The sequence below is a fragment of the Pagrus pagrus genome, assembly GCF_965226575.1.
Source record: "Pagrus pagrus genome assembly, chromosome: 24".
NCBI lineage: Eukaryota > Metazoa > Chordata > Actinopteri > Spariformes > Sparidae > Pagrus > Pagrus pagrus.
The window spans coordinates 14,971,639-15,201,111 of record NC_140206.1 but is presented as its reverse complement, the minus strand read 5'-3'; the positions used below and the strand labels follow the sequence as shown (position 1 = coordinate 15,201,111).

Below are 229,473 nucleotides of genomic sequence, written 5' to 3'. Positions count from 1 at the left end.
GAGCAGGGAGGAGAGATGAGGAATTAAAAGAAAAAAATCCCAGGAAGAGTGAGACAGGGGGGGAGCGTCTGCGACCGGGGTAGGGGTGGATGCACAGCAAACGGGGCACAAGGCCGCCCTTCGCCACAGAACACATCAAACGGCGCCGAGCCAGTGTCAAAGCCCTCAACTCAATCAAGGGAGAGCCCACCTCAGCCCTGCCCAAATCTCAGCCCTACAATCACCAGGCCTAAATACAGAGCGGGAGGCCGTATAATGACACAGTAGTGAGCCCAAAATAATCTGCTGAGAAAGGCCTCCGCAGCGTCCAGCCCATGTGCCCTGCCTATGGCTTGTATTACCGTGTAATGTAATGGACTGGCTGAGGCCTGGCTGTATAATGAGGTACAGTATGTAGCCTCGCTGGCATCTTTATTTGGAACGGCTAGGTGCATTCCTAAAGGTCAGGACACATGGGGAGCTTTTTGGGGCAATGCAACATACTATACACCTTCCTGCAGGAACTTATGCCCCATATAGTTATGTATAGGTGCATGCTTTTTTTGAAAGGGGAATTCAAACTAGCAGTAGGAATGTTGGTGCCTTGTAGAAGAGTCAACATCTTTGCCTTTATTCTCCCTGGATCATGACAGTCACAAGCTGTAAACAATGTCAACAAAAGACCCCAACGCCCTTGACAGAAGGTTGTATGACAGGTCTGAGTGTCACTGCCTGACTGTCTGTCTGTCTGTCACCTCAGTCAACCGTCATCCCCTGCTGTTCCACACCCCCCAGGTTGACTAGATGCCATCGACTTGCAGCTTTCTTGCAGCCTGTCAGTCATGTTTTAAGCCCACCTCTAGCTCCGGGGCACTGGCGGCTGTCAGACGTCTCTGTGATTGGCTAATCTGAGCCTCTGGGGTCGTAGGGGGGTCCATGCTGGCATAAACCAGTTTGACACGTGCTGTATTGTGGAGTTGTTGTAATGCTCGGTAACACTTTATATCAACCATTGTTAATAAGTGGTGAATTAAACGTTAATTAAATGTGAATTTCACTGTTAACAATCAATGGAATGCTTTATAAACCATTTTTAAGCTATTGTTAACATCAGATGCTAAATTTACCATTTATTGACTATAAAGTGTTGCCACATGTTTGTGTCTGTGCCGCCCGTGTGCTGCATGCGTGTATTTATCAATGAGAAAGCATTGATTAAACTCTTTAATGAGAGGGGGGTAATCTACGCTTAACCCCCCAGAATGACCCTCTCACAGAGATAGAGAGAGATAAAGAGAGAAAACACCAGCCAGTGTAAAACCTTCAAGCAACACTGGGTCACTTTCTGTTCTGCTCCCCCCTCCCAGTCCCCAAGGGTCATTTGATACTCCTCTCTCCCATTTGTCAACATCTCTGCCCCCACCATCAGCTTTCAACCCCCCCAAAATATTGGGTCAACTCATGGCTAATGGAGGGCAACAGTCCACAAGAGAACCCGAGAAAGATAGAGATACAGAGAGAATGTGGTGGGCGGAATGTGTTCGTATTTATCCCACGGGGGAAAATACATACACTGCAGCCTCCCTGTATATGATTCTTGGCTGTAAATGCATTGGCATTTGTGTTTTGGCAACACGTTAAATGCTATGCTGCACTTCCTGGAGACCACCTGTCAATCAAGCTATGGATGACACTGTTTTTTCCTTAGATTTTCCATTGATCGAATATGAGAACCTGTAGGTGACGCACATTCAGCCATGTGGCCTATCACTATTCATACAGACTACCCATTGCGTCTTCCTAATGTTAAGTAACTACCAAAGAGTCATATTTGAGTCAAAGTAAAGATATTGTGTAAAAATATTACTATTACCATGTGCTGTAAAATAAAAAAAAAGATGCTCTTGTGCAGCCAGCCCATCCTCATCGGAAGAACAACCATGTAGGTTAACTATGAAAGCCGGCTAATACAACTCAAATGTATTCTTCTTGTTAGGCAGCGTCCTCCAACTGCTGTAGTAATTACTACGGCTGCAAAGGAGGAAGTCAGGCGAAGTTGTATAAAGTGCAAAAATATACACGTAACGTAGCAATTTGAACCCAAACAGCAATGTTTTCCTAAACCTAACCAAGTAGTTTTCTTGCCTTAACTGAAACAAACTGCGACCACACAGTGCAACAGTTGGGGGCGATGGTATGTCGTTGGCAGTCGAATGAGGATATGTTGGATGTAGCATGCAATCTGCAAAATAAAGTTTTCTATGGAGTAATAAGCATAATATTTGCCTCCAAAATGTAGTGGAGTGGAAGTATAAAGCAGCAGAAAATGAAAATACTCAACTTAAGTACAGTTACCTCAAAATCATACAGTACAGTGTACAAGTAAGTACAGTACTTGAGTAAGTGTACTTTGTTACATTCCCTGGTAACAATATATAAAACCATCATTAATAAATGGTGAAATTAAAGCTATCTAAATTTGAGTTAATAGTTATTTCACTGTCAACAAAGAAATGCTTCATAAACTATTTACTGAGCAATTGTACTGTTTTATGAACATCAGTTGCAACTTTATATATATTTAAAGATACATCTATGTATAAACAAGCTGACGTGGAGAGGAGGAACATGGACATTTATCACAGAGTAATGGGGAGATATGCTGCATATGACTTAAACGAAACCTTGCAAGCACATGGCATGCAATAGTATGAGCCCCGGCTTAAAAAAGCCACAGGACACTGCATGTCTCAGTGTCACGGGCAGTTTAAGTACCAGGGCAGTGAAATCAAACACTTAACCTGCAGCTGCAATATGTGAACCCTCTTTTCCCGATGTATTTTTCCCCAGGTCCCACCATCTGTATTCCCTCCCTGCCCCGGAATACAGTCGACAAATGGCTGCCACACAGTCCAACTCCTCACCCCGGCACACCTGCGCTGTGTTCACTCATGGGCGGCAGAGGGGAACACAACAGGGTCTTTCTCCCCCCCCCTTTTTATGTGTGTGTGTGGGGGAGAGACAGAAGAGGGGAGAGATAGATACCAACCGCTGCCATACTGCCTCTCTTATCACAACCTGCCCCGGAGACTGACAGCATGACTGATAACTCTCCCTCTCTTTCTCTTTCTCTCCCCCCCCCGTCTCCGTCACACACAAACACACACCTCTCTACCTCTTCCACTCTTTCAACACCTCTCCTCCCGCCCGCTCTCCCATCAGCGTGTTTCGCCAGTCAGCCAGTCGTGTGGGTTCAAGGAGGAGACTGTGTGAAAGTCTTCTTGTGATCCCGGTCGAGGCCTTCAGCTTTCTTCTCTTCGTCACCGACAGACGCGGCTTCAGATCTAACGGTGGGGGGAGATAAGCCAGAGATAGCCTTGAGTTGACCCTATCGGCATCTCCAGTGTGTGTGTGTGTGTGTGTGTGTGGGAGGGGTCCTGGGCATTGTAAGCACATCAAGAATTGAGGGTCAAGGAGGGGCTCCCCTTTGATATGCATTGGGGTGACACCTCGAGCAATAACAGAGCTTTCCGACCATTTTCAGGGGTGATACCTGCGTAATGGCACAGTGACAGCTGTTATACACACACATACTAACTCGCAGGTTGGCAACAGCTCTTTCAAAGCCTATAGGATCTGCATCTGTAATCTTCAAAATGTTCTGTTCGTTGCGTTTTTTTTTTCCTCACCCTTTTCTTTGCTGCTGCTCTGACCCAATTTCCCCTTGGGATCATTAAAGTTTCATCTGATCTTTATCTTATAATCGCATCTGCCTGCACACACACACACACACACACACACACACACACACACACACACACACACACACACACTCTCATCCGCCCTGTGATATTCTCAAATATTCTCACACCAGTTCCTCCAGCGAGAAGCATCTCCTCCTTTTGCACCAGGAGGCACAAATCACAAATCTCTCACATCTGGTGCTATTTCTAGACTGTCAAATTCCTGATGGGCCACCCAGGCTATGGGCAAGCCCTGGCCAGGGCAATAATTACACACACACACACTTCAACCTACTGTACGGCATACACTAATCTTCCTGCTATGCTGGCTGCTTGGTTGGATTGTATGGAAACATCTGGTGTCTGTCTGCCGTCTTACCGCTCCTCCTCCTTCCCTTCCTCCTCCTCCTCCTCCTCCTCCTCCTCTCTGTGTGAGCTTCTGTAGGCGCTTACCTTCACCACCAAAAACAGCTCAATCATCAAAACACTTTCAGCTGCAGTTAGAAACAGCGCACGCACCAGACAGAAAGGAAAACCTCAAAGTGGAGCTGTGCAGAAATGCAGTGTTTTGATTTCAGGAGACGCCCAGAAAAACACAAGATTTCGTGATCTCGCTCTTCAGGTTTTTTTTTTTTGTCCATCAGTGTTGTTGTACGCTCCGACGTACTTAATCTGACATCTTGCGGTTGCTAAGATCAGTTTGTCACCCGTTCGCTCCAAAGAGATGACAAAACAGTGACTGTAGTGTGGAGTCATATCCACTGACTGCTGCTCAGAGCCCGTTTGAGTGCAGGATGATCCGTTTGCAGTACACGACTCGGCCTAATGGGGGCAGGCAACCGCATCGAGCTAAGGTGGTGGAGAGGACCAGGCTCCAGGCAACCTTTAGGAACATGCTGTACATGTAAACAAACTTGATGTTAGATTAGGCACTAAAATGATTAAGACCAGCACGCAGGCACTTGTGACAGCTATCTAGGCACATCTGCGTAATCGTCGGCACATCCAAAGCATCTTAAAGTGCAGACAGAGTACGGCAGAATTTATAAATCATTCAGTAAATATTTCACACTGGATGATTTGCCAAATGCCCTATTTTGATGAATGGTAATTTATTAACCGGCTCCAAATATGAGAAGAAGATGGCCACGCTACTGTGTATCTACCCCATAGCTGTTGTCGGCTCGGTTCATAAAATGTTGTTTGCTCACTTTAATTGCAAGATGCCTGCTCTATTCCCTGGCCACCTCTTGTTTGTGATACAGCATCATTATCCTCTGTATGTTGCAGAGGTAGAAGAGAGGATGCATCTCCTCTCCCTTTGCTCCTCCACCAGGATCTATTTTACTTCTGCTCCGTCTCTTTCATCTCTTTCCACTGGCCTGCTGTGCGTCTTTATAGTCACATCAAAGTGACCTTCGCCACCCTGTTCCCTCCAAAACCCCCACCCCTCCTTTTAGTCTAGAAGACCAGAGAGAGACACACATAGAGAGAGGAGGGGGGGGGGGTTATTACACATATTTTCCAGACAGCAGTATAATACCTGTCATGTTGAGCACTTTTCCTTGAACAATAGAAATACAATTGCGTAAAAACTTCAATGCAGATGTTACCGCTAATCTTTTTACGCTTGACATAAAAAAAACTGTCGTTGAGGGCAGAAAAAGTGAGAGAAATCCACTTCAGATCGTATTTGCGCATGTAAATTTATATATTTGAGTGCGTCTCCGTCCTGTTTGCAAAGCGGTGTGTGTATAGGAGTGTGTACAGTAGTGATCCCCTCCCTCGCATGGGGGTTCGTACGCTCCGACCCCGCTCCATCACGGCATGGAAAACGAGTGCAGCATTAGGAGGCAATAATAAAAAACGACAAGAGGCCATTCTCCACGCCTTGTTTACTGCGCGGGGCCTTTATCGCTCGGCCTCCGAAAGGAAAGATCGGCGCCTTGACAAAAACGGGGAGAGAAAACACTGGAGGACAAGTGCATGCTAATGAGAGAGAGGGAGAGAGAGTTTTGGTTGGAGGGAGATAAAAGTGCAGCGAGTCTAGAAGCTACAGCTTCGTCTGTGAAGCAGAAGCAGGAGAATCACGTCTTTATCGTATGATGTCAGGAGCTTAAACATTATGTATGCATGCTGTAACTGTGACCAAAGACATGCTGTAATATTACATCATCTATGGGTAATTTTGATATAGATTTACCTATTTATAGTGTGCATCGACGAAATGTACCACCTTTCTGCAAGTATCTTCCTCAAAGGATTAAACTGCCATTATTATATAACCTTATAGGGTTAGGAAGAATGAAATGATCTGTCTCTCAGTGCAATTATTTCACCACCCTGTCTGTGGCACTCGTTCCCACAATTTCAAACACGAGTAAATAATGCATCGGGGACTATTTTCAGCCGTGGATTAATACACATTTGGCGGTGCGGTGTGTATTTTCAGCGTGTCAGGCAGCGCTTGTGAGATTAATTCAAAATAAAATGCAGTGTCTGTGTTGATTTTGCTGAAAGGACACGTCACTCAGTGCAACAGTGTGGCTCACTGGTGTGTTTTATGTAGTTTCTGGACAACAATGGAGCTCTATGGCATGAGTACTGTATATCAAATTGTGGCTACTGGGGATAATGTCGCGATTATGTTCGATTCATCAATGAGTCTCGGGTTCAAAAAGTAATATCGCGATTGTTTTTAACATATATTCCAATTGACTATATTCCAAAGACTCTTCATTTACTATCATGACAAAGAAAAGCAGCAAATCCCTACATTTAACAAGCCGGAACCAGCAAATGTTGAACATTTTTGCTTGCAAAAAGACAAGCTGTTGCTCTTTTATTTCCCCCCTTAATTTATCCACTTTCTATTTCTCCTCTCTGCTTTGACAACAGATGAAAAGGTTGATGCAGAAAGGGAAGAGGAGAAAAAAGAGAATGTGGAGTTTGACTCTATAAAGTGTTGGGTCTGAAACATTTTGTCTGCGCCTCTGAAGAAAAGTCATGCCACTGTGTAAAAGAGAAAGTCGGAGACGAGGAGGAGACAGATGGGCCGAGGAGGGAAGTTTGAGATTTGCTGTGCATCTGCTGAGGGAGAGAGAGGATGGAGGAAGAGGCAGCGAAGGGCACACAAAAGAAGAAAAGTCCCATTAACAGAAAGAGGCAGAGAGAGCAGCAGAGCATGGCACTTAGGATAAGATGGCTGACAATTTTAAAAAAAAGCGGAGATCTTTGTGAAAGGCGGCTCCCTTAATGCGGTTTAACCCTGGTGCATTCACATTACCATGGTAATCTTATCAATATCGTGTGTGCGTGTGTGTTCGTGTGCATGTTGGACGCAGCTAAGCACTCGGCCCCATTAGCCAAACCTAATTGACTTACAGCCTTCTGACCACAAAGGTAACATCTGTGTCAGTCGTGTAAGTGAATGCCCCGTGTCACCTCATACACACACACACACACACACAAAGACACACACAGTCTTAAATGGCATTTGCTTCATTGTGCATCCCTTTGCCACTGATTGACCTTGATATGCACCAGTGGATGCAATATGGACCATATCTTTGTCTCCTTGAGATGAGATGGAGTGGCAAATAGGGGCAAGAGAGAGACACAGACACACACTAGAAATTGTAGAACTGTATGTGTAAATACAGGTTTTTAACCCGTTTATACATAAAGCCAGACATATCATGTGCATCATTGTATATACATTCAATACATTCATTTGTAATAGGTAATTATATCCATTGTTTTGGTGTAGTTTAGTTTTAGAATGCTTACTGAACATTTCATTATATATGTGATATATCAATATGATTTTTCAGACTTTTTCAAATGTTTTAAATGCAAATTTAGTCACTAATTAGATACATTCGAGGTGGTAATGATAGTATTACCACCTTGGTAGTAAACCATAAAAAAAAGGATCCATCGCCCAAAAGATTGCTGTGCTGGTCGCCCCGCCATACAGATGAGCAGGCTGATGTGGTTCCACAGTGACAGAATACTATTCAGCCTTATGTTGTATGTAAAAATGTTCACTTTACATGTAAGACCTCACTGACTCGGTGCAGGTTAGCGAGGTTTTAGAGGTTAAAGGGGTTCTATCACACTCCCGTAGAGTTGGGGTACTTGCAAGATACACACTAGAGCAAGGACGATCAAAATCGCAAAAGGGTCGATGTCTTGGTTCATGGTCTAAAAACACTAGATCTTAACTAAGTGTTTAAGCCTAAGCCATGAACCCACCGTCATGATATCATCAGTGGTTATTATCTTTGTTCAGAAATCTCCCTCCAAGGCCACAGAAGACACCATATGACTCACAAGATAGGTCGTATATTCCCCAAGTGCAAAGAGATTTTTCCTGTGTGAAATTAATGGTTCGCTCCCTTAATTTTAGGATGAAAGACTCAAGTCTCTCAGAGAAATAGACAGACAGGAAGAAAGACAGGCACAGCGACAGAGATGGAGAAAGAAGGAAAAGGCCGATGAGGTGAACAAGACAAGCCCAAGGATCCATCATTATTTAGCCATGGATATAGAATATCAAATGGGGGACAGGAGACGCCTCCATATCAGCCTGCTATTATTGAAAATGACTAATATATTCTGAAGAGAGAAAGACAGAGAGAGAAAGAGAGATGGATGAGATATGGAATCCGATGGAGACTGACACTCAATCTTTCTGAATAGTAATCCAATAACGTCTCCTGAGTTTCCTTATGGCTAATCAATTGTGCCGCAGCGCAGAAACAAATCACCATATCGCCGAGTCAATAACCGTCAGTCATGGAAATACCTCGCCTCAACTGTCAGTGTTTATCAAGCTTGGCTGAGTCTCTCACTGCAACGGCGGGGAGAAGGGCGACACAACGGGTATGTTTGGTATGCACTCCCGCAGCTCCGTAAGGTGGCCCGCGCTAGTTGTAATTTAGATAGAGATAAGAAGGAGATAGCGAGGTGTTATCAAACACGCCCTGACCTCAAGTGAAGCCATGCTCGACCAAAGTCAAGATGGATGGTGATATATGGCTGACAAGGCAAACACAACAAAGACGTTTATCAGGAAAGGGGAATAGGTCATGTCACACCTTTATAACACACAAGATTGTACGTGCTCCAACATCGGACATGTTTTCAAGAAACTCCAAGTTTACCTTCAGCATTGTTGCTGCTCATTTTCCCCCTCCCCGACTGGTCCCAGAATAGGTTATGCAAATGGCATGTTTAATCAATGAGCCTCACTTCACTACACATCACAAAACAAATACATGCAAACAAAGATCTCTCACAGCGCTGGCTTCCTTTGTGCCTGAACTGCATTAGCCTGTCAGCACTGGTTCTGTATCCTGATCTTCGCTAAGAATTTCATCATCAGGATCAGGATCTTAGCTAAGGATAAAGATTCATAGAACAAAAGGAAGCTTTAGCTCCTCATACCTGACAACTAAATATGTTCATTGCCAGTGATTCCCAAAACGAAATGATTGTCCCTCTCTCAAAACGATCCGAAAAAGTGTGATGTCTGTTGGAGGGTACCAGTCACAAGCTGATCAGACAGGACGTTAGCTGTCAGGCTGTTAATGTTTGGGAATGGTTGCAGTTTTGTGAGGTTTAGGCACAAAAACTACGTGATTAGATTTAGCTAACAAAACTACTTGGTTAGGGTCAGCTGATAAAACTACCTGGTAAAGTTTAGCTAACATAGCTACTTGTTAGGATTAGGCACAAAAACTTTAGCTAACAAAACTATTTAGTAAGTTTAGCAAACAAAAGTACTTGTTAGGTTTAGGCACAAAAACTACTTGGTTAGGTTTAGGTACAAAAATACTTGGTTAGGTTAAGCTAACAAAACCACTTGGCTAGGTTAAGCTAACAAAACTTATTGGTTAGGTTTAGCTAACAAAAGCACTTGTTAGGTTTAGGCACAAAAACTAGTAGGTTTAAGAAAAGATCATGGCTTGGGTTATAATAAGTAAAAAATATATTGCATATGTGATGTAGTTTAACTGCGTTACATAAGAGAGAACTCACTGATAATTTGGGGTTTGCTTTGGACACAAACAGCGGTACAAACACTTGTTTGTACCAACCGCTAACCCTATCTTCCTCCTTGTGTGGACTTTTTCGATCTTATACTTTGTCACCTGAAGTCCTCCTTTGCGTCCCTCATAATTGTTATGGCCACTAGAGGTCGAAGCCTTACAATAGACATAGAAAAGCAGTTTTTTTCACCTCATTGTGGGCCGCTTGTTAATATCAGGCTTCGCGTGAATAGGCAACTGTTAGCCTACAAATTCACTATATCAACCTAAAAGCCGATAAAACGTCAGTGCTGTGATCACAGCTTGTTCCTGCTGCCTCTAAGCTGCCAAAAAATCAGTCATTGCAGGTTTAAGGTGTTGTCATAGTACAGTATTTAAATGATAAATTCACATTTCAGGTCATCAGCAAGCCTCTGTTAACTACATGTTTTGTTACTGCAGTCTTCCTCTATGCTATCAACAGCCAGGTGCTAAAAGATACCGTTGATATGCCTGTGTTTAAACTGCATTGTCACTAATTAGCACACAGTGGGCTAATTAAGTCTCAGCAACAAACAGACTATTTGGCAAAAAACAAGCCAGTCAAATTAATTCCTGCTTTTACCTTCACAGTTGTAGCTGGAGACAGCATCTGGTCTTCTGTTCCAAATAAATGCGATAAAACATTTGGATCCTCGAAACTTTGCTGCAAATCCAAACCAAATGCCTGTGAGTGGACATTACTCAATCCAAGGTCAGAGAGAGGTGCCGTCCCTGGCACTGCAGCTGCTTCGGCTTCTAAGGCCTCGGCCCAAGTGAGTCTGAATCTTCAGGAGAAAGGTTTTTAATGAGTATTAGCCAAGAAATGTCCCGTTTAAGTGTCCGCTCAATTAAATACACCTGTGTCTGTAACTCACCTGCATGGTTCACTGTTCTTTAATATTTAATAACGAGTTAAGGTCTGTAGGGGCAGAAACATGTGTGTTTGTTAGTAGCATTTCAGTATAAGAGGCCAGGCACCTCCACCCAACATGCAGCACCACTGAGTTACATTCACTACACTTTAAATCTGGCAAACACCCAAACTTGTAAGACTCATTTCACCTTCAGGGAAAATTTGATTTGGTGTCCACAAAAAGAATATGATAAGACTTAAAATTTACAGTTGGCATAGAGAGACGGCAACTTTATCTTCGCAATTCACCACCCACGTCAGGATTAATGCCATTACACTAACTCTGTTAACAAGTATAACTCGACAACACATCAAGAAAGATCATCGTATGTGACACGAACAGACTGGACAGAGTTTGAGACTGCCAGCCACGTGTGGCCTGGTGCTTCTGGCTCATTGAGGTGACCTCATGTGCTCATTGCAGCTACATGGTTATGGTTTTATACCATATCAATTATAGTGAGGCGAAACTGTCAAGGGTTTACCGCCATGATGATGAATGAAACATGTGACTGCCGTCTCTGCCAAACCAGGCTTGACTCATGTTTGGCTCTGACCTAGATAAGCTGATTCTTGGTGTGGCGTATTTTAAATTTCTGTCTGAAGGCATGGCACATTAATAGATAGGCAAATACTGGAAGACAGTTTTTGGTTTTTAGGGACGCATTTTTATAATCTGTCCTCACTGAGAGGTGGAAAAAAACACCTTAAAGCGGTGGCCCAGTGACTCTACATTTCAATTAAATGAATACCTTACAGAAGTATGGGTGCATATGAATGTATATTTTAAAAAAAACCCTCAAATCCTCTTCATAATTCCTGATTTAACACCATTATTCCTTTTGAATGTGCTTGAATTTGAGGAAAGTGTCAAGAAGAAAATGTCTGACTTGTATTTCTAAAGTGGGGCTTTGTTGAGTAACAAGAAAAGCTTCAGAAGAGACGTTCTTTTGTAACCAGATTAGCAGAATCCTCGTCTGCCTTAATATTACAATGTCTGCACAGCCTTTAATTATAAAATATAATTAAGAGAGCTCAACTTTCTAACCTGTCATTATTTCTTTTAACGATGTATAAATCCCATCTAAATAGGGAGAGTATGTGTGATGTTATTACCGTTATATGTATAAGGGAGATCCCCCTATCAGGATAATCAGCACAATAATACAAATCTGATCATTATACCTAATGATGGACATTCCTCCGTGACTCCATGGCGATACTCATTAATTTAATTATTCAGGCATGTTTTGTAAGTTGTTCCTACATTTCAAGGTCTAATGGTGTTTGCTCTGTATTATTAACTGTATTAAATGCTGTTCTACTCTGGAAGACACAAGATTGATTAATAAATACCACAGGCTGTATTAAATGTGGGCGGGGCTTCTGGGTCTGACAAGTGAAGCCAGTGCAGGAGTGCCTGGGGCAGCATGGAGCGACTCCACTGGTTGCAAAAAGAAATCCATTTGTATGTAAGCTTATGAAAAAATGACCCTACTTCTCACTTGATTTATTACCTCAATAAACAGTTTTCCATAAGGGTTTATGGTCTTAAACTCTAGTTTGAAGTTGTCTTCAATACAGCCTGATGTTCATTTAGTAATTTATGCTCCCATTTATTATTAAATAGACAATTAAGCAGAGAGAGATCCACACTAGACTAGACTAGAACTAGATCTTACAATATTGTTTTCATGTAAGCCTACATAGATGTAATAATATACTTGAATCCGGCTTGATGTGTACCCACCTCTGCATGTAAGCAGGGATGTCACCCTCGAGCACATTGAAGTACTCTTTGGGGCATATTTCACTCCCAGCAGCTCTGCTTAGTCTACAGCTGAGTGTCATAAAACTCCTTTGAGTGATTTGGCAGATCACTTAAAAAACAAATGATGCTTACACTAGAACACAAATCATGGCTGTGAAAAAAACAACATGTTTTGATTATAACTACACAGAAACCATGACCCAGTCTAAATTTAAGACGATGTGAAAACAGGGGAAGTTCTTGGGAAATATCGACTTCAGGACAGAGATGGATAGAGGAGCAGCGCTGGCTTATTGTGTTTGTGTAGCTTTCTCTGTGTTAAATGTTGCTGTGCTCTATTCTTTAAGTGTTCTACTTTGGTATATTATATGTTCATGTATCTCCTGCCAATAATGAACTCTGATCTGGGCTAAATCTGGGGAGACGTTAAAATAAAGCTCCTGTGGTGCAAAATTGACATAATGGGAATCCACCCTGAGGTCAAAAGTCTCGTGAAATAATAGTATTTATTTCTTAATGAATTATCAATTAATTAGTAAATTATTGAGTCTCCTCGGGCAGCGTTCACTGATTGGCTGACCTAATATTCACTTTGCTGATCTTTAAAGCCGACGTATTGAAAGAAGATGAGATACTATCAGTTGAGTTTGACTTTATGTTAGTCAAGGTGAAATGATTTATATGCCTTTATTCGCATCACTGCTGTTTTTTATTAAAACCAGCACTACTACAATTCAAAAATTGTAGAATACAATTTATTTGAACAGTATTTCTTTAAATCATCGATTTCCCCCTAAACACTTCCTGTCTAATTGCGGCGACGCTCCTACACCGCAGACCCACAGTTTCCCATTAACGTTCTCATTAGTGAAAAGCTGCTAAGTATACACTTTAAATCCTGTGAGAGGAGTCTGATATGTGTCAGTGTTCACTTTGGATACTCTTGAGATGAATTCCGCATCAGAGTTGTGAGTTGGAAGCGTCGCTGTCGGATTGGCTGGGTTTCACTGGCTCATGTGTGTCTGAGTGTGCGTGTGTGTGTGTGTGCACCATCTGTAAGTGAACAGTGTGCGGTTTTATGGTTACAAGCCCAGTTGAGAGTCAGATGTGGTTCAGTAGCTGCTAAGCCAGCGGCCATCTTTGAAGGAGATAATGTCATTGGAGTGAAGAAAGTTCTTTTAAAAAAGTTGATTTAATTTGGAAACAGAGGAACCGTCAGCTAATTAACTGAGTATTTTAACTGCTTTAAAAAATATGATTGATTAGGAGCCAAGAGAAGACTAAGTGACTTTGAATTTTTTATTGCAGTGTGTGTGTGTGTGTGTGTGTGTGTGTGTGTGAGAGAGAGAGAGAGAGAGAGAGAAAGGGACAGTGCTAGTTTAAGAGCGGTTATGTAAAGACATGATCTTCCTTTCCCTTTCTTTCTCTTTCTCCGCCTCTCACCTCTGTTTCTTTTGAAGAGGGAACAACAATGGCACCATTAAGTGTCTGAGGGGGGTCTTTGATGTGAACGGACCCTAAATGGTCCTTTCAACAGCCAGTGAGGAGAGGGAGGGGGGAGGAGGAGGGGAGGAGGGGCCATCGGGGGGTGAGGAGAGGGGAGTCAAGTAGCTGCAGTGAAGGCCAACTTTGCTTCACTGCAGTACTTTCATACAGTGTGTCTTAATGGAGCCCTCCAGAAGAGTATGTTAAATCTTAGCATACTTAAGTATACTTGTAGCCAGACTAATCATCATAACACTTCAAGTATGTTAGTGATTAGTCAACTTAAAGGTTATTTATTTTAGTTGTAATTAAGTTGTAGAAAAGCAACTGTCTTTTTATGTGCTTAAGTAGAACAACTTCAAGTAAACTTTGTACTCCTTAAGTATATTGCTATTTAAGTACTGATATATGTGCTTGATTAGTCTGATTGATCTTATTTGTGATATAAGTACATTTACAGAGTGCAGCTTTTGCACACCTGAAGGTCGACAGGTGCGTAGGAGAAGACCGAAGGCCGACAAAATCAGGAAAAAGACGTAGATAACCTGACGAAGGTCTAAGTACCGAAATGTTGTTGTCAATAAACTTAATTGCAAGTGAAGTGGACAGTGGCCTTTCCAGTTATGAGTACATAAATAATATTATTGATATTGTTAATCGGTGCCCCCTGCTCTGTTAAATCATGCAGGGCAAGGGGCCCCAATTAACAGGATTGAAAAACACAAACTTACATTATCTCGAATGTTTCCAATAATGTTCAAACCCCCGAAAAATGTGTAATTTACAGCTTCATTTGATCGCCTGTAGCTATAACTTCAGAGACGGAGAGTGAGGAGGTAGGCGAACAAGACAAAAGGTAACTTGAATCAAACATTAACTCGTCAGTGGACATTTCTGTCACATCACTATATTTACCAAACTTCCATCTATATTGTTGAAACTTGAAAATAGTTTTATACTTGCAAAACAACGCTGACAATCATTTTGATTGATATATGGTAAACACTAAAACTTCACTCCCTCCGCCCTTGTCTCCCCATTAAGTATCATTTCCCAAGTGCAAATCCATCTCCTGTATTTTGTCAAACCGTGTCACAATCGCCCCAAGTCACCCGCCAACAAGCAAAGAGCACTCAATATAAACTGAGTAAGCTGTCAATCATTCGGCTGCACAGCCCATCAAACGCAACTGGCAGACATTGTGTTCCAAAAAATGCAGACTACAGCGACGCGTGCAGTATATCACACCACTGCTTTTTGGGACACACTGAGTGGGAACTCATAAGCCATTAGCCTGAGAGGTTGGGGCATCCAACAGGGAGCTTCATCAACCAGAGCAGGAAACCCTATGTTGGACAAATCTGGGTATTTTCTCTCCACTGTCTGTGCTTCAAAGGGAACAATCCACCACAGGAGGCAGGCTTGGAGGCGATGGGACCTCACAAGCCAGTGGGCTGAGAGATATCTCAACTGCAAAAGCTGCTTCCTGCAGAGAAGAGAAGCAGTGCAAATGGATACATCTTCCCTGGCTGAATTGCTTCTTTGGATCAAACCCTCTTTAAGACAGTTTAGCATCAACTGAACTTTTTAACTTTGGCAAGGCTATTGGACTGGAATGCATTAGCTCCGACGTCCACTTCCCCTTGAAAGGCTCAGGTTAGGTAAACATTATGGTTCAGATTAAGGTGATCGGAAGGCAAACTCTCAACTCCTGCAGCCAGACGTGCGGCTATCCACCAGCCTCACCTTCACACAAGCTGTGGTTCTATTTAATTATCAAGCAATTTGAAGCAACCTTTTAAAATGTCTCAGAAAAGGAAAAAAAAAGCAAATTAGGCACCTTTCCATTAATTGGTTTGGAGGGAATAAACTGGGCTACACATGCTTTGTTTTGTCAGAAATTGGTGGTATAGGCTACGTGGCTGCAATAAACAGAGAAGAATTAGTAAGGGTTGCCAACCGGAAAACAAAGCCAACTGCCAAAAAACCTCAGACAAAAAGAAGAAGAACAAAGAGAAACGAAACCAGTCGCCTTGGCCACTTTTGAGATAAAATTGGAGAGCTTCTTCTTCTTTTTCCGAGCAGAAACAGCTCAGTCACATGAGTTAAATATGTCAGGAGTTATTTAGAACAGTTGTTTCCATCTCCCATTAGGCATACACTTTTTTGAATGAGGCATAAACCACCTCGAGGAAGCATACAATTACGGAAGTTTCTAAAGTGCATAAAAATAAGCCAATAAGCACACGACTTCCTGTATCTGCATTGGAATGTAAAATATGAAGTGCATAATTGTTTAATACACCACCTCTTACCCAACATGCACAGGAATGGCCTCCGAGCCCCCCATAACCCTGCATGGCACAAGTGGGTGTAGATAATGGATAAGTAGCTTTTTCATGCGGGATTGATCTGTTTTCAACACGGGAATAAATTAAATTGGGATCCAAACTGAATACAGAGCAAAAGTAGAAATCGAACATGTAGAATTAGGATCAGCCCAGACGGGAAAAAAACGTATCTCTTGCTTGCCAAAATGTGAACTGAAGTAGCCACCCTGCAGCTCTCCTCAGGCAAGTGCCAATTGTGCGGACCCAGGCCTTCTCACAGAAAGTAAAAACCAAAAATGAATATATATTGTTTTTTGACTTACGGTGATAATTTATATCACCGGGTGTGAATGAGAAGGGACCTGAAATAACGAAAAGGGAGGCGGGCGATAAGAAATAAAGAAAAAAAGACATAAAGGGAAAGAAGGAAGAGAAGAAAAAAATCATAATGCAAGGAGGGCAGGAAGAAGGAGAGAGAAACTGTCATATCTCCGCTGTAATAGGGGAAAGGGAGCCTTTGCTGATTGGAGTTGCCATGGCAATGGTTGGCACCTAGTGTATGTGCGTGTGTCTCTGTGCATGATTGTATTTGTGTGTGGAGGGTTTTGTGTATGTGAATGTGCTGCTGAGCATCTGGAAGTGTTTGTTAGTGTGTGCCCGTGTGTGTGTGTGTGTGTGTGTGTGTGTGTGTGTGTGTAGGTGGGGGAATGAATGGGGGATCTTGTTGGGGGATTATCAGTGTTGTCAAAGGCAAATGAGGAAGGGGACCAGAGAGGCACAACAAAGCGCTACTAGCCTGCTCTGTGGATGGCAAGCACACTGTAAACACACAACCAGGAGAGAGAGACAGGGAACGAGTGTGTGTGTGTGTGTGTGTGTGTGTGTGTGTGTTTGAGCGACACAGAGACAGACAAAGAGGGAGAGACGTTGATCTTTTAAACTGATGCATTGGCAACATTGTTCGTAACTTTCACGCAGCTAGGCATGTCACACTGATCGAATTTTGAAATGGGATGATAGAAAAGAGGCAGAGGAAGACGAGAGCCAGAAAGAAAGAAGACTTGGATGCCCACATGTAGGACTAAATGTTTGTCCAAATCTTCATACACTAACACAGTTGCCTGCTCGGACGCAAGCTTCCTCCTGCCAGGGTCTCGCTGACATTAGCCAAGTTGGAGAGAACTTAAAATTCACTAAATTCTGGAAGCACAAAAACCAGACACACAGTCCGGAATCAAATTTGCACACATGCGTGTGAAGGGTACTGTGCAGGAAGTTACCCTCCGACATCAAAACAATACAACACTGTGAGGGCTGTCAATGCGACTTTTTGACAGCAAACACCGAAATTGTGCACCACATCGAGCGGATCCGTAATCCGATTGCTCTCTGACAGCAGTGCACACGCAGCCCACACGCCTCCACTACAGGTAATGACTGCGACCAGACTCATTATTTTCAATCCCAGGTTCCAGGGTGGTTCGCATATAAAGGTCATGACAATAGCCTCTAATTGTTTTTGGGGGTCACAGACCTGTTTGTCGAAATGTCTGAGCCAGCACCTCGTGTGTCATGCTCATTATTAATAATGGCCACAGTGCTGCGGCGTGTCACACCCCGCTTGGGGTCAATACACTTTCAATCCGAGCGAGTCGGACTTTAGAACCGGAGGCGGTTTGGAAGCAGGCTGGATGCCGCGCTGCTCAAACCCACACAGCGACAGATTAGGGGTGTTTTGAGTCCATTGGCCAGAATATGTCTTGGACTGTGCATCTGCAGTTTATCTAAAAGGATTCATCTTTGACATTTTTGTGTTTTTTTACTTATTGATGTGTCCCTGCTATGCGCTACCCGCAGATCAGCTGTCAGTCAAACAGTGTGGGCAGCACAAAGTCTTTGGATGTTCTGTTGACAAACTTTGGATTTTTGTGGCCATTCTTGTCAGCGTCGGTGGGTCTAACTGCTCACGCTAACAAAACAGTTCTTCTGTTTAACGTTCAATGCATCACTTGCAGTGCGCCTAAGGACCTCCCAAGAAAACAGCCACCAGTTGGGGCTAAGCCACTAATCTGTGATAGACAGATGCCTTGTGAACATTTATTTATAGGCAAGGCAAAGCGAGTTTAGACACGTTGCACACAGACATGAATTAAGAAGTACTGCATGAGATATTAATAGACATTTAAAAAGTTAAAATGATAAATACGAAAAATAGATCAGATGTATCCTCTGGCATTTTTTCCCAGAGTATAAAAACAAAATACTGGTTCTCCATGTTTAGGAGAGGGTTTATATGTTAAAAGACCATTGAAAGATTTATAGACAGACAGTTGTAAACTTTTTCAAAGTTGACTTCAAACTGAAAGCCAATGCAAAAGACCTGAAATAGATTAAATTTGGTAGTGCCAAAGCTATAGGGTGCAGCATAACTGCTATCTGCTCACTTTACTCATTGCTGTTGTTATCCTTGGTCGTAGCGACTATCTGTAGCTCAGTTAGCTCAGTTAATAAGCGGCCCTATTAGAAAAGTCCTTTTAGACAAGCGTGCCACTTGGCAGCCATCTTGGCAGTGCCCTCGGGCAGTTACTTGGGGCTAACAAGACCAGCTGCCTATATAAATGAATGGGAAGAAAACCAGAACTTCACTTTCAATGACCATCGGCACATTCAAACTGCATGTATAGGTTCACCGGTCAAATCTGATAAAAAGTCTGGTGACTTTGCCCCTAAATACTTCTACTGTGCCTTGGATGATCGGGGGAGTCAGCGCAGGCAACAGGGCTCAGTTCAGGTAAAGTGAGAAGCTTCAATTCAGATGGTGTACGGTTGTATTTTTCTGTTCAGTAAGGAAAATGGGTGTAAAATTATCTCCTTTTCTTGACATTTTGTGATTTATTTTGTTTACTTGGGAGACCACATAGCGAACTTGCCAGTGGTGTAAATTTCCCAGTTGAATCTATGCGGCTATCAGACTATCACGCCTTGATGTAAACTAAGTGGTATTGACAGGATGTGCCGGGGCCAACTGGTAGCAAACTTTAGTAGATATCTCTGCAGCACTGTTGTTTCTTCACGTTCTGTTGAATATGTTCATTTTCTGACAGTTTTTAACAAAAATTCAGGGGGTTGCAGGCACAGAAGCCACAGCAGTAATAACAGCTTTACTAATTGAGATATGAATATTAATAATACTAAAGTATAATAATAATAACAATAATAATGATGATGATAATGAAGACAGTAGGACCCAAGCAGGAGCAACAGCAGGTCCACCATCCATGGGAACCTGCGAGACGAGAGAGCAGAGAGACTCCGGGGAAGAAGCCAAGTCAGTAACATGCATTAATGAGACATGAATATGTAAAGATAGAGAGAAAGAGAGAGGCACTCAGTGCATCATGGGAAATCCCCCGGCAGTCTAAACCTATTGCATTATATCTAAGAGCCTGTGCAGGCCCAACCTATAAGCTTTATCAGAAAGTAAAGTTTTAAGCCTACTCTTAAACATAGAGAGGGTGTCTGCCTCCAGAACCGACACCTGAAGATGGTTCCACAGGAGAGGAGCTCGATGGCTGAAGGCTCTGCCTCCCATTCTACTTTTGGAGACTCTAGGGACAACGGTCTTTAAGATATGCCAGCGCCGGGCCATTCAGGGCTTTGTATGTGAGACAAGATGGAGTCTTGTGGAACTCCACGGGCCATGCTGGCCTGTTTGGACACATCATTTCTGTATAAAACAGAGTGATTCTTGTCCACCCTGTTTTCTTTCTGTCTAGTGGTATTGTGGGGTCAAAGACAGCAGTATCAGTGTTAGTGTTTGAGGGAAAATTGTTTCTTAGTTACAACAACTTCCCTATTATTTGACCTACAAAGGGAACATTTGATATGGGGCTGCTGATTGAAATCCCAGATGCATCTAGGCTATTGGTGTGTGCTGTCATGCTAACTAAGCTGCCAAGCTTTTTTTTCTGCAGTGTCACAAAGACAAATCCCCGCACAGTCTTTGTACTCGCTAACTGATTGCGATTACAAGGTTTTTAATATCCACGCTAAGAAGAAATAGATGGCAACAACAAACCTGTCATTACAACAGGCCACTTTCAGTTTACACTCCGAATTCCTGCTGAGTAAATACAACAATCTGCCCGAGCCCGTTGTCATTTCACTTCCACTTCAAATCCTCAGCCGCTGTGGGAAAGTGCTCGCGTTCATAAATCATTCACTTGTTATTCTGCAACCCAGATATGGAAGAGACGAATGCATGGCAGTCCACAGCCTCCTATCCCGCATTATATCCGTCTTTTCTGCTCGCCGCCACTGTGATAGAAAATCCCGGCGCAAGTTTCCGACTTAGTAAATGTCAATCTCTCAAAGGTTTTGTGGAGAGTCTTGCTTCCACGCAGCCACAATGGGCTTTCTATGACAGCTTCAGTACCGTGATAATTAGGCAGAGGTTGGAGAGGCAGGCTAAAACTGGGATGCCATTTGCGGCATATTCGTGAGTGTGTGAGCGCATGTGGCGGCGGCGGTGGCGGCGGCGGGGAGGGTAACTGAGCTGATCCACAGCACACAATGGACTGGCAGCTGCTGTAAACGATAGCAAGGTCATCATTACTGCAGCCGCTCGATCAGGACTGTGTGTGTGCGAGAGTGTGTGTGTGATGGAGAGTCTGGAAGAGAGTGGAGAGAGTTGGCAAGTGTGCGCGAGAAGGCAGGCTACATTTCCATCCATTTGCCGAAGGTTCTAAAGGGGACTTTTCTAACTTTCCTAATTAAATGCAAATCAAGTGTATTTCCATCAACTTTATTAGAGCGTATAAAATATCGCACGCAGAATGTATGGCAGGTGTCTTCAGTGGATGCATAGCTAAGCTGTTTAATAAGAAGACGCGGCTGAGTCGGATGAAACGAAACCAAACTACACAGGAAAAAAAACGGATCAAGAAACTGTTTACAACTGCAGAGCTGCAGAATTGCGTTTCATGTCTCATGTTGCCGTATTGTATTTCATGTTGTCTGGAGACAGAATATCTGGGATCACAGTCAAAACAGCTCATCAGTCATGTTACTTGTCTGTTCACTGTCCATTCAAAGCACAAACTCCTCAGTGACAAAAGAAGAAAAAACAGGCTGGATCAGGCATAGAATCTTATTTTTCTTCCCTCTTCAAGACAGTTTTTTTTTTCCTAATGCGACACTTCATGATTTGCAAAAAAAAAAAAATAGTTGGAAATCTGGCTAGTGTGCGAGCGGGGTGAGAAGAAGAGAAAATACAGAGACGTGAGCACAAACAGAGGAACAGACTGTACCTGCGAGCTGACAGAGAGTGAAGTTTGCTATTATTCAGGTGTTTTTCCTCACCGGTGGAGACTCCGACCCCCCACAAGTCAGCTCCTAAAGCAGTTGTATCCTGTGTTCTGAATAAGAAATGCAGACAGACGAGAGATCGGTTCATAACGTTTGGTTTGAACTACCAATTTAAAGGCCTCGCACACGAGCACGGGTGTTTTCACTTACAGTACTTTGCTTGATTGGACTCCTGCGTGGGTTGAACGTGGGTGGAATCATACAGGCAGTTACTTTATGTGAGGTCGCCAAAATTGATGCACTGAAAAAAGATCAGGTTGTAACGTAACCATCAAGCAGTCGTAAAAACAGGCTGAATCAGGAAAAATAAGTTAAAGCACAGGTGTGTAGAGGCATGAAAACCCAGCTGACGTTGTTTTTTACTGACCTCCAGGAGTTTAACCTCTCTTCTTGCTGCAGTGATGTAGAGGTTTACTCCCAGGTGTGCCGGGACACTGTGACATCATTGTTGGTTGTGGTTACAGGTACAACAGAACTCCCTTCAAGCAGCACTTTAAGAGGTGCAAAAGACTCAGAACTGTTTCAGCTTTTAATGAAAATGAATGAAAACTGATTATCCAGTGTGTTTTACTTCCAGGTTTAAATAAATGTGTCAAAGATATACGTTGATATTTCCTTTTCTATCATATTGTGCATCACTATCACACTTTAATGTTAGCTGGGAAGTAGTTGAATGCCAATGTTAGCTCTTACAGTAGCTAATCATTTATCAAATATGTTGTTTTACCTTGAAATGTGGCTCAGTTGGAACTCCAGATTTTCACTATCCATTGTCTTTTCAGTTGCTGGTTAATTATGAAGCGGTGAAATGATAACAATTTGCCAAATTCTCCACGTTTATAGGACTTGCAACCTGAAACACAGCAGTACGACAGTATTTCCTCTTGATAACAGCATTTGGGTGTGATGTCAGAGGAAGATGGCTGCCATTTGAAAATGGTCTGTGGTTCAAAGCTGAATTGATAGATTTTTGACCACTTAGGGACAGTGGACCAAGTGGAAAACACTGATCAATAACCATTTTTAAAGTTGTTGCTGTAGCATTCATTTGGAGACAAGTTTCTGGCCATCTAGTGAATGTAAATCTAATTGAATTTTTCTTTTAGCTCTGTTTTGGTTTCCACCTCCTAAGAAAAATAGGTCTATATATAATAATATGTCTGCAATTGGGTGGCTTCTGTGGCTGTATATAAAAGTTTAGTTTAAGTTCAGGAGAACCAAAACAACGAGCTAACCGAGGCTAAAAGGCTCAGTAGAACTGAAGCCAACAGCAGCGTTGGGTGATAAGTCTCTATAGGTTTGTCAGTCTGAGTGATCACTTTCACATTACACGTAGTCATTTGATCTGTTGTTAACATAAAAATATTGATTACTGCAGCTTTAAAGCTATGGAAGCACTCTCCTCACATCAGTAGCAGTCGACTCGCCCACAATTCAATGTGGAACAGATGTCTGTTTTTCATTGTTGACAACACAGCACAGTCATCGTCAGAGGGCTCTTATGCATATCTTTTGATCAGGTGATGATCTTCAGGCTGAAATGATACATTATGAAATAGTCAAAATGAGCAGTTCACTTGATTTAATTTGTTCTGCACCCAATTTTTCTACAATCTGTCTGATGCATTTGCACGTCTTGGACCCAATCGGGCTGTTATTTTCGGTGACATTCAGTACCCACAAGTATTTTCTACTATATCCCACTTCATGAATAACAAACAGCGCTGTTCAATTTTTTATCTTCCTCTTTGTAATGATCATAAAGAGGAGTCCGGATTTAATGAACTCGTGAATGTAAGTAACAAATAAAGAAGATCCGGATGGGGGACGGCTGCATGGCACCAAACAATTTGGTGGCGCGGCGACATGAAGAATAAGATTCCAGCATGTAAACAGAGGAGCAGGGTATTGAAAATGTCACATTAGCTATATTTATTAAAATCTTGCCGCTATGGCTCACTGTGCTCTAGATTTCCTTCTGGTGTGATAAGTTTTTTAATGAATTGGCCGGCATCCAGCAGCACAATATTACCCCAACAATGGCAGCCTTTGCACACCACTAAATATCTGATGGGCTTTGCCGATTTCTCTGCTGATGTGAAGTGCTAAATACGGAGATGCCATTAGTGTGGGCCAGGCTGTCCCGAGCCATTATCTTAGCGATGCCATCTTGACATAAACATTTTGGAGGCAATTAAAGATTATATGTGTACGTGCGCGCATGTGTGTGCATAGCTGTCAAAGAGCAATTACGGTGACAATGTCCTCAATGTTCCGGCGCGGCTCATTTTCATATCAGAGGAGGCCGTGATGTTTCACAATTTGATTAATGTGTTTTCAGAAGGACATGTGCAGCGCACGGGGACGTATTTGCAAAAAGCCACGCACGAAAACACATCGGAAATCACACGCAGTCGCAGGCAGAAAGCCCCACACACACAATAACGAACACGGAGATGAGATGGATGCAAGGCAGTAAATGGTTCTTAATTGATGCACTACAGCCTTTGTTTCATTATTTACAGGCCTGCCTCATTATTCTTACATTCCCAAGTCTAAGTACTCCGCAGAGCTGCTTCCATGATACAAACAAATAAAAACAGGAGCCCAGAATAGTAAATGGCCCGACTTCATCATTATGGGAAGATGGCTGGTGTGTGGTTGTGCGAGTGTGGGGGAGAGTGGGGTTTAGATTCTTTTTACGAGTGTGACAGTATGCTCGGAGCAGTGTTGGTTAAAGTCATCTGGTTGACCATAATTGAAAAAGAGTGTGCTTTAATGCATGAATGTATGTGTGTGTGTGTGTGTGTGTGTGTGTGTGTGTGGTTCTTCTTTGGCTGTTAATGTCAGATGTCTATTGCTATGATAACACTAAGATGACCACAACTAAAAACGCTTTGTATGTGTGAGAAAGGCGTGAAACAGGTTGTTTTCATGAAGTCTTTGATAACGTTGAAATGCCAAAATAAAATAGGATAGGTGGTAAAGTCATTTAATATGTATTCAACAATATAAACATAAACACGTTAATGGCAACATCAGGGCCTTACCACAGGAAGAAGGATTACTCTAAAAAATTATTTTAACTAATTACCTCTTAGAAAATGTGGATAGTAATGAAACTTGATTACTTTCCATTACTTTTGGATAACCTCAATGCCAGACATGTAAATAAAGATACTAAACTACCTACTACGAACGATAACTTTACTGGAATACAGATAGGTTTTTTTGCACCCTGATTACGTAATCCCGTTACATGTATTTCGTTACCCCCCTACTCTGCTCCTAAGTCTGAACTGCTATCTTATCTCAGTTTAGGATGACATCTGAGATTTTTGGTGTTACAGAAACATGTCTCCTAACTGCATTTAGAAAAATATTCTCTCTTATTTTAGGATAGAAATTTAGCTATTATAGGACTGTCCTAAATTAAGAGTCTTTAAAGTTAGGATGGCATAGACCCTGTCCTAAATCCAAAATAAGTACCACAAATGGCAGTACCACTGTTAGGTCTGTATGGGAATGACAAGGAAGATGAGGAACAACATGGACACTTAAGTATTACGATTGAAAGGCTACTCGAACCTTAACTGTTACAGAAGGTAACACTGTTTTAGCCTGTTAGAGGAGATGACATGAATGCCGGTCTGTTGGAGAAGGTCAGAATCAGAATTCCTTCATTAGTCCCGCAAACGGGGAAATTTTCTAATATAAATAGCAATAAAGCTAATGCCAACGCTAAACTGTACACCGATATTAGCATATTGGAGAAGCTAGCTTAGCTTTAAATTTCAGATTTTCAAAAAAAACAATGATTTATTACTAGGCTTCCATCTCTTTTGCTCTTTTGTTTTTCAATTTTTCAGCATTATCTGACTCTTGGATAGCTCTAGAAAACCAAATATAATATATAGTTTATACCAGTTTATGTGCAAAATGGCTTTTCTTCATTTGCACCTTTTACACATATGGTTCCTGCATTATGTGATCAACCATACTGACATTCAGCAAGAGAGGTCACATAGCAGGAGTAAGGAGTTGTCTACTTTCTTTACTACTACGCCGCCTCTGAACGTTACTGAGCATCATCAACATTAAAAGGCAATGACGGCATTTTCAGATTTACGCTCTCTGGATTCAGTTTCCAAAGATCTCAGGTTTTGGGAGCCAAAAAACTTGGACAATACGCCAATACAGAGAGGAAAATATCTGTTTAGATTTAGCCAGCTCACAACTTGGACTCGGTTTGAAGGTTTACAGCAACAGCACGGATTCCTCTATATTCTCTAAACCATTACTTATTTAAAAAGAAAGGTGTTAATATGTCTCATAATGCTAATAATGACTTGCAGTCTGCTTTACTTCCCTGCCAGCAGTCATCTTATATGAGTAGGCGTCGATTTTTCCAAATGATGTAAATGTCGCCTTGGAAAGAAAAAAAAGTGAAACCTGTAAAAATTAATTAAATTCAGAGTGCACGCGCCATTTTTGCTGTATGTGTGACCACATCTGGGTGTGAGTGAGATCACATTATTCCGTGTGTGTGTGACATTTCAGGGTAGGCCTTAATTGAAGCAGGGTGCTGTGCCAGACTAGCCATTATGGGGCTGAATCTCGATCTAATCCGCAGAGTTAGTGGCCTTAAATAGATAATGCTCCCGTACTGGGGTCCAGTCACTGGGGAGGCTGAACATATGGTCCATGTGAGCATGTGTGTGTGTGTGTGTGTGAGAGAGAGAGAGAGAGAGGGAGAGGGAGAGAAGGTGCATGTGTGTGTACATGTACAGGAGTAGACAGCTGAAACCAAGCCAAAGGCAGAACGGCATGCCTGTAGCATGAGCTGCAAACTTTCCAGAGTAACTGAGACCCCCAGCTGGTCTCTACAGAGCGGTGTAACTTTAACGGGCGCTCCGCTCCACTAACATGAACTGACACTCGGGATCCAAAGAAGAGGAAGGCCCTGGTAGGACCTGCGGAAGACGAAAACAAAGATAGCGACGGAGGAAGGGAGTGGGAGAGACAGATTGACAGGCAAACAGACTGAGAAACACAGCGGCAGACAGATGAAAACAAAACAAGTGTGAGAAATGTCAAGACTGAAAAGACAAAAAGAAAAAATTCAAATGTAGGAAAAAGAGTACCTGCCAGAAAAAAAAAAAAAAAACAGAGCGGAAGAAACCCCTAGTGCGCTCCAGATTGCAGAGCCGGGGCATTAGAGTAGCTTGTCAATCATGACCCCCTTGACACGCATGGAGCAGGTGAGCCGAGGTTTAACTGATACACACACCGACGAGTCAATTACAGGCCGGCGAGGCAGAATGTCACGGCCGCCCGGACACTAAACCGATGGCTTAACCTCCTCACACTGCATCAATATGCCTCACTGGAGAGGGAAGGAGGAGGAGGAGGAGAATGCTGCTGGAGACTGAGAGCACGTGCAGTTACAGTCACACACATTAAAGTAGCAGTTTATTTGTGCATTTCTTCATTACTCATACAGGCATGTGTTCCTTAAGAAGTTCATTACAACTTGGATGCCATGTTCCCAGTGTTTGCCAGCATAGCTACCAGTTTGGTGTAAACAATCCCATCACTTACATCACCGTGAAAGCCGACGTAGTCGCTGGAAGACGCTGGGAATGCACACACACACACGTTTCCATCACTTTTGGGGACATTGCATTTACCCAAACCATCACCATAGCCGCTACTTGCCTAACCCTAACCCTTATCTTTGAGTTCGGTCCCTTTAAGGAGGACAGGTTCCCATAATGTGAGCAACACACGGTGCAATTGCCAGGATGCAATTAAAACTTGTCCTCTAAATAGTCCCACCGCAATGAAACCTGACTGATACTCGTGCACATTACGTATGTTACTTCAGCTAACATTAGCTCAGCGGCAAGTCATGCAATCAAGACGGATGGGAAGTAAACAGCATCAGTTCTATGCATGCTGGCTCAGTGAGATATGAAGTATCAGTAATATTCACAGCTACACAATTAACAGATAGAAATGTAATGTGGATGTTTTTGTGTAAAAGAAAAAAAAGTCTCAGTCGTGAAAATAAATCCAATTCTGACCCTGCACTGTCACTGACACTGACACTACGTTCAATGACTTTGACACTGAACCTAAGCCGGGGTTTCGCAGAATCGTCCAATATCAATGTTTTGTTTGGCGAGCGGCTCGTCTGAAATAATATGAATCCAGCAGCAGCAAGCAAAGGGGAAGTGTCAGCTGAAGTATAATCAGAGTGACTCTCAACAGCTGCTTTGACTGCTCTGAGGTATGTGTCTTAATAGCTGCTTAAAATCATGTGATTATAGTTAAGGAACATGAACAGGAACATTTTCTTCTCGCTGGCTCCTTTCATGTTTTATGGTTTCCAACAAAAGTACGCTCCGCTGTCGTCACCGCCTGAACGTCAGAATGCCATGCATTATGGATTATTGCCCTGAAGCTTTTCTAAACTTATACACTTTCACTTTCACACTGGGGACACTAACATCTGGCTCTTGTCTTCAGTGGGAAAGGGCACAATTGGCATTTGTTCCCAGGTCATGGATATTTATCGGCTCCGGCTCCATCGGCTGTGATGGAAACATGACAACCTAGCGGACACGCTAACTTTCAGCCATCTTCGGGAGTGATGCTATGATGTGCACTGAAGTTCAGTCTGCGTTAAGTTTGAAAGAAAGATATATAAAAAAAGTAACCACCTTGACATCGTCACTGGCCTCCATGGTGCTTTCTTCTGTTCCCTGTCGTCAGGTGCATTTGTGAGGTTGAATGTGACACACCAGAAAAAAACATAGAGGCAAACACGTCTGCTGGCAGTCAGGAAGGAGTCAATCATCTACTTTTAGAGGCATGTATGTGTTTATTTTGGTGTAAAGATGTAATTATGTGCATAATGGGCTCAAAACCACAGCGCCCTAAAACAACGAGTCATGGTCTTCAAATATCATGTTTTTGTCAAGCAAGCAAATAATAAAGCAAAAAGCACGAGGTGATTCACATAAGAAATACAGGACTTCACCTTTTTATCAAAATTGTGAAGAAAAAGCAAAAAGAACAAACATAAAAGATGTTATCTTCAGCACCTGCAGCAGAATAGATCCGTCACATCTCCTGCCCACACGCTGTCATCTGCGCTTAGCTGACTCACACATCTCACATAATGCACACACACATAGGAAGACTCTGCATCTATAGGGCTGTTGCTCACTTTGCTCTTCACTCCAGAGGAGGAATAGGATGTGACTACCCTCATGGACACCCATAGGCCTTCACCCCTCCGGCGTCTCTATAGGTGTGTGTTTGTGTGTTTTTTCATTGTCAAGTCGGCCCCAAGCTTCAGTGTGGCCAGACCTTAACCTCTAAGTAAGATTCCATGTGACTGCACACATGCACACAGACACACACACTGATCTATTCTACTATAATGCATTAAAACGTTGTGTTTGTGCATGTGTGTGAGCTAGCTGGGAATTAAGCAAAACACACAGGGAATCCCCCCCCCACCCTCCCATCGCCCTCCCTCCCGTCCCTCTCCCTCTGAAGTGGGGTGGGCTGAGATAAGGCGTGTTATAAAAACACACTCTCTCAGAGGGTGGTCAGAGCGGGCAGGTCACATATCTCTGATGTTTACAGGGGAAATCCATGATGTGAGCGGGTCCAAGGAGAAAGAACAAGCACATGTGTGTGTGTGTGTGTGTGTGTGTGTGTGTGTGTGTGTGTGTGTGTGTGTGTGTGTGTGGTTTATTTGCTGAACTCTGGCTGGATAGTTATCGTTTTTATCTGCGATTGTAAGGGAAAGATTGTGTATCACTCAAGGCGATGGTACACTGTGAGTGCGAGGCCTTGCCAGGGAATGTGTATTTAAATCAGGGGAGAGGTCACACAAGTACAGAGTGCATCGGGGTAACGAGGACTCTGCCCCCTGTAGGTCAAAGTCAGCGCACAAATAATAATAATAAAAAAAGGCGCATGTTTGATATTTAAATTGAACTTTAAATTAAAAACCTTTCTTTTCCCTTGCCTGTTTGTAGTTTTATCAGTTTGATCTGCTGAGGAGTTTTTTTTTTTTTTATCTAAGCAAAGAGATTGGCAGGCTGTGTGTGTGTGTGTGTGTGTGTCACTCTCATTTCCTCCCTATCACAGAGCTTATCTGTGGACTGCAAAGAATTGGGGGGGGAGAGGAGTGACAGAATGGAAAGAGGAGATGGAGGAGTGTGGCGGAGGGAAACAGAGAGACGGAGGGATGGAAAGTCAAGCTGCGGAGTGAGAAGGGCAGGCAGTTGGTGACTTGTGTTTGTGTGAGAAAGTGCAGAGTGTAGCCGCGGTTGTTATGTCTAGAACGGAGGCATAATGAAGGGGAAGGCACGATAAAATGACTCGGTGAGACTCTCTATTAGGTCTTCTCTTTGTTTACTGCATGACAAAACTCCGAAGAGCCCCTAAACTGCCTCAGCAAGCTGCGAAACACTTACAACAAATAATTATGCAAAAAAAAAAAAAAAAAAAAAAAAACACGTGTCAGATGTTTCTGCTCCTCCACCGGAAACTCTTTCCCGCTATGAAAAGAATCTTGCATCAAGAACTTAGAAAACTTCTCCCTTTGTTTCGCTCCTTATCTCCCTCAGGCTGCCGCTCTGTAGCGAACAATCGCCTCAAGAAAATGAGCTGGAGGTGGAATCCAGATGTACAAACTGGTCAGAATGCGCACACACACACACAACTTGTGGAGAGGCTGGAACAAGAGGAGCGCGAGGAAGCAAGTTTCACTGCAGAGAGCTTCTCAATTAGCCACTAATTGCCTCGCCTTAACGAGCAGGACATTTTTTAGCACTAATGAAGCTGGTGGCAGGCGGAGAGAGAGAGAGAGAGGGGGAGAGAGAGAGTGCGAGAGTGAGTGTGTGTGTGTTTAACTCCCAGCTACAGTGTGAGGTGTGTGTGTTTTTTGAAAGCGGAGAGACAGAGCGGAGATCTAATGGAGTCGGGTCCACAGCTCATTTTCAGCGAGCTGTTTGGCATTCTCTGGAAGGAATGCGTGGATGGATTACACTGCTGGCTGCTACAGTGACTTTCCAATGAGGCTCCACTTTGTCTTCACCCTTATCTAATCCACGTTGGAATGACCATCTCCGCAAAATGAAAATGAGGCCGGAAATCAAATGACCCGCCTGTTTGTTGCACTTAGATGGACGGACATGTGATTTGAGAAATTAAACCCCACTTGGTCCGAGCGTGGAGCCCGTGCAGGAACTCGCCAGAAAGAGTGATTTGCATTGCATTCTGGTGTCCACATAGTGTCCAAGTATGTTCATAAAACATATGTTCTACATGAAGATGCAATGCAATGGAGAATAGAATGGAAGCAGACATATTGTGAGCGTGAATTATGCAGGCGCTTCAAATGCATCATCCTTTCAAATTTCATCAAAATAGTGATAAATCAGCAGCGGCGCTGGAATACATGAGCAGACCAGCACTGACTCCATCACACGCAGCATTTATTGTAAACATGGAGGACATTAAAGGGCAAATCCACAGATTTTAGTTGTTAAAGGCAATTTATTTTTGTTGCAAACCGGGCAGCCTCCAGTTGACTCTAGTCTCGTGATGATTTAGCCTCTGGGGGGCAACAGCCAATGCCTTGATGCTACCGGTGTAGCCAGCGGATATTCAGATAATGGATGTTCGACCCAAGGCTTTCTCCTGTTTCTACGATTAGCTACTTGAGATGCGAGGAATGGACTTGAAGTCGAGAGACGACGTCTATGACCTTACGTCTATGATTGTTTCACAAGTAACAATTATCTAAAAAAAAAAAAAGAACAAAACTAAATCGTTGATAGCTGATTGGCTCCGAGATTACATTTTGATCAATGTGTTACGCTCTCCACACGCACTGTTTTGCTGCATGCAACCAAAGCCTGCTCAGACATGATTGGCCAACACCACTCGGACTACAAACAAGCTCCAAATGGACTACAAACGGAAGCCAGAACGTCAACGAAAGATGCCATCACATTGCTTTATGGGATTATAACAGACTAAAAGTTAGACTAGTTCTGCCTCTGTACCATGGATTTAGACTAATCTCCTTTAAAATGTCTTTCACAAGTTCCCTAACTGTGTAGAGGTGCAGATTTAAATCACCGGAGCAGCATTTATTGCTGGAATTTTAAAGGAAATACACTACCTGTAGTCTAAACTAAGATAACATGCACCCCAAGAAATCTTGACCTTTGACCTTTTGACCCATCAGGCCGAATAGCGCTGTTGTATTGCGAGATATGAGAAGGAAGTTTGTTTGCATTTTGCATCAAGCTCCTCTAGGTTTGCTCGCTGTACATATTATTTGTGCGTTCTTTGTAGAATATACAGTTTCACATCGACCGCCTCAGCAAAATACGCTTAATTGATGAATATTGATGGCTCAGAGTTTCAGCGGTGTCGGGAAAATCCCCCGAAATACCCACAGACAATATATCAAACAGCATTCCCAAGCTCATACGGAAACTAAGCGCTCTCTAATTCCTCTTGGGCCCGGCAGCGCTCGATCTTAGCCAAGCGGCCGGGCTAACAGGGACACACGACATATTACCCCATCCTTTCCCTGCCGCTCACTGCAACCCAACACTCCTGACACAAGCTCACCCCCAGCACCCCCTGACTGCCAAGCAAAACACCTGGCATCTGTATGAGAAGGGCGCCAATTTCACAGCGACTGCCAGGCGGTCAGCTGAGCCACTGCCACACACATATTGCTAACATGTGTGCGAGGGCAGAGCGCCGCGCGGTGCGTCTGCGAAGACAGCTCGTGTGTGTCTGAGCAGAGGGCAGGTATGTGAGAGACAGCAGTGGAATTAAACGAAAAGCATGTTAGAATTAGAGTGCGTGCATGACGGACAGCTCAGCCTGGACACTCACAAAACCACAGTTTGGCAGCGTCTGCGCTCTGGAAACATTTAAGACCGTCTATTCACATGCACACCCGCACTGATGCGCATGCAGACACATTTGCGCTGTGTGCACGTCAAGTGTTGGACAAAGTGCTCACATATAATTTTATATGGTTCTAGTGTCTGTCTGACATTGATGCATTTCCCTGTTGCGTGCCTCCATTCCTTGGCTGAAGTCTTGTGTGTGTCAGAGGCCAGGGCTGGTGCTGAAAGCCTGATGGATGGGGTCCAGGGGTCACGGACTTCAGCTGTTGTTGGCCACATCACAGCCCGGCGAAACCACACTAGCTAGCCTTGGGTTTGCACCAGAGTGCACAGCGCTTTTTGTTGTTTTTTATTGTCGGAGCGATAGGAAAGCAGAGAGGGCCGGGGGAGATATATAAAGAGGAGATCCAGGGGGGTTCGGATGCCCGGGCTGGCAGGGGTGTGAGAGGGTACAGCGGCAGGGGTCTGAGCCTCTTTAGCACAGGAAGCAAATAAACAATGCAGTCCCATCATCCAGTATCATGTTGCTGTCCCATTCAGGTTGGAGCCTGCAAAGCGTTCGGTGGTGTCACGTTGGTGTTGCGTTCACTGGCTTGAAGAGGAAATTTGCAAGATACGGCCAGAATTGGCAAACGAGAATGAACGAACATTATCAACGGAATGTGAAGAAAGTTGACGTTATGTCAAAGATGTCTATGCACTATGTTGTAAAATGTCTACTGAAGTTAGCATGCTAACTGCTAACCCCAGCCTATCCTGTCTCATAATACCACTTTGCACAGCAAGAGGTGAACCCGTAGTTTCAGCCTGGAGTAGCCTGGCTACTTGGTCTACTAAGCATCAAATTAAACTCACAAAATGTCCAGAAATTCAATATTTTACACCTATTTTTCCTTACGAAACACAAAAATAGGTCTCAGAGGCTGTGTTCAGTCTGTCCATGTTCACTGGGGGTGATTCCCTAAGTCTGGTTGAGCTGACCCCTACTGTCAGTGGTGATTCCCTCATGAAACGGCAAAGCTACGGTGAAGTGAATAATGAGCAGTAGTTAGCGGTTATGCTGCCCTCTACAGTGTTGGAGCTGCAATCAAATTCTGTTAATTTCTGACAAATTACACCTTTAAAAGGAGACAATATCACAAAAAGCACCACAAAATCTTCAAGAGAAAATCCTCTATAGCTCATTGAATATAGGTGTGTATTCATACTGACTGGCTGAACCCACTGAACTGAGCTGTCACCTTTGTAAGTAATGCAGATAGCATTACAGCTGCACAGCCCCTATATATTACTTAGCACCAGTGTTGGAGCAAAGCATGATGGGACTGTAGCTGTATTTGATGAAGGATTTCACAGCGTGCGAGGGGCTCCAGCTTTTCCACACGTCGGGGTATACGGACCTTTCATTGTTGCCACGACGATGTCATCAGCTCCGACAGGGGCTGCTTTGCCAGGTGCGGCGGCCCCGTTGCCATGGCGACAGCTGGTGTAAAAGATGGTGGTTGGTGGCTTGCCTGTGGTGTGTGTGGGCAAAACGAGAGGCAGCCAGCGAGCCAGCGTTGCTTTTAGGGTAAATACGATCTAAATTAACAGCGTCGCCGTATCGACTCGGCGAAAGAGGAGGAAGAGAGAAAAAAGACATTAAGTAAAAATGGATGTCTTAAACACAGCACAAGGTGAAACCAAGCAAGAATATTGCACAGGATATGAAATTATTTCCAATATCAGCCCAACTGTGGAAATTCAATTTCACAGCTCATGAACAATATCAAACAAACATGCTGGCTGAAAGAGCACACTCCAACTTGAGTGATACTGTATCAAAAGGCTACACAGCAGACATAAAAGCGAATGAGGTGGGTGAAGGGCAGGCTAACGGCTAACGGTAATCCATAACTGGACCAATTTCCATATTCAAGCCGTTTAAACTGCACATTAGCCACCAGCTATTCCCGTGGCCTGTCGCAGACCTGGGAGGAGGGGGCGGGCCGGCTTTCTAATGAACTGCATAATTAAATGAGACGCTCCGCTCGGCCCGCTCCGACCGCTCTCGATTCCGAGACCACGATGCCTTAACGAGGGCTGGATTGAAATGAATGGCAGCAGGTGAAGGACAGAGGGACAGCGGGCTAATGCGGTAGAATGTGCCTTTAATGAAGAGGATGAAAGGGGGGGGAGACGAGAGCACGCCGAGGTCACAGCGGGCGCTCACCCATACCTCCGTTCAGCGGTGCGAGGGTGCACAGTCCCCATACACACTCTATCTACTGTATACACCCCCCTCCATCTCTTTCCGTCTATCTCGCCCCGCTCTGTCTTTTTTGGAAGCTGTGTGGGAGAGAGATAACTGTTTCAGCTCTCCACTTTGCCCTCCCCAGAGCAGGCCTTTTGATTGACACATGCTAACAAGCTAAGGTGTTCGACAGGGGCGCCGGCAGAATAGGTAATGCTAAGAGAACATAACCAGGGAATTCTCCCACAACCCGCGGTTCATGACAATCGACTGGGGAACAGCGTGCGCTCCTGCATCCTTTTTCTTTTGGAGGAACGGCAACAAGAATGTGGGCTTATGAGGTGTCAAATTAATTCACGCGAGAAAATGTTTCAAACACCAAAAAAGAGCCTTCTAGAATCGTCAAGGAAGTTCCAAAGAAAAAGGAGAACGGGTGGAGAGAATAGACAAACGGCTTTAAGGAGGGGCTCGGCCTTCCTTGAAATCAGAGGTCATGCTTCGGGAGAGGAAAACCTCTCCACTGTGCGAGCTGACACGAGGCATGAAAATACGTCTGTCAGTGCATCCACAGCCGTGACCGCGTCCAGTCTGAGCGCGTGTGTGCGTGTGATTCCTGCTGTGTCATGTGAGCGAACTCAAGTATCTCTTCCGGACAACCATGAACCAACAGGACGCACACCGTAACTCATTACATAAAAAGATGTGTGTTACAGCCTCCTGACATTGATTTCAAAGCTTTTGTTTAATGGATGTAATTAATTCTCAGATGTTCACTTGCTGCTGTTTATCGTCTTTGGCAGCAGACTGACCACAAGCACTTGAAGGAGGCTGTTTACTGCGTAGTTACTCTTTAAAGTACAGTGAATAGCTGGCTGTAAGTGCTGTCCGATATTTTGCCCTCATTGAGAACGACAGACCTACACATAGATTTTTTTACGTACTAGTCATGTTAAAACCTGGAATACGTTACCTCCGTGAACATTTTCACATTTTCATTTTCATCAGCAGTTGGGGTTGTTTAACTCTTCAGCCACTTCTTTCTTTACTTTTAGTCCTGAAAGTTCATTATTGTCCTGAACTCAGTTTCCAGTGGAGGGATGTTGCTCAGTTGTCACGGTGAAAGCACTCTTGTGATTATGTGACCGTGGAAAAAGGCAGTAAGTGAACCTTTAGTCAAGCTTTTTTTTTTGTTGTGAGGAAGGACCGCTCTAACAAACGTCTTCCTGTTGTTGAATTCAAGTGACCTCTTGTCTTCTGGATTTTATTGTCTAACAAAACAGCCCGTAAATGCAACCTTTTCATCAGCTGACACTCAAAGTCTAGGTACTGCAGCGTCTTTGTGTCCAGACACACAAAAAAACTAGCGGCGACAAAGGCCGACTGTTGCGTCGCCTTGCGTCTCTGCCAAAAAGCTGCACTTGAACACACCGCTACGACTACAGCCAAGGTCCAAATAGCTTGTATGCTCTGATCCTGCATGCGAGGGAATAACTCTCCACACCATGAGGAAGAGTCAGGACCACAGATGTGCAAACTGCTGTTATGCTAGAGCAACAGAGGAGAAAAATAAGGAAGAAATGCACCTAACGGGTGAAATCATGGATACAATAGCGACAGGCTCAAAGGGCTTTCCCCTTTTTTCTTTTTCTCTTTTCATTCACTGGTTCGCTAAGCTGAACAGCCAATCAGAGTGATTTCTCTCACCGACGGGATTCAACATTCTCAGCTGGCAGGGACACGCCACAAAAACGAGAGCCGCAGATGCTCACCGTCGGTGCTCACTTTGGTTTACAGCTAACCTTCAGCCTGGCATGGCATGGTAATGAGAAAGGTGATGGTTAAGAGACAGTAAATGTGACTGTTTAATAAAATAAAACATGCAAAACATCTTTAAACTAGAGTGAAACATGACTGAAATATTTGTTTAAAAGGCATTTTTTTTGTGTTTTTATTCAGAATCTGATGCGAATAAACTAGTCTTAGTAAGATAGTAAAATAGTCTTTGCATGTGCTTCAGTTATTAGCAAGAAATTTTGCACTGTTTTTTTTCTTTTTATCACAGGATGGTCAGCAGACAGCTGCTGTGCCTCTTCCTGTTAGAATTTTTCCGGCTTTCATCTATTCTGGTTTGTGATGCATTGAAATGTTGTTTTGAAAAGTACTGGATGAATAGAAACGCGTTATAATAATCCTTTGTTCGATACTGCTACTCGCTCAGATAGCTTCTCCCTCATCTGCTGTAGGTTAGGATCAGTGATACAGTATGTGCCCTGATTATCTGGGAAAGAGTTAACTTGTTCAAAACTGGTTAAACAGTGAATAAATAGAACAATTATCACCCATGTATCTGCCTGTGGTATCTGGTTTTAAAGGTCTATTCCAGCTCAGACCGAGAGGGTCAAAGCAGCGCAGAGACTAGACAGATCAGCAGAGGCCTGGTCCCTGTTGGCCTTGATGCTAATTAAACACTAACTGATAGAAAAAGCCTTCTCCACACTCTAATTATTCCCCATTTCAAGTCTAATTTCACCAATCAGTGCCATCTTTATTTCTGAGAGCAAATTGGGCAGTAATCATTTTCTAGTGGAGATTTCCCTGCCTCTAATTGTTGAAGATGATTTAGTCATTATCAGAACGCTGGCTACTCTTATCAGTCATCTCACAGGGCAAATTTATCTGGAGATTGTGCTCCGAGAAATTAAGCTGAATACTGTAATGAATTTTTAAAGTGATGACTCATCCCGTTGTCATAGTTTGACTGAATAATTTAAATATGGACGGACCAAAATGATTTTTTTTCCGCACAGAAAAAGAGTTTGAAAATATTTAATGCAAAATATTTGTATAAAAAAACATTTAATTCCACAGCATGTTTGAATCAAACCCCCAGTAACATATTGAGTTTTCAGTGCAGTGAAGTTCGGCGATAAAATGGTAAAATGTTTAATCAAGCATTGATCAAGATTTATGCGTTTTATTAGAAAAGCACAAAAATGTCACAAATAAATCACTCGTTTCATTATACGTTTAACAAATGTACAATAAATGTATCAGACGTGTCCACATCCAAATAACCAAAGACAAAAACACACACAAAAAAAACATTAAAGGCGTTACCAGGATGCAGAGGAAGTCAGACCGACAAAACATCAAGGAAAGAAGATACTTTGAAGGGGTTACTTCCTTTTTCCTGTTTGTCGACTGCAACTTCCTGTGTCTCGTCTGATACAGCGGCGTGGCTGGTCAAGGTGAGCCCTCTTTATTTCCTTCAGTTTGATCAGCTTGTGCAAAAAAACAAGTCAGCACTGCGTTCATTACCCAATAGAGTTGATTCTATATAAACACCAAGTTTACTCTCTATATATCTATGTACTTAATTTAATTGTCCTTAATTTCAATTCTACATTATAAAAAAATCAAAATAATATTCTGGTTTTATAAACATTGGCACACTGCAGATATCTATATATACTCTATGTACACACACACGTATGAATCCTCAACGCTTGTTAAATCTGTCTCGGCCTGTGCAGACAGTCATGACCAGATGGTTCTGAAAATAAGCCTTATTTTAGCCTCTCAGCTTGTCACTTATTGCTTTCAGGTTTCCCGATCAGATAAATTAATAGAGTAAAATCTCACTCATCCACACTGGCAGCCTGGAAGACTGCTGATATTATGTTTCACAAATCTGGAAACACATGCACTTAAAGTTATTTATATCCTTTGGATGACTGACTCAACTTCACCACACTGGCAGGGGTCAGGTGAGAGAGGTCTGTCACTTGAGAAAGCCTTTTACACAGCACCTATCAGGGGGTTCTTCCGCCTTGGGTCAGGCTGTCTTTCATCTCCATAGTCGTAGCGCTCGGGGCTGGTGTAGCGCTCCCTGGTGGCGGGGTGCCTCTCTGGGCTGGTGTAGCGCCCGGGGCTGGCCTGCCGATAGGCGTCTACTCGCCCCCCAGCGGCTTCATAGTAATGTCGCCCTCTGCGACCTGCCGTGGGCGAGGGGGGAACGTCCTGCCTCATCGGTGCACGTTGCTGTTGTCCTACATGTGGAGAGGATGGGTAGTAGCGCTGGTTGCTGGGCGCCTGATGGGACTGTGCACCTGCCTGAGGGAGCGGCCCGCGGCTGGAGACAGGAGGGTCGTAGTAGTGGCCAGGGTGGGGGGCAGGCTCTCTTGCCACGGGTCTGGAGTGGGTGGGGTAATCATACGGATCCCTCCTGAAAGAGAAACATGGTTGTCTGTAAGAAATGAGATAGTAGTGACTTACACCCTTAGAATAGATCCACACACACATGATCACACACACGTAGACAGTATGTACGCTTGAGGGTGTAGAGGAAGAGATATTTAAAGGTGTAGCAAGTAGATTTCCATATGTTGTTTTTATTATAAAGCAGCTCTAGGAGCTATTTAATACTATCAACAAGCTCAATCCACACAGCACTTCTTTAGAAGCTGTGCCTTTAAATGAACCGCTGTGGTTATGATGTCACAACTGTACAGTCACCACCCTCAGCAAGGCAACACCAGCAGATCTCATGCAAAAACACAGTTGGCATGCTCGTGCCTTTGAGAGCTGACCAATCAGAGACAAGAGACAGGCACAAAAATGGACCAAAGGTGCAAAATAATGTTTTTGCATGTATACATTTTCAAGTAGACACCCAAAATGAAAAGTATGAATCAGAAAATTGAGCATTATATGGGACCTTCGATACTGGTTTAAACTGGTTGGGAGCAGAGGACGTGCCAGAGATTTGGCCCTTCCTTGCGGTAAGCCTCCTCCTGTTATTCAGTTTACGTGGCGAGGCAGTGGCCTTGGCAGGATCGAGTTGTGGGGGAGACGTGGATGGAGAGATGCCAAGAGATAACAGCAAATGCCTTGGTAAGCATATATGAGGTTGTGTGTGCGAGTGTGTGTTTAGCTTGTGTGTGTAGGAATGTGTGTGTGTGTCCCAGGGGTCTGCAGTAACGAGGCAGCCAGCTGGAAGTCTCCGGTTCCCTCCCACTAGCTCTGGGTGATTAGGGGCTAAACCCCTGGGTAAGGCGACACGCGGGCCTCGGGGAGACGGAAGGAGAGAGAGACTGAGGAAGAGAGGGGACTGGAGAGAAAGTGAGATAAAGAGAGAGAGGAGGAGATAAAGGGGAGGGCTGCTCACCTTTCACAGGCCCATTCAAATGTTTTCCATCTTATGTGCTGTTTCCAGTGCTGAGTGACACACATGTCTAGCTGGAGCGAGTAAGCAAATCTAAGAGTCAGGTCTTCATCGGCCTAGCTGCAAGGGAAACTCTCCTATTTATAAGTGTGGTCATCTGCAAGAGCCCTGTCATCATCATTAATAACTTCTGGCATTACTTTGCTCGAACAAACCTTTTCTTTTTTATTCCAAACTAACTTTCCTGCCACCTTTAGCATAAAACTACAACTTTTTGGGCACACACTGTAGGATGTTAAAGGGCAAATACAAACCAAATGCATCCATCTTAAAGGTTTGTGTCGGTGTGGGTATATTGTGACAGGTTATTGGTGAGATGAGTAACCTGATGAGTGAAAACCGGAAGTCAAGCTAAAAGGCTTATTAGACTCAAAGACCCAACAAAGTTAGTGTTTCCACAATGTCAGAAGTTTTAACAGTTATCAAGGCAGGAGTACTGTTGGTGAGTTAAGTTAGCACAAAGCGACAAGCTACATGCTTCAAGGATTTTACTTTTATGATCCAAAAATGACCACAGCAGTACATTCCTGGTGACACTGCACTGTGCCAGAATCAACTATTTTGTTCCAAATGACCCTCAATTTTTTTGTGATTTTGTTTTAAGTTTTGCTGCACCCCAACAGAGTACTTGTTTTATGTCTCTTTGTAGTTGTTTTGTATCTTTTAATACTCGTTTTATGTCTCTTTGTAGTTGTTTTGTATCTTTTAATACTTGTTTTATGTCTCTTTGTAGTTGTTTTGTATCTTTTAATACTTGTTTTATGTCTCTTTGTAGTTGTTTTGTATCTTTTAATACTTGTTTTATGTCTCTTTGTACTTGTTTTGTATATTTTGTATAGTTGTTTTATGTCTCTTTGTAGTTGTTTTGTGTCTTATTTTATAGTTGTTTTATGTCTTGCCTAATGTGGCCACGTTTGTTTCTCTTTGTGTTTCTTTGTAGTAGTGCCCAGTTGGTCCGTTCAGTAATCCATCCATGCTTATAAAGGCTACTTGGTGTCAGTTTCAGTTTAAGTCAGACAAGCACATGTGTACATGTGAAAAAGAAGCCTTGGTATATGTGTACATGGCCAAAAAACCTTTGCTGTTTTTTTCCTGGGATATATCTGGCTGGGCAAAAGTCGGGTATCTCTAATCCTCTAACCCCATTACAGACACCATTTCCTTGTATACATAACGCTGAAGAAATCAATTTACTGCAGAGCCGACAGTAACCAAGTGCATGTAAAGGCACATTTTGGATAAAGTGCTATTGTTGGTCTGAACATAGCCCCACTAGCAAATGTTAAAGCTTTCATTAGCTGGCTACAGCTCAAATCGCTATCATACTTTATCAATCAGCAACAGAGCAGCAAAACAGATTTAGACATTTACTTCCCACCCTTCAACAATGGCTCCCACTGTAGTTATTATACAGAAGCCTTGAGCTTAGCCTAGCCCTTGTTCTGCAATCGTATCCCTGCGTCTCCTCTGTCCAGTCCCTGGAGTCGAGCTCAGCACCTGTTGACTGGCCAATTAGAATGACTCACTCACCGCAGATTAGGTCGCACACAGCTTGGTTGTGTGTGTGTGTCCGTGCTTGTGCATAAGCAGAATTCCCTTGAGAATATTCACAAACTGTGTTGAGGTGGATTTCTTTGAGTGAGTGTGTGTGTGTGTGTGTGTGTGTGTGTGTGTGTGTGTGTGTGTGTGTGTGTATCACAGAACTGTGTTTTCTGTGGACTGGGAGGCCTGACCACCCAAACAGAGTGGTGGGACAGGATACACAGGTGGTCCCAAGAATGAACAGCACTGCCTTGTCAGTCAGCAGAGCAGGAAAGACGGTGCCGCACATGCACACAGATAGACATACAACACATGCATTGCCAAGGCTTGAGATAAGAAAGAAAAGAGAAATGGGGGGAGGAAGCATAACAAAAAAACAAAAAGGAAGGAATCTGATAGGTCAGGAGAGAACAGAGAAAGAGAGATTCCATCTAAAATGAAGATGTGAGGAGACAGAAGTTGATGTGTATGGGGAAAAAACTATGTATTTCTCCACGAAATTCTTGGTGAGGGGCTGTGAGGCAGGACTGGAAAGAGCTCCAGAGAGAAAAAGAGGCGAAGGTCAACTTCCTCATTAATCCAGATTAAATGGTGAAGGCCACCAGGGGAGGCAAAGAGAAGGAAAGAAAGAAGGATGGAGTGATATGGGGATGGAGGGAACACCTGGGTCCTCAACCCATCTCAGGGCCACCCAAACAGACAGGAACCTCCGCCGGCTTCCCCTTCCTTCTCTCATCATTCTCCTTATTCCCCTCCCCCCGCGGTCTTTAATTTCCACATCGTTTCAACTTGAATATTCATCTTCCCTCCCTCTCCGTCCCCTCTGTAACCTCTCCCCTTCATACCTGTTCATCGCCTGCTTAAGCACTCTGTTATTTAAATGCCTCCGTCATCTCTTCACCTCTTCTTTTCCTTCTTTCTGGTCTACAGTACACTGCTATTTTTAGCTCCTCCAAGGTATTAATCAGAGCAAAGCAGTAATATGAGCAAGAATAAATGAACATGTTGAGTAGGGCTGGGTAATATATTGATATTATATTGTTATCCCAATATATACCATATAATTGTGGCATAAGTGTCTATCGCACTTGTTCTACCCATGTCGCCTAGCCCTGTTGTTGAGTAATCATTTGACAATATAGTATTCTGTGCAGAAAATAAAGACTTATGGATCCCACTTGCTAATCATTAAGGGGTGAAAGCACCCTTGAATACGTTCTTTGTCCGCTTTTCTGAGTGACAAAGTAATAAGTGAATCCCTATAATGCCATGATACATAGGTCTGGATGACATTTGACCCTGGAATGACATAGCCTAGTAGCGAAGCATGAGTAGCTGTGCATGGGTTGCCTTTTGTCTGCTCACATGGGAGTATTTATGTTCCTTCAGGGAGGTGGGTGTCTGACAAGTTTAATGTATGAGCAGGAGGAGCTGAAGGGAAGTGAGTATGGACACTGATTTTAACCAGTTTTACCACCAATCTATTTTTGCATCTCCTCGTGGTAGTTTTGTGACTCTTTGTGACAGCATCGTGTCTCTTTCTGATATTTACTTCTGATTTCTGATATCTACTTGTGGTAGTTTTGCATCTCTTCGTGGTAGCCCCTGGGCCTGTGCCCAGCAGGCCTGTTCAGTAATCCATCCATGCTTATAGAGGCTACTTGAAGTCAGGTTCAGTTTCAGCAGAGTTGTCTTTTGTCTGTTCGTATGGGAATATTTATGTTCTTTCAGAGAGGTGGGTGTCTGACTGATTAAATGTGTGCGCAGGAGGAGGTGTCTTTTGTTGGACACTGGTTTAAACTAATTTTAAAATGTTTAATATCTGATATCATTGTAAAAACATTATACGAAAGCAAACATCGGGAAAGTTCTGAGATATTGTCGTTAATAGCATGAGAGTATGCATTTGTGTGTGTGTGTGTGTCCGCCCAAGCAGCTGGGGGATTAGGGGGTCCACGGGCCCCAGTGACCCACGGGGAGTTCCTCATCCCTGGGTCACACAGCTGGCCTCAGCCTGGTTGGGAGATGGGGGCAAGTGAATGCGTTTTAGTGTTTGTGTGTTCCTGCGGGCCTTTGCTAACCTGAAACGCCCTGACACCATGTTTGAATTTTACATACATTTAGATTTAATTTAACAGATGCAGGTAAAACATTCCCAGTGAGTGCGGCCTCAGTGAGTAAGTGAGCGAGCCAGAAACAGAGTGCATGGTTGCGTTTGTATATTCTAAGTGTCAGAATGAGATCTCCTGTTTACTTGTTAGCTTACGTAACTTCATCAGTAAGTTTACGCGCTACGTCCAACAGAGAAGAGCGAACAGGAGAAGGAAACACAAACACATGGATGGAGCAAAATGTCTACAAACGGGTAACTTAATAAAGGTAAAACGGAAATACAAACCAGAATGAAAGACGCATTGCAGTTCCCTGTAACGATAAACAGACATGTAAACGATTAAGTTGTGTACTGATTTATCCATCTGCCACTGAAAACAAAAGTGAGTGGAGGACAGGGATGAAATTTCTTCTAAAGCTGTTGCTTTTGACTAACAAAAAAACGTGCCAAACACGGCAGATCCCTGCCGGAATAAAACTGTTGGTATGACAATTAAAGCAGCTCTGCCAGCACTGCTAATCTAGCTTGAAAAGAGCTTAATGACAACGAGACACATGCAGACAGTAGGTGTGTGTATTCATTCAGCTGTCGAGTGAGTTTTAAGCACACGTTTGAAACATCAAAATAAAAAAAAATAAATAAGAAAACTCTCATGCAAATGAGATGTTTCCAAGAGGGACGCTGGAATAAATAAATAGGTTTGAATTAATGCCAAAAAGGAAAATGGGAAGACTTTGAAGAATTAATTTGCACTTTGTAAATTATTTTTTTTCGCTCTCCGTTATTATTCAGTGTACCAGTGATACTGTAACACAGCTTTTATTGATGAAGCTACGGTTTACTGCGATGTAGACACAGACATGAGAGCGACAGTATGACATTATAGGAGGTAATTCAAAGATAACATTTCAGAGCCGGTTCTGATCTGCTCTGCATTGAAACTGAACCATTTCTCGACATCATTATTCACAGAAAATGCATTTCCATCCCTATTTATCATGACATTTCTTTCCATTTTTCCCCATTTGAGCAAACGTAAAGTCCTTTTTAGATGTTCTGGAAACGTGATTGAATTTTCCCGTTTCCGCTTGCTCTTTAAATAAGATACATTCATGATTTGCAAAAAAAAAAAAAGAAAAGAAAATGGAGACAGTGTAAAGACAGAGAGAGCCAGACAGAAAAAACAGGAGCTCCTGTGTTGAAGAAGATAAGCCAGGCTGAGCAGCAGACAGGCAGAGAGACAGATGCAGACACTCGTCTGTCCCCTCTGAGGTCTATATAGAGCAGCAGCGCAGGGTGTGATGTGAACCACAGGGACCAACTAGAGTGGAAAGCTGTAATGACACGCCGTGTAATACATCTGACTCACACTTCCAGAACATCAGCACCATATACCACACTCCCAACCACCCTGTGAGAGTGTGTGTGTGTGTGTGTGGTGAGAGCAAATGACAGACTGAATATTACATCCATATTTATATGCATGTGAATGTGTGTTGGGAGTGTATATGATTACATACTCGCCAGTGAAAGAAAAATGTGTGAGTGTGCGGGACCATCTGGGACTGTGAGTGTGTGCGCTGCCATTTAGACATAGCTCCCGCCTTATGACAGTGAAGAATTTGTGTGTACGATGGTAGCATGGGGAAGAGGGGGGGGTTATTCTGCACCTGCCCCTAGGAAACGGAAGGAGGAAATTAGTAACCCCCCATTCCCTCAAGACTCCCAGTTACTTATTAGACCCCCGCACTCACCAGCTTGGTCCCCCAAATACCCCCGGTCCTAAACAGCTGGAAAACAACCATGTGTCTTTGTCAGACTTGGACACGAACACACATGTGACCAAATATGATTAAACTTGGACAAACAGTTCCCTCGTCTGGGCTGTGACATTTGTGCTATTTAGACTTTAGATTAACATTTTTAAACTATGTTAGATAAAGATAAATTCAATATTTTGCTTGACTTTTTGAATACATTTGGCATACTGTTAAGAAAAACAGGCCTGACTTCAGGATAGCTTTACATCATTTATATTAAAGACGTAATACGTAATATTTCCACATAAAAATGTCAACCTTGTTCAAACCCAGAGAAATCCATCATTTTTATTCAACGCCATCAAACTACATTTCTGTTTTCATTCTTTTAATTGGGTGACCCCTAGTTTTGAACAGCATGTATTGGATTATAAACCAATTAAAACCTTGTTCTATTCACTTATATCATCCTATTTTAGTTAATCTGTGGGGATGTGATGCAACTCATGCAGGCAATACATCTACGACCGTGTTTTCCCTTCCTGTTCCTGTGGGCCCCCCTGCCCCAACACACCTGATCCAAATGATCAGCTTGTTATCAGCTGATCATTTGAATCAGGTGTGTTGAGCAGGGAAACACTTCACACTGCACACTCACAATCACACACTGTATGTTTATACTTCTTGAAGATCATATATGCTACTATATTATATATTTGTACTATATATGTACATATTGTACATCTGCACATCCTCTGTATACATTTTTATCTTATTGTTTTTATTGTTTCTTACTTACATTCCTTTACACTTTTTATATTTTTAACTTATACCTTGTGTTTCGTATTACAACAGCATTCATAGTAGAAAACAAAGGAAGAATTTCATTGCATTGCGAACGTTTACTGTGCATATGACAATAAACAATCTGACCTGACTTGGTCGAGCTCTATAACGACCCATTCATTTGAATCAGGTGTGCTGGAGCAGGGAAATATCTTCAGCATGCAGGGCAGGGACCCCTAGGACCAGGATTGAAACACTGATCTATAATACATATTACAGAGAAGAGCAAGAAGAACTCTACATAGGGTGGATTCAAGGAAACGTAACTGTTAATGAATTCAAGGTAGAGTTGTGTTTACTTAGATTAAAAGCTTATGAACAGAGACAGAAACAGATGCCTGAAAATCTGCAGTGACTGGTTGAGTTATGATTATGTTTAAAGTAAATTCGTTTGAAAAAGCAGCATCCATGCACTATGTTAAAGTTTTGTTAAAGTTGTAACTTTTCAAAAATACTTTTTTTTTTTTTGCTGGAGGAGTTTTTCAGAACTGTTAAATGGAGAAAAAATAAACAAGCACCAATTTGGAGCTTTGGAGGCAGCTAATTACATCCTACCATATATATTATTCTTTACTGACTACTTATCTGCTCTGCCTTCTGCTTAAAGTCTAAGTATGAGCATACGTTTATCTCCTTTTGTTCACACACATGCATAAATAATTAGCGCAAATGCTCAGACACTTAACTGCACTCACCTAAATTACATTTGCACATTTAACTTGTTAATTTTTCCGATTGCGAAGATGAAGAGGAGCATACAGATGCATATGTAAGCACATCTGCCAGCTATGTGCTCACCTGTTAGTCAACCGACGAGGAGCAGACATGCATTGCATGCAAAATGCATTAATTGCTCGGCAAAAAACAGCTGCCGCACCTCACTGCCAAACACTCCCACGCACAGACATTCATATGCATGCTCACACTTTTCTGGGTAAAACATTTTGTGTCATAATTTGCAGAGGAATCAGTGGTAGAGAAAAAGGAGCTTGAAATGAAGACATTCACCCTATTAAATCTGTGGTTAAAGGCAGTGGAACACTGTCCATGGTTTCTAGATGATAAGTTGTAGCTTACGCCATAAAAATTCCTCTGGTTGGAGCAGAGTGTGGCCATCAATTACTGTACAAATTGTTTATTTAAAAGATGTAATACAGTATATTTAGCAATTTGACATACTCATTAGTGTTTGATACATTCTCCAGATTCTCCAAATTCATCCTTGTCCAAACCCTGCACCCATACACACACACACACACACACACTAAGTCACAGCATTAATGGCACTGTGCTAGCTGAGTGCTACAGACACAGAGCAGACCTGGCTGGCTCCACAGCAGAGGAAACCATTAGCCACTCTCGCCCCGGCCGTCCAGGCAGCTCTGCTAATCAACCCAGGCTATGACAACAACAGCGGTGGAAATTGGCTCTCACCTAGACGCACGTGCCTCATCTAAATGGGCTCGTGTTTACACTCTCTGCTACTATATACTGAGCAATGACAGGGAGTGTGTACAGTATCAGTGGCAGGTAGCGGTCGGTCTGTGGGAGCGTTCAGTCAGAAATGAGAAGGTGAGGAGAGATGGGAGGCACCGGGGCAAACTGCCTGCATGTAAACTAAGAAATGTACTCTCTCACGAAGCTCATCTAATGACTCATTCATCATTTTAGTGATGTCATGCGACAATAACCATTCATTTGACAAAATTCTGTTTCATTTCATTCTGATGATTTGCAGCACATTTAAAGCTGGGGCTGGTGAGAGTGTAGAAACCAGCAAGAGCATGGTAAATATTATGAAAGTATCCAACTGAACAAATCCCACCCCTCCTCTTCTGGCCTCCCTTCAGAGCCTCTTCTCCAAAACACAAGAAGCTGCTCTGCCTGACAACACCGACTGCCCTGTAGCGGCTGCTGGCAGGCAGTGACATGTGTGTCAGCAGCTAGTTTGCTATGTTCCACAAGCTCTCTTAACTGTTTTGGACTAATAAACACTCTGTTAAATGTAATAGCCATCACGAGTGCACCTCTGTCTGAAAGGTTACCCGGCTCTACAGTTACTCCTTACTACTCGTGGTGTGTCCATTGCTTTCGCAGCGGCTCATTCTTTGGTTCGGGGGCTGTGTGCTTTGTGCTACGGAGTTAGCTGCTGAACAACAGGCTCAGGGACTGTTGCCATATCGCGCTCCCTCATGTTTCATTCACATCATATATCAATATAGCAGAAAATGCTTAAATGACTTGCCAACACTAGCTTCACTGCTGCTTCTATCCAGAGATAGGTACGATGACTGCGAGAGTAAAGAAAACAAATTACATTCCTGCGCCACCAAAAGTACATGAAGCCATGACAAAGGAGGTTAAAGGTCTGACTCACTTGTTGGACAATACTCCATGAGGGAGAGCATTCATGTAATAGAGACGTGCTGGGTAGAAGCAGCGAAGTAGCAGTTAATGACAGAAACAGATGGGATTTCTTTTTCACTAAATGAGGAAACTTTGAGGCTGACCACAACTCATATTCAATTTCACAGATTCTTCTCAGTTCAAACTAGGTTCACTGCATGCCTCTTCTGCTGCACTCTATTCTTTTCTGTGCAGAAGAAGAGAACATTTTGATTCACGGTGACTCCTGCATGTCTTCCACAGAGCCACCCGTCCATCCGGATTTGTGGGCCGAATGTCACGCAGACTTGTACATGACAGTCTTTGTATTTCTCACCGAGCTCATGGGGAGCGCCAAGGCCTCAGAGTGTGTACCTCTTGTTTTATTTATAAAGCCATGATTTTGTTTTCCCATACGCAGACCTGAGGAGGCTGCGGGAGAGAGGGATGGAAACGAAGGGCAAAGACGGAGAAGGAGACGAGATAGAAAGAGACGTGTGAGAGATGTAAACAGAAGCGACACAAAAAATGCAGACAAAAGGATTGATGGAATCAAGGAAAAACGCAGGGAACAGAAAAAGAGTAGTTATTGTAAACAGGTAGAGCCACTGGCGCCCCAGCTGTGCCTGTGACAGAGCTGGCTAAAGCCCTTTCATTTCCTACCGCTGATTCCATTACATTTCCCAAACACCGTTAGCTGGACAAACATCGCCGCCTCTGTGCACCAACGGGGCCCTTTCCTTCATAAAAGGGCCCGCAAATAAGAGAAGGGTCAGGACACCTCTCGGGAAATCAAACAAAATAATCCGCACATTGCTTCAGATGCTCTATGGTTGCTTATTTAACAATAAAAGAGGGGGTCACATCACCTTTTAAACCAATCAAAGCAGGGCCCTGGAAAGACCATCAGCAGCTGTTCTGGGGCAAATGTAGAAAAACCGTTGTGAGGAAAGATACACTCCGAGCTCTCCAGGAACCGAGAAATTAAATGAGTTACGGAGACAATAACTCTAACCGAGTTGGGTGAGTTTAAAGTGAGTCATTCGACAGCTGGACAGCAGCGGGTGGGGAAAACAGTTGATCACTTATGAAACTGTGAGAAGCGGGATTGGGTTTTAATAAAGATGGGGCGAGTGCAGCGAAAATATGATTTCTCCGATGACCTTGAAAAAGCCATCCGAATTCACAGAGAGCTACAGACTACAACAGGCCACAAAGATATTACTGTGCTAAAATGATATCAGACCTTTGCAGTACGACCACCCAACCATGTAAGGCAGGAGTGAAAATTAGGGAACCGTTTTCCATTTTTGCCATTTCCATTTTTAATATTCCTCTTGTATATTCTTATTTATTCATCCTGTTCTAATCAACAGATTGCTTTCACTCTGATGGGGGCCGAGGCATTTATTCTTCTCTATTCTGTGTTGCTAGGTGTGTCCAGGCTGGACGTGGCTCATTAGGGCCTGAGCTGACACAGGCAAGGTGAAAAGGTTCATGTGCTGGGACATGGCGGAGAAAACCAAGTGGTTCTAAGTCTGGGAAGTGCATGTGAGCGTGTGCACTTTTCAGGAAGGTCAGATGAGAGTCCTTAAGGGACACTTTCCCACATACCAGAGGATACTCAACATGCTGAGGACAATCAAGATGTTGCCCTCTGTTTTTTAAGGAGGGGCAGAGGGCACTTAGTGTGAGCGCTGAGCATTCAGTCACTCCTCAAACGCTGAACCTGAGAGGCTCCTTAGGGTGACTGACTGCAAACACATGCGCAAAAAGGTATGTTCCTCAGAGGTCTTTTCCTGAAGACTACAATTTTGCATGTGATCAAAAACAATTTGTGAAAAAGAAACCATAAATTGTTATATTTTAACCAACGGCCCAGGCACACAAAACCGACAAAGAAACAAGCTGCGACTAAGGCAGGCTGTCACGTTGTCTCATCTTGCCTGTGTCTCAGACATAGAGCTGCAACACACTAATCTGTTCCTCCGTGAGAAGAAAGAGCTCTCCATACCACCAGGTAGTGGTAGTCTGTATAAGTCATTCAATAAAGGAAACCAGAAGACTGCAGATATACAAACTGTTCTTATGACAAAGCAGCATTTTTTCACACCTCTCCTGCTAATATAGCCACCTCTAATCAAGAGGAAAAAATCCAAATGGCACTGGCAAAGGAGAAACTGCAATAAATGGGTGAAATCACAGATACTACAGCAGTGGTTTGTCCTGTTGGTTTTCTGATTCTCTTCCCTTGCACTGATTCGCTTGGCTGAACAGCCAATCATAATGATTTCTCTCACCATCGGGCTCTGCCAATGATCATACTTACTCAGTCAGCTGAATAGCCACCGACAAGGGCCAACTTGTGCCAATGATGCGGGACACACCACAAAAACGGCGACCGCAGATGCTCACTGATGGCCCTGACATCCCTAAGAGTATACAGCCACATTAGTGGCTCTGTGAGGCCATACAGTGGACAACATATTAACAATATCTCTGTGAGCATGTATGCATGCATATTGTTAATATGTTGATATTCAGCCGGTATGATATTTATCAGTTCATCATCTTAGTTAAGCATGTTAGCAACTTTTTTTTAAGGATGATGGGAATGTTCTTAGTCTTATAGGGATGGACAAATTAGTATTTTGACATGATTAACGGTACAAGAACAATAAGTGACAATATCATCAAAACTAGCACAACTCATCCTGTATCCATGTAATGTCTGAACCAAATTTCCTTGTAAACCATTAATAGTTGTTGAGACTGTTCCTGGAAAAACTACAAAGATCAACCTCATAACCTAACCTCAAGAGCACTTTACTTGAAGTGGTCTTGAACCGTCGAATGGTAAAAGCTCAAGAGAGTCATGCAAAATGAGGATCATCCAATGTACAATGATTTCAGGGAGCTACAGTGAGTTTTTAAGGAACATTGACACTGACTGTTACTGTTAATCATTAACAGTAACAATCACCATCATCATTAATAACGATGGTGGTGATGATATAATGTTGATGACTAGGACTGTGATCATACTTGTGCTGTACAAATGTTGATACCATTAATATTTTGATGTTGATGTCATTCATGATCACCATCATATACTAATCCAGTCATATTGATGTTTACACTATGTATTCTTTACAGTGAATATTTTTTTTCTCTCCATATTTTGTAGTGCCTTGAGATGTGTATGTCTTTTTCTATTGTCCCACATGTTGTCTGTCCTCTATGTACGGTCGCACCCAGTTTGCCCCCTGGGTGATTAATAATGTATTTTGTATTGTATCACCAAAGCCAGCAGGCTTCATCCTTTGGGAACCATGAACGTCCGTACAAAATGTAATAGCAACCCATCCTAAAACTGTTGGGATATTTTAATCTGTACCAAAGTATTGGACTAACTGACCAATTACCATCTTTGGAGCAGACCAGATCTGAAACAGACTCAATGATTACTGGATCTGATTGAACCACACAGACCAGGACAGGAAGGGGCACCAACACTTGCTGAACTGCTTTGGAATAACAAGAAGTTTTTTCCTGAGCTTCACAGTTCATGCTCTCCATCTTCTATCAAAAAACATGACCACCCACATCAACTGAAGTGATCCACCAGTCCAACATTGGACATGTAAGACTGAATATAATTTGGACCTGGCCTGACTTGACTCGTTTTGGGTCTTGATTACAAGGAACTGATTGGACTTGCAAAAACCTCTAACCACTCAAGCACACACACACCTTGTGTCCGTCTTTGTGGGTCAGCTCCATTGTCCAGATGCGACAGGAGCTTCATGAGGCCAGTATGGTCCCTCGGTTGGAACCCTGTGCTCTTTGACTCACTGGCCATCGGCTGCACATTAATCAGCCAATTATCATCCGCGGCCAGCAACGTTGCCGCGCCAATCCGGCCCCCTAATCCAATCACCTTGGGGGAGTCGGTCAGGGGGTGCTCTGATTGGATAACCTGGGGCTGGGTCGCCGCGCCCATGACCTGCCGCTTTGAATTGGTAATGATGTTAATATTCTCCATATGGCCGTGTGTGTGTGTGTGCGCAATTGTGTGTATCCCCCAGCATAGAGCCTATCCGCAGGCTGAGCTGCACCCCAGCGTTAATGGCCAATGGAGAGGGAGGTAAGAGCCAAAGTAGCACTATCACCCCCCCTGGGGCAAACCTCTCGACGCTGCCACTTCCAGCCCTCTTTTCCAAATCCTCTTTCCCAGACTTCAGCTTCTCTTGTTGGCTGCCACGCAGTAGCCCTCAGCGCTCAGTCCCAGGCTGAGGTCCACTTCCTTTCCATCAGCCCTGCAACTTTGGCATTCACTCTTCTTCAGGTCCAAAGAAAATCTTGATTTGAGAGGTGGGCAGGTAGCCAGACAGATCTCAGTATAATGAAACCACAGTTTGGGCAGCAGGACTGTGATGAGAGAAGGTTTTCCGATGCGATGAAGAAAGAAAGTCGGTGGGTAGGGTAAACTCTGACTTGCTCCTATGTTTTTGTTCGACTGTGAGAAAAGTGGAATATGCTGTATTCCTTAAAGCTATAAAAAGTGCTTGAACCTATGGTAGAAAATGAAGGACGAAACAGAAACACCTCCAATATTTTGAAAATCACACATTTAAAAGATCATACAAAGGATCTTTCATTGGGAGAACTATAATATGCAGACAAAATCTTAGCAGTGAAAGTGAAATATTTAAATGTCTCCCTGAACAGCTTGATTCCACCTCGATTTCATCCCTGTCAGTCTGACTCTTACCTCTCTTCTACTCTCTCCCCATATGCTCCCATCTGTGAGGTGCTTTGCTACATCTCCTGTACTATCCACACACACACACACACACACACACACACACACACACACACACACACACACACACACACACACACACACACACACACACACACACACACACACACACACACACACACACACACACACACACACTCTCAATCATGCACACTCACCTCCTTCACTCCCACCCCTCCAGCTGCAGCCCCAGCCGGCTCCACACAAAGGCAGGCCAAATGTATGCTAATGAGAGCCAGGCCAATGGTGGAGCCGCACTCATTTTGAGAGGAAATGGCTTTCAATAATGGCGGCCCCCGGGGGGATTTTGCACAAAGTTCAGCTCCACTTTGAAAAATGCATTCAATTCACTGCTGTGTCTGCTCTCTCTTTCTCTCCTGTTTTTTCTCCCTCGATGAAAAGAAAAAAAAAAAAAAAAGAAAAACCATTCCCGGAATATATTTGCGTCTCCTCCTCCTCTCGCCTCTGTATTTATGTTGAGAGGAGTTTGGAGGAGTTTGGGGGACTGAGGAGTCATGATTTATCTCTACAGAAACATCAGAAACAAGAACACAAATATGTGAGTTTGAACAGTGTTCAAACTCTATCTGGCACTTTTCCTCAGCCTTTTGTTGCTCTTCGCTTTTGCTCTTCTGCTGAGGCAAATGTCCCCAGCAGCATGTTAACTGTACCATATGCATTTCAAACGGATGATATCCTATGGGCCTTGAGTCTAAAAATACTTCAAAGAGGAGATGAACAACAGTTAGATAACAATGAGAATATTTCTTGAGGTAATGAACACTATTTGAACCTGACTCATCTTTATGCCTAATCATATGCGCCGGAGAATATGATGACTGCTACTACTTTATCACTTAAATATAAAACATGTGAGCGGTCATTGAATATAATATAGTCCAACAGTTCAGCTGACATTCTGTGTAGTTTGCAGGTTCATTTTTCTCATTTTAAATCCTGTTTGTTCAACTGACTGGAAAGTTGTGATAATGTAACGACAGAGTGTCTGGCATTTTTGCTTGATGAGTTAATTAAATGATAACTCAATTAATCGCATTGACAGTAATTTGTCAAAAAAAGGGGAAAAAAAGAAGTATTAATCAGCAAACCCTCCCATTTCATTAAGGCCTAGTCAACGCATGCATGGGTATTTTTGAAAATGGGGTTTCAGAACAAGAACAATCTATTTTTTCAATGTCCGTTTAAATATAGACAGACTGCTTCAATATCATAACACATAATCTGAGTTCATATTTGCCAATGATGCCAATGTGAGAAGAGGACGTGGGTGTCTGCGTCATCTTTCACAAAAATCTCAGTTTCCACCCGTCCAGAATTAAGAACTGAAAAGAGTGTCTACCAAAAACCAGAATGCAAAGAAAAAGATTCAAACGAAAGGCTGGAACAGAAAATCATTTTGCTTGAAAAATTAACAAAATGATTAATGGTTGATGAGAATTTTTGCCAACTGGACAGGAAGCTAGACCCCATATCTGTGATGAGGACTGGCATGATGTCATGTATAGCAAAAGAAAAGTATCTTGCTTAAATGGAACCAGTAAGGACAGCCAAAATTTAATTTGCTCAAAAAAAATTGTGAACAAAACATTAGAACAGGAACAGCACACTGACATTTTAAAAAATAGGGATATATCTTTCTGAGAACGCAGCAACCTCTAATGGATTTCAGACCATCCGCCCAGACCGGCAAGATGTGCTTTGATTTCATGTAAAAAAAATCTTTTAAAAAGGGAGATTTTGTACAACAAGTTTTTTTCTTTGGATCCTTTTCATTTATTTATTCCCAATTAGTTTAGTTTAGTCGCTTTTACAATTATTTTATCTTACCATTATTTTCTCTGTACTCTGTTCTTCAATTATCTCTCCTATGATGAAAAATAGTAAAGAAATAATAGAAAAAATTCATTTCGGCAATAAAATGTAGAATTCGACTTTCATTTCTGCCCGTCTGAATGGCTGGGAAGGTTTTCAATTTGCCAGACTGGCTTCAATTTACAGAGAAAGTTTCAATCAGTGGCTGTCTTGAACTCTGGACTTCTCTCTTCTGTGTTACTGTACATAAGTATAGTTTGGACTGAGCTGTCAAAGCTCCTCCAGGTCTTCCCTCAGTGTGTCTGTCTCCATTTGGGTTGTCTCCACAGTTACAGTTGGCCAATCTTTCTGTCCCTCTGCTGCCGGCTCATGTCCCTCCTTCTCTTTTCCAAGATTCTCAGTGTGTCTCGTCCCCTCTGAGCCAGCGCTGATGTCTGCGCTCCCTGGTGCCTGTCATATCAGGAGGGGCAATAACCCGTGAAATGACTGTTCTCTTTTTCTCACTCTCCTCCTCTCTATCCCGGTGTCCCCTCTATTTCCTCATTCTCCTCCTCTCACTTTCCTCGCTCCGCGCCACTCCACGCTCCACTTAGCCGTTGGGCCGCGAACATCACAATGATGGCGTCTGCTCAGCATGTGCATACACACACGGTCATGAGTCGGTGTTATATTCTGGTGCGGTTGGACTTGTGCGTGTGTGCTGAGAAACACTTAATATGGAGGACAGAAGAGGTGTGTGTGCCTAATTTGACAAGAGGACATTTAAACAAACAGAAGGAACATGTGCAGCTCCATTAGACCCACACTAGAGGTTATACATTCTTCATAAGAGCAAGCCATCCTCTGAGCGTGCGTGTGTGTGTGATCCTCCTGCCTGTGCCCTGCTCTCTGGAGAGCTGAACACTCCTATTCCTGGGATGAGTAGACACTCCCAAGGCAAACACTCCAGATTTAATTATAAGCTCCAAAGAGGATTAGTCTGTGCCGTGTGAGTGGGGGAGACACAAAGGGAGGGGAGTGGCGAGAAGTTATCCCTTAATTTCCCACAACGGGGAAAGGAAGAGTGGTCTCACCTGGGCTGTGTGGGGTACTGTCGCTCCTTGTCTTCGTAGCGGGGCGCAGGTCGAGAGTCTCTGGGTGCCATCTGCGAGGAGACACAGGACATGAGTTTAAGTATATGAGACTAAAAAGTTCAAAAGTTCAGTCGCTCGACAGTCAAAATATCCTTGAGCAAAGCGTTGAAAGTCATACCTGCCATACAGGAAGTCACCCAGGTAGTTATTTGATGAGCAGCTAAACCATGTGGTAGGATGCATTCATGCCCTCAGGCTACATGTTTAACCTCAAATTAAGTGCAACTGAAATTTAACTCTTTTCATGTACATAAAGTCTTTAATGTGTATGTGTTCCTGTGCAGCCTTGCGGTTTCGGAGGAAACAAAGAACAAGAGGAAGAAATCATGGACTGCCGCACATGTGGTACCATAAACACGTGTAACCACATGTAAGCACCGTGCCCCTCCGATGAACATGTGTGCGTATGCTTCATGCAAACACACCAGTCATGAAACAGACAAACAAAACAAATACTTTGGCCAGTAGGCACACCAGGAAGTGATTGATTAAAGTGCATGCTCAGGCGGATAAATCTGGAAATGCTGTTTATTCAATAGCATTTTCAGGTCGTTCTCCAGCCACAGCTGCGTCTCTTCTTCTTCATTCTCTTTCTGCTGGCAAGCAACTGTGGATAAAAGGCATCATTTGGTAGCGGAGCAGTACAGTGACAGCTAGTTTGCTCAGCTGGGTTTCTGCAGGATGAAACGCTCTTCTGTCACCTCCTGCTCTATATGATCACTTACAGACGGGTGACAAATTAAAGGAACACTATTGATAAATGAGTGGAGGAACATAAGAAACGCAGGTGTTTCCATAAACATGAGTATGAAGACGGTGTGATATGAATTAAATGGATCTCAACCCATCTGGGGGCAGTGGCTCAGTCCCTGGGGACTTGGGTTGTCTTCTTCTTTGGGACACCTACAGGCGACTCCATCAGCATCATCAAAACACCTAATGAGGGAATGTTTTTTGCATACCTGCTAATATTAGGCTGTGAAACAGTAAAATGACTTGTATTATTCTGAAATTCACCGCTCACAGTAAAATAAATGAAAAAAGAAGCATACATGTAGAAAAATTCTAAAATTAACATCGCAAAAGGGTAAAAGAGGTCTCTCAGCCAATTGAGTGCAATTTGGTTTTCTTCTTCCAGGTACAAATACACATTGACGACACAAAAACCGAGTAACACCCATTTGATATGTATCACTACGAAACTGAAAGATCAAAGCGAGAAATATCCAATCGGGAGCACAGTGTGTTTGCAGGTATGCTTTTGGAATAATGGTGTTCATCTGTCCATAGTCTTGGATCTCACCTGAAATGCTATCATCCTTTTTTTGGTTGTGAAAACCATTGACTTAGTATGGATCAAAAGCAAACAGTAAGTGAAAAAAGATGTGGTGGCGAACTGAGTTGTGCAAGTGTGGACATGTTGTAAGGTTGCAACAATAGAAGGGGGGGTTTGAACAAGCCAGCCCTGAAGGCAGAGTAGACAGAGAGCATACAGTTTCAATTATGTGTAATCTAGGTTCTGGGCTCTGAGTGTTCACATACAAACACAGGCTGTTTATTCAAAGGACATTTCATCGGTCAAACACACCATACGCCGCCGTAGAGTAACATGCACACGCTGGCATGTCAGTCGAAAACACACAAAAGCAGCCGTCATACGGTAAATGACATGCACGTGTGTACACAACCAGGCAATTGCAGCTTTGGCACACACACACACATGGAAATCTAAAGAGGTAAACAGTGATGTGTTTGATCCCGGCTATCAAAGTGATACAACACCACATACACAGAATTCAATATCGCAGACATGCACTATAAAGATTCTAAATGACTCCGCGGAGGACGAGTCTATTGCTGTCTTTTGCGTGTACGCATGAGTTCAAACTCATTCCGCATGTCAATGCAGCGGTGGCGCATTACCAGATATCATTAGCATGTCTCTGTAATATAGGGAGCTCTAATGTCTCTGAATGGGCTCCAGGAAGTGAAAGCACATCAGAGCCGAGGCTGGAGCAAGGCTCTATTCACTGAAGTGGCTTTGTGTCTGCGTGTGTGTATATGTGTATGTTAATATTGTGGTAGTCGGGGGGGAGGCATGTGTGTCTTTGTGTGCAGGTTTAATATGATGTCGGGAAGTGAACGCTCCATCTTTGGATGGCAGTGTGTGTGTATTAGGTTGGGGGCATTATGCAAAGAGATGCATAATATGAGGTAAAGGGAGCATTAGTCTCAGCAAGAAGCTGGGACTCAGGTGGAGGACCTTGTGTATGCGTGTGGCAATGTGTGTGTGTGCTGAACGAGGCCTAATACATCTTCTGAGTGGAAAAAGAGAAGGTAACAGGAAGAGGAAGAGAATGATGGGGACGGAAGGAAATGCGAGTTCAGATAAAATTAGCGAAATTCTTTGTCCATTGATTGTATTAACATAATAGCCTGCAGCCATAGGTCTGGAGGACTCTTTTATTAACTAACACACACACATACACACATTATGGATGTCTGTCATATGGATTGCTCATGTGGAAGCCCATTTCCCCAAATTAGACAGCCTGCTTTAGTGCCAGATGATGTTCCTTGAAATACTGGCGTGGTACTCACACACACACATGCACGCACGCACACACGCACAAGTAAACAAACACACCAAACAAGTCTCAGTCTCACCATGGCAACTGGTAAAATGGCAAAATGAAATTCATCCAGGTTTGAGTGAAAATGTAGCAGACAGACTTCTGAGGCGGCGGTCGGTAAACAAAGACCCGCGTCTCCGGAGATGGCGAACGATAATTATTCCCCGCAAGTTCATGTCCTCACCCCGAACCTGGTGACATCATACTGTATATGGTGCTGCGTGTATCTGTGGTATATGCATGTGTGGATATAAGTGGATATCAGTGGAAAAGTTGACGTCTTGTGCAGACGGTAGCTGACAGAAAGCCAGATTCTCTCTGAGCTCTATGCCAGACCACTAATACATGCACACACACACACACACACACGATATGGAAGTTCTTATTTCTCACGAGTGTCATGTGGTAAAACTGTAAAGCTGAAAGACTTTGTTAATCTTGGAGTTCACTGTATTGTGTGTGTATGTACTGTATCTAAACTCAAAACCAAATCCAATCAGCAGATCTTCAGACTGCTTTTAATACTTTCTCATCAGGGAAAGCAAATGAGCTTAAACGTATCAGAACAATCTTTCTTATAAAGTGCGTAATTGTGTCGAGTCATCGCGCCCGCTGCAATTCACCAGCTGACAAACGCTCTGACAGAATGGTTGGCGTGTGTGCGAGTGTGAATGAGCGGAAAGTCACTTTTCCATTTTTCCAAATTAGAAAGCCATGCCTTGACAGTGCCAGATGATACGCATTGGAACACACACACATACACACACACACACACACACACACACACACCAATCAACTCTAGCGGCACAGCTGTCGCATTCATCAGAAAGTATTGCCGGAGCTCAGGAAATGAATTTCTTGGAGCACTTTTGGCTTCGCTGTAAATTTCTGATGCTCATATATACAATAAGCCTCAAATGAGAGTCCAAGTGCTTTGACACAATGCCTGAGCAGCGCTTTCATCCTGGGACTGAGATGCTCACATTTTCTTTCTTCCAAACTGCTTTCCTCCGCCATCTCTTTTCAAACGGCATAATTAGCCTCCTGTACTGCCATCTATTCCTCCTTCCATCCATCCATCCCTTTCTTCCTCCCTCCATCCATCGTGGATGCTAATTAAGCATGTGTCTCAGTGCGGAGTCTCCGCCTGGCACCCCATGCCCACCTCCTGTTGGCAATCTCACCCCCACGCCCTCCATCTGACTGGCACAATTGACGCGGAACCCACCCGATACTCATCCTCCTCCCCCCCTCCCTCCCAAGAAATCACTGTGATGAGATTCTGCTGACTCCCCCACGGGAGGATGGAGAGGGAAAAGATAAACAGCGAGGGAGAGAATTGAGCCAGCACGGGAGGGAAAACTGGAGAAGTTGTTAAAGATGTGTGCGGAGGTGGACGCAAAACAAAACAGAGTCGAACTACTGCAGCCACTAGTTGTCGACAGTTAAGTATGAACTTGAAATGTCCACATACATAAAAAAATGCACTTATATATACACAGACACTCAGTCACATACATGTCTGCATATTTACATAATGTAACATGATGTACAAGCACCTCCAGAGCTACTACATCTCTGTGGGAGGCTTCTGATTTCATCTCTTTGAAAGTTTGTTTGGAGAGAAACAGTTGATTTATCACTGCCCAATCGCTTTAATGCATTCAAGGACAAAATATAGTGTACACATAGGATGATCTTACGTCATGTTGGAAAACAGCTGTTGCTTGCATAGATGAAGCCTGTAATACAGCAACATATCCAACAGCATTCAGTGGTTTTCATACAAAACCAAAAGCTATTTGGAGCGCATCAACATGAGGACGGCTAAATTTGAAAATGCACTTTTTTTTCTCTCGGTTTCTTTACCCAAGGGGAGCTTTTTGAAAAGGGAGACTCTCCAGAGTGGAGGATTCTGAAAACGGTGAAAGTAAAAGCAACTTTTTAGACTCTCTTTAAGTGAATATTCATTATAAATGGCAATTAGGCGCTGACTTTGAGTTTTATAACTACATGTAAATTTTACATTTAATTCTATTACATAAGTATGTAAAGTGACAAATCAGACGCAAAGTTTTTCTATCATGTTGAGTCAATGTGAAAGATTTAAATAACTTAGTTAATGCAGTCTTATGCATAAACCTTGTGTGTGTTTAGTATATTTTAACATATAAAGTTAAGGGGAACTTTTTTTTCAAGTGATTATTATTCAAGTATCATACATAATAGTAAAACATTTTAAATTGGTTATTGGTCTCTTGGTGTCTCTCCTGTGATAAATCACACATCTTGTTATTTAATGTATACTGTACACTTGGACTCAACATAAAAAGAAAAACTTTGCATTAAATGTGACCGCCTACACTGACTTATGTAACAGAATTCATTGAATTGAATTGAAACTTTTTCATGCAATTAAAAATAATTACAGTCAATGTTTCAGGCAAATCTGAGTGTATAGGTAATAATTCAAAGAACTATAAATTTTTTTTTTGCTATGTAAAGATACATGGTGTTGTGAGCCCCCTGTCATACCGTGTGTGTTGTAATCTGAGCTTCTCTGTTCTTTGTTTTGATAACCTGTGCGTGTTAGTGCATGTGAGCAGGTCGTCAAATATCAGATAACTGTACAGATCAGTAAAAAAACATCCGGAGAAAGTTAGGACATTGCTATCACATTTAAACAGCATCTTCAGATTGAACAGGTTGGATGTACTTTAGTCTAAAAGAAGCACAAAAACAGGATTTTCGTAACTATCTGTGATTTCATTCCTTTGTGTTCGTCAGGGGGCCGCTGGCCAGACCGAGCGTCTTCTCTAATGAAATAATGAAAAAAATAAAAGTGTTATATTGTTGTGAAATGGCTCGTTGGCATAGTTACCAACTAATAGCCGACTAAAACTCAAAAAAGGTCAAAGCACCTCTTTCATGCTAGTTAAGTCTAGCCCGTTGGCACACACGATTATACAGTATTAAGAGGCTATGTGTGTGTGTGCGTTTGCGTATCTCAAACAGGAGGCTCACTTGCCCCCCAGTGTACACTAAACACTCCCACACCTGGACCCTGCTCACTCTGAGCTCGTTAGCAGCAGATGGTACACACACACGCACACACCCACACACACGGGGACCAAAGGTTACACACACTCAGACTGGAATGCAGTCTATTTTGGTAATAGGCCAATCTGCTGGTAATTGTCTTCATTGTTAGTGTTTGTTTAGGCCTCAACTCTTGACCTTAGAGTGGCTTTTTACATTAACATACAGTTGGGTTCATGCTTGGACTGGACGTGTGTGTGTGTGTGTGTGTGTGTGTGTGTGTGCTTGTGGTTTAATCTTCCCATATGAGGATGTAACAGGTAGTGCGAAGAGAATGTTAGTTCATTAGCGTTCACATTTTTAAGAACGGCTCCTTGCAGATTTCTTTATGTGTTTGAATAAATTTGCTCTGATTTAAAGTTTGAAACAGTTTACAGAAACTCTAAATATATTTGATGTGTTTACTCCAACTGAGCAAGCACACATTGAAAAGGACATTTGACACTCTCCGGGAAATGTACTGATGTCACCGGCTCCAAGAGGACAAACATACTGAGAAAATATTGCAACCCAAGAGAGTATTTGATCTGCTGAAGTGGCTATTAGACACGAACATTTTGTAACTGGACCCTTCAGCATGACGCAACGTGGGCTGGGCCGGTCAGTTTCATCTGACGTGGTTACATGAAGCACTTGTATTCCTGTTAGGTTATGCTGACTGCAAATAGAATATAAAGTTGCATGTTAATTAAACTGCTAATCAAGGGCCACCCAACCAAATCAGTGACTGTTTAAACTTTTAAAATTGCCTTTGACGTTAGAAGGGGAACCTACACGTGCGTGCACTTTGTTACCACACGAAGGTGCAATCAACATGCATCTTAAACTTGTTCCATGTGTGTGCCGGGGTGAGTGTGTGTGGCCATGGCAGTGGCCATGGGGTGTTGTTTATTTACAGGGACTGTGTCCCCATTCCTCTCCCCATCTGTGGGCTTGTTTGCTTCCCCACTGTTCACTGAAATAACATCCAAATACCCCTGTGAGCGTGTGTGCGTGTGTGTGTGCGGTTAGTTCGATTTTTCTCTCTCCAGGTTATACCCTGAAAGGTATGTCATAGGGCGTGTGACTAAGAGAGAGACAGTTTTTGGGTTTATTTTTTACTAGGCTGTGATAAAACAGCGAAACACAGTGTGTGTTTGTGTGTGCACACGCCTGGGCATAGCACTGATGTTTGAACCATTGTCTTGCACACACACACACACACGCTGCTAAAATCTTCTTCAAACAGCTCCCCCTCCGGTTCTGTCGAGTCATGTGTCTGTGTTCTGTGATGGCACCATCTCCGCAGCACAGGTTAAACAGTCTTCTGTTGCCCCCTCCTTACAGTCGCAGATTTGTGGATGTGGGGGTTGACACCACCACCAGTGACGGAGGCTTTGATGAGTGAATCCAGCTCCTCATGGCCTCCAATGGCCTGCTGCAAATGTCGTGAGGTTGATGCGTCTGACCTTCAGATACTTTGATGCAACTCCTGCCAACTCCCTAACCGCTGAGTGAGCGTCATTGGTTTTAAACAGTCCGTTTGCCCAAACTGCATCTGCTGTGAGTTGCCTGTCTGTAGCACAGAGTACAGAATATCTTTACAGAATGGTCTTTCTTTCACCTTGTAATACGTGTTGGTGAAGCTGTTACAATGCAACAATGACGCCTGTGTCTGGGCCCTAGTTTTGGTGGTGTGTTCTGCACCGTTGGCACTAGTTGGCCATTGTCAGCGTCTTTTTGGCCGACTAAGCATGTTAAATCTGCGACGGAGCCCCATGGTGAGATAAATCATTCTGATTGGCTATTCAGCTAAGTGAGTCAGTGCAAGAGAACAGAAACCGAAAACAAGATGGCAGCCCCTCTAACCAGTCGACACACACTCATAGGCGACCCCGGTGAACCTCCCCTTCTTAAATTCAAACACAGAGTGGTGACGAGCTTTGAAGTGAGAGCCGGCGCAAGTGAGGAGGAGAATGGGAGATTTCTATCAACTAGCAGACAGATCACACTCTGCAGTTTGCCCGTAGGCCAGAGACAAGCTGTGGGGATAAAGACAGACACCAAATAAGTCCCTGTAGGCCTTTGTCGGCCCAGATGGGGAGGAGGGAGAGGAGGTAGCTAAAAAAATAAAAATCCTCACCAGGCTGCCGTGTGGCATTGGAATGAAGTGACTTAAAACAAAAACGAAGAGAGGGGGAGAGAAGTGTGTTGAGCCTCAGGGATGAGACAAGGACAGAGAGGAGGTGTCCGTGGATGGAATCACTCATTGTGACTTTGCAAAGAGAAGAGAGGGAGAAAGGTGCAATACGTGTGTGTGAAAACTCCTGATAGCAGTGGGTGGAAACATAATGCTTGAATGAGATGTTCACTCTTGTCTTTGTGTCCCATGAGTGTGAGCAAGAGTTCAGCCTGCGCCTGAGTCTATGTATGTGTTTGAGAAAATGCTCCTGTGTGCGAAAGCCAACAGCAAAGAACAGATGATGCAAAGCAATAAAAGTGGTCAAAAAGTGTGAAATTATGACAGAATCGTGGAAATGAATGAACATGCCCACTCTTTGCCTCTTTGTCTCTTAAAGCTGGTGTGTTACAGTATCAAAGTTAGAACCAGCGTTACCAGTGGCTCTTTTGAAAGGAACCACAGATCTTTGGATGTTATTCTGTAATGCATAAGTTCAGAAAAGCAGTGTGTCACAAGGGGGACTGAGAGCTGACTGACAGGCAAGACTTGTGGTTGAGACTGAGACGCGACCGAGATTACAGAAAAAATCTTACAAGACAAACAAAACAAATGCTCTGCAAAATCACAGCAGTACCACACATGATCCATTTCAAGTATCAAACACACTACCCATGAAGGCTTGAAAGGCCAAGGTTAGGGTGAGGATGACTGTCATACATCAGCTATGGACGATGGCATTGTCCCAACCCCTTCAGAGTTAAAAAGTTTCTAGCTTTCTTGTTGATGGAGATCAGTGGTTGTGGTGATCAGATTCAGTTAACTCAAGACAATTCTACCATGAAAAACAAGGGTATCGACCAATCGTCCAAACACTTAGAAAAAGCAATGGCAACAATGTTTCCTAATGACAACCTCTTGCGGCTGTGATGGTAATTACCTTCCTCTCTTGATAGCAAAGCTGAAGTACCGCAAAATGCAACACCCTTGATAAAAAGACTTACAGAGTAGGTCGTAAGTTTGATTGTGGGTCTTGTTCGATCTTGTGCCAAAAGTCAACACAAGTTTTATTAAACAATTAACAATGTTTTCCTAACTCTAACCATGACTGCGAACATCCCCAAACCTTAATCAAGTACTTTTAGTTGCTTAAATGTAATGAGACTTTAAACATAGTGGTGGCACTCGTGAGGTTTGTGGAGCTGTCATAGAGATGTTATAGTTTAGGTATGAGGGCATCTTTTCAGTTACAATGGATTCTGTTGGTCGACGCTTTTTCAATACTAATTTCCTAAACGTCAACAGAAACTACAACAACCCCTTCTCATAATCCATGTCTCAGTCGATCAATGGGTTGAGTTTCCAACACTTATTGTTACTCAATACTCTTCCAGATGTTACAAGTAGTGTTTTAAGCAATATAATAGCAAAATGACAATTGCTGGGTGATGGTGATAATGAACAGACAGAGTAGAAGATTAAGGAGAGTACTTCACAAGTTTCTTGACTGTTTGAGTACTTTTATTCTGCTGTAAAAAAATAGTCAACATTGGATTCCTGTGACGCACTTCCAGCTGAGAAAAGCTGCTGTCTCCATCAAAAAAGAAACCCTACCATGTCATTACAGGGCCAAGGCAATGTTTTCAGAATCATTCCTTGTTCATATACAGGATAGAGATATGTTTTTGATCCGCAAACAAGTACGTAGACGGTGTCAAATGAATTTGCTTTTGGAACAAGTTAAATCACCTATTTTCAGAATCAGACATCATGTCCAGATAATGCGCCTTTTCAAGAAGGTTTCAACGTATTTGTAGTGGAAAACATGGATTTATCTCGCCTCCCCTACAATGATCTTACAGACTGAATATTGGACTAAATGGCTTGTAAAAAAGGAACTATCTTTGCAGCACTACTTTCGTTTCATAATTATCACCTCAGCCCCTACATCAACAGAGAACTGGCTCCTGTAAGCGCCTTCCTCATTTCTCCTCTATGATTTTCCTTCTGTTCAGCTGCTTTTCCAGTAGCTCGTCACAGTAGCTTGTTCATAGTAATTCTGGGGTGTATGATCCGAACACTAACTTGTGGTGGGGCATGTGTAATTACACGGGCCAGAATAGCACAGAGCCCAGGCCAGAGAGTCAGGACCAACGGGCAGCCTTTAATCAGCACAAGCCTCAGCTGCTGCATGAGGCATGATGGGCAAATGAGTGTGTTTGACAGAAAGTCTAGGGTGTGTGTTTTGCTTTCGAGCGGCGGGCAAGGGTGATCTCAGAGGGGGTCATGAGGAAACCGGGATCAAGAGACTGCATTTCATGTAATTACTGAATTATGGGATTTTCCTTAAAAAAAGTTTTGAGTGTGTGCGAGCTGCCAGGATGGAGCTGGCTGGTGCCGCCTACAGAGAAATGAACTCTGAAAACAGCTTCAGTTTGGCCAAATCTGAGGTTTTCAGCCCTTTGATGGTGACTGAGTGTGTGTGCGCATGTGTGTATATGTTGCCTTTCCACAGAGTGTGTGTTTTTTATGTGTTTGCGGTGTGTTACCTCTTAAAAGTCTGTTATAAAATGTGTGAGCTGGTGTTTATGCACATGTATGTCAGTTTGTGTGCTTGTGTTCATGCTCATTTATATGTACCGTGTGTGCACGTGTGGCAAATGAGTGCGTGTGCATGCGTGTTAAGTCGATCCAGAATAGGCTACGCTTCTAAACTCATAAGCATTTTTGCGAAAAATAGAAAGCAGGACTCAATCCAACTTACTTGGTGCTCTCCAAGTGCGTCAAATGTGGCTTTTCCCATGGGAACTGGAAGTGTGTGCAAGTGTGTGTGCATGCGTGTGGGACTGACAGAAAGAAAGTGAGGCGGGCAGAAAGAGAGAGATGTTGAGTGATAGTGTGTGTTATAGCTTTCTCTATTTCTTCATGAATATAAAGCAGGTGCCTCAGTAAAACCTCATAGCAACACACACACATACACACACACACAGGGCATATGCTAACCTGATTAACACTAACATTAGACCAACATTAGTGTAGCCTCCTTCAGAGAAACACCCCCGGACCAGCTGCTCTCTCTCTCTTTCTTCCATATGCACAAACAACCAGCATCTCGGCCTCCCACACTCTTTCTCCAATTTGTCTTCTTTTAGAAATCTACGTTTCTTAACAAATTATTTGAAAAAGTTTTTAATTAATTGGACAGCACAGAGTGGGGTTGTGGCCGGGGGTACACGAGATGGAAAGCCTGACAAAAGGGAAGTAATTCCAACAACCTCATCTGTTACATAGTCAGTCCCTTGCTCTGTTGAGCAAGGAAGACTTCCCTCGCCATGAATTCATTACTCTTTCTCCATTTCTCTAGCCTTTCATCAAAAGCTCTCAATTAAGTTTTGATTTCCAATGAGAGTTATCAAAATACCTCTGTGATGTGGCATTTAACGCCAAAGCAAGTTGGTGCTCGGTAAAAAAATAGCGGTCTGAACGGTAAGTTGCTGAAAAAATCAGAGTACATCCAGTAACAGAATCTTGAGCAGCACTGCCTAAATCCAAAGTTTGATCTGAGTATTGTGAACCTGGATGAACCTGCAGACTGGAAGTTATTGGATAGACCTTCAACCAATCAGAACAGAGAAACGTGTGACGTGTCAAATCTGGTTATCACAAAGATAAATGGTTGTTACTGGCCCATCACAAACCAGGACAGAGGAAAATCTGTCGGACGTATCTGCCAGAGGAAATGAAACATGAGCCGGCAGATTCATCTGGTTCCGTGGAAATCAATAGAGCCGTCCCTTTTTACAGTAAAAATAATGTCCAACTGTTTTTTTTTAATTGATTGATATTTGAGTTCTTTGCCAGGGTCACCATCAGCAAATGACAGGACAGTGGTAGTAATAGCTTCATCCCAAATGACATGTTTCGATTGGTTACAAGCTGGAAAAAAAGAAAAAGAATAAAAAAAGTCAAAGTGGATGTATCTTCACTCCCGTCACTCGACCTAACTGCAGCAGTGAACTGCGGAGGTGACCTTGATTTACGGCTGTTTATTTACAGTGTTTAATGCTGACTGGAGCCGGAGGGGAAAGTACTTTACTTGATGAACGTAACATTACAGAGAGGGTAAGAGAAGAGGGAGAACCTGAGTCTCTGGTGAGTGCTGAGTTCAGTCAGAATGTATAAGAATGGTCTGATCGGTTTTAGACATTTCAAATGCAGAAATCTTACATATCGTATCTTTAATATCATGTTTGAGGACGTCCCAGCAGGGTGAAAGCTTGCTTCGGTCTCTCTTACCACCGACACCACCTGAGCTGCTTTCTTCCACCTGAAGCCAGCCGGATCTTTCTCTTCCGCCCCCGCTCCATTCCTTCAGTCGTTTATGTCAATGCCTCCATGTGTCTGTCAGCTCATCCGTCCCATCTGTCTCCTCCTTGTGCCAATCCAGCTCCCCCTGTTAGATGTGCTATTTCTCATCCGGCCCATCTTCCCCCTAAGGCGTCTCTCAAAGTCGTATTTGCTTCGACTCTGCTCTTGTTGCTTAGTCATGTTCCCTCTCCTTTTCCTCCCTTTCTCATGAGCACATTCTATGTTCTCTCCTCTCGCTTTCTGTTTTTCTGACTGGCTGCCTCGATTGCCACTCCCCTCTGCTGTTTCCCATTCCCCTCACACTCTCTCCCTGGTTTGCTCCCTCATTCCTCTCCCCTGGGTCCCCTCCCCACTTGTCTTTATAAGCAGCTTTCTGCTGGGCTACACCATTTTTGTGGCGGCTTCCCCAGCAGCGTGCGCACAGCGGGACGAGCCTGCCAGCGCATCCATTACACCTGCGCTCTGCTGTGAGTGTGTGTCTTCGGTGAGTGAGACAGAGTCAGCCTGAATTGTTCACAGCAGACGGTGTGCGGTAAGAGGAGGCACTTGTCAGGTGAAAGCAGTGATGGCCAGTCACTGGGGCACAGCGGGAGCCAACGAATCTCACCAGTAAACAAAACTCAATATCAATATCTAACCACAAAGGGCCTGCGGGCACATTTTGAAGTGTGTTACCTCCACGTTTGGAAACCTGCTGCTGATAATAACTTTCTGACTTTATTTTCTCACACTTTTTTTTTTTGTTTTTCCAAGTGAGCTCTTAGATCGGTGCAAGTTCATAGACGAATATGTGCGCATTCATTAGGACTGTGGGCGCAAAACCCATCGGGGGGGTTTTGCCTGTGGGCACGAAGCGCCCCACACAGATCACCCGTGCCTGTATGTGTGTGTGTGCGCGCGCGTCTATAAGTGTGTGTAGGCCATCTATCACCGTGACAGGCTGGTGCGTGTTTACTTAATGATGTGGGGGTTTATTTATGAAGTGATGGCCGACGTGTGGGAGGGAGAGAAAAAAGTGAGAGAGGGGGAGAGATTGAGACAGCCTGAGGATGTGACATTAAAATATCATCAAGGTGATGGATGTCCGCACGCACAACATTAGAGAGAAGTACAAAAAACAGCTGCGCAACGGATGACAAGTCGTATCTGGACTTGTGCGAGCGCTTTCTCTGTGTGTGTTTTATAATGACTCCGAGTGTGTAGTTGCGTGTGTGGTTTTCAGGGACTTCTGTGTTCATTAAGGTGTCACATGTGCTGCCACTGTTGTTTATGACTCGCAGGGTAATGAGTTGAAGATAAGACGCATGAGTTCATATGTGTGTGTGTTTCTCTGATGCTGTGGGGCTGTGTGTCTTTACTACAGAGGGTAAACAAGATTCTGGCTCACTGAGGCATCACTCATTTTAGCTGACCATGTTATGATTGGTCAGCTGAAACGCACATATAGTACATTTACATTCTAATAAACATGCAATCAGGACTAAAGTAAACACAGTGTGTTTGATGTGGAGCTTCCTGGATGTTCAGCTGCGGTATAGTGGAGGTAAACTAGTGAGTCTGGTCAGGACGTCAGCTGCAGACATGATTGGATGTCCAATAATGACCACTAGGGGGCATATAGGCCAACAGTGAAAGAAAATATGAGTGGGATCATTTCTCTATCAATTAAATAGTTCCCTTTAGGATAAGAAAAATAAGAAACAATCAGAAACACATAATAGAAAAATCTAAATAAAATGAGTGAACTACATTTGTGACATTTATGTAAATATCCCTCTAAGAGGCCTGAAAAAGTAATAAAAGTCATTCTATTAGGCAGATAATGCAAATTTTAAACTGAAAATAATTTCAAAAGGGAACTCCTCCAATTTTACACATGAAGATCAGTCATGAGGAGTGAAGCACTCAGCCTGTGAAATTAGTTGTATAATGGCTTCTGTCGCTAATGGAGGAGCTTTGTCAAGAATGAGAACATAACCTCCAGTGTAGAAGTCTTTTGCACCCGATCTAAACATGACCCATGGAAGACTAAAGAGCATCAATTCATTTTTCAAAAAAAATAAAGAAGAGGAAGAGGAAAGAGAGACCCAATCCAAATGGGACCAGAAGACTAACAGATCCGGTTTAAATGCACCACAGGACAACAATCGAAAATGCTGTGGACCTGATCAGATACTAACTGACAGAGAGAGACATGAACACCAACAAATTAACAAACAGCCACTGTCAAACACATTTTCCTCCTGTGATGGTTTCATCATTCAGGGTTAGGCTTCTCAACATATTGACACATAAACCCAAGACCCCAATCCTATACGACCCTACCCGACCTGATTAGACTGAATATAGTTTGGACTGGTTGGTTTCTCAGATAATAGGAAAAAAGCAGACCTCTCCTTTTGTCAGATTTGGGGATAACGCATTTGGGTGTGCAGTTAAAAATACATGGGCAGCGAGGATCTACTGAAAAGATGCTATTGGTTGCAATATAGGAAATGTAGGATCGAGCAATTATGGAGTAAAAATGGTACAAAATAGTGCTAACTTTATGGAAGTACTGTATGTGTCCCTTCAAAAAGGTGTCTCTGAGTAATTCAACCATGCAGTCAGTTAGAAACTACGTCAACATCAGTCTCTGCGACAACAATCTGGTGTCATCCTGACAGATCTTATAGAACAAAGAAGTCTATAAAAAGAAACTGCTCATGTACTTTTGTGGCTTAATTGGCCATCACGACATTAGAGAGAGCCTATCATTAGCATATAGAGAAAATAGACGGAGAGAGGGGGACAGTGTGATTGTCATAATTACAAGTGTGACCTATCCACAGACAGGGAACATGGGAGGAGGGTCAAATTAGAGACAGACAGACAGACAGCGACACAGAGGGAGAGAAGGGTTAGGGGAGAGAAATGAGGAAGGGACATCAAGTCCTTTTTGAAGACCAGATTTATACAACTAAAAGCCAGTGACACACACACTCACTTAAAGCAGTGACACACACACACACACACAGACAGACAACTCCCCCGTTAGATCATGTAGACAGACGACCACTGAAAGAATAAACAGAGACATGAATAGATATTGTAACCACAGCCTTTTATCCCGGCTTTTGTTTATGTCAGCTTAGGTTAGTGTGTTACCCAGGATCCTCCAGCCCAGGAGAGCAAATGGAGACACACACACGCGCACACACACACACAAACACTCATCTTTTAAAATCACACATAAACCACTCAGAGAGGGAGAAAGGTGCTCCTGGCCTTGTGTGGAGAGCTGGGAAAACCTTTTTAACCATTCATGGCTACAGAAATGGCTGAGCATAAAAGAGGAGCGCGGCTCGCTGCTGGTGGTGGTGATGGAGGCGGCGGCTAAAAGGCTGATCACACAAGGCCAAAGCTAGCGAGCGAGCGCTGCGCTCAAGTGGTCTGCATTTATGCTCTTCTCATACCATACAGAGGGAGAAAATAGGTAAATGTGTGTAGAGTAATGTGCAGGTGAAACTCCACTTTGTCAGCACCTGACTGCGAATACTGATGAACATAAACAAAGCAGCACTCAAAAATGTCTATTTAAGTGTCAGACAGATGTTTTCATCAAAATTAGATTGCTATAAATCTTTTTTATTTCCATAAAAACTAAAAAGTGATTCTTTACGAAGTGGTTTAGATCGTGGAGGTTTCCCTTCCACTCTGCTGTGTATGTGAATGTAAGAGGCATGAATGTGTGTTATGTTTCCATCTAGACGGCAGAAAAAGAGTAGTCTGGGTAACACACTAACCTGAACTGACAAAAACAAAGCTCAGACTGCGGTAAGAAAATCTATTCACGTCTCTGCTTATTCTTTTGGTGGTCATCTGTCTTAAAGTGTGTGCATGTGTGTGTAGACGACATCCATTGCTAAAGAAGCTCCGATAAAATCTTCAGCTTGTTTTTTGGGGAAAGGGGAAAAAGCATTTTGATTCACGGTTGTAAATGTCATTTTATAACTACATCTTTCTTCAGCTCTGATCTGAGATAAGATAAAACAGTAAAAGGACAAAAAGGTAAAAAGTAAAGATGCATCATGAGGTATCAGGTCTGCCTTAGTAAAACCAAATGTGGGTTTTCTTTGAAAGGATACGACTTCCAAGTGCTTTATATTGCGTATGTTCTGACTGCTGAATGACTAAAGATGTAAAGGTAGCACACACACACCTCAAGTTCACCTATTTATTCTGGCCATGTCAACCAACATGCTAACGTTTCGGCCTAAATGATGCTCTGATGAATGCCCCTAAACGTTAGCATGTTATGTACATACTACGTAACATGTTTAAAGTTTCAATTAGAGCCCGACCGATTTTTGGGGCTGATGCTGATACAGATATAAGGGAGTAGAAAAAACTTTATCGTCCAAAAATGACATCCGCGCAAAACAGTAAACTTCACTGGGAATCTAATCATTAATAATTATCCCAAGAAGCTTCTTTTTCTGCACTATGATGTGTAAAAACTAAAAAGTTTTCATATTGCCTTGTATGGGACAACATATACAGCAATAACAATACATTGGTCAGGCTCTAGTTTCAAAGGCGGATAACAAACTTCATCATAATATGTTATTTTCTAGAATTACATGCATTTATAGAAATGCAGCAATTACCATACTTCCATTTGTTCTTTTTGTTGTTTTTGGATCCGAAAAGATTCACTGTGTTAAACTCTCTAACCTGAAACTCTCTCCAACCAAACAAAAAAACTTGGTTGCGCTTTTGTCCAAAGTGATATGCAATCGTGCGTTCAACCTCAGCAGGAAGACGAAGATATCAACAAATGTTTATGTGTAGTTTTCTGACATAACTACAATACTCCTTTATTTTCAGTTATTCTATTCAAATTTTCTTTCACCGTCATTTTTCAGCCACCCTGTTGTGTTCCAATACAACATCCCATTATCATCTTTTCTCTCTTATTGCACCATATATAACTTCCTGGATTTTCTACTGTTTTAGTGTTTCTATTCTCACTATGTATGTGTTTGAGTGTGTGATTGTGTGGGGTGTTTCATTATCGGGCTCCTCGGGGGACAAACCTACTGCTGGTTTTTCGCTGTGGACATCGCTGTCAATTTTAGGGTGAAAAACAACAATCGGATCGGAGGCTGCGCCTCATGCTTGCTGCGCTTTAATTGCATCAGAGTTTCGATACCGACTGAGTCACTGCGAACCGAGACACAAACACATGCCGCACTGGGATGTGTAATGAGTGACGAAGCCCGTTGGGCCTCGAAGACAGCAGCCACAGTGTGTGTCTGAGGGCGCCTAATGAAGACTGGTTCGCAGGGCTTCATTGCTCAATAAACAAAGACTACAATAAGCGAGGAAGCGAAACGCAACAGGAGGCAGGTTGTGTCAGGTGATTGGGTATCGGCGATTGCTGTCAGTAAATCCATATTTCCCAGATGCCTCTGCTCCTCTCTGTGCTCAGTTGTGTCATTTAATGAAAAAGAAATCTAGCTCTGAGGAAATGCCTTCACAAATCGCTGCGGCCAGATTCAGTGATTCTGACTCGGATCAAAGTGTGATTTTCTGCATCCTTGGGCTCGCTATTAAAGAAATCCTATTTTAAAATGGTTGATAAATGGCTATTGATTTCCATGGCGAGTATGCTGACTTCGGGAGTGTACGGAGGTAAATGAAATGATTCCTCAGGCTGGATCGATACGGGTTCAGGGACATTTAGCGATGCAGCTTGGTTAGGAGAGGCAACTACAGTGAGAGATTTCAGGTCATTGCGTTTCTGCCAAAATAAGAAAACGAAGAAGAGAGAGGGAGGTAGAGGGGACAGCAATATCACAGAGGAAACGGAAAAAGTAATAGGGTACGAGGGAAAGAAAGCGAGAAGGTGGTGGTACGGAGCTAAAAGAAAGGGTGGATGGAAATGTCACTGGTCTAATAGATCTCTCTATAAACTAAATGAGGAGAAGAGCGGGCGCCGCCTCGGTGGCACACAGCACCTCAAAATGTTAACAAGAGAGCTGAAAATAGCCTGAGAAAGGCACAGGGGAGAACAGGCTGAGCTCACAGGAACACCGGAGAGGCTCCAGATACTCATACACAACATATCTCCTTCGTTTAACACTTCTTTTAAACTTGTGTCCACTGTGTTCCCGCTGTCATTTCGCAGCAGTTTGTATGGATTTTTAGGGCAAGAAACAAGCAAGCTCTCGCTGTAAACTTATTTCCCTGAACCAAACAACTGGCTGCACACTCACCCGGTTTGGGTCGTGCTCCAGGACTCTTCGTCGCGCGGTGTCGAGTTCCTCGTAGACTGGAGCGGCTCGGGCCTGCTGGTGCTCCCTGCGTAGCCCCTGGAGACGCTGATCACTGCAGAGAGACACAGAGGGAGGTGTAAACAATGCCAGAGAGAAGCTGTTATCCAACGAGTTAGGCGGGTAGGCTTCCCATCATGGTCTCAAATCTTAATTACATAACTACTCCACGATCTAAAGATGGAAACGGGCTCTGTGGAACTTCTGGAACACCATTTCTTAACCAATTGTCCACAGGATTGTACAGGCAACCGATAGAGAGGGTCTCATTTATCACGCCACCTTAAAATCCGCTTTAAAAAACTGATTAATAAATGTGAATTACTACCGACAGTTACATGGAGCACCTTTAAGGGATAAGCAGTCTAATTTTTTACCACAGCTAGAAAATAAAAAATGAAGAAAAAGTCTGGTAAAAACACGGTGCATTCAGTTTCATCCTTTGTTAAATCCACTGATATTCTTTTGCTTTGCAGTGACAACCCTTGACAGGGCAGGAAGACTGACAGGCAGGCGGATAATATCCACAAAGTGCTGCCTGAGAAGACGTCAGTGTCTGAACTGAACTTTCTACATCTGACAGAGAAAAGGTGGGAAAAATAATCTGAACAACAACCTGTACAAAAAACATTTGACGGATGTTCCTTTTCATTTCACGTAGACCAAAACAGAGCTCTCCTCCATTCGAACTCCACGCGGACGCGTTGACGAGGCAACATCCAAACGATCCCGCTGAAGCCGACCTTTTCAGAAAGTGACCAAAAGGTGAGAAAGAATACCTCGGCGACAAAAAATGAAGAAAGAAAAGGAAAAAAAAAGCGTCTGCGACTGCCGGTGAAGAGATAAGAACTCAGGACAGAATGGGGACAAAACTTAAAGAGAAACATCATCATGCTCACTGGACCTTAATGTTAGATAAGCTACACACACCTGAGAGTACAGAGCTGAGCACACATAAACAAGGCTACGGGTACACACGTGCACACACACACACACACGACGGTAACAGACGAAAAATGGCGCGTCTGAGTGAGCATAATCCTTCAGGATGTGCTGCCGGAGTACGACACAGTGCTGTCGTTTATCAGTGTTTACTGGCTGCAATGGAAAGGGGTATCTAATATTGACACTGATATGCTGTTCGTTTGCCATTTCGTCTTTCGGTAGATACACGCCATATAAAAATATTCAAAAAAAAAAAAAAAAAGTAATACAAGGAGGAAAAAACAGCAAACTTTCCACCTCCTCTGCATCCATAAAAAACTCAAATGCCCCCGAATGACTACACACAAGGAAGGCCTTTGTCCCGCACATAAACAGCCACACGCAGCCTTCATCAAACAGGCGTTGTGCCTCACATTCTAATGGGCTGACCTCGGGGCAGATATTGACCGAAACGGAGCGGAGGAAAGAGAGAGAGAGGCCGAGAGACAGAGAGGAGATAGAGAGGTTCATTAGTGGAGTACATAGCTTACATGTTTAAGTCTCTCTTGCGACCCTGCCTTTAATTAGAAAATCTGGCTGAGGCTCTGAGTGTGTGTTTGTGTGTGTGAGGACAAACCTCAGGAATGTATAAAAGTGTGTGTTTCTGTGTGCGGAGAGTTAATCCTTGTAATTTGCTGTGTGGGACACACTGTGTATATACGTACTCTGATTTAATGCAGCCTGCCTTTTATCCAACTCGGTGGGGACAGAAGGCTGAGTCATACACACTTATACGCCGTTATGTTCGTAAGCAAAGAGTCGCTATTATTCTGCAGAAATGTGTGTGTGTGTGTGTGTAGCCTTCACTGCAGAATCCCTGCTGACGTCGATCTCGACTTGCCGCCATGAGGACAGAACTTTCCAAAGGTTTCCGTTCTGCTGTGAAACGCCGGCGCAGATGCTTCTGTTTTATAAAGATGGATATCTGAGGTGGGCCTTATGCCCAGTACTGTGCTAATTGTTGCTTCTTGAGAACAGTTTAATGGCTGGTTTCAACACGCAGCTAATCAATACTAATCTGTCCCCCCGTCCTGCGGACAACCTTGCTGTTAAGTTATTCACACTTAATCTCTTGTATTATTTATTTATTCACTTATTACTTGCTTTTTATCACTCCAACTTACCCTCTGCCGCCCAGCAGTCCCACTACTCTCGCACGCAAACAAACAAACAAACAAACAGACCCTCAGAGAATGGATGCACGGAGCCAAGTTGAGATTTTTTTTTTTTTTCTTTTCACGCCACCCCTCTTCTACCGAAGCCATTAGCCAATCCCTGGGCCCGTAATTAGGGCTGCCATTTTGATTGAGCGTGCGTGTCGCTCTCCAAATGAAACAACACTGTAATTATCTCATTATGCCGCGGCCTCCATCACTGACAACGCCAAATATTATCATATTAATGGCTGAAGACTGAGGCTGATTCTGGATAAAACATGGGCTGTGGGGGGGTGGAGGGGGGCTGTTGAGTAGCAGTTTGATGGGTTGACAATTCAGCAGGCTGCTTTCCAAACTGTGACAGAAGAGGGAGGGAGGGACACATGAGTGTGTGTTATGTGTGTGTGTATAAGCACATACATCTGCATGTCCTATCCTATAAACACATGTGTGTGTGTGTATCTAGAGGGAGACAGGTAGGCTCCCCTGTTGTCATCAGCTGCTAATAAATACTGTCTGCAGGCCTGAGGCCAGTTGTGCAGACACGAGAGATGTAAGCTTTGTGAGCTACAGTTTTCTCAATAGAGCAGTGTGATATGAGACTGTGATGTAAAGAAAGCCTGATTCTTGATGAATATATGTTATATCCTGGAAATAACTTTTCTAAACACCCTTTAAGTCATTTTTACATCAGCATCCTAGTGACACAGAATCATAGAGGAGCATTTTACACCTCACGTTCAGTCATCAGGTAATAAGCATCCATTAGCAATTTCCATTTGGACTACACAAAGGAAGGTGAACTGTTTTATCACATTTCATATTTAGATTTTATAGGTCAAAGTATCAAGATCTACCTCAAAATATCTCTATTAACAGACTTTCAGATCTAGAATCGAAAGCCCTTTCTTTGGCTCCAACACACTGAGATCTTGGAACACGATGACATCAACACAAGAAGGCAGATGGGGCGAGTGAGAAATCACGAGACGATCAGACATGTTGTAAACAAACCCACAGCTAAGCGTATCTTGGAAGACAAAACGGTAAATATTCCCTAAACGTTGCAAGTTTACAGGCCGACTACCTGCACCAACTTTGACCATGCTTTCCACAGTATGTTGGCGTAATGAGATGCCACTACCTGGCCACGGATGCAAGGAAATTATATGATTCTGCAAGAAATCTGGATAACAATACTGCAAAATGTATAAGCTATAGTAGGATTATATGCTGTAGCTACCTCGACTGTATATGTTGCATTTTATTCAAACAATCATGTGCAGATCTCGACGTCCTCATCAACTTTTAACATTCACCACTACATAAAATCTCCGGGGGTTTTCTGTAATTTTCAATACACGAATGTTTCTACATGAGACGCATGGAGGTCTTGTGAGTTCATAAGAGTGTCTGACATGTAAATAGACTAGAACTGATCAATAAATCAATAAATTCTTATTTTGCTGGGTCAGCTAAACCACAGCAACTGACACCACTTAAGTCCGATGTGTTTTACCTTCAACTATCATGTCTCATCCATATTTCAGAGTATATCTGACTATGCAGGCTGATTTGAAGGTGCGCTGAGAGAAGAAAAAACCTGGAGGAGGACGGAGACTGACGGAAGACAGGGAAAAGATGAGACACAGGAGCAGGAAATGAAAGACGCCTCAGAAGACAGAATGAGAGCACAACCAAACAGCAACAGAAAGACAGAGATGGGACCTTGGAAAAGAGTGAAAGAACGAGCGAGGGGATTGGAGCGAGAACAAAACCGTCTGCTATATAAAAAGCGAGCTGGAGAGGGTGTGCGAGGAAAAGCAACTATCCCGTGGTGTTAGCCAGTGTGGGGGCAGACTAATTAGGAAGTGTGCGCCGCCGCCGGCTGGTTTGGCGACTTCTTCTTGCTGTGGCCAGCTGATTTAAACACAACACACTGGGGGGAAAAAGCTCAGGCTGGCAGTTTTTTCTTTGCTGCCTGCGTGCTGGAGGTAAGCACACATCAAAGTGCACGGTCAATGTTTGGTCTCCTGGTGGAGAATTGGGAGTCAGACAGAAAGTTGGTGGAGCTCTGAGCTGGAACGGATGGTGAAACAAAGAGGTTTTTACTGTCCTCAACAAAAAAAAAAAAACATAAGGAAATGTACCTTTTTAAACTCAGTGTGAACTCCAGTCTGTTATCAGTTAATTTGAGGCTTTCTGAAGTCTATAGCTCTTGGTCTCACACGACTATAGGAGGGGCTGACTGACTTACAATTGTCTTGTAGTTCTTGTAAGAAATGGTAATGGCAATGTACCCTGAAGCTGTTACGAGGAAATTATATCAGAGGAGGCCTGAACACGGATTATTCTGATTTAAAGGAGTAGTTCAGCAAATTGGTTTTACGGTTCAATCATACTGGGGGACTAACAAAAGATGGATAAAAGAAATGGTCTAAATCAACGCAGCAGAGGCCAAAATACCCTGATTTCTAGTCCCTAGAATGGGCAAACTAGAAAGACAAAGGGTCCTACACTTCCCATAATGCAACTCGACATATTTCAAACTAAAAAGCTTTGGCAAAACCTCACAACTTTTGCCCAGGACTAGTTAACTGATCTCCATGCGTAAAGCTGGTGTAATGCCCTTGCAGTGCAGCCACGGCTGTGCTGGAGGCGCGGCTGAGGGCGACGACTGTATAGTTGTGACATCACAACCTCACAGAGTTCCTGACGGCTTGTTTAAATGCACAGTTTCTGAATACGGGTTGTGTACATTTCTCTGCGGATTGAGCATTTTGAAACATTCACAGTATTAATATGTACTGTAGCACCTGGAGCTGCTTTAGACATAGAAATCTCAATTTCTACAATATGGGAGTAAAGATGGTGACTCAATTGTGCAGTAATTTGGCTCCACACATTACTTTAAATTTAGTGTATCATGGTTGCATGGAATCAAGGGAATTTGGTTTGCAACCAGATAACTGAGTCACATATTAGTTATGTTTTTTATGTGTTTCTCATAAAATTCAGACATTTAAAGGGCTTGGAACCATTGCCTCACTGATCATAGTGCCCCCCAGCATCTGTACAACAGACACAATACTCACCACATATCTGTTTTCTGTTACGAGGCAAGACATAAAAACAAACTTGATTAACTCACAATCTAACTCTAGCTTCCAGTTACTGTTTTCTTTGTGAAAGTGACCATACACAAAAGAAAAACTGGAAGCTGCTCAAATGCAAAAGGAAACATTATAATTGCTCAGAGCACCGAGAGAAAAAAAGTCGCTTTAAGGAAACAGAAGACAAAAATGACTTAATATGCAGTCTCCACTAATGATGTGTTGCTTTCAAGAGAACAACGTATCTTTTTCTCTTTGAGCTCTTCCTCAGGCAGGTGCTGCCTGACAACTAAACCCACAACAGAAAACAAGAGGGTGTATTTTCTGTTTGCATACACAATACAGAGGAAGCACATTTCTGCATCTGCCTTAATGGGAAGCCTCCTTATATAATGTCAGCTTTTGCACTTCTTTCATGCTGTTTGCTTCCCGCTTTTTTTCTTTCTTTTTTTTTTGTCTATAGGGGAATAAAAAAGTGTGTCGCACCAAAATGGCGGGGAGAAGAAGGAAACGGGGAGGAAACCAGCGCTGTTCAGGGCTTGTAAAGGGAAATGGCAAATCTACACCCAAAAGACCCTTGTAGCCTCTTTTTAAAACTGTTTCAACAATTAGTCGAGCCTGTCTGGCGTGATTTGAGAATTGGACTTTGTCACAGTGTCAGGTAAACTTAGAGGCGCATATTCTTCGTGCCACAGCTTGAACCGCGGTAGAAACGTGGGGGCACGCTCACTGATGTGTCATTTACTTGTCTTAGCTTACAAGCTCACCTTCATCTTCCTTTTCTTAGCACAATGGCGTGTTTTTACAACACACCTCTCTCGACTCTTTACATCTCTCTGCTTTGGCCTCTCTCGTTCTCTCACTCCTCTTTCATCTCGTCTCGCCGTTTCTTGCTCCAGCTACAAAGACTGCCTCCTGGCTAATAAAATTTGACAAGCATAACTAACCTTTTTTCTCCACAGGTCAGCCTCTAGCATAGCTCTAATCAAATGTGACGCCCATCACGGCACACACCTGCCATTGAAGGCGTAATGAAAATGTCCGACAGTAAATTAGGGAGACAGTGCCGGGAGTCCACTGTTGAAGGCCTTGACAGGAAGAGAGGGGAGGGGGGGCAGTAGCATGTCTCAGTTGGTAAAACTATGCAAACACACACGGATCATGCGTGGACGCTGAGGCATGCACACTTACTTTAAAAAACATTTGGATAAAGCTTGATTAGCATTAGGAATTCAAACACACAACATCCCTGGTGTATAATGAGCACATTTCTTCCTCAGCATTATTAAAACAGTGTGATCTGAAAGATGAAAGAAACAGATATGTTGTTCCCTTGGAAACAATAAAAATGTTGCATCCTACAGCTATCAAGAGCTGCTTCATAGGCACATAAAGTACTCTGAAACTGGAGAAGGGAAAAGTAGGCTTATTTGCACTTCAACTTTATATATAGACAGTATATATATACACACACACACACAAAGACACACAGTATGTAAGCTAACGCCTAGGATTTTTGTGTAGTGCTATAAAACTCACCGGACCACACACACAGCATTGTTGCTAGGTTACACTGGGCTTCCTCGCAGAAATATTACACGTGTGTGGCTGCGTGTGTCTATTTCTGACCGTGTGTGTATATCTGTGCATGTCTGTGTGAATGAAAGGCGCGGGGGTTCCGACCTCACGGCTAGCTGCGCCTGTTTTAACAGATGCAACGACTTTGTGAATGAGCGCTCCCGTCCAAGCCGCAGGTAGTGAATGGAAACGGCCACAGCGAGGGAGCATGTGTGACTGTGGATGGGTGCGACTATGGAATACATATGAGGTCATCCGACAAGGCCTCCTCTGGTATTTAAAGGTATAATATGTAACATTTCTGCATTAAAATGTCCAAAAATGACTAGACCGTTGCTTGATTGGCGATGGTCACGTTTACCTATGAAGAACATCAGCTTCACTACATCATCAAACTACGTGCTTTGTGTTTATTGTTTTAACTGAGAGCCTTCAAGCAGCAAAAATTTAATACTGTAATAACAAATACAACTTGGTTCTTATTTTCATGGTCTTAGGTCCATTTGATTTAATTATGATAAAATTGCACTAATCAAAGTAATTGCTGAGGTCTGGTAGCACGGCAAAGTCTCTATAAAGAGCAGTCAGACAAAAAAATGGGTTGTAAAGAAGCCAGCAGTTTAGCCAGGTTATCTCGACATCTTCATTTAGAAGTGAGAATGAAAATAAGGGCAGCTGAGAAGTCATTAAAAATCCCTTATTGCTCAGGAAAACTACAGCAAGCATGGTAAATCAAAGTTGTGCCAGGAAGTCTGTATGTAAACTGTGATGGATGTTAACAAAAGACACTTCTGGTAATCATTTTACTGGTAAACTGATATCAGTACACTGTCATCATTACTAATAGAAAGAATGTTAAAATCAATGAAAATAAGACCAGAGATGGAATAAACTACAACGAACATACCAGCATACTGTCACCAAGCAACAAACAGAATGATTTATATTATCTTGTTAGTGTTACTATATTAGTGTTACTATATCTTTCTTAAATTAAATGAAAGGTCCAGTATCAACAATGTGTTGTTCTCACAATTCTCATTCTCACTTTTTTTTTAATGTTATTTCAAATTGTTTGCATCTTCTTTTATTTAAAAGGCATACAATACAATAACAACACTCTCACTGACGTTTGGTTGGAGACCTAATTTGCCTGTCCAGCCACCGAAAAAAGAAACTGACAGCCTGAGTTCAACCAAAACTAGCTAGTTAGTCTGACCGGTGGTGAGATGCCACTGTTGGGAAGATTTCATTTATCTAATACACTCGTAGAGCAACACAGTACATAAAGCTGATGACAGAAACAAAGTTTGCAGATTTCACAAATATCCACAATGCAGATCAATAGCTAGCTGTCTGTCCAGAAGTTAGTGTGACATCACAGTGATTTGCTCTATAGTTTCACTTTAACATCTGGGCACTCTAGTTTTAACCAAACATTACTCAAACGGGCGTAAATAGTGCATTCATCAGGGTTTTCATCTGCGGATCAATATGCATTTAGTGCACTTGTGACTATTTACATCAGGGTGGCAAGTGTGTGATCCTACAGGCCCAAGGGTCTCACACACTGACCGTGTTGCAGCATTACAAATAGAGCATCCTCGGTTCAACCCCATTCGGGAACCTTTGTTGCATGTAGTCCCCCGTTTTTCTCCCTTTATTTCCTGTCACTATCACTATCTGTCACCATCTGTCAGATAAATGCCTGGAAAAAGAAAACAATGGCGCTCTGTTGCACAGGAAAATAAGCTATCTCAGGCTTTGGCTACACAGTCAGTACTTATTATGAGAATAAGTTCATTGTTGGATTTTGTCTTTTGATGGGATTTGTTGACAATAACAAAAAAAAAATAAAAAATTGAGCCTTATCCTTTAATAACTGCTAATAGGTTATGCCAATTAAAAGCTCAGTATGTTAGGTTAACGACAAAAATAATGAATGCACTGTTTTTGGCGGCCACTGTTAATGACTCGAGTTTCTAAAAAACCAACATGTGCAGTGTGACCGCCGTACAACAACATTATTAGACATTTATTTCTGTCTTCCTTCGTCCCCGGAGACTCCCTCACATGCAGAGTTAACAAGCCAAAGAGGGCTCCTCATCCATCATGCTAATGCTAAAGACTATCTAATATACATTATGAGCAAAACAGGGGTAGGGAGAATGGACAAGTGACACACCGAGAGAGTTAGAGAGGCAGAGACAGAGAGAAAGTGAGGGAGAAAGGGAGAAAACAGGCTGGTAATGAAGTACCCACCACTAGTGGATGAGAGCTAAAGTGGTCTAACAGATCTGTCAGGCTGCTAGACTGTGGCTAATTATCCCTCCTCCTCTTTTGTCTGAATTTTCTCCTCTGTCACTTCTTCCCTCTCGAATTTACTCTGCCTATCTAACACATTTTCTCTCCCTCCGTTTTGGCTCCCTCCTTCTTCCATCTTTCTCTACACTCGTTTCCTGCTTTCTCTCTTCTCTCTGTCCCCCCCCCCACGTCTGTCACTCCTTTCCATTCCCATCTGTCTCCTTTTCCATGTCCAACCACTCCCTCCCTCTCTCTCTCTCTGTATCCTCTCTTTCTCTGGATGAGATTGGGTGTCTGGGGCTTAGTTTTTTGATTTGCAAGTCAATAGTAATTTCTGTCAGACAGTTTAAGTTGAGGGAAGTTTTAATGTGCCCTGTATTATTTCACACGGGAAATGATACATTTGCATTAGAATCCTCTCTAGATTTTCTGCTTTTTCTCTCTCACATACAAAACCGGCTGAAAGTTAAACTCAAAAACGTCAGCAGTAATGATATATAATGTCGAAGGAATGACAGCATTGATAAGCATTGTACTTCTGCAAGCAGTAACCCTTCTCTTACTCTCTGATATTAAGTTTTACTCATGTTAAGTATATTTTGTTATTATATTACTTTAAAGGGACAGGTCACCTCAGAAACTTCCAAAAGTTTTTGAAAAACTCAACAGCAATGTCTCTTTCAGGTAATCTTGACCTAGCGCAGGAGGAAGAGCATCAACTCAGGGATAAGAGGCTAGCTAACTGAGCTAGCTAACACTACAGCTAAGCCAAGGAGGACGGCATTAATGTTTACATCCCGTTCCGCCACGAGCATGAGCATCTTGTCCATGAGTAGATGCACTCTGCCATCTAGTTTCATCATATTCGAGACAAGGCAGAAATCTAATGCCAAAACAGTCTAGATGCATAAATAGCACGCCTTTTAAAAATACGTATTTTTGATTTTGAAATCCATCTTTGCACATAACTGCAGGTCATACAGTACATTAAGAAAGATAATCTGTTTATGACATGTATAACAAACAATATGAATGAATATGAAACTTATGCCAGCTCTTCCAGGGTGTTCACATCCACACTAAGTCAACAGTGCAGGACTGTGCAGCAAGACAATGATGTGCTACATACTGAGGAGGTTTTTGTGGCCAAGGCCATCACCTGACCCCTGTCCAATGCTGATGGAAAGTCAGGTGAAGTTTTATAGTCCACGAAATATTTCTGGAGTTGCACAGCAAAACAACGCTGCAGCATTCTCCTAAAAAACTGAAGTTGATGGAGATTTGTTTAAATAAATAAAAAATCTGAAAAATACATAAAATGGCTCCATACAGCTTGTCCAGGGTGATGCAACTATTCCTTGGAGGCCTTGAGCTCCCAAATTGATTTGAAAAGACGAGATCTATACGCTCGATGCACAGTCAAGCTTGTGCACCCACTTTAGACTGAGTGTGTGCTAACACTCTTAGCTTAGCAGCTAGAGTAAAGATTTCCATTTTAAAAAGGGTATAAATAACTTTTTTTTCAAATCAATGGGATCTCGGGGCTGCCGGAGACTTTTAACACGCTTGAAAAACTTTATGGGGCCTTTTTATTTTCAGTTATCCACATTTAGGAGAATGCTGCAACACTGTTTTGCTGTGAAGCTCCAGAAATAATACCTACATTTCCATCAGAATGGGGCGAGTAGATGATGACGGACTTTCAGTTTTGAGTGAACTTCCCTCTAAATTAAAGCTGACACTAGCACTTCCTACCCTCATAGTCTTTCTTTCATTTTAAAACTAATGTGTACAGAGCAAACAGCTAAAATATGTCACTGCACCGGCTCCTTTAAACTTCACTGTGTAGCATTCACATGTTTTATTCATCACATGGAATCCATGGACACCCCAGATCGTGTCGAGTATTTTCCAGCCAAATTTATTTCGCGTTTATATCCGTATCAGGAACAAGGCCACCGATGGTTGCATCTGCTTAGAGCACCTTATAGTGCCAAAGTGTGAACAGACAAGGATACAGCTGGTGGCCTGAAGAGTATTGTGTCTTGAAATTTAAACAGCATTAAACAGGAGAGAGCGCTGAGCAGAGGAAACCTTGCACTTGATGGGATGTGTTCTGCTGCACCTGGACCCTGGATATATTTGTGAATGTGGGAAAGAGAATGAGATGCAGGAGGAGAGGATGTAGAACATTAGGCTCTGCAAATAGTTAATCCCATAGTTGGAGTGGGACTCGTAACTGAGCTCTCTTCTTAAAAGGAAGAAAAAACATGAAAACAGTATTTCTCCATATTTTACGCTTGGTGCTAAAAGTGACCCCAGACAAAATTTTTCTGCATATCACTACCCAGCTATGAATAGTATTAAAAAATATAATTATAAAATTGCGATTATCATTGTGTTTTGAGAGATTTTAAAGATTTACAAAGGTCAAAATGATCGCAAACACAACAGAAGAGTTTACATAAATCATTCATGACATTACTGTATAAGTGTGTGTGTGGGGGTGTGTGTGTGTGTGTGTGTGCATATACGAGTGTGTAACTACAGTGTAAGCATGCACTCATGTTTTATGCATTTTTCCGGGCTTGGCAGACCATGAATGTAGATGTGTGCAAATACTCCCTCACTCATGCTGGTCAAGCCACGGCCCGTGACCTTGTGCGTACACACACACAAAGTTGTGTGTACCTGAACAGAACTTCATATGCAAATGCTGCACATGCATTTAAAAATCCAACGCATATGCATGACAATACAATACAAAATCAAGAGAGAACCAGCAGAAGTTGAGGCCTCAAGTATAAAAGCGATGAAACCCCTCCCTCGCCCCTCTCACCTGTCAGCCTGTGTCTGATGCTGGTTCTGTAGAGCAGGCGGGGGTCTGGACTTGTTGACCTTGGCATAGAGCCCATCCAGCTCATCGGGGTAGGTCTGAGGCTGGTTGGACCCTGCTGCGGGGGCTGCAGGGGAGGGCGTGCGACTGACAAACGTCTGGGGTGAAGGTGGTTGGCGGAAGTTGTTGATGCGGGCGTAGTTGGGGTCGTTGTCGTCGTCTTCCACGTCGGGGAGGGAGGCTTGGTCGGGGGTGGCATGGCCAGAGTTGATTTCGGCGTAACGCGGATCGTAGCTGTCACACGGGAGAGGAGGAGGTGGTTACACATGGAGACATTACAAATACAGGGGTCACCCCATTCCAACTCCCCTAGGTCCTCCCAGTTCATGTCATAGATATACTTGAAAAAATCATGTAAACATTTCTACAAAATTCATGGGACCTTGCAAAATCCTACAATTGTCCTCCAAATGCTTTTTCAGTCATGAATTGTATCCTAAGCTTCAGCAATTGCTCATTTTTCACTGGATTGCATTGAAATTTGTCCTGAACATCTGTTAAACTCTGTAGATAATTTGCAACATGTACTCATTTCAGTGCTGTTGCAGAATGTTTCAAGTAACTGAATTAATAACATTGAAACATTTTGTTCCCAAACAAAAAGAATAATTCATTTCCAAAATGAATATTCGCCAGCAAATTATGATTTTGTCTTATATTAGTATAGTTTTATGACGTCTAGATATTTGGTCCTGCATATAAAACGAGTGCCACAGATCTATATTAATATAAGCTAAAAACTGCTTTTTTGCACCTTTCGATGGATGAATTTCAGTGAATTGAGATTTGTCGAACAAGTTTAAGTGGAAAACATGGTTTGAATCGACCACTTAAAACTATTTTGGATGGATTATTGCAAAATGGATTGCCATAACTCTTTCACTTTAACTTATCATTCTGAAGAATAACTGTGGAAACAATGCAACAGAAAAAGAACATCGCTAATGGAGGAGGCAAGGAAGGCAAGGAGGGAACAGTAGCTAGACTGTTAGCGGTAGCCACGTTGCCAACACTGCCTTTGCAACAGCGGTGCCAACAGTGACACTACAGCGAAACGCTCCGGGGGGTGAAAGTTGTCTATTTCAGCTTTAAAGAATGCAATCATAATGCATTTCATAATGAAAGCAGTTTAATGTGATAGTGGGATAATCTAGTGCTGCCGAGGATGGAAAAGCCTCGGAGAAGTCACAAGACACGTGCATCCTTCACTCATGGGTCTGGCAGTAAGATAGAGAGCTCTGCTACACGTTCAACTGAGCAGTTGTTTTGGAGGACGAGGTGGGTGCTTACTGATGCATCTGGATGATTCACAATTTAAGTAAGCTGTCAATTAAAGCACTTTGCTACACTGACAAAATGCTCTTGTAATGATTGTAGGAACTTTCTGGCTCCTTCAGCACTTCCCTGTGCTGTAAATCCCTCTCTTTTGACACTCTAAACTGCGAAAAAACCAGCACAAAGACACGTATTCTGCCCACGTCTGATTCATACCCGTCTCTGTTGTCAGGGATCCTGTCCAGCTCCTCTTCACTTAAGGCCTCCAGTTTGCTTTTGGAGGCTTTGGCAGCCTCTTTGCTCTTGTCATCTTTCTTTTTACCAAACCTGGCAACACAAAAAGGGACACAGATGCAACAAGGTGAGATTCAAAACACACTAGAGCTCGCTTATTTAAAACAATAAAAAAAAAGATTAGTTAAAGGATCCTGTGAAGTGGCACTGCAGTTGTTAACAACCACCATTGCCAATGAATGAACTCTATCTGACTTGACTCAGGGAAAAATTGTTTACAGATGAGGTAAAGTATTAAACTTTTATGTTATATTTAATCACATTTCCCTGGAAGTTGTAATAACAGGTTACCAAATGAAACACGCCGTTACCTTGAGTAAAATTTCAAATTTCTCAACACAATAAAATACAGGGCAAAGGTCTAGGTTTTTTTTTTTTTTAGACATTTTAATGCAGAAATGTTATATATTATATCTTTGACTGACCCGAAGGAATCTGTGATAAGTTATCTCTGCAACTTCCTGTTTATCTTTATAAAGGTAGATAATACTGCATGCAGCCAAATACACTTTTATTTTGAAGGTAAGGATTAATAGGATCTTTTTGGAGACTTTTATGATGAAACAATAAAGTTCACTCAGGCAATAATACTTGCACGAGTCGATAAAAGAGGCTCTTTAACTCCACACAACATGCAAATGCAACACACACACTCCACCTTGCGTCACATTTCTAAATGTTGATGCACACACATGCACACTCTCCCAAAGCTAGACAAACTCATTCCTACTCCTGTGCGTTCATTAGCAGCTTTGGCTGGAAAAAGACTGCTTAATGATAGATATGGTTATAATGTCACAGCAGGCACTGGCAATCCACGGTGTGAGTTTTTCATCTGTGTGCGTGTGTGTGTGTGTGTGTGTAGGCACATGAAAAAGGGTTACAGTCGTCACGCAGCATATGGAGCATGAATATTTCAACATTTCGTCCAATAAAATAGCTGTTACTCCACACTGTGTGATGTTTTTCTTATCAACTTTGCCATTACGACCATCATGATCATTATCATTCTGGAGCGCTCGTTCCCTCGCTTTACGGGCACAATATACTTGTCACCTCTGTACCAGTTGTAATGAAGCTCTACTTCACACTTTCGAGGAACTAACCAAGCCTTTCCCCCCGTAAATATTTCATATTCTTCCATCTCTTCTACACATCATCTTTCTCACCATGCCCACCACCCTCTCTCTCTCTCTCTCGCCTCCTCCGTCTCACCCGCCAACCTGCATTCTCTTTTTCCTCTCGCCCTCTCCGCTCCTCCGAGCTCCTGCTGAGCCAATCTAATGTCTGTGTTTATCTCATTAACGCCGAGGCACTTCTCATTACTGCTACAGGCGGATACGTGGCCTGAATGGTAACCCGCTGGCCTGGCCAAGAGAGGCACGCTGCATCAGAGCCGTTGGTGAAACCTGGACAGGGATGCCACGGTGGCCTGGCACCTCCCTGCGAAGCAATTAGTGTTGTTTTTTAGCTAATCTACCCACTTCACTTACACCTGTGTGTGTTAACTATGCCAACAGTACGGCAGAATTTCACATGGCTTGTGTTTTGCTGTGAAGAAGGCACAGAAAGGTGACCAATAAAGTCATCTTTTTATACAGTTACTTTATGTTTGTTTCTCTGGCCCCATGGAAGCAGACTACATACTGAGGAACAGTTATGTTCCACCCACACAAACTGTTTATTTCACCTAATATCAGCTGATTACACCTTCTCTCATGTATAGACTGTGCTTTGAGTGACATCTCTGTCATGTTCCTGTTAGTTCTGTTGCACCTGTTAGGGTGACCCAACATCTGTATGACATTCGACAGAACACCCACAGGAGCACATTCGGGCTATACCTTAATTACTTCCTTTAATCTGTGTGATGCTTCCCGGTTGTCCTACAGGTGTCATTTAATGTGTGTTAAACGAAGCTGCAGGTGTGCATTGCACTTGATATGTATGTGGACCTGACATCATTTTCAATTCTAATTTGTTGGTATAGCCAATCCCCCAAAGGCCCTGCACACACCGCCGGAGTTTTTAGTTATCTCAGCTGATTACACAATTGCAGCATTGGCTTTAGCACCAATGATATAAAGGAGTAAGACATGGAATTAGTATTGCTTTTCCATTAAGTTAGAGTAGAAAAAAAGATCCCTCCAGTTTGTATACCCGATTTCCCTGCTCTCCCATAGTAGACCTAACCTAGGAACCAGATGAGTGTGTCTGGCCCTCTCTTGTTCAAACGAATTGGCTCGTGTCGGGCCTAAAATTGGGCAGGTTTGACACATTGACTTTGTATACCCCATATATATACAAGTCAATGGTTTGATACAACGGTTTGTTAGCGATTGGGGTTTGAGTATCAGAATTAGGGTTCTGTTGTATTGAAGGAGGTCCACAAAAATCTGTTATAAACAAATTTTATGTGAGAAAAAGGCAAACCCAGTTGGTGAATATTCATTCATATTAGATCTACAAGGCCTAATTAAAAAGTTTGTTTTTTCACTTTCCTAAGACAAGGGAGTACTTTGAACTGCCTGTAGCTAGCTTGCTACTGTTGATTTGAAGAAACTATAACCACGCTAACAAAAAACAAAGCAGCAGGCTGCAATTCATGCTGCTCTTGGGATTAATGTTAGTAGTAGCTAGCCAGCTTCCCTTAACTATGATTCAGTGGGAGCGAACAAGCTGACATTTCATCTGTGTATTGCATGTTCAGTCGTCACGTTCACTAGCTCTGACTACGTCACTTGTTTCGTTGCTCTGAATGATTGTAGGTTTATCCAGAGGCCTTTTGGTCTACGGCCATTTATAATGCCCCTTGGAAATTGAAAACGAAAGTGGAGGTTCCAGAATGATTTGCATTTGTGAATTGGTCTGCAGGATTACACAAAAACTACGGAAAAAATCCCCACGAAACTTGGATGGTGGAACCAAGAACAGACCCCATTAAATTTAGGTGCGGATCCACATTATGACATTTTCATTACTTTCTCAGGGAATAATGTAAAAAAAAAAAAAAATCTGGTGCATTTAGGTAGCTGGCATCTATTAGACAATATGGGACTGATGGGCCTTGGCAGAGGTATGCACTCTACTGACTGCCATTCTAGTTATTTTTATTAGTACAAGGAGTCTGGTGCTCTTACATAACTCCAGCACAGCTCCATTAATCTTTTACCTGAGCTGGAATAAGTGAAAAAAAGAACTCTCAGACTTGACATAGCTCCTCTATACTACAGAAGACATTATCACAGGCTGAGCAACACTAACTATTACTTGTAAACAGATTTTGATGTGTAAAATCAGTGCAGTGCCCCTTTAAGCAATAGTGGAATCCATTAGTTTCATCCTGATCCTGGTCTAAATCTGTCATCTGCAACATTCCTGTTTTATCTTTATTTTTCCTTCAGGTGATGTCACTGGTACTAAGCCCCTGATGCCGTAATGTCTTTTCACCTCACTTTCCGAGAGATCACTTGCCACAGAAACAGTGTGGGCGCTGCCGCAGCGTCTTTTTTCTGCAGATTTGTTTTTTTCTTGGAACTATTTTGATTTCTTATGTACTCCCACATTATGCTGGAGCCAAAAGCAGACTACCAATTACCTCAGCGATAAACCATATAGAATCCAGTATTGTACGAAAAGGAATATCAGAGCTGTTAATCTTAGTATGCATCAATAGACATATAATTATATTACACATAAATATACGATTATCCAAAATCCCAGGTTTATCTGCCTGAGCTGCCTGGCAGATAAGCCCCGCCATCACACTCACACTCACACACCCAGACACACACACACACACACACCCAGAGTGCCTTAATCAACATTCTGAGGGGGCAGAGGTCCACAGTTGGACCCATCATTATATCTGCATTAATTAGGAAAGCCTCTTTTTCTCACTGCATTGTCTGAGAGGAGATGGAAGGAAAAGGAAGCGGGGGGAGACGCAGAATGGGAGTGGGAATCCCAATTAGAGACATGTACCTGCCATGAGGGAGGTGGACTGTTATCCCCCCTCTCCCATTATCTTATCCCTTCTTCATCGCCAAAAGTCCCATCTTTTCCCACTGCGGTGAGCAGCCTGTTTGTTAACGACGTCTCATCGCTTTCCTTTGTCTGCCTACTTTTTTTTTTATTACCCATTCTCTGTTCTTTGTTTCGTTTATTAATTCCGTCTCTTCTTAGGACAGTTTCTGCTCCGTCACTCTTTCAAAATCTGACAGTTAATTTCCTGTCGAACGCCACGCGGCTGCTGGATGAAAAATAAAACGACTATACTGAGCTATACTGTACGCGCAAACAGAGGTAAGTACATGCACAAACACACACACCGGGACAAAAACAACTCTATAAACCGAAGAAACTCAGACGCACAAAGAGTAATCTAGAAACCAATATATTTCAGGTGAGCAGCCACACACACACTCAAGTAGACAGCAGTATACATCAACACCGGCGACGCACACACAGCAACTCCGTGGGGAACTGCAAACAGTCTCATGGAATAGGACATCTCATTAACTTAGCATTATCTACCTACACAACCACTCCATCAAACTCTCATTAGGGGGAAGTAGGGGGTCCGGGTGAGTTGGACTGCTATGGTGTCCCATTTAACACACTCCCCACTGTCACAGGAGCTACTGGGAACCATTATTAGTGTGTCGCTGTCATCATTAACCCTACACTCCCGCCGCCGCCTTGGCGTCACCTGTGCAGGCCTGGGATCCTGAGAGGAGAGGAGACGACATTGGACCACTGAAGTCTTGGTATAAGAGTTCTTGCGAATATATTTGTCACTATGCATGAAGTATATCAGTGATACGGTTTCCTTAAATGTGTTCATCTACTTCTTTGAGAGCCTATGGCCTCCCATTCTCTTCTTCTTCTCCTTTCCGTTTGCCTGAATCTCCTGTGAGCCATCACAGACGATGACTATTGCGCTTTTGCAAAATCAACACACTGATTTGGACAAACTCAGCCAGCCAGTCGCTCCGGAAACTTCACTTCGGCTGCTTAAAAACTGGACTGACTATAATTACTCCAGCTACTGTCATTCTCATTACTGTAGGGGAGGGGGACAGGGGGAAGGCGTGCATGCGCTCGGTTAGCCGTGCTCTAATGAGGCTCTATATGTAACATGGAGATCACAGCTAGCCAGTGTGGTGATGTCACCAACCTGACCTGTGCAATTAGCCCTCGGGGGAGGGAGGGGAGAGGGCCGGGGGCGGTAAAAGAGCTCGCTCTATTGGACAAACTTCACTATTAGGCGTTATTTTCTGAACAAAGTGCGTCACAGTTCTCAACACGTCATCTCTCAGAGTTACAGCGGCGTTCTCTCCAGAAATCTTCCCAGAAATCATTTCTTCGCCTCCGTCTCTCGGCATTAGGGGTGCTTTGTTTTCTGCAATTGTGACAACAACTCTGACGGTGTGTGGTGTGAGTTGAGTGAGTGTAGTCTTAATAAGCTTTCCTATTTGGTGCAGTAGGGAGTCAGTGGGTGGCTGGTTATCGCCAGGCATAACGAGGGATGTGAGAATGCTGTCTGGCACTGAGGATGTATTTGTGTGTGTGTGTGTGTGTGTGTGTGTGTGTGTGTGGATGTTTTCAGGACGAGGACAAGGATTTAATTGACGTGTGTGTACGTGTACATTATGTGTGTGAGCTCACACTCTCGCAGACTTGATGAAACTCGCGAACACCTTGCCATACAGTGTTTGAGATGAGGCGTATGCACACACGCACGCACACACACACAGACACACACACACACACACACACATAGAGATAAAGCTCTACACAAACTGAAAGACACAACGGCACAGCAGCATGAAGGGCTCATATCAGGTTTAGCATCCTGTCTACTTTGAAAAGAGAAACGAAGCAAGGAAGACGGCAAACTAATAAGAGGATGTGGAAATGAAGGAAGGATTTGTATAACAAAGTGCTTTAAAAAAGAAAACAGATAATGAAAAAGCACGAGGAATCGAAAGACACATTTCTTTTCTACATTTCTTTTGGAATGCCGGTTGCGTTACCTTGCAAGGTAGCTGGATTTGTAACAGTAGTTGAACCGATAAGCGTTCTATGAGGAACCACTGGCAGCTAGAGACGGAAGCTACAAGTGTGGTTTCGGTTTGATGACCAGCGAGAGAAGCGACTGTCCACTTGAACGAGACATTAGCGTAGATGCTCCATAGCATCAGTTATATCGGAACTGGGGAAAAAGATGATTTCGTTCTCCCATCAGCTGGCTTCGGCAAGAATCTGATTTACCTTACGGGTTCCGCCGATGCTCTCCTGATGTTGATTTGATTAGTCTAAGTTAGCCCATGATAGACAGTGATGGTTCATCCGATCGCCTGCCAAGTATCCTTTTGAATGTGCCAGCCCTTTTCCAAACAGTTTGGCTCCTTTCCTGATGGTTCTGTTTAACAAACCATCTGGCATATCAGTGTGCATCCGAAGAAAATGAATGCTACCTCTCTGCAAGAAGCAATATGTGAAGCAAAGTCAGCGGCAGACTTTGAGCAAACGACGACAACAATGGCAGGAAGTTTTGAAGGGAAACGCAACTTTTTCCGCCATGATCAAAATCAGAAGTTCTTCAAATATACTGGTGTTAAGCAGGGATGATTCAGCCCTGATCTGCTGCCTAGTTACTTTACTTCAATCTTCCAAGAACACAGGCTAGTATATGAAAAGATAAAGTTTAAAATCTCCTATTTTTGAAACATTGCGAAGGTGATAAAACCAGGATTTGACAAGCCTCACGGCATGGTGCTCAAAACTTAAGTTACTAGAGAACACAGAGATTTCTTGCCCGGCCTGATTTGTTCTACGGAAGACGAAGGCGGCAAATAGCTCAGAGCAAGTGAGAAAACTGGCCAAATATCCTGTTTGCCTTGGAGAATGAATGAGAGTGAGATAGAGAGCTAAAAAGAAGGAGAGTGGGTGAAAGAGGAAAAAAAAAAAACAAGAGAAAGGAGAAAGAATGAGTAAGTAAGAAGAAAAGAATTAAATGAGCCAGCCAGAAAAAGTAAGAGCTGGCTAAATAGCCTATCTGCCTTAGGAGAATAAAGGAGAGACACTCAGAATAAGAAACAGCCGGAGAAGAAAGAGAGAAAGGGGGGAAAAAGTGAGAGAAAAGAAGAGAGATGGATGGGTGAGCCAAAGCTCCCGTGAAAGTGCAGCTCGGCTGGGGAGGAATAAGGAGCTTAGGAATATATAGAAGCAATGCTGCAGCGTTCAGAGGCACAGGGAGAACAGTTAATCAGCCAAGCAGAAATGTTATCGCAGTAATTAGATTGCTCTGTATGTATTTGGAGAGGGGCGCGCATATCCCGGTGGAGTTTGCAAGTAAAGAGAGAAAAGAGGGAGACAGATAGAGGGAGGGCGGAAGGGAAACAAACGGAGGAGAAGACCGAGAGAGAAACGGGAGACACGGAGAGAGAGATTAACGCCGGAGAGAGTTGTGATGTAACGCGGCGCCTCCTTCTCCTGTTCTGGCAACGCGGCGCTGCTTCACGGTGAGACAAGTCGGAAAATATTCCAGGCTTGAAATAGACAGAATAACATTCGCGGCAAAAAATAGACAACAAGCGCTCTTTAAAATTGGTGTGGTTTCCTGGTGGAACTGAGGATCGGGCTACAAGTGGTGGACTGTCACCCAACAACAAGGTCAAGCCAGGCCACTGATATCCCCGCTGTGATCGACGGCGCCGCCAGCCAATCCCCGGCCCCTTTGCAGGAATCCCCGCCTCTGTTCGATAATGAAAACAGCCAGCAGGTCCTGAGTTTTCCCCACTGGGCATAATTAAATCTATTTATCTGACTTCCTCTCCATATGCCCTGCGCCGCGTACCGGCAATTTGGCCCAAATCGGCTTCCATTAATGGCTGATATTAGCAGTGATAGGGCTGGAAAAAAGAAGGAGCGAGCGTGAGAGATAAAAGTGCCGCTGAGGAAGATCCACCCGATGCTAATCAGAGTTAAAACAGCTTCACTTAGAGCATATTAATAATGTAGGGAGGACGATGCGGGCGGACGATTCATCTGTTGGTTCTTATTTTGATATGTAATTCTTGAGACTACATTAAGTCAGTTCCACAGAAAAAAGGATAGAAGGAGACAGCAAAAGATACGCAGTCAACAAATGTTATTACTAGCATTTGCAAACCAATTCCAGAAGACGAAGTGACTTCTGCATGAGAAAAATGTGCTTGTTGTCTGTCTAATGAACAACCTCGCCGCAAAAAACGTAATGGTCGAATTGGGAAGAATCAGTTTAATTTCCTTTTTAAATGACTCTAATTTAACACCTGGAGGAGGCAAGATGGAGGCAGACAGACAGGTATGAATGCACAGCAGGTTGTTCTCAGGGGAACGGAGAGCGGATATGGAAAGCTTTTCTTAATCAACGCCCGGCCAGTCCCCCGAGTACTGATGCTTCAGTCAGACAAAAGAGAGCGACAGAGGGAAGGGAGGAAAAGGGGAGGGGAGGAGGAAAGAAGGGACTACGGGAGGATACAGGAATAGGAAGGAAATAAGAAGAAGAGACAAAGAGAAGGAGGAAGGAAGAAGGGCAAGGAAGGGAGGAGGATGAGGAGGAAGAAAGAGGAGATTGTGGGGCTGCATGACAGACAGCAGGGAAGTTAAGGGGGGTAATGGAAGAAGATGAAAGGAAGAGGGGATGGAGGGAGGAAAGATTAAGATCAAGGGATGGAAGCAATAGGTACAGAAAAAAGAAAAAAAAGAGAAGGGGAAGACAAAAGAAACAAAGAGCCAGGAAAAAGGACAACAGGGAGTGACGGAAGGAAAACAGAGAGTGATGAAGGGAGGCAAGAAAAGTAAAGGAGGGGGAGAAATGTGGAAGGAGAGGTTTTTTCCCCGACAGTGGGAGTGCTGCGCCGTCCGGGGGCCGCCTGCTGAAATATGGGCTTCCCTTTAATTGTTTTGCATTCTGATACGGGGCATATTTTAGCAATTCCACAGAAAATCTGTCGCCGCCGGCAATCTGTCTTGTCTTTTCTCTTCCCTCTCCTCCCCACTTCTGTCGGGGAAACCATTAATATTAAACGAGACCACTGGGCTACACGCCTCAGTCTCACACCCTGCCATTGTGGAGGGTTGTTTGGATGTTGTGTCTTTGTGTGTGTACGTGTGTGTGTGTATTAAGTATGTGACTCCTCCACCCTCTGTCCTGCATGTTAACAGATTTAAAGTCATTTTGGAAGAAGTATGCAGCTCTCTAATCATGTAAAAGTTTTAATAACACACTATGAAAATACTTTACATTACAAGTAAAAGTTGTGAATTCAAAAACTTACTTAAAAGTAAAAGTAAAAGAATGTTAGTATTATTTAAAGCGGATTAAAACGTGCAAAATTTTCTTCTGAGATGTAGTGTACAGCTGCATAAACTGATATTCTCAAAGTACAAGTACTTAAATTATTTTACTTAACAGTATCTTTGAGAGGGTAACTTTGAGTGATACATAAACTGATATTTAAAGAATTGGCCGAGAAGTCGATATTGGATTTTTTTCCTTAGAGTACTCCCTCATAGGGGTATCAGCATCAGCCCCTAAAACCCAGCATCAGTCAGACTCTAAACAAAAACAAAACTATCTGTATGGCACTAATGAAAAGCTATCCTTGCTCAAAGTGTACAGCTGTAATTAGCATTATGTGTCTCTACGCTTTAACACTCAGTGCATTTTAATGCATGGTTGACAATTTGGATGCTGTGAGATTAGAGGCTTTAATGCGAGTGAAAAAATAATGTTTTTGATACCCTGAACCGCCATAGTGTTTACTGCCGAAAACTATCTGTGATTGCTTCTTTAAAATTCTTAACATTTTCTAGGCTGGAGGCTTGGGAGAAGTTTAGGTCACCATGGCTGCAGATGAGAGCCATTGGCAGACTGGGAAAGGTTAAACTCTTGGCTCCTCCGGCCCTCCACACATCCTCAGACAAGAAACAATTAACCTTCTCCGTCTGGAAAGCAGAGGTCACATACTGTGTGTGTTTTAGTGGGAGATGCAAGAGGGCGCAAGGAAAGACGCGAGTAGGGTTGCATTCTTGCATGTGGGCGACATTAGCAGGCCTTAAATGACACAGGAAGTTCATCCGTCACTCACGGCATGAAGATGACTGGATGGGACACAACTGCCATCGGAGGTGTAATCGCTTCCTGGCGCCCGGTGCTTTGAGTGTATGTGTGTGCGCGAGCACGTAAGATCAAATGCTAATTGGTCGTGACTGTTTCCTGTGGCCACATGAATACCTTTAATTGGCCGGTGAGTGATGTGCAGTCGGCTGCCGAAATGCCGCTGAGCTGTCTGGCCGTTACGAATGTGTCTGCACTTCAAACCGTCCGTCCCTCGGGGTCAATCCGAATGTCATAACTCGATAGGAATTGATGGATCGTGAAACTGATCAACACAAATGGCAGTCTCGGCTCACTGTCTCATTTGATAATTACCTTATGGGCAATAATTCAGTGTACAAATGTGGGTCTCGTGTTTCTTGGGTGGATGAGTCACAGACGTTACCGGTAGAAATAAAAATAAAGAGTTTCATGGCTTAATGAGATCAGTGCCATTTGAAAAAACTTACAAAACTCTGGAGAGCATTATAGAGTGATTCGCTTTCTGATGATTGCTCCGTACATAACAGTGTTTGTAAATCAGTACTGAACATTAAGCCGAATAAAAATTAATAATTACTAGATAGACTGGCTGACTTAAGAAGTTAGTGTATAACTTTAAAGTATAGACCCCGATATTCCACGGGAACTCAAGGAAAGGGAGGTAAACAAGCTGTTTAGAAGCCTATGAATAAAGCAATTAGTCCTTCAACTGCTCCGGTGGAGTTACTTCACGGTGTAACTGCAGCAGGAGGAGTGAGTCGGCATCCCTGCCTCACCCCTCCCCTCGCCGCTGAACACGGAGCTGCATATAAGAGAGAGCTCTAAGCCAAACGGTGTGGTTGAAGAAGAGGAAGTGAGGCAGGTGTCGCCATGGCATGAAAGACAAGGAACATAAAAGCCTTTCGTGTGAGAAGAGAGGGGGGATTTCAAGGCGAAGGCATGAGCAATGTAGAGAGTGAGAGCGACAGAATAGGGGAGGGAGGGAAGGGCGGAGGCCTGTTGTGACTGCCCCTTTATCAGCTGATATATATGCATGAGGATTTCCTCATCATCTCCACTGTCAATTCCCAGTCCCTCTGATATTTGACTGACAGCTCACATCAACACCAATAAACCCGCACATCATTTCAGGAAAGCTGCCCATCGCGCTGGATGGAGGGTAAAAACGGAGGGAAAAAAGTTAATTTGTTTTTCCGGCGGCTGCCGTCGGTGATAGCGCCCGTGTCTGTTTGCCTCCATGGCAAAGTTGCAAATTAGAATTGTGCCTCAATGGCGGGTACAGGGAGCGAAAGCTCATTTTCAACGACTAGAAAAATACTTGGCAGCTTTTTATATTTAGAATGGCGGGAGTCTTGCGGGGTGCAAATTGCGCACAAATCGGAATTATGACAAGAAAAAAGAAATAGCTGTCATTTTGAGACTTCTCTTCCTCTCTGAGGGGTGATTCGCTGTTTGCTGTTAACAGTATTTTTATTGTTGCGGTACATTTCGGGGGTTGAGGGGTTTGGTGGGAAAACAACATTAGGCACTGTGATGGAAGACAGGCTTGAGAGTCATAATGGCTTTAAAAGACAGGGACTGAGTTGAATTGAGAAAATGTGCATGGAACATATGCAGACACTGATTCACACTGACTCGATGTACATCAACCAGCCACAACATTAGGGGGTGTACTTGGTCTGTAACAGTGTTTAGGTGGGTGGTGTGTGTCAAGTGGCATCCATGTGAATGCCAGAACCCAAGAAGAATTGCATTGTAACAAGATGACGGCTGTTAATCACTTCATCTGTCAGTGGTTTTAATGTTGTGGCTGATCCGTGTACATGTAAACAAGTAACCAAGTCCAGGTTCCTTTAACTGAGGGTTAACACCAACAGCAGATGAGAGACAGCAGAGTGATATCAACCCTCAGCGGGATTTGCATGATTGCCGTCTCCACTTCAATCATTCCAACCTTTGGCCAACGTGAACACTTGCAGACTGCGAATACAGTTTGCGAGGCCATACATTCCCTGGGCACATGTATTTAAGGCAGCAGTGATTAGTGAGCCGCAGCGGTGTGTTCCATACATGTCAAGTGTTGCAAAGAAAGTGATTTGTGGTCGCATATATTATTTATGGAAAGATAAAGAGATGAATAGAGATGAAGAGAGAGCGCGATAATGCTTATCCGCGAGAGATGGCTCGGTCCCATGTGCAAAATGTATGGCCTTATGCATATTTTACAAAAGAGAATACTAACATTATTAAATACTCTCTTGGAGGCTCCACTCCATAGCAGTGCAGCTAATAGCCCTTAAATGCCAGATGAGATGGTGGATCAAAGAAATCCACCTGCAGTGCATTAACCAACGGTGGGATTAGGTAATGCACCTCCAATGTAGCCCTGTCACAGCTTAGAGTCACTGCTGAGACACCCACACAAACATGTCAGAGGGATTTTGGCATGCCTACCAACACTTTTGACAACCAGGGCCCATTCAAATAGTTGTGTACACCTATCCTTCCTTCCTTCATTTCCTTTACTTTCTGTTATTGCTGGTCTTGTGTGTTTATAGTCACCATCTATGACGCTGTTGGGGTCCGTTTTGGCACCTCATATTGACAACAAAAAGGTTTTCAGTGTTATAGCCAGCTAAAGCTTATACATTTGCTATTGTAAACGCCCATTACCATGTTAATCTTCTCCTGGGTTATTCTCTAACGCGCAGGAAATGATTTAATGGGTAGTTACTGTATCACAAGCAGTGGAGCGGACTGAGAAAAGTGCAATTATGACAGAAATGTCACAAAGACAAAATCTAAGCACTAGCAGGAGGTCTGCTGGACCTCACAGAGCTCATATTAGCACACTTAATTGCAGAAAATTGCGAACTTGTGTGAATTCAAGCGGGACTTGGGAGGTCATTTTGCCTGAAGTAGTCTCGTTATATCAATAGTACATTCAAGGAAATGGAGGGATGAATTGGGAAAGGAACAGCTAAGTATATATAGAGGGCTGAGTGGAGAGATGACAGCAGGAAGTTACGAAGGACAAAAACGAAACGGGGCGCAATTGAGGTCACGACGAGAGGAAATAAATACATTTGAGGACAGCCAGGAGAGAGGAGGCTCATCATGAAACTAAAAGAGGAAGGGAGCAAGGACTGATTGTAAGGGAATGAGGAGGCGGCGCGCACAATAACAGCCGTAATCCAACAGAAATCATCTTGCAGCAGGGCCCCTCCAGTTTGACAACAAGGCTTTGGTTCTGTAGAGTACAGCCCACCAGTGACTACCTTTCAACCCAGCACATCCTGCTGCTCTGCGATAGGATAAGAGCGGAACGGACGGCGCTAATTGGCTTGCTTCCCTGTCGGATTTCTTCAGCGCTGCAAACAGAGAAGTGGGGGAGAGGATATATCATGTTGTATGTGGATTTGTAAACAGCGGATCAAAACCCTCGGCTTTCATGTCCCTTAAATTGGCGGAGGGGTGTTGGTGTACTGTCACAGCGGGATGCCTGCTGATAGCCATGGCTAAACATTGATCCTGACTGACTGAGTGACTGACGGGACGCTGGGACAGACGGGATGTGTCAGTGCCCAGCAGGGCTGGCGGGGCAGTTGAGCAATGACGCACCCGGTGATTGGTGACACGCGCTAAAGCACACGGAGCCACACACAGAATAAACAACCCTAGAAGTGCACGCAGTCAAATGTCACCTGGGAGCAGCACTTGCTCGATGACACAAGCAGAGGATGTTAGTCACAAACTATATCCTTCAAACCCTGACCTCCCGATTAAGTCATGTTGGATCAAACCATAATATGTCTAATCCTTGCACAAAAACAAGTATGAGCTCAAGGATAAGCTGTGCACACTAGAATTAATGCCAAGATCAACTTCCCAAGGATGGGAAACTTGTAAAAATATCACCTTAAAGCACAAGGAACCTTTACTTTTTGAAAAAAACAATGTTGCTGGCAAAGCTTTTATAAAAATCAGAGTGTAATGTAAATATCCTTGTGTGATGAAGACATCTGAAACCCCTGACCAGGTTATCCTCTTTGTTCTACAGGAGTATGCGGATGTGGCAGCGGTACTGAGAGAAAACAGCAGAGCAGCCTGACTTCCAGTGTTAGTCTTTCTGCGGTCTGTCAGCGGCGCGGCCCCCGAGGCTACGTTCCGGGCAAAGATTTCACTCCTGTCTGCTGAATACAGACAAGACAGGCAGTCAACCTCTACTGAGTGAAGGTCTGAAGGGCACCGCCATTTGTCTTGGCTTATTTAGCAATCAGGGAGACGGGATGGGAACGGGGCTTTGAGAGCCTGGTGATGAAAAAGAGGAGATGCCACATCTGAGGCCATCACACTCCAGAGTGACAGGAACACGAGCAGAGTGAGAGAACAGCACAGCTAAGCTAACACTTGACTAATCATTCCCAAATGAAATATTCAACATCAACTCTTACACAATTGTTCACTTGCCGGCAGCTAAAATATTGAGAAAGTCACATCTACATTCACAATGAGCGCATTAGTATCCTAGTTTTGAGTTTTTGATATCTGTTTTTTGATTGTCTGCCTGCAGGTGAGTCTTGATCTCTCACAATCTATATCCTTATCATGGTATGAGACTATATTGTCAAAGATTTTGGATGTCATTATTTTCTGACATGGCATAAGTGAAACATCAAAGCTAAAAGACCCATCCGCTTCTTTCAAATCAGGTGCATGGAAAGTCTGGAGTGCGAGTGGTGGATCGGATGAGGACAGTGTGTGTTGTCCAACATTTGTATGCGAGTGGAAACATGTGGAACTTGCTAACGTACTATATATCAGACGGCATCCCCCAAGTGTGTCAAACAACGGAGCGAGGCATGAAATCCAACATCTTATCCGCACTGTTTTTAAGCAGCCTTTAGATGTAAAAGCAGACAAAGACATCACCAAAGCAATTAGCATTTGCATCACGTTTAGATTTGTTTTTTATCAGCCCTGTATCAAATTGTGACCTATGTTAGAGTGAGCGTTAACTGTCAACTGCTTAATGCACAAGCAAAGTGAGGCAGCTATTAGTTTCTGTGCTCCCACCTACAGAACAAGCTTCCTGAATACCACGGCTAAAAACATTAGCTTTCACTGTGGCTTTACAGTAAGTCTGTACAAATAATACTATCAGGTGCAGCACCTCTTCAGCACAGCAAGGTCTAATGGATAGTGGGGCTAGTTCTTTCAAACATGTCACATGGTCTTTATTACCAAATAGATGTTGTCAGATTGTTATGAAACCGTAGATGCAGCCCGTCCTCATAAGAAAAACAGCCACATAGGTCGACTGTGAAAGCAGCTTATACAACCCATTTTGAAAGGTGGCGACCTCTAGTGGCTGTAGTAATTACTACAGCAGTAAAGGAGGAAGTCAGGGAAAGTAGTATAAAGAGCAAGAAAGTCTGTATAGGGATGGTCGGGGATGGATGGTTGAGTAAAACACGTTTAGGACTTTTATATAGGAGACAGCTGTTCATGTCCATCTGTGAGTTATTCTGACCTTCTAATTTATTTAAGTTACGTCAGGTACACGACGTAGCTGCAGTTATGTACATACATAGGTGTGGTAAATGTGCAAACTTCCATCTTTTCTACACCCATTATAGGCTTCTTAAAATCACTTTGAGCGCTGTTGTTTAATGTGTCATCACAATAATAATATGAGCATTTTCCCACCAGACACATATCACAATGTGGCAAACGTATACAAAATTACATGTAAAAATGTTCCAGTTTATGTTCCATTTATGTTCAATGCAATGCACTGTAATCCACTACCACAATAACAAAATGTCATCATATCTTGGTACAGTTAATCTTGAACAATCCCTCAGCTCTACTTCAAGTCACATCTGAATTATGATTATGATTTCTAATTAATTTTGGTAATAAATTATACCCTGACTTGGCCAATGACGGATGGATAAGTGAAGCAAGTCTGACACCAACTGGACCATATGTGTGTGTCGGGTCATTTCACCATTTATAAACATACATCATCCATTAATTGAAACACAGCCAGCAGGTGTAATAATGTACAATACTGAAACAGTCGCCACAATGCTTTAATATCAGACTGGTTGCGCTGAGCTAAGGTATACTGTCTGCAGAGTTAGGAAATGATGGTCTTCATATAAAGAGGATCGCAAATGGATTTAGCGAAGAACAAATGTTCCCACAACAAATATGTGATCTCCAGAGGTCACCTTATACCCAGCTGTTCCCCACATGCTGCTGCCAAAACCAACTTGTTCTTCAAATACTGGCGCAGCTAAACTAAATATTTATGGCCGCTGAAAGGACAGGGCTGACTTCCAACATTTGTTGTGCTAGCTGCTGTTGCGCACACTTTCATTGCAGAGGTAAATTGAGGTCATATGTTTATAATTTGCCCTTTTCCTAATGCTGCCATTGGAGTAAAATAACATTTGAGAGCTGCAATTAGATTGAGCAGCGCAATACTCCAGCTAATTAAGTCATATTTCAAGTTCAATAACGATCAAGTCGGCTAGATAAAGGCCAGAGAGAGAAAGGCGAGTGTGTGGAGCAACAATCTGGAAGCTTTTTACAAGGCTCACTTCTATTGTTGAGTTAGAAAAGCACTCAGCATCTGTGCCTGGATGAACAGTGGGCTGGTTTTGAGTGTCTCTGACTATTGTTGCCAATTCAAAAGGTTTGCAATGAGAACGAGGAGAAGCTGTGTGTCTGTCTGTGGGTAATTATAAGCATGTGCCAACAATCACATTCATATCCAAAAGCTCACAGAGGCAAGCACGGAATAAAGAATAGATCACATTTTTCCAGGTCAGCACTGAGTTGTCAGAGTAGGAGGCTTTTTCATTTTAAGCTCCTCACAGCGCCGACATAAAAAGTCTCAAATTTTACCTGTGGGACTCATTTTTGACTGCCATCTAACATAATCACATGTGATGCGAAAACTTTAGATTTCCACATAGTCTAAGAAATGAACATGTGCATTTCATGAACAAACTCTGAAGACATTGTAGAGAGTCTCATCTACGTGGCCCTCTTTTCCCATTTCCATCACAGTTCAGTTTACAGTGAGGTAATTTTCCCTGGTTTCTTTACTATTCCCTGTGACAGTAGAGAAGCCATCTTTGGCTTTGGGAAACACTGATCACACTTGATTAACACTCGATTAATCAAGAAAATAATCGTTGGATTAATCGACAAAGAAAAACACTGATACAAATAATCACAAACATGCTGCACATCGGCCCCGATAATCTGCCAGGTTGATAATCAGTCTATCCCCAGGCAAGAGAGTATAAAAAGAGGGAAGAGAGAAGCAGAAATCCCACCTTCAACATATACACAGAGAAATGCAAGCTGTATGCTTGTGGAGTACAGATGCAGACATTTCTTTCCAAACATATAAACACAATCTGTCACACAGATAGCAGTGTCAGCTTCTACATATTTGCCTCTTTCGGCTGCAGAGAAACAGCAGAAGCTTGATGTGTGCAGTAAATGGAACTATATAGGATGCCACAGGGCTGAAAACAAGCACATTTTATTGGAGAAATCAACTAAACAACCACCTTTCTGATTGCTGTGTGGAACTCCGGTTCTCTGTGCATGTCCTTCATCTTGCCCTTCTCGTCCCTGCCCTACTCTCTCCACCGCCGGCCTAACCATGTGAACATCTCTTCCATTACTGCCCTTGACACTGTGGCCGATTGGATTCTTATCTGCCATCTGTAGGCCAACGCTCAGCCTGCGCTATCTCTCGCCACAGCCTAATTGAATCTCAAGTGTTGGAAGTGCAGTGATACACTGGCCACACCGTGTCACCGCCAATAGATAAGGATTGCTGTTGGAGGATTGGACCACCACAATCACGATGGGGACACGTTGATAAAGGGGTGACAAGCGGTTTGGGTTGGTACTGTGTCGGTGGGACTTTACTTGGATTGAGAGATAATGGATACCCTCCATTACCGAGAAGGTTGTGTTCATATCCAATAATCCTATATCCCATAATCCTGCTGTGCTGAGTGGGTAATTTGTTGAAACCTAACCAAGGAGAAAGTAGGGCAGGGTGCTGCTGTTTTCCATCGATTTCTACATAAAACCTACATTTTATTGTTTGCAGAAGGGATTTATCTCATGTTTAGTTTCATTCACTGCTACACTGCTTGTCTGGTTTTAAGTCTGATCTAAAACCACGTCAATCTGCAGAGATACCGAGATAATGAAAGTTAGATGACCAGTAGTACCAGTTCTCCTCTGGATATCAGTTCAGTTTGATCACAGTAATCACAGTTTTGTTGATGCTCCGGAGAGACCTTGGGGGTTTTGGAGTCATGATGAACCTCAAGCCTCATTACCTTCTCTGTTTTAGCTCACATTTGTCTTGTTAGGCAGGTGACCTTTTCAATTTAGAGAATCAAGGCAGTGGCGTGGCAGTCTTTGAAGCTGATTTGCCTAATTTATCCTCGACTAATCAATCACAAAGAGACACCTTGATGCAAGAAAGTTTGAAGGAAAGGAAATCCACAAACATCATAATGGTGCTTGAAAGTAAAATAACAATTACTGACTCATGATTGATGACTTTTAGGGAAGTTAAAGTATTAAAGGACTTCAGGTTTCCTACCTTAAGAGGCCAAATCCTTTCTTTTTGGTCTTCTTCTCCGGATCCTCCACAGCATCATCTGCTTTCTTCTTCCCTTTGCTCTTTTTCTCTTTCTTCTTCCCTTTGTTTTTCTTCTTCTTCTTTCCGTCCTCTATGTCCAGGCCGTGGCGCGAGGAGCTGCTGACGGGCGTTTCGTGACCGGAGCTCTGCTCTGACATGTCGTCGTCTGCGGAGGACGAACAGTTCATGCCATTAGACGCGGAGGTGTGAGTGGGCAGGGGTTGTGGTAGATGCAGAGACACAGCTGGGACACATACTCATAAATGCAGCTGCGTGTGTTACATTATCATTTCATTCAGTATGCATTTCACTGTGCTGTTGAGACATCTGCTCAGTAAGCTAGTTAGTCTCCTATTAAGCAGCCTTTCTCCCAGTGCACAAGGCTGGCCAGAGGCAAGTCTCTACACCTGGATGGGTTCTACCAGCAGTCATATCCACTATCCTAAGTTGAACTGACTCCTACATGAAAAAGGCCAGCCCAAGAGGAAGCAGGGCCTAACAGCTGTTAAAATTATTCAAACTTTTGGTTTAAAGGGCTTTTCACATCAAGAATGATAACTGTATCATTCATGATGATGTGTTAACTATGTGAGCATCACACTGTAGAACCATAACATTCTGTAAACAGTGATACTCCAGCTGTATTGGCAGTTCAGAAAAGTGGATATTGATGACCTGTTACTGTTCTATGTTAAGCAGAGAAATCAAATCAGTTTTATTTGTATAGCCCAATATCACAATCACATTGGCTGAGTGGGCTTTACAATGCCTACAGTGATCGACATCCTCTGTCCTTGGCCCCTTGATTAGAATAAGGAAAAACTTTTCGTGATAAAAAAACACACTTCTAACAGGGGGAAAAAAGATGGAAGAAACAAAAACAAACCAGAAGGATATGGGTTCATGAAATTCTGAAAAGATAAGAGGAGCGAGGACAATCCAATAAGTACTGCTGTCTTTTGAAGACTAATTTTATTCATACTTTGTATGGGTAAACATCAATTATTCCGGCGATTGTCGAAAAATATATCAGTCCCCACCAGCACCAAAGACCATTTACAGCCTAAAAATACATTATATAACTGTTGAATGAGTTGTCAAACTTAAGTAAATGTAAAATAAGATGGATTTTAGATTGGCTGTCAGTATTTCTAACGTTCAGTTATCTTTCTTAGTGTGAATGGCCCTTATGTGTACATTTTTGTAATTGGTAACATAATCCATTGTATTATCAAAAAGTGTAATCTAATCTGAATATATTTGTATTACTTCAAAATTAAACATGGAAAATATTGCATCCAAAAAAATGGAAGCATCCCAAAGAATTTTAGCTTCACAAATGTTCCTTTTTATCAAATTGCAAAACATTTCTAACACAAATTTTATATATTTTGTATATATAGTGTTTACCTTGGCTCAAATTAAATTACAAAAACAGTGTTGGCACAAACTAAAGGTATGCTGTGTGTACACAATATAAAGTTGCTCCTCTGAAACTGCTGTCTAAAAGAAAATGATATATTCAACAGACATAATCAAAAATAAGTAACCCTTGACAATGTAAATATAACACAATAACTAATGCAGTACAACACAACCCTACCTGCTAAAGACAGAAATCTATACAAAATTAACTCAATCTATAATAACTTACTTCACTTAATCAATTATTTGTCATCTATTAAATTGATTGCCAACTTTTTTGATAATTGATTCACAGGTTCTAATGACTTTTTCTTTTAAGAAAAAAGTCTAAATTCACATATTCCAGCTTTTTAAATGTGAATACATCTGGTTTGTTTACTCCTCTACTGCAGTAAACTGAATACCTTTGGGTTGTGGAAAACACAAGACATCTGAGGATGTCATCTTGGTCTTTGGGAAAGACTAATTGATAAATTGTGGAAAACAAAATCACCAGATTAATTGACAATGAAAATAATTGTCAGTCGCAACCCCACTTGTATGACTGTCATTCAGCTGCAAATACTGGCAAAGCCTAACTGCTCATCTAATACAACTGCAGATGGGTGATTTTTCACACTTCAGATTTCTCTAAACATCGTTACTGAACTCACTAATTTCAGCAAACATGGAGGATCATTTCCTCAGTAATCACACAGTCACACACTCAACATCCAACATGTCTGTGGGTTCGTAAAGGTAGAGCAATAAAAATATGCTGCTGTAAGATATAAAGTTGCTCCTCAGAAATTGCTGAGTGGATAAAATCATGTAGCATTTCATTAAGGTACTTAGGCTAAGCGCTGTCCCTTGGCAGGCCTCTGGCTCTTCTTGAGTGCCAGTGTGTTATAAAGCCTAAGGGATGTGCATTGGCAGCGCGGCGTCTCATTTAAAATGGATACAATGTCGAGGAAAGAATCCTATATTATGGCAGCAGTGACAGTTGTACATTAAAAAGGAACATTCTTTAAAGTGGACTCTTTTGGCAGAGCAGTTCTACGGTGAACATCTCTTCTAAAACTGTCTGAACTCACTAATTCTGGTTTTAAAATGCCAATGAGAAGTCTTACCATCTTCAGAGGGTCCATCGTAGGACTTGTCGATTGCGGTGCGGAAACTCTGGTTGCATCCCCGCCCCCGGACCATGTGCGGACGCGGGCGGTGAAAGGGCACTTCGGCTTTTATGCGGCTCTGCTTGGCCTCGGACACGGCCGTCTGGAGGCTCTCCAGGGAGCTGGACTTCCAGAGGCCCAGGGTCGGGCCAAGTGCTCCACCAGCTGAAGGCTCTGAGAGATAAAAGAGACAAGAGAGAGGATGGGAGGTCCTGTGAGCGACGAGGTGGACCGATGTTAAACAGAGGATGAGAGGGAGAAGGGAGGGCAGGGAAAGCAAACAAGCCTGGTTGATGGAAGAGGAGGGAATTTCGCTCCAAAATGAGATATGCTGCCACTGATAAAAAGACACAGAAAGATTTTTAGACTTGAAGTGACTCTGGGTATTGAGATCATAAGCTTTTAGTAGAATTTACCCCACAAAACGATACTCATCTCCCACAGTCATATTTCCTTATTTAAAGGGCATCTGCATTAAACTTCCTTAAGCATTAATGCTTCCTGAGATTTAACTGAGATTAAGATCAGTTTATAAAAAGAATTGCAGGAGAAGAAGAAGGAGCCTGGACAAGAAATTTTGGATGAGTTATGGGAGGGTGCACTGGAATGAGTCCATACTTGGTCCGTTTGTGCCAAATTAGACCTTATCAAGTGTTTAGTCGTGCAATGTGTCCACTGGACCAAATCAAGGCTGTCCAAATATAACCAAATTGTAACACAGAAAAAGGGTTTGAAGGTGTTGTATGTTGGAGATATTGCAAAGCCCCCTTGAGACAAATTTGTGATAATGGGCTATAAAACTTAAATTGGCTTTACTTGATTAATCAGTCACTGAGAATTCTTTCACTTGTGACTTCATAATACATATCTCTAGAGAGCTATTGGTATTTTTAAAACACACTTTAAATATGCATGAGACATGGATCGAGCTCAATGCTCCCAGTGCAATACTAGGAATTTCCTTGAACACAACTCACTACTTTAAAATGAGATGTTTCTGCTTTTCTGACTTTGCCGGCCAGGCACTTGATTGTAATTAAGTGAAAATCTCAATGCACTTTTTCCTTTCCCCTGCTATTGGGTGTTTCATTAGAGCTTTTACACATACATGTATTATTTGAAAGTAATGTAGAAGTACAATGTAAAAACTGATGGGGTTTTTTTCGTATATGTTTTACGCAGACGATGTTATGTTATATTTTTCATGTTCTGCGTATCACAACTTTGCAACCGGGTTCACTTGTGGTACCTCTGAATACTAGTGAATGATAAATGTTTTTATATGATTATCCCACTTAAAGGGTATGGCTGAGTCTAACTTATAGTGCTGTTGTGCCGCTGTTTCTTGTGTGTGTATTTGTCTTTCATTCTGTTAGTAGCTGAATTTAACATTCTTTTATTTTGTTAGTCTTCTGTGCCTTGAACTCTATAACCATATGGGGAAAACAGCAATGAATACTGCAAATTCAAGTTCTGAAACCATAAATGAACATTAAAGTAAGCAAACAAACATACATTCTAAGGCATAGAGTCAAACTATGTTTACTAAATCAGGATTACGGATTAAAGACATGGGTATCAGCTTGTGTTGGGGTTCTACTAGTTTTGTACAACTGCATAATAGCTTCACTAAAACTAAAAACATGTACTCACAGAAATACATAAAAATACATAAATTCATTTAGTTTAAAATGTATTTCTTAAAGGACATATTAAAGATATTGATATCCTGACATTTTGGAAGGCTTGGATGTAGATTGACTCAGTCTTTCAAACTTTATACAGGATGAGATCACCTGATTTTAACATGAGCAATCAGCATCAGCTCACACACTTTCTCCATAATGGATATGACTTTTGGCAATGGAGGTTAAAAAAAGAAAAAAAAGAAAAATAAAGCTATGAAGATGAAATGTAGAGAGAGAGAGAGGAGAGCAGGGGAGATGGGGTGAAAAACAGGCTTGACAGAAATGGGGAGAAAGTCAGAGTCCTATAGGAGCAACATAAAGGAGGGGGGAAAAGAAACGATGAATGAGGTGAAGTAGTACAGGGACAGGTGAGGCGCGGCACCATGGGAACTGACAGGCTCATGCATAAGCAAGAGAGAGGGGGAATAAATGAACTGCCATCATACTGTACTCAGGTATGGCCTCCAACTCGAGAGAGGAAGAAAGGGGAGACTGAGGAGCAGGAAAGCGATGAAGGCCACAGCTGATTCAGCAGGGGAGGGGGAGGAGGAGGAGGAGGAGGCGGCACCGGGAGAAGGGAAGATTCGAGGAAAAGCAGAGCTGTAAGAACGACGGGGGAAAAAATTAGACAAAGGAGGATAGAGAACAGATGCTCGACCTACACGCTGTGAGAAATTGAAGGACAGGTGACCAAGAGTGGTAAAGGAATAACACACCAACCACCCCCAGTTGTGTATCGCAATGAAACAGTGACAAGTACTCTTCAAAGAAGTTACAGACAGGTTGCAAGCAGCGATTTTTTTTGTTTTTTTTTCGTTCTGAAACTTTCCTGTAGGGATGACTTTCTCGCATCATGGCACTCACTGCTTAAGATGTTCCTTTTTTTTTTTTTTTTTTTGTCATTTCAGAGGCTTCAAAGCTCCGAAGTGGAGCGGGGAAAAAGGGGAAGTGAAACTGAAGCGGCGATAGAGTCGAAGGAGGGGGGGAAAAGTAAGCGGAGCGTTGCTGCCTTTTAAGTCCTAAATTGACTTTCTGTGAGGAAGTGGGATTTATGGGGAATAAGGGGTTATAAATAGAGAGGGGGGAGCGCTCAGGAATAAAACGCTCAATTTGAGAGGCAGGATTTGTGTCACAAATGTAATTACGGCTGTCCAGCTCGCAGCCTGATAGAATTAAGCTCCTTGCCAGCGCACTGCTGTACTATACACAGAGAAACTGTGTGTGTCTAAGTGCGTGGGCATGTGTGTGCTACAAAATGGGAGAAATTTTGGTCCAAAAAGAAAAAAAAAGTTTAAGTCATGATACTGCCTGTATGAGATAGCGGTGTGTGTCCTTGACCGCCTTAGATGAAATAGAGGGAGAAATATTGAGCACAATTCACTTTACACTTTGCTGGCGTGTGTGTTTGTGGGGCTGCGGAGTGCACTCATTCCATGCATGTCAGGCGGTTGAGGCTGGAGGTAAATGAATAATGAGGGTTTAATAGGATGGATGAGCGGGGGAGAGGTGGCTATCATCGCCAGCTCGATCCAATGGAGGGTGAAATCAGCGTTTATCACATATCGCTGCCCGCTGTGCCAGCAGATGCTCTCGCGGATCCGTTCGCATCATGTCTGCCTGATTGCCACTGATTCAAGCTGGTGCACATATTTGACAAACAGCCTAACAGCCAAACAGGCCAGGGCGACGGCAAATGCCCTTCACAGCTGTAACACCCCTCCATCCAAGATGAAGCAATAATGTCACGCCTTAACTTTCTGTTTTGCTACTTCTCCTCTTGCGCTAGTCGGGAGTGGCGAAGTGTGAGGAGATACTTTGGGCGTCAAGGTTTTCGGAAGTAACATTTTCTGCAAAGGCAATGTTAAGTGATGGCTCATGTGTGAAAAAAAAAAGTACAAGCCTGTGTTTATACAGTATATACTTCAGGAGGAAAGTCAAAGGCACAGTACGAAACATTTGCCCCAAGGTGTCTAAGTCAAATCAATGAAAACAAAAAACAGTTGACTGTGTGTGGTAGTGTGGGATCATGGAAGTCGTTTTCATTAGTTAATAATCACCATTGCCAATGATAATCTATCGATAAGATTAGATAGGATTATCGATAACACATTCAGCATTTTAAAACCTGTTCAGTTTTGGATTATAGGCGAATATTTGATGTATTCTTCTGCTGTTGTTTGGTGTTTTGCTCCCAATTGCAACAATAAAGTCTACAGCTCTTTTCCACCGCAACAGCAGCTGACGCCTCGTAATTTCCCTCTTGTAATATACATACTCAGCTCTGCAGTTATTTCCCCTCGTTGCCACTGTGCAGGCATATGACAAAGTAGTTCTTTTCCCTAGCAATGTGTTTACATGCATCATTTTCGAATACAAGTCGCAGCAGCTTGTTTGAGTAATATTGTAGAGAACTGGGAAGTCGTTGTCCATGACAATCAGCCTTTCCTATTTATCTGAAGTTGTTTAAGGTAGTTCAGTGGAGGAGAGAACCATTTTGTACTTGGTGTTTGCGAAGGAATCAAACAAGCACCACTGGTTATTGCTAGAGGACATTTGTATCAAATTGAAACTTTCTAAACATACCCCTTGCTGTGCTGTTGGTAGGCTTTTGAGCCCTTGAGTTGCAGTGGCAGCACTATATCCTGCTTTTTGTGGTTCATTTCACAATGAATGGCATCTGGTGTGACGACTCTGGTGTTTGTATGTGTGAAGGGGGCATCAGGCTGTTTGTATAGTACTTTCGAGCAAGAGAAAATATGATATCTCAGATATCAAGTTGACATACTGTACAGTACATCATTAAAACTGATGACCAAAACATAAAACTACTTTGTCATGTAGTTCATTAATCCATGAGATTTCAATGCTAGGTACCATTCAGGATACTTTAAGTGCTGTATCGTAGGCTCACCTAGCCACATGAAGGCCGGTTGGGTCAACGAGCCACAAGTGGGCCTAACGACTCTTAAACTCAGAGCACACACTTGTCCTTAACGACTCTGTAAGGACACTCCCACACAGAGTTTAAAAATCTGCAACTCCCCTCCAGTTAGTTAGAACTGAAGAAGCCTCTTGGATGAAACGTCTTCAAGAAACTGAAACAAGTCCAGTTACCTATGATACAGCACTTTGATTTACCATGACCTGGATGACTGAGAACCTTCATCAACATTCAGGATACTATTAAAAGGAAACTTTCAAATGGTAATTTACAAAGGGAAAAAAAATACTATAAATCAATATCGAAATCAACTTTTGATAGACTGGTGACTTCTTGGAAATGAGGCCCAAGAACATTCTTCATGCCAAAAAATGTTGCTGAAAACAGAGGACCTGCTGCATTGATTGTATTTCACACATGCATATTGTAGATGCATGCACAACCATGTGCACATGCCTGCACACATAGACTTAAAATGATATGTATATTGTGACTTTAGTCAAGGTTGACTGCTGTCGTGTCTGTACCGAGCAGACAGCAGTCAAGTCTTTGCCTGGAACGTAGCCTTGGGGTCCTGCGGCGCTGACAGTCCCTGCAAGGCCTACCACCGCTCCACATGATGCTGCTTTGTAACTTAAAAGTGTCACCTCAAAAGCGAGTGTTACGCACCTGCCACTTGTAACTGAGGCAAACTGATGCAAGTTGCTCTCGAGTTTTATGTCAGGGGGGTCAAAGCTTTATGATATTTTGGGTGAACAAAAAGAAGATTGCAGTCTAACTCTAAAGTGTCCGGGTGTTTTTTCCTTAGCTGGCACAAATGATCAATTCAGAATAAAAGCCGTTTGCACACAAATCTCTCGTTATTTCACCCAATGAACACAAGAATAAATGAACTAAAAAATGCCCAAATTACAGGCTTTGCCATACAAACTGTGTGTGCAGTAGAAATTTAATACCCCACTCAGAATTACGCACACAAACACACTGCTAAGCTCTGCTACCCCGTCTCACCAATTACAATATCCAATCAACTGGGGGGTTAACACAAAACTGTTAAACAGAATATTGTCTTATTTATAGTAAATGTGAGATTGTTGTTCCAACCACAACATACAAACAAGCACACACACGCCAGTATAGTGCAAACCCCTGGCACACTGCTGAACCCTCCCACAGAGCCTCAGCAGGGTCTTAACACTTACCTATCAACTGGACTACAATGTGCTCCACAGCAAGCAGCTTTGCAGCAGACTGGTTGAAAGGTTGCCACGGTTACAAGAAAGTGCCCCCTCCATCAAAACCGCTTGGGGTGGCGGTGGTGGTACGGATAAGTGTATATGTGTGTGTGTGTGTGTGTGTGTTGGAGGGGTGACTGTGAGTTGCCAAGGAGACACTTTAGCCAACAGTGAAAAGGGGCTTGTTGCTCCTGGCCATAGCTCTTTAAATTGGAGCGCACACACACACACACACACACACACACACACACACACACACGACCACATGCACACACGCACACACACTAGAATCACGACCCTGCTCACATTTATGCTTATAGAAACCCACATGTAAACACATATCCACACTCGCACTTTTCCATCTAATATCCAATCTCAGGACCAGCCAATAAACCCTGGGGCCGTGTTTTCCTGGAGACCAGTAAAACAGGCCCTGACCCGCGCTCCTCTATAAAAACACATGACACACACACACCTGTAAAAGAAAGCCCGCTCTCAGCGTCGCCCTTCTCAATAAAGGTTATTGAATTTAATCCAACAGAACTATTAAATAAACCATTACAAGGGTCGGACTGTCCCGCTCCTGTGTGACACTGTTTCAATAAAAGTGATCTAATTCAATGGGGAAAGTCTTGAATTACAATACACATGAACAATTCCATCTCAATAAATGTTTATGAATGGTTTTAAGTTCTTTAAACTATACAAAGAAATGGACAGAGCAGAAAAAGGTCCCTCGTGACACAGATCTTAATTGCTTCACCTTAGATTGAATGTACTGAATATAGGCTTTTATACCTTTATTGGAGAAAATCCATGACATCAGTCTATGACATGCGTGAGGTCTAATAAGCAAAAAGCATCAGTGGCATGAGGCATATGTCTGGCATTATTCTATATATTTTCTCTTCTTGACAAAAAAAATGGTTGGTCCGAATCTTTCCCAAGCTCACTGGTTCCTACTGAAGATGCAAATCTATAAGAATGGGCCTGAGTTGTGTATTTGAATTCTAGGAAAATGTAGGAAATGTAATAAAACAGCTGGGCACTGCAGTTCTTAACAAACACTACAGTGTATCTACCAGGGACTATTTCCACAGGTGGATTAATACACATTTGACTGCACTAATGAGTATTTACAGCACAACAATGGTGAATGTGGGATAACTCTATAAGAGATAGAGATATTGGTAGTCCCATGTTGTTATTTTTGGGGGCTTGTTTCCAAAGTGTGGTTGCTTATCTGGGCTTGCTCCAGCTGGTCTCTCCCTATACACGTCTATTAAGTTATTTGAACGCATGATAGTCGGTCCTGTTGCGAGATCTGTCCACAACACCACTCCCCCTGCCCCTCGTCTTTCCCGATGCACACAGCTGACAGCCAGTGAGTGAGACACTTAAGATGAAAATCGCAGGATTGATGGAGTTTCTTTGGCTACTTTGCAAACAATGTCTGGGGCTGAGCGGGCCAAATACAGAAAAGATACAAATAGAAGGTGAGAGAATGAATTAAATGACTGGATGGAAGAGAAGATGGAAGAGGAGAAGACTCAAAGGCAGTGTAGGCGTGAAATAGGTGCACATCAGTCTTGTTCGACATGCCACCACTGCTAAAGTAAAAGTAAAATGATTTGTTATATGAAGTTTAATTTATACTAATTAATTTATTTGTTGGCCTGTTGGATTGTTTGTTGGTTTGTTTGACACTGCGGGGGTTGCAGCAGAAAGAATAAGGCTAAAACTGTCATACACGTCATGCTATAATGATAGTTCTTAGCAACACATTAATTTAATGGAATACACAAATGAAATTATAGTCAGATCAACTTGTTCCCTAATGACGGGCCAGTGATATTATAAGCCTATTAATTGTACCCAATAACACAGTCTGGGATTTCTTTGTCAGCTGTCCATCCTACATTTGGCAGCTGCGACTGTGTTTCCAGCCTGATTATGACTCTAACTTTTCTTCTTCTATACGTCTAATATCATCGTTTGCTCTTCTTTACAAAATATTCCACTCTGCTGTCAGTAGACCATCTTTGTGATTGGCCATATGCTAGGAACACCTAACCCTAACCCTTTGTGAACTCGCTCATGGTTAGATGTGGAAAACTTGGGTTGACTTATCGAGTTAACCACCTTGAAGTGACAGCTTAGCAAGATCACGATTTTTGGGGTTAGTGAAGCCAAATACCAGAAACATATCCTGGGTTTGTTGAACTCTCTTCGTAGTACAGGCCCCCAGTGGCTTGTTTCTTTCGCCAGATCTGGCAACACTGCCCACGTGTTGTTTTTCTTTATAGTTTTTGAACAACATTAGAGCTCTATGACACAGAGGAAGTAGATATCAGGCTAATAGGATTACTTCATTAGTTTTGCAGATTTCATAGCATTTGTTGACAATACAGACTATTGCCAGCCTTGCCCTTTAAAAAGTGAAGCATGTTTTGGGACAGCAGTAGGAGAACAGCATGTCATTAATGTTCTGTCCTCATAATCTAACTATATTTATTCTCATATGAAAAAGCCTGACTTTAAACCGAATAACTTCCGACAACTGTCTAGCCAGTAAAAGCAAATCCAATTCATGTTAAGTCCAATTAAAACTCCTTTCCATTTAAGACCTGTCCAATCATTAAGCATCCCTCCGTCACTTTTTGAATGCACTCTGCTTTATCTGAGGCGGAGGACGGGGCTGGACGCAGGCGCTACACCCTGGCAGTAATTGGGTTTATCTGTTTAGATATATGAGGGAATGGGAACATATGGGCCGTATGTATTTAGCCTCCGACTAGATGAATGGCTTTAATAACTGGAGGGGACTTAAAAGGCCATTTCATAATTACTGCTTACCTCTACTGGATTACAGCAGCGCGGGGGGTTGGCAGAGTATGGATGAGGGTTGGAGAGAACTGCGCGGCGCGGGACATGTGCCATTTGTAAAAGCGTGGCAGATAAAAGCGCCTGTGCATTCAGGGAGAACTGAAGAGTGCATAAATTCAGACACACACATACCTGCATAACGCTACGCTTTACTGCACCATCCTCCTGGCTGTAATGCAGGGATCAGAATGCATGACATTGATGCTAAGATGGTCACTGCTGTCGATGTACAGGTAGAACCCAGACTAATCACAGCTTCCAGCGTTTTACAACCTGCATGGCATGCAAAGGGTAGAGAGCTTATTGTAGGTGTCATGGCAAGACTTAAATTTAAGTTTTTATGGGGGAAATAATTTGGATTTTGAATTTTTTTTAGGGATACAAGGAGATGTATCTAATAAGACCAATCCCTGAAAGACCAGAGGATTGTTAGACACGACAGGGAGGACTGCAACTTACAGTTCACACCTGCTCGCCCTGACGTCTAGCCATCTAATAAAGGCTAAAATGCATCACATGTATTGATTCACAGACTGGAGAACAGTGGCAGTATAATGATAGTAGGAATTATTTTCATAATCTGAGCACAGTGGTCAGAGGGACACTTTGCCCAGGACGTCAGTCAACTTGGGGCTCCTGGGTACCATTTTTGCATCTTAGCAATATAATAGGTGTTTGCTTTTGGCTCATAGCCCACCATTTATTTATTTATCTATGTAATGTTTATTTGTATAGGGAAAAGTAAGTATCATAATCTGACGCCGCACACTGCAGCATTTATAGCCTCAGCTAATTTGAAATGCCCGTCCCTAGATGGGCTTTTAAAAACACATAAAACTCAACAACAGATACACAAGAGACAAAACAAACACAAACTCGACAATAAATATGTACAAGAAAATACAGACAGAACAATGTGAACACAAACTGTAATAGAGCACCATAGAAACAAGAAGCAGCAGATCATTCAGGACTACATGACTGATCCCTCTTCAAATACTTTCTGATCCCTCCGAACAGACAAAGGTTTGTCCAAATGTGGATTTATGTAACGGCACCTCACCACCTCTAATTCTTAACTTATAAATAAAAGAAAATGTGAGGTTTACATTCATCTCTTTATCCGTATACACAGAATTGGACCTTCTAAGAATAGAAATACAAGAAAACACACACAGATGGCCCTCATAGAATAATCAATCAATTTAAATTGACACAACATGGTGACTTTCAACTTAAATCAACAATGACATGCTGGATGCAAAGAATGGAGAGAGGGAGGGAGAAAGAGAGAGAGAGAGGGAGATGGAGTGAGGTAAGGAGTGAATGACAGTGAGAGGCAGTGAGAGTTACGCAGCACCCAAACAAAGAGTGAAAAACAAAGCAGAGGCTTCAGCGCTGGCAGGATGCCGGCTGGTTTTAAAGTCTTATTGTGCAGAGGAGAAAACAACGGGGCCTAATGGGTAAACAGAGAGATGGCACTGGTGGCTATGCTGCAGGGTTAGCTGTTAGCTAGGCAGGACAACAACAGATGAGTCCACACTTTCTTGAAATGATCATCAGAAAACAAATATGGAAAATAAGACATTCAAAAGACTGAAAACACATGTGAGCTGCAGCAAAATTAGATAACAACGGAAGAAGTAGATGTGCATCAGGGCGAGAAGCAGTAATGCAGTAGAACCCTCTGGACAGCCCCCAATGAGGTGTGTGTGTGCGTATAGTGTGTGTGTGTGTGTGTGTGTGTGTGTGTGTGTGTGTGTGTGTGTGTGTGTGTGTGTGTGTGTGTGTGTGTGTGTGTGTGCTGGATGAGCTCCCAGGTGTGTTGTAAGAGGGCTGCCTGCTGCCAAGGGAGATGTTAGACTCTAAGGGAGAGGAATGGAGGGATGAATGAAGGGATATCTGTCCATTACTCTGGCTGTCTGCAGGGTGTTCACACACACATGCAAAACACACACACACGATACACACACGGGCACACACACACACACAGGCACTGGGAGACGCTGGGCCGGGTCTGGCTCAGCAGAGGAAGCTCCGAGACTCAAGCATGTTCACCATAATCACATAAGGCTGGAACAGATACAGCTGCAGAGGATGGGGAGAGAAAGAAAGATGGATGGAGGGAGAGAGAAATAGAGAGAGGGAGAGAGGGAGGACTGAAGATAACAAAGAGAGAGAGAGAGAATGAATAAAAAAGGATCAGCCCGAGAGAAAGAGAATAAAAGTGATCATAAAGACGGAATAGGATGTAGGGGAGAAGGAGGAGGAGAGAAAAGAGGGGGAGAGAGATGAAGGTTGGGGATTGAGAGGATACTAAAAACGGGGATGAGCCTGGCGACAAAGAGCAGGAGACGGAGTATAATCAAGAGAGAAGCGATTGGGATGAGCGGGAAAGAACGAGAGTGGTGGCAAAGATGAAAGCGGAAAAAAGGGGGAAAAAAACTAAAAGCTCTATTGAAGATGGAGACTCCTAAGACTGGAGAATCAAGAGAGGAGAAAGAGAGAGAGAGACAGAGAGAAAGATGGAGCGAGAGGAAAAAGAGAGAGAGTTAGAGGAGTGAAGCGCTCCTCGCAGCGGCTCTAGCCAGAGAGAAAAAGGGTTTTAGCCAGATTAAAGAAGCCAGGCAGGCCTCTTAAGACCATCCGCCTAATGAAATATGTCAAAGCCCATAAAGAAACACTGAGGCCATTTAGGAAAGGAGGGTGGGGTGTGTGCGTGTGTGTCGTGGGTGGGGGGGGGTATAGCGCAGGAAACTAGGCAAATACACTGTGTCAGCAAAAAATGAAACACACGCAAAAGCCCTGTCAATACGCATTAGCTTAGACGTCAACGGGAGAGGGGATAAAAAAAAAATAAACGAGACGAAAGCAATGCTGCAGCGGAGAAATGGATCGCTTTATTTATCATGGGCCATAAGGGTTATAGGGGCTGATCAGAAATTCCAGGAAAATCATAGCGAGGGAGGGGAGGGGAGGAGTGGGGATGAGGGTGGGGAGGTATCAGTGAGAAGAGGGCGGAGGCGAAGCCACTTGTGGGAATGCTGAGTGTGGGGGATTTGAGGTCGGCAGCGGTGCTCAGGTCATTTGTATTCATCCGGCAACAGGCTTAGTTGGCTGTTGCAGGTGGATTTAAGAGATCGGTGTACGTGCGTGTGTGTTTGTGTGTGCAACAGACGCTAGAGCCAGAAAGGGAGCCGGGCCCGTCTCCCAACATCAGAACTAAAAAGCTGGTCTTGATTCTTTCCTTATACAAGGCCTTATTAAAATACAACGGGTGTTCTCTAAATGAGATGAAATGTGTCCACGGTACACTGCTGAACTCCACTAACAAAATCAGGACTTCTGCAGCCTAACCAGAGATGATCAACTGAGCATGCACGCTCCCTGTCAGCAACACTCTGATTAATATTCATACTGGAGATGCCCAGAACAACCACATACAGTATTCCAGCCAATGCTGGAGCAGCTATATCTGACTCAGTGGAAATTCACTGCTGCCCTATCGCAGCACAAACTGTCCCTACACTCAGCAGTCGGGCCTGGTGCTGGTGTGTACAAGCCAAAATACTTTGCAAACAATGTTTTCAGTTTTTATCTTTACTGCTGTCAGCAGTGCTTGGTTACATTTTTGGCTATTTTCTCAATGTCAGCCCCTCAACACAGGCTTTGCTGTGGTCCATTACATCTCAAATTTGATGATGTATGAAAAATATTCCCTTTGGATCAGGTCACATGTGATAAAGCTTTGTTCTATGACTGCTCTGTTTCTGAAGTCTCACTTTAAAGCTCTTTCCAGACAGGGAATACACAAAATTGCTGATGCTGTAATCAATCCGTTATGGCTTCTCTCTCATTAAGACATCCATTACATAACAATTCATTACAGCTTTATTTAGAAAAGACTTTTCCAATTATAATTATAATTTCTCGCAATGCTTCCTCTGGTACCTGGCTCACTAGAGGGAGTGTTGTTGGAGAACAGCGATGAGCTGAAGCAACACTGTGTATACACAACACTAACAGCTTCAGAATCAATTCAATGATAAAGTGACTTCTAATGGGGTGAATGGTGTCTCTATCTAAGCCACTCTGCACCCCTATTGCTTGTTTCTGTACCTCTACCTTCAGTGAGCGGGTAGGGTCAGAGTGCCTAACACTTTGGACAATTGTCTCATCAATTTCATCCTATTAAATGACAAAAAACAAATTCTGCTGCATTAAAAAAAGTCTCCAACAACTTAAAATGAGCTCAGTCACTGTGTTATGTGGTGTATTGAACTGACTTTATTACAGGGCTCTTCGTAAGGCGCGGTCTGAGTTTTACAGAGATGTGGTCCAATCAAGTCAGATTGCCATCAGGACCTTTGTGTGAAAGTGACTCGATACATGAGACTGACGTGTTAAATAGCTTTTAGATTTGCGTAACGAGGTCTCAAAGTGTCTTTAGTCAGAGATGACTCCAAATGAACAGCTGCTCCTGCCGTCAGAAATGTAAAGTGCTCTAATTCCTGAGAGTGAGCTTGCTGCAGTTTGAACCGCCACTGTGTGTAATGTCACTCAGTAAAAAGAGAAACAGTAAAAGTGACTTTATATTTTATCTTTAACCAGACTTTCCTCATATAAAACGAGGTGGAACTGAGCGCGGAGGAACAACCGAGGCGGAGGCCATTGTAATGCAATGCGGTGGCTGTCAGCTGAGCGAGGATTGAGCACTGTGGGCCTGCTGACCTGGATGGCTATAAAGCAGCGAGAGCTCAGACACTAAGTGCTTCACAACTCAACTTTGTCAGCCGGCGAGCTGAGGGAGGGGGAGGCGAAGGAGCACGAATGTTTGGGAACAGAGGAGAAAAAAGGAAATGAGACTCTCCACGCAGAAGGTTAATTTATATTTGTGTGCGTGTGGATGGACTTTGTTTAGATGATATCAAGCACTTACCATTCCTCTGCCCGACCAGTGAACCCATGTTGCTCTCATCAGCCACTAGAACACAAAAAAAACAGGCTAAGTCACACAGTAAATAGCTTATATTGTTCCATGAAACATGGGGCAGCTTCATAAATGGTTATAATGGTATCTGCCAGTGGTGACACATGCTGTAAATGACTCCCTGCAGAACTACGAGACAGAGGAGGACGAGGAGTGAGGGACAAAATGAGACAGATCGAAAGAGGAAATGAAAAAGGAGCAGAAATATAAGACAACCAGAAGAAAGAGGGATATTGTGCGAGAAAATGACAACAGATAGAGGTGAGACAATGAGAGAAATAATAAAGGGAGGAACAAGAAAACAAGAAGAAACCCCGACCAACACCCCACCCACCCCCACCTAATCTAACTAAACAGGATTGCGGTCGGCCAGCAGCAGCCGCCACAGGCGGCGCACCATGGGATACAATAATGGGTTTTCATTACGCTGCTACTTCTCTTAAATAATCCTTTTCATTTTTTATGAGGTCAATTTTCCCAGCGGACAGATGGGTGAGGGGGGAGAGAAAATGAGAGGAAGCGAGAATATTGAGGGCACAGAGAGTAGACCGAAAAAGTGATAAACAGCGGGGAGAGGGAGCAAGAAGAGACAGATGCAGGGTGATAGGGTGTGTCAGAAAAACAGAGGTTATAAGAAAACACAATCAATGAGAGCAAGCTAGAAATCAAAGAGGTTGCTTCATAAAACCCGGCAGAGAAACATCTGTGGCAACCACGACAAAGAAATGGAAGTACCTGTTCTGTGCACACGTGCCAGATGAAATGAAAATCTGGTAGTTTCAAAGTTTCGGGAAAAAAAGAACTTTTCCAGGCGACATGACCCTGCCTGATAATGAAACGCTTACTTTTCTGTGGGAGAAAGATAAAAGTCTGCATGGCCGACAGCCAAATGTGTCTCCTCGTGCCATAGTGGCAGGCTGAAAAGTCCCCCTATCTTATGTGTCTAATTCTGCATAATATCACTAAACAAGCTAAGTGCATTTATACAGACCTGCAGAAGCATAATACTACTGTGTACTGCTTGGAATTTGGTGTTTTTGGAAGTAGGGTAGGGCAGGACAGAGCAAGAAGGAGCTTAAGTGACAGGGAGAAAGAGCAAAAGAGCCTGAAAGAAGGGGGAGCATCACAAAAACAAGAATAAGAGAAGGGAGGACAAGGGAGGACAAGAGAGGTTAGAGACGTGGTGAGACAGAGTCAGTCCAGCTGTGTGAGGAGCTGTTAGATTTGTTTTCCTGAGTTTTACAGATTTAAGTTTTCGGCCTCTGACAGTGTGAACGTCGATGTGCTTCGGAAGCTGTTGGGCCCAGTCTCTGTTTGCTCTTTTATGGATCCATACTGTACATCAATATCACACGTTACACTTATGACACTGCTGAGCGGATTGTTACACAACCTGGTGTAGTTCTGCATCTCCATGTTAGCTATTCTCCCAGTCCAGTGTGGAGGATTTAGTGGCTTCTAGTGGTGTGGTGCAGATTGCGACCAACTGAACACCCCTCGGCACACCCTGACTAAAAACATGAAAAAGGCCCCCTCTGAAGTCATTGTTTGGTTTGTCCGTTCTGGGCTACTGTAGAAACATGGCGGACCCTGTGGAGGAGGACGCACTCTCTCTGATGATTCCCAATTACAAACCAATGGATATAAATCACCAATGGATGTTTTATTAAATTTCTGTGAATCGATCGTCTTACATCCCCTGAGATCTTACACACCTGACCTTTAAACTGGATCTAATTGTTCCAATTTTTTCATATTACTTTGTTCCTCTGGTAATACAGACCTTGATATTTACATTTGCACTGTTTATGCTCTGGATTGCCTTCAAAAGCATGAGGGATGCCCAGTATGTTATGTGTTATGTATATAGTACATAACACATAATCTTACCAGCTATACGCTAGTCTAAAGGGCATTTCACTGCACATTGTATTATAGGCTGACAAAGTAGCTGCTCAACAGGTGTTTGATGTCACGACCACGGTCGGCAGCATACCAGGTGAATCCACTTGTGTTTCAGAAGGCTTAAATGAAAACTAAGTGTGTCAGTTAGAGGAGTCACGATTAGAATTCAACTGTACACCAAATAACTTTGATGGTTCAGTGTCATGTCTCCCTAGAGGGTCTGACATTTAAATTCACTCGGGCATCTTAAAGCCAATCTATACAGAATATTTTCCAAAGCACACAATAGCTTTTTAGACTGAAAAATGAATTACTTTCCATTACTGCTCCTTCAGTGACTTACTGTCAGATGTACAGGGCTTTATTTTTTGTTTTACCTTTGTCAAAGCTACGTTATGTGAGCAAGAGAATGCAAATTCGAGTGAAACCTTTGATATCTTCCTTCAAGAACTTGTGGGACACTCGCAAAAAATGATTTATCATTCTGAGAACCTTTGTACCAAATCCACATCGCTTCGCTTTGAAAATTCAGTACAGCTATAGTGTCAGTAACTCGACTATTCAACTCGGCATGGGCAGGCAGCGTGTGTGAGGATTTCTGTGTGTGAGTAAAAGCTCAAAGTCAACAGACTATCTGCTAAGGTATCCGGGGTCAATAAAAGAAGCTCACCTCTTCCTGTCAAGTGGTGTTTAATAAAAGCTAACCTGCCCCGCGGAGCAGCTAAAGCTCAGATATGTGCGACCGTAAAGACTGGCATGTGGGAAACTCTCCAGAGGGGAGGAAAAAAAAAAAGCATTTGGCTCTTTAAATACAAAAACGTGTAAACAGGGTCAGCATCTGAGCTCCTGCCATCTTTACACATGTACACACTCACAGACACACACACGGAGCTCTGCTAACTACCTTGTTCCAGCCCTGAGCACTTTGGAGAGGGAAGGGATGAATAGAAGCAGAGTGATAACGCAAAAAAAAAAAAAGCAGATTGAAATGGAGGATAGCCAGAGATGGAGATAGAAGCCAGAGAGGGGAGACAGATAGCGGTGGGTATTGGAGTGGGTCCTCAACGGGATGGAGCAGAGAGAGTGTGTGTTTGAGCGTGCGCGGCCGCGTACTGCAGACCACCCTTGTCCATAATGAAAGCCAATCAGCTTGGGTGGCAGAGGCGCGTGCTGCAGGAAGAAAGCCAATCCACTGAACCTAATGAACCGCGATTGGAAATCAGAGAGAGGCAGAGGAGAAAGAGAGATAGATAGAAGGGAGCAAGAGCAATGAACTCATCGGCTTTCGGCTGAGAAAAGAAGAAATGGAGATAAACAAAGACGGAGGGAACGCTGAGAATTGGAGAGAAAAAGAGGAACGGGGAAGAAAAAAAGAGAGAGCCGACTGTGTCCCAATGACAAGAAAATTGAAGAAAAGTATCAAAAAGAGAAAAAAAAAAAGAGATAAAGAAAGACGAGAAGATTGCAGAGACAGACAGAAAACGAGGAGAGGAGGGAAGGAGGGGTCAGCTAGGGTTAATACGAGGAAATAAGCCCCTTCTTTCTCGCCGTCCACACTCACACACGCACACACAGCAAGCCGTGAGATTGGAAACCTCACGCCTTTCATTCACACACAAATAGAAAGGACACAAACACACACCAGACGGCTTGTTCATCCAGTCCGTTGGAAAGCCCCTGGGTTTATGAGTTCAGAAGGTCAAATCCCCTCAGGCCAGGGATAATAGGAGAGGGCTACGTATCACAACAAAGAAATGTACTGATAAGAGCATGTGATCGCTGCTGTGGTGGTGTGTGCATAGTCTGGGTTCATGATTAGACTCATATGTTTGGCTGGTCTGTGATGGTTGAGACAACAATATGGTTTGTACGTTTTTGCCCCTGGAAAATGCATCCAATCGGAGCGACAACGGCTTCTTTCACTGACGAAGCGGTGTGTGTGTGTGTGTACCCACCCAAGTCCATGCTCTTGGATGCTCTGTTGCGAGGTCTGTTGTCCTTGTCTCCATAGAAGGCTGCAGCCATGTGGGGCAGGCTCTGAAACTCGCTGCAAAAACAACAGTCACAATTACTTTGTGTCTATCAATCGACTGATCAATATTTACTCCTGAACCGGTGCGGCCAGGAGTAAAAAAAAGTCTTTCAGTGGCTTGTTGGTTACATCACCCGAACAAGTATGAGTAAATGAAATTCACAAAACAGATCATTCAATTTCCTCTACTCCAGATGGCCTGATTCAGTACAACAACAGCGTGTACTGTCTCCATTAAACTCGGAGGGAAACTAGTATATTGATGCCAGATTCTGACTATGACCACATGATGTACTGCACACACTCACAATGTAGATTTCAGAAGACAGTTCACAAAGTTCACAGAGTCCTGCAAAACTGTCCCTAATTTTTATGGTCTTCCAATGAACTCATTCAGCAGACCCTAATTATTTCAGTGAGTAGATGAACTCTTTTTGAATAGGACGTGTTTTACAGTTCAGATGATGACTGTTTAGTGCCAAGTTCCACACCACAGGGCGCAGTATACTCCGTCTAAGCAGCTTGTTGCATTCGATGCATCGTTGTTTGAGGAACTGAGAATGAGACTCAAAAATCGTTTTTCCATTTCTCTCCTCCCTGTATGTCTGCTGTCTGACTGTCTTTGTCAGCAGGATGTTTTCTAGAACACAACTCATTTCTGGATGTTTTCACAACAGCAGGTGAGCTGCGTGTAAAGAAAAGCTTGTTGTTAATTATGTAGCCTATTGAAGCCATCGGAACCATCGTGGGACCAGATGACATCGCAGCAACCTGGTGCACGAAACAACGGCTAAGTAGACATGCGCACATTACACAGGAGAGGTCGTATCACAATCTGTGTTTACAGGAGTGATGTAATACCAGGGAAAGTCTCTCTCTCTCTGTTTGTCTGCAGAACATGTGCGAATGTTAGCAGAGGCGATTGTCCACTAGGTAGTTAATCACGGATGGCGTCAACCTCTCGGATAGATTAAAAAATTTAAGTAAAAAATGCTGAGATGGGTTGCCAAATATACTTAAGCAGCCATTAATAAACCTGAGCGACCTCACCAAGTAAAGTCTATGTGTGGGAAACACTGCTGACGTCGGATTAGGACAGCTGTGTCCGACCATTTCTCTGTAACATTCCAAGTTAGTGAAAGAAAAGTTAAAAGAAAACTTCATCTTTCTTCCAAGTTAAGAAAGAAAAACAACTTTTAGACATTCTGAAAAACATTTTTCAAGCATTGCATCATTTTCTGTTAGTGTAAAACTTGAAAGTGTAACGTCCATAGATTTGTATGGTCATTAACTGGAAAAACAGAATACAAAGAAAATATTGTATTTACTGTATGCACTATGCACCAAACCCAGGCTAGCTAGAGGCGCTGTAGATTCAATGTACTGTAAAATGACAGCATGAATGTATGCTAAATAGAGCTGCTGTTGTCAGTGTGACAGCAGGCTGTGCAGCAGGATATTGACAGAAGTATGATAGCTCTTTCTGAGCCTTCAAACTTCAAATCCTCTACAGAATTTACTCTATTATGCCATCGCCATAATTACTTATGCATAATGCAAATAGGCTACTGCAATTAGGGCCGCAAAGTCTAAATAATGTATATGTGTGTTGTAATATTCAGTGTAATGGCTCTTCTTTATCTCATAACACAGCGGCCCATATTAAGAGTGTCATTAGAATATAATAACTCTGGACCTTTGTGTAGTGTAATAGAGTGCTGATACTGCGTGTATACTGAACGTGATTTGTGTCTGTATGTGTGTGTGTGTGTGTGTGTGTGTGCACTGTTGGTGTGAGGGGGTGGACATCAGCATCTTCAATCTACGTCCCTCCCACATCCTGGATTACTGACTCCCATCAGGGTATTTTGTAAAATTTCTCATATCATATACAGTGAGAGGAGATACATTGCACTGATAATGGAGCCTGTTGGGAGTGACATGCGATCAGCCAATCATTTATCATCAGGTGTGTAGTTCGGTTGCACCATCGCTATGTGATTGGCATCAACAGAAGAGTGTGTCAGAGGCATTATTATGGATCCCACCGCAGCTCTCATAAGACCAGCTGTGCTCCGCCTGTAAAACTATTAGCTCACACAGTAGCTCTGGTAATATTTGCCTATGAGCTGCACCAGCAAACACAACAACCACATCGGGCTCTGTCCTGGTCCTATGCTGCTCCTCTTGGTGCAGGAGAGTCTCTGGCCGACATGCCGGCTCTGCCTGCCACTGCTGTTTTTTTATGATTCAGAGCTTTGCAGACGGTTTTGGCTGGTAAAACATAAGATTGTACCCTCACCAAGGGATGATGTTAAACCTTGCTTTTATTCTTACCTGCTTACAACATTCACTGCAACCATAAGCATGAGTAAACCACTCTCAGATCTCCTCACATCCAGTTAAAGCCACTTTCACTGATGTGAGTGGTGCAAACCGAGGTATTCGTCCTTGATTATAGAAAATCTCACACAATATCAATCTTCCTGTGTTTACGTGCAGCTTTACTTTCCCATCAGCATCTAAGACCTTGTGTAACAAGGACCATCCTTTCTGTTCGTGTGTGTGTGTGTGTGTGTGTGTGTGTGTGTTACCTGTGGTGTGGGGGAGTTAGTGATAAGTCTCTGTTCAATTCCTCCATGGCGCCGGGGGAAGGCGGCAGGGGAAAGCCTTGCTCAGAGTCCTCTTCGTCGTTGCTGTAGTGTCCATAGCTCACGTTAGGAAGATGCGCAGCTGAGAAGAAACACAACAACCAAACAACACAAATTTGTTTATCAGGGTGAAACTTCAGTTTGGTGTGTTTAGGTCACTCTTTATAATAACTGTCATTAACAAAAGGTAATTTTATAGTAAATTAAACCTCAGTTAATAGTTATTTATCAGAACTATTAACTAAAGTTTCATTACCTATAAATTCACCATGTATAAATGATGGTTATTATGAAGTATTCAGTGCTGGAATGTTACTAAGATGCAAATTTTGTACTTTTTACTCAACTACATTTGTTTGATAACTTTAGTAACTGGTTACTTTGCAGATTGCCTGTGGGCTGATGCTTGGTCTATGCATAGTATACAGTATATACTGCTTGTAAAGGAAATTGACTTTTACTCATACTTTTTTATACTAAAGTACATTTAATATCAGATACTTTTAGACCACTATTCTCAAACTGCAGGACGCATGATCCCTTTAGCGGCAGGTGGAGGCTTCACAGAAATGCTTTGTTGACTTAACTTGTATAAGTTGATTAATATTATCAACGTACTGCAGAAATTCAAATACAAATATTTGAGTGGATACGTATTTTAAAATATGCGTAGTTATTCCTGTAATACTTTTGTTTCAGCCCGCTTGGTCACGTTAGTGTGCGTACGTCATCCTTGATTAGCTACAAGCTTTTTAGCAGCCCTGTTGAAACAACAGTGAACTGAGCCTGAATGCCATTGGCTACTTCAGCAGCGCCACTCAAGTGTCCACATCACCTGCTCATGTTAGGTGCTAACGCGCAAGGTGAATACAGTAAGCCAACCCTGGTGTCATTTAACGCTGGTCATAATGGTGGCACTTGGAGAGCCTATTGTTTTCTAAGGTGGTACAAGGAACACTGATTTTAGTGGTTACGTTATCAAACGTAAAGCTAAATGAATATTAAATGATAAATGTCCTAAATGTTTAATGATTCTAAATATTATATAATTTTTATATAAATCAGTTGTGGTAAGGCACAAAGATATATTTAAATATAGACATCTGACCAAATGTAACTTGTATGTCTTTAAGTTGAGGATCAATTATCAGTACAGAGCTTAGCAAGGTCAGACATTTAAAAAAACAAAAAAACATAAGCTTTACATAAAGAAAAAACAAAACACACGCTGGTAAACAAACAACCCGTACACAATGCACATTCAAACAGAAGTAAAACACACAAAATAATCACTTCCACACAAAAGCCTCATTCTAACTTCCTCGCAATTCTTCCGACAACATTTCCATAAACCGTAAACCCAGAGAGCGCAGCATTCCCCCATTGTAAAGCCTTTGTGTTCAAATCCCCCCCTCCTCTCCCGTCCTGTACAAAATGACTGTAACTGTACTGCCGCTCCAGCCTGATGGAGAGCTGACAGCGTCTCAGCGAGAAAAGCATCTCCAGCTCCCTGCATCCCAGGGGGTGAGGGAAGGGGGGGAGACGACTGAGAGAGATAAAGAATGAATTTAAAACAGTTTGTTAGTCTTTTTTTTTTTTTTTTTTAAAACGGCGCGCTCACCGAACAATACCCTGTATGCAAATCTGGCCCACTTAGAAGCCGTTTCATCAGCGTAATGATTCCAAGGTCAGATCTTTTGCACATGAAAAGCAAGCGTCTCATTCGGAAAAAACATAGTTAATGACTTCCTTTTCTCCCGCTATAAATATGCAGCGAGAGTGAAAAGAGATATAAAGACAGAGCATGGACGGTTTAGTAATGCAGCGCTATAAGATGCTTACGGTGGCTAGTATAGTGACCTCAAAAAAAAAAGAAAAAAAGAAAACAACAATGTCAGGAGCATTGGCTGGGTGTCAAACACACACATACATGTATAGTATGTAAGCTCGCACACACAGGCCGACAAACATACTGTGTGTACACACTCGGTCACGGATAACGGGAGTACACAAACACTCCAAAGCCTAATGTTGACTATCTGACAGTTCAAATGGACAAATATTGTGCACAGTGCGATTTGTCAAGTGTGTGCTCACCACTTCTAGAGTTGCCATACGCATAGCTGTTGGTCGTCATCGGAGTGTGACTGACGCCATTCACGGTGGGCTCCGTGGTCGGAGGTCTTGAAGGTCCTGGAGGCCCCTGGTATGCATTATGGCCCTGAGGCTCCTGTCAACAAAGACAGAGATGAAGGGAGATGATGGAAATGGTTATTAAGGGCTCATATGCAAAAATATGTGCCCAATCTGAGCCGAAGATGTCATCTATGAAATATTAATGATGTTGCCACACACATCAGAAGATTACAGCCCTTTCTTTGATTACCCAGAAGGATTGGACTAAAGGCTTTTATGTCTTTTGTTTATCACATATCAGCCAATGTTGTCCACTGCTGGTACATACATGCAGAATAAGTTTAATGTTTTTGGCATCATAGACAAGACATCAGAAATCTGTTAATCCAACTCTGCCATCAAATGTTTGAACCAAACTGAAAAAAAAATACACAAGTGTAAAATCACAACAGTTGTGACCAGGTATGCGCAGAGATCCATGTGTTCGTGCAGTGAAATGCACATGTTGCGAACGTTACAAACATGGCAAAATGGTGTGAAAGTCTTTATACAAAGTCTGGCCTTTTTGTTATAGGCCTCTCCCACTGCCACACAGCCTTTCAGCCATTTGACACAGACAGTCAGCTGTCCTTTGACACATGACAAACCTTTCCACAAAATCTTGAATCCATTTGGAAGTTATGCCCCTTATTGTAATAGGCGTCTCCTATTGCCATGCTTCCTTTTACCAATTGGCATGGACGCAAACACATCCCTTTACACATAAACACACACACACTCGATCACCATGCCAACTGTCATCCTTCTAGGGGGAAAACTCTGGCCACAGCGAAGACATTTTTGTGGACTGGCCAACAGAGCGACCTACTGAGCTGTAGGTCGCAGCTAAAAATGATGCATTGTGTTCTTAAAGTAATGGTGTTCAAACTGGCTTTTAAACAACACATGGTAGGCGTGCACGTCTAAATACCATTTAAGATTGGCAGGTTTCAACAACATTTTAAAAAAGTCTGAACATTCTGCTATCACGCTGCTTTGAGGCTACAAATAGATCACACCAGTCTCCTTGTAAGTGGACGGAAACAAACCCACCTTTAAGGTGTCCACCGTGCGATTGTTTGGTCTGCACGAGAGATTGATTGACAGCTTTCCCAACCAGCCTAAATAAATCAAACCGAACCAGCATATGCACACAAGCCTGTTTAAACAGCACTAAACAGGTGAGGGGGTGAAAGCAGCCAGAATCTGACAATGTTCACAAAAAAGTGTCTCATCTAAAATACCATGCTGGCCACTTTCACTGGTTTTCATCATCTATCCGGGCTCGATTCTGCATTAATATTACAGGTAGATTAACTTCTAATGAAAGTTTTTAAAAGAATTCATGGGATATAATAATTGCAGTTTAGTCCAACAGGGATTTTACATTAAATTTGTCGTAGTACAGTCACATCTCGCAACCAAGCAATTATGATTCACCTCAGATGGTGATATGGGAACAGAGCTTTGAGGAGATAGGAGCAGATTTAGAACAATCCCCTGAGGATTTTGACGAGATGTGTAGCGTGGGTGATGTTCAAAATATCACAAAATAGTCGAGTTGATTTTAATTGAGACAGAAATTTGTCATCGATTCAGACGAGAAGGTTCCCTTTGCTTAATGTCAGCTAGACGTTTAGTTAGAGAATGCTTCTTCAGTGAGCCGTCGTTTTTTTAACTGTTACTATTTGACATGGAGGAAGTTAACAATTTAAAGATATTAAATCAAGACCTTTTGTCAAGAAAGAGGAAAGTATGTTTTTCGCGGAGTGTGAAATGATAACTAGAGAAGCGTAAATAAATATATATATTAATACGCCTTTGGGAATGCCTTTGAAAACCGGTTTCAACACTGTGCATCCTCAAAAAAAAAATGGTGATTCTCTTCACGTGCACAATTGGAAGCGCAGTAATTAAGATAATCCTGAGAGCACTGACAGGCATGTTATCGAACAGCCATCCAGCACTACAAAGGACCCCCATCTCACAGATGGAGATAGGGACTGGAAGTGCTGGTGGTGGAGGATGAAAGGAGTCTTTTCTGGTCAAAGAGATGGGAACTACAGCTGTCACACACACACACACACACCTATACGGTTATTTAAGTGTGATAAAAAAAAATAATCCTTTGACGCAGTGGACAATAATGAAAGGTGTTCAAATCGTATCAAAGCGCTGAGTGGGGTGTATTCGCAATGTCGTGGAGTCCCTGGGGTATCATTAGTACCGACCATACATGTTAATGTGTCACGAATTCATAGCTGTCAATCACTTTGAGCTCATATATGTGTGTAGCGTGCATTTACGCGCAAAGCTCTGACAGCTCTTCCACATGTGCCATTGTCACATAAATCACATCATAGCCCTTCATCTATCTACCTATCCATCCATCCATCCGTCCGTCCGTCCGTCCATCCTTTAGCCTCTACAAACTGACGACTCGCCCGAGGCTTTTGAAGCAGCCTGGCAGACAGGCAGTCAGATATCTTAATCCCACAACAATAAGTAAACAGTGGGGGGATCCATCTATCCAGCCAGCCCCAACCTACAGCTGCATACAATAGGCTTCTGAGAGAGAGGCTTAGCCCTGCCTCACCCTACATTGTCACCCAACCCACTCACATATCATTCGGCTCAGGCGAGGAAGGAACCAACACAGAAAATTGTGTTTTTCTCTCTTCATTCCCTTTGATTTTAATATCACTTCCAATATATATTTTTGATCTGTATAGTTTTAGTTTTGGTGTCCATTGTTTTCCTGTTTATCCGTCTGCTGTATCTAAGTTATATCAGTTTGTCAGTCATCAGTTAGGTAACAACTGCACTAAGTGACTGATAAACAAGTAAAAATTTCACTTCAGCTCAATCATGTTTTATTAGGGATGTTATTGTGGCAGTCAGAGATGTTCCAGTTTGACTACGAGTGAGAACAGAAGGGAGAAAGACAAAAAGACACAGGCTGTCATAATTTAAAAGTCTGTGAAAAATGTTTTAAGGGTTTGCCAAAATTAAAGTGTGACTTTCCGTCACATGTGTGGGAGGAAATGAATGGGCTTCTTGTCTGTGAAAAGAAAATCAAATCACATCTATCAAGAAAGGAATCGTTCTTTAAAGAATGAATTACTATGAGGAAATGTGTTCACAGTCTTTAAATCTTAAGTGTCAGCCTATAATAGCCATAGGTTGTGTTCTCTTCCAAAACATATAAATACCAACAAAAGCTCAAACGCACCAACTCCGTACTATCCGTCATACCATGTATGGGAGCACGACTACGCCATTTCCATTGACCTCTTCTCATCAAGTATACAGAAACAAGTCTACAGAGTCTGCCGCCATGCCAGCTGATCTGAGGCTGCATCAAAACCTACTGTGACGTCTTGAGCTTGGCATCAGGCCTTGATCACACGAAATCAACAGAAGCAAATATTCTCTTCCTGTTCTCTTCCATTCACGCAAGCAAAGGGCCAAAACAACATCTGCATCCAAAGCAAATGTGTATTGTGGCTCGCATGGAGTTCAACATTGGTGAACAACCAATACCAAGACTTCTCTGTGGTTGACCCGTTAAACGGACTAAACCAGCAAACTGAGTTCCATGTGCCTTACATCCTGCACTGCCCAAAGTCAGCACAGGCAGGAGGTTTTCATCTGCCTTCATGGGCATGTTTGCCCATAGAGGAGAGGGCAGAGTTGGCGAGGATACTGATGGATCTGACTGAGGCAAACTGCTATCAACTTGTCAATCACAAGGTAGCCACGCCCTAAATAATACACTGCTTTATCATCCATTTTACTGGGGAGCCATAGTTTACAAAATGAACATCAAGAAGACCCGAAACTAGCAACTGAGTTCATAAACTCATTAGGAAACTGTTTCCTGGGGTAATAAGTTAAGTACAAAGTAGGGTCATTGTCGCATATATATATACACAATCAGAGTTGTTTTTAAAATCAGTGGAGTCGCCCCCTGCTGGCCAATAGACAGAGGGGTTGAAAGCTCCTCTGCATTGGCTTAACTTTTCCTTCCCAGAAGCCTCGTCCGCTATTTACACTGTCTGTGAGCTGTACTAAGGCACAGCTGCACTTTGAGACTGGCCTGGCATGCAGATGTTTTGCGTATATAATGATTCCCATCAGTTTAGAGTGTTAGCATGCTAACTTTTGCTAATTAGCAGGAAGCACGAGCTGAGGACAAAGGATAATGTCAGATTTTTGGACATAAATCAAAGTATTGTTTAGCTGGTACAAGATGAACACTAGAGGAAATGTTTTATCACTTTTTATCCTGAGGGGAATTAGAAATGTCTGAGGACCATGAATGTCTGCACCAAATTTCATGGCGATCCATCCGTGACATTTCAGTCTGGACCAAAGTGGTCCGACGGACTGACATTGCCAACCCTAGAGCCAAAACAAGAGAAGAATTATACTCTAACACACTGACGTATATAAAGAAAAAGAACTTTGTTACATTTATCAAAGTAAATATGTTAATTTTATAGTGATTAGGATTTAAGATCATTATCACTTGGCCCTAATGTAAAGCTGGAGACAGACAGACAGGCAGACAGAAAGGAGGGACGCTGAGGGGATCTGCTTTGGGGAGCGTTTGTTTTATCGCACTGCCCCATGGCGTCACCAGTCTGGCTGTTTGGTGATGACAGGAGAAGGACTATGCAGATATATACTGAACTTTGAACTGGGTTTGATAGCATTTATCCACAGGCTCAAACGCACACATACTAATGGGAGGATGGCGTGGATGAGATGTAAATGCCACAATGGGCGGGTCAACGGCAGTCGACCCATAAACCCTCGCTAAGGCATCTGCTTTAACTGCTGTGAAACATCTTTATTAGCTTTTGAAATAATCGGTCATGGTTCAACATGGAGCTGAAAAGACGGACTTAACAAAGAAGCTGTTTTTGTCACCCTCCGTCATGCCTGATATCTTCATCAGTCCCGTCCATCCAGGAGTTTGTGCCGCTTTTCAAGCATTTTTCTTGTGTGATTGATTCTAATGTTGCTCACACGTTCACCACCGGGGAATAAAGAGACTGCCAAAGTGAGGAATTTTTCTCTTTTTTTTTTTTTAGAAGTTCACGCAAACCTTTTCTTTAAAAACAGCACTTCAACAGACAAAAGAGAAAGAGGTAAAAATAAGCAAAGGTTAACACATTCCATGCAGTCTGATTTTAACACATTTATCGCATCTGAAAAGGGAGTGTGTTCACAGCATTCACGAATACTGACACTACTCTTGTGTCAGTTTTCATTAGATACTCCTGAAATATGCTCATTATAACCTATATGGCTGTGAATGTGTGACTATTGTGCGACTACTCATTTACAATTTTGGAATGCTTAGGTTCAAGGAATGAATCGCGTTCATGTTTTTCTAGTGGGAGTTTTCTGTTGTTTTACTTTCATTGAACATAATCCGGTGTCCGCTTGGAAAGGGTGACAAAGGATAAAGAAAAGGCAGAAAAGAAAAGAGACTTTTCTGAGGCCAAAACGGAGGGAGCAGGGACCCAAATATTATTTAATGAAAAGGAGGTGCAAAGGAGAGGACAGCTGCTGGAAACCAAGCAGAGAAACAAACAGACAGGCATGCAGGAGGCTTCAGATTAGCTTTATTCAGCAGAGGCTAGAGGCAGGTGAGACAGAAAAAGCGTAAATACAGTGAACAAAATTAAAAAACTGAAATTAAAAAGGGAAATTTAATAAAAACATTATACAAATAGACAAAACAGGAAAGAGCAGATTAAGCCTTTACAGTCAGTAGACAGCCCAGTGGTTTAAAGAGAAAGGAGAAAAAAAAATAAAAATAAAGTGTTACAGCATAATTTAAGTGAGTTAAAACCGATGTGACAGAAAGGAGGCCGCACACAGTGAAGAATTTAGTATTGTGCTGAGTTTATGGGTAATAATTTTAAAAGAGCGCTAAAAGTTAATGCTGTGACAGTTAGTGGCGCTGGCAAAGGGAAAAGCTTTCAGCCGGATTAGTATGCTTCCGCGCCATCGATCACTGAACTCTTACTGTATTTACACATGAAAGATTGGGTGCAAAAGAGGAAAAGTGACATATTCTTATCATCGCAGGAACCATTGAGGATTTTTCACATGCACTGATGCGTTCTCAGCAGTTCAATTTTAATTTTACGATCACGGATGTGTTCTTTGAATCACCTGCAAGAGCTCCGCTGTGTTAGTAATTTGCAGTCAATTGTCACAAAGACGCATCAGAGAGGTCAGAGGCCACCAGAGAGCCGGAGGTGGTGTTGTCTGGTGAGAGCCCGATTGTGTGCATAGTTGTGCGTGTGTGCGTCCACGTATCTGTCTGCGGATCTGTGCCTGTTTCTGTTCTGTTCTGATCTGATCCTGCTGTGTGTGGGTGGATCTCCGTACATCTGGCCTGCCATCGCTCGGATGTTTTCAGTGTAACTGTTGCTCTGACAGCTGTCTTGTGCGTGGTTGGCGTCCAGTGTGCGGCTGCGCGCGTGCCGGGACCTGTGGCCCTGTGCGCTGCCCTGAGTGTCGCAGAATGTGTGATTGTAAGTGTTATCGAGCGCGGTGTGGCCCTGCATGTCTACAGGCGTTCTGCTACGCGCGTGTCCGTGTGTGTATCCGTAATCGTAGCTTTCCCTGTTTAAATTTCCCTCTGAGGGTCTGTTGAAGCTGCTCAGTGTCTCGCCATGAGGGACATAACCAAACTCGTACCCGGAAGCTGGGCTGTACACATGATTTTGCGCGTCATCATCGCTGTACTCTACATCCTTCTGTGTGAAGCCAAATATGTAACCGCTACGTCTTTCCCTTTGGTTATAACCGTAGGTGTATCTGGTGTGCGTCTCCCCTGGCCTTTGTGCGTAACGCTGCCTGAGGCTGTGTGGCAGCGGCTCTGACGCTCGCCTCCTCAGCAACGGGAGGAGGGAAGAGGAGCGGCGAGGCGGAGGCGGCTGCTGCTGCTGTTGCTGCTGGTGGTGGAGGGCGTCACCCACTCGTACCTGATTGCTGGAGCCCGACTGGGTGTTGGGTTGATAGGTGGCGGATCCATTTGTAGCTGCGCTTGGCGCAGGGCTGGGGCTGCTCATCTGCAGGAAAAAGAAGTTTGGAAGTCATTTGGAGAAGACCCTATCTATAATCTACAATGTGTCATGGAGGCATTCAAAGCGAATTATAATGCATTAACAATGACTATAGTCACAAACACTCAAAATTCTTTATGATGCATTATACTAAAAGTCATAAAACATTCTAGACGTGACATAAGGATTTATGAGTTTGACTAGTTATAGGGTCCACTGATGGGGCTTATAATACATTATGACCAACAGTATACTCAATAACTTATTTTATCACTTTTAATAAATCATATAGGTTTTAAAGATTAAAGGAAAAGTTCACCCATAAATTAAATTTCAGTCATTAACTTCTCATCCCCATGCGGCTGAATTTTTTTTAAATGTAAAAAATAACAGAAAAAAAAAAAAAAATTGCACCATACACCTATTATAGCATCATACAAGTCCTTACTACAGTTGATTGTCGAGGTGTCAGTCAATCATTTGAACTTATAATTACTTATAAATCACATGCATAATGTTTAAGACTGTCTATATAGAGCATCAGAACACATTATGTAGTCTTAAAGCATTATGAATGCATTATAATATACCAAGCACACTATAAATGTGGTCTTCATGTAGAGTGTTAGAGAATACGGTAAATAAAGAGCCGTTGTCGTGTCAGTTTACAGCAACATGATTCATCAAAGGGCTCCTGAATAAGAAACTGAACTGTTGACTGCTCCTCCTTGATACAGTGCCAACTGAATCTTAAAACTGTTAAATCACATCCACTTTGTTTGTCGCGAGAAAGCTGACAGAGAATACAGATTTGGCAAAAAGCTATAAATTTAACACTCAAGCAAATTACACAGCATGACAGTCACTGTCACAAAGTGAGCTTTTATTTGGACGCTTTCATTATTTCCATCTAACTGTGTTTACATTGTGGCAGTGCTACAACAATCTTCACTACAATTACTAAGCTGAGGTGTCTTTCAATACTGTGAATAGTAAAAGAAGGCCATCTGCATCACTCTAAAGTCAGCTGGAATGTGTTTGTGAAGAGATTATGAAGTGCTTCCCGATGATTTCACATTGCTGAGATGCATGTAGGTCAGCTGCTGACAGTACGTACAGCTTCTTTACTGTGAGCCTCAGACAATCGGAACTGGGGAGAGACATGATCCTAATGTGGATGATATGTCATTGATTTTGCTGTCAAAACTCTGGCGGCTACTTATGAATAATCTTTGAGCACATCAGACTGCGCGGATGGTTTCATAATGCATAAGTGTTCCTAAATGTTTCATGTAACCAAATACATCTAACCAACCTCTGGCAGTCTGAAATCTTTCACATGTTGCCCCACATCCACCAAAGCTTCAAGAGGAATTTATTGACACGAGTCAGTGGCTGACTTAATCTTTATCAAAAGTGAAAAACATGAAGACAACAGCGAGCTGCACCCGTGTACGCTCGAGTATGAAGTTAAAAACATTTCATTATGATAAAACCAACAGGACTTTTTTTAATTCTCTCAATAGACTTCTGAAGAACTGTACTGTAAGAAGATTTAGCCACCATCGCTCCTGCCAACCCGCTGATGTAAACCTCGCTGCCTTTTCCAAGACTTTCCAAAATGAAGCTTGAGCTCTTCCATGACCTCAAAATGTCATTCACTTCTGTTAATGTCTTTTTTCAAAAAAAGCAAGAGTCTGGTTTCCAATCCAGCTGGGTTCAAATCATGTAACAAAAATACACAGCATGTTGTAACCTAATGCACCCATAAAACTTCCATGATATTCTAGAAATGTTTTTACTTCTATCCGCTGTACCTGTCTGGGTGCTCGGAGCACGACGAGCTGGATGGTGCCCCTGGAGGTTCCCTCCGACGACATGGAGCGTCTCAGCGTCTCCATGGCAGCGTGGTTGGAGCGTCCTATCAGCGACTCGCCGTTCACTGCTATCATCTGGTCGTTGACACTCAATCGACCGTCCTGTTGGCAGAAGAAGACTGTGACGTTAATCGACATGCCACCTACAGTCAGTTTAACTAACTGGCATGAAGTGAATTAGCAGTAAAACATACAGTCGACTGGGAGATTTTCAAAATAAAGGCCATTTCATTTTATCTAAACGAGTCACACTAACGGTCACAGAAAATGCAGCAATAACAGGTTTGAGGGATGACTTCTTTTTCCTTCATGTCTCAAAAAAAGTACTTTATGTTAAAATGCTGGGTTTGGGCAAAGGAGTAAAAAAGCCAAATCTTACACAAAGTAAGACACACAAGGCTGATCGCTAATAAAAGTTTTCAGAGAAGAGAATAAAGAAGAAGAGAAATTAGGAGAGTTGTAAAATGTGTGTGCGTGTAAGGGCGAGTGTGACAGAGAGAGAAAGTAGACTAGAAAATGGAAGAAGGGGGAAGGCAAGAAAATTGTAGAGTTAGCAATCTACTGAGAGTGGGAGAGCCATGATAAATACATAGAGCAGCTAATGGAATAGCCTCCGTGGGCACTAAATCACTTCTAAGTGTTTTAAATAGCAGCCTCTCATAGAGAGGCAACACAGAATAGTGCCCTGGAGGGAGAGAGGGAGTGAGCGAGGGAGGATGAGAGCCAGGAGAGGGAGAGGAAGAGAGGATCAAATGAGGAGAGCAACGCAGAGGGCAAAATAAAAAAAAAGAAAAGGACGATAAAGATGAAGACACTTTGAGACACACTATAGACTCTCTTTGTGCGTGCATGTGTGTGTGTGTGTGTGTGTGGAGTCATGATCGGTCCATTATGGTCAGCACTGACCTTTGACCTCATCTCATTAACAAGGCACCGCTTGGGCTGACCCCAAATGCAGACTTGGCACCACACACGCACACACACACAGACAGACAGACACACACACAGACACACACACACAGACACACACACACACACATCAAATCCAAGGATGCCATCAAAAATTGATAGTTATGCCCGAATCGGCGGGTGTCTCTGATATTCCCTATTAATATCTTCATTCTCCATGTAAGCAGCGGCAGCACGCTACATGTAATTTTAATTTGTTTTCTTTAGCACACTCTTTGAAATGATGGTATGACAGGATCAGGGATAAAGTCAAAGAACATTTTTTTTAATGTAATTGAGGCCCCGGGCCCTGACAGCAGCCAAAACTCTTTAATGGAAATAGGTTAGATCTCTCCATGACTCTTCCTCATCTCCTCCCTTTTTTGCCTGCTGTGTGAGTGTGTGTGAGTGTGTGTGAGTGTGTGTGTGTGTCAGTCAGACTCAGGGGACGCCTGGGTTCCCTCCTCTGTACCGGCCTGGCACTGCAATGTCTCATCAGGCCCCTTAGCTGCTTTTCATTAGCATGCATCAACATCGAGGAGGAGACACACACACACACACACACACACACTGTACGGGGACACAGACACACACACACACACTCTAGATGTGTTCCTGCTGAGTGTCTCCACTTTTCAATTTTCTTTTTCTCCTCTTATTCCGCCTCTTTCCATCTCTCTATTGTTCGATACTGCTCATTTCTTCCCTCAGATTCCCTCCCTTCTCGCACTCATTCACCCGCTGTCTTCTTTCAATGGGCTTCCTCCCTCCCTCGCTCACAACTGTCCGTCTCTCTTCCTCAGTGTCTTTCTTCCTCTTATGTGGTATCTTGTCCCAGAAACCTGTTTCGCAGCCAGCCGGAGATCTTACTGGGCCATTCTGTCGGAGCGCTATCCGCATCGGCAGCTGTCGGAAAACTACTTCTGAAGTCACTTCGGGGAGCCGCCGTCTGGCCGCCCCGATCCCAAACCAGCCGTTTATCTACAACGCCACACTCGTCTCTGTGCCTCCTCGTCGTTCGCCGCAGATCTGGGAGCAGCGACGAGGGGTTGCGACATGTGACGGGGGCCAGATATCGAAGCCAAGTGGAGGAATCTCCAAAGTGCTGAAGCGGGATGTTTTTTTTTTCCTGATGCACTTACAATTGAAGTGAGGAACTGAGTGATATAGATAAGGCTGCCGCACCGCTGATGTGACGAGGCCACTCAGGGTCAATGGGAGTCAAGGGTCGAGGGAAGGCGAGGACAGGAAATGAGACAGAGGAGTGCAAAGGAAGAGGAGATGAGAGGAAAGACATCAGAAATAGGAGGTGGAGTGTGGACACATTCAACAGGGTGAAAAAAAGAGAACAAAAAAAGATCAGAGAGGAACGATCTCGCCACTCTCCTGCCAAGAAAACACACTAAAAAACAGCTCCTGGTTGGAGCTGATGTACTGGATAAATCAATAATGCAAAGAACGCCTGATTAGATTAAGGTACAAGAAAGTCCTGCACGTCTGAATACAGAAAACAGTTCTCAAAATGTTCCAGCAATGCCTCTCATTTCTCATGTTTGATGTATTTTTTAAGAGTTCTTTAATGGACAAATAAAGGCTTCTGTAATGGTAAAAGCTTAATGAGGCATTTAGGGACAGTAAAGACATCTTCATATTAAAGATCCAAAGCATCCATCTGCAAGATTCTGTTTATATTTAGTTTTTTATTTTGTGTCCTCTTCATATAAGTCAGCAGGATAACAGAATAAACTACTGCAGTGACTGTGACGGGATGTGAAAGGCCTCCAGAAAGTGGCTGCTAAAGGCCCCGTGGCACCCAGTGAGGGTCCTCTACCTTGTAAGCGGCCCCTCCGTGGATGATGGACTTGATGAAGATGCCCAGGTCTTCCCCGGTCTCTCTGGACTTGTTGCCCTTCAGGCTGACCCCCAGGCCGGCCGAACCCGTTTCATTGAGAGGAATCTCGTACATCAGCTGCTCCCTGCCGTCCTCCAACAACAGGCTGCCCGCCTCTTCACCTTTCTGAAAAAACAGAAAAAAGAGGGAGGGAGGGAAGAAGGAAGGAAGGCCGAGTGCATCAGATTTTTACCCAAGTTCAGTTATTTCTTGAAATGTTATGTAAAAAGCCACTATTCTAGACAGGAAAGCCTTTTCATACACACACCTAATACCTGCTTTACATAATAACTGTTGGCTACGATCGCTGACGATTGAGGTAGGAGCACCATGCCTAATGCACTGACTGATAATGCATGCTCCTACACCATACTGATTATACCCGACAGCAAAAACCAGAGGGAAGAAAGAAATGAGAGGGAAGGAGAACAGAAACGGATTAAAGAGATAGATGGAAGAGGGCTGCGGGGAAGAAAAAAGGACAGTAAGAGAAAGGAGAGGAGGAAGAGAGGAGCAGGTGTTGTGTACTGGAAAGAGAGATGAAGGTGCGGTGAGAAAAAGAAGAAAGCTAGTGTAGAGAGGTTATTCCATTTGGACATGAAAGGCGCAGACGGAGAGCGAGCCATTTCTAAAGGAAACATAATAACCTTTTCATACCTCCTCCTGGAGCACAGTGGGGGAGGAAGGGGGAGGAAAGACGAGGCGGAGGAGGAGGCGGAGGAGGGAAGGGGACAGGGGCGCAGAGGAGCATTTAAAAGTAATAACCCATCCCTGAGGTATACCCGCAACTCTCGTTCACACTCCCCCCGCTCACTCTTTACATTTCATCCTAATCTCTCAATCTTACTGTACATCTCACCCCTCTCCCTCTCCCCCTTTCTCAATTTCTCTTTCTCCCCCGACTTTCTACAGGTCTCTCTCGACATCTTTCGCCCACCCGCCGCACCTCGCCCACTGCCATTTAATGCGGAGAAAATGACCGCGGTGGCGGCGGCGTTGCTTCGAAAATAAGATGGAGGAGAGAGGAGGGAGACAAAAGGCAACAAAAGAGAAAAGGAAAATGTCTGTCATTAGAGGATGGCAAGAAGGAGGGAGGGAGGGAGGGAATGCCAGGTTCAGTCACCCAGGGAAAAGAGGGCCTTGCGGAGGGGAGGCGCCTCAACGCCACTTCACTCCAGAGCCTTATTTTTCTTTAGAGGGGAGGGATGGAAGGTTAAGAGGAGGTGTGTGTCTGTGTTCACTCATAGTTTTTTCCACTCGTCTTGCATTCAAAGTACATCAGAGATTCAGTCAGTTCAGGAGATATAATGCAGACAACAGCCACAGGAACTCCATCCTGAGTCAAAGTGAGAAAAAGTCAAAGTGAATTCTGTAGGAATATGCTTATATACATTATACCAGCCATACAGACTGTCACTGCTCTAAAGATCTGAGTACCCACACCAGGATTGCCGAGCCTTACATCAGGCTCCTCACCCACCGCTGAATCAGAATCCATGTTCACATTTCCTCTCTCATCACGGCACAATGTTGAAGGGTGTAGGAGTCAAATATGTCCCCCAGTACAATTTTGTAAAATTCATGACCGCGGGAGCTCACTCTCAACCTCCGCTATGATGCTCCAGTCCCCACATTGTGTCTCCCTCTGTCAGCACTACTCGTCTAGGTGCTTAATTAAAACAACAGCCCGTTAAAGCCTTGAGGCCGCGAGAGGTGTGTGCGTCAGAGCTCTCAACCCAGTAAAGGTAACGGAGCTGAACCTGGAAGGTCGTCTGTGTCGGAGTAGAGAAGAAGAGGTGCTGTGAAACACTGATCCAACACAGTGCGTTTACTCACTGCTTTCACTTTGAATTTTAAATAGTTGACAGCTCAGTGCCTGCTAATTGGAGCCCAACAGAAACGAGTTGCAGGGATCTCAGTACCTGTACACAACACACACAACCCTTATATAAAGCACTCAAATGTTTGGTTCCGATCATGCACTTCAACGACTTTATGCTACTTTGTCGCCTTTGTTTCTGAGATACAAAAGTCAAAATGAACGTGGCCACTAGAGGTAGTTTGTTAGGTCAATATAGATTGTTTAAAGCATTTGACCAAATTTAAGAGAAATCTGTATATAAACAAATGCATTGATGAACATATAAAACAATTATGTGGCACCCTGGTGGCCTAAGAGTTGAGTTGTTGGGACTTATGTTGCATATCATCCACTGTTTGCTGTCATAGCTCTACTGTTACACTCTCTAATTTGTGTCTACTATGTTGTTTCCCATAACAAAGTTCAATTTCCTGGTTAAAATTTCAAAGAGTGACATCTCCTATGAAAATACAAATATTATCCATTTAAAAATGTGGACCGGTGGACACATAATGTCTCCTACTCCTCTGTGCACTGCAGGTTTCAAGTTTCCACATCAAACACGTGTAAAAAGGGCTGAGTGATATGGCATCAAAACAATATTGTGATATTTTCGGGCTATGACGCGACAAACAAGACGTAACTCGATATTTTGAAATCTCCTCAAAAACACTTATTAACTGTAGGACTATTGTTGACTAAATATTGCTATTAAGTCCAGAAAATGACATAACTTTACTGTAATGCAGCATTTGGAATGAGGAAAAGACAACACTTTGTGATATCAGTATAGAATGATATCCAAAATAAGTGCTGTATCCAAAGATAATTGCTGTTTTTACTGTGACATGTTGTATGTATCGTTTTTTAAGACAATAAATGGTCTCGTATCACAATATCATTGTAATACAGATATGCTACCCAACACAACATGTACGTTTTATATTGGAGATGTGAGTGGAGCTGAGAGAATCCGCTCCCCTTCAACAGTTGAATGTGAAAACAGCCTTCTAGTGTCAAAGATCCAATGAAATCAATTATTACAGTAGCTTCTTTTTGTATTCTTCCTAACATACACTCACTACCTATACATCTGTGATAACCTTATATTGGCTCTACTTATAATCTCCTTTCAGGCTCATATTCAGTTCCTTGATATGATGATAATAAGATTAAACAAGCAAAATGCTGCCTTCAAAAGTCATGGATCCCATTTTCTATTTCAGTATTACACAAGACTTTCAGTCAAGGCTTATTTTTATCAACAAGGCATTTCAGAGTGCTGTTACTCAAAACCAGAGGAATTACAAAGACAATCCGCCACTTCCTGCTCGAGAGACACTTGAGAAGACTCGCATGGCAACCTGGGAGGTTTTAAATACCTCTGTGATCTCGCTGCAATAACACACAAGGTGAAGGTGGACAAATATCAGAGCGCAGCGGGCTCTGAAGGAGAGAATCACAGATATCAGAAAGTTATGAAAATGTGAAGTTACACAAACGGGACGTGTTTATCTACAGTATCTCACTGCTGATTTAAATCTATTTACACAACCAACTGAATCTCAGTGGTGGTCCCAGCGCAGGCACACATACTCCAATATCCCCTCTAATGCCCTTTGCTTGGGGGTGAATTGTGTCCCCAGGGTGGCCGAGACCCCTTGGCTAAGCTCTGCAACACCCCCCCCCTTCCCTCCATCAGTAGCCCTCAGCAATGGCTCTTTAACAAGCTTTTAGCCAGGAGAGAGACCACCCTCTTCAACACCCAAATGAGGAGACAAAAAGGAGCCTTTTCTTACCCCGGGGTGGGTGGCGAGGAGGGGCTGATACACAGCGATTACACACAGAGCCTTTTGTCGCTGAGGATTTCTAAATGGGGGGTTTCAAAGCGGCGGGATTAGCGGTGAGAGCGACATTCAATTAAGATGAGATCTCGCCGCGCTCGGCGCCGACGATGGAGCTGCCAATTAATCGCCTTAATGTCTGCCTCTTCGCCGCTTTACACCTTTACCTCACGACGAAAGAGAAAGGAAAGTAAAATGACTGATTGAGGGATAATTCTGTGGTGTTGGAGGGGGGAGGGAAGATAATGAAAAGGAAAGGAGTGAAAGAGGAGCTTCGGCTCTAAGACAGAGTGACAGAACGAGAGGGAAAAGGTAGAGGGGTAGGAAACAAATAAAAAAGAGGACGGAGGGGAAAAGCTGCAAGACAGCAAAGTCACTTTCTGCACGACGACCCCCTTTTCCTGTCAAGTGGCCTAGGCTTTGCTGGCAACCGAGGGTCAACCATGTGCGGAGTGACCCCTCCATCCTGTCCTTGGCAAACTCATAACTCTACGCCTAACACACACACACAACAAACACACACGCCCAAGCCCACAAGAGGAAAAAACCCTCCACATCAAAAAAAGCGTCTCTCTAATCTCCGCCCTGAAACAAAACGAGGCCCCGTGAAATAATGAGAGCGCCGAGCGTCGGAGACGCAGAAATGCTGACAGGAATGAAACTGTGATTAGAAGTTATCACTTTTTAATTACTTAGAGAGTGTGTGAGAGTACAGGAGATGGGGTAGAAAATCGTCCTCCTTTTGTATCCTAATAATGAGGCTAATTCGCGGGCTTTATTGTTATTCTTCTGACTGAAAGGGACCGGTATGCCTCACAGCGCTGCCGAGTGCTTTCACAGAACCACACGCTGCTCATGAAACATCAATACTCCCTCTATTGAAACTAATCAATCAGCAGTTCAGCTAGTTCCTCTAAAAGTCTACTTTACTTGTACAAGGGAGATAAAAAATTACTTTATGAGGGCTGAGGCGGAGATTATAAATCTCGTAGATTGGCAGAATGACGGTGCAGCAGGAACAGGACCAAGCCTTTTAACCAGATGACATGGGTTCAAACTGCTGTATCAGCAAAGGGTCCGCTGCAGTCAGAGTGAAACACTGACTCCTGACCAGCTCCTTACAGTAACCTGCTGTTGTTTAGCCGAGCTGCCCTCTAATCTCCCTGCACCCCTCAGTCGAGCATTACTGCGCGTGACTGAGTGCATCTCTACTGGTATCAATGCAGCACATGCAGATTCCCTCCTCCATCACCTATTTATAGCTAAGCTAGCTACAGAACTCTGGGGACGGCGATGTTGGCTCGCCAGACGTTCCCCCACTTTGGTGCAGACGGAAATAGTCAGATCAATTTTGGATGGATGGCTGTGAAGTTTGGCGCAGACGTTCGTGCGGCCCCTCAGGAGGAAGCGCTTTCTGACTGTTCATGATCCTCAGCAGGTCAACATTTCGGTTGTCCAGTTTATGGTGAGTATCAGTGGTATCTTTTTACTAGATTACATTTATTTGACAACTTAAGTTACTAGTTATCTTTGCAGATTAAGTTTAGTAATACAAAATAAAAAAAATAATTATGATGTAATATTATATATCAAGATAAAACGCTATTGATCCCCCAAGGTGAAATTCGCAAGCTACTCAGCAGATAAACTATGTAAAGTAGTTAAACCACCTTCACCAGCTTTAACATTAAAGTGATGACATTTACATAATGAGATAAAGATTTATAAAGATTTATCCCCTATAAACTGCCATGATTTGGATAAGGCCGGCATATACTGAGTGTAACAGTGATGTAAGATGCTGTCGCCTCCAGAGATTCTTTTCTTTTTCTTGATTGCTGGAGTAACAACTGTGTGAGAGAGCAGGGTCAGTAGAGAGCACACACTTTTCCCTTGCAGTGCAAGTATTTTTAAAATTAACCGACAGTTTGTTGTTTCGCAGTGAAAGCTGACTTTCTTGGATGTCTTAGTTTTGGTTTCAATGTTAGTCAGACGTTGGATTTAATCATTTTGGATATAAAGACGCTGTGAGTAATCGTCTTTCTTTTCATCCCTCAGTACTGCTGGGACTGACACTTTCCCCGAGGTCTTTGTCATGTCCACACCCAAAACATCTGGTTTATCTGCCCAAATAGAGCTAAGAGTTAGAGTTAACTTGGTTTCTGGTAATCCCTAATCTGTTTATGAGTTTGCAGGTTGCAAATGATAAGAGGGTTAAACTAGTGCATTTAAACATACATTTAGTTGGTGGTCAAACTAATCAGAATTTAAAGAAAAGCTGGATGGGTGAGACACAGGAGAGGTTTTTTCAGGATTAAACCATGGAGCAGAGGCAAGGGGTCTTTACTACTGCACCACCTGCAGGCTCAGTCAGGAATCAAGTGAATTCCAACAAGTAAACAGCCTCTTCTTCACTTCATATCATCAAAATGTGTCAGAAATGGTCTCAGATATCTAATCTGCTATATATGTTTTTAATTATTAAAATAAACTCAATCATCTGGGATCATGTGAATGTCTTCAGCTGGACACAATGTTCCCGTAGAACATCAAATTAAACCTTCATATATGCAATAAGCTGATATTGTACAGTCATTATCTGCAGCAGTGAGGTTAAGGACAGATTGAATTGTAATTCAGCCAATTAATCTCAGCAGCTACCGAATGTAAAACTGCGATAATTAACTGCTGATTTGCATATGATAGTTATTTTTAACAAATATGAAGCATAAAACTAGTTTTTTCTTTTACAGGATATTACAGCCTCTAAAAACAGGAATACATATTCATGGGCGCCCACGCACACAGACAAGCAGACAGACACCTCCACACAAACATTTTCATACGCCGGCAGAGGCAGATGGCCGCGTCGACTTAATGCGTCTCCATCATCATTACATCTTTTGTGCGACCGAATCGTTGCGAGCCGCTCCTTGCTAGCGCTCCACATAAATTTCCACTACAATTTACTACTTGAGAGCAGCGGGAGAAAGAGTCGGGCAATTAAAACAGGCAAGGGAGGAGAAAATGGGAAGGCGGAAAGAAAGAGAAAATGATTTCTCATCGCGTGTTTTGCAGTAGGGTGTAGATTTTTGGGAAAGGTGGGGATGTGTTTGAAGCCGTCGTGCTGCCATTTCTGTCCTGTTAGGCTTTTTCTTTAGCTTTGTGAGGAATATGTGCTTGTGTGTGTGTTTACGTGTCCTCATTTGGCTACTTTTTAATGATGGACTTTCTCTCTGTGGTAGTTTTCTGTGTATTTATGTAATCTTTCGCTTTTGAGGGTCAACGCATCTAAATTCAATGACGCAGACTCTCGAGAGTGTCTGCGCGTTGTGCGCGCGTGTGTCTGTAAATATGCCAGCGCGTGTGTGTGTACGCGTGTGCGCTTAGGGGACATCAAACTCGTCTTTGAGGTGGAGGACTGTGCTGGAGATAAGGGCCAGATCTCACGGGGGCACCAACAACTTCAACAGCCTCGATAGAGACAGGAGTGAAGGCTCTCTCTCACTCTGCCTCACCATTCCCCACCCTCCCCCCTCTCTCTTTAAGTCTCTAATGCACAAATACAAGCAAGTGTTAGATGAAGACTGTAGAGGCTCTTCAAAGTGCACTTGTTATGCCAAGACTGCTGGGCCATTAATGAGGGCAAACTATTTTCGGAAGCAGCAACTTGGCTGTTTAAAGATTGCGCGATGTGCTCGCCAGCGCACGCATGTGTGTGTACGTGAGCAGTGGCGTGCAAGCTTTTTTTTTTTTATCAAGGACTAGGTGTTTAGGAGTTTGTGTGCATAAGTGTGTGCGCAGACACTCTAGGTGTGAATATGCATCAGTCACTACAAAGCCCTGCGTGTCTTTCTCGAGAGCTCTTTGAAGTAGCAGAAAAGGAATAATCAGAATAACCACAGAGGACAGAGGGGAGAGAATAGAAGCTCACGGGTAAAAACATCGTTTACAGAGAGCGGGTGACTTTCATGGGGCCACCTGGCTGTGTGTATATGTGTTTAAGAGTGTGTGTTTATTGAAAAAATGTCCCCCGTGAGGCGCAGTCAAACTGTGTCAGCGTCACGGCCCCGACCGCTGACCTCCGACCCCCATCGGCCGCTGCAGGTAAACGGTCACTTAACACTCACGGCGGGTTCGACATGCGCGGACACGCTCGCGTGTTTCCTGCGGGGCCGCTGTGGCTTGTGTGTGACTTCCTGTAGCATCGCTGTGTCAACAGACCAGAGTGGGACAGGAAGGCCGGAGCGTGCCCTGGGTGTGTTCGTGTGTGCGGTGTTTATAGGCACAAGGGCATCAACGTAAAGAGGCTAGCTCCTTTGGGAGTGAAAAAGGAAAAACGGACACAATGTGGAGGAAATGTTAGGAAAAAAACTAAAAAAACAAGAGAGGGGGGGTGAAGAAGAGGAGACGGAAAATGAATGAAGACCACCACGCAATACAAATGATGAATAAAAGCGGCAGAAATGACTGACAGACCAAAGAAGAAGAGAGACGGGACACTGTGTGGAGGTTTAGCAGAGCTGTGTGAGGACATGGATGCTGCAGGTTTTTTGTTTTTTTTGGCGTGTTCACACTCTCTTACCAGTTCCCGAGGCAGGAAGATGTCCTCCTGCCGTGCCACCACCACGGACACACTCTCTCCCTGCCTGGTGCTGCGCAGCATGGCCACCAGTTCCTCCTGGCTACGGCCTGTCATGTCTACTCCGTTCACCTGCACACACACACACACAATGAAAGAGAAGACACACACAACGGGGTAGATTACAAGGCATAGACGTGTCTGTGTGATAAGGGTCATTCCTCCCCCAATTAAGGGAAGAAAAACATATTTTTCTCACATACAGGTACTGATTGTTTGGTTTTTAACAATAACCATCATTAATAAAACACTGAATCTGTAGTTAATTAAACTTCAACAAATGACGGTTAATATAAAGAGCTACCTTTTCATTTTATTTGTCTCCGTTTTCACATATAGTCTTTGAGCTTTCTGCCTCCAGCACAACTTTCATTTTCAAAGTGCAACCACTCAGTCCAACCAGCGGGAGTGCCACAGTGCTCAATTTCCTGCTGCTAATGATGATGTTATTGCTAACAGAGGCTGTTGATCCCCCACAGAGTGGAAAACCAACAGGCTGAGATCTGCCATACCTCCAGAATGCGGTCTCCAGGCTGCAGGCGGCCATCTTTGACCGCTGCGCCACGCTGCAGGATGTTCTTTACCAGGATTGGCCCTGGCCCGTGGACCGAGGAGTCCCTGGTTACCACGGTGAAGCCCAGGCCCTCTGTGCCTGCGGGAACAAAGCAGCCGGCGTCACGGTGTGCGTTAGGGCCATCAATCCCGCTGAACTTTATGTTTCAGATTTAGTTTTTAATTCAATTTCCCCTCTCATCTCTCCATTGTGTCACTCTTCTCTTTTATTTCTCCTTCACTCGCCATAAAGTTTTCCCTCTCTCCTCCTCCTCTCCTGCCCTGCTGAACCTGGTCTGTGGTTTTAGCATCTTCCTCCAAATTAACTGATGTTTAAGTGCCTGTTTTCCTCTCGGGGGTTTGTTGCCTGGCTCAGCCTCTGAGCCGCCGGGAGAAGGCTTCTCTCCTAGCCGGATTAGACAGACTCTGCCTTTAATTTCACGTGTGAGCAGGCCGAACGGTGGCTGATGAAGGGAGGTAGAGGGAGAAGATGGGAGGAAGGTGGGGGCGGACGAGAGAGAGAGAGGGAGAAGAACCTGAGACATATTATTCCTGTCTCTAGCTTCCCTCCCTGGGGATGCAACGTGATTTCCACAAAGATTTTCCTTGTGGGTGTGAGCCTACGTTTATCTGTGTGTATACATTTACAAGTGTGTGTGTGTGTGTGTGCATGTGTGTGTTTCTGAGGCCACACACACACACACACACATGCATGAGCCATCAACCCCCCAGAGCCTCCACCCTCTCCCTTTTTCACGGCCTCACAAGCCCCAAGCCATGAGTGAAATGTGCCACGCTCGGTGTGTGTGTGTGTGTGTATGTCTCTGTATGTGTGTGTGTGTGCGGGGAGAGCAAAGCCGGCGTGGCATACTAAAGGCGGTGAGCGATGCTATCTGGTCTCCAAGCTAAGCCTCTGCCTGCCCTACATTAGCGCACCTAAACCTCGGCGCCTGTCAATCACGGAGAGAAAGAGCCTGTTGCCAAGGGAGAGGGTGTTAGAGACCCCATAATATCCTCTGCTCTGATCTTGCATCAAGTGAAAGGGATAGAGGGAGACAGGGGGAAGGAAAAAAAAGCATACAAAAGAAGGATGGAGGGAAAAGGTGGGGAAAATGGGAGGGATGAAAAGGTATTGGGAAAAGAGAGAAACTAACAATAAAACAGCGGTGAATGGGGCTTTGAGTGTTGGAGCCCAATTTCTTCTCTCCTTTCATCTGGGTATCTTCTTGGCTTTCTCTGGGTACCTTTAGCGAGGCGTTTGTGTGTGTGGTTGTGGGTGTGCACATGTAGCCCAATTACAGCTATCCTTTCAATGCCCTATAACACTACAGGTTGCTAGAACAGAGCCCATTCACAGTCCTACAAACCTATTTCAGTGCTATCAACACATCAGCGCTCCAGCACTGATGTGTTTTTAGAGGGATAAGAGATAAGGCTGCCGGGAAGCCAGACTGAATCAGTCTGGGGTAAAATCTACAAGCAAAACATCCAGACGGTATGTAAGGTTATCCCCGCAAGATAAGAAAAGAAAAATATCTTCACAGTGGAAAGTTACTTTCGATAAAAATGCTTTCAGCGGTCCAAAGCTTTTATATGAGACTGTTTCTTTGCTGAAGTTGGAACAAAAAAAAATCAATAATGCAGGGGGAGAATTTAACATCTAGGACTTCCAAATCAGCTGCTCAACAGCTTCACCTGTTATTACATCAGAAAAACAAACCTAAAGGCTATAAGTAAGCATGGATGTGCCCAAAGGACGTGGATTATCTTGATAACACGGCTGTAGCGAGTGAGAGGAGGACAAGGACAGTACAAAATGTAACTCTTCCGACATATTTTGTCGTTCAGTTGAAACTTTGACACTCAAAGCGCATAATTTCCTGTCACCTGTCACCTTTCCTCACCATTTAATTCACAGGTGACAGGGGACAAATTGAGACACATGATAAAAAACTATCCAGAATGAGTCAACCCTTCTTGAATATCAGGACTCAATGATACAGAAAATGGAGGTATTCAGCTGCACAGTTACCTTTCTTCAGGTCAATTTTTATCCTCTTGCCGCCCTTCTTGCTGGTAAGGCTGGCCAGGCCGGGCAGAACAGGGCTCTTACTGGCCAGTGGGCTCTGGCTGCGGGTCCTCGGTGTCGGGGGGGAGCTCACTGCCCCAGCTGCGGGTGCAGGAGAGACTCTCTCCAAGGAGCCATGCCCAGGCTGGAGCTCCGCTGGTGGAGGCGTGTTTACCACAGACGGCTCTGGGGTCTTGGTACGTGTGTCTGGTCGCTTGATGTTCAGTTTGGTGTCTTGTTTGGGTTCTGGTTGGGGGTTGGTTTTAGTCCGCACCACCATCGGACTCTTTCCTTTTATAGGGGACTCTTTGCCGTCGCCAGTAAAAAGCTGGCCTATCAGGCTTTTCTCGTAGCGTGGCTTGTTAGCAAGGGGGACGACCTCCAGACGCACAGAAGAGTTGGTCATGGCCTGGCGGAACACTTCCTGTGACCTAGAGGAAGAAAAGGAAAATCAAGTCATTAAGCAACATTCAATTTTGCCTTTTAAATATCTGATTGTTGAAAGTGAGAGTTCCTGTCTTTTTTTATTATAAAGCTAATCCAGGTGCTATATAAATACTGGGAAAACTACCAAGATGCAGGCAGAGCTGATAAGGAAACATGGTGATGGGGTGCCTGCACAGGCCTGTGAGACTTGACCAATCAGAGCAGACTGGACTTTTCAAGAGGGGGGCAGTAAAACGCATTCAGATTGAGGGTGCTGCAACATTGGAAAGTATGGGAAAAATGGTGTGTATTTTGAACTGTAAAGCATGTAAACATATTCTAGTAGACACCTAAAATAAAAGTAGGAACTGGAAAAAAATGATAATATGGGACCTTTAAGTGGAAATGACATCTGCATCTGTTCACTCTCACCTCTGAGCCATTTTGCCTTTTTGGAACGCTACAAAGCTGTTAAACAGCGAAAAAGACCAGGAAAGTCAAGCAGAACACAGAAGGAGGACACAGACTGTTGGAAAGCACAAAATGAGGAGGGTGAATGCGGCTCGCACATTGTTAATGGAGCTGTATTTCAATTTGGATCAAGCACGGAGTGACTCTTCCAGCTGGTTTGGGACACTGTGGTCCCTGTCAGATGGGGGGGACCTTACAGCAGGCTTCTATCGCACATTTAATAGACTACTATCAGCAAAACATTCACACAACACAGAAAACACAGTGGGATGCAGTTAAATGGACCTATTCAGCTCCAGCACAGAGAGGGCAGAGGAAACAGAAAGAAAGGGGATAGGGGATTTAGGTGTGTGTGGTAGAAAGAGGAATCCATTTGGAACGGACAGAGAGGAATAAACACAAACTCGCACTCTTCTGTAAGAGGAGATGTGGTGGTGAGATAGGAAAGGCAGAGAATTAGAGAGATTTGTCTTTGCTGATAAAGGAAGCAAGATGAGTGACGAGTGAGGCATCTCTGTACGGTGACGGCAGGCTGAGTGGGAGTACACACACATAAACAAGGGAGATGTTATTCTTCTGCTTTTTGGGGCTTTTTTTAGCTCCTAATCACATCTCTGACACATAAAGAATAAGAAATACAGACATATCTAGGATTGGTTTCCACAGCCAGTTCCATTATGAGTTGGCAAAATTTGCTATGCTGAAACTTCACAGTTGTAGTTGTTGAGATCAAAATGAAGGTCAAGTCCTTACATAATAAAGTAGCACTGACTGCTGAGTGGCCATGGGTCTGAATGCTAACACGTTGGTGGGCGTCGCAGATAGTATGATCCCGTTGTGAGATGATCTCTAGTTTTAAGCTGCGACTAAATAACTTACTAAAATGCTAAAATTATATTTAGCCTTTGTCTAGTTTGGTATGTGCCATCTTCCATCTGAACTCAGCTTTGTTCAAGAAGAAAAACACTACTGTACAATCAGAAGTGGACTGTGCGTTCAGTTAAGTTCAAAAGGACCAACCGAGCCCCCAGATGCTACCACCAGAGGCTAAACTGTCGTCAAACAATAGCCAATGGGTTCTGAGGATGGGGCAAGGGCTAGGTAAGGGAAAGAGCATCCTTTAGTTATCACCACTGAGGTGCCCTTGAGCAAGGCACTCCCTCACTGTCCAGTAAGTTTTACTGGGCAGCTTTCAGGAAACCTCTCATCCAACAGAAGATGACCCGCTCTCATTTGAAGCGTTGAGCTTTAGTTGTTTACAACTTAAATACCCACAAGTTTTGGAAGATAACCACACGACACAAACTCAAACCCGTTAATGAGGGATTCCAAAGGATTTAGATTTGACAAGCAGATTTGTAAAATGCTATCAAACCCCATTCATTTCTGATCAGACATTCTTTGTTTTTAGTACACACATACAAACACACACCGCCCTCCATCTCATCCACACCCCATCAGACTCACTGTGCAAAGGTCTTGTCCTGGAGTGGCGTGCCGTTGATTTGGACGATGCACTCGTCCTGCTGGAAGAGATTCTCCCTCTTGGCGCGACTGTTTTCCTCGATGCCTTTAATGTGGAGGCCCAGGGTCCTTGCAACACACACACACACACAGTGTAGAGTGAAAATCAATTCATGGAGATAAACATATATATGATTACATGCCAGCACTTGAATTCTATATGCATTTCTATGAGTCAACATAGCCATCTGCCTTTCCTAACGGATGTCTGATTGATTACAAGTGGATGTGGAGGGAGGGGAGTGTGTGTTTACACAATATCTGTGCATCTATGTGTGGGTGTGTGCTTACCGTCCGCTGAGAGAGGAGCAGTAGGGGACCACATGGATACCCAGGGGCCCCCAGTCACCTGGAAAGTCCACGTTCCTCGTCAGGGTGCTGCCGAGAAAATGCACACCGTCAAATTAACACACAGACATCTTTAGAGATAGTGAAAATGAGGATGTACATCACATACTGCACACAACCAGTACAGTTAGACTCACACACACACACACACACACACACACACACACACACACACACATTCCCAGCTTTACTATGTGCAAGCTCTTGAAAATCCATTTGCATTTTCCTCCAGGCTACAAAGACAGGGATACAAATTAGCTTATAGGTAGTCCTGCCAAACATCAGACAAACGTGTGTGGGTGAGTGAGTGTGTGTGTGTGTGTGTGTGTGTGTGTGTGTGTGTGTGTAACGCAGGTGGCTACTTCACCCTTTATCTACCTGCTTCTCAAACTCCCAATCTAGCCGGTGGACAAAAGAAGAGGGCAGGAGATAAAAGCGAAAGACAGATAGAGGCTGATAGAGATGAAACAGAATGAGCTTCTCTAATAATCTCTGTGGAGCCCTGAACTGTGGCTTTTAACAGCAGATAAACAAGGACAATACTACTAAAGATAAAGAGGAAGAGGAAGAGGAAGAGGGCTGCTTTTGATACTGGTCGGCTAAGAGAGGGGACCTGCATGATGGAGGCATGGTAGAGGAAGATCACAGGAGACTGCCTGTATATTTAAATACATATAAGGATCACTTCTTTCATCACTCAAGAAGTATTGTATTATAGTGTGTTAAAATTTGTGGGCCATGTTTTACTTTTCAGTGTTTTAGGTGTTTAAGATGAGCTATAACAGGCTATCAGGGTAGGCAAAGGGGCATAACGGTTTGCAGGTAGGTCTGCCCTGTAAGCTAGCACCACAGTCTGAAGCCAGATGTGAGCTGCAACAGGCAGCCAGTGTAGTGAATGAAGAAGCAGAGTGTGCAAACTCGGGGAGGCCGAACACCAGAAATGCCGTATTCTGGACTTGATGCAGAGGTCTGGTGGGAGCACAGGGGGTCCTAAGAGATGTGTAGTAGTCCAGGTGGTAGAAGGCAAGCCCCTGGGCCAACTCCCCGGGAAACGATGGAAATTTAATGCTTTGTTGTCGTTGAGCAGAATTCCAGTGCTCTAAATCACAACCAGCCTCTTCATCCTGAGACGAGTTGAAAAAAAGTCCTTGGTGTCCTCAGAAGAATAACTTCTTATTCCGGCATTTTCAGATCTCATCCGAGACATTCTCAGCATCATCATCCGCTTCCCTCCTTCAGCCTCTGAACTACACGTGTGCAGGTGATGAATAATAGTCCAAAAGGAGCAATCTCAGGTGGAGGCCAGGAACATGAAGGTACTGTTCCCCCCCACAGTTTCCCTGCACAGCGTTTACAAAGCTGGAAAGACAGCAAGTCTTAGAACAAAGGCAGAGAAAGTTCAAGGTTTGTGTGCCTCGTACACGTACACAAGCCCAAGGACTAGCTGGGATCATTATAACAAACTCCTCTGTCACTGTCACCCCTCTCTCGTTAACCTCTGCCAGGGTCACACACGTACTGTACACACACACGCAAACACACATCCAAACACACATCCAATTTGCATTCTTATTGCCACATCTATTGCATGCTCACAAACACCATCAGTCACATTCCTCTAAATTGAATTCACAGATACACACATGCATCAAATTTACATCTATTAGAGAACACAGTTACATCTAAATTACACATGTTCGCAACCCATGAACTGCACGCACACACTCTCGCAGACACACACTCTTTAAATTTACTTACTTAGTATTGGTAAACAATGAGACTAGGACAGGATACACACCCTCATGCACACAGGTACAAAGCTGAAGGTTCCTGAATGATGTATATGTATTCACACAGTGTGTGTGGCACAAACAAACACACACATACACACAGCTTCAGCCCATTTACATTCATATAGAAAACAAACGGCGGCACAAACAAGCTCATCAGAGGCAGCCGTAGCTTGTTAGCGCTGCACGCTAATAAGCAGAATAGCTCCGCTCACCCATTTTAGCATCCCACTGACACAAACACAAACACAGTCATTCCACTGGGGGGGGAGACAGAGAGAGGGAAAGGGGAGGCGAGGGACAGTGGGACGGATGAAAAGAGCAACGAGGAGTGAGACAGATGGAGCTCCCACTCTTGGTTGACTTCCTCTACATCAACGGAGGCTGAGTGCCTAACAAACTCGCGGCCGGGACTTGCTGAAAATGTGCCCTCGCTCGCTCACCGTGGCTTCTTCAACCGCCAACCATCTGTTACCATGGCAAAGTATCTGTGAGAGCCGTGCCTCCATTGTATCACAGCGCTGTCAAGACACCACTGCACTGTAAAACGCTGAAAACTCACCATCTGTCACTCCAGCCAAGTCTTTTCCTGAGCACCCGCGATTCTCTCCGGAGTTATTTTTAAAAAGAACGATTTTCTGATCCGCGAATCAGTCGGCTGCAGAAGAAGTCGAAAAATGATCTTTTACTTTCTGTGTGAGACAGGTGAAAGCTTCTGATGGAGGGGACAATTGTTGCCATGGTAACTGTGTGACTGACAGCCTGGAGAAACGAAGATAAAAGTCCCATCGAGCCAGAGGTCGGCGAGGGACGTGCCCAAAAAAAAAAAAAGTGAAGGTAACCATGGTGACAGGTGCACACCAATGTACAGTACACCTGTATACACATGCACACGCACACGCACACACACACTCTTGACAAATGAATCTAGCTTCAACAGGTCAGCTAGTAGTGCTTCAGGAGCAACTGACAAAAACATTGTATTATTATATTACATATATTTTGTAAATCTCCCGTCTAACTGCATGCAAAAACAGTAGCTGGCACAGTCACTGTCCCAGTGGGACTGAGAGTTTGATTCAAATTAAGATATTAATAAATATTCAAATGTATTAAGTGCAGCCCAACTACTTAACATGTTAATGTCCCTAACCTTGCTTCATCTCCACCAAAATAATAGCTGTTCACACCTGCTTTAAACTGAATTTTGGGTTGTTTATAAAATATTTCAAAACCCTTTCACCCTTATACTTATTCAAGTTATGGGTTCCCTGAGCTTTTCCTACCATTAGATGGCTAAGGTGCAGCTCCCATGCCAGTTTGGGCACAACTTAAATTAAATGAATGTTAAATCAATGTGGAGAGCACAAAAACTAAAACTAAATTACCTCTTCCAGATTTAATGGATAAAGTTGGTCTCCAACAGCCTTATTTAGCAAGTTTTTGGATTATCTGCTTTAGTGTGGGTTAGGGTTAGTGTTTTTTAACTTCTTGCATGCATATCATTATAAAAACGGTTGATAAAGATGAAATTGCATATTTTTCTATTGAAAAAAGATAAACAATTTATTGGAGGAGACCCCGAAACCCACCACCATAGATGTGCACCTAAATTTTACATAATCCCAGGGAAAACACTGGATTCTATTGTTGTGGTCTCCATGTTTTACGGTAAAGCACTTTCAATCTTGTGTATAAAATCTGGGTACTAATAAGTTGCCTAAACGTCATGCAAACAACTTTCACAATCATTAGAGAAAACTCTACTCATAGTGTCAACTCAGAGGAGTGAAAGGAGTGGAGGGACCGCCCTCCAGCTCCTGTTTCAAAACTCACCTCTGCTCCAGCACAGGCAGACTGTCACACGTACACATGAGACTGTTTAATCCGGTCAGAGTGTCAGGGTGTCAAACAAAGACTGGAGTGTTAATCCTCGTCTCCATCACTGCTGCTGAACCCAGCTACAGTATGATCTGTCTGCTGCATAAACACACACAAACACACACAAACACACCTGCACATACTCATACCTGAAGTTAACTTGGCTCATACTGGCAGGGGGGTCGTCTTCGCGCAGTCGGTCCAAAGCTCCTTTCAGTGCATTGCTGATTTCCTGTTAAAAAAAAACAACAACACACAGAGTCATTCGGTCAACATGATGATAATAGCTGCAGTGACAAATTAACAGTGTGTACATTAACAGACACACACAGAACAAACAGTAGCCACTCTACGAATACGAGGAGGCCTGCCGCCAATTAGCAAAACAATCTAACGCCGCCATCAATCACCTTCGCAGACGGCGAAGAGAGCGCGACCGCCGGACGCCGAGTCCCCACCACGCGCCGCTGTCCTTCCTTCACTCTATGTACATTTCTATCCGTCTACCTCTCCCTCCCCCTCCCTCCATCCCTGCCCTGTGTAAGGCAAGGCTCTATTTTTAAGTCGACAAAATCAACAACCCTGGGGGGAAACGAATAAAAAGGAAGAAGGAGAGAGAAGCGTGGTAAGGGAGGAAGAAAACGACGGCGTCAAACTGTTGCGAGACGCTCAAACGCACTCGAGGAGTAGGAGGGAGAAATTGCCCCAAATCGCTAAAGACAAGAGGGGTGCAATTAGGTCCTTCTGCCTTGTCACTTTCATTGTGTCACCAGCATTAATGGCTAAAAAGCTCCCGCCCACCAGCCCGCTTCTTAGCAACCCCCCTTCCACCACACCCAGGTCCCCGGTGGACCCTCTGTCAGTAAATATATGCTTTGTAACGCGCAGACACCCTCATGCATAAATTTCCTGCAAATGTTACCTACACATATCGACTCGGCAGAGCTGCAAACCTAAAAACAGTCTATTTCTGAATACATACACACACATTTGCTGCCTGTACAAATAGTGACCCACTTATCTGGGCAGTGTGAGATTACCCCACAATAGAGCGCATGTTTGTGCGGGGGCAGAAAGACGAGCTGGAGGCTCCATTGTTGCTGTGCATCTTCCCGCAACGCCATTAGCTAACACGCACACACACACACAGGCTTCTCCTCCCAGAGTACACACACACACACACACACAGCCTCATCACACAGGGTAAGGTATTGACACACAGCCTTCGGGAGCACAAGGCTGGCAGGAGAACAGGTGAACACGTGTACACTCATCACAAACACATTTGCACTTGTTGTACATCCAGTTTTACAGGAATTGTACCGTGAAACTGAAGTACTACTCACACATGGTAAAATAACAAAAAAACCTTTGTGTGTCTGCTCTACTACAAGTCCATTCCATGTATTATATAAGAATTGGCATGTGAGGATGTAACACACATACACACACACACACAAACCTGCCTTTCTTTAATGCTCTAAAATTAAGGGATCACGACATAATGCCCAGTGTGAATCTAATCCCTGATTGAGAGCGCTCCCGTTTATCTAGACATAAAAACAGCAGCTTTCCTTCTTTAGGCACCCTGCTGGTGCTCAGCCAATCAGCTCACCCCGCTTACTGCTCCTATCTCAACACACAAAGAAGAAGCATTAGTGCAATCCCTATCCCTCAAAGTATGTCATATTACAGCCTTCATGTCTGTAATGGTGCAATCTTAACCTTAAAATGATCATATAGATGTGAGAAATGATTACTGTTCCAACACAAAACACACTAGTACGTGGTTTAATTCAGGTCACTACAAGCAGTACATGGCTACCTGTGTGACTGGCTACCTGTGTGACTAGTACATCTAGTAGTAGTAGTGTTGTAACTACCACTGATTACAATTTGAACCTACAATTTTACTTAAAACCATTTGGGAGGTCACACCTTGAAGACTGTTGGGAAAAGGACAAGCATTTTCAAATAATCCTTTCCAAGTGATTGGACAAACCATCTGTCTATCACCGCCCTTCACGGGCTAACAAACCAATGATATCAACAGCAGCAGAGCAATACTACCAGCAGAGCCAGCTGGTAAATCAAATGCTTACCGAAGTCAGTCAGGAGAGAAAAGCCATCAGTGCGTATAGCAGCTATGCTAACCTCTTGAGGAGCTGCCGTTGTTGCTTTCGAACAATTGCTACTCTCACTGGTCGTTTCACCCAAACCACGCTCTTAGCTGTCGTCTCCAGCCAGTAGATGCTCTTGGACACTGATTGGTTCAACCACTATGGTTTGACCACAAGCAAATAGCTTGAAGCTTCACAAGTTAAACTATATGTTACTTTTAAAACATAGCATATCTGTAATGATCCATAATTTGTTTAGTTCGACACAACTTTGTTAGAGGGCGGCTATTGTCCAGGTCCCTTTCTATTTCAACTTCATAGAAACCTAAATGCTTTAATACACTAGCTCTTAAGCCAGGGGTTATCAAATTGTTTCCACCTGCAGTTGCTAATGCTCAGCCATCATCATCAAAACACGACACACATTATTACATCTGTTACATTGCACCATCCATTTAGTTCAGCAGTAAGTAACGCTAGGACCAAGGCTTACAAAAGTGTTACGGATGAGCATAGAGTGCTATAGGGATATTGTAGCTAGTTAGCATCGCCCTGGTTTCCTCAACAAAAAACCGACAGGATTTTTTTTATTGGGATGATTGAATGATGATTGAAATAATACCAAAAATAAGCTCTGTGGCCAACACAATTTTATGATACCAACACATTTTTTCAGAAAGATAATCTTCACAGATGAACACCACTTTTGTGATGTTTGAAGCGTAAATAAAATTGGTAGAAGTAAAAGACTAATGTTAGGCTATGAACAGCCTACATAGCAGTTGCATGACTTAAATGTCACCACTATTACACAATCACTATACACGATTTCTATAGATTGATCAATATTCAAGTTGTAAAGTAGAGAGTTAGAGTAGTTTGCATACTAACCTATTTAACCGAAAACCCACCGACTTCCAGGCAAGGGAACCAGAAGTGCAAAAATGCTAACTGTTTCCCAGTTTTCAGGACTCATTACAACAGCACTCTGGAATGTCGAATGCTGGGTTAAAATTTCCAATTATTAACTTCTCTGCATTGATTTCTTCACCCAAACCTTATTGAAGTTTGAGGATATCAAACCTCAGCATGTGTTTGGTACTTACCAAAACATGTCCGTAGCATACAGCTAGAATTGGAAAAGGTTAAGTTGGAAAGCTGGCATTTAACATAGTCTGCTAATTCTTTGATCACACAGCTCCTGACTTTATATCAGAATGTCATAATTTTTAGACTGATGTATGTAGTTCTTGTTCGAGTGCTTGTTTTTATAACATAGCATTTTTTGACTCTTGCTTTGTTTGCCATGTTAAAAAAGGGTTTGTAGAAGAACATGGTCCATTCATATTCCTGGGGGCCCCCTGCTGTGCCCCAACACACCTGACTGAAATGAATGGGTCGTTATCAGGTTTCTGCAGAGTTTGATGACGAGCTGATCATTTGAATCAGGTGCGTGGGACAGGAAAACTTCTAAAACATGCAGGGCAGGGGGGGTCCAGGAAAAGGATTGAAAAACACTGCTAAAGTAAGGTCAAGGTAAAGGTCAAATTTATTGTTAGAGCGCTTTAAAACAAACAGGGTTTCTACCAAAGTGCTTTGCTGCAAGTATAGAACATCAATAGAGCAAATGCAAGATTATCAAAAGAGGTGAGTATTTAAAATACATTAATAAATACATAGTGTGCACACACATACAAATGTACATACACAACACAGACACAAACATACATACGCACACACACACACACACGCACGCACGCACGCACGCACGCACTCACTCACTCACACACACAGGCATTCATTAATCAAGGTAGGATGCAGATCATGTCCCAAATCAACTGCAGGGGAAGGAGGGGAATTAAAGGAGTCAGGAGATTCTGCTGTTCTTATGTGAAAAGGAAGGCTATTCCAAAGTCTTGGTGTGGCTACAGAGAAGGCTCTGTCTCCAAATGATTGTCAGCGCGATCGTGTGATAGTTAATAGCCCTTTATCCGATGATCTGAGGGGCCTAGCTGTACTGTATGGGAATAGAAGGTGTGTAATATAGCTCGGGAGAGGCCATGAGAGGCATTAAATACAAACAGAAGAATCTAGCAGTGAATTTGATATCAAATGGGGAGCCAGTGCACAGAAGCTAATAGGCGTGTAAAGTGTTCCCCATTATATTTTCATCTATTATAATATCATACTATTCTGAGGTTTTTTACATGGGGTCTTATGTGATTGGATAGTTGATTGAGAGAGTGCGCAGGTTAATCTGCCCCTTTATATCCTCCAGACATTTAGTACTTGGGTCCAGCTTGATCAGTGTGTTGAATGGGGAGGTATAGCTTGGTGTCGTCTGCGTAACAGTGAAATGACATATTGTAGTTCTGAATTATTTTACCTAGTGGAAGCATATCGATTGGAAACAGGAGGGGACCGAGGACTGAGCCTTAAGGGACTCCACACGAGAGATACGCAGGGGTAGAGAATGACTATGTATGATTGAAACAAATCGATGGCCGTTCCAGAGACGCAGATGGTCAATCAGTACTGCATGGTTCACTGTGTCGAAGGCAGCGCTGAGATCAAAGATCACCAAAACTGAGGACAGGCCACCACTGCATTGGCTTTAGTGTCAAGAAATACCATTACAATACTCAGCTATACCAGTGAGGCTGCTGATACTGATTCACCTGACACTTGGACTCCCATCTGTGCCTACACATCAGTTGACACTTCTTGAACTAACACTTGAACTGACACCAACTTCTTTCAGCACTTACAATTCCACCAACACTTTAATCTCCTGTTAACACCTTTACTTTAATTGACATTTTCAACAGTGTTCCATGCTTACTCTTTGGATTTACACTTTACCTCCCATCTTCACTTCACTTTTAGCTGCTACTTAAAATTATTTCAGCACTTCAACTAAAACAATGACTCCTTATAAAAAAAACAGCTCAAAAGCTCGGAAGAATCTAAATTGTGAGCAATTTAAGCTTTTGAAAAGTGAGAAAATGAAAATTTTCTCCAGAAGTAATACTTTGTCGTTGCTCTGTTTCATATAATCTAGTTCTTTCTCTGAGTGATTTGAATGTAGCAGGCTTTGTGGTCCCAGGACGAGCGCTCAAATAATTTCTGAAACATGTCTGGAAACCTGTCTTAGCACAACTAACAGGTTGCCTGCTCTGTTATTGTGTTGCACACTGCTATCCACGTTTTTTTGTGCTTTGGGTGCCGTTTGTAGTCTGAGGTGTGTCTGAGTGACGGGGTGGTGTGCAGACATACGAGAGATGAGGTGTTTGCGTGTGAGTGTGTATGTGGTTGTTGTCAGACAGATGAGTAATGAGGTGTGTGTTTCTTTTGTGCACTTCCTCCGACTGCTGCAGTCATCTGCTACATGTCAGGTGGTTGAAAAATAGTGTGCGTCTGTGTTGTGTGTGTGTGTGTGTGTGAAAGAAAGAGTGTTTGTATGTGTATACTCTGCAGGATCACAGCGTCGGTGTACTAGCCAATGCTCCTTGACCCTCGTCATATCCATCACATCAACTGACTGCCGTGGCCACATTCTGTCACCTACGTTCCTTAAGAAAAACCCAAACTCACACACGCAAATGAGGTAAAATCCTCAAGGGACGGACACACAGATACACACTGCATCCAGCTGCTAGCATGAGAACCAGGCACCTTCATACAGTCACCGAAAAACAGCAGAATTTAGTCTAGGTGTCAGCTTTTTCCATCACGGCTGAAGGAACATCGGACGAAGTGTAACATATTAAAGTCAGACTTTCTGCTGTGTTAACATGTATTGCATCACTGCACCCCCGAGGTGTTGAAAATCAGCCAAAAATGTGGGAGGCAGAGCAAGGGAGCAGGACAGAAAGAGAGGCTGAAGAAACATAACGAGGATTAGGAGGAGGAGTGATGGAGGTAAAAGGAGAGAAAGAAAAAAGAATTCACCAGTTACTGCCTGTTAGCGGGTAACATTAAACGTCTCGTTTATTAGCTACGTACATGGCAGGAAGTCCAAATCAATTAAAGGGCCGGCTGCGTGTTTAGCACTACTCAGCCTTTTGCGAGTTTCATTAACTCCTCTGACAAAGAGAGAAAGACTAAAAAGGAGTATGTGCGTAGACTACATGTGAATCAAAGACAGAGAGAAGTGGGCCAACCTTGGCCTTCAACAGAGCAGGCAGTAAAATCAATTAAAGGGGCAGGGCGCATATTTATCACTGTATCAGCCTTAATTACACTTTATCTAGCTTTCAATACCTCCTCCAAGACAAAAAGGGACTCAAGTGGGTGTGTGTGTGTGGTACTTGTAAGTGTTTAAGTGCATGTGTATATGAGTAAGTGAATGTGTAGAGATAAGGGGGGGGTTGCAGAGGAGCTGTACAGTGGATGAGCGAGGATGAAGTGATAGTGTATTGATCTATGGAAGTCCATCAGTCCCAGGACTCAATATGTCCAACAGCTGTGACGGCCCTCTAGACTTACACACACACACACACACACACACACACACACACACACACACACACACACACACACACACACACACACACACACACACACACACACACACACACACACACACACACACACACACTCAGAGGTAACAAATTGCCTCGGTAATATGTGGATTATACAGTCTGAATCCAAAATCTTGATCAGATTGTTCAATTTGCAGATTACTGTACTTGTAAATAAACAATTATAACCTACAGATAATTCATTTTTATATTGAACAGTTTAGGTTCTTGGTGTTGTGCTCAAAAGCACTTTGACAGTTCATACAGCTGCTGTGTAAACGTTGCCTGCCTGACTGCAGGAGGTAAGTCTGCTCCATCGTGGCGCTACAGACATTAGCAGTAATCAAGATGCCTGTGTGCACATCATCATATTGACTTACTGTATGTAAAACTTTCTGTCTGTGTCAGGGTATTAACGCTTTCTTGAATGCCATGCTAACTCAATACCCTTTAATGCTCCTGATCAAACATCAATCTAGACAGCTGGAGAAAACATTTATGACTGTAAAATCAATGAAGGAACCTTATGTCCAATTACATGTACTACACACTACTCACTTCATTAATGTTAACAAGACTACAGCCATGCTAGCAGCTCTGTAAGGCTGTATTCAAGCACAGTCATGATCTGCGCTAAACGCTAACGTCAACATGCCAACATGCTTACGATGACAATGCTAACATGCTGATGTTTAGGTATGTATACCACATTCACCATCTTAGATTAGCATGTTAGCATGCTAGCATTTGCTGTTTAATGCTGAACACAGAGTACAGCTGAGGTTGATGGGAATGTCAGTTATTTAAGCATTTGGTTGTGAACAAGACAAATTCAAATTTCAACCTGATAATGGTATTACTATCCATCCTGAGAGAATCATGAATGTCCTTTACCAAGTTTGATGGCAATCCATTCAATAGTCTGGGGATTTTTCAGTCAGAACCGCATAAGTCAACCTCTGAAATGTCATCATATCATCAAAGTCAGCAAGATATCCTCTTAGAACCATGGAAATCTTTCCAAACTTTTATGTTTATCCATCCTGTATTTTGAGATATTTCAATCTAACGTGGTAGACATTTCGACAGACTGATATTGCCATCCATAGAGCCATACCACCAGTGTGGCTCCATGGCAAAGCAACATAGAGAATCATTTCTAAATATTTAACTGAACCGACATTATTACAACTTATCTTGCGACCGCTATATCTTCGATGTTAACCAATGTGGTACTAGGTCACAGGAGTTTTCAACAAACCTCAAATGCATTGTCTCTTCTTTATTCCCCATATGATGAAGCAGATTTGCATTTAAAACTTTGCAAATAGACAAAAACAATAACACACCAAAATATACCAGTGATCTAAAGAGCATCTGTCTGGGTTTAAATAAGGCTGCTGAGGTTTAAAGCAGGCAGCATAGAGATGTAGATTGTAGAGCTGGAGAACAGCTGTAAGTTATTTTAAATCATCTATAATGAGCCTGTCCACTGTGGCCCGGCCGTGCTGTTTGAAGGAGACGAGGCCTGACGTGTTTTGTAGAGCAAATATGGGCTTTGTCATTGTGTTTACTCAACGCCCGCTGATGCCTGAGTTCTGCTTAGTCACTGCTGTGTTGAGCACGGCGGGGGAAAACAACAAGACTCCCTCCCTCCCCTGCCTCTCTACCTGAGTTCCCCTAACACACTCACATTAGGAGTGTGACCTCAAACAGCCTCTGTCTTGCACACTACACACACATGCAATCACCCACAGAGGGACAAGAAAAGGCAGCAAACAAAGTCCTCCTTGATGGCGGTCCTGTTGGAAAAGATGGAGAGCACTCGAAAAGCCGAGCCTTTCAAAGTACAGCCCGGGGCGTGGAGCTTGACCACAAGAGGAATATTCACTGGGTTCCTCCGTCTACTATGACGGAAAGGCACACATCAGACACGTAATGGGAAATGTAATAGGTCTATCTCTCAGATATTAATTTAACATTGACATTTTTCATTTTTCCTTTCCATTGTCTCTTGCTTTGGTTTAAACATTTTGCTTCATTTAAACGACTAATTTGAACTGTAGGAGGTTCAAAATTGAACGCTTTGTCCAATTTTTGCAGAAACACTGCCTATTCCTTTGTTCTTCTCCTCTCTGAAAAAAAGCAATTTAACTGTGGAGGGAATCAGTGTCTTCAAACAACAGAGACAGGAATAGAATCTATCTTCTAGTTTACCTAAAAACAGCTGATATACATTCAGTTTCAAGTCGTTTTTCCTACTTCTGCACGTGCCAAAAGCTGTCATTTTCGTGCCACTGTGACGGTCTGCTCACCTGTTCGGAAGAAGCGTTGCTGTGGTCATCAGGTGGGGGCGTGGCTGTCGTTGGATGGGGCGGGGCCAAAGCTGAGTCGCTGCTGCTCCTCACCAACAGAGGTGTGTCTGTGTGGAGAAAGAGAAGAGTTAGGGACAAGGAGAAAGAGGGGATGCTGTAAGTCAGTCTGTCAACACTTGGCCTGAAGCGGAGCTGGTGCAGCGAATTGTGAGCCATAGTTGCCACGGTGTTCATGCCAACCCTTTAGGCCGTCGCTGCTGCAGTGTCTCAGAAGCCGATGAGGTCGGTGTGCTTGCTGGCGAGGCTGCGGCTCACAGGCCACGGTGTCAGATCGCAAGTCAAGCAGACATTACCAGGGTTACTATGTGAGTTAACAGTTTACAGGCGGAGCATGGCTGGTCTTGTGATAACTGTGGTGGGATCCACAATGTCATGTCTGACATGCTCTCCTGTAGTTGTCTGTCACATGGTGCAACCAAACTTCACACTTGTTAAATGATTGGTTGTTTGCATGTCACTTGCACCTAGTGATATGATAGGCCATTTAAATGAGCCAGGGAGGACGCTTGTTAGTTGTCTGTTAAATGATTGGCTGTTCATGTGTCACTCGTAGCATGCTCCATTATCAAGGGATATGACGACATCAATGATGTGTCAATGGTCGATACATATTGCAATCGTTTTATCGCCCAGGCTTTCGATATCGCAACTGAACAAAACAAACAGCAGCATAATGCTACTCAGGTGTGTTTCAATAGCAATATATTAAGGGAAATCTGATGCCCATGAAGCCAAAAAATAAGTGGGTTTTCCACATAGCTTCTGCATTGTCGGTTTCTGTTCTTCTTTGGGTTGCTTTATAAATCTCCCAGTTGTGGGTCGCAAACCTAACATGTCATAAGGTCACACTGCTGTCCCATCCCGCTGTAGCACTCTTTTTACACAGACGTCGATTCAGGGCTGTTATTTGTTTTCTCAAAATCCAAAAGCACAGAGGATAATCAGAGGAGGTGGAGAGACTTTTGGCAACTTTCGCACTAAGCAGCTGGCCTGCATCTTGTTTAAATGAGCATTAGGGAGGCTCAGAGGGTTAGAAATATCACTGAGGCTCTCTGAGCTTTTCACATTCATTTGACACCAAAGCACTCAAAAAATGTAAATTTGGGGCATCTGTTGGCACATGAAGATGAAGCTAAACAACAACACAATAGAAACGAACTCCTGACTGAGCAGACCAAAAGGAATTTGTGAAGGAATTGATGAGGGACATGTATTGTTTATAAAATAACATTTAATACAAACAAAGGTGTCCCTCTATCATGAAAAATAATCATTAAATAATTCATTTGAAGATGACTCTCAAATGGTCAAAGAGTGGACCAACAACCACCCGACCATTACGCAATACGCCCAAGCCTCACACCCACAGTGTGCATTTTCATATGACCAGCTGTTGCCTTCATGCCCCCTAAACACACACATAATCATATGCACACACACTTACCGCAACCCTTCCCCGCGGCCCAAAGGAGCTGAGAGAGGGAGAGGTAACACGGGCAGGTCTGAATCCACGATAAAACAATTCAAAAGAATCTAATTTGGACCTTTGTGCTACCTCTTGCTTTTAATATCCAGCCCAAAGGGAGCAGGCTGGTATTTGTGGATGTAAAACCCGTAGCTCGGTGTTTTCAAATTCAACTCGACAGAGGAGAAAATAAAGACAGGGGAGAGAAAAGGGGGAGAGTGTGAGATAAACAAAAGGGAAAGAGAGAGCCAGGCGATAGTGACAGCGAGGAGGGAGGGAGAAAACCTAGAAAACTGAGAGACAGGGACCGGGAAGGCAAACAAAATTCTCCTCTTTCCTGTAATCAATCTCTCTTTGGAGGGTCAGTGACAGGGTCCTGGTCTAACGTGGTCAGAATAGAGAGAGCAGTGGACAAGAACAAGCGGGAGGGAAAGAAGAGGCAGGGGTCTCAGTGTGTGTGGTGTGTGTGGTGTGTGATTGCAGACAGATGAAAAATTCCAGCCACTTCAGGCACACACGCAACTATCATTTACGGCTCAAATAATCTCCACATGTTCGCTCATCTGATGTTGTGTTCGGGTTTGTCTAATCATCGGTTAGTCTCACCCTCCATCTGTCTGCGCTTCACTCTTTTTCACTTCTACTAACGGTAAAAGTTTAAAGACGCAATGCCGACTCACTGTCACTGATGTGAAAGCAGGAAAAGCTTCAAAATGTTCTTTTAATTACAGCTGGAGTCGTCTTCTGGTTTTTGCTTCCAGTTTGAGATTCTTTGCTTTTCGTGAGGGGAAATCAACAGAATGTGGTCTAATCTGATTTGGAAAAAAAGCAGACTTCATGTAGAATCATGAGGCAGAAACTACACAGAAAACAACATGATTTGCAATAACGAAATGTGCTTTGATTTAATACAGAAACATCTGCGGGAAAAAAATAACAGGTATCTTCTCAGAGCTGGCATCAAAAGGCATCAGAAAAACACATCAGACAGCGCTCCAACATATCAATGGCTCCTGCTCTCTCCATCTGATTATCTATTAATCTTGTGTGCATCTAAAATAGGTCAAACACAGCAGATACTTTTCAATGGTATTAAATGAGTCTTTTGTCAAGGTATGTTCAGAGCGAACACAAAGGGAATTTTAGACACGGCAGGATTGTATATACAGTCCAAAGTCGAAGCTGCAAGCATTGACAGATTCGCTCTAGGCGGCAGAAGTCCAAGAGAAACTAATTTAAAATATTTAAATCTGAGGGACAAATGTGTGTTTTCTCCAATTTGTGATTGTACAGAGATCAGAATACATGGAGATGGGGTCTGGAGGAATAAATCAGAAAGAAATGGAGTTCACGGTCAACTCTGAGATCAGTCAGAGGCCGAGGTTGAGCTGTGAACACAAACAGACGCGCGCCACCCACACAGGGTCGTGGTGTTAGCTCGCTCGCAGCTAAAAACGATAGCGTTGGTACATATGGTGTTAGAGGCAAATGAACATGGACTGTACAAACAATTTACAGAAATTACAGAGGGATCTGCTTTGCATTTGCATTGATAATGAGCAGAACATTCTTTAGTCAAGTAACTTTACTTTGACAACTGCAGGGCGAAAGTCAGTAGAGTATACTTATTTAACTGTGTTCTGCAATGAAAAACTGTTCTTACTAAACGTGCAATATAAAAGAAGTTTAGCTGAAAACATAAAAATAGATTAAATTATCAACAGAATGTGAAGAAATATTATGTCAAGGAGACAGAAGTTAGCACGAAAACCAGCTGAAGGGGGAGACGATACACAGCAACGATGAGACGTTTTTGTTTTTCCCCAACACGTTTGAGCTGATATATGGGTAAAAATGAAGCAATGTAGAATAAAACAGAACCTTCAGTTAGGAGTTAGGAACTCATTTAAATGTGGAAATAAGAATTCATTAAGACCAAAAGGATAAGATATGAATGCATATGAGAATACACTTCAAAGTAATTTCCCGTTGGCCAAGAAATATATTTAAAAAAAAGGGAAATAATTTGAAATTCATAACATACTAAAATACATATGTAGGCCCTTTAGTTTACCTTCTCAAAACATATGCAACAGCAGTGTGTGCATGTGCCTGTGGAAAACACACGCTAAACCTTATTGTAATTTATGAACATAGACAAAAACAAGACTAGCTGGAGCAAAAGGTGCCAATGCAGGCTGCCTTTTAGGTGCTGCCAGAGGACTTATCTTTAATGAGTTGACCTAGAAAGTTTGCATCCACTGACCTTGTGGAAGCTGATGGGCCAGAGCTCAAGTCTCTGCTACCTTTTCTTGGTGTCTCGGCGTCCTAGATGTCCAGTCATTGCTGACCGCCTCCACATAAAAGGTAGGGACGTATAAAGCAGGTCTGAGTCTCTGCATCCTAACTGATGATATGGGCCTGTCTCTGGGACCAGCTGGAGGGTGAGGTAAAAGGAAGGGCTCCTGCTGACCGGAGAGGCTCATTGTTGCATTATCATCATAATCAGATCTCAGCCTCCTGTCGAATCGATGAAAGATATTTGAAGGCTGCACGGTGATGTACTTTATTGAAGGCTAGTTACCATCGCCAAGGTTACCAGGACCATGGTTAGCTTGTTCAGCAAGGTCATTTTGTCAGTAAAGACCACATTTAAGATACTACACTGTAGTCTTAATTAGCCACTTGTTAGCAACCACCTTTTTTCAGATGTATATTTACATTACATTTATTCTGTATATGGTAAATACATCATTTACAGCTGCATTCTTGATTAATTATAAGCCATTAATTGAGTTTTTATTAAGGCTGTCAGCATACTTTGTACAGTTGTGACAATTATACAACATAGAGCTGCATAGACCCGTAGCTAGCTGGCTATCCTTAGCTTGCTTAATCACTAATGTTATTGCAAGCAAAATACTGAGTGGATATGTTAGCAAAGGTGGGGAGCAACAAAGTACAAATACTTTGTTACTGTGCTTAAGTACATTTTTCAGTTATCTGTACAACTTTTAACTTTTACTTTCTACATTTTAACACAAATACCTGTTCTTTCTCTGCCTCTTTCCCTCTCCCTACTCTAACCACCTGTCTAGTATGGAAAGTTAATGCAGATAAAAATACACCGAGCAGCAGGTTTTAGGTTATTAGGTTTTTAAAAGGTAAACACATCACTCGCACATTTGTTTTGAGCCAAGTCTGCTGCGGTGATACCAAAGAATTCCCCACCATATGGGACAAAGTTCCACACAGTGATGAACTGCACAACATTAAATGAAACCTCAAGGACAAGAGGTACATTAAGTACGAAAACACCTTGAATATTGCAAGGCCAGCTGGACTGCATTATAGAACCTGTTCAAACTGGATCCTGTAGATTTTAAAAGATACTGAGTGATGAAGTGTAGGAAACAGCTTATTTCCAAAGTGGCTATAATTGATTTTCAAAATGAGCCCTACAAATACAGACTTATACATCACCACAATGTCGATGATGCGACTTTGTTAAGTGACCAAGGCCGCTCCATGGTCACAGTCAGGGTCCATTACCCAGCGGTCAGCCCCATAAATCCTCCTCCATTTATCCATCGGAGTCAAATCTGCCTCCATCAATCCTCCCACCACTTAGAGCCCCGGAGCCCGGCCCCCGGCCCAGCCATGTGAAGGAACCTGAGGGTCACTAGCTCTGACCTCTGACCTGCATTGACCTTAGGGAGGTCAAGTGGTGCCACAGAGGGTCAGAGATATTGACGAGAGTGACAGTTTTAACTCTCTTAAGGTCAGCCACCGTTTGGACACTGATAAACAAGATTGCCACAGAGTCATTACTAATCAAAGGTGACTGGGCTGGAGGAAACAGGTTTCAGCATGGGTTAGTACTTTAATGGAATAAACCATTCAGTTGTTTGCATGCCTGAATAATTGTACCATGTATCAATAAGCAACTCTGACTAATTGAACTAGGAACATATGGATGTGGTGACCTGATGAAGAATCCCTGCCACACTTGAAGAAGAATCTAAATGTATTTGTGAATGAAAATGAAAATGTACGTAGTAAAATAAACCAACAAGGGTTTGTTGATGCCATCATGCTGACCTTTATTTCAGTATTCAACTTGGATTCTTTTATATTAGTTGCTTCCCCTATCATTATTGTTGATTGATAAAAAATTGTGGGATGGAGCCATTACGTTTTCCAGCGGGGAAAAGGGAGGCATGACAACTATCGCAATGGAAGAAAAAGGCGTAATGACAGAAATTAGGAGAGCACAGGTATGATGTGTTAGTTTGCCACCACTTTTCATCTCTTCGGGAGATGCTTGAATGAATTTGAAATCACATGCTTCATGTATGTAGTGATTTATTCGTGCAAAGTATGTTTTTTTTTTTATGCACAAAATGAAAAAAAAAATCAGGTGGATGTTGTTTCCCGTCAAAAAACAAATATAAAACATACACATCTGCAGTGAAGATATAATTAACTTTAAATGCTAAATTATTGAATCTAAGGGCACTATTTGAAAAAAAAAAAAAATCTGATCTAAAACAGGCCTTGCTTTTGATCAAGAAATAAAACTGAAAAGCCTTTAAGGAAGTTATGAAGAGAGACTAAAGGTCCATCTTAAAGCAGCAGCGTGGCATCTGTAGCCCTCAGGAGCTGAAACTCATGCATGCCCTCTGTGCAAAGTGAGCACAACTTTCATTTATTTTAAGATCACAGGCATTTGCTGACTTTAACATGCAGACTCCTGCCAAAAGGGTGGAGAGGAGGTGGAAGCACTAAAACATGAGATGTATTTTAGGTTGGCTAATTTGACAGAACTGTACAGCCACAACCACAAGGTACCCTGCGACTTTAAATAGACCTCGGCAAACCAAACATCATCTCAGTCACCACTTCAAGGCAAGAAAACCAAACGATAACGCAGTCAAACACACCCAAGTTATGTTCCGCCCTTATCTTTCCGTTGAGATTTGTGTAATTGGAGGGACCTGAAGATGCCCTGTGACGCCAGTTTTGTGTTTATCTGCCTCCTATTCTCTATCTGCAGCTCGACGCCAAACTAGGCTGCTTATGCAACTCAGGGAACACAGAGGTTTATTTTAAGAATTTCCTCTTGTTTTCAGCTCTGTGGAAGTTCTGTAAGGCTACAGTGCTAGTTCACTGCCAGGGCAGGACGAAAACAAGGATGCATCATGTTTCTGTCTGACTGTGTGTGGCTGTGTGTGACCGTGCGGGTCTGGGTACACAAGGTAATCAGTGTGTGTGCTTTTGTTTGCCTTTGAGTTTGCATGTGCAAGCATGCGTGCGTCGTGTGTGTGTACATTTATCGAAAATAGCGACCGTGCCTCTGTGTGTATTTATATTTGTGTGCATCCGTGTGCATTCATGTGTGTGTGTGTGTGTGTTTATGCCACAGGCCAGGGTGGTCATGTTTCTCTCTCAATCGATAGTGCAACCCGGCTCAGGCTGCTCATGGGATGATGCGATAAGGACTCTCTTCCCCAGTGTGTGTGTATGTGTGTGTGTGTGTGTGTGGGTCATGGCCGTGTAGCAGCAGATCAATGCAGGTCTAATCATCCCACTGGGGCAGTGTGAAGTCCAATCACCCTGTTCAAACAAACAAGCCCAACCTGACACACAAACACTTTGATGGCTGACTGATTACTGAATTACTCTTCAGCCTGTCCACCACCACTCAGTACGATTACATGCACACTATAACCAGATTATTGTAAATAATCGGATTAAGGTAACAGTGTGATTAAAGCATTCTCATGGTTTGCGGTGACCTGATTTGCCCAGTTACCCCAGTCTACATGATTTGTTGATGAATAGGGTTAATGTCTGGATTGAAGGATGAGTCGTAGCCTGTGTCACACATCTTATCATCCCACAGCTGTTAGCCTCACTGCAGGTGGATAACAATGATGTTTCCTGGCACATGAGCCGCATAAAGTTATTAAATGTCACAGTCATAAAGCCACCAGGTTATATTTATTCTAAAGTTGACTTTAATTTGACTAAAACAACACAGTCAAAGGGTTAACATACATGACAGCTGCAGCACAATATTCTGCCAGCCTGTATTGCTTTTATCTAATCTTGTTTAACCCTTTGAACAGCTTCATTCCCTTTATTTAGAAGCTTATGGAATATTTGCTATATGTCATAGCTTGACATGACATATATTCATTCAGTCATTTGCAGGATAACTAGGGCTCCTTTGAAATGTCATTATTTGGCATGTCAGTGTTTTTACAGGGGAAAAAAGGGTTTTACATAATTTGAAATTGTGAATGAATCAATCATTTCCTCACACACGTCAACTGATCCTCGTCGAATGCCAGATGTGTGTTGCACTTGAGCGTACCAGGTACATTGATGGGACAGTCCAAATCTTACGACAAGAACCTGAATTACTCTGCCAATACCGAGGTTAGGAAGTAAAAAATTCAGAAAGCAATATATCGGCCAATGATTGCTCAAATGTGGTCTCAAACATTTGTGACGGTGATATGTAATGTAATGGAGGCAGGATATTTTTATAGTTTACAAAAACTCTCTTTTTCAAAATGAGATCAGTGCACTGAAAAATTAAACTACACTGGGAATTTGGTAATTACAAGTTACCCTAAGCATCTTTATTTGGATTATGTCTGTTAAAAAAATGTTCACTGCATATCGAACCAACATGTCTCTGATAGAACAATATCAACCGATATAACTGGTTGGCTGACATATCGGTCAGCTTTAAAATGAAATATTAGCATTGGCCAGAAATGAACATTTGTGCTATTTTGTTCATTCTTTATTAATCAGGCAACATCTGAAGCTACAGTATAAGGAGTGTGATTTACAAGCAAACATTTATCCTTTATGGACACTGGAAATTTCCAGCACTCTAAAGCTTAAGATTGGCTGATTCCAGTATTGTGTTCATGTCTGCACTTTCTCATTTGACTGAGAAGAAGAAAGGGTTAATCCAGTTATAGGAGAAATGTTATTAGCATGTGTGAATGCTTATCAGTTAAAGAGAACAGTTTGGAAGTTTGTAAAGAATACTGTTTATAGCTACATCTATACATTTCTACTCTAAAAAGAATCTTGAAATCTGATTGACTGTCTTTGTCACTGTTTCCAGAAATGACGTCATTACAAACGGTCCACAGACTAGAAGTGATGTAACACCCAGTTAACAACTGATTTTGTTCCGGCAAAGGGGGGAACCAACACACACAGACACACACTCCCCTAAGACCTTCCCAGCAGTGGATGGGTGACCACTTTTGGGTTGTTTAACTTGCATGCTGGGATTCTTTTGTCGAACTGTGCCTGTGTCTATGTGCGTGCGTGCATGTCTGGATGACAAAAAGCTGCTTTAATGCATGAGTCTGGCTCTGTGTGAGGGGCGTCACAGGGTCAAATCATAACTAAGTTAGTCAGGGTTCAACAGGGCAGGTTGAGGGGGTAGGGGCAGGAAGGGGTCCCACTGGGTAAAAGACAGGGTGGTGGGGGGGCTGAAATTAGTCCATTCACGCTCTGCTGGATCCTGGGCATGCTAACTGGCTACAGTGCTAATCTAGTTAGAGCTGGAAGCCATGCAGAGAAGGTATCAGGTGGAGGGGGTGATGGGTCGGGGTCTAGAGGGCCGGGTGGTGAGCTGGATGGCAGGTGGTTGAGGCTGAATAGTAGAGTAGGCAAGACATGAGTGGAGAGGGGGCAGTTAACGGGGCATAGGGCAAAAGCGGGCAGAGGGAGAGGGGTGGCAAAGGGCAGGTGTGTGTATATGTGTGTATGGGCGGGGTCACACTGTTTTTCTAAAGCCGACAGATGGAGGGAGGAAAATGAAAGGGGTGACAGGGTGGCCCAGCGATTAGACAGACCCTTGTTAAATCACATCTAGGCTCATTTAAGCCTTTATCTTTCACTTTGTGTCTGTCATTCAATAATGGATAAATAAAAGACACTGGGAAAAAAATATATATGACATTTCACAGACAAAAACCATGCTCTAGATTATTTACAGTAAAGTATATCTTTAGCCTGAGCAGACTGTGGCCCAGACGGAGCAGATATTTCCCCAGAGGCCCCCCAAGGCGTCTGACTGACTAGTCTTGTGATGTTTTTTTCCCACTGGAGATGCACCATGACCCAGTAACTTTATTTCCAGACTGCTGTAAAAAAAAAAAAAAAAGCCATTCCTTGCACATTTGACCTGAAAGCAGCATTTTTATATCATTGTCTGCACATATACTTTTTGTCTGTTTAGTACTGTATCTGCCCTGTGGAGCTGACCTTGATCAAGTCACTGAACTGCTAACAGCCTCAGAAGTGATTTGTTTTTCAGCTGACCCTAACCTCTGACTTCACAAGCAAACACAGAATTTCCCTGCAGGAGCCAAGCAGGCCAAGAAGATAAAAACACCATTTATCACTGGAACACTTCTCTATAAAAACATGATCGTTTAAAGGAAAAGGAAACATTTGTTATATTTATTCAGTCATTATGATACGATGCTACACACACACACTTAAGACTGCTTGACATTGGAATTTTTAGCTTTGGTGCTGCTGCACTTGCAGATAAAATCACTAAGATAAGAGCAGCAGCTAAATACCAAGAGGAGCAAAGAATCAGAGGATAGCAAACAAAATAGAAAAACAAGAGTTGAGAAGGGAGAGGGTGAGTGATAGGGTGAATGATGCAGAACAGCAGGATAAAACTGTGTATCCTGGTTAAGATCAGAGGTTTTGGAGTATCCTGGTTATGTTTTGTGCATGTCAACAGTTATTCCCTGTTTCAGAAACTTGGATAAGACGTTATCCCAGTTTTGAGAAACCTGAATACTACCTGGAATACTCAAATAGAAACCAGGATACAGTGGCAGGGGACGCTTAATCCAGGTTTGTGAACCATCTCATGTTGGCTGAGATGGTGAGAAATTAAGACACACTTGCAGGCAGATGATCAGAAACTGATACTGCTATGATCATGGACACAGGGATATGAATAACCAGGTTTTTCATGTTCCATGTAAATGCAATATCATTCAAAACATTTAAACACAACCATTGTTGGATTTCTTGCAGCCTTAACAGACTTTCTTTAGGGCTGGACAATCATAATAATAACTTAAGATATCTGCAAGTCCACACACTCTCCCACTTACATTTAGTCAGAAAGAAAAATGATATCATTCTGACATTTTGAACCTTTACTAAATGGAGTTTGCAATCATCTTTGATCAGGGTCAACTGTTTTTAACAAGTTCATCCATCATCGCTCGCTTCCTTCACCTGTCTGTCTGCTGTCTTACCCGAGGTCTTGATTCACTCTGTATCAGAGAGACTTTGATTGGCTGCACAGCACTACATTAAATCTAGTAAACACATGATTGATCAGCATCAACATTAAACAGGTGAAGTGAATATCATTGATCATCTCGTTAAAATGCAATGTTCTGCTGGGAGACCTTGGGTCCTGGAATTCATGTGGATGCCACTGATAATAATAAATCACCCACCCAAACACCTGGCAGTACATCCCTTTATTACAACGGCCCTCCCTGACGGCAGAGGTTCCCCCCCAGCCTGACAATGCTCCCTACCCACACCACAAAAAACGCTCAGGAGCCGAACTGGCCTCCAAATTCCTAATGCAATCAAGCATCTGTGGCATAAATCTGATCCACGGAGGGTTCATCTCGCAACAGACACCACAGGACACCCCCACAGATGCACTATTCGATTTGGACCTCCTCTGGAGGCCAAGTTGTTGCCTTGAGTTCTTTGTCACGTTCCTCGGGCAGTACCTGAGTAATATGGCAGTAACCAGCCGGGGCAACCCCTGCCATTGGGGAATGCTGCTGCCATGAGGTGTAAATGCTCTGCAACTTTGTTTGGGTGAGAGGTATGTGTAAAGTGGCAAGCCACTGATCCATGTTATGCACTTCACCTGTTAGACCATTTAATGTTGTGGCTGAACAGGAGACTTAGAATACTGTAAGTGTGTGTGTAGTTATATGAGAGTCAGCCCTGGAAAGGCTTAGTCATATATAAAATGAAAACAACATAATGAGTTAAGCATTAATTCATCAAGATATCTGGTATTTCAGCAGCGGAGTTGGAGTATATCCATCACCTTAATGGCGAACAGATGGAAGCTTTTGTCACTAGAAGGATAGATAAAGACGTGACAAAGACAAAATGAAGGAGTAGAATGGTTCTCATTAATATCATGTTCGTCACATTGTACAGTCAAATGCATTAAAAGACTTCAATGTGACCAAAATGTGACTTCACGACTGAATATAAAGCAGTGGTTGGGCGGAGGTGAGTAGCTGTATGTGGTTTAGTTACCCTCAGAAGTATAAATGATCCGACATACAGAAATAAGTTGGCGGGAGCCGAGTTTAGGCGATTTCCTGTTATATTTTAGCAAAACACTCAATCCTCAATAGTCAATATATAAAGAAAAACCCTGGTTCGCTGCCTTTGTGGCTCTCAGTCTGATGAATGTGTGAAAACAAGAACAAACTAAGTAAAGAGCGTGAAGTGAAGCCAGCGCTGCGTCAACACTGCATCTGTTTTCACACGCCGTCACGTTACTCCTTGCACAGTAGCTTCAGCTTACAGCTGTTCCATAAATGTACTCTCTGACTTATTCTCTCGCGCTCACACACACCTACACTTACACACACCTCCCGCTGTCTCGCCATGATACATTTTGTCACATGCACAAAAAATTATGAAAGTGTTGATTGAGCATTGCTGAAATGTTTTTTGAGACTTTCTCAGAAACTTCTCTTACATTCGAAGCTGCACCAGAACATGGACACTGAATTGTAATCATTGCGAAATCTGCTCTGATTGAATGATACATGTGTTTTTATGAGATGAAGCGGCCATCTTGGTCTGAAAATGTCGAAAATGTCGACAAACACACAAGGAAACATAAACAGCAGATCTGACTTACTTGCTTTGAGGCTGGCCTCGTTGACTTCAATCTCTCCTCTGATTGGCTCAGAGTTCTGCAGGTGGGCAAAGTAGTGGAGGGGTTCAGGGCTTGGGGCGGCACTGGAATAGCCGTTGGACATGGTCTCTCTGGGACTGTCCGTCCTCCCACGCTGGACCTCATCGTACACAGCCACCAGCTGGAAGAGACACACACAGACTCAAACTCGGTCCTGAATATTCTGAAATATTAAATATTGTGTGCACGCGAATCTGAAATGAATGAGCTTTCCTCAAGATAAGCATGACAGTCTAAACAATGAGGTGTCTGGCATATGAACAAGCTGGAAGCCAGGTTATATACCGTCCCCACTGTGCCATGATCACAGTGAGGCTTTTATGTGATTTATCTTGCCAACAGTGGGGATGCAGCGTGCTACAATCTGCCAAGTGTGCAGATGTGTGTGTGTGTGCGCGTGTGAGAGTGTAGGTGTGTGTGTGTGTCTGGAGGCGAGCAAACTGGATACACAGCTCATTCGCTCTCAGACCTCTTACAGCGCATAACACTCCGGCAAATGCCACTTCAGCAACACAACTTTCTTTATCTTCAAACCAATGAGGGAAAAAAATCTGACCGATAATTCCGCAGAGGCCGCTTCAGAGGAGTTAACACACAAGCGGCGGGGTGAGCTGAGGTGTGTACGTATGAAATTAACAGTGGAATGAGATCTGACACGAGAATGAGAAGCTGTCAAACACAATGACACGGCTGCCACAATGAGACGTCGGGAAGAGACGGGGGCGGCCAAATGAACAGGGGATGGAGGGCAGAGGAACGACAAACAATCCTAATTGAGACAGGGACATGATGGCAGATAGAGCGAAGTGGAATGCGCGCGCGTGTGTGTGTGTGTGTGACTTGACTGTGGGGCTGTGCATTGTGGCTACATGGTTTGATAAATGGGTGCGTGGCGGCGTGACGCTCTCATTAGACGGTGCAGGCGAAGGAAATGACCACTTAATGAAAAGCAATAACCGCAATGGAACGAGGGATGGAAATAAAACAACAGATGAGTGCAGGACGTCAATTAACAACGAAGGAGCGCGGAGGCTGTTTGTGTGTGTGTGTGTGTGTTTGTGTCTTTGTAAGTGTTTACGTGTGTGTAAACAATAAGCGCGGAGGAGGCGGGCGAAATATGCATCATCCATCACCGCTGTGACGCCGCCTCTCACCTCAACCTCCCGTGATTCAATATCCTCATGACACCTGGCCGCCGCCTTGCAAAGGAGATTCGTCGACTGCATGCGTGCGTGTGTGTGTGTGTGTGTGTGTGTGTGTGTGTGTGTGAGTGTGAGAGAGAGAGCATTAGAGAGAGTGAGTGAAAGAAAAGATGAGGAATTGAGGGACTGGCAGATGCAGAGAAGAAGAAAAGAAAAGACCGAACGCCAGGAAAACAATCTGATTGCACCGCTTGATGGATGCTTCTTGAGCTCTTTCTCTCACTTCTTTATCTGCTTTCCTCTTTCTCTCCTTATCTCCCTCCCTCCCAAGCCTCCGTCTCTTTCTCCAAACTCGCTGACAGCATCAATCAAAGCAGAAGTCTCGGAGCGTAATGCGATGTGTGCGCGCGCACACGCCGGCGAGCGCGTGCGGAGACACAGCGACGAGCTCCCCTCAAAAACGATTTATTCGTTTTGAACAACAACGACTTGTTTTAATGTGTGGAGCGGTGATGATGATTTGCTTTCTCCGGAGTTGATTTTTTATGGCTGACACAGGCAGGGAGTGATGCTGATGAAGGCCGCCCTGCTGCTTCCACTCATCACTCAATCAAACACAAAGTGTCAACAAAGTGAATCATGTATTTCTTTATTTGGAACGAGCTGAAGTATGGCACCGAATTTCAGTCTTGATGAGGACTTTCCATTGATCACATGCTTTGTAACAGACAAGTGTCCAAAATCTCCCTAATCAAAGATGTGACGAATAAAAAACACTATTTACTAAACACAACAGATTCTTTAAATGTAAAATTAATCCAATATTAATTATTGAATGGCCCCAGATCGATGCAGGCTAGCAGGGTGCCAAAATAGCTGACAGCTGATGGGTGCTGAACAGGGTCAGACTGAGGTGAGAAAAAGAAAGTGTCAGAATGTTAAAATGCTGATGGCAAATCTTCACTGATTCCATTATTTGAGCAAACATTCACTTCTGACGAGATGCAGTTTGAATCCAAAGCAGCTACCACTAAAGAGTGGTGTAGAGGGGATAAAAGTTTTTACAGTTTTACAAACTCAAATAAAATCTATCTGCAAGGGTTAGGCGTGGCCGATCCGATGAGGTCGGATAGTGACTGATCCATCTTAAAGGCATCCACGATCTACGTTTGAGGTGAATCATTGAGATTGTGGCATTAAATGACCTTTTGCTTCTGTTTCCAAACGTCACATAGCCTCATTAGCTAGGAGATCTGCGCTACATGAACCCAAGCCTGTCAATACAGTGATGTAGGTGATAAGGTGCTGATTGTACAAGTTATTTTACATGGCTCTTTCTTGGGTGATAAATTGGAAAAAAATGCAGTGTGAGTCATAGTAAGCAGCATGGGCAATGTGGAGCTTGTGGCAACAATAAGAATCTTTAATTGGATATGGTTTTTAGATGGTAAAATTCAAGGCTGTAGTCTACAGGGCATCTCAGAATTGTCTATACCATTAAGAGTAAGACACAAACTGCTGTTTTTTCTCTAATTTGAGTGAACTGATCCTTTAATATGGTAAGATTTGTCTCCTGTTGCTGCTTAATAGCTTTACTGAATGTAAAAGGCCCCCCACCAAACAAAGATGTTTCACTGTCGACATCATCATATGGCAATTCAGTGGACATCGTCCAACCCTAAGACGTATTACTGAAGAAGCTTTCTCAGGGCATCTCGTTACAGATTGGATTCAAACCATCAGTCAGCTGCTCGTTGCAGAGGGAACTTCAAACATTAATATAGTAAAATGCTCGAGGAAGACTTGGGAAAAGCTTATTTTCCAAAAGCACACAGCGGTATGAAATTCAGTCCTTCAAGTGCAGCACCAACATGCTCTTTTGGAGGACCCTGTGCCCCAGGATAAAGAACACCACCTTGAATAGTTCACAGCATGTTTACTTAACACACAGGTTCCTCTCAGTCCCTCCTGACTGCGATTAGTATTCTAGGAAACAAATCGCCTTATTTTTCCTGCTGCGTCTGTGGGGGGATATTGATATGGACCTGGGGAGCCGGCATGTCAACTACTGCTGAATAATGTGACCCCTTTGTCTCATTTCCATAACACACACAAACACGTGCACACCCACAAACACACACTGATACCCGTGGCAAATACAAATGGCTGAACCCTTTATATTGTCGTGTTATGATCGTCTGTAAATCACGACGCAGCGTGTGCATCCAACGTGACCAGACTGGCTGGGAAAGAGTGTGTGTCTGTCTGTGTGTGTTGCAGAGCCAAAGCGATTATCATGACATACATGAAAGCCATATACAATACCATGCGTGAAGCAGAGAGAGGGAGATAAACACTGCGTGTCTGTGTGGATCCTCACACACGCTGCCCGCGGCACAGAGTTATAAAATGTTGCAATATACGTGGCCTACGGCCGACAAATACACACTTATTTACTCAATTTCATACGAAAGGCATGCATACACCCACCCACACATGTCCCATAATGCTTTTACACATTATTATTTGGCTTAATTTTCAATAACCACTGCTCTTTTTGAGAAGTATTTACAATAAAGTTATTTTTGGATGGCCTACTTTCCGTCAAATGACTTTGCCAGAGGATATTTAAATGACTTTTGCTCTACATTTCCGAGAACGCATCAACAACAATTTGAGAATGACACTAAACTTGGTGGAGTCAGCACATGTAGGCTGGGAGATCAATGACAAGCGGATCATTAAAATCTGAAAAACAAGACGTTTTCCACTCTTAAAACCAAAGGGAGTTGTGATACATGCACAAAAATGCTTGGGGTGTCTTATGGCTGCATCACATTCTGGCCCGTTGAGGCTGATGTTGGCCTCATACACGATGGATTGTTCCCGGAAGATTTGTTGAGTATCGGGGCAAAATCGGGGGACCACATTTTGTTTGTATCGTTCATGTACCAGTAGAGCAGGAACACAAAAGGTGTAATTGATACCATTACCATCAACTGCATTCCTGTAAGGTGAGCTAGCTACAGGGCGCTGGTATCGTGCAAGCCGTCTCACTGGGACACTTGATGGACAAGTCAGAATGTCTGCTGCGAAAAAGGTTTTGTTTATCTTGATTGAAAAAAATCAGGTTTTTGTCAATGAACTTGGGAGAAGCACTTTTCCTGCGATAGAAGGTTTGTTTTCCGAATGTATCAGACACAACCTACTGCCAACAGCTGCTTTACAACAGCATTACAGTGTTTAATGATGTACGGTCTAAGACTTGACTCAAACCTCACTAGAAATATAATATCAAGTCACTGTTTACATGTGTACTTTAGCAAGCACATTTATATCAAAAGCAGATTTTATCCCTATGGTAAAATCAAGCTATTCCCATTATTAAAATGGCTCTTAACAAGCGGCAGGGTGTAAAATCATAGAGAAACCGTCAACCCTGCTGAAGTGACCTTGTGCAGGACACTGACTCCCTACCAGCTTCCAGGCTGCTGTGCTGTAGCTAAGCCTGACCTCTGCCCTCTCCGTCACGAGGGGGTGAGAGAAAACTGGATTTCTTTACCGTGATCAATAAACTTACGCATTACAATGATCACTATTACCGAGATTGCATTCTCACAGGCTGTTAGAGCCAACAGTCAATCGGATGCACAGCTCGCATGCATTGTGCTCGTCATTATTGAATTTTTAACAGCCGGGATATGAAATTATCTCGGCTGCTGTGAACAGTAGATGGTGTTTACATGATGCGACTCACAGATGGAGCAGTTCAGAGTTTTTAATAATTGATGTTCTTGCTAGGAATTAATTAGCCAAACGCAGCACGTCCTGTATGAGACACACGGGGGAGAAAATAGTATGTTCAGCATGGACACACACGCATACACACACATACAGTATATATGCAATCATAGATGTTCACGCACTGTATAATGCCATCATTTAAAAACATACACCACAAAAGCACAAATGGTTTCGAAAAAATATGTGGATCTCAGGCATACGCACACACACACACACACTTTCCACAGTTAGAGGATGAACAGTGCCACCTTGCTTTAGTCAGACGCTACTGCATGCTGGTACCACATGAGCCTCTGGCCTTTACATAAGCATCAGCAACACACACGCTCACGCACAACCTCACAAACAAACACACACTTCCCTATTTCATTCGTTGGTAGTAATCAACCCATTTCTCTTCCCCTCTCTCATCGCTGTCTACCACTGCTGTGTGTGTGTGTGTGTGTGTGTGTGTGTGTGTGTGTGTGTGTGCGTGTGTGGCACCAGTCTATTGAGATGCTTTTTGTGCCGTTGTCATTTATCTTACAACTGCCCCCCTCTTCTACGTTTTCTCCCTCTCACACTATTCTTCATCCTTTCTTTGAACGAGAGATGCATAATTCAGAAGGAGCGCGCGGCATCCTGACAGTAGTACGGTAACCCAATCATCTCACACACACACAGATATACACACACAGGCACCCATATATACAGTACACACACATATAAAGCTTCTGACTCACACAGACACACGCTCTCTTCACTAAAGTACAGGTTTACAAAGACTATTTTAGACGTCTGCTTTTTCAAGCGCTAAAACGTGAATCACAGCGAATAAACCTCCCACTCTCAGTCTCTTGACTTGACTGCAGAAAATGAAGGCCTTCACTACCTGACGATCTGAATTGGCGGGCATGTTTTCGACGGCGCCATAGCTGAAAGGACTGAAACTACAGTTTACAGTCAACTGATGGAAACTGCGCACGAAAACAAACACTTTCTTCTTTCAGTATGGCTCCTCCTCGCCGTGCATTTGAGCATCTGGTGTTGTTTTTCATTCTCTGAATTGTCGAGCGGGTAAGGTGTGAAGAGACCGGAGAGTCGAGGCGCTCGCAGACAGTTGCAGAAATGTCCTATGCGTGTGTGAATTAGACGCTGTTCGACAAAGAGCAGCCGCGATGTGTAGAGAATGGGTTTCTCCACGGTTGTAAAGCGTGATGAATATTGACAGTGCACAGGTACAGAGGGGTGGAGTGTCTCACCCTGAAATGTAGCTCTTGATATCCATGGCATCATGTGAGAAATGACAGAAAGAAAGGATCATCGATTCGACACAAAGGCATAGACCATTATTTGCCATTTTGAATTGACGAGCAGTTAATTGTAATTAGTGATACTCATCTGTATGGAGAGGGAGTTGGGGGAAAAGTGATGCTGCAGCTGCCGGCTGGTTAACAATGATGTTTACGCTATTGTACAATGGATTATGTCACGTTCACTGTAAAGCAGGAATTTGTATTAATTAACGTGTGACATTTTTGTTGGTCTAAAAGTAGTCGATTTACAGCGTATTGAGTTAAACACACAGGGATCTACCACTAAAATAACCATGATGTGGATGTTAAAATAATACATCAACAATAGAGGTGACATCATCTTATTATCTTATTATCTTATTATCTTTTGTGTCGAGTTGAGACTGATCTGAACCAGTATCTGTCTCTTATTACTTTTGAACTCATGTATAGAAATCTATTTACCAGTGGCTGATAATGCATTGCTGTGCACTTCACTTCTGTGCATACCATAGCATGTCACTCCTCTCACCTCACCTGTTGGTATATGAAGCCTAAACTTCATATACCAGCCTGAACAGCTAAATTAATTCCTTTGGAATTCATTTAAATTAAACACGTTTTTGTATATTAATTGCTCTTTTATTTTGCTGTATGATTTACAATAGGCGTATGTAGCCTTGTAATAGCAACAACAGCAATAATAATAATCATAATGACATTAAAAATCAATGAAGAAGAAGACGAAAACTAAGACGAAGAAGAAGACGACTCAAGAAAACAGAGCTCTGCTATCAGTATCAGTATTACCTGATATCCAGTGTAGGAAATCAGAATTGGAAAGCGGATTGCGGCTTCTCTTCTTTTGTGGCCCTTCAAAGTCTCTCTACTTGTACTGTAGGTGTGTGGCTGCATTCCATTCTGGTCCGTTGCATAGAAAAAAAAGCTCAGATACTTGTCCTTTGATTGTCAGACAGACAATCTAAACCTGACAGCATCGATACTGAAGACAATTGCTGTCATTCTCCATTAAAGCTGTTTGGATTCATCCGTCTTGGGTTTATCACAGAATTACAAAACCACACCACCAAACAAATGATGTATATGTCAGTGTTTGTTCAGTGTTTGGCGCGATTAAGCGCAGATTTTCCTTTCAACAATACACAATACGGCTACATAGCATACACAGCACAAAGAGAAACACCACACAAAGATATTCTTACATGCACTCTAGCAGGTACCAAAAACTAATCCGTGTTCAAGGGCACAAACTATATACCACACCAACACAAACACACACACACAGGCACACACACGTTTTCAGGGCACCACAGGGGCCATCAGAGGAATGTTTGGCCTGTGTTATTTAAACAAGTAGAAAATTGGTTGTATTACCGGTGAGAGCAGGGCTAATCCCGCTTCTATTCCAGCCTGAATCTATACAGCACACTACCAGATGTGGGGGGATTACCTCTCAGGAACACACACACCTGGCTCTGGGCCTGCACACACACACACACACACACACACACACTATCTAAGTCACCCAAATGACTGCACACACAGGCAGTGTGTAAGATTAGAGAAGCAACCACAAAGACACAAAGACGGGTGAAGAGACACACAAGGACTCCCACTCGTGAATTGAAGCGCACAAACAAATGCAAAATCCAACTTGTCAAGCCTGTGGTAAGGGACTCTCTCAAAATAATGAATCATATACAGACACATTACTACTTGAACCTCTAAATGTTTCCTTCTCTCTGTTTGAAGACATGCCAGCAGTTCCAGATAGTAGCTGGTGCTTCCACATTGAACATAACGTCTCTTTGATGCCTCTGACACACTGATCTAAACACTAAATTCCTCAGTCTGTTGGTGCGGCAGTCTGAGCATTTGCATTCATGCAAATTCAGCAAGTGATGACCCAGATCTAACACTAGTTCCACAAAGTAAAAATAGCAACTAGAGAAATCAATGTGGGAAAAATAGAAAGTTTCGCCCTGTGACAGGGAGTTGACTCAACTCTGCTGCCATTTCTGAGGCTGTAGTTTATAACGGTGGTGTACTGGGTGCAATACTTTGCAAGGTGTTTCTAATGGCCCCATTTCAATACATAATGGACACCAAATTAAAGTCATATAATAACTTGTCTCACAAAGACAAAAAACACATTTTCAAACTTCCTTCATGACAATAACAATAATAATCAAGATCAGGGGCAACACAATATAAACTGTATATACACGTGCACATTAGGGTTGCATAATGGAAATGTGGATCCTGCTACTTCTTGAGATTTCTCATCAAAATCTATTCTGTTCTTCCAAGAAAAATATCTATTTAAAACCAAGCTCTATAGCATAGATATTTTCCTCTGTGGGTGCACAAGCTGAGGATTATCATACAGTTTCTTCCAGCTATTTTTCTTCCAAAAATGGCAGTTTACCATCCAGCTGTGTGGCAAAATACTGCATGTGGGATTCCCACTTGTTTGCAATAGAGTGCGAATCCTGTTTAAAAGCCAGTCAAGTGGCTTAATAAAGACATGAGGCCTCTATTAAACAAATCAGCGCTGAGCAACATTCAACAGGTGAAGGCATGAGACGTTATGATTCCACGACTGTATACTGACCTGAATGCTTCAAAGCTTCGGCCAGTGCCATATTAATCAACATCCAAATCAATAATCGAACGCTACAGGGGTTTTTGTTTTGTTTTAGTTAGTTCGGTCAGAGGAAGGAGACATTGCTTCAGCTGCATCAAAAAAGATGCAAAAGACTGAAAAAGAGCAAAAACCGGACCTACTCTATTATGTGTAATTAGTCTTAAAACTAGAGCACGACCAACGTTATGGGCCTATATTGGTCCATCACGTATGTATTGGTATCGTTGTATTATGTTGTCCAATATGTGCCCGGTGAAGTTTATTGTTTCAGTGCATTGTTAAAATGTAAAATATCCTGCCTCCATTTCATGAATCTTTTCAACATTTTTTTACTCTCTAATATCGGCATTGGTCGCAGAAATTGAGTACCGCTCAGGCTCTACTCAAAACGAAAATATAATAGTTGGTCATGTCCCCCACTTCCCCACCGAGGCTTCGATTATACACTGGTAATTCTAATTGCAGCTTCAAAGCCCCGAGGATGGCCTCTGGGACAGCACTGCCATGAACTCTGTTTGAAATCACACTTAATTTACGGTGAGAAACACCTTTTTTCCCTGCAAAAGAGATATTTATTCAGAGGAAAAGACTCGACCCTAGTCCACCTACACCTAAAAATGACCACACACACGCACGCACGCACACACACACACAAAGGTGTTCAAGAAAAGAAAATATCGTCATCCATTACTAACAGCTTATTGTTCAGCCACACAGCCAAAAAGGTAAAAAGTTATCATTCTCTCTCTCTCTCTGTGCGTCCACACGCTCACATCTGTCGAATGAGTCAGAGTGATGAAGCATGCGTGCACCAAAAACACACACACACACACACACACACCCACAAACCGAGCCACCAGCTGAGGTACTGCAGCGCCGGCTATGCACTGTGACAAGTCACATTATTATTTATGCAGACTCATAAAGGGAGAGGGTAAACTCTTCATAAATCACACATGCCCGAGAGGCCGAGAGAGAGGAGGAGGAGGGGGGAGAGAAGGGGAGATGAGGGGAAAGAGGGAGCGAGAGAGCGAGGGATGTGGGTGACAGGGGAGCTCCAGGCCTCATATTTCTCCGGCCGGCAACACAAATATCAAACCAGCTCGTTCATCATTCCCGCAGTGCAAACACATCAGGGGTGGTTACACTGGTCCTGTTCCACATCTGTGGACATGACACACTGACGCACACATTCACACATTGCCTCGCAAACATGCGGAGGAACGTGTGCTCCCGCGGCGCGCCGAAAGTCATAACCTCCTTCTCATGAATGTGCATAAACACGCGCAAACACACACTGAAACGCGCGTCCCCCGTACACACAATGTAATCACACACAGGTTCCGGCTGGGGTCCTCAAAAGTCGGAGCCGGAGCCTAATAATCAGCTTTCTTTTCCCTGTGGCCGTCGCAAGGCCAGCTGCTCCCCTCCAACCCCCTCCTCCTCCTCCTCCTCCTCCTCCCTCCCTCCTCCCTCCTCCCTCCCGGGATCTGACAGAGAAATAGAAGGAGTGATTAACTCAGAGCTGCGAGGCTGGCGCCCTCTCACCTGTGGCTCTCTCTCCTCCACAGGCTGCCCCTCCCACCTCCCACCTCCTCCTCCTCTTCTCTCCATCTGCCCTCCCTTGACACTAGACTTTCATACTATACGTCACCTCTTTTTTTCTGCCTGTCCCCTTCCTCTTTGTGCGGACAGGGCTTTGAAGTGATGTTATAGACGATTTACAGTGGAAATGTTTCTTTTCCTTATTATTATTTGTTAAATTATTAATAATTTACTGGTTTTCCACTGTGGCTGTGGTGTAAATTTCTTTCTGGTGTTTTTTTTTTTTATTTCTGGGTCAGAGTGATTCCACGACCTAAAAGTGCTATTCCTCACTGAATTGTTGTTATTTTCCAGCTCAGATTGCTTCTTCGGGGGTAAACATCCCCAGTTTCCCCCACAGTTAAGCTTGCTGATATATATGTGAGCTATACATTACTGACATTCAGTACTCGCTGTTGCCATGGAGAGCCAACATCCCTCACAGCCTGGAGGTGTTTAGGAGAAGAAGAAAAAGAAAAAAAAAGCCTCACCTGCAGATTTTTCTTACACCTATCAACATATGTGTTCCTACCACCACCCCTTATTAGATAGTTATTGACTCGACATCAAAGCCTGGAGGGGAAAAGTGGGATTTGTGCTGCACTGCAAGACACATCAGTACAAAACACCACCTGACGGCACCATCTATCTGTCTGAGGGAGCTCATTTAACGGAAAAAAGCACCATGCAAGTATATAATGTGTGCAGCAGGACTACTCTGACTGCATAATCTTAGAGTAATTTAATGAAGGACACTCAGCTCATTAACTATATCATACATTAGCTTCTAATTAACAATAAATCCTAACTAGAAACTCATGCAGCGCTGAAACAATTATAATAGCTTTTACTACAGATACAAATCATAACCTATAATTTAAAACTTTGAAACTACAAATTATGCAATATGAATACCAATAAAACGCAACTAAATAACAAAATAAAACTAAATCAGAAAAATGTATATGAATGCAACCGCAATAACAACATTTTCTTCCCTATGGGTGTCCGTTTCAATATAAGTAGCCAAAATAACAATTAGAAAACATTCAACTAAATTATAGTACACAAACACTAAATAATTAACCACGCTCCTAATACTGATCCATTATTGCAGACATTTATCAGGAAACAAATCTAATTGCTTGTTCTGTCTTCCTGCATAGCTGCTCATCTATGTTTTCTCATAATGTAAGGAGAACTTCTTACATTTTTCTGGGTGGACTACAGCCACCGGAGCTTCAACGATTAGTCGATTCATTGTTAAATCAATTAAAGGAAAATTAATTATCAACTATTTTGATCATCGATTAATCACAGCAGACATTTTTCAAGCCAAAATGTCAAACATTTGCTGGTTCCAGCCTCTTAAATCTGAGGATTTGCTTCTTCTCCTTGGCATTTACAATAGTCAATGAAGAGTCTTCCGGTTTTAGAATGTTGGTTGGACAAGACTTTTGTTTGGACTCTTTGGACTACTTTTTTTTAGTATTTAAAGACTAAATGATTAATTGATTCTTTGTGAAAATAGTCTACAGATCAATCAACAATGAAACTAATCGTTAATTACAGCCCTAGATGACACCCTGCAATTGACACCAGTCACAATTTTCTAGTCCTATCTGATCTACTGTCCTATCTAAGTCCAATCTGATTAGCCAGTCTTGGACGTTTCCACCGTAAGACTCACTTTTACCACCTTAAATGGCATCTACAGTAACATGACCATCGTCGGTGGTGTGAAAACTTTCATTTCAGCACAGCCAAAGAAATCAAATGTCCTAATCATAGTTTGGTTATAAAATTCTAGCAAACAGCAGAGCACCTCAGGGGTAGCTCCATGTTTTTTTAAAAGCTGATTTTGGTTCTCAAGAGTTTACTTGTTACTGTATTTTAAAAGTACTACCATTCATTTTGCTTTTCTAAGAAAAGATAGCAGACTCATTTCGACTACAAACTCTACTTATGTCAGTAAAACAACCACTCGTCCTTTCCATACATCCCTCCCACATCAGACACAGGCTGGCTAATGATTCGAGAGGCCTATTCAGACACATTACCGTCCGCAGAGCTCCATTCATTAGGCCAATCAGTCAGGTGATGAGGACGAGAGGCAGCAAAAATGAATAATAACAATAATAGTGAGTGTGTTTGTGCATACAAGCGTGTGTGTGCACAACAATGGTCACAGATGTGGTTTCAGCTGTGTAATTGCAGCAGAAATCATTAAATACTCAACCTAAATGAGTTGGATTCAGTATCAGAAGCGTTTATCCTCTAGCTGCTGCGAAAGCACACACTGCCACACATGCACGCGCGTGCACGTTCGGGAGTGTGACTTTCTGCTGATTTGAGTTATTAACAGTTGGAGTGAGCGGAGACTCTGTGAGCGGGAGGGAAAACACACCACGCTTCCACACACACACCCTCAGACAACAAACACGCATATGCACTAGTCTGGGGCAATGTCATGTAGGAAAACAGATGGCGTGAGGCTGGTTAGGTCAGGGAGTAGATTTGCTGTAAACAAGTTGATCTATAATAGATCATTAGCTGGATGTGATTAGCTCCTCAGCAGGCTGTTGTGCCAAAATAACTGCTAAAGCTAATACTGACAACATTCACAACACAAGCTGTGGCTTCACATTAACATCAATGCGAGTGAGTTTTAAAGTGACGGTTTCTCTAAATGAAAATGTCTTAGTGTTTGGCTGCGGCACTGGATTGCACACATAATTTGAAACATAGACCATGACACACGCCACATCTTCATGCCTCATCTTCTTCCGCCGCAGTGATTACGTGCTCGTGTCATCAGAAAAAGTGAGTCCACAGAGCGCGGTGCCCCTCTGGCCTCGCCACAGCTTCCCCCTCAGGTTCCTCCCGCCAGATCACAGCCGGCGCAGGCGGGTCAGGTTACAGCCTGACCGTCTCACTCCATTAGGAGCTAATGGCTGGTGTGATGGTGACACAGAGGGCAACACGGAGTCGTGTGTGATTAACAGAAGACGTACCAAAGGACAAGATCTGAGGGTGTGATGACCTGAGTCACACACACCTACCTAGAGAAAACAGAAAACGGGCTTTATCCTAGCTGAATCCCAGTCCGTTGCTTCAATGAACTGACAAATCACTTTGGAGAGGTGCCATCATTCAAAGTCAAAAGGTAGAGCGACGAATCTTCTGAAGGAATTAAAATTCCAAAGTGCAACTTTGTGAGAAAACTCGACATGCGTGCGGTTAAATGAAAAGCACACGGGCACAGCAAGAATTCGTTCTCCTTAAGCTTTCCTTGAGTTCTCTCATCGTAATTACAATCAAATGGGGTTTGGTGAATGTGTATGTGTGTGTGTGTGTGTGTGTGTGTGAGTGTGAGTGAGTGAGTGTGCAGGGGGTATTGTTAATTGAATATAATCAGATGAAGAGCTGTCGTGGTGCTCAGATGGGTGGATGGAGGGGGGGCTGAATCAAGGTCGAGGCTGATGAGATATGATCAAATCAGCTCAAGTGACCGAATCCCGCCGGGCAAAACATTCAACCGCTTTGGCCTGATGTGATCTGATCTGCGCTCTAACAGAGATAATCTGACTTCATTCAATATACTGTGTGTTTACTGGAGATTTGAATGTACTAATGCGTCGATGAAGTTCAAGAGAATGCATAGGAAATACAAAGTGCGGACAAAGCAACAGAAACAACTCCTCCTTCTATCCAATAGCCCTGCACTATTTAGAAAAATAAAGACGACAGACTACTTGGTACTGAAAATGCATCCATCCATCAAGTGATAGTCACTGTTTTGCATGTCCCAAGTCCTAAACTTCACTTTCAAGTCCTAAACAACTCATCAAGTCAGAGGGCAGCATCACAAACAAAGTGAAGAAACTTTGTGGTAAGCTTTGTTGCGACTTTTTGGTCTGCACAACCTTTATTAATATAAAGTCATTGGTTCATGAGACTTAACTCCACAACATTTAAAAATACCCATTTTCCATTACGCAATTTGGTTTCAGACAATCAAATCTAGGATGCTCGACATGTCTGGAGCCTCCAGGCTTCGACGGTGATGGCAACCTTGAGAAACAAATGCTCTTTTTGGAAAAAGGGCAAGACTAAAATCAATTATGCAGACAACTGAGGGAAGGTAATGAGTGGCTACAGGTGAACTACAGCCAATTCATTTTACACACACGGGGCATGTTCAGAAGATGCAAGGTTTCTAATTAATATTCAAATGCGTCAGAAAGACATGGTGTTGAGCGTACTCCATCAACACAGGCAAGGATGTATCATGTTGATTAGAAGGTAAGGATGGTATACTGTAGATGTGATTAGGCTGGCGTGTGTGTGATATTTGATATATTTCTGAAAATCTCTCCATGGGCTGCAACTAACTATATTATTTTCACCATTTGAATAAATTGATGAATCATTTAGTATATAAAATGTCAAAAAATTGTAAACAAAAAGAAGAGATCATTGCCATTTTCCAGTGACATCTTCAAATTGCTTCTTTTGTCCAATGACCAGCTCAAAACCCAAAGACGATTTACGGTCATTACTGACAAATATAAACAGATTTCTCACATTTAAGAAGCCGGAAAGAGCAAATGGTTGATATTTTTGTTTTAGAAATGATTTGACGGACTAAACGATGATCAAATTGTAGCACAGAACTTGAACAAACTTCCTCAGGATATTAGACTTGCACCAACTTTGTATCCAAGTTAAAAACTTTGATCTTCTGCACTAGTTTGATGGAGCCGGATCTTATGTCTCTTTTTTTCACTTTTTAAATTTCCTTCGTTTTTTTTCTCATGTTTTAATGCATTATGTATGTAAAGCACTTTGAGTAGCCTTAGTGTATGACATGTGCCATGAAAATAAACTGCCTTTCCATGACATTTTCTAATCAGTGCACTCGAACCTCATGCTCCCACTCATCACTGGCCATTCAGACGGTGTGCCGAGTTATTTGACTATTCAGATGCCAATCAAACGCGGCTCGCCGCAGCCGTGAATGAGGGGAATGGAGGTGAGGGAGCGAGATGTCACGGAGCGTCAAAGGCTAATCAGCACGTCTGCACCTCGCAATCATGTCCCATTCACTAAACTTTTTCTCCAGCGGCTTAGCACGTTTTAAGCAATGCCTTATTGTCGCCTGTCAGAGGGGCTGACATCTGACATGTAATAAACGACTTCAGGCAAATCAGCCGACATAACTCACGGGAGAGTTCTCCTGGAGCTGGTGGAAACAGAATGTACAGCGGCATTATTTAATATCATTTACAGTTTTGAGATGTTAAGTTAAAAAGTGGGCATCACAATGTTGCATTTAGTCTGTAAATGACAGTTATGTACAGTTGATTGACTTACATTTTTGTTGAGATCAAGGTCTACAAAATGATCTTGCAACATAATATTTGCTTGTCTGTTATTTGCAGTTATGTTTAGATTCAGTGTTTCCTCCCAACATGCATTGTGCGGTAAAGTCCAACCGATTTTTGGGGCTGATGCTAATCCCAATAATAGGGAGTAAAAATCAATACATCAGCCAATATATAGCCACATTTTGAACAATGATCCCACAAATGTGGTTATCAAACACTTGGAGATGGAGGCAGGATATTGTACAACAGTTAAACAACAAACTTTTATACAATATGATATCAGCGCACTGAAACAGTGAACTTCACTGGAAATGTAATAATTGTAAATTACAACAAGCATTTCTTTCCTGCGTTATACTCTCTGAAAAAGAAAAAGTGTTATCTTATCACTGCATATCAGACACATTATACGCTGATACCAAATATATCTGTGATTGGGGAGACATTCAAACGTTTTTTCTTTTTAATTCATTTATTAAAAATGCTAAATATCCAATTAAATCTGGTGAAAGAATAAAATAAACAAAAGTGTGTATTTCACCAGACATTGAATTAATTAGGAAGACGTCTTTCTGCTCGTGTGAGTAATGGCAAGAAATTAAAAAAACATAACAGGCAGCATTCAACTTAAAAACTCTGGTCCGCTGTTTAAGGACTTTTTGAAACAGTAGTCAGTGGTTGGTGTACCAGAGAGCTCAGACTTTAGCACTATATTTGTTTATTTTTGAAACTGTAACATGTTCCATTAAGTATATGTCAAATCCCAATTTGGTAGTGGCGGGGTCCGCCATTTCTGTGCTGGATTAAGATTTCCTACCCAGGCATGAGTAATTCAAAGAATATCTCAAAGATAACAACTTTAATAACCAAATTTAAGGAATCTTTATTGAAAAAAAAAAAGAATATCCCTAACCCTAACCCATTTTTCCAGGTTACTTAATTGGTATTTCACAATATTTGGTGTGTGTAGTATGAAACTATACAGCTCATCTAACTGGTGAAAATAATAACTCTTCATTATTGAACATGTATTGTATGTAAGAAATACAAGACTTTCATGCAAATCTGTTTAATTTACAAAGTGAAGAGTAAGTGAAGTGTTTCCTTACATGGTGTCCAATTACATAAGGTCATACTCAAAGAGTTGTCATTTTCTCTTTACACAATATGAAAGATGCTCCTACTTTAAATATCATCACACATTTCCATGTGACCGACTCATTTTTTTCAGCACTGTGTCCTCCACTGTGACATGCAAGCAGAAGAGATGGATGATGGGAGATTGCCTCGCAATCAAGCATTGACATTTCAGAGGGAGATCAGCTGGGATATGCACCCTTACCATTTACATTCCAGCAACCACACACTGCACGGGAGGTTCATGGATGCCTTGTAGGCGCAGTGATTAAAAAGGGCTAATTAAAGAGAGATGGAGGAAATCATTCCATTTTTTTTTTCATTACAGTTCCCATGAAATTACATTTCTCATTTGGCTGCATAGGATGGAAGGTTGAGTTTTTTATGCGTTTTTACCCATCGAAAACAAGGTCCATGTGGAGTAGTGTGTATGTGTGTCTGTGCACATGGAATGAGGAGTGACAGTCCACTTATGAGGAGACGTTATGCTCCCTGGGTTTAATTCCCATTCATGAGGAGATCGGCGTGACAAGAGAGGACACTCACACATGTTGAACATTCAAATTTCAGCTTCATATGAGTGAAGGGGGTGGTGGATGAGAAGGCCTTCTAATCAAGCAGCATCTATATGGCGTTTCATTAATGTCGCAGCCACGAGCATTCTGAACCAAGCACTCCGTTCACCAGATGACAAAAATCTCTCAGCAGGAACACAGGAAACATCAGCAGTCACATATATGGTATATGGGAGGGCTCACCAGCTGAAACCTGGCGTATAGCTTGTATGATAATGGCATGCTGGCATTGGACAGCCTGCCTGACAGCTCCTGTGTACCGTGTAGTCATATACGAGTAATGACCGACACTAATGCAGGACCCCAAAGGACTGCGAATGGGAGGGAATGACAGTTCTGGTAGCAGTAAAGTGGCAAATGTGTAGAGGTAATGCACTATATCTGTTAATAGCAAGGCATGGGTGATATGGGGAAATAAGGAGGAAAGGAAAGGAGGGTAAAGGTAAAACAAGAGATGGAAATGTCAGGTTTTGGCAGAATTAATAGATGAAAAATCAAGAAACCCTGAATACCCAGTATTGCCAATGACAGCTGACAACTTCATTCATCTCATGAATACATGGTTGGTGTTATTGAGGCTGTGCAATATGACCTTAGAATAATATTGCAATATTACATTACACGATATATAACTAAGAAATCTCCTCAAAAGTGCATAGTAAATACTAAGACTGGGCGACAAAAACAAATATCACAATGTTTTTGACCAGAGCTGCGACAATTAATCAGATAATCAATTAGTTGTCGACCATTAAATTTACATAATCAATTAATCATTTGGAGTAATGTTTTGAGAAAAAAATAGTCCAAATTATAATTGTTTCCAGCTTCTTAAATGTGAATATTTTCGGGCTTCTTTACTCCTGTTTGACAGTGAAGGCAATATCTTTGGGTTGTGGACAAGACAAGATATTTTTAGTCACTGCTTTCTGACATTTTATAGACCAAATAACTATTCGATTAATAGAGAAAATAACTGAAAGATTGATTGACAATGAAAATAATTGTTAATAGCAGCCCTATACCTCCATATCATTATTGCATGGATGACTATTGGTAATTGGAAACTTTTTGATAAATAATCAACAGTTTGAAAAGGCAGTATTAGAACAAGTAGAATAGTTTGGTGAGTTCAGAGAATTATATTACTTTACTGTAATTACATGGAAAAAACTGCACTTGTGTCCTATAAAGATATTACCATAGCCAAAATCTGAGACAATAAATAGTCTCATATCACGACAATATATAATATCAATGTATTGCCCAGCCCTAAGTATTATCATATTGCCTGATCCTACAGCCACATTCAAGTCCACGATGTGGGTGAGAGAATACATGACTGAAGAAGATAACAGAGATGGACTGATGGAGGGTAAAGCTGGTTAACTCGGCCCTAAACTGCAGTGATTTGACCGAAACAGCGTGACAAAATACGAGGAGATGGAAAAGCTGTTATTGTCTGCCCAGCTCTCCTCGACATTAACAAAGTCGTGGGGTATCTGACAGGTCAATGACTCCAACCGCCAGGCCTCCAACTGTCTTCAGAGAGCTACAGGGCACACACCCACAGTGAAGGGTCAGCGAAGAGCAGCGCTTCATAGAGTATAATTGACTGAACCGTGACCTGCAGTGCTCTCTTTATACTGTGCTCTTTTGTGTCTGTGAGTGTGTACTGTGTATATGTGGTCACACCTCAGCCAACACCCCGTGGTCTTCTTCACATTCATCAGATTGGTATTAATATTCATGAGGAGGCTGGTGGCCGGCGTCTCGAGATGGGGTGCTAATGAAGGGAGCGTGCGTGCACGCCGGTGTGTGTGTGTGTGCACATGTCACAGATGCAGGGGGCAGAACTGTAATCAAATCACAGCCGCCCCCTCATCTCCGCCCTCATCAACCACCAGTGGCGCTCCTTCCGTACACGCTAATGCTAACATGCTACACTACACGCCTGCCTGTGGTTCGGCGCAGGCAGGCGGAGACAGCAGATGTGTATGTGTGAGTGTTTGTGCGAGTGTGTTGAATAATGGTCGGGGGCTGGCCGAGATAAAGAGGTCTGGACTCGCGGCTAGGCTAACCACTAGGCGTACAAATAGCTAACCATTATCTCTCATTAGCATCCGCGGCTAACACAGGGCCCATGCTGTGCGGTGGAGGGCCCTCACAATGGGAGCACTCCTGTATGATTGATGGTGAAACAGCGCCGGCCACAATAACAGAACAAAAAACAGAAAAGCACTAAAGATAGAATCTGTCAGCTGCAGCGAGGTAATAAAAACGTAGACAAACAAAAGGAAGTCAGACTAATCAAGAATGCCAGGCACAGCTCATTAATCTATGAGAGCTGACGCTGTTTGGGAGCCTGGAGATAAGTCGGATGACTGGCACGTTACGGAGATCACGTGTGCTCGTCCTATTCCGCCTGCTATCTTTTCATCAGCAGCAAAAACAAAAGGATAAAATGAGAAGTGAGATGAAAGCGGGGAGGGCGTTCAGAGAATTGGGTGAAAGCTGAAAGAGCAAAGAAACAAAGGTAAATAGGACAGTTCCTGCACGGCGCAGGTTCTGGTGAAGCGTTTGCTCAGCAGAGCCCCGCAATCACAAACGGCACCGCAGCGAGGAGAAGAGAGCCGACGTCAGGGTAACTTGTTAGTGGAGGAATTTGATCAAATGCTGGAGCGGGATTTGATCCGTGACACTTCGTCGTCGCTCTGAGGAACGCTGAGAGAAAATGAGTCATTAAAATCTATGACTCACCCTCTTATGCACAAATAAGACGCAGATCTTATGATTATAATTCCATCATCCCGGAAAATGAAGCCTCTGTTCTCTGTGATTGCAAAAACTTTTTTTTCCCCCCCTCCGTTGATGATTCCCTCTGAGTTTACACATCTATTATTCAGTTGTGTCCCCTTTTTCACAAAGAGTATTTTGCCAAACTTGCAGTCCTACATGCACATGACACACATGCACGCACACACTCCATTGTTCGTGCAGCTTAAAACACCAATTGTGAGTGCGCGGTACAGGGCCGGCTGAATATTCCATTTCCATTTCATTTGGCCTTCTTGCTGACTAAGAGTTGATAATTCATCATTCGTCTGGGCCCAGGGCTTATGAATATGGATTTCGGGCAGTTTATTAGCACATCTTAGGAATGCATTAAGGGAAATTAGCAAGAGGAATGAAATTTGCTCTTATAGAAATTGGGCCACTGTCTGTGTGTGTGTGTGTGTGTGTGTGTGTGTGTGTGTGTGTGTGTGTGTGTGGGTGTGTGGGTGTGTGTGTGTGTGCAGTGAACTTCAACTCCCAATTCTAAGATTCATCACTGCTGTTTCTGAGAGCTTCCCTCTGCGCATGGTTGATTTGTTTTTAAATCTAAAATGGTGTCCTTTCATGTGCCTCGTCAAAAATGAACATGACAGCGAAATCACACAGCCCTCCTACTCCTTCATTTTCTGAAGAACAGGAGAGGAGGAGGTCTGGGGAGAGGAGAAAATAAGTTCATTTCCTTACCAAGCACCAAGTACGAGGCAAATTAGGATGCAAAATAATCCAATCGGAGTTGGTTTTCTTTGGTCCGAAACAGCAGAAAAACTCATTTTGTTATTTGGTGTTATCTGCTGGTTTAGACTCCTAACAACCACTGACAAGCTAACCAAGGTTCGGATTTACAAATACCTTGTTTATTGGACATCCTGTCATCCTGCCAGGCTGGAGACTTTGCGAAGGAAGTCGAAATAAATCCGCAGCCAGACTCTAAGCGTGGCTGAGAATGACGGATTCTCTGCTGTAATTTGCTGTGCCTCATACCAGGTAAGAACAATCGAGAAATAGCTTTGCCGGCCGCATCACAGCTCATTTTGTTATGCTAAGCTGTCCAACCATGAGGAACTGCTGTCTATCACATGTCAACATGTCTACGTGCTGGAGGGTGGATGAGTGGATGAGAACGAGGATAGGACTATAACTGTGGGAGCCCACATGAACCAAATGTAAGAAAACTTTCTCTTTGTAATTTCAGTCAAAGAAAAACAATGAGCACAAGGCGCAGCACACCACGTATCCTGTCCATCGATTCATCCTCACCTTGTCTCTGTCTTCCACTAGATCACTCAGCAGGTCGTCCATGTCCAGGATCCCTCCATCAAGGTACTCCAAGTGTTGGGTCTTCACTGCGCTCTCCCCATGCTGGACACAGACACACCAGTTAGCAATGAATTACAGACATTATGGAAATCTTAAACTAAACTTAGAATCCGCCACTGATATAAACTGTCAACCAATCAGCTTTCAGTCAAGTTGAAATGACCAGAATATTTAATTGGTGGTGTTGTAATTAATTAGAACCAACATCAGAACTGAACACACAATCATAATGTCACAAAAACATACAAAATTATCAGAATCCTTACTAATTACCAATTAAGTCATTTTTCCAATGCCAGGTCCTGAGGGGGCTAGAGACAAGTCACTGTAGAGCAACAGTAGTTTCATACAATGCCAACTACTATATGTTCCATGTATGCAACCCATAGGAAGCACATAAACAGCTTTAATGAGATACAATGGCTATATTTATAACTGTCTCAGAGAAAACTTCCTAGTTGTGTGTTCCTTGTACAGTAACAAGTTCCACCCTGATGATGGCCGTGCAATAAAGATTCTTAAAAGGGGAAGTTTGGCAGCATTTTCCCCTGTGGTAAAAACATCATCCCCACAGTTTTATGGCTGTATATAAAGAACAGTAAGGGACAGGTTATTTGCAAAATTAGAAATGTGTCAGGTATCAGATGTTGCCAGATTGATTATACTCAGGTGTCTGTCACTTTGTTGCAGTGGGCATCCTTTAAGCAACATTGCAAATATTGGCGTTTTAGATGATTTTTGCTTTACTGCAAGTGAGTATTTATTTTGTTTTCTGTTATATTTTTTAGATTTAGACTTTTTTATATAGTTTTAGATTTTTAATCAACTACAATTTGGAGTATCATGAACACTAAATAACACCATGGAGGTCTATTAACTTAGTAAATTAAAAGTAAATAAATAAAACTTCTCTTACAACCAGTCTATATAAATTACTGACCACAGCAAAAAGGTCCTAAAAAAATTTGGATGTGAATGGAACGAGACACAATGTTTGAAATTTCAAGCAGTCACTAAATGCACCATGCACTGCACGGTCGCAAGTTCTGAAGACGGGGCAGCGACTCAAGACAGTAGACGGCTTCGGTCATGAATCCGAATGGTTACGTTCCTAATCACAATATATCTCAACATAAAATTATACATACAGTTATGTAGGATTGTATCTATATTCCTACAAAAATACAGTTTTGAACATACAGTAACATAAACCTAGGCTACACACTTTCAAAGTACTCCCCTTTACACAGACCTATGTAAAGTATTACAGTCACTGTCTCAATATAAAGTACCAAAAATAATTTTACCCCGCAGTGAATGTTTACAAATGTGACACAATGGTGACAATCAGTCAACATAATAAACAGGTTTATATCCAGACACAACAGCAGTCTTCCCTGTTTGTTTGGCAGGTACTGTTAGAACACATGACCTACATTACACTGTGCATGCACTACACAGAGTTTTCAAAGTGAACAGAAGTATGTGAGAATAAGGAGGGAGAGGACAGGAACTTTTTCCAGTTTTGCCGGTCTGTTGGGAATGCTGGTGGGCACATTCCAGGCCGGTTTCACTGTCACCATGAAGACAGAGGTCAGAGTGAACACGCCCCACAGAGCAGGAACTACTCCGAGCCTGGCACTCCATCCACTGACAAAGAGAACAAGGACTTCTACTAAGCTGCGATCTGTAATCTGTGCGCTATTTACACATCAAAAATCAACAGAGAAGTACACGAACAATAGCGTCTTCCCCTTTTTGTGACCCAGTATACACACAGTCTATTGTGGCGATGCAGATCTCCAAGAGACAGTGCATCTGTGGACAATTTAAGATGAGGCTGATGATAAATAGCGTAGAACTATGAATACAAAGTGAAAAATAATCCCAACCTAGTGAATGGGTTAAATTTAGCCTTGCGAAATGTATATTTGCTATTTTTTTCCCCATAGTTTCTATTAAAAGTCATTTCTGGACTGAAATAAGAAATCTTTGACAAGCCTTATCGTTTCTAACAATGTGTGCAGTAGAAAATGGCCCATTAGGAACTGCCCATACCAATAAGCAATCTGTCAAGAGCAACACAAGACTACATTACCAGCTAAATTAACAGCTATAGGCTATAAGCCTCGGAGGCTGGAATGAGTTTGGCTGAGACCCAGCCGGCGGCTTCTGCTGTATCACTGAGCCCCGTTGGTGAATGGGCTCGTTCTTGCTCCGATGCATCCGAATGTGAATTACAGGACACAAAAAAAGAGGGTGTCTGCCTTTCACAATGGGCCAAGTCCATTCTCTTAAAACAAATGGTTGGGAGAGTCTGGGATTTCAATCACAGGAATAAAGCCAGAAACCTCCCTTTCTTCAGAAGTGCCCATAATACCAGAGCCAGGGGCTGAGAGAGATGGAGCGAAGAGAGTAATCTGCAACTACAACTACGGAACAAAAATACACTGCAGTTTTTCACACAATGCAAAGGCATTGTGATATGCAAACAGGCAGGCGATCCAATGATCCAGAGGACAGAGATGCCTGTCACTGTAAAAAATTGCAGTTGTACCAACAGTGTATTATGAGTGAGGCCTTACAGAGAATGACTGTACATGTAGATCTTTATTATGAGTATTAAAGTTCATTGTAGACCATAGTAACTCCAGGTCCACTTACTGGCTTTTTTCAGAGAATGGACTGTGAGATGAGGTTTAAAGAGATGTTCACAACTCCATCATAAGTAGTCCCAAATTCAGAAAAGAAGTATATTTGGAGAATTTTAACTAAAATAAAGCATGCTGGGAAATATGCTACCAAGATAAAAATGTTAATAAATAACTTATTTGGTGAGTTGGTGAGTGCGATCTCAATGTCTGAGTGGTTGCATTTGATTGCCAGGCCCTTCGGGTTCACAGCTGGTATAAGTCCATTGAAAGAAAACTAGTGGCCAACTATTTAGATGATTGATTTATCTTTTGATTCATCTTTCAAGCAAAAATGTCAAACATTTACTGGTGCCAGCTTCTTAAATGAAAGGATCTGCTGCTTTTCTCTGTCATGTCGGATGGTAACTGAAGAGCGTTTAAGACAAAAGAAGCAATCTGATGACGTCCCTTTAGGCTCTGGATAACTGCGACGAACATTTTATTTGAAAAATTACACCACACAATTAATGGATGAATCGCTAAAGTAATTAATCAATAATTAAAATCTTTTTTCAGTGGCAGCCCTATACCTATTATAAATAAGTGTCTTCAAATCTCTGTTCAGTCCACATTGTGTTTGGATGTCAATATTTAAACTATATCATGCAATTACTGACGAAATTGCAGTGTGATTGTTGAAAGTTGAGATCAATGTGCAAGGTGAGGCTCACACATTTTTCCTTATTCCGATTGATATCCAGATACAGATTGCATGTTGACGCCAGGTGTAAAATGAGTCTTCCTTTTGCGAGACTTAAAAGATTGTATGATCTGAAATGGTACTGAATTGTCAACAAATTTCGAACAAAGCGGCGTTTATGAAAACAGATTACTTAATTAGATTCATCGTGAGATTTAACAGCGCTGGACCCAGAAATATGAAGAAAAAAAAAACATCATACATTGTGTATTTCTTGATCGTTTGTAGAGTTGTATTTAAAGTGTTTACTATGTGGCAGCCCATGTGGGATGGAGATGTTGAAACCAGCCGGGTATCCAGCTGGAGCTGAGGCGTGAGGGCAAAGCATTTACACCAGAAAAACTGGTCCAGCCTGAACAACTGCCAGCATTCTTCTGCCTCTCGCTGGAAATGTGTGAGAACGTGTGCCTATGACAGCAACAGCGAAAGGAGGGAAGGGTGGTAATTGGCTCTTTTCTGCGATGACGTCACATGACCAGCATTGAGACGTAAACCTTCATGGCATTAGTGTGATTTTTTCAGGGGTGAAGGATTAGATCACAACAAAGCCTGAGTGTTAATTAGCATCAACTCTGCAGGCGGTGTTTAAGCACACTTGGCATACTTGTGCTTCTGTTTCCTTTGCCAGAACTCACAAGACCCGAGAAAACACACTTTCCACCTCGTGATGAAAAGGGATGAATGCATGACACTTCAGAGGGAAAGTAATCTATAGAGAAGAGGGGAATAAAAAAAAACTCTTCTGAAGTCCCTCGTTGTCAATCCCTGGTAATTCCCCTTTGTGTCCTGAAGTCTTCCCATGAAATAAAAAACAAAAGGAGTCAGGAGTCAGTCAGTCAACAGCGGAGGAGAATTACCGTGACAGTTAGAAGAGTAAATTCCCTGCAAATTACACCATTAAGCCCCCCCAACCATTCAAACCCATATCTCTCCTTCTTCTCCCTCCCTCCCCCTTCTCTGGTGAGCAAACATGACACCACTCGAGAACGGTGAAGCGTCGGGGCGATTAGCGGAGCTAAATTCGGTGGGGCTGCAGCGGCGGTGGTGGCGGTGGGGTTGGGGGTGCCATTTCACACTTTGATCCTCAGAAGAATGTGTAATTACACAGCTGCAGGAGGACGGTGTGGATTTAGCCGTGACCAAAAAAAAAAAAGAGTCTTTAATGAACACGTCGATGAGGAGCTGTCTTCGAGTCGGATCCATCGGTGCGAGTGAGAGCGCAGAGAAAGTTAAACTGTGGAGACTTTTCTCTCTCTGAAGGAAGACGACAGCCAGAGATGGAGACATCTTGACCTTGGCCTACATTCTGTAATCAGTGCCTTAATGACTCTTAAACACAACAGAAATATATCAATTACGGATGAAACAATCCAATATGCCTCATTAAGTATGGGCACGGTCGTGACTTCTGCCATCAGTCACATTCATTCATTCAGTCAGACGATCCCTGGCCACACAGAGATGTACAGATGTTACATTTGGGGAAAAGAGAGCACTGCTGGTACACAATATCAGCTGATATCCTGAGTTAAGGCACTGGAATCACATAAGGAACGGTCCAAAGCGTGGCTCAATTTCACGCTGAAAGATGATAACAGTGCTAGTTGTGTCGTCTGTAAAATGATCATTTTAAATCAGGGTGTGAACACCAGCAATATGTCGAAACATCCTTCTACGCAACATGGGCTTTAATTCTAGGAAACCCAAGTGGAGCCCGGGTCAATTTGGCCTGCTAGATGTTTCTAAAATCAAAAATTGCAATAGAAATCACTCTTCATGCTGTTTCATGCTCTTTAATTAATAATTACTATTCATAATCTGAGCACAGCGGGCAAAGTGACACTGCAGGAAGTCGATCAATAAGGGAAGTTGAGATCCTGGCACCATTTTGCATCTTAACAATGTATTAGGTGGTTGATTTTGGCCAGCGGCTCAACATTAAGTTTCAGTTTTTGCTCTAATAGGGAAAAAGTGTTTTAGATGATGATAGTGTTGGTAGCTCTCAGGTTTTGTCTACTCTGTTTCTACACTGTGTTCAGACTCAAAGATAATAAAAAACAGTTGCACTGATGGTGAAAATCTGTGAGGCCTACTTTTTGTTTTTCATACAAAAAATGTATCAGGAGTCAATGAGGGGATCCACACAGAATCTGACCAATAATGGCATTAGTATCAATAAAATCTTCTTAATTCATTCAGACAAAAGTATTGATGAATTACAAATTAGTTTTTTGTTTTTTGCTGAACAAGTTGCACAGTAGCACTGAAATCAGTCGGGGTGGCATTCTAATTTTAAATAAAGATTTTGTTCTTTCACATCTCTCCGACTGAGAACTGATACAGACGCACATCTGCTTTTAAATGTCATGATGTCTGAGATGCCCAAGATTAAAAGTCACATGCCAGCGGGCATCTGTCCTACAGTGCCCCTCAGCTAAACAGTGAACAGCCTTCCAGCCGCACTATGCTATGCTGCTTTGTAGCTGCAGATGTATTTTCCTTCAGGGATCAATGGAGTTACACAATGTAAATTTATAATGTGCATTTACACTGGTTTGATGAATGCAGTCTACTTCCCTGAACACGTTTGACAGCCAGTCAGCAACACCCTAACAAAGAGAAACAGCAGGTTTAACAGTTACATTAAACTTTAAAAATGCTTTTTGCATAGCTGAGTTCTGACGCACTTTCCAATCCACAGCGGACAACTCCTCTCACTCCGACGTACATGAGAAGAGAGCGGCTTGTTCAGGTGTCAGCACAGTGTTGATATACGGGCTGTAATCTGAACTGAGCCTACACAGGCACACCATGAGACGCAGAGAGACAGCTACAGTACCTGGCTGGTTCCCTTGAGAACGCTCAACACTCACAGTCTACATGCTGGTCCCTCAGGCGATGGTATACTAATATAGTTATTGAGAGTAAAACAGGTGAGTCAGAGTCGAGACTCTTCACTCCTGCAGCTGTCAACTTTTTACTTCCCAGATTACAAACAGATGATTCAAAGTTCGTCCAAAACAACTTTGAGAATTGATCAGTTAAGGCATTTATAACGCAAAAAAGGCAAACAGTTGTTGGTTTCAGTGTCTCAAATATGAGACCTTGCTTAAAATCTTTGTACATCTGTGTAGGGTGCAACTAACAATTAATCTAATTGTTGACTAAACTGTTGATTGTCTTCACAATTAATTGATTAATTGGTCAGAAAACGGTAAAACATATTGATGAGTGTTTCTCGGCATCCTCAGATTACTTTTTTGCTCCGAAACCCAAAGATATTCAGTCTACTGTCACAGAGGAGTAAAGAAAACAGAACATATTCATATTTAAGTAGCTGAAATGAGACAATTTTGACTTTTTAAAAAAAAAAACTACTCAAAATGATAAATCATTCATCAACAATTCTTGGTTTCAGTGTCTCGAATGTGAGAATTTGCTGCTTGCAATCTTTGTAAATATTTCAAAGTGTGTTAGTCGGACATAAAATTTCAGATGGGAATTATGCTAGACGAAAATAGTTAGTAGTTGTAGCCCTAGAAAAGACACCCATTTCAAAATAGACAATCATTTTCGACAAATCAAGTTTATAGAGTATATAGATGACAGATGGAGGCAAGTTGGGATTTTATCATATATCTTATAACAACTTTATCTACGACACCTTAGGTGCAAATCTTTACACAACTCCCACTTCCTTCATCACATGCCACAATAGCAGTGATTGAATAATGTGTGGAAACTGTATGAGAAACATTTTTTATCACCCCCGTGATCACACGCACACTCACATTTAACAAATCCCCCTGTATAATGAGCAGTGTTTTCCTGCATGCAGTTAGTTAGAGGCTTTGTCGGTTAACGCAACTGTTTTCTCAACAGTAGAGATGAAAGTAGAGGAACGCGTACAGAGTCGCAGCTCAGATCACATTAAAATAAACTGCTAATTAAGAAGGTCTACATGCCATTACTGCAGTGAGGCTGTACAGAATCCTCTTCACCCTGAACATACACACAAACACACACACCCAGTGATTAAAACCAGGTTTCTGACACTGTCCCTGCTGTCAGTGGTGAGGCCGGAGTGGTGGTGAAATGTGCGGTTAATGTGGGCGCTAAGTGGATTCTGCTGGCAGGAGCAGTCGCCACATCCGGTCAGATCTAGTCGGCCCTCTCTGGCAGCTCCGGAGCTGGACTGTCCTCATGATGGTCTGCCTCTATTAGGAGAAGGCAATAGACTGCTGAGTCAGCGTCTAGCAACGGCTCCTAATTAACATGCCCTATGAAAAGCAATCAAGGGCCCGGTGCATTCTAATCACACGCTAGGGTTTAGCCCACTTCAGCTTGTGCACGGCAGCGTGTCTTGCTGAAAATCAACAGGGACCCGCTGGGCAGAGTGGGCATGTCTGTGGATGTCAGTGAAGCAGAGACGTGACAGCTCAGGGGACACCGAGCGAGATGAGCTCCTCTGCTGTGTGTGCGTGTGGCCCTCTTGGTGTTTGTGTGCGCTCCCTCGCTGAGTGGAAGCAATCCATCGAGCCATCCAGGCACCCAATCGCTCCTTTCTATCCCTGCTTCCAGGGGCCTCCTCTCGCATCTCCGCAAGCCAGCCTCTCGCCTCGCCTAGGGGGAGGACGCGTGGGCGGGCTGAGGGGGGACCAGCCGACCGATAAAACCGGGGCCTGTCATCAATCCTAATCCCTAATCACTCACAGGACAAAGCCTCCTGTCCGCGGCGTACGTCCCCGGCTGCGGCCACATTGAGGACATCAAACAGTAAACTTCCACCTGCCCGCTGAGATACCAGAGCTTTAACAGGGGGGCATTGTACAGGTAGACAGCCGGGGCTGCTGCCAGCGCCACTCACCTCCTCGCAGAGACGCGACACACATCGGCACCCTATCACGCCACGACAGCATGCACATACAATGCTGCTGATTAATAAAAGGTCAGTTCGGCAGAATGATTTATGTTCAAGTGATTGCAACATCAGGGAGCAGAAAGATGGGGGCTCATATCTTTGTGTATATGTGGGGCATTCAAAACAACACAAGTCACAGGGAAAAACAACACTCTGCACCAGCGGTTCCTTAAGTCTTATTAGTTTTGGGATGTGCAGTGCATGCCAGGGGATATATTGTGATGATGTGTTGTGTTCGACTTTATGACACACAATGGCACCCATATGACAGGGGTAGGGTAGACTACATTATTTATATGAGGCCGGTGAATGGGATACAAGATGCATTTCCAAGTATAAATGTGCTGTACGGCGTCTGTGACCTCGTGTGTCGTTTTCCCTCCTCTACTTTGTTTATATATTCAGCTGAGGGCTCAACTGTGAGTACTCCTGCCAGAAAAAACTGAATTTTGTTAAGGTCAGCAAAGTTTTTTATTAACTTCTGGCATTGTGCACCCGGAGGTCAGCAGTAAAAGGACATTTCAACATGGAAATTCCCACCTCAGACTGGAATGCAGCATTAGTGTATCTAGACGTGTTAAGCACGGAGGCATTGGGCAACTGGAGTCGAATGAGTTTTCAGTCAGTGGATACACGTCAGGCATGTCTGGCAGCTTTGCATTGTTGTCTATTGAGGTAATCGTCTTTGGATTCACTTCTTACCATGTGACCCTTTGTTGATACAGGTGATACAGAGAGACAGGTGTCATTCACAAGACTGGTCATAAGCTAAATGATAGATAGGTAGCAGGGCTGTCAAAGCTAACGCGATAATAACACGTGAAGGCAAATTCCTCTTAACGCTGTTACTTTTTTTGACGTTGTGTTAGTATTACTAAGGAGTCTTACATTAAGGTCAATAAGCCCATCTTGTCGGGCTTGAGTTTGCCATGTTGTGTTATGCTCTCAGCATATTTTCTATGGAGCACCTTTGAGGTTATTCTGGAGGACATAACTTATTATTACAGTTCATTCTGTTAAAGCAACCATAGCAGAGGCTGTATGAATACATTATGATGAGAAGTTGCCTCTTCTGGCCTCGAAATAGAAACTTAAATAGGAGCAAAACTCTGCAGCAATGAGTCTTATACTTGCATGGCATGTCAAAGTTTACCAAACCAAACTCCACTCAGTTTTATCCACATTTTAAATCCTCACCTCAACGCAAAGACGTGACTTCTTGTGTTTGATTTAAGCTAGCAGCAGCTAGCAGCTATCTCTAATATCATGAGCGTCATAACCGCAGACCTGTCACGTGACCCTCACCTCTCTGCCAGTTTATGGCTGCTAACTAGCTGTTACAAAAAGTTAAGAATGACAGGAATGAAACGACATTATTTGAAGGCACATTAACGTTGAACATGGCGTTGGAAAGTCCCGAGGAAGTTAAGTTAGAGGCGGTTTATGAGAGTGTTTACCTGCTCCACTATCCGGCGGTGTCTCCGCGTGGCTTGCTCGACCAGATCCCGGACTGTCCAGCCAGCTTTGCAGGGAACCACCACCGCGGTGTCCCCGAAAGTCACAGTGACTTTCATACCAGCTGCTTAATCCTAATATTGTCGACAGAAGTTCAGAAATAAATCCAAGTTTCGGGAGAGTCTCTCGACCCGGAGCTGCTGCCCTGCTCGAAGAAAGAGGCACCTGTCTGTCGAAACTGGAGCAACAGGTGTCTCAGGTCAGGATGAAATCACGGTGGAGTCGCTTTACCGAGCTGAGCTGGCGTCCGAAGCCTCGCAGGACATCTTATTTCCAGCCGAGCCGTCATGTAAGTTGGAGAAGAAGCAGTGGCTACAGCCGCAGAGTGTGAGTTTGTGTCATGTTGAGCTGTCCGCTGATACACCCAAACAAAACAAACCGACAGAGGAACCCGGAAGAAATCACAGCGAGGACGGCACTCCAGGAAATCCCAGAGCCACTGACACTGCACCGCTGCTGGGGTCTGCACCATCTGTCTGCTCGTGTTCAAACACGTTTCTGTGTTTTAATACAAACAATGATCATCCAGTAACACCTTGATCATTAAATGAAACGAATATAAGACATCTCACCTTTTCTCTGCACCTGCTTCATCCATTATTTCCTAAATCAACTTATATTTTTATATCAATATAATAGGCTGCACCTTTTCAGCATAAGGGTATTATGAACATTAAATTACTCATTTGAAAAAAGAAAAGTGAGATCACATTTCAGCAGTGGTGGAAGAAATATTCAGATCAGATCAGATTTCATTACCCCACTATAAAAATATTCCTGCATTTATGTGCTCAGTAGTACAGAAGTATAAGAAGAATGTACTTAAAGTAGGCCTATCAAAGTAAAAGCACTTGTTCCACTGAAAATCTGATTCTGCAGACCATCGACTGACATGTATTTTACTATCGTATCTGCTCATGGTGGAGCTAGTTTCAACTACTTTATATAGGCAGTCAGCTAGTTTAGTCAAGTCCCTCCAAAGGGTCACCAGGTGAAGCTGAGGGGTTGTGGAATGATAAGTGGAGACGAAGTAAAACAGTCTGATTCATGAGTTTGTTTTTATTTTTTATTCTCTAATCTAATCTCTTCAAATAAAACACTGTGAGAAGTTTAGAAGGAAAGTGTCTGATACTAACACCTCACAGACATCCACAATGTGACAAGTGGCAACTAGATACTGTTTTTATGCAAAGGGTCACAAAGTTCACCAAAAAGTTTGGAAACTATTGGTTTAATCTTTTGCATTTTATAAACTTGTTATTCGTTTTTTTAAGCAAAATCTTTATCTGCAAATGCTGTCAGATGGCTGCAGTGGAGTAAAAAGTAGCTTACAATAGTTTTCTTGTGAGATATAGAGGAGTGGAAGTATAAAGCTGCACAAAATGAAAATACTCAAATAAAGTACAAGTGTCTTAGTCACAGTTCTTGAGTAAAAGTACTTACTTTCCACCACTGCAATTTTACTCGACTACATTTTTTTCCCAGGTTGTTACAAGCTACCTCACAGATTCTTATTTTACACTGAAACCTAAAATCAGCTGATAAAATCTGATTTAATCACATCATCTTTAATTTAGGTTAAACCACTCAATGGTTCTCCACCTGAATGCATCTGTAAAAATGATTAAACATCTCTACATAAAGTCTATTTTTTTGATAGGATCTGAGAGGTTTAATCCAGAATCAGACTTTTAATTGGATAGGATCGGAAGCCTTGAGGACATTTTGACTCGAGCTGATGCTGAAGAGACGTTCCTGAAAAAGTTATTTGAATAATTTTCTTAACGCCATGTTTTCTAGAGGCATACTATGTTTTTTAGGATGGACAGACAGACTCCTAGGTAAACTGTCCACATGTATCTGCAGAGATATTAGCCTTAGCTCTAATCCCCCTGCACACACACCACCACCACACCTCTACTCACACACACATCACCCACACTAATTACCTAACTGTTATTGTCTGTCATTTTATGTCATTAGGTGTGTTGTGAAATTGCCTTTATGGATATTAATGGCCGCTGACATGCTCTCGCGCCTTATTCCTGGGCATTGTTTAGTATTGCTCTCGGGAATTTTCCTCCCCATCAAATCAGAAAAGCCACCACGGCAGATGGATTCATAATTGGGACAAGCAATTATTTCCACTGCCACTGTAATTCATCCGAAATGGAGGGAACGGAACAATGAAGGGCTGACAGCTCACTCCTCTCATCCCCAATAAACAAGGTGAGTATGGGGGGGTTGGGGGAGGGGTGAGGGGGTAAGGTTTGAGGACGGAACGCAAATAAAGACATGGACACAAACGGAGACGGTCCCTAATTAGCAAAATTCTACAGTGACCGCGTCCTTCATCTATAATCCCTGGGCTCTGATTTTTAAGAGAGAACATAATTTCATACCTGGTTTAACACTGTGTTTGCAGGGCCACTGAGTTTATGATGCCGGTTATGTCTCCCCCCCCTCCAATGGGATCATGGCAGCTGCTGACTCATCAGTCGCTGCAACTTTGTTGTTGCCAGCACTTGGCTGCGGTCGCACTGCAGTCAGCATGGGAACACGTGTGTTTCCATAAAACACTGCTTAAACCCTGCGAGCTGGGAAAATGACAGATAATGCTGTGTGGTGTTGGTGTTTTATCGGACACGTAAAGCCACATCCCTCCTGTTCTTTAAGTTTTTCTTTACCCGAAGATGACACCCTGCTCCACACAGACTTAACAGCGGCTCGCCTGCATTCAGTCCACTGTTAAGCCTCCCGCTCGGCTGTGCTTGTTGGAAACTTTCCAGACTTTCCGCACTCACCTGTCGGTTCAAAAATGGAATATTCCGAGTCGCGTTCCCGTGGCTGCGTTTGGAAACTTTGCACTTCAGCAGCTCCAAGTGGCAGTGAATGATTGCTGCTGAAATTTTGAAATGTTTGGAGGACTTCATTACTCAGAAAACCTAATTGGCACCGGAAATCTGCCGAGTTCTGTGACCTAAATGTTCTCCAGGTGGAGGAAAAGTGTTTAATTCTTAATCCTTTATAGGACACACAAGAATGCACTGCACTTTCATTGCAATCACTTTTTGTTATGCACCTATGCACGTTATTTTGGGGGCATTTTGCCTTTATTTGTTTATGACAGTAGAGATGACAGAAATTGCAAGAAGACAGTTCCCGAACTGGATTTGAGATCAGAGACATTTCAGTTATATGGTATGCATCTCAACATGTAGACCAGCAGACGCCTTGAACCATCCATTTCAACTGGAGTACCATGTCAAAAAGACAGGACATATTCTGTCTATTCAGATTCTGCCTTATTTTGTATATTTTATTTAAAATTATGATCTAGTTAACAATAGAATAGTTTTATTAAAAAGTACTATTAGTCTTCAGTTTGTATCTAAATAGCTTGAATAGGCAGAATATTCCATTTGGTGCATAACTTCCTCTGGAGAGCACAGATGTATTTTCAGTCACAGAAAAAAAGATGTCAGAGAAAATTATTATTTCAATCTTGACGAAAGTATTTTCACACTATATTAAGTTTCTGAGAACAAAATGATTTAGTAGTTACTCCTGAGTCACTTTTACAGCGTTAGAGTTTTAAATCCATCAAAATAACATGTAATGTAAATTAAACACATTTTCTTATTTCACAGAAACAAATACTAAAGAAATTCATAATTCACTCATTCAGGTTTAAACCGAGATTGAACACCCGTAATGCATTTCTTCATCATCAAAACATTCCTAATGCGGATGATTTTCATTTTTTATCAATGGTTCCACATAATGCTGCACAATTAATTGAAACATCGTAATCACAAATGGCCAAGTGCAATATCCAAATCACAGAAGCTGCAATGTTTTGATTATTGTGAAGGTAAAATGTGTGACAAAGCATCATTATAATGAAGTAGAGATGTCCTGACCTACAAATCCTGTTCTCCTGATGTAAGAAAACATGTTTGTTTGGTACAGACCCCAACAATGACACATCATCAGAAAAGCCTTATTAATGTTATAGTTGCTAGAGATGTGTAAAGACATGTGCATCAAACAATAAATATTATGACAGTATTGCACACTTAGATATTATGTTACATAACATAATACTGACATTTGTTGTCCCAAATAAGCTAGTACAGTTCACTGTATGTGAACCTTGAGTTTTGAATATTTTCCCACATAAATGTATCAAAATGCTTTTATTGCAAAGACCTTGCACATATTGTGCAACACAGCACCCATACATACGCACACTAACATACCAGCGCCAGCACATTTCACAAACGTGTCATTGTTGCTCTTGTGTTTGCTCAAGGTGGCTCCTTCCTACAGTTCCCATTTATGTCAGAGAAGAACAAGGGAGTACACGGCGGAGGCTCAATACGTCCTCACATGGTAACGAGTTGAAAGGACAGAATGATAAGACGTCAGCGTCGGGAACGCCGAGTGTTGTGACACAGCACACAGGCAGGGAGAGTCTGATGTTATCTGTTCCCACGTCCGGAAGAAAGGAGCTGCTGTCCGACCCGAGAGCGGACGAGTTTGACAACAACACCTCGGTTCAGTGTTTGCACAACACTACCGCTGTCGCTTGTTGACTCTATGATGTCACTTCCTTTATTAAAAGAGCAGTATGCTCTTTACCACACCTTCAGCTGTAGTGGTGTTGAGCAGCAGGTGTTGGCAAAGAGTTTTAGGGAGTTTGTTGCTGTTTTTCGTCAGAAGTGAGAGAGCTCAGGTTTTACAGTCATCTCTGAGCTAAGTCACAAAGTGCCTACTGTATGAGTTTGAGCGGTCTATCAAGCCTTTCTTTGGAGCCTTTTCAATCTTGTCCTCATCTGGAAGTAAGGCGTGCTAGCCAAAGTGTTGGCCGTCAATAAAAGCCCCGAGATGGTTTTTCTTGTTTTGTTCGTCTCTCTGAGTGCAATTTACAGGGTTGGCTTGTCTGGGTCGATAGCCGTGTTGATTTGCTTTCAGTCTTCAAGCAGTGCCCCTTTTCTAAAGAGCAAAATTGACATGTTCTCAGCGGCAGTGCCACCACCCCTGTGTTTTAGCTCAGTGTGAGACTGAGGCTGGTCAATAGCTGAGACTTGCTTCACTTCCTGCTGCGCTGCTTACAATTACAGGGCCCCCGAATCAGTAGCGAGGATTACTCATAAAAACCTGCCCTCGCTCGCTCCGTGATTGTGTGCGTGGGCGTGTGTAGCTGCGCAAGTAGAGCAGGAGATAGTGTTCGCAATCACAAAATATGACTTTCATTCAGCATGAGGATTTCATTTCAGACCTTAGGTATAATATTCATGCTGCAAAATTGCATTTCTTTTGTGCGCGGGCTGCTGAAAAGCTCAAATCGAATAGCTAAAGGCGCTCGTCTGTGAATTACAAGTGTTGCCAAAGTTGCCTGAATTGTTGTCGGGAACAATCACAGTTATTCAGAGCAAAACAGCTATCATCAGGCCGCCATGATCTATGGACACACAGAGATGCATACTGCACTTTGGAGCTTATTGCACTACAACTTAGGAGGGTTCTTTGTGAAGCGCTGCTGGCGGTCCACTTCCTTATAGATTTTCTCGTCTAGACTGCAGGTACAGCATAAGGAGAAGTGTGCAGGGTTGTAAAAGGAAGGAAGAAAGACTCTTTAAACCAACCTGGTGAATATATAAATTTACATGCTGTAAGTCTAAATGCTGGAAGATGACTTGTTTATGGCTGCTGCTACAACACTGCCACAGATTTTAAAGATAACGCGGACAGACACACGGTTTGAGTCGAGGCAGCATAATCACTCCTATCCTCGCCAACAGTGGAGTTTTTGACTGAAGCCTGCTGGAAGCGATCCCTCTGACCCCTTTCATACTGGACAAGTGACCCAGGAAATACTCAGCTCTGGGGATCAATGCTGGGTCAAGCTCTGTTCAGCTGTCTGGAGCGCCCTGCTGCTCGCCATGTTTAACAGAATACAAGTGTAAAGGCTTGAAAGGAAAACTCTTGCGCCGTTTGTTATCGGTAGTTTATCCCCAGAGGTTGTGCCTGAAGTTTTTCAGCTGGCCTGCGTGTAACTTCCTGGAGGTGCTGTGATTTATCTTTTATGTGTTTTACTTGGCGTTTGTTCCACTTGATCTGTATAACATGCATTCACCCTTGCAGTAGAAGATATCCAATATCATCATTAAAAGTCTCATAAGATTATTCTAACATCGACTTGAAAACATCCAACGGGATTTCTAACAAAACTTTGCCGTGTAGGATTTCCACCTTTTCTTCAGAAAGGCAGATAAAGGCAGGCAATTGTGAAAGACTTATCAGGGTTTTATTTTGTGGAGTACAGTTGGAGGTGAAATGTTTGGAAAGTCCATAGAAAGACAGGAACCTAACATAATGTTGCATTGTAGGCCATACTTTGTTTTTATGCAATACATTCTTTGGGTCCTTTGGAACGCTGTTAAACCAGGAAGTCCCATTCAACTGTTGCAGACATTGAAAGTCCTTCAAAATAAGAGCTAGGTGCAGTCCCAATGACCTCTCCAAGGCCTTAAGCCCTGAACCCTCATGGGCTTAACTGATGTCACCTGGTAAGTGCTTGACTGAAAGAGGCTACGAGTGCCCAAAATGATGTTAATTCTGGTCATTTTTACTTTATGTTTTTTACTTTCTGAAGCAGTCGGATGCCTGATTGGAACATCTTCCAGGCCCTTGTTTTACATAATAAACAAGAGGTAATTATCAAATAATTAGTTTACTTGTCATATATACACAAATATACACTATAAACATATTCAGTCAGAGGTTTCAGGGAAAAAAGTTCCGTTATGTTTCAAAAGCTGATTACTTTTTTGTTGATTTAAGCGAGATCTTTTCTGTTTTTTGAATTTCGAATAAATTGCATCTAGAATAATGAAATTATTACATAATAATCAAGAGTGCCATCGTCTGGATTATTTTGTTTTTTTTAAATGCTTCTGGGCTTCCCCTGGGAACCTGTGACTGTCACAACGCAATGAGTTGTGGGTAATTTCCTCAGGCAAAGTCTGCAGAAATGCAGACTTCGGGGAAAATGGACATAAAGGGCTTAAAATGTGTTCGAGAGAACGGAAATGGAAAATGGATATATACTCACCTGGACATATTTTGCATCAAAACTATTTGCACCCCCAAAATGCAAATTTGCAAGTATGGAGCTCTGAGACGGCCTGCACTGTAGCACTGACCAGCTGGCTGATAGGTTGAATCTCAGCCGCTTGTCCAGGGCCTCTGATCTGTTCCTTTAATATGTAAAAACTATTCAATCAAGGCAACAGTAGACCAGCAACTCCCACGTCTCAGCTTCAGTTCCCTATCTGTACACCCCATACACAGTACATAGCAGTGTGTCTGTGCAGGGAGCAGCTGACTCATCAAGTCACCTTTTGTCATGTCGTCTTTATAATTTTGCACCATTGTAATGTCTATGTTAAAGTACCCATGACAAAAACAACAGTTCGAAAAAATATATAGATGTGTGAATTAATGCGCGAAAAAAGGCCTTAAGCTCTCGCAGACTTAAAGGAATAGAACACCAAAAAATGAAGGTTCAGTTACTGTCTACTCATGTCCATGCGAACAGGAAGAAAAGTGCACTTTTACATTTTAAAACAAGCCCCGATTCACCACTCTGGTTGTTTGGGTAACCACTGCAACTGCTGTGAAGCTCCAGAAATGTTTGACTGTGAGACTTCACCCAGCTTTCCACGAGAGTGACGAGATAAAGACTGAATTTGCATTTTTGGCTGACCTTTACCTTTAACCAGGAATGTGCGTGTGGACGTTGGACAATAGCTCTTCCCAAAATGCAAAGTGCACACTACAGCCTGAACAGGTTTTCCAGGTTCGGTTGCCTGTCACCCTCCCATCATCAGAAACATCTGTGATCTAACTGCTGGTGTGTGTGAGTGATATTTCTGCAGCGAGCTGTTAAATGCCACACATTTATTTCAAGAAACGTACCGTTTCCTTTGAACGAACACTCCAGGAAAGCTGTCGAAGTGCCAGAAGCAGACTGAATGTATGTTATTATGCAAGCGGATGAGTAAGGTTTTCTGTTAATTATTTACTTTTGGAGGAGCTCCATTGGAAAGAGACCAGGACTGGGTTATTATATCATCAGCAGATGAGCAGGTTAAGAGGGAGGTAATCAGGCTACAGGACGTGGATTTGACGATTACATCAACGCATCTGCGCATATTTTCACACTCCTTTCGAGGAGAAAACATATTTTCTCACTTCCCTCCGCGAGGAAGCCACAAAGGGAAAGTCATTCCATATTTGACTGTTGCACGCGCCTAATTAGACTAATTAGATTTTTCTCAGCTGAAGCCTGGAGTTTAACAAGACACGACTCTCGCCCTTTGCACCATGCTCCTTGATGGGTGAGAATGAGACTTTATATTCACCAGGCGGGTAGCACATCACACACTCTCTCACTCACACACATCCCTTAATGGATCAAATTAGCGCTCTGGCACATAAACCCTGTTTTCCACCCGTTCTTTTCACCCCCTCGCTTGTTCCCTCCCCGTTCTCCTCTCCCCTCGTTCCTTCTGTCAGAGACAGTCGCCGGGTAATTAAAATCTACATTGAGACAAAAGTTGCTTTAATTTAAGTTCATTACACCGTGTCAGTCTCGGGGCTTCGCAGGAGATCTTTTTTAGAAATCCGCTGCCTTGAAGCCATGGCAACTGCCGCATAACCTCATTTCCCACCTAATCACAGCGAGGGAGACTGCTAAACATTGATTTGGACAATTACGGGGCTACATTTGCAACAAAAGCAAACAAGGCAGCGGCAGTGGTTGGGAAAGGTGAAGTAGGGAGGGGGCCCACTGAGACTTAAGTGCTTAGAGGGGAAATGAAAGAGGGAGCAGAGGAGAGAGGGCAGCGTGGCGAGGCTACATACATAGATAGCTTAATGGCTCTAAAATGGCACCTTTTTCTCCGTCTGCAGCTCGTAAATGTCCCCGGTGATGTCATTCTTCTCAATCTGACTGACACCCTGTGGCTCGTCTGCACGACTCCGCTTCGTGAACTTTTCTTGCGCTCGCACAACCCGGTAATTTGACCAAGAGCACATTTCTATTTACAGCAGGCACCAGAACAATCTCATCTGTCATTACCACGGTACGCTACAGCATGACCAGAATTACATATTGTAGTTTTTGTGTTTCTGCTTTTGAAGGGTCACCTCATCTGTTTTTAATCTGCTGCGGTTAAGACACGTCAGCGTTTCATTTGAACACATTTGGGGAACTTTTCTTAAATTGGCAGCACACAGGTTTTTTGCTCTAACATGTCATTATGAAGTAAATGTTGATTGTGCAATGTAACGGCTGCAGAATAATGCCACCATCTGCGTTTGGATTGGTTCTGTATGAACCTCACTTTCACAGTGCAGCGTTGCCTGCCGCCGCGCAGTAAAGGTGCCTCAGAAAATGAGGCTTGCTGGAAGTCTTCATTATGGGCTAATTGAATAAAAAACTCTTTGTTTCGTCCTGTGTTGTTGGTACTAGCGATTCTGGGTGGTATTACTGTTGCCGTCGCTGTCACGAAGACAACCGGACCGCTTACAGCAAGAAACAAACGTGCTTGCACATGGGATTGGAGCGCGTGAGGCAAGTGTTTTTCAAGTACTGGCACCTTTTTGATTCAATTTCATCCACTGATAAAAAGTAGTTTCAAACAAAAATATCTACTGTGGGTGTTTCATTTGAATTTTTCAGTACTTTGAGCACCAGAATTGAAATTCTAAGACCATCCTCCCCAAAAAAAAGGCCATATATTGTAGGTCATCTGTAAGGAGCTTACTAGGACTCATATTTACATTAATTGTTGGGCAGTGACCTCTAGTGGCCATGGTTATTATTACGAGAATAGAGGAGGAGGTCAACGTTGAGTTGGATGGATGGGTCAAACACCCATGACCTTTACCCAGGAGGCCGCTGTTCATATTCAGTGTGAAACCAAAAGTCAATTACGTAACATACTTACAACAACTTATGTGGCATACGTAACGTAAGTAAAGTAAGACACTTAAGTTACGTAACAAGCATATTATTTTATTTCTATTCATGTATTCCTAAACCCAACCATGCAGTTTTGTTATTTAAACTGAACCCCCGACCGTCTCACACCGTTAATAACATGTCCATGGCGTTACTTGACTCCAGTTCTATGAGTATGTGCGCCTGCCACTGGTACTGTCCAATGGGCATATACAGTATGTTGCTGTGGACGTCAATAGACCTATCCTGACATTTAGTTAAAGGGATGTGTTGAAAATAAATAGAAAGATAGATAAACGCAAACTAAACATGTGTTTTTGTGATTTGGGTGAACTAATCCTTTAAACCCAGCCAGTTTGTCCACAACAAAGGCCTCTGGATGGGGACACCCCTGCATGCAAACTGCCTGGATTTTATTACAAGCAAGAGCGTCTGCCCGATTGGTTGTGGCCTCAGAGGTCAAAGGTCAAAGAGTCAAAAAGTTGAGAGGGCTTTACTGTAATAACACCACCTCATTACGGGGTATCATTACCTTCCCCAGCTGGGTCAGACATTTTGACCCGGCTTCAAAGGGACGCGTTCGAGTTCTGTTGCTGTTGCGTGACCCCGGTCAAATTGTGGGGATTCTGGGTAATGGCCATTATGACCGGGCTCATATAGATGAGAGCACAGTGAGGTTAAGTAAGCAGGAGGGGAGAGAAAGAGGAATGAAACTGAGACGCGCTGAGCTGCTGTCGTCGCGTCTGTGCATGCATGCATGTCCACCGCTCCTCCATTATAGGCGTAGGTGTGCTCCGGCGCCGCCATCACAACTCTTCCCCGCATGTGCCAGCGTCGATTGGGAGAACTAATGACAATCCATCGACCAAACACACTCAATTAAGTTATGCAAATGCACTAATTGCAAATGCATAGCAGTCCTGCCTCATCACTTAACCCGTGGTAACCTGTTTAAAGGTTTCAATACCGGCTTACAGTTAGGCGCACAAGATGGATTTATCTTTGGCATTCAATAGTGGATGAATAGAGGGTGGGTTAGACGGGAAGAGTGTGTGGGAAGGGAGGAGGAGGGTGTGTGTGTGTGTGTGTGTTTCTGCATGTACATGTGCAGGGGCAAAGAAGAAAAGAGAGATCAAAATTGCCCCTCTGCCAATCAAAAAACCCAATTATCATCCTCAATCAGCACTGGAGAGACACAAAGAGCCACTCTCATACAATGGATCAGTGGTCTAGACCAGAACAATTACCGCATAATTAGTTCATCAGACAATCCCAGATTGATCCAACTTGGATTTGCATGCAGAATCGGGTCGGAGAAAAGCCCGTCTTTGAGCATCCACAGGATGTTCCCATCACGCCGACCGAGGCTCACTCTGTGCCGGTGACTGAAAAATGGGTATAAGTGTTCCCGGAGAAGAACGGTTCAACAAGCCAAAAATGACAGAGGGAGAAAAATGCCTGTCGAAAAATTGAGCCCTGTTAAACACGTTATTAGAACTTTTGCACTGCCTTGTACTTTCGGGAAAAGATGAAGGATCAGGGAGTGCAGAAATTACTTTTATATCCCTTCAGCCAGCACAGTATGGAGCGATGAAGCTCTTTTTCAACCTAACTGCCCTTAATTTGAATCTTTCTCCATGAGCGGAGATCTCGGTGATGAGGGTGTCTCTCCCGTCATTACAGAGCGGAGTCGCTGCAGTGCGTGATTGCGAGACGGAGGGTGTTATTCACTTGACCAGCCCGGACCTGATTCCACGGCGGCGAGGCGCTCGGTGTGGTGAAAAAGGAGCCCCGATCAATGACAGGGAGGAGGCGGAAGGAGGAGAAAGTGGTCTGAACTTGTCACGGGGAAAGTGTCACGCTGCGTTTCTTTCACAGTCCAGACTCGATCACTTTCTGGGAGAGAAAAGGCACCCCGCTTTCTGCAGACTGTGAATAGACTGTGATTGCCTGCGATACAAAGGGACGAGGGTACAGGTAATGACTGTGTGCTTTTGACAGACACCACCCAGCAGCAGCTACATGGCTAGCTGCTCCACCATTTGATTTTTGGCCAGCCGTTGCTATGGTGACAGAGCCAGTTGATTGGCGCCCTGCTTTTTTTTTGGGGGGGGGGGGGTTTACATACTGCATTTTCCAGGTTCTGGGGGAAGTATTTAATATCAAAGAGGCTCATTCATAGTGAACCTTTAATGGAGAAGTGAATCCAAAATGAACATTTTGATTCAGTTAAGAGTGAATTTGTGATGAATTAATCAATCAGTGCGTTTGTTTAATATCTTGAGACAATGTTTGATTAGTTTTGCAAATAATCTCATCATGAACCTTCGAATTTTGCGTCAGCGCCGGACTGCGGTGTCAGCTCTGCTGTTGGTGTGAATTTAAAGGGGCACTATGTAGTTTTGGAGAAAAAAATCAAAATCCGAATTTTAATATTTGTAATATTAATGGGGTAATAATACAAACGCCTGAAATGAATAAACAAGCTGTTCTCAGAGTAAAATAAGGTCCCCAGAACACTGTTTAAAGCTAGAAAGGTGGCAGGGTCCGCCACATATAAACAAAGTAAAACAGTATGAAATTGTGCTGTCCTTTAAGGTCAGTTTGTTTATTAATTGTATTCAGTTGTATAAACGAATGGAGTTTGTTTATTTAGTTTGTTTAGGCATAAAAAATCAGTCAATTAAATTTCTAACCCAAAACTACATAATGCACCTTTAATTCTAAGTATCTAAATAACCTCAGCGCAGTTAGCGTAGCGGTGAATGGCAGACCACTCCATCGTACTGTTTCACGAGTAATCAATCTGGGTGATGGAGGCACTGGTGTGTTAGTGTGTTGTTATGTTTCATGCATTTTTAAGGTACATTTAATTTAATTTGTATGCTAAAAAATTCATTTTCATGCAAGTTAGTAACAGATTAAAGTTAATAAATTGGCTTAACTGTAATAATATCCAAACTAAAGTGACTCTGAGCCCGTTAGCTTAGCAACTTAATCTACAATTTTTGATACTGTGACCAGGCGCGTATTGATTTATCCACAGCAGTGTTTCATTCATTCATAATTACAATGCATTTTATTTTGAATGCTCAAGTCTGTTGTTTCTACAGTTGTTTTTGATAGCTGTAATGTATGCCTTTGTTGCTTTACAGCCAAAGGTTAGTAATCAGAGGACATTTATAGGCATTTCATTTAAATACATGACATTCCTATAACATTAGATGTTATTAGCCCTGTCAATCATCTCAAAGCAGCCTCCGATGGCAATTAAAGGAAGAGAGGAGGAATGAAGAATACAGGTTTTGTTGTATAGTCAAGGGGGCGCTTCACTTGCAATTTTTTTTATCCATCATGGTGATTACAGTGGCATTGAGCCCTGTAAAGTATGCCTATAATCGTGTTCGGATACCAACAGCAAATTAATCAATGCGCCCATTTGGAAAAATGAGCTATGAGCCTATTCTCTGAGGTGTGTTCTTTTATTTCGTCGAGGCAATTCTTCATCAAAGGTTACACGACTTTGATATGTTGGGTTTTAGTCTGCTTGTCCTTGCATGTCCCATAGACTGCAATAGAACTGGCACCAAGAATGATGATGTAATGTTTTTTGGAGGTTTGAGTAACCTGGTAGGGAGCTGTCATGCAACAAGTATTTAATTGGCGAGCTCGCCTCTTAGAAGTTAACCTTATACAAGGACATAATTCCCACCGGGGACTCACTTTTGTCCCCATTGCTTTTATTGCTCCCTTCGAATTTGCTACTGAAATCTCTCTGATCATCGTCGTCTGACTGTCTGGCCACCGCGGCCCACGTTAGAGATGAGGGAATACGTTTTTCTTGCAAAAACGCAGGGCGGGCGGGCTGCAGGAAGAAAAAGGAGCTTTAATAACCGGACAACAAAGAGAAGGCTGACAAGACTAAACTACACAGAAACGGATATGACATGTGGAGCACAGGCAGGAAATGCAGGACGAGGGAACAGAGGACGACGACCCGACAACCAAAAGAGGAAAACACTGAGACAAAGTATACAGACGGAGCCAAACATGACACATGAGGAGTCTCAATAAATATGAAACAGGAAACAACAACAGGCCCGTTTTATTTAAGTCAGCAATTCAGTCAAGTCTGTATGGTTGGTAATTATTCCAGTGAAGTCCGGTGGACGAGAGCAGACTAATTGGACTTGTGGGCCCTCAGCACTTCCTGGGAACACACTTGCAAAGTCTGCATGAGTCTGCAAGACCAGTAAAGTCTGGATTCAGGTATTGCTAGAGGCTTTTTGGGCCATAGTGAGACCTGCAGACACGACTCAGGGCCAAAAACACTAACTGATTCCTTATTTTCACTTTTACTCATTTTAGTTGGTTAAAATTCTCATTGAATCAGTCTCTATTAAGGATATGTAATACAATATTATGTAATATTATTAAGTTTATATTTCCTTTTTTTAATATTTCATCATTATCATTATTTTTGAATCATTATTTAAGGTCAGGGTTGACGGTGGATGTACAAAG

General features: G+C 42.9%; 1 protein-coding gene across 2 annotated transcripts; it reads right to left on the bottom strand.

Annotated features, from left to right (window-relative positions):
- Positions 1-37,817: 37,817 nt before the first annotated feature.
- Positions 37,818-215,485, bottom strand: pard3ba (par-3 family cell polarity regulator beta a). 2 transcript variants are annotated; one of them, XM_084347125.1, is made up of 24 exons: positions 214,856-215,485; positions 205,025-205,126; positions 183,302-183,479; positions 170,793-170,899; positions 161,984-162,066; positions 158,107-158,193; positions 157,759-157,884; positions 155,359-155,825; positions 153,287-153,426; positions 152,718-152,846; positions 144,368-144,553; positions 141,529-141,690; positions 139,631-139,717; positions 132,543-132,675; positions 130,389-130,527; positions 127,718-127,809; positions 123,807-123,851; positions 110,076-110,291; positions 107,503-107,707; positions 88,619-88,729; positions 87,071-87,361; positions 75,039-75,150; positions 56,461-56,531; positions 37,818-39,084 (listed from the first exon to the last, which is right to left on the bottom strand). In XM_084347125.1, the coding sequence occupies exons 1-24, from the start codon at positions 214,970-214,972 to the stop codon at positions 38,658-38,660; spliced, it is 3,813 nt and encodes a 1,270-aa protein (XP_084203251.1). In that variant the 5' UTR covers positions 214,973-215,485; the 3' UTR covers positions 37,818-38,657. The 2 variants fall into 2 exon arrangements, with proteins under 2 accessions (XP_084203251.1, XP_084203252.1); XM_084347126.1 differs by lacking the exon at positions 37,818-39,084 and adding an exon at positions 55,661-55,837.
- Between the last annotated feature and the right edge of the window lie 13,988 nt (positions 215,486-229,473).

What these genes read in the sequence shown, in the direction of transcription:
- pard3ba (XM_084347125.1), bottom strand. Translation starts at nt 214,972, where the DNA reads ATGAAAGTCACTGTGACTTTCGGGGACACCGCGGTGGTGGTTCCCTGC. An exon ending in TGCTCCGAGCACCCAGACAG is followed by an intron (nt 139,718 to 141,528) that starts GTACAGCGGATA and finishes TTTTTCCTGCAG; the next exon opens with ATGAGCAGCCCCAGCCCTGC. An exon ending in AGTCGGGCTCCAGCAATCAG is followed by an intron (nt 132,676 to 139,630) that starts GTACGAGTGGGT and finishes CTTTGTTGACAG; the next exon opens with GAGCCTCAGGGCCATAATGC.